The 231,894-nt window shown below is 42.5% G+C and overlaps 9 protein-coding genes and 1 pseudogene across 29 annotated transcripts; 6 read left to right on the top strand and 4 right to left on the bottom strand.

Annotated features, from left to right (window-relative positions):
• The first annotated feature begins 3,013 nt into the window (after positions 1–3,013).
• Positions 3,014–36,425, top strand: Tcaim (T cell activation inhibitor, mitochondrial). Of its 7 annotated transcripts, none has more exons than XM_006512173.4 (11): positions 3,014–3,189; positions 6,268–6,337; positions 9,182–9,394; positions 11,933–12,089; positions 16,275–16,527; positions 21,964–22,086; positions 23,694–23,791; positions 24,348–24,439; positions 29,121–29,359; positions 31,027–31,158; positions 32,237–36,425. In XM_006512173.4, exons 2-11 carry the CDS (start codon positions 6,275–6,277, stop codon positions 32,475–32,477), a joined length of 1,611 nt encoding a protein of 536 aa, XP_006512236.1. In that variant the 5' UTR covers positions 3,014–3,189; positions 6,268–6,274; the 3' UTR covers positions 32,478–36,425. The 7 variants fall into 7 exon arrangements, with proteins under 7 accessions (XP_006512236.1, XP_006512235.1, XP_006512237.1 ...); XM_006512172.4 differs by having other exon boundaries at positions 3,023–3,287; positions 9,259–9,394; positions 32,237–33,833; XM_006512174.4 differs by having other exon boundaries at positions 3,026–3,189; positions 9,259–9,394; positions 16,351–16,527; positions 32,237–33,833.
• Gm35549 (predicted gene, 35549) lies at positions 35,154–41,524 on the bottom strand. The gene is made up of 3 exons (NM_001363262.1): positions 41,470–41,524; positions 40,217–40,307; positions 35,154–35,730 (listed from the first exon to the last, which is right to left on the bottom strand). The coding sequence occupies exon 3, from the start codon at positions 35,726–35,728 to the stop codon at positions 35,303–35,305; it is 426 nt and encodes a 141-aa protein (NP_001350191.1). The 5' UTR covers positions 35,729–35,730; positions 40,217–40,307; positions 41,470–41,524; the 3' UTR covers positions 35,154–35,302.
• A 4,886-nt stretch (positions 41,525–46,410) lies between these two features.
• On the bottom strand, positions 46,411–84,352 carry Zfp445 (zinc finger protein 445). Of its 9 annotated transcripts, none has more exons than NM_173364.5 (7): positions 63,415–63,507; positions 59,210–59,760; positions 54,971–55,139; positions 54,604–54,662; positions 54,200–54,326; positions 52,208–52,318; positions 46,411–51,489 (listed from the first exon to the last, which is right to left on the bottom strand). In NM_173364.5, the coding sequence occupies exons 2-7, from the start codon at positions 59,627–59,629 to the stop codon at positions 49,415–49,417; spliced, it is 2,961 nt and encodes a 986-aa protein (NP_775540.4). In that variant the 5' UTR covers positions 59,630–59,760; positions 63,415–63,507; the 3' UTR covers positions 46,411–49,414. The 9 variants fall into 9 exon arrangements, with proteins under 9 accessions (NP_775540.4, NP_001346864.1, NP_001346863.1 ...); NM_001359935.1 differs by having other exon boundaries at positions 59,210–59,845; NM_001359934.1 differs by having other exon boundaries at positions 54,568–54,662; positions 59,210–59,845.
• Positions 84,319–96,120, top strand: Zkscan7 (zinc finger with KRAB and SCAN domains 7). The gene is made up of 6 exons (NM_001177505.2): positions 84,319–84,566; positions 85,925–86,450; positions 88,160–88,307; positions 89,819–89,892; positions 90,186–90,279; positions 92,193–96,120. Exons 2-6 carry the CDS (start codon positions 86,043–86,045, stop codon positions 93,623–93,625), a joined length of 2,157 nt encoding a protein of 718 aa, NP_001170976.1. The 5' UTR covers positions 84,319–84,566; positions 85,925–86,042; the 3' UTR covers positions 93,626–96,120.
• Positions 96,121–100,748: 4,628 nt separating this feature from the next.
• On the top strand, positions 100,749–111,659 carry Zfp660 (zinc finger protein 660). 3 transcript variants are annotated; one of them, NM_001370967.1, is made up of 3 exons: positions 100,749–100,843; positions 101,652–101,750; positions 106,195–111,659. In NM_001370967.1, exon 3 carries the CDS (start codon positions 106,492–106,494, stop codon positions 107,503–107,505), a length of 1,014 nt encoding a protein of 337 aa, NP_001357896.1. In that variant the 5' UTR covers positions 100,749–100,843; positions 101,652–101,750; positions 106,195–106,491; the 3' UTR covers positions 107,506–111,659. The 3 variants fall into 3 exon arrangements, with proteins under 3 accessions (NP_001357896.1, NP_001340918.1, XP_030100355.1); NM_001353989.2 differs by having other exon boundaries at positions 100,749–100,836; XM_030244495.1 differs by lacking the exon at positions 100,749–100,843 and adding an exon at positions 100,975–101,068.
• An 8,880-nt stretch (positions 111,660–120,539) lies between these two features.
• Zfp105 (zinc finger protein 105) lies at positions 120,540–132,761 on the top strand. Of its 2 annotated transcripts, none has more exons than XM_011242959.3 (4): positions 120,540–120,839; positions 122,509–122,797; positions 123,811–123,955; positions 127,101–132,761. In XM_011242959.3, the coding sequence occupies exons 2-4, from the start codon at positions 122,609–122,611 to the stop codon at positions 128,339–128,341; spliced, it is 1,575 nt and encodes a 524-aa protein (XP_011241261.1). In that variant the 5' UTR covers positions 120,540–120,839; positions 122,509–122,608; the 3' UTR covers positions 128,342–132,761. The 2 variants fall into 2 exon arrangements, with proteins under 2 accessions (XP_011241261.1, NP_033570.2); NM_009544.2 differs by having other exon boundaries at positions 120,579–120,719; positions 127,101–128,529.
• A 9,828-nt stretch (positions 132,762–142,589) lies between these two features.
• On the bottom strand, positions 142,590–148,501 carry 1110059G10Rik (RIKEN cDNA 1110059G10 gene). Its single transcript, NM_025419.4, has 3 exons — positions 148,306–148,501; positions 146,426–146,570; positions 142,590–145,609 (listed from the first exon to the last, which is right to left on the bottom strand). The coding sequence occupies exons 1-3, from the start codon at positions 148,411–148,413 to the stop codon at positions 145,395–145,397; spliced, it is 468 nt and encodes a 155-aa protein (NP_079695.2). The 5' UTR covers positions 148,414–148,501; the 3' UTR covers positions 142,590–145,394.
• Positions 148,502–148,581: 80 nt separating this feature from the next.
• Positions 148,582–216,234, top strand: Kif15 (kinesin family member 15). The gene is made up of 35 exons (NM_010620.1): positions 148,582–148,653; positions 156,618–156,660; positions 157,308–157,491; positions 160,981–161,057; positions 163,450–163,487; positions 169,190–169,287; positions 173,150–173,329; positions 175,341–175,550; positions 176,971–177,096; positions 177,241–177,363; positions 182,301–182,424; positions 183,646–183,722; positions 183,943–184,152; positions 185,347–185,524; positions 188,587–188,728; positions 189,362–189,503; positions 191,344–191,541; positions 193,217–193,324; positions 193,792–193,897; positions 195,283–195,448; positions 196,676–196,826; positions 197,016–197,101; positions 198,546–198,615; positions 199,536–199,622; positions 201,071–201,175; positions 202,072–202,194; positions 204,815–204,961; positions 206,818–206,919; positions 207,261–207,425; positions 209,029–209,138; positions 211,441–211,513; positions 211,970–212,007; positions 214,746–214,911; positions 215,088–215,219; positions 215,569–216,234. The coding sequence occupies exons 1-35, from the start codon at positions 148,635–148,637 to the stop codon at positions 215,626–215,628; spliced, it is 4,164 nt and encodes a 1,387-aa protein (NP_034750.1). The 5' UTR covers positions 148,582–148,634; the 3' UTR covers positions 215,629–216,234.
• Positions 157,620–157,907, bottom strand: Gm35691 (annotated as a pseudogene).
• Positions 216,235–218,507: 2,273 nt separating the features above from the next.
• Positions 218,508–220,992, top strand: Tmem42 (transmembrane protein 42). 4 transcript variants are annotated; one of them, XM_006512206.4, is made up of 4 exons: positions 218,508–218,599; positions 218,752–219,071; positions 219,667–219,813; positions 220,340–220,992. In XM_006512206.4, exons 2-4 carry the CDS (start codon positions 218,880–218,882, stop codon positions 220,472–220,474), a joined length of 474 nt encoding a protein of 157 aa, XP_006512269.1. In that variant the 5' UTR covers positions 218,508–218,599; positions 218,752–218,879; the 3' UTR covers positions 220,475–220,992. The 4 variants fall into 4 exon arrangements, with proteins under 4 accessions (XP_006512269.1, XP_006512268.1, NP_079615.1 ...); XM_006512205.2 differs by having other exon boundaries at positions 218,571–218,669; NM_025339.4 differs by lacking the exon at positions 218,508–218,599 and having other exon boundaries at positions 218,827–219,071.
• Positions 220,993–231,894: the final 10,902 nt, after the last annotated feature.

A 231,894-nucleotide genomic window follows, 5' to 3' on the forward strand; every position in this document is an offset into this window, starting at 1 on the left:
GTCCATCACTGAAGTCAGGGCATGAACCCAAGCAGGATAGGAACCTGGAGGCAGGAGCTGATGCAGAGGCCATGGAAGAGGCTGCTAGTGACTTGCTCATGGCTTCCTCAACCTGCCTTTTTTTTTGTTTTGTTTTTTGTTTTTTTTTTTTGTTTTTTTGAGACAGGGTTTCTCTGTATAGCCCTGGCTGTCCTGGAACTCACTTTGTAGACCAGGCTGGCCTCGAACTCAGAAATCTGCCTGCCTCCGCCTCCCAAGTGCTGAGATTAAAGGTGTGCTCCACTACGCCCGGCCTACCTTTTTTTTAAATAGATATTTTCTTCATTTACATTTCAGATGTTATCCCCTTTCCTGGCTCCACCTCTGAAAAACCCTTATAACACCCACTCCCCCTGCTCACCAGCTCACCCACTCCTGCTTCCCTGTCCTGGCATTCCCCTACAATGGGGCATTGAGCCTTCTCAGGACCAAGGGCCTCTCCTCCCATTGATGACCAACTAGGCCATCCTCTGCTACATATGCAGCTAGAGCCATGAGTCCCTCCATGTATACTCTCTGGTTGGTGGTTTAGTCCCTGGAAGCTCTGGGGGTACTGGTTGGTTCATATTGTTATTCCTCCTATGGGGCTTACAAGCTCTTTCAGCTCCTTAGGTCCTTTCTCTAGCTCTTCCATTGGGGACCTTGTGCGCAATCCAATGGTTGGCTGAGAGAACCACCTCTGTATTTGGCAGGCACTGTCAGAGCCTCTCAGGAGACAGCTATATCAGGCTCCTGTCAGCAAGCATTTGTTGGCATCCACAATATTGTCTGGGTTTGGTGGTTGTATGTGGGATGGATCCCCAGGTGGGGCAGTCTCTGGATGGTCATTCCTTTAGTCTCTGCTCCACACTCTGTCTCTGTATCTCCTCCCACGGGTATTTTGTTCCCCCTTCTAAGAAGGACAGAAGTATCCATACTTTGGTCTTCCTTGAGTTTCATGTGTTTTGCAAAATGTATCTTGGTATTCTAAGTTTCTGAGCTAATATCCACTTAGCAGTGAGTGTATATCATGTGTGTTCTTTTGTGATTGGGTTACCTCACTCAGGATATTTTCTAGTTCCATCAATTTGCCTAAGAATTTTATGAATTCATTGTTTTTGATAGCTGAGTAGTATTCCATTATGTAAATGTACCAAATGTATCCATTCCTCTGTTGAGGGACATCTAGGTTCTTTCCAGCTTCTGGCTATTATAAATAAGGCTGCTATGAACATAGTGGAGCATGTATCCTTATTACATGCTGGAGCATCTTCTAGGTATATACCCAGGAGTGGTATAGCTGGGTCCTCCAGTAGTACTATGTCCAGTTTTCTGAGGAACAGCCAAACTGATTTCTAGAGTGGTTCTACCAGCTTGCAATCCCACCAGCAGTGGAGGAGTGTTCCTCTTTCTCCACATCCTCCCCAGCATCTGCTGTCACCTGAATTTTTGATCTTAGCCATTCAGACTGTTGCGAGGTGGAATCTCAGGGTTGTTTTCTAGAACCCAGGACCACCAGCCCATGGATGGCACCACTCACAGTGGGCTGGGACCTCTTACATCAGTCACTAAGAAAATGCTTTCCTGCAGTGTGATCTCCAGAGGTGTTTTCTCCATCGCGGCTCCCTCTTCTCTAAGGACTCTAGCATGTGTGAAGTTAACATAAAGCAGCAGCACAGACTGAAAACACAAAGATCCAGGGCACCCCACCAAATGTCTAAGTTACCCTCCTAACAGCTCCCTTTCAGTGGGTCTCATATGACTATTACGTGTACGTTGTGGGAGGAGCACACATCCATGTGGATTTTTGCAGGACAGCGTTTTTGGAATCTGTTCTTTCCTTCCACCTCCATCTAGTTACGGTAATCAAACCACAGTGGTCAGGCTGGAGGGTCTGATAGCAAACACTTTCATCTGTTGGTCGACCTGGCAGCACAGTACTGTATGCTTTATGATAATATGTGACTAAGGACATTGCTAATGAAAATATTTTAAACAAATGTGCCAAAATATAAATATCTAACAAGGATTGTCCCAAAACACTAAGAAGTTAAAACTTCAGAAGTTGTCAGGTGGTGGTGGCCCATGCCTTTGATCCCAGCACTCAGGAGGCAGAGGCCAGCAGATCTCTCTTCAAGGCCAGCCTTGTCTACAGGACTACACGGAGAAATCCCGTCTCAAAACAAAAAACAAAAACTCCTTCAGAAACCACCTTCAGTATCTGTAGCCTATTCTCTTTAACATAGTCCTCACTCTAAATAGTACTGTACGCCACAAATTCAAGTCGTCTAGAGGGGAAAAGCCCTAAATAGGGTAATAAATGGGACAAGTATTTAAAGGAGTTCTCAAAATGGGTAGAGGCAGTGTCCTTAAATCTACAGTCTCACAAGGGCAGGAAAATTGAGTCCCAGCACTCTTAAGCTTGCGTGACATGTGGCGCACACACTGCCTCAGAGACAGGTGGGCAATTGTAAACTATGCTCCTGCAGACAAAGGACACGATGTGGGCCGCAAGGTCGTCTTCAGGAGAATGAAGATCTGAGAGAAGGGGTGGGATGGCTTCTTGCTGGTTGACCAAGCCAAGAGGTAGCAAAGCGAAAAGCAGTTTATATTCCATCATTTGCAGGTCTGGAGATCAGTTACAGACGTCCAATAAAGCAGTAAAAAGCCCATGCTGAGTACACTGAACGTTTAAAAACAGCCTAGTAAGGAGTCGCGATGTGTCATGCCTGTAATCAAAGCACGTAGGAGGCTGAAGCAGGAGAATTGCCGCAAGTTCAAGGCCAGCGTGGGTTACAGTGTGAGCCACTGTCCCAAATAATTAAACTATCTCAAATAGATTAGATTGAGGAAAAGTCAAGTGGGAAATGTAAGCCAGAGGAACCGGATCTTTCACACTCAGCTGCATCTGGGAAGCCTACCAAGACTACCAACGGCTGCTCAGCAAGAACTGCGTCACCAGAGCGCCTTGCATAGCTCCGCCCCTTCCCCCCTCCCCACCAGGGGCTGCGCGTGCGCGCTTTGGCCCCGCCCCTGCCTCCCGCTACTCCTTTACCTTTGCTTATCGTCCTCCCACCTGCCTGCCAATCATCTTTCTCCCTCAGACCTAGTCGGCCGGAAGAACCGGCTTGTGTCTCCCGAAGCTGCCTTCGGAAACCCGCAGATAGCGGGGTAAGGACACCGCTTTGAAGCGGGGTGGGAGGCCGCTGAGAGCCGACGTCCTGGCTGGGAGCCGCTTGCCGGCCTTGCGCAGGCGTTCTAGGAGGAAGGTCGGTCCGCCTTAGCCAATGAGCATGGTTCGTGCGGCCTGCCGGCTCCAAGTGTCGGGGCGTCCAAGCACGAACCCAGGCCTCTGAGACAGTGGGCCAGACCTGTCAGGAGCTCCCTGCAGAGCGAAAGTTGCCCAGGGACTCCACACTTGCCACACAGGCCTTGGCCTGTGCGTGCTGAGGCGTAGGCGAGGCTGTCAGATGGGAGCTGGGTTTAGGCTGCTGCTGGGAGAGCCTTGAGGCTGGTGGGGCCCTGGGAGGAGCTGCACCCCAAGTTGCGGACCTGTCCATTCACCTCTAGACCTGTAATCAAACTTATGGCTAAGTAGACTCTCAGAGGGGAGTCTGAGGCGTAGATTACTCAAGTGCACTTCACCACTAAAGAGCTTAAGGAGTGTGCTAATTCATTCAAGACATCTGTGGAATGTGTGTGTGCGAATGGGTTTAAGATTGTAGGATAATGGTAAAAGGAAACAGGATCAGGCTGAATTTTATCAGTTTGAGACCACCGATTGGAGATTCCAGATTTAATGTGGAGTTCATATAGTTTTAAAAAGGTGTCAAAGTTTGGTTGGCTGGTTGGTTGGTTAGATTTGTCTACAGATGGCCTACTGAAAAGGAACTGGAGATGCCTGCCATCCCTTGGCTTAGTGTTGATGAAGGAGTTTTAAGCTCAGGGAAATTGCAGTGCTAGAGTGGGTACTCTCTGAAAAACCTGATCCCTCATAATGGAAAGGCCCAGAAGACATGCCCTACACTAACCTATAAGATGAAAATGGTTTGAGGGGGCAACAGCAGGTCCGAAGAGTTTTTGTCGTAATTTTTTCTCTTGTGCCAGATCTTAGGGTTCAGTGGGTGTAATTGGACCTTGGAGTAGCACCAGTGCCTGTATATATTAGGTCAGGCTGGGCCAGAAGTGCCTGAATCCTTCTTGAAACTGTAGAGTTTGTAGTTATGATTTAACTCTCCAGCAAGATACAAAAGGAAAGCTAAAGAATTTGTTATCTAGCCAGGCGATGGTGGAGTGTCATTAATCCCAGCAATGGGAGGCAACAGGAGGCAGAGACAGTTGGATCTCTGTGAGTTCAAGGCCAGCATGGTCTACAGAATGAGGTCCAGGACAGCTAGGGGTGTTACACAGAGAAACTTTGTCTCCAAAAACAAACAAATGGAACTTGTTATCATTGATATGTCTAATACTGTCTCCTGGTTTTGCTCTGGTTGTTTACTTGGTTCCCTACTCTAAGTAGAAAGCCTAAAAGCATTTTTTTTTTTTTAAATCCTGGTCTCTGGGTGAGAGGGTGCATGCTTTTAATCCCAGTACTCCAGAGGCAGAAGCAGGTAGATCTCTCTGAGTTGGATGCCAGCCAAGTCTACAAAGTGATATCCTGTCTCCAAAAACAAACAAACAAACAAACAAACAGAAAGGAAAAGAAAAGAAAGGTAGTTAGGTATGGTTTTATCATTACTTGAGAGAAGAATTTTTTTTTCTAAAGAAAAATTCCAAGATAGTTACAAAGGGAAACCATAACTAAAGTGAAGTTAGTGTGAAGTTAAGTTAATTGAAATAAGTTACTTTCAAATACAGATTGTGCCAAGGGGCCAAAGCTCAGTGTTGAAGACCTCTATTTGATAATTTCTGTGCTTGTCAAAAATAATGGACAGAGGCTGTTAGATCTACAAAGCAAGTTCCAGACCAGCCTGAGCTACGTAGAGAGTTGCAGACCTTGAAGAAAGAAAGGAAGGAATGGAACAGAAAATAATACCACTATTAAGTAGATTCGGGTAGTCATTTATACTGGCTTGTAAACGAATTTTATCCTTCCATATCTACCTTCTGTCCACACAGTAGATCATTTCTTTAGGACAAGGCTCTCCAGGGTGCCCTCCCTGCCCTATAGGTGTAGCCTCAGGAAGTCTCCTGTTACTCTGAAAGTCGGAATCATTGCATTTACTGCTTTGTTTTACAGTTATCTACTTGTGTCTGTGTCCTGCTTCTCTACCCTTTCCTCAAACTAAGTTTAGTGAACACAACAAATGCTCGTTGTTTTACCCTGGACCTAACATGGAAGCACTGGTGAAGTGATAAATTAAGGACTCAGAATGCCTTCTGAGTCTGATGAGAGAGTTAGGAGTGCCTCTTGTCCATCTGTAGCCTACCTGAGGTTTTCTCTAAGTGGAAGGGCAGTGTATTCTGTGGAGTACTGGTAGCCGTCATGAGAATCTGTCTGCAGACAGAACTCCTGCAGCTGACATAGCTGCAATAGACTGTTAGGTCTGGTATCTCTAGCGTTTCCCAGAACCTGCCCCTGTGCTAAAGCAGTGTCTCCAATCTTCTGAGTCTTTGATTCTCTGTGTAACTGACTGCAGCAATTGAAGAGACAGACTGAGTTCTTTCAAGGATTTTACTCAGTTGAAGCTGAGATCTTGATTTACACTGCAGAAGAACTTATTAAGAAAAGGCTTTCATTTAAGCTAAGGGTGCTAACAGAAAAAAAAATCTCTTCCCACAAAGGTAGTAATTATAGAAAGTGTTCATATTACATATCAAATATGAATGACTATAGCCTGGGAAGATATATTCAGTTTTCCCTGAATAATATATTCTAACATAAAAGCAGTTACATGGGCTTTTAGTCACAGAACAAAAGAAAGTCATAAGTAGCTTGTAGCACTCTTCCAGAAGGTTACAGAAGGTTAGGAAGTTGGAAGAAGGACAACACACACACACACACACACATACGGATTGTATCCCCTCCTGAAACTACGCCAAAATAAACTCTTCTTATATTGCAGGGTTTTGTTTTGTTTTTTAATCACAGCAACAGAAAAATAACTAAACCACATCCTCACACGTAAAACGTTTTTAAATATTTTATTAGGTTAATTCTTTAGCATTTCACTTTGAGGATGGTAACATGGTGGTGATACGTTTTTAACCTTTCACTTGTTCAGCTCTTCTGTTCACTTTGTCCATTAGGCAATTAATGGATGCTTGGAAGTTGGCGTGCTTATTCGGAAATGTTTTGCCACTTGAGGCCTTTGAGGAGGTAAGCGCTGTGGTCCACTCTGTTTGTTTAGAGGAGGGTCTGTTGTGTATTGAGCTAATTTCAACTTGCTTTTCAGATCTCAAAACTGTATCATTTTATGGTTTTAGGCAGGAACAAAAAGAAAGAAAGAAAGAAAACTAATAAGAGTAGCCGAACTGTCTAAGGCTCCATTCAAAGCAGGAGAAAACAGTTCCAACAGAATAGTTCTAAATTAAACATGAAGAGGGAAAATAAATCAAGCCTCTCCCAGAATGGTATTAAGTTCCCAATCTGCAGAGCACATACTTTGATGCTTTAGAGTTCAAAGAAAATGACTATAATAATTATGCAAATTCTCCTCCTGGTACGCAGTAGATGTGCAGCACATATAAGTAAGTACAGCTTGGATAGGTGGGAGTTTGAGGGTTTGTAAATCATGTAAACGGGAAGGCTAAGGGAGATCATTGGAGCTTGGCTGAGGGTTCTCCAGAAGAGATGATGAGACAAAGTCTCATATATATATAGCCCAGGCTGGCTTCATATTCATTATGTAGCCATGGCTAGTTTTGAATTCCTGATCCTCCCCTCTCCACCCCACTGGAGTTACAGACTTCTAAGTTTTTATAAGGAGTATTTGAGAGCAAGTTAAAAGGATTGATTAAAGACTCAAAAATGGGTCTTGCCTTGTAGAAACTGTGGAGGATATTAAAAGTATTTGTATAAGAAATACAATTGCCCCACTCCCACCCCACCCTGGCTCTGTACCCAACCTGGGCAGCACAGTAGAGCTGGCCCTGGTGGCTAAGGTGCAAAAGGGGCCCTCCCTTGCCTGATGCAGCATTGGGTGAGCTAGCCAGAGTAGTCATGGAGCGCTCACCTTGGTGGTGTGGCAGCAGGTGAGCTCCGGGACAACCAACTCAGCTACCTCCCAAACCCAGATCCATGGCTTTGAGTTGATCCACCCCAACATCTACCCGATCCATGATCTGCTAGAACATGTGAAAGAGCCTGTCCTGCAGAGCCAAAGCTGCAGGATCTCTAAGACGCAGAGCAAAAATGGGATATTCAAGAAGAATCCTAGTGACGATTCATTATAGATAGTTAACAGAAGCCAGAGGCCTTGAAGCAGACCGATGACTCATTGCAGTGAACATTTGTAAGTAAAGCTATGTTGACGGAAGGGTATTTAGTGTGACCCATTGCAGCTTCCACAATGAGATTTTTTTTTTAATTCTATCTTATTTTCTTTTCTTTGGGGAGCAAGTTGCAAGGGCAGAGGGTAGATGTGAAGGGACGGGAGATGATTGGGGTTGGGATACATGACGTGGGACTCCCAAAGAGTCAGTCAAAAGTTGTTTGTTCTTTAAAGTAATAAGTTTTAAAAAGAAAAAAAAAACAAACAAACAGCAAATAGCATTGTTTGGGAAAAGACAGAGAAGCAGGCTAGTGGGGAGGCTATGCAAGCTGTGTCAGCGATGACAGTCTAGTAGCAGAGAAAGTAGGACTGATGTTAGGAGATAGTATAAAGAGAAGCTGCTAGGCTAACTTGAGGACAGGCGTGAGTGGTGTGACCTCATCTGGGTTTTGTGCTTTGGCAGCAAGGGATGTTATGCCACAGAATCAAAAATAGCAGTGTGAAGGTGGGGATCCCAGTGCCTTTAGAGGTCACATCAGGAAGGTCTCAAGTTTGAGCCACCTAGGGATACGTTAAGGAGAGGAGATGAGTAAGGGCTGAACTATCTTCCTTGCTGTCCATCTGTCTGTCTGAGACAGGTTCTCACTGTGTATTACTGGCTGGGCTCAGACTCCGGTTTTCATACTTACATAGCACTTTACCAACTGAGCAATCCCATTAACTGCCTTATTTATTATTCAAACTCTTTTACTGAACGATCTGTACACTTATTTTATAAAAGGCTCGGATACATGCAAAATAAAACAAAGTATCCTGAAAATATACTGGTGTTTGCCAGACTGTTAAATCTTCTGTAGGCTGGAGAGATGGCTCAGAGGTTAAAAGCTCATACTGCTCTTGCAGAGAATCTGAGTTCAGTTCCCAGCACCCATATCAGGCCACTCATAATTGCTCACATGTGTCCAGTGAACTCTTCTGGTCTCCAGACACCTGTGCATATTTGGCATTCCGTCACACAAATGCACATAAAGAAAATAACAATCAAGAAATCTTCAAGTTAGTTCTATAATCTCTATCATTGTAACAGTATAAAACATGCCTCACAGGTTGCAAAGCATGCCCAGCACTGTAGACACTTCTATGTAGAATAATCAGAATGGAAATGTAAATTACAGTATTCAAAGATAGGCATTGTGGAATTGCTCCCTGAGAATCATAAGTCATTTCCTTTGGACTAAAATACTGTAATATTATTTTCATTGAAAAGATTAAACAGTACTTTAAGAACATTCCAGACAGTTTGAGACACGACTTAAGAATGGGAATGTCGCCAGGGCTATACAGAGAAACCCTGTCTCCAAAAAAAAAAAAAAAAAAAAAAGAATGGGAATGTCTGTCAAGTTGTCTGATTAGAATTCCGTTATCACTCTGGTAATGAGGAAACTGAAGGACAGACATCTTCCTCTTGCTGCTGAAGTTCTCAGGGCATTCCCCACTGCCCTGGAAAAAAGTACACTGATGTAAACTAAGGAAAAGAAAACAGAACTTGATGGAGAAAAGTGTCGTCACTTGTGAACCCAGCTCCTGGAGAGCCATGGAGGGGAGTTCTGCTCCTACGACTACTGCTCATGCTGCAGTGAAGGCTTAGAACCACCATGGGAAAACCTGACAGATTGTAGCAAATCAGTTTCTACCTTGTTCTCTGTTTTCCCCCTGCATGGTACATTTAGGTTGGCTGCACCTCCTACATGGTGATGTATGGTGGATGGATGGATGTCACAGAGAGTAATCCCTGTGTCTCTGATAGGTTCGGCCTGAGGAAGGTCCTCCCTCATTGGCTTCACTACTCTCGAGCTTTATCAGGGGCAGAAGCCATCAACGCCTTGAGGCCTTTCTACTTTGCAGTGCATCCTGATTTCTTTGGACAGCACCCCAGGGAAAGGGTAAACACTTATTTTTTAACTTATTGTCTATATGTCTAGTTGATTTACCTTTGAGGCAATAGAATGCAGAAAGTCCTGTAAGTTTGGATTATTCTCTCATAATGGTTGACACAGAAGCAGTAAGTACTAACTTGAAAAACAATAGTTTCCAATTAGTAAATTTAGTGAACATTTGTAATAAAGCAGTTGAAACCATTGTTTATTCAAAGCTGTCATTATTTATATAAGCAATAAAGTTGCCACATAAGCTGAAGAGTGTAATAATAATGTTTCTGCCGTCGTTTTTGGAGTAAAATAAGGCTTGAGAGGTCCGGTCCCAGTTTCCTTTACCCCCATTCCTGTTCATTTGCTACAGATCATTGTATATATTGACTCCCACGAGACCCTTCCACTATTTCTTCTAGCAAAATTAAAAACATCAAAAGTAACTTTGAAGATTTCAGTTTTATTTTGGGTAGAGTTTGGGTTCCGTTTTTTATTTTGAGCCGGGTGTCATTTTAAGCCTCAGATTACTCTCAAACTCAGACCATTTCCTCCTCCTGCATAGCTTCCCAAAGAGTTTGTGACCACGATCTAGCCCTTCTGTTTTGTTTTGTTTTGTTTTGTTTTGGGGGTGTCTCACTAGGTGACTCAAGCTGACCTCAAATTTGCAGTGAATCCAGTTGGAGTTGGATGTAATCTTGCTGTGACATCTGTCACTCGGCAGGTGATCTGGACGGCTAGGCAGGTGTCCTTTCTATCATGCTCACTCTATGTGCATCCATCTCTCCAAAAGCTTAGTGCTTTATTAAAAAGGATAACGTTCTGTGATCAGATAAACTTTTGGATCATCTGGTATACCCTAGTAGCTGTGCTCCGTACCTGAACCTTCAAATTCTCAAGGTCCAAGTGCTGAGATTTTAGGAGGACGCTGCTACTGCATGAAGCAGGACTTAGTACCACAGTGGCAGGACAGGACCTAACTTGCTTAGAGGGCTTTCTGACCAAGTATGTCATATGATAAATTCTAGAAACAAAATGCAAAATGACTTCTACTTTCAAGACATGTGTGCAGATAGAGGGATTTAAATGATCAAAAGCAGTTGTTATTGTCAGCAAGGCTAGGAGGACAAAGCCAGCCTGGGTTAGTGAGAGCCCTAACCTTATCTCAAAGACAAAACAAAACAAAACAAAACAAAACAGTTGTTATTAATCTAGGCTTAGAAGTATACAGCTTTACAGCACTTTGGAGACTCAGGCATATAGACCTTAAATTCATGTTCAAGGCCTTCCTGAGCTTAATAGAAATACTTAGAAAAATAAAATAAGGCCAGCAAGTTAGCTCAGCCAGGAGGGTCATTTACTGCCAAGGTAGTCAACCTGAGTTCAGTCCCTAGAACCCACATGATGGAAGGAAAAAACAGATTCCAGGAAACTTTTCTCTGACCTCTACACACATGCTATGACATGAATACCACACATCCATGTGTGCGTGTGCACACACACACACACATTTAAAATAAAAGAAGTGGTTACTGTTCCTGCCATTCTTTACCAACAACAATTGACCTAGGAACCCTTGGATGTCTGCATCTCTATCCCCTCTTTTATGCATCTTCTCTTTTAGGGACTGCGTAGTACTCCAGTAATCAAGAAGATGCTGTTGTTATATACATCAAAGAGCACATTATAACCTTTACTAAAAAATAAGCTGGATTTCCTCTTAATCTGGTTATTTGTCTTATAGCTTTGTTTATCACATATATGTAGGAATTTTCTTAGTTCTTCTGTTTTTATAAAAAATGCATCTCAATGGTCTGTCGTGGAAATATTATTAAGACATAATAAATCTAATTCTTAATCGCTAATTTATTGCTTTGCGATAGCAATCATAGCTAGGCTGGTTTTACTCCTACGTGATGAAGGACTCTAACCGCCTGTGACCCCGATGCTCACATGATCTGTGTCTCCCCTTCAGCAGCTGTGCACTGTGCGCTGTGTGCTGTGGAGCTTAGCCTTTCCTTTTACCAAACAATCTGTGAAATCCCAGCATTTCTTTAAGCGTTTATGTTCAGTTATGTGCATGAGTATGCGTCTGTTTGGGTGAGTGAGCACATTGACCATGGAGGGTAGAAAAGGGCATTGCATCCCCTGGAGCTGTAGTGAGAAGCCGTCATGTGTGAGCTGCCACATGAGTATTAGAAACTGAACCCAGCTTCTATGCAAGAGCAGCCAGTACTCTGACCATTAAGCCATCTTTCCAGCTCTCAATTTTTTTTAAAAAACAAAACAAAGCAGTGTCTCACTGTATAGCTTTGTTTTGGGTTGGTTGGTTGTTTTTAGGGTGTTTTGTTTTGTTTTGAAACAGTGGTTTGGAACTCACCAAGATCTGCCTGTTTCTACCTCCAAGTGCTGTGATTAAAGTCTTATACCACCAGGCTAGGTTCCCTCAGCATTTTTAACAGTAAATTATTTAATATCTTCAATATATGTAAAGACCACATAATAGTTTCTTCTTTCTTTACTCACATGTAAATACCCCCCCCCTTTTTTTTCTAGGAAGTCAATGAAAATTCTCTTAAGAGATTAAGTGTCTATTTAGAAAATCTCCAGAAACCAGGCTTCAAATCTCTGAAACCAACTCAGCTTACATTTTATATAAGAGAAAAAACAGCCCAGAATTCCTCTGAAGGCCAGGAGCCTATCAGTACTACCGGTACGTTGTTTATTTCTGTTGTGTCCCTGACTGCTTCATGTGAAATGTGTTCATTAGTTATGACATTGCCAGAATACCTTGGGATTTGAGCCTTGATTATTGATAACTATCATAATTGGTTTTCTAGAATTAGATTCTGTTCCTAGCTGGATGTGTTTAAGCAAGTCATTTTTGTGTGTTTAAACAATTGTTTCCCAAAGTATTCCAGCCAAGTGTTGGTTGGGGTGCAAGCCTGTAGGGAGCACTAGGGAGACAGAGAAGGAACATCTCTTTGAGTTTGAGGCCAGCCTCATCTACTAAGTAAGTTCCAATCCATCCATGATGGTGTTTAGCCCAAAGAGAAGCCAGGTGAAGGAGGAGCAAGAGCGCCTCAGTCAGTCAGCAGGGTGGGTCTGAGCGGATGCACACTGTGCAGATAACCTGGGAACTAGATGCCTGAGAATAGCCACTTTAGCAATTTTCATTATCAGTTTGGCATTACTAAGAGACTGATGTTTCTATTGTCAATTTCATACATAGATGATATATTGTGGTCATTGGAAACCCCTAATACTCCTTCCTACCCCTCCCATTTCCAGACAACCTTTTTCCCGACAAGCACTCTCAGCTTTCATATCTTCTCTTTATTGCTTTGTTAGGGCATATTTTTGTTGTTTATTTTCATGACAATACATTGCATTCTTAAAGACCTAAGTCATTTTTCCAGTTCTGGGTTCTTTTGGTGGTCCAAGTGAAAATGAACTTTATTATCAGAGTAAGCATTAAAACAAGATAGGATTCAATAAAAAATTCTCTGAATTAAGGCTTAAACAAATAGCTGTAGCCAGCCTTGACTGAGCAAGGTCCAGAAGTCCTCCACTGCCAGCTAATGGTTAACTGAAAACTATTCATTAGCAAGAACGGATGAAGGCAGAAATTAAGTTAAAAATGAAAGGAAACATGATTTTTTAAAAGATAGTATTTTTATCTACCAGAGGAAATCAGAATATCTCCCTTACAAAATGGACTATAACTCAGATAACAATAAAAGAGCAAGCCAAAGTGATCAGGTGCTGCTCTGTCTGCTGGTGACCCCTCACATCGCTCTTATCTGCACATGGTAAGAGCACTTCTGTAGGCCAGGCGTGGTGGAGGCGGCAGCAGAAGGATCTGGTGAGTTTAAGGCCAGCCTGGGCTACAGAGTGAGCTACAGATCAGAGCTACATAGAGGAAAAACTTTCTTCATGCTCTGATGTGGCTATGTAAATTCAGACTTTCTTTTTAATTCTGGGGATTGAACAGTGGGTCTCACATTAATTAGCCAGTGCTTTACACATGAGTGGCCCCACAGAAACATCTACAGCATGGCTTGTAATAATCTCACCCCAAACAGCAAAACTGCTATTTCTCAAAAGGAATCTTAAGGAACTAAAGGCCTGTCTTATTGGGTAGCAGTCTATGTGATAGAGTCAATAATCAATGAGTTGATAAACTAATATGGAAAGTACAGCTTATTCCTTGACTTAGTTTAAATTTTTTATTAGTTTTAATCTTTTATGTTTTTTGTTTTTCAAGACAAGGTTTCTGTGTGTAACAGCCTTGGCTCTCCTGGAATTCACTTTTAGACCAGGCTAGCCTCAAATTTAAGAAATCCACCTGCCTCTCCCTCCTGAGTGCTGAGATTAAAGGAATGTGCCACTATGCTCAGCTAGATGTAACCATTTTTCAGTTGAGTATTTTGCCTGCTTATATATATATCATAGGCATGCTTGGCACCCAAGGTCAGAAGGACATCAGATCCCCTGAGACTGAAACTGCAGATTGTTGTAAGCCACCATGTGGGTGCTGGAATCAAATCCAGATTCTCTGGAAGAGCAAGCGCATAGCTCTTACCCCAACTCTGCTTTTTAAAGCCAGAGCTTATGTAGACTAAGATGACTCTGTACAGAGAGTCCCCCAGTTTCTGCCTCCTGGGGGCTGGCTGTGTTCCTGTTAAGCTATTAAATTAGCTATTTTAAGTCTGAGCTCCTTCCTGAATTTCAAGGGGAAAAAGCTTGAATTTTTCTTTTCTCCTGCCAATAGTCCTCAGAATGATCCCATTAAGAAAAATGTCTTACTACTTTCAAGCCCCTCACTACTGGAAATGATAAATGAGTCGTGTTGTGAAATTGACTAGCAGGTAGCTGCTGAAAAGAATAGGCTCATTTCTACATACAGATGCTGACGGTGTTGATGCTTCCGAATGAGAGTGAAACCACAGCTCAAGCTTTGTTTTGTGTCAGACAGGGCTGGCTCCCTAAAACAGGGCTTGAGAAAATAGCACTGAACAACGGAGACAGTGGGGTTTTTATAGCCCCCAAACTACAAGGCTAGGGCTTTCTAAGAGGTGGAGGATTTCTGGTTATGTAGGGAATTGACTGAACATCTAAAATTATTCGACAGAACAACTTATCAGGGTGAAGGTCAGGGCGTAGTCAGTGTATGGGGTGTGGAACAAATCAGATTTGGAAAAATATATCAAGACATAGTAAAACTTAAGTTTTATAGAAAACAAGAATGAACGTATTTTAACCCTGTAACAAGAAGTCAGGCTAGTCCACCAAGTTAGGTGGCAAAAGGTTCAAAATAATACATCCATAGTGATACCCTCATTACTAAAAGGAACCACTTAAAATGAGTGAGTGCATGTTTATAAATATACGTGTACAAACATGATAACATTAGCATGTATGTCATAATACAGTTCAAAGAAGAATATAGAAAAGATTTAGACCAGCACTATCTAAGAGGGACAGCTTGTACTAGGGAGCTTGTAAGTATTCCACAGATGAACCCTCAGGTATAGCAAGTACTAGCCTTGTGACTCTGAGTACTTGAAAGGTTGCTCATGTGATCAAGGAATAGATTTTAAGCTTTATTTAAATGTTTCTTATGGTGGTGGTGATGATGGGTTTAAGAGGTGGTTATCGTGTTGAGAAAAAACATCTTAGCCCGAACTGGCCTCAAACTCACCATATAGCGGAGAATAACCTTGAAATCCCATTTATCTTTCTCCCCCTCGCACGAGAGCTGGAGCTACAGGCCTACACCACCATACTCAGCTTAGTTTTAATAAATTAATTTAATTGTGAATATCCACATTGTGTGCTTAGCTACATGATTAATACATGTTGTTGGAAGACTATGTACCAACAGTTAACAGTGATTATATCTAGTAAAGTATGTGAGTGTATGCCTGTTAACAGATTTTTACTCATGTGTATGTGTGTGAAACTTTACAATGAAAGTGTGCTTATAAAGTTTTTGCAGCCCAAAATGGTAGCAAAGTTTAATCCCATCACTCTGAAGGCAGAGGCCAGCAGATACATGTGAATTTGAGGCCAACCACGGTGACATAGTGAGAACTTATCTAAATTATAACTAATAATACTTAACAGAATTTAATTTTTTGTCAAGGCTATGAATCAAACCTAAGGCTTCGTGCATTCTAGGCAAGAACCCTGCCAGTGCACTATATCTCCTACTCTCTGTGTAGTTCTCAAGCTTCCTTTAAATGTTGAGTGTTGGGCCTGGACTGAGGTTCAGTGGTTAGAACACTAGCTGTTCTTCCAGAGGACCTGGGTTCAATTCCAAGAACCCATATGGCAATTCACAACGCTATGCAACTCCAGTTCCAAGGGGATCTTACACCCTCTTCTGGCCTCTCTGGACACCTGGCATATATGTGGTACACACACACACACACACACACACACACACACAATATCTAAAACATTTTTTAAAGATGAGCTGTGCACACCAACACTAGGTAGATAGCCTGGGCCTCCCCTAGCATGCCCTGCCAATGCAGGTGTCCCCGGTTCCCTGCTCTCTGCTAGAATCTTTGTGATGAATGTGGGGACACCCCCCCTTTTAGTGACAAGATTCATCACAGGCAGAACTGAAAATAGTCTCCATCCCCTTCTTAGCTGGGATGGCACCTACTTCCTGGTGCCAAACTAGAAAGAAATCCATGAAAATGAAAATCCTGCTGTAGAATTTAAAGGAGGAAGTGATTTTTCATTTGATGATTTACAATGGGGAGATTTTAATGGATAATGAAATGTTTTTAAAGATTCTAATTTTATAATTGTTTCATGAAAAACGATTCTAAGCTAAAACAAGTAATCATCTGTATTAATTGTCTGGGGGAATTATATTCTCTAGGATTCCGAGCAGTCAGATTTACTTTGCACAGCAGCGATCTGCTAAGCACAGTATTGTATATTCTCAACTCCTGCAGTTTGCCTGTTGAACACGTCCAAAGCTTGAACACTAATGTGCATTCCCAGCCTCTCAAGGAAGCTACAGGGATGCCTGACAGACCCATCAAATGGCATAGGTCCTATTATTCCTTTACTGGGTTCAAGGACCCTGATGAAGACCTCACACACGTCTCAAGAGTGGAAACAACCCTAACGTAAGTAAAAAGGTTTATTTAAATGGCCTCGTGTAGTTTCTGTTTAAATGTAGTTCTGGTTTTGCAGGAAAAGAAGTTTTAGTAATATATTTGAGGAAATATATTTCATTGTTTCTTAAAGTTGAAGAAACACTTCCACTTTTTTTTTTTATTATTTAATGCCAGGTAAGTGCAAAAGATTTAAGTTTTTAAAATCAGCTCTTTACACGATGTACATTTGTAGTCTATGTGGAGAGTTCAGTTTAATAAGTTTAATTAAGTTTAATAATCCATACTTACAGAAGTACACGCCAGGTACATGGCCGCAACCCCAGCCTTTGGAAAATAGTTAGGAATTAGTTACAAGGATGAACAGATAAGGCAGGACAGCCTGAGATACATAATGAATCCCTGTCTCAAAATAAACAGATACCTTAATAAAATATCATCTTGAATAGGTAATTGAAAAAGAATATTTTTAAATCTTAAAAATTAGATATGAGTAGGGTGTGTAGTATTTTATTTCACTCTCAACATTTGGGATACAGAGGCAGGAGGATCTCTGTTACTTTGAGCGCAGCTTGGTTTGAGGCCATAACTGAGTTCCCAGGGCAGCCAGGGCTACATAGTGAGATCCTGCCTCAAACAAAACAAAACAAAAAACAGCAACAAAAAAATAGATATGAAATATTTGGCATACTTTGTTTAGTAAACAGCTGTTAATGTTTTGATAACTTTATGGTTTTGAACTTATTTTTTGATTAGGACAGATTTTCATAGTATTATGTTAAGTATAGAAAGCTGCTTGTAAAACACTATGCCCAATATGAGCCCATTTTTATGGAATATATTTTGTAAAGTAAAAGGACAGATGCTTTATCAAAATATTAGCATTATATATTTCAATATATCAGTTTGGTAATTTTGCATAATCCTACAATTTTTTTGTTTTATTTGTTTGTTTTCTGAGGCAGGCTAACAGCTTGTATAGCCCTGGCTGGCCTGGAATTCCCTATATAGATCAGCCTGGCTTTGAACTCACAAAGGCCTGTCTTTCTATCTTCTAGGATTCAAGGCCCAACCAACCATGCCCAGTCAAGACTAATGCTTTTTTTTTTTCTTTTCAATTTTTTAAGAGTAGTCTCCTTAAAGCCAGTTTCATTCTATTTCAGCAATTATATCCAAAGAAGCCAGTGACTGCCCATATCTTAGAACATGATTAACTTAGAACATTATCCTTTGCTGTCCACTGCCACTAAACCTCCCATGTATTATCTGCTCTAACACAGGACCCCTTGTCATCTGGCCACATTCCCCCAAGGTGAAGAGGAAGCTAACAGAAGGGGAGACAAGTGTGTGGCTGTGGTACCAGTGTATGTGGGCAGGAGCCTAGCTGTGATCCCTGTGTATATTCATGACTCGTAGACACATCACCTCTTATATACATTCCATCGCCTAGATTTCCTTCTGCAAACATGCTAGAGGGAGATGGAGATGTGGGAGATGATTAGTGATGGGGCAGAAGTGAGGGCAGATGCAAGGCGGCCATGTGGTCACATTCAGGTGCTAGCTTAGCAATGCAGAGGGAAAGGTAGACATAGACACCTTGAGAAGATGCTGCAGCCTGCATGCAGACAGTCTGCAGACACCTTGAGAGGATGCTGTTAGCTTTCCTTGACCTCTGTAAACGTGGACATGGTACTGGGAACGTTTGACCTAAACGAGATAGAAAAAGTGAGACTGCTTAAGTCAAGATAAAAAGACAAAAAACAAAAACAAAAATGAAGATGTTGGATCTTGCTCAACCTAAGGATTTACGGGTAAAGTATTAAAGAGTTTCAGACAAGCATTACGTCTGTGGCTCCGTGGAGTATTTTGTAGAGGACAGTTCTGGTCTCAGCTGCGTGAGCATCCATTATTTAAAGATTGTCCCAAGGACCCAGAACTAAGTGCTAGCTATCTGGCAAAATAATAAAAACAGACTGAAATCAGAAAAAGATAATTCAGCAATATTCTTCAGGGTTTTGTGTATAAGCTGATTTTTTAATAATTCTTCATTTAAATATTCAATAAGACCCCATCTTTAATATGATAGACTTTATTATATTACATTGTCCTAGATAGTGAGTTCCCAAAAATAAGGCATGTGTCTGTCAGCACTGAGTGCTAACCTGCATGTGTTCACAGAAAGTACTCAATACTTTAAATGACCTGAAGTTAAAACTTGAAATAAATATGAAGGTGCGAGGTGTAGCTCAGTGCAAGAGCTCTAGGAAAACAAAGCAAGCATTGGTTGGAGTAAACCTGTGGGGGGCCAGGGCAGGTGACGGGTGGGATTCCCAGTGCAGGTGCAGTTGCTCACCTTAGAGCCCCCCTGTTAGCTTCATTAGCATGTACTTCCGAGTTTGCCTTTGTCTTATGAGCCACCCTGCTGTGAATCCCCACTCTCCTCAGAGCCTGCTTTGTTTTCCATTCAGACTCCTGTACCCCTAAGGAGAACAGCTTTATAAACTACTGTTTCAGGAAATAACATCAGGGAAAATTGATCACTATTAATCAGTTTAGTTATCAGTAGCTATTTGTCATGTTGTGATGGTGAATTTGCCATTAGCTAAATAGAATCTTTCCCACCTTCATAGATGAAATTAATAATGACTTAGCATTGTGATAGCTGCTTAGCATTACACGGGGCTCTTTAGATGATTGAACGCTGATCTCTCAGGGACTTACATGAACCCAGTAGAAGGCCTCATAGAATTTGAGTTTAGCTTTAAGCAAGTGTAATTTTATGGCAGAAGGTCCAGGCCACTCCCGAGAGAGGGCAGTACTGTAAGAGAAAGAGTCCTAAAAGTGGACCGCAGTATAGACTGGGCCTCAGAGTCGACAGTAAGTCTGTGATCCCTGCACTTTTGTTTTGGTTTTGACACGGTCTCACTAATTATCAGTGGCTAGGCTAAAACTCATTGTGTAGTCCAGGCCAGCCTTGAACTTCCAGAGATCCAGCTGCCTTTACCTGCAGAGTATTGAAATTAAAAATGCGTGCCAATCCCAAAACTCACTATGTAGACCAAGCTGGCCTTGAACTCACAGAGATCTGCCTGTTTCTGTATCCCATGTACTGGAATTAAAGATGTGCACCACTATGCTCAGCTTTGAACTCAGAATTCTTAAAAGGGGATATGAGCAGGATTAATTGATATGCCAAGTAGTGAATCAAACAATACTGAGCACATTTCCCTAGCAGTAAGGCCTCACTTCCCCCATCCTGCTTTGCAGAGCCCTCATGGTCTCCCCTCTTCTCTTTTATCACACCCTAGGCCTCCCCTCTGCAGAACCACCTGAGCTGTATGTTCTGGATCTTCTGTAGGTGAATTTGCGTGGTCAGCACACACTCCCTTCTTACCCACACACCACAGGTTTAGGTTCAGGTCCACATTACCCGTTGTATAGAGCCGTCCAGCCGAAATTCATTTATGAGTCCTCGCTATTTTTTTATGTATTTATTTATTATATATAAGTACACTGTAGCTGTCCTCAGACACTCCAGAAGAGGGCGTCAGATCTCCTTACGGATGGTTGTGAGCCACCATGTGGTTGCTGGGATTTGAACTCAGGACCTTTAGAAGAGCAGTCAGGTGCTCTTACTACTGAGCCATCTCACCAGCCCCTTGCTATCTTTTTGTGACACTTTGTTCTCCTTTTAGTAAGTCTTCTTTTACATGAAGACTTTGTCACCCCTATATTCCCAGCACGCCAACATATTGGATATCTGGGATAAGTATTTATTTGATAAATATATAATGATTTCATTGTTTGGCAAGTTTTAAACTGAATGCATCTTAATGCTTTAGCTCACATCCAAAATGATTCATGGAAGCACCTTCCAATGTCAGAGCTGGCATTGTTAGGCACATTTAAGCGCTCTGTCCCATGCTTCTTCAGGTATCCCCTGTGAGGAGCTGTGTGAGTGCTCTGTTCACTCTTTAAGCTTTTTCAGCTGCTGGGGCTTTCTCTTGCACAGGCATGCTTGGGTCCTGCCCACTCTGCTCTGAGATGCTTCCCTTGGCTCAGCCACCTTCTCAGTCTGTGAACACACAAACACACATAGAGGGAGGGAGGGGGGAGAGAGAGAGAGAGAGAGAGAGAGAGAGAGAGAGAGAGAGAGAGAGAGAGAGAGAGAGAATATGAATATCAGTATACTACCTTTTCAGCTCCCCTCCCCAGGAGTCCATCCAAGTATCTTCTTTCTCTAGACTTCCAAAGACTGCAGGCAATAAAAAGTGTGCCTGTGTCTGGCTGTTCTTAGCACAGCAAGTGACATCATCAAGGAAGGGCTTTGGATGCCTTCAGTACATCTTCTGACAGCTACCCCTTTCTAATCCTTAAAACAATCTTTAACATTTATTTCTCCTTGTGTTATTGAAGAAAATATTGTAAGAAATGAGAATAAGAACATCTTTTCTACTGAGCCTATTTTATTGAGTTTGATGAAGATGAGTCAGTACCTCAGCTGGGTACTGGACTGGGGAAAACCAAGTGGATCCCAGGGTGGTAAACGGCACACCTGGGTGTGCTCTGGGAACTCGGTGGCTAAGAAACTAGAATGATAAGGTTTGCCCAGGAGAAGGCTGGGCAAAGAGGAAGGAGTTGTCTTTGAGAGTATAGGGTATTGCAACCCAGTATTAAAATTAAAGGCAGAATGAGGTTCTGCCAGGTTAGAATCCACAAGTTGTCTTGAAACTCCTTCCTTAGGCCACATTCCCTCTCTTTTACAGCTGTGCACACGCCCATATTTGCTCAGGTGCTGCATGGCTCTCAGTCGTGCCCTCACCTGTTGAGTGACTGTGCAGAGTAAAGAGCTAATGCAGCCGGCAAGGTTTACAACTGCTTACTGTTCACAACAGTAAACATAGGTAAAGGCTTAAAAGAATCTTCACATTCTTCATAGTTGTTTCATCTCTAAAGCCTAGTGATAAATTTGGTCTGATTAAAATTTAATTTTTTGCAATACTTAAAGAAGTTGCCATAACAGTAACGTGATTCAACAAGAGTAGGCAGCCTCTTGAAGTAGGATTGCTAGAAGTAAAGTTCTGAGCCAGGCAATGGTGGCACGCACCTTTAATCAGCACTTGAGAGGAAGAGGCAGGCAGATCTCTGAGTTCAAGGATAGCCTGGTCTACAGAACAAATTCTAGGACAGCCAGGGCTCTGTTGCATAGAGAAATCCTGTGTCCAAAAAAAAAAAAGAAAAAAAAAAAAGAAAATTCAGCGTAACAGGGGCCTGCTTTAAGGTGTGTGTGGGATGCTGGTTGCTTTGGTTTGCTTTGGTTTGCAGTCCTGGGGAGAGAGCTCAGGCCTCACTTGTTGTAGGCATGTGTTCTGCCTCTGATCCCTATCTGCGGCCATGTGTGTGTGGTACTGGTGGACAGGTAAAGTCTGTCTTCTGTTTTGGGTCTAGGTCCTGGTTAGGTAGCAATGGGAAAGGTGCCGTGAAGAAGCTGAGGAACAGTCTGCCACTTCGGAAGGAGCTGGATCGCCTGAAGAATGAGCTGTCTGAGCTTCTGCAGCTTTCAGACATCAGGTACTAAAGAAAATGCCCTATCTGTCCCAGACACTGGCTTATTCCTATGAAGAGACACCATGACCAAGGCAGTTTACTTGAAAGAAAAGCATCTAACTGGGACCTGTTTCAGAGGGTGAGTCAAGAGACAGATAGGTATGTCATTAAAACGATAGCTGAGAGCATAGATGTTGAGACAACAACCATGAGGGAGAGAGATCTTGGGCTTTTTAAACCCGTAAGCCCATCCCCAGTGGCACACTTTCTCCAACAAGGCCACATCCCCTAATCCTTCTCAAATAGTTCCACCAATTAGTGAACAACCATTTAAACACATGAGCGTATGGAGGCCAGTCTCATTCAGACCTCCACACTTGGGTACACATTCAAATATGCAGGAATGAATGTAGCTCAGGTACATGTTCAAAGTCTATGCGCTAGCATCATGCTCTACTCCAAACTCCATCCTCTTATTTTAAAATATAAACAACATATTTTTTTAAGTCTTTGCAGTACATTGACATGGCAACAATGCTTTTACTCCTGTGTCTTAGTCACTGTTCTATTGCTACGAAGAGACACCATGACCAAGGCAACTCTTACAAAAGAAAGCATTTAACTGGGGGCTTGCTTACAGTTTCAGAGGTTTAGTTCATTATTATCATGGAAGGAAGCATGGCAGCATGCAGGAAAACTCTCAAACAGTAGCTGATAGTTCTGCACCATGATTGGCAGGTAGAAAGAGACACTGAGCCTGGCATGGGCTTGAAACTCAAAGCTATGCCCAGTGCCCCACTTCTTCCAACAAGGCCACACCTAATCCTTTCAAATAGTGCCAGTCCCTGGTGGATAGAGCATTCAAATCTGTGAACCTGTGGGGCCAGTCTTATTCAAATCACAACACCTGATAATTCATGTTCCTTTTTTTTTTTTTTTAAATCCAGTATTTCTTGGGGCTGGCAAGATGGCTCAGTGGCTGAAGGCACCTGTCACCAAGCATGATGACCTGAATTCCACCTCCCAGATCCCACATAAAGGGGGAAGGAAAGACTTGATTCCACACAGTTGTCCTCTGGCCTCTGTAAACACAGACATGTGCACACATATACACCTCATGCACACACAGTAATAAATCTTAAAAGTTTACAAATCACCTAATACCAAGTATAGTATAGTAGCACACATCTGTAATACCCAGGAACCTTGCCTCAGGGTCAGGTAGCTACATAAAGAGATCATGGAGGTTTAAGGAGGGTGTGGGTAGTGCTGGAGAGATGGTTTAGTGGGTAAAAGTGTTTACTATGCAAGCTTAACAACTTGAGTTCTGTCCTTAGATCCTACTGTGGAAGGAGAGAACCAACTCTGTTAGTGTCCTCTGACACTGCAGTGGTATAAGCCCCACCACCACCACCACCACCACACACACACAGCAATAAGAATAATATGAATGATTTTTTTTAAAAAATGTAAGAGATAATGACCATCTTGGAACTGTAAAATCAGTTAAAGCATGATGTGTGTCTGCTTCAGGAAGCAGCTGTTGACCTTCTCAAGAAGTAGGCAGTTGGGGTGAGACCTGTTCATCCTCCAAGGCACTGCTGTTAATGTAGTTGTGTCTGTTGGCTTAGGTGGCAGAGAGGCTGGGGAGTTGCCCATCGCTGCAGCCAGCTGCACAGTCTCAGCCGCCTAGCACAGCAGAATCCGGGGCCACTTCAGAATGTGAAAGGTAACCGTTGTTCTCTCTCTTTCACATATGTATGCTCTGTAACATTGTAGTGGCTAACTGACTTTATCAGAGTTAAATTCTTAAAAGGGGTAGCACTCACACACCTTCAATCCCAGCATTCAGGAGGCAGAGAGAGGCAGGCAGATCTCTGAGTTCATGAACAACCAGGGCTACACAGAAAAACCCTGTCTTGAAAAAAAAAATTTTTAATGTTTAAATCTGTTCCTTTAAGATTGATTGATTGGTTGATTGTATATGTGTATACTGTCACAGTCTTCAGACACACCAGAAGAGGGCATCATATCCCGTTGTGAGCCACCATGTGGTTGCTGGGAATTGAACTCAGGACCTCTGGAAAAGCAGTCAATGCTTTTAACCACTGAGCCACCTCTCCAGCTCAAATCTGTTCCTTTAAAGAAGCAGAAATATAATAGAAGCCTCTAGGATCTACTGGATTTAGTCCTGAGTGTTTACACTAAGTTTAAGTAATTATTTGCACAGTGTTATAAGGTCGAATACTCTAGGCTATAACCAAGGGTTTGTGTTTTATCATCAGGATGCACGGTTGTATTCACAGACCGCTCCGGTATGAGTGCACTGGGCCATGTGATGCTGGGAACCATGGATGTCCACCACCACTGGACAAGGGTGAGGAAGAGCCAAAAGCAAGCAGACCTTTGTGACTTGCCTCTGTGTACTTTCATGCCAAACAGCACTGTTATGTCAGCAGACTGCAGCATTTGAAAGCATAGCTCCAGTTTTCCAGTCTAGTAATATCATGTAACTAGTACTTGAAGGTGAAGAAAGCTTTCTTTTCTAGTAATATCATGTAACTAGTACTTGAAGGTGAAGAAAGCTTTCTTTTCCACTTTTTAACTCATATATATGTCTACACGTGTGCACACGGCAGTCAGAGGACAGGCTGAAGTAGTTGTTCTCTTCCCTGCCCTGGGCCCCTGGGATTGGGCTCAGATCCTCACACTTGAGTCTGTGCTCGGGCCCTCAAATAAAGCTGATGTGAACATTTTTTTTATTGTTAAATTTTATATTTAGATTTATTTTATGTGTATGTATGTCTATACACCATAAATGTGCCTCGTTCATGAGGAGGACAGAATAAGGTGTGGGATCGATCCTGTGACGCTGGCGTTACAGTTGTGAACCACTATGTGTGCTGGGAATCGAACCCACCTCCTCTGCAAGAACAAGTGCCGCCTCTCCAGTCCCTGATGTGAACATTTTTGTTTAGTTTGGTTTTTTTTTGTTGTTTTTTGTTGTTCTGTTTTGTTTAGAAAGAGTCTCATTATATAGCCCTGGCTGGACTAGAACTATATAAATTAAACTCAACTGAAATTTGTGGCAATCCTCCTGCCTCAGCCTCCAGTGTCCTGGAATTACAGGTATGAGCCACTATGCCTGCTTTATACAAACACGGGAAATACAGTTTTCATCTCATAGATAAATTCCTGGAGTAATATTGTTGGACCATATCATTTGATCATTTCAAAGATAGTCATGTTTTCAATTTTGATGAAAAAAATTTTTTTGCTTTGTAAGGATATTTATTTATTCATTTTTACTAGATATTTCTTCATTTACATTTCAAATGCTACCCCCTTTCCTAGTTTCCTCTCTGAAAATCCCCTATACCCTCCACCCTCCCCCTCCTCCCCAACCCACCCACTCCCGCTTCCTGGCCCTGGCATTCCCCTATACTGGGGCATATAATCTTCGCAAGACCAAGGGCCTTAATTATGACACCCTAATAGGTGTATGATGATGTCACGAGTGAAGTTTAATTTGCATTAAATGAAAAATGTTGGTGATAGTATTTTTATAGTGTTTTTTTGTTTGTTTTGCTTTTTGTTTTTGTTTTGCAAGACAGGATTTCTCTGTGTAGTCCTGGTTGCCTTGGAACTCACTCTGTAGACCACACTGACCTTGAATATACAGAAATCCTCTGTCCCTGCCCCTGCCCCTGCCCCTGCCCCCACCTCCCGAGTGCTAGGAGAAAACCATGTGCCACCACTGGCAAATATCTTTGTTTTATTTTCTACCTTCATATCTGTAATCTTTTTTATATATTTTTTAATTTATTATTATTTATAAATACACTGTAGCTGTCTTCAGACACACCAGAAGAGGGTGTCATATCTCATTACAGATGGTTGTAAGCCACCATGTAGTTTCTGGGATTTGAACTTAGGACCTTCGAAAGAGCAGTCAGTGCTCTTACCCACTGAGCTATTTCACCAGCCCATATCTGTCATCTTTGGTGATCTAGTCAAATAAAATACTTGGTAAAGGGACTGGAGAGATAGCTCAGTGGTTAAAAACACTGGGTGCTCTTCCAGAGGACCCAAGTTTGATTCTCAGCACCCACATGTCAGTTTACAACCATCTGTAACTCTAGTCCCAGGGGACTCAAGGTTACTAGGCACTAATGTGTTATAGAGATACACATGCAAACAAAACACTCATAAACATAAAATAAAATAAAATAAAATACATTTTTAACCAAGCTTAGTGACACATGCCTTGCATTCCAGCACTCTGGAGACAGAGGCAGTCAGATCTCTCTTGAGTTCAAGGCCAGCCTGGTCTAAAAGGAGTTCTAGGACAACCAGGGCTGCACAGAAAAACCCTGTCTTGAAAAACCAAATGATAATAATTTTTCCTTAGTATTTCAAACCACATATTAAATAGGTATTTTGTATCTAGAATGTATAAGAACTCTTAACACTAGGAGTTTTTTTTAAAAAAATAGAAAATATGCCAAAGACATGTTACCTAAGAGAGTGTGCAGCTGACAAACTCATGCAGAGCGGGGGTGTGGCCTGAGCTGGGGTGCTTGCAGCATGCGTGAGGGCTGTTGCAGGATAGTCAGTCACACTGTGAACCCTGAGACTGTGGCATTTACTGAAAAAAAGCTGTTTCTAGTTATGATGTAGCTCAGCCTTTGCACACCCCATCAATCCCTCTGGCTGAAGTGCAGACTTGCTTTTAGTACACACTTTTAATCCCAAACTGTGAAGGTAAAGTTAGTTTGTAGAAGGAACCTCCCATGTTTGAAAGTGATGTCTAATTGAGTGGCAGAAAGAGTGATGAATCAGAGAAATATTTGACAGAATAGGATCAGCCCAACTTTCATGAGAAGAGAGAGGAAAGGAAAGCTATTTAAGGGGCAGTGCAAATAGAGAGAGAGGAAGGAGAGGAGAGGAAGGGAGTTTTACAGAGACAGATTGAAGAGAGAACAAGCTAGACACAAGTAAAGACAGAAAGACCCAGAGAATAAGAAGCAGCCATAAGATTAGAACAGGTTGTTAAGAGTTAGTTTGAGGCCAAGCACAGCAATCCAAGAGAAGCCAAATTGAATTAGTCTGCTCAGAGATGAGTTTAAACCAGAATAGCTGCGTTGAACCAGCCAGATTGAGTCCAAATAGAAGAAAGGGTGAGAAAGTCTCAGAAGCTAAAGACATTCTAGGCCTAGATTAGATTGTAGAGGTGAGAAGTTTCCAGGCCTCGGCCTAGGTTAGAGGCTGAAGCAGTACACCTCTGAGACAACAGTTTCTACAGGCAAATAAAAGTTAGTGTTATCTAACCCCATGCTGACCAGAACTGCTGAGTGGAAATGGCAGCACACAGTGATGATGAGGATGCAGAGGAAGGCTGTCCTACACTGCTGACATGAATCAAGTGGACAGATACTCTGCAAGAAACACAGCATCTAAAGGAACTGAATGAACTTAAATGAACTTGGCATGTGACCCAACTGTTGGGCATTTATGCTGGAAAATGAAAAACTGTCATGTAGAAACTGACCCATAAATATCCGTAGTGTCCAAGAGCAGAGGAAGTCCTCATGTACTCGAGTGTAAGTCCTGCTCAGAAATGAGGACAAGGCCCCGTTATGTTATCTGGCCACTAGAAGGTCATGTGGCAGATGCTGTGGTGGAACACTGCTCAGTGCCGAATGGTGATCTGCACTTGTGAAAAGACAGTGTAAACAAAGCACACAAGAGTTGACAGAGTGCTTATAGCCTCACTAGTGTGTCTGCACTCACACTGAGAGACATGCACTGTCTTCCAGTTACAGAAATGCAGTGCACACTGTTTGAATCTACAGTTCTCAAAGACCCTGGATGTACTTACTACATATGCATAAGTAACCCAGGACGAGGTCCTCTGACCAGACTTCCTCCCTCCCCCTCAGCCTTTCCTCTCTCCTCTCACCGAGAAACATGCCATGCACCAGCCACACTTGGCTTCTTGTTGCTTTTGGACATGATCTCTCCCTCCTTCCCCCTGCCCCAAATCATCTTACATCTATGTCTCTAAATCCTAGTCTACTTTGGTGAAGTCTTGGCAGCCATTGTGTAAGCCTGGCTTTGACTGGGCAGCCTTGGGCAGCACTGGAGCGCGCAGTCTTGCTTTGTTTTCTTGACTCTAGAGTGAGCTTCAGCAAATACGGACAGGCTCTTACACCCTGCATGTGCAGCTTATGGCTGGCACCACACAGTGGGTGCCCAGTAATGCTTATTGTGCTTGCCAGTTGAATTTGACATTAGTTTAATGTTTACAGAATGCGTAGGATGTGGAATACACCTAAGCCTATGGCTGTCAGTGCCTAGGGCTGACTTTTCCTTGGGCTTTCTCTTTCTCTGAAGCTTCCTCTCAGTTCCTGTCCAAGACCACCCAGACTGATAGTTGGTTTTCAATATCAGTATTTCCAGGATTATATTGTCTTTTTTTTTTTTACTGTATTTTACTTGAACATTCCATCTACAAAAATAATTTTTAAAACTGTCTCATTTAGTCAGGCAGTGGTAGCATGCCCCTTTAATCACAGCACTCAGGAGGCAGAGGCAGAGGCAGAGGCAGAGGCAGAGGCAGAGGCAGAGGCAGAGGCAGAGGCAGAGGCAGGAGATCCTCCAAATTTGAGGCCAGCCTGGTCTATCAAACTAGCTCCGGGAATGACAGGACTATATAATGAAATCTTGTCAAAAAAAGAAAAACATTAACATAAATTTTTTAAAAAATTCTCATTTATTGGATTCCTAAAGTTATAGTGATATAAAGCTGAATATTTCTCTCTCTCTCTCTCTCTCTCTCTCTCTCTCTCTCTCTCTCTCTCTCTCTCTCCCTCCCTCCCTCCCTCCCTCCCTCCCTCCCTCCCTCCCCTCTCCTCCCCTCCTTCCCTCTCCCCTCTCCCCCCTCCTCCCCTCTCCTCCCCTCCCCTCTCCTCCCCTCTCCTCTCTCCCCTCTCTCCTCTCTCCCCTCTCTCCTCTCTCCCCTCTTCCCTCTCCCTTTCTCTTTTTCAATACTATAGCTTTTTGAAAGCTTGCCAAGTTATTTTGACCTTCAGAGGAGAATGTCAGCCTTAGAAGCCCAAATAAGCAATCTTCTAGGGGGAATCCAAGTGGTTTATATCGAAGAGTTGCAGCCAGCACTCACACTTGATCAGTACTACTCTCTCCTCCACACCTTCTACAACCAGCTGCTGAGAAGCAGGGTGCCGCCCCACCCCCACCCCCAGAGTCTGAGCGGCTTGCAGATGATCCTTAGCAGGTGAGTATCTGAACTGGATGGGGTGTGTGCAGTTTCAGTACTTTGAGGTGTTGTTTCATTGTGTGATTCTTGTAAATTAATCAAATAAAATAAATGAGTCGTTAAGAGTAGATACTCCTTTTGTAGAGGATTCAAGTTCAGTTTTCCAGTGCTGATATTGGGCAGCTCACAACCACCTATAATGCTAGCTCCAGACATCCACTGCCTTTGACCCCCCTCAGGCACTACACTCACATATAAAGACTGAAAAACACACACACACACATATATATTATATATCAAATATATAATAATATGTTATTATATGTATAATGTATATTTTTATGAGTATACTTTTATATAGTATATAAATTATATATTATATGTTAGATAATTTTGTATACTTATATATAACATACTATATTATTTAGTTAGTAATATTATATAGTTATTATTTAGCTATATGATTATAACTAAATAATATATAACCTTATATAATTATCTGCTATATAAAAATATGATTATACATGATTTTATATAATTTTATACAATTATGTAATATGGCTATATAATTATACGTAAATATATAATATTTATTTAAATACAATCATCAATATATATTGGCTATTCATATAAGTATATAAAACTATATAATGTTACATATTATTTATATATTAACATATAATAAATTTTATGTATGGCTTTATATGAAATTATACATATTATATACATGTTGTATATAATATGTATAATTTTATATGGCTTTTTTTAATGGAGGCCAGGCATGTAGTGTACAACTTTAATCCCAGTACTCAAGAGGCAGAAGCAAGAGGATCACCTTGTAAATTCAAGGCCAGCCTGAGCTAAACAATATAACTGCATCTCAAAAACAAAACAAATGTGTGTCACCTACTTGTGAAAAGAATTGTGTTCATAGTGCTGTTCTGCATATATCAGAAGCCAAACTAGCAGACTGAAGAGTGGCTCTCTAGAACATTCTTTGAAGATATGTCCACTGATCAGTGAAGTCAGTCATATAGAAACACGAGATGTTAGCGAGTGCACAGATATGTCCACTGATCAGTGAAGTCAGTCATATAGAAACACGAGATGTTAGCGAGTGCACGCGCACACACTCATGTGCTCTTTACCTGCATGCTGATGTATGTCATAGAGAACAGTGTGCCTGTGTCCTGTGTCCTCATCATCAGTATTGCGCTCGCTCTCTCTCTCTCTCTCTCTCTCTCTTTTGTTTTGTTTTCATTTTTCTGAGACAGGAGTTCTCTGTGTAGCCCTGACTGTCCTGGAACCTGAACCTAGCTTTGTAGAGCAGGCTGGTCTCAAACTCAGAGATCCGCCTGCCTCTGCCTCCCAAGTGCTGGGGTTGACGGCGTGCACCACCACACCCGGCTTGAGGTGGATTTTGATGATTACTTTTCAGTCACTTGCAATTTTAAAAAAGTATTAAGCCGGGCAGTGGTGGCTCACACCTTTAATCCTAGCACTCAGAGGCAGAGGCAGGTGGATTTCTGAGTTCGAGACCAGCCTGGTCTACAAAGTGAGTTCCAGGACAGCTAGGGCTATACAGAAAAACCCTGTCTCGAAAAACCAAAAAAAAAAAAAAGTATTGTCTTTGGAGGTGGTGATATTTTATTTCCCTTAATGCATTAATACACGTTCCATTTCAGTGACAGGTATGCGCCAAGCTTGCATGAACTCGGGCATTTTGATATCCCAGCCCTCTCAGATCCAGCAAGCCTGCAGTCCTTCATGAGAACCAAAGCCCAGCAGGCGAGAGAAAACATGACTAGAAGGGAGAAGTAAGTACTGCCCGCCTCCAGGAGGCTCAGGACTCACCTGATGCACGAGGCCTGACGTCCAAGCAGACAACAGAGAGCATTGCCTGCATTTTAGCTATTTTATTCACGTGTAGGTGTCATGTCTGTTGGTATCGGTGGGGACCAAAGAGGTCAATTGGACCCCCGAAGCTGCAGTTACAGGCAGTTGTGAGCCACCATGTGGGTGCTGGGGTTTGAACTTGCATCTCTGGAAGAGCCACAAGTGTTCGAAAGGACTGAGCCATCTCTCTAGTGCTGTTTAAGTGGTTATAGTTCACAAGTAGTCCTGTTTCCATGTTGTTTGTACTTTGAACCACTTGACAGCCAGTGGTTTCCTTCTCACAGCTTTGAAGCTGTAGAGTTGTGTCCAGTGTAAAGGAGAAAGGGTAGGAGTGAGTCCATATGACAGAATGGGCAGACAGATGGATAGCAGGTTCAGACAAATGAGTGAGAGGGGATGAGCAGCATAGGGCAGTACAGCCTGATCTCAGCATCTCAGGGAGGGGGGAGGGGGAGGATGGATGGATGGAAGGATAGACAGACAGTCAGTTTTTTCATTTAGGCTCTAGCAGTGGCTGAGGGAGGTATATAAAAGCTTTTTAAGCTATGTATTGTTTGTTTGGAACGATGGCTTAGTGCTCACTGACTGCTCTTTCAGAGGACTCACCTTTGATTTCTAGTACACAAATGGTGGTTCACAACCGTCTGTAGCTCTCATTCCAGGATTCTATCGCTTTCTTCTGTTGTCTGAGGGCACCAAGCTCACAGGTGGTCCACAGACATGCATGTAGATAAAACACCCAAAACATTAAAAATAATGAATTTTTGAAAATTAGGAAAAAGTTGTGTATTATTTTTACCTCTGTGCTGCTAAAAAGATTGACTAAATACTTGAAGAGTAAAAATAAACCATCCAGCACTGGGCTCAGGGGAACTCTTGACATGTCTTTTCACATGACTGTCTTATAAAGAGAGTGTACCATCACCCCAACACTTAAGAATATGTTTATATTCTGTCTTCTATTTAGTAATAACTTATGGTAGCTTTTTTACTTAATAGGTTAAAAGTTATGGAAAATGAATTGATACAGGCTTCAACAAAGCAGTTTTCTCTGGAGAAGTTGTATAAAGAGCCCAGCATTTCTAGCAGACAGATGGTGGATTGCTGTAAGAGACTTCTTGAACAGTCGCTGCCATATCTGCATGGGATGCACCTCTGCGTCTCACATTTCTATTCTGTTATGCAAGATGGAGACCTGTGCATCCCGTGGAACTGGAAGAAAGGAGAAGCCATGAAGTAACACAGATATCTGTTTTATTTTCTGAAGAAATGAAAAACTGTTGAATTTATTTAAATTCAGTTTGATATAACATTAGTATTTACATGTTAGAACAAAGTGTCTAACTGCTGCTATAAAAGTGGGGAGGGTTTTCTTTTTAGTGATTTTATGCTAAGAAACTTGCTTTTAAAAGGTTTTATCCCCTAGACTTATGATGCTGATGGCTAGGCAAAAGATACTAGAAGAAAAAAAACTATTTTAAAGATATGCAATAGAAGGTTCTGTAAGAGTCATATATTTTTATAGAATAAATGTGAGTAATGTAAGTTGGTCTCGCTCAGTATAGCTCTTTAGGACTGGGACTCCATTTTTACATGCAACACAGTTTAATGTGCACCTTCATAGTTACATCGTATACACACACACACTTTGTAGCCAGTAATAGACGGTTATTCAAGACAGATGACTGGCAAGTAGCAAAAGTTAAATAACCAAATTAAAAGTTAAATAACCAAATTAAAAATTAAATAACCAAATTTTGCTTAAGAGAAAGATTTTTTAAAACCCTATTGAATATATACTATTAACATTGTCTGATACAAGTTTACTAAAGCATCAGTAACAGAGAACTTAAATACATGATTTCTTCTACCAATTAAAGTATCAGTGGAGCATATACTTGGTGGGCACAGGCATCCTCAAGATGAGTAAGATGTAGGATTATAACTTAGCCTGAAGCTCCTTAAAAAGCTTTCTTCACTTCTTCAGCTCTGGCCCAGGCAGAGCCCTGTGCTATGGCTCGCTCTCAGGTGAAGCATGGCCTCCTTTGTGCTCAGCTGTCTCCTGCACAGTGAGAGGCCTGCTCTCTGTTCAGAGTAGACCCACAGTACATTAGAACAAAGGAGATGCTAAAATCAGTTTTTCATGTTTTGGGTTTTTATGAAACATCATTAATTTAAACAGTTCAAATGTATGTTCAAAATAAGAAATGGCTTATAAAAGGATTGTGTGTGCCATTGTGGCTTTTGACCCATGCTAATGTGACAAATGTTGCTGTAAATACTCTTATGAAACAGTCCCTAAGTAGATTTGGTGGCACACATCTTTAATCCCAGCTCTTGGGAAGCAGAGGCAGGTGGATCTCTGTGAGTTTAAGGCCAGCCTGGTCTATAAAGTGAGTTTCAGGACAACCGGGGATGTTAAACACAGAGTAACCCTGTCTGGGGGGTGGGGCCGTCAAACCTGACATTTATTAGAAAATTGCTTGGATTGTACCGTGTCTAATATCAGCTAACGTGGAATCTGCTGTAATGTGTGTTGTATTGGATTTGTCTCAGAACTAATTGTTACATAATAAAGCAAGCCTTGGCCACCACACAGCTGCGTTCCAGGATTTCCAGCTGCTGAGTTTCATGACTGTAGTGGTAGGACGTTATTAGACGTGATCCTTTGCAGATGATTCATTGCAGATGTATGTCCTGTCTCCACAACAGAGGGTGCAGGTGAAGCCTCGGGTACAAACGGTCTCCAAAGGAGCCTGACACTGTGGTTGGTGTGCAGTCACTTGATCAAAAGCATCAAAGGCAGACCTGCCTCAGTCTCAAGCCCAGAGGGTTACATTACGGTATTGTTTGCCTTGAGACTGGCCTTTTATATAAAGCTTTGTGGGTCACTAGGAGCTCCAAATGGTTGCAGCCCAATTGTTACAGGGCAAGAATCCTGCTTTCATTTTTGGCCCTTTGTCTCTATGTAATTACCTATTTCCTTTGAAGGAGAGTTTTCCGTCTGTGTGGACACCTTGTAAAACACAGCAGCATCCAGTCAAGAAGCAATGTAACGGGTCTGTTATTTCCTGAAAGCCTTTAGTGTCTCTGCAGACCCATACACAGATCTGAGCATGCGTCTGGTGTGCTTGTTAGCTAGCTTAAAGCTCTTCCTAGCTGGGTACCCTCCCCAGAAGTTTTCCTTATTTTATACAGGTTGTATTTGCGGCCAACTGAAGCCACCCTGGGAGTGGGAAGGAGCGCAGATGGCTGGGCATGCTGCCAATAGTTGGCTGGGATCCTTTTGCTCTGGTAGGAGGAGGTCTTCCAGTGCTGATCACTGGCAGCCTCTGTAACCCTCCATTTCCAGATGCCAGCCTTCACAATGCTCCCTTGTCCAGAGTCTTCGTCACAAGAGGCACAGGAAGGTGTGGTCAAAAAACGCATGGTCAGGCTGGAGAGATGGCTCAGTGGTTAAGAGCAATGGCATCCAGACAGACATCCAGTCAAAACATGCATGCACATTAAATTAAAACATTACTAAAAGCTGGAAATCCCAGCACTGGGAGGCAGAGTCAGGTGGCTTGGTCTACATAGTGAGAATGGTGAAAGAGACCGAGGTGACCACCTTTCAAGGAACTCTGACATCATGAGGGCTTGTCCTAGGCTTGAACTGGAAGATAGTAGGGACAATATAAGCACAGGCCTGAAGCTTGTGGAGTGCTAACCCGAAAAACAGGTTTCAGCCCCTTTCCACTCCCAAGTGTGCCCAGTGTCCAGCGAGTGGGTCCCACTCACCCTGGCCTGTTCTCATCCCACCCAAGGCCTGCTTCTGTCCCACAGGTGATTTGACTCCAGCACCAAAACTGCGGTATTCACCCTCAAAGTGTCAAGACAGCTGAGGAGGTAAAGAAAGCCGTAGAAGGCAATCTGAAAAAAAATCTCAGAAAAGTTTGTATTGGGTCTGAAAGCAGATATTTTTGCGGATTCCTGTAAACTTGTGCTTCTGAGGGTGGAGCTGATGGGACCTTCATAGAGCTCTGCAGGTGTGGGTAGGCGGCCGCTTCCTTGGCACTTCCTAGCTCAAAAGGAAAACCGGTTATTTCTTGTCAGCACATTCCTTAGCTTGCAGGACAGGGCCCAGGGCAGAGAAGGGCTGGCTGGAAGCCTCGCTGCCAGAGGAGGGGACGCTCCCAAGTGGTGCTGCGTCGGCAGAGCGCCCCCTGATGGGGACAGAGCTCGGGACAGGGACAGGTCGGGTAGAAGCAAGCTTCCTGTCCCGGGGCCTCTGCCTGCAGCCTCGGGGTTCACTGGAGAAGCAGGTCTGTGGACAGCCGCAGCGCAGGGCATGCTCACTCGCAGAGACCCCGACCTTGCCTGACGCTTCTCTCCAGAGGTTGCAGGTGTGGTCTCCTCCCCTGGAGGAAAGGTGGTTTCTCCAGTGATCTCGTTTACCCAGACAAAAGAATCTAGAGATTTCTTCTCCTGTTCAAGCTGACTCCTAGACATATCTAAAACGGAGAAAACGGGATCATGTGACCCAGGTAAAAGCTGCTCTTAACTTTTGAATAGTCTTTTACGATTTTTTTTTTCGAGACATGGTCTCTCTGTGTTATCTCTGGCTGTCCTGGAACTCACTGTGTGACTGGCCTCCAACTCTCAGATCCACATGCCTCTTCCTCCCAAGTGCTGGAATTAAAGGTGTGCGCCACCATGCCCAGATTCTTTTCCTTGATTAATGATATAGAAGGGTTCTGGGGTACCGACATTCCTCCATGACCTCTACTTCGAGGTTCCTGCCTTGAGTTTTGTAAGACCCCCCAACTCAATGTGTTTCTTAGACCCCTAGAAACAAAGCCCAGCATGGAGTTCTTTGTTCTTTCACCTTCAGCCTGAGAGAACGATGACCACTGGGTGACCCACCCAGGCGCCTGACTTTGTAAGGGCCATTGTGTAAGGGACCAAGAATGTTTGCCAAAGATAGCCTGTAACCTTTCCGTGAGAGATGAGCTGTAATTCGTCATCCCCATTCTTATGTTTACTCAGCTTCCCCATTCTTTATGGTCTTACCCTCCCCTAACTTTGCGGTTTATTCTTTTAAAACCCTCGACTGCAACTGCTGGGGGTCGATCTCCTCTGTCCCTGTGCGGGTTATGAGCTCGGCCTCAACATGCTGATTCCCGAATAAACCTCATGCGATATTGCATCAAGAATGGTTTCTCTCGAGTTATTGGGGCGTCGGCTCATCCAGGGACTTGAGCCAGGGTCTCCCCGGAAATGGGGGTCTTTCAGTTTCTGCACTGACTTCCCTTAGTGATGGAGTGTGACCTGAAAGTTGTAAGCTGAAATAAATCCTTTCCTTTCCAAGTTACTTTTGGTTATTGTGTTTTATCATAGCAATAGAAACCTAAATAAGATGTATGGATGTACTGAACATATACAGACATTTTCTTGTTACTTCCTGGACTCCACAGCATTTATTACACTGTGCTTTAGAGATGGCTTTTAGTATTCAAGAAGATGAGAATGCACTGGATGTAAATACCATCCTATTTTATACTAGGACGCCAAGCATATACTCAGTGTTCGCTGCAATTTCTGGTGCCGATCCCAAGAATGGAGGAAGACTGTATACTAAGCATATTTTACCTATTTTTCTGACCCAGTTCAGTTATCTATGTATGTATGCTAGGAATTTAAATGGAAGGTAAATGATTAAATTTCTAATATTTTCTACACAATAAACTGTTATATTCTTTGAACAGGTTGGTCACCATTCCTTAAGTTCCTTTTAGAAGGAAAGCAACAATGATTAAATAACTGTAGCTTAAAACATGAAAAATAGGGCACAGAGCGAAGACAGAAACAGTGTCATGGACACGCCCACAATCCCAGGATTCAAAGGGCTGAGGTTGGAGTTGAGAACAGCCTGGACTACATAGTGAGTTCAAGGCTACCAACCAAGGAAAGCCCTCCCATCACACCCCTCTCCACATTGCTTTTGCTAAATTTTATAAGACATGCTTATGTATAATCAGCAAAGTGGCACATAAAAAAAATGACCATGCATTTGGAACCTGTAACTAAGTTCCTTACATGGCAAAAGGGGTTCTGTCATGGTTTGAATATGCTTTGTGGGAGGGTATGGGGGACTTTTGGGATAGCATTGGAAATGTAAATGAGGAAAATACCTAATAAAAAAATTAAAGAAAATATGCCTTGCCTAGGGAGCAGCACTATTTGGAGGTGTGGCCTTGTTGGAGTAGGTGTGTCATTGTGGGTGTGGGCTTTAAGACCCTTATCCTAGCTGCCTGGAAGTCAGTCTTCCACTAGCCGCCTTCAGATGAAGATGTAGAACTCTCAGCTCCTCCTGCCCCATACCTGCTTGGATACTGCCATGTTCCTGCCTTGATAATAGACTGAACCTCTGAACCTGTAAGCCAGCCCCAATTAAGTTGTCCTTATAAGAGTTGTCTTGGTCATGGTTTTTTTCACAGCAGTAAAACACTAACTAAGACAGATGTTGGTACCAGAGACTGGGATATTGCTGTGATAGGCCTGACCATGCTTTTGTTTGGAACAATGTGGATTTGGAAAGCAGTGGAATGCTTTAAATGTGGCTTAATGAGCTAACCTAGTAGGAAAATGGAAGACTTTGTTGCTATGAGTAATTTGAACCTTGCAGACCTAGCCCAAGGGGTTTCAGAAGAGAAGAATTTCAGTATGCAGCCTAGAGGGTGTTTTTCTGGTATTTTGGTGAAAAATTTGGCTGCTTTTTGCCCTTGTCTGAAGAGTCTACCTGAGGCTAAGGTAAAGGGATTTATGCTAGTTACATTGACAAAGGAAGTCTCAAAAAAGCCCAGCAGACTTTGTTCTCTCGTTAAGTCTCATGAAGAGCATTTTGTACAAGCATAGCAAGGTTGGAAAGGAAAAATATAATATATATGGCTCGCGTATCAAAGGGGCACCAGGAAGTGAAATGGAGCTGAATCCTGTGTTCTAGGAGATAGCAGATTAAGGGAGTGGGACTTCAGGGCAAGATCCTACCCAGCTAAATTTAGATTCAGGCATGGTGGTACACACCTTTAATCCCAGGAGACAGGCATCCAGATCTTTAAATTCAAGGTCAATCTACAGAGGAAGATCTAGGACAGTCAAGCTTAGGCAGTTAAGGAATTGGAAAACAGAAAGCTAGTGACAATGTAATAGAACAAGGGGACCATGCTCCATCCAGCTCCTGCAAGCAGCAGAAGTCATCAGCTTCGGCCATATGGCTCTGGCTTTAGGGACCAGAATAGATGGTACTACTGGGACAACTGATTAGCTAGAGCTAAGAAATTAGAGGTGTTTAAGAAGAGACCATCACTGAGGATCTCAGTGCATTCTCAGAGCATCACTGAGGTGAAATCTTCTGAGAGCACAAAGAAGCTGTGTTCCAGAGATAGCCAAGGTTGTACCTCGTGCTGCAGCTGTTCTTGGTTCTGGTAAGTGTCACCCAGGTGGTACTGGTTTTGAAGGCCTGAAGAGGTCATGAAGAGGTTTTGAAGCTGAGGTTTGGCACTGTGAGAGGCCATGGAAGATGAAGACTCAGTTGTAGTTGACAGCCTAGGACTGAAGAGTCATGCAAAAGAGTTGAGGCTTGGCACCATGAAGAGAGCCTATGAGAGGTTATTGGTGAAGCCTAGTTACAGCAGAAACCCCCCACATATTGGAGATGCCAGTACCATGGGATGATCACCAAGAACAGCAGCAGCAGAGGAGTAGATCAACCTGAGCTTAGAGTGCTACTGAGAGCAGAGCTGGAGAAGTGATGCAAACCCTTTGGAGAAACCCAAAAGACCATGTGTGGATCCTAGACATTGCAACAAGAAGCTGTGAAGTTGAAGTTGCCTTGGAGAGCCCAAGATGTTTGAGATTCCAAAGCCGTGGGTTATGAAAAGCTGTTAACAGGGAGTGGAACCAGCCCAGGAAAAGAAGTTTGTTGCAGTCAACAAAGATCTGAAAACTGCTTTGACATCAGACATGGAGATACAAAGTCTGGAGTTTTCCCAGCTGGTCACCTGTCTTGATTCAGGGATTACAGTTAAGTGATTGGATGGATCTCAGAAGAGACTTTGAATTTTGGACCTTTTTAACATTGTTGATACTGCTGTAGTCTATGGGGTCTTTGGAAGTTGGACTAAATGTACTTTTTCAATTATGCTATGGCTAGATATGGCCCCCATAGACTCATGTGTTTGAACAAGCCTATGGGGCCAAGGAGTGGGATGTCATGATTTAAACATGCTTGGCCCAGGAAGTGGCACTATTTGGAGGTGTGACCTTGTTGGATTAGGTGTGTCACTGTGGGCTTGAGCTTTAAGACCCTTATCCTAGCTGCCTGGAAGTCAGTCTTCTACTAGCAGCCTTCAGATAAAGATATAGAACTCTCAGTTCCTCCTACACCATACTTGCCTGGATGATGTCATGCTTCCTGCCTTGATGATAATGGACTGAACCTCTGAATGTGTAAGCCAGCCCCAATTAAATGTCCTTATAAGAGTTGCCTTGGTCATGGTGTCTCTTCACAGTAGTAAAACCCTAACTAAGACAGGTTCCAAGCATAATTGTGTTGTGGACCTTACAGAGCCTTTTCTCCATGCACTCTCTAGGTGGCTCAGTCTCAGCACTTGAGCCCTACATGTGCCATTTTGCTCTGAATCAGAGATGGAGAAGCAGGTGTGATGGGAAGGCAGTGCAAAGGTTCCTCCATCTTGTGTTCTTGTTAAGGTCATTTTAGGTTTTTGTATCTGTGATGGAAAGTTCTCTGGAAAATTACCTAACTCTATTCTAGGAATCTGAGTTCAAGATGCCCAGGCTAATTTATCTTAGCTTCTATTAAACTACCTGCTTGTGCAAAACCTCCCCCTGAAGCTGCCAAGCAAGATTACAAGATGTAGTTTCGCCTTTAAAAACCCCTTGCTCTAAACACCCAGGCTACATTTGGGTCCCAAATACCTGAGTATCGTCCCAGCAACTGGAATCAAGACATTCATTTGGTTATAAAGTACGGCTGAGTGGTCTTCTCTTGTCGGCTCCCCATAATCGTCTAAACAAGAGAAGGATTGACTGACTGTTACGAACTTGAACATGGAAGGAGCTAAGTAGAAGCCATGAGAAGGAAAATGTTAAAAGGCCATCAGTATGAGTTTTTCAAAATGAGTTGAATAATTTACTTCATCTACTAAAGATAAGAGGGCCTTCCTTTTTCCTTTTGTCTTGCTTCCATGATCTTGATATTTGTATTTTTTTAAGTAAAATGAGATTTATGTTTCTACTGCTCAAACTGTTTTTCATATTAACAGACCACAAAGACCTTCTGAGAATTAGGTCAATGTGACTTGAAAAGCAGAGCTTTTTGAAACTGGTAAACCACAATTTTTTAACAATGTGTTTGTGTTAAATGCCAACCACCAAATTTTCACTTTTGTATTAGGCCTTGCTTGCTTACAAAGGTCATGAAAAACCTATAAAAGATTCCCTCTGCTGCAGCTGAGGGCCACTTTCTTCTCCTACTCCCATGAAGAGCAAGTTGGCCTGGCTGTAATAGAGCTTTTTTGCCTTGCAACATTGCTGTCTCTGAGACTCCAACACTACAACAAAAACAGCTATCAATAAAAGTGAGGGAGGGGGCTGGTGAGATGGCTCAGTGGGTAAGAGCACCCGACTGCTCTTCCAAAGGTCCAGAGTTCAAATCCCAGCAACCACATGGTGGCTCACAACCATCCGTAACGAGATCTGACACCCTCTTCTGGAGTGTCTGAAGACAGCTACAGTGTACTTACATATAATAAATAAATAAATAAATCTTTAAAAAAAAAAAAGTGAGGGAGAGCCAGACATGGCACAGTTGTGTCTCAGCACTTTGAGGTGGAGGCAGGAGGATTAGGAGTTCAAGACTTATAATAACAATAAATAAGTCAGCAATTGTTCTCACAGCAACAGGAGGTTCAGGAAGTATGTGAATGCTGCCCTGGAGCAGGTGCAAGAAGGGCTGTAAACTTTCCCGAGAGCTTGGCAATGGCTTTGCTTTCTTCGGAGTGGAAACAGCAGCTATTGCCTTGAGTAGTTTCAAGGTACTCTATTTAATGTATCACCCAGGCCAACCAGCAAGATTTTGACTGCATTCTCTGAGCCTCTGTTTGCACAGGCAAAGGAGCCTCCTTCCTGCCATACACTCCACTCCAGCCTCTCAGGCCCACATGGCTGACCTGTAGGAATACTGGGAGGTTCTTGGGTGGTGAGTCTGTAGGGACAGCTTGTGTTAGAAGCTGGGTGTCCTGGTGTCCTAGCAACCTGGTCTTTGTTATGAGAGGCATTCCATCTGGTCAGGTCTGATTCCTCCTGGGAACCACACTCCACTTCTCTGGGCCTCTCTGTTTCTGTGCACGATGGTTGCAACCTGGAGGTCAGCCTGGCACTGCCTTTGCTTCCCATAGCTTCTGCTTTATGGCAGTCTACTACATGGCTTCTCTTCCAGAACATAACCATGTAACCTGGCAGGAACATGGCAGGTTAGTATATATTTAACGCAGACCCAGTCACCACTCACCGCACACCTCTTCGTGTCCTTGTCATCATCAAAACAAGACCCTGCCTACGAGCATCTGTCTAGACTCTACTTGAGCCTAGGTGCAACGCAAGCTGCTTCTGACCTGGGGTAGCCCAAACTCTCCAAGCCTCATTCATGTCTATCCTGTGGCAAGTGGTGCTGAATGAAAAAAAAATTAAATAAAAATAAAAAAGGAAAAGAACATGACCGCTCTTAAATATGGTGAAGGAGAAAGTTTATTGTAGATAAAAGGGACAGCATAACCAGGGGCAGATACATCTGGAGAGTCCAGTGTAGACTGCCGATCCTCTTCAGAAAACATGCTCAACCTGCTCTACTTAGGAGAAAACAAAAAGACAATTTCAGAGAAATTTTTTGTCAATTTAAACACATTAGTAATAACCTCAGAATACCCCAAATGCATCAGTGTCACATTAAGGAAAAAAAAAAAATCAAAGCCTTGGAGAAGCTTAACCAAGAGTGAGAATTCTTTACTTCTCCCTCTGTCTTCAATCTCTCTCCTGTCTGTTGTTGTAAAGTCTGCTTGACTGCGGTCTTGTGAATCTGTCTGTCTTTCATGTATGTTTCTAAGGGCTTTGCTCTCTCTTTTATGGACCAGCATATACAACACCACATGGAGAAAAAAATGAGAGATATTTTACAGTTTTACACAGGATTAAACATTACTGACTTCATCTGACCCAGAAACACTAAGAAAAGCAATCATTCACTTAACAATAACTATGCTGTTTCTAGCATTTATGGCAGGCATTTATTGTACATGGTTGCTTTCAACCTATTAGCATTTATGCATATGCATTGGTCTCTGGGTCAGAGGACGAATACATAATTTAAAATTAAAGCTATGTTAGGTTAGGTTGAAAGACTCCGAGAGGAGCCCCTCGCTCAGGCCTCGGGATAATAGTGGACCCCCAAGAACTCATGAGAGACCAAGCTTGATGCAAACCACATGAGGCTTTATTCAGGGAAAGCCAGAGCTCTGGGGATGACTTGTATCCCACGCAGGGATAGAGGAGTCGACCCTGAGGGGAAAGGGGTCCCAGGTTTTATAGGCCCTCAGGGGGGAAAGGAGAAGGGAGTGTAGGGGATTTCCAGATCTAAACAATGTAAAATGATTGATTTCTCAAGAAATGGGTATGGGAGGGAAACAAGGAAAGAGTCTAATGCAGGTGCAGTAACTCCGGATTGGCTGTGGTTGCTGGAGAGATTTTCTGACTCTATCTTAGCAACCAATATCACAAACACCTGGCAGTGAGGTGCAGCAGTGGGCACACACCTGGGTTCAAGGAACGGCCAGAACATTGGCAGACACACGGGTTCAAGGAGTGGCCAGAGCATTGTGCACCTCTCTTTTTCTAAATCAGTGAAGCTACTTCTACTAACAATGAAGTTATTTTGCCAATTTCAGGGCTTCTGTGACCTTTTACATTCTGTCAGGATCTTTCAAGGTTATAAAAGATGATTGCCAAGACAAAGTTGGTTGTTAGATTGTTATCTAACTTAAAAGGCAGGTTAAACATAGCTGGATGGTGGTAGCCCATGCCTTTAATCACAGCGCTGAAGAGGAAGTTTAAACAGACTTGGCACACTGTAGGAAAACTGTCTTCATTGACCTTAGAGTATATTATCTGTTTGGCCATGAGGTCCAGCAGAAGTTCCAGCCTCTTAGAATGTAAGAGACATTTTCATAGTAAGTCACAACAGCCTTTAATTGGACCTAATGCAACAGCACCATGGAGCAGTACAGGGGGTTATCTCCTGGCTGAATAGTATTGATTATATACAAGGAGGGAATTTGAGAGTGGACTGAAAATGAAGAGCTGTACACATACCAATTACATCACAGCTCTTGCTAAGCTAAAGGAGGTTCCCCCCCACACCCCCACCTATTTTGAGAATAGCTTCAAGGCCATCTAAATTTCAAGTCTGAGATGCTGTCTTTATCTAGAGTGGTTGCCTGAGGCAAGGCCTCCTGAGACCATTGTGGCTTTCCAGATACTTCTGCTCCTTGCAGCTAGAATGTTCTTAGAGTTGTTGAGCACAGTCCAGATGGTTGACAGGAGATGCTTGGCTGGCTGACAGCTCTTAGCTTTAGGCTGCCAGACTTGATGGAAAAGTCTATTCACTGCTATTGAAAACCTGAACTGTTGGTTTCTGGCAATTTCACTCATTCACATGGGGGGAAGGGGGGGGGAGTCTAGGATAACCTATAATAAAGATTTAAAAGCTTAACACAAATATTCATATCAGCACTGAACTGTTCTCAACGTGCAGCAGTGCCTAAATCCTGCCCAGTGCTGACAAAAGTTGAGTTCCTCCAATCTCCCTTCAGCCATAGCCTTAAAGCGCACTCCTAAATGTTCCCTGGATTTGTCAGTAAAAATTGACAAAATGATGCCGTTACAGGAATATACTGTACCTGTTCAGCCACACTTTGTAACCTATTAAGATAGGAATTTGGTGTTCATTTAAGATTGTTTTAATGTATATATCTGAATTATGTACACACCATTGAGCACATATACCCACAGAGGCCAGAATAGGGCACTAATATTCTGGAGTTAGTTGCAGGTCATATGAATCACCTTGACTTGGGCACCAGGATCCTAACTCAGGTTCTCTGCAAGCAAGTAATCTCTGGTTCTCTGGATGCTGGTTTAAAAGTGGAAGAGACCTTTTTTCCTTACTGCTTTTAATATTCTATCTTTATTTAGTGCATTGCCAGGGCCAAGAAGCGGGAGTGGGTGGGTAGGAGAGCAGGGCGGGGGAGTTGGGGGGAGTACAGGGAACTTTCAGGATAACATTTGAAATTTGAAATGTACATAAAGAAAATATCCAATTTTTTTTAAAAAGGAATTATTCACATGAACATACCACTGCATACCTTTCAGAATGGTTATATTTTAACAGACTAATCATATCAAATGTTCACAATCATCTAGAAACCAAAATGCTATTTCATCAATAAAAGATATAAACTATGAAAAAAAAGTGGAAGAGAACAGTGGGGGTAGACTGAAAATACATACTTGTATGTATTACATGTTTTTCAGGCAAAAGGGGAATGACCAACAATTGAACTTCAGTCTCACTGTGAATTGTTATCTCCTTCCCCAAGATACCTGCTTCGTACTGGTGCCCTTCCACAAAATCATAGGTCTGAAGGCCCGACAGGGCCTCTCTGGCAGTCTATGGTGGTTACAAAATGAATGAAGGCCTAGGTGCATTAACAAAAATCAGGGTTTACACAGGTTGAACTTCCCTCCTCCATCAGCTTGCCCAGATGTGAGAAAAGGTCTTGGTCAGCATCCTCACCTCTAATATGGGGACGGACACTACCACAGCTCTCTTGGTCCTGGATAGAGACTGCTAGAGCAGTTTCTACCCTAATATACCCTGGCATTCTTTTTGTCTTTTCTTCAACATATACAGTCAATAGTTACAAGCTGTTTAAATAACGGATATGGTTTTTGGCTTTTCAATAGGTACCAGTGAAGAATAAAGATAAAAAAAATCACTAAACTCTTCCTCACCCCAGAGCCCGACCCCTCCCATCTAGAGATTGTTCCCAGAACACTCCTGAACTCTTCACCCCAGAATGCATTCCTGAACTCCTCACCCTAGAGTTCGAACCCTCCCAACTAAAGACTGTTCCAAGAACATTTTTGAGATAAGGGCCTCCTGGAACAACCTCAGAATGAACCGGATACATTGCCAAATAATAGGACATGACCCCTTAGTTACGTAGAATTCCCTTGGCAGAACCCCTTAGTTATGCAAACTTGTACTTTCCCTGCCCCGCTCTCCCCCCTTGAGTTTTTCCTATATAAGCCTGTGAAAAATTTTGGCTCGAGGTAGATTCTCCTCTACACCATACTAGGTGTATGAGTTTCGACCCCAGAGCTCTGGTCTATGTGCTTTCTTGCTGTTACTTTATTAAATCTTGCCTTCTACATTTTGAGTTCGGTCTCAGTGTCTTCTTGGGTCCGCGGCTGTCCCGAGGCTTGAGTGAGGGTCTCCCTTCGGGGGTCTTTCACCAGCTGCCACAATTTTGCCATTTACAGCACCATAAATATTAACTTAAAAGATGTAGTACTTGGCATGTAAAATACTCATGTTTTTCCCATTTGCCAGGAAAGTGGGATGGCTAACATGCATCACTGTCTCAAATTCTATGCTATCATTGGAATCATCTCTTTTCTAGTTTCACTTTTTTAAAGGGGGGTAGGCAAGAGGTATTGAAAATAGCTTATAGTCTCATAACCTGGAGATAGTGAGGAGACACAGAAAACTGCTTTCTTCAAACTGACACATTTCATTGTCATATTGCAGCTGTTTAACAGTCTCTTCACCGACAGCCATTTTGTGTTACTCCATATTTAGCAGGATAATGCTGAGAATTTAAGAGATAAAGTAGGCAAGGTGTGGTGGTGCACATCTTTAATCCCAGCACTCTGTAGGAAGACAGGAGGATCGCTATGGTTTTTGAAGCCAGCCTGGCCTACAGAGCGGGATGAGGGAAGAGGAGGCAGCAGCATTGTGAGTGAGTGGCAGAGCTGGAACTTCTGTATAATTATATAGATGTCAGAGGCCATGATTAATTTTTGTTTATTTTTATTTACTTTTAACAGTTGAAAGAAGTCACCATATTATCCTGTTAAATTGTAACAATCTTAGGTTGTATCTGCATCAATAATTAGAAAAACAAGTGAAGAACGTTTCCATTGTGATTTCACTAGCATCTCATACTGAGAGAATATAGAGCAGTATAGCATACATCAACCCATTTCATAAGTTTACACTCTTATGTCATGCCTTTTGAATCCACAGAAAATTGACAAAATATTAACTCTACTATACATCAGGAATGGTTATATGACAGACACTAGTCTTAACGTCACACATGCATTTTATTACTGTCCCCACCACCACCCTATGAGGTTAGAACTCCATCCCACGTACAGAATAAGGAAACCCAAACCAGTGGAAGTGATATGAGCACTTTGAATGTGCTTAAAATTCATATAAATGGTATATTATATACAGCTTCTGCAACTCTTCATGTAGTATTCTAAGCTCGAGGATATGTCTTCCACATTCGCTATAATTGTGTATTTTTGTTGTGGTGGTAGTTGCTTGAACAGGATCTTATTATTCGTTATCCCCAAGTGGCTTTACACTTTTGGTCCTCTTGCTTTGGCATCCCACATTAGGATTAGAGTGTGTTCCTCCACACTGAGCTTTATATTCTTTCTGAAGTACCAAACATCTTCTGCATGGTGTGTTCTGCTAACGGCAAACAGGGTTCTGTAGGTCCCACTATCTAAACACTGTTGTAGTGAGTTGACTCGTGTTCATCATTCTTCACATTGGTCCAGGAAGGGACACACAGATAGAACACACATTTTTTTTTATAAGCCTTTCCAAGTCCCCTGGCAATCTACTTACAAGGGGATCTGAACTCCCGTTATTCCACCCATTTCATACTTAAGCTTTCAAAAACTAACTTCTCTAAGAGATTACTAAGAAAGCCTACATGGTTTCCTCTCTGCACACTGTGGTTTGATATCCTTCAGTAAGGATGTAACTGACCACACTAACCAGGTGAGTTAAGAGGCCATCTGATACCCATTACTCCATAATGGTCTCAGCCCATATGCCTATCCCCATCCCCAACTTCAGTTCCTCAGGCAGTGGAAAGGCCATGCTCAAAGAAGCCTGTGCTTTCCAGGCCAAGTTCAAGATTAGACAGGGTTGCCAAGACAATCAGAATCTGTCAACTGGCACTCTACTACTCAAACCCGTCAGTAATTGGGCTCGTACCTAGCAGCTGTGTACTTTTGAGTACAACTTTCATTCAATACTGGACTCAAGGCCTGTTTTATAAAGTACCCCCCAACCTATCTGATCAAGACCCATTTAAAATACAGTTCTACTCCTGTCTTGGCAGAACTAGATTCTTTCAGAGAGGCAATTTGAAAATACAGATTTGTTTTCATACCCATGCTATTTTTAAAATGTATTTTGTATGCGTGTTTTGTTTGCATGTCTGTGAGCCATGTGCATGTCTGGAGCACACAAAATTCAGGACAGAGCATGGGATTCTCTGGGATTGCCAATGGTTGTGAGCTGCCACATAGATGCTAGGAACTGAACCCAGGCAAAGGTAACATAAGCACTGTGCAGACTCATTTTTTTCAGATTGGAGAAGCAGCATTTTTCACTTGTTTTGCAAAATCTGTCAACATATGCACCCTAGCACAGCTTTCCCAAGTGGTCAGGCTGCAGTGACAAGCATAACTGGGAACCCAGGTCACACTAGCAGTTAAGGCATAGTCCTCAAAAGAAATAGGAGCAGGAGAGCTTAAAGGACAAAGTTCCAGGATAATCAGGACTATGAACAAAGGGCTATACCAGACACGACATTATAACTAATGTGCAAACAATACCTCTGTAAAGCTTGGTCCATTCTTCAGGAGCTCATCTACTCCACCCAAGGGACTCTATATTACCCTAAAGTCACCAGATAAGATCCTACCTTCTCTAACTTGCACTCTTTCCCAATAGAGCAACATGGCTCAACCCCTCCACCCCCAATTCCAACTTCCTTTAGCTTTTTAGTCAATTAGGGATTTTGTTTGTTAGGTTTGGGGGGAGGGGTGTCTTGTTTATTTATCCTATTTTTTATTTTTTTGAAATAAGGTTTCTCTATGTAGCCTTGTCTGTCTGTCTTGCAACTCCTAGAGATGTCAATGCCTCCTAACACCTGGTCCTACTTAGTTTCACTGTCAGTAACATTATTTCCTGGACAGTTTGTTTAAAATTACAATCCACATCCTAACCAGATTCCTTGCCATTCGTCTCTGGATGACTTTGTCCTCAACACATATCACCATCCAAAATAGGATCTAACTCATTTAGTGACTTACAGATCCCCAAACAGCAGGGTTTTTGTCTGTTCTGGTCACTGGCACATGAGGAGTGCTCTTGTATCTTAGCTGAAATGATGGAGTAATGCTGCCTGTCCAGATCAAGCAACGGAGCCTAGCACCCTGTCCTTTTCACTTGACACTGAGACTACTTTAGGACCATAGCTAATAACCAAAAACCAATTATAAACTGAAGCCCCAACCAGGGGCCCCCAGGAGACATCTGATGTAGAATACAAGTTCTAGGTTTTAAAGTCAGCAGAACAGCACCAACACAAGCTGACCCTGAAGAACTAGGGATCTAAATGGGCCCTTCCCAACAGACAACGCTTACTAGGCTACAGACATGCTTTCCAATAATCACAAACAGCAAGAATTATCTAAGGAGACCTGGCTGTCAGAGGCCTGGGCTAAACCTAGGGGCCAGAATCCCTAAAAGACCCCAGAGAACTTTCTGTTATTTTTCAACATCTCTTTCCAGAAGGAAGACTGAGAAATTCCTGAGTTTTGAAATCATCAAGATTCCACACCAAGAACATCCAAGCCAAAAAGGACTGGACCTTTACAAAGGTTTTCCCCAGTGCCTACCACTAAAGTTCTCTAGAATGTGACCAAGAACTATTCCCCACCCCCACTGTCATCGAAGACCCCAGGCTAATTTCTAACATGGTTTTTCATATGCCGAGTCAAATTGGAAGACCACCTGAAGGTCTTCCCACACACTATGCATTTGAAGGGCCTCTCTTTTGTGTGACATCTCTTGTGGCTAATAAGATGTGAATGCTTTTTAAATGTTTTCCCGCAAGTGCTGCATTTGTGGCAGGCTTTCTTCTTGGTGGGCACATTCTGGAATGCAATTGACTTGGAACTCTCATCAGAAGGGTTATCACACTCTTTACGGAGCTTTCCACTTAGTTCCTGAATATTTAACCTTACATCCTGACAGTAAGATAAGCCAGGCTTATCTGAATGTAGGCCATATTCAGACTGCAGCGTGTTGCTGTGTTTTCTCTGGTCAACAGAACGGGCATGTATCCCAACAAAATCTTTATCACGCCACTGTGGTTGCTCTGTAGTGTGGATCCTCTGGTGATTAACAAGTCGATAGTTTCTATCAAAAGATTTTTCACACAAGTTGCACTTAAAGCGTCTCTCTCCACTGTGTATTCCCTTATGATCTAAAAGGCTTCTTTTACGTGTAAAGGTTTTTCCACATTCTTGACACCAAAAGGGCTTCTGATCAATGAGAATTTTTGACTGTAGATTTGAAGTCTCTTTACTTTCACGATACTTATACCGCTTGTGCAAAAAGTGTTTTCTCTGATGTCGGTAGAGATTGGAACTCCATCGGAAGGCTTTTTCACACTCCCTGCACTGATAGGGCTTCTCTCTAGTGTGAACTCTCTCATGAATGAGAAGAAATGAGCGATTGTGAAAGGCTTTGCCACAGTATTTACACTTATTAGACCCCTCAGTATTATGACTACCCCGAGGAATGGGAAACACTGCACCCTGACTAAAAGTTAGGCAGCCATGCTCAGGCTTTATTTTAATAGCATGTTGCGTTCGCTTCATATGAATAATATAAGATGACCTATAGGTAAATGTTTCTCCACACCCACTACACTGGTACGGTTTCTCCCCTGTATGAATCCTCTGGTGCTCAATGAGTGATTTCTTTTGAGTAAAAGTTTTCCCACAATTCTGACATGGAAAAGTTTTCTCTACAGTAGAGATAACCTGAGACTGCCTGTAACTCTGCTTGAAGTCTTCTTGACGTTTCTCTTGTTTATACACCTCTTTGTGATGTAATTTCATATGACGAGAAAAGTTTGACTTCCACCGAAAGGTTTTCCTACATCTGGTACATTTATAAGGTTTCTCCTGTGTGTGAATCCTTTGGTGTTCAATAGCATAGGACTTACAGGAGAAGTTTTTCCCACACTGGTTACAGTGTAAGTGTTTCCTCTCATCCCGGTCTGTCAAATGGTGACTGACATCCAAGCTGCAGGTGAGGGCATTTTTGTACTTACTGGATCCACGTTTCTGTTTACTATGGGTTTTTTGGTGCAGACGGTAGGATGACAAACGTTGGAAAGCTTTCTCACATAAGCTGCATTGGTAAGGTTTCACTCCAGTGTGAATTTTCTCATGCCGTATACGGTTTGAACGCCACTTGAACGCTTTCCCACACACCCTGCATTGAAACAGGCCCTCTTCACTGTAGCTTGGCTGCCGATGTTCAGGATGGGCATGCCAGCTCTTCCTTGAGGTCTCTCCATATCTGTCCTTTCCATTTTCTTTCAGTCCAGTATTCTGATACACACCAAACCCCTCACCTGTGCCTCTGAGTCCTTCCCCATATTTATTATTATAATGGTGTGAACTTTTTCTGAAGTTTCTGTCATAGCCATGTTTAAAGGATAGCCTTTTTCTAGAAACACTCACACATTTAACATGTTTTAACTCAAGAATATCATTGTTTCTCAATACTTCAGATTCTCTTCCTGTCCTTTGACTAATGTCGGCTCCTTCCTTCATCTCTTTCATTTGTATGGAGTCTCCACAGGACGTCTGTAGCCTACTCTTCTGTTTAAAAGATTCTTTGAGCCCTGTCTCCTCAGAAACACTTGTCTCAGGACTTACTGATGTCTTTACACAGGCTTCTATGTATTCAGAAGGTTTCTGTTTCAAGATGAATTTGTTTGGCTTAATCTGAAGCTTACCTCCTGGTTGGGGGGGAGGAAGGAGGAAGAAAGAAAATATTTTTCTTCAATATCTGGAACTGGAAAAGGCAAAAAAACTATAAATAGATTCTTAGTAGCAAGAATCTTGCCTGTCATTATCTTTATACAAAACAGTCAAAGATAAGACAAAGAAAAAGTATGTCAAATAACAGGAAAGGGAGGAGAAAGGGCTAGATACAGCAGATAGAGGAAGGGACACAGAAATCAAATCTAACAGGGCAATAAACAGACCTAAAAAAAGAATATTAAAGCAAGACAACAGAGAAAAGTTATGGCACAGGAACACCACATAAAAGTCCCCAAAAGTCAATACCTGGTGCTTCACGTAGGACCTTGCCGGAAAAACTAGATCTAAGCTCATCATAGAAGGAAACATCAAACAAGGAAGAGCCAGAATGGGATGGATGAACACAGGTAATTCAGAGTTAGTGCAGACACAGAAATGAGGAGCATTAGAACTCAGTGGAAAAGAGAACAGGGAAGCCCTGTGAGGAGCAAGAACTGATACTGAGATGCTAGGGAAGGGTCAAGGCTGAAAAAAAGTGGCCGATTATAAGTCAAGCAGAAAGTGGCCCAGGGTTCTAGCACCCCTTAGTAAGTCCTAGCAAATAATGGAGTAAGTCCCTCGTGATATAATTAACCATATGAAAGAAAAGCACATGTAAGAGGGGCTCGATGCAGTACCCTTGACAGAGCTCACCTTCAGGCGCAGCATCAGCATCTCTCTTAAGCTGAACCGTGCAGATGTTCACGCCCCATGGCTTCCTGGCTTCTAGCCAGGAGATCAGAGCAGGTTTGGGAGAGGAGCCCACTGCAGAAAAGGAATGGGATGTGAGGTTAAGACAGGCCACACGGAGCTACTTTCTAGGACCTACAGTCCTGGCAGAGAGGAGAGAAGGCCAGAAAGACAAATGCAAAAAGCTAGGACAGAATGCCTGGCCAGCCATTTGTGATAGCCCTAAGACAGTGGTTCTCAACCCACTAATAACTTCCCAATGCTGAAACCCTTTAAGACAGTTCCTCATGTTGTGCTGACCCCCAACCACAAAATTATTTCCACTACTACTTCATAACTAATTTTACTACTGTTACAAATCATATGAAGAATAAAGATAAAAAATTACTGAACTCTTCCTCACCCCAGAGCCCGACCCCTCCCATCTAGAGACTGTTCCCAGAACACTCCTGAACTCTTCACCCCAGAATGCATTCCTGAACTCCTCACCCTAGAGTTAGAACCCTCCCAACTAAAAACTGTTCCAAGAACATTTTTGAGATAAGGGCCTCCTGGAACAACCTCAGAATGAACCGGGTACATTGCCAAATAATAGGACATGACCCCTTAGTTACGTAGAATTCCCTTGGCAGAACCCCTTAGTTATGCAAACTTGTACTTTCCCTGCCCCGCTCTCCCCCCTTGAGTTTTTCCTATATAAGCCTGTGAAAAATTTGGCTCGAGGTCGATTCTCCTCTACACCATACTAGGTGTATGAGCTTCGACCCCAGAGCTCTGGTCTATGTGCTTTCTTGCTGTTGCTTTATTAAATCTTGCCCTCTACATTTTGAGTTCGGTCTCAGTGTCTTCTTGGGTCCGCGGCTGTCCCGAGGCTTGAGTGAGGGTCTCCCTCCGGGGGTCTTTCACATAATGTAAAGATTTTTGGAAATAGACATTTACCAGAGGGGTTGGACCCATACGTTGAGAACTGCTGCCCTAGGTAGAGATGAGAGGCTGAGAAAAGTTACAGGCAAAGGGGCTTCAAGAATTCTCTAGAGTAGAACTGGAAAGATGCCTCATCAGATAAAGAGTACTGGCTTCTCCTCCAAAGGATCTGGCTTAATTCCCAACATCCACATGTGGCTAACGACCATCTGTAACTCATGTTCCAAGGGATCTGATGCCTTCTTCTGACCTCCATGAGCATTATATGCAGGTGGTGCATAAACACACATGCGGGCAAAATACCCATACACATAAAATATATAACAACAATGATAATAATATTCTCTAGAGGTGAGAAGCATACAACTACTCAATTGGCTACATCAGTTAGCAATATTTGAGGGCGTAAATGGACTGGGAACTTAAGACAGACTCAGTCTTCTCAATAATCTCACATGACAGATAACACCATCTCCACTATTCAAGGACAGTTTAGTAATAGATTAAGTAATAAGCTTGGTGGCTACAGAACCACAATCTAAAACAAGGCCCCTTTCTACACATTGTAATAAAGAAAACCAAGGGCCAGTGAAGATGGCTCAGTGGGTAAAGGCACCTGCCACCAAGCTTAGCTGGAATAGGATTCATTGGATCTACGTGGTAGAAAGGACAGAAACTACTCTCATTAGCTATCTTCTGACTGTATGAGCCATGGCATGCAAGCACCTGCATGCATACATATTCATGTACATAAATGAATTTTTTTTAAGATTAAAAAAAAGGAGAAAAACCAGGCTGGAGAGATGTCTCAGCAGTAGGAGCACTGACTGCTCTGCCAGAGGTCCTGAGTTCAATTCCCAGCAACCACATGGTGGCTCACAACCATCTGTAATGGGATCCGAAGCACTCTTCTAGTCTGTGTCTGAAGACAACTGCAGTGTACTCATATAAATAAAAAATAAATAAATCTTTAAAAAAAAAAAAAAGGAGAAAAACCAAAAGTGAAGGTAGCTGGGGATACTGAAGACTTACCCACAGAAACTACATTCCCATAATTCTCCAGGATAACATCCCGATAAAGATTGCGCTGAGCTGAGTTCAAACATCCCCACTCTTCCTGAGAGAAGGTCACCTCCACATCCTGGAAAGTCAAAGCTTCCTGAAAAAGTAAAGAACTATGACTTAGAGCTGACTCACAGCTCTCAGCTGTGAGAGGGTCATGGGCCTGACACAGTGTTAACACTGGAGAAATCTGGCAAAGGTGAAAGGCCATCACCCAGTAGAAAGCTCTGGGCTCTTGACTATAAAGTTAAATGACAACCCAGGATGAAGAGAGTTGCACTACCCATCGGGCAGCCATGCATGTGACACCAGAAAAGACCCAAAGTCTTGAGGCTCACCTGCAGCTTGATTACCAAAGGCTTGCTGGCTGTTACCTGGTATTCTATGCCCTCTTCTAACTGGAAATAGTCAGGCACCGAGACAGCAGGAGAATCTGAAGGAAAAATGAGCCATAAGAGAGTGGTCCAGCTCTGGACACCCCAGAAGCCCACTCTCCTCACTCCTAGAGGATCCTTGGACCTACAAGCAAGCAGACTGCCATTCAAGATACACAGACATCCTCAGTGTCTGCTAGGGACCAGAAAAGGGAGAGTGGAATGGAAGAAGCCAACCAGACATGAATCACAGAAGCGTTCAAGAGAACCCAGAGCTAGGTACCAAAAGATTCTTGTGAGAGAACAGATGATAACAAGACAACAGTATAGGAAACACAAGAGATATGACATAAAGTTAGTGAGTCACCAGTTTGTTCAGCCAGGACGTCACAAATTCCTATTCCATGTGAAGTCTCCAAGTGGTCCTCTAGAGCAGAACTGTTCTTGAGATGTGATGCAGGGGACCATATCTGTGCGGGCTGCAGAGCACTAGTGCCTATCCAATGCACATCTGGATTCTGAGTAAGACATGGATCCTGGCAAGAAGAAAATGTTATGAGAACATTCCTGTAGGAATCAGAAAGCAAATTCAGAGAACACTCCCATGGGCCAATCTGTAAAGGTTTAGGCCACCAGGCCTTTTAATCACTTCTTGGCAGAAGGGACCCAGAAAAAAAGGTGATAGAGAAACTTCACCCCTCGGCCTCCCTGCACCAGGTAACGAAGGACGCACTGGTCAAGTCAATAATAGCAATCCTCACGTGCCACAATGAAACTTCTCCACCAGGTGCTACTTGACTCCAGGTCTAAAGATGAGAAATGGAGCAAAACGAGCACTGGTTCTCAGCAGAGATCCAGACAAGGATACTGAAATGTACAGTGACCTCAGAGAACCTCACAAAGTAGTATCACCACTACAAAGACAATGTTCATTTTAAGGGTCAACCAGGAATCAAACCACAAAGAAAACCTCTCCTCCTATGCTCGCTCATTCAAGCAGAGAACAGAAAGGAGGGCTTTGCCATTGGACTTCAAACAGCTCTCTCAGTCACGGCTTCCTTAATGTAGAAATGAGTGCAGAAGGCTTCAGGTAATGAACTTAGAGGACTCTTCCTGGCACAGTGGCTGATAATTTTTCTAAATTAATGTGAACAAGCCTTATATTGAGACCACTAAACATACAATTTCATAATTATTATATTTCATTTCATAAATTACTATCACATCCCTATGCACATCTGTTTTGATAAAAATGATAAATGTACTTTTAGATTTTTAAAAAGGCACATTTTAAAATAAGCATTACTTATGTTGATTTATCACCATTTACCATAGACTATTATCAAATCTTAATCTAATTTTTGTAATAAATTTGAAGGATAAACTTCAGAAATATTAGTAATTTTCAATGCATAAATTATGCATATATAGGCTCATGTTTTTATATAAATAAAATTTTAAAACCTAAAAAAGATGACAAATGCTTTTTGAAAAAACACAAAAGTTGCCAGATGTGGTGGCACAAACCTTTAGTCCCAGCACTCAGAAGACCAGGGCTATACATTCAAAACAAAACAAAAACCTGGAAAGGCAAAGGATCAGAACGCAGGAGGTAAGGATGTAACAATGGAAGGTAGTGAAAGAAAGAAAACCCAATTCAAGGCCCCAGACAGGCACAAAGGTTAAGTCATTCCAGGAACTGACTGGCCATAAAGATAAGAGAGGCATGCAAGGACAATCTCTAGACAAGCCCAGTTGAGTAATGGGCCACCTGGTCTGGTCTCCTTCTGATATGGTTTGAGTTTTACCAGATACTCTGCCGACATAGATAAGCACCCTCCCCAATTGTGTGTAACTTCACCAATTTCCCCTATCCCCCGACTTTTTTCCTATATAAACCCCTAACTTTTGAGCCTCAGGGTCGATTCCTTTGTCTCCTGTGTGAGACACATGTCGGCCTGGAGCTCCGTTACTAAACTGCCTCGTGTGTTTGCATCAAGACAGTCTTTCGTGTTTCCTTGGGTGTGCGCCATCCCGAGACGAGTGGGGTTCTTCCCACGGGGGGTCTTTCAGTAGCACCACTTTACTGTCAGGCTGGTACACAGCTCTGCTTCTCTGTACTAGGAGTTGGAATCAGACACATGATAAAGCATTCAAATGGTTACTGAACAAATCCTCATAATTATACCATTTTTGCATTTCTTTCTCAATAAACTGACGTCCTGAAAGGTTAATTATATGGATTCCATTTTGTTACCTCAGGTAAAATGTCTCTCTCTGAGCAAAGGGCCAGTAACTAAAAAAAAAAAAAAAAAAAAAAAAAAACAATTCCAGGAAGACTCCCTAGGGAGAAGCACTATTTGAAAGGAGTAAAAGGATTAGGAGGTGTGGCCTTCTTTGAAGGTGTTTATGGGGGTGGACTTTGAGGTTTCAAAAGCCCACATCCAGCCCAGTCAGTCTCAGTCTGTCTGTCTCTCTCTGCCCATGAATCAAGATGTAGTTCTCATCTATTGCTCCAGTACTTGCCTACAGGCTACTATATTCCCCATTATTATGGTTTATATATGCTCTGCTCAGGAAGTGGCACTATTAGAGGGTGTGGCCCTGTTGGAGTAGGTGTGTCACTGTGGGTGTGGGCTTTAAGACCCTAATCCTAGCCGCCTGGAAGCCAGTATTCTGCTAGCAGCTTTCAGATGAAGATGTAGAACTCTCAGCTCCTCCTGTACCATGCTGCCTAGATGCTGCCATGTTCCCACTGAAAGACCAGGAAAAATCCAGATCCCCTAGCAAACAGAGTAGAGCCAAGAATGCAGGTTAGTCAGTTCAGTGACTCTGTTCTAGGAACTGGCTGACCACAAAAGTTAGATTAAAATCTTGAGAACAATCTTGAGAAACAGGTGAAAGACCCACAAAGGAGGACTCCCCCAGGTTCTGACTCAGGAGAGGCGACACCCCAAATCACTCACAAGAAACAACCTTGATGCAAACCACAAGAGGACTTTTTATTCCAGGCTTGCTCTGGGGCCCACAGTCGTACACCATGCCGAGAAGCTGCGAAAGGGGGTATTTAAAGGAAAAAAACACAACCCAAGGGAGTAAGGAGGGTGTTATTGGAAAATGCCAAAATATACCAGTGAAAAATCACAAGGGGGTACTAAAATCACAAGGAGAAACTCCCTGCTTCTCAAGATTGTTCTCAAGATTTTAATCTAACTTTTGTGGCTGGCCAGTTACTGGAACAGGGTCACTGAACCGGCTAACCTACATTCTTGGTGCTAGGGGGTCTGAATTTTTCCTGGTCTTTCACAGGGAGTTTCCCCTTGTGATTTTTCACTGGTATTTATGGTATTTTCCAATGACGCCCTCCATACCCCCTTGGGTTGTGGTTTCTTCCTTTAAATACCCCTTCTCCCAGCTACTCAGGGTCAAACTCCTCTACCCCAGTGTGGGATACAAGTCTCAGCCCCGGCATGCTGGTTCCTGTCAATAAACCTCGTGTGATTGCAGCAAGGACAGTCTCTTGTGAGTTCTTGGGGAATTGCGTCATCTGAGACTTAAGTGAGGGTCTCTCTTCTTCGGAGGTCTTTCACCACCTTAATGATAATGGACTGAACCTATGAACCTGTAAGTCAGCCTCAATTAAATGTTGCTTTTTATAAGAGTTACCTTGGTCATGGTGTCTGTTCACAGCAGTAAAACCCTAAGATACCCACCATAAATGATAATGGACTAAACCTCTGAAAGTATAACCAAGCCCCAGTTAAATACTTTTCTTTATAAAAGCTGCCATAGTCACAAGCTGCATGGTCATTTGCATTTCTTCACAGCACTAGAATAGCAACAATACAGGATCTTTGCAAAAATTAGCCTAACTTCCTCAATTTTGCTAGTTGGGTAATTTGGCTTTCATAACTATCTACTTAGTTTACAGCTGCAAAAAGGAAACCTTGGGATTTTTCCAGCCAGGATTTGGTTGTCTTGCTTAAATATAAACCCCAAGAAAGGCTAGGAGTACACTTAGTGCTTCAAATACCCATATGTAGTCACCAGCCAGCAAAAATAAAGATTTTCAATTGGCTCACAGACTATCTGAGTGGTCTTTACTGGTGGGAGCCCCACAATAATATGTCTAAGAACAGTAAGACTGTTGGACAAAGCTTAAAGTTGAGGCCTTCCAACTTTCAGCCCAGAGATGCCCCAAACCCTTGTGCCCACTCCCACTCCTATATCCTCAAAAAACTTAAGAAAAGGAAACATGGTTCATGCAGACTGTTCTTTTGTATTCTTCCATTCAGATATCACGATTCCTGACTCCCTTCAGTTCCCTGCAGATCTTATGTGGAGATGGACCTTCTATGATATAAACACATATCCAAAAAGTAATTCTATGATGTATCAATACCTGCTGATCCTACTTTAAAGTGATCTTCATCTGTAAAATGGAAGGAACACTTTGCGAAAGGGTCCATGATCACAGTCTAGTTCTCAGATACTCAGGTATCAAGAGAATTAACAAGGGGAAGCTCCCCTACATTTCTCAAGCTCACAGTTCAGAAAACCATTTCATTTACAAAAAGGCAGGCAGAACTTACTGTGTACCACCTACCTTCAGTGGGGTTCCATCAAGATCCCTCTGCAGCTCTTCCAGCAGGGCCACAACCTCTGCACCACTCTCAGGGCAATGGAGTTGGACCCATGTCCGGAGCTCTCCAGGCAAGATGCTCAGGAATTGCTCCAAGACCAACAACTCTAACATCTGTGCTTTTGAAAGAACATCAGGCCTCATCCACCAGCGGCAGAGCTCCTGGAGCCGGCTCAGAGTTTCTAGGGGCCCAGAAGATTCATGATAGCGAAGCTGTCTAAAGAGCTGACGGAATAGCTCCTGGCCAGGGCGGTTAAGTGTCTGTGGCCTGGCAGTCTGCATTGAAATATAGCCATCCTCCTCCTCTTCTTTTACCATTCGAAGGCAGCCTTGTTCCCTTGACACCTGAGCTGAGCGGGCAGCATGCCACCTGCCTGGAGGCATCACTCCTATCCAGGGTCACACAGATGAACACAAAAGAAATCTGTTGCTTTCACTAAATCACTGCTGTATCCTTGCGAGTGTCTTCACAGTATTGCAGTGTGTGGCATTATTTGCTAGGTCATCAGAAGTCACTGGTAAAAGAATGAACAACCAACACTGATGTTCAGAAAAGAAGAGACAAGAAAATGATATCCGCACACATGATTGAGCTCAGTCCTAGAAGAGACAAGAAAATGATGTTCACACACATGATGGAGGTAGGTTCTCTAGGTTCTCGAGGATGTGTGAGAAGACACATGTGCATGAGCACCTGCGGACTGAGACCTAGGGTGGAAATATAGTTAACACATTCATAGGGCTAGAAAACACAAGTGGCTGATAAAAAAGGTCAAAGAGCATCTAAATATGCAGACAGACGCACCATACTACAGTCACATATTGGGAGATATAGCATGAAAAGCTATCAATTCTTACCAAGTTGATGTTTAGTTTATTTCCTATCAGAATCTCGGGAGGATGGGAGGGAAGCTGGGAATGCAATTTAGTGGTAGAACAATTACCTAACACATACAAGTCCCTGGAGTTAATCCCAGAACTGCAGGGAAAAGGAGAAAAGATGCTTGGCAGGAGAAGAGCAATGTAAAGATGATACTACAATTTATATTAAAAGGCAAAAGGGATTAGCTAAAAATTACTTTGATCACTAAAGTGGAAGAAATAGATATACCTGAATTTGTTAATTTTTTATTTTGTGTGTCTGGGTGCTATGTGTCACAGCATACATGCTGAGGGGTCAGGGGTCAACTTACATGAGTCATTCTCTGGGTTTCAAGGACCAAGCTCAGGTGCCTTTACACACTTAGCCATCTTACTTGATTTTCAAGACTTATGGCCATAGAGATAGCTTCAGAAATCAAGCCAGTGTGGTATTGGTGGAGAACAAACATAGATTAAAGAAAAGCATATATAGAAACAGAATCTGAAGGAGGTAGAGCTGTCTGCTTTAGTTACATGATAGAATTTTAAAAATAATATTGAAATTGATGTAGCAATTAAGCAGTAAGACTATATGGGACTGTAGAAATGCCTCCGTGGTTACAAGAACTTGTAATTACAAGGACTGAGGTTCTGATTCTAGCACCTACATAAGAGGCCAAGAGTCTGTTAGACCCCAGCTCGAAGGGATCACTGTTCTTCTGGACTCTGTATGTACGTATAAACATACATAAACACACATACACGTCTGCATACACTCACTTAGATACAGATAAGTAAACCTAGACTGAGATAATGATTATAGTGATGATGCCTAGAATGTCCACAACTTGCTTTCTAAATACCAATCTCCAATAAAAGAATCAGGGCTCTGTGAAGAAGTGGCTGATGCCATGCTAGACAGAGAAAATACAAGTGTTTTGCAGTATCAGAAAATTAGTGAAAGGCAAAAATTATATACTTAAGCAGGGGCAGAGAGGTAAAAGCACTTACCTCACCAGCAACCTGAGTTCCATCCCCAGAACCCACATAAAAGTGGAAAGAACTGACTCCATGCCAACATTAGTGTACACACACACACACACACACTGACTCTATGCCCACTTTAGTACATTGTACACACAGACACACACACACACACGGAGACACACAGACACACACACAGTAATAGTAAATTAAATTTAACAAAAATTGAAGCAAGCCAGGCATGGTGATGATGCCTATTATCTCAGCACTTGGAAAGTGGAGGCAGAAAGATAAGGAATTCAAGGCCAGCCTGGGCTGACTACATAACAAGTAAGGCCCTGTCTCAAAACAAAGCAGTGGGGTCAGAAGTTCACACTGATATAAACTGATTATATTTTAAGAAGCTTCGTTAATAGCCAAGTCAGCTAGTAACATGACTTTAATCCCATCACTTAGGAGACAGAGGAGGGCAGACTTTTGTTACTTGGAGGTAAAGCAAGTTCCAGCCAGGGCTATGTGAGACTCTATCTCAAAAACAAACAACAAAGTAAGGAGAGAGGAAATCTTCCTCACAAGGCCTCCCAATAAAAAAATGTAGAACACCAAGCTCACTGCTACAGACAAGATGCTAATCAGGAAGGGAATGTTGAGAAGAAACAGAATACTTGAATGCAGAATTCAAAATTCTTTCCCCCTCAAACAGTACAAATTACAAAATTAAACACATATTTTAAAGTGGTGAAATGTCACAAGTGCCAGTAACAAGAACACATCAACCTTATCTAAGCACAGGAAAACATCAGATATAAGAACATTCTAATATTTCAAGTAACAAAATACTTCAAAAAAGATTTTAGGGACTGGAGAGGTGGGCTGTTGATTTAAGAGCACTGACCACTGCTTCCCCAGGAGCCTAGCTGACCATAGTTCAATTCCCCGTGCCCACCTGCAAGCTTACAACAGTCCTGTAAGTCTAGTCTTAAGAGATCTGACAGTCTCTTCAGACTTCCATAGGCACCAGGTACACACATGGCATATAGGCACATACAGTGAAACATTTACATAACAAAATCATTTATTTGTTTTATTTTATTTTTGTCAAGGTCTTAAGTATGGCTATGCTTGGTAATGAACAGTACTACCCAGGAAAGTTAGGCAGGAACAGCCTATAGGATGGACCACTGAGTAAAGTTATCTAGTGTCAAGACTGTGTAGTTCAGTTGAACCTGAGTTCAATCGCAAGAGCCAACACAGCAGCAGGAAAGACACCCACAAGTTGTCTTCTAATCCCCACAGGTACACTGCCACACATATACATGCACTCAAACAAAAATAAGATGTAGGGCCAAGTGTGGCAGCACACACCTTTAACCCCAGCACTGAGGAAGTAGAAATAGGTGGATTTCTATGAGTTCTATGCCAGTCTGCCCACATGTTTGATGTATGAGTTCCAGGCTAATATAAGAGGGGGAGGTTAGGGAAGCCCAAACCAACAATTGCATTGTACCGGGGCAGAACCGGTGACAGAAGTTTCAAAGTTTCTATAACATAGGTTTCCAAAGCTTAGATAATTAGAACAATGGACTTTCTGAAGCTGTATTAAGAATGAAGCACTGCTGGGCTGGAGAGCCAGAAAATGAAGCTCACGAAATGAAGTCACCTAAAGCTAAATGGGTTCCCCCATCAGTTCACTTTCTTGCTTTATTTATTTATTTATTTAAATCATTTTACTCTCAAGCAACTCGGACATTACAAAATACTCCTTGAACACTAGAAGACACACACACACACACAAATATATAATATATATATAAATAAGGTTGGGACTGTGAGCACGTTTCAGCTTTCAAGTGCGTTATCAAAGCTGAATTTCAAACGTGCCCTCTCAGCTTAGAAAACATTTCTACCTTTATTACTTTTAAAATTTGAGAGAAGGGCTCATTAAATTGCCCAAGCTCCCGGTCTTTCTGCCTCCGCTTCCTCAGTAGCGGGGATTACAGGCCGGAGCTATCACACCAAGCTGTTCGAAGCTTTTTTTAAAATCTCAAACATTTTACATCACAACCGCAGGGCTTTTTTTTTTTTTTTAATTTTTATGTTTTTAAGGCAATAGCATAACCGACCCACACAGTCAAACATGGACCTACGTGTGGAGTTTGTCAAGAATACCGAGAGTCATAATGGCGGACACCGGACTGCTGGACAACACCGCTCCGATCGTCCCGCTCCCCGCAGAACCGCCCTGGGCCGTGACGCCGCCCGGGCCAGGTCACCGCAACTGTGCCCCGCCGCCCGCTCCTGCACCCGACCTCCCAGCCGCTCACCGACTCACGCCGGAGCACTCAGCATTCTTCCTAATGGCTGTTCGCTCCCAGGGCCCACTTCCTCCGCGGGCCTCTCTGCGAGAGCGGAAGTACGCTTCTGAGGTCTATCTAGGAAGCCCGGAGGAATGCCATCTCAGCTGCTCTCCGCCCAAATGCCTCCCTGGCGCCTTTGATGTCTAGGCACTGGCTTGGCAGTAAGGCTGAAGGTCTAACTTCCATGTCCTGTCCGCTGTGTCTGGAGATAATGTAAAACCCTAATCCTCCGTCAGAGGTTCACATTTGGACCCTACCTGGGACTTCCTAGAGGGTCATTCTGAGAATTATTTTACTCAAGAAAGTTCCTGTGGGTGGAGAATGAAACTTGGCATAGCCTTCACCCTCGGCAGAAGTGAGAGGCTGTAAGGAAGGCGTGTGACTGGAAAAAAATCCTTAGGGTCCCTCAGTAAGAAGAGCATTATCTAGATGAGTGGTATGGAAGGGACACTGTTGAGAAGCAGCCTCTTATCTCCCTGTGTATTGAGTAAAGGTTAAACGATCTGAGACTGGTGCAGGAACTACACCAGGGCACTAACAGGCCCAAATGGCAAACATGGCACTAGCAGGTCTTGCTCTCCCCCTTCACTCTTCCTACCTAAACTGTAAGACCATGACCTTCGGTCAGTGGTACTTACTTTGTGACATTCTCTAGTGAGACACCAAAATACAGATTGATGCAAAAGCAAGAGGTTTACTTTCCGGCACGAAGGATCGACCTTCAATTAGTCCCTCAAGTCAAGCGACTAGAAGGCGAACCCGAATGGCTATTACAAGCAGTTTTTATACATTCAGGTAATTCCTCCCGCTGTGTCTCTAGGGTAGGGATATCCCAGGAATCAAAGACAAGGTCCAACCACCAGGTATAAGGCAGGTGTTCCTCTGTAGTGGACCAAGCCACATCCCCAGTGGCTGGAAGTACTTGCCAAGTCACTTTGGTAGGGTTGGGTGGGGTGCTGAGGCTCAGCACGAGAAGAAAGATACACCACAGCCATCTCATGGTTTCTTTGGCCTTGCGGGTGATCTCCAACTTGGTAATTGTGTGGAATCTCTGAGGTACCTCCGTTAATCAGGGCACTAAGTTTAGTGTCACAGTTCCTGGTGGCTGATCGGGAAAGCTTGCAATCGAGCCATAAGATCTGTGTCAGCTTGAAAAGTCACTCTGGGGTTGGGGGAGCATTAAGAGCCAGGGTCAAGGGAGTGGAGGTCCCATACAGGATCTCAAAGGGAGTTAGATAGAAATGATAGGGAGTATTTCTGGCCCTAAACAATGCCATGGGAAGGAGCAACACCCCGTCTGTACCAGTCTCTACCAACAGTTTGGTTAAGGTCTCCTTCAGGGTCTGATTCATCCTTTCTACCTGCCCTGACCTTTGGGGACAGTATGCACAATGGAATTTCCGATCTGTGCCCAGTAATTTACCTACTCCCTGGCTTACCTGAGAAATGAAGGCTGGCCCATTATCTGAGCCAATGGTTTTAGGCATACCAAATCAAGGAAGTATCTCTTCTAGTATCTTCTTCATGACCATCTGTGCGGTTTCTCTCTTGGTGTGGTAGGCTTCTACCCATCCAGAAAAAGTATCTACAAAGACTAGGAAGTACTTATACCCATATTTTCCTAGTCTGACTTCAATAAAATCAACTTCCCAAAATACTCCAGGATGATTATCCCGTAGCCTTTTCCTGATGGTGCCTTAGTGGGTGGATGAAGACACAGAACTCTAAGCTCCTCCTGCACCATGCCTGTCTGGATGCTGCCATGCTCCTACCTTGATAGTAATGGACTAAACCTCTGAACCTATAAGCCAGCCCCAATTAAATGTTGTTTTTTTATAAGACTTGCCGTGGTCATGGTGTCTGTTCACAGCAGTAAAACCCTAACTAAGACAGAAATTGGTACCAGCATAGTGGGGTATTCCTGTGACAACCTGACCATGTTTTGGGGAGGACTGTGGAAGGACTTTGGAACTTTGGGCCAGAAGAAGATCCATTCGATGTTAAGAGCTCTGTGAGATGTTGTGTAGGAGCTTGAAAGATATTGTTGAGAACAGTGCAGAAAATGGAGGCCTGGCTTGTGAAATTTCTGAGGGAAAATTAAAGACTCTTTTCAGGGCCATTGCTATTTTGGATTGTGAAGATTCTGTGGTTCTGGTTAGCTGGGGCTGAAGAATCAGCTGTGATTAACAAGATACCAGAACTACTAAAGTGAAAACTTTGCATCACTGGGTCTATTAATGCTGGTTAGCTGGAGCTAAGAAATTAGCTGTGATTAAGAAAAGACCAGCATCATTGAGGTAACATCTTCTGGGAAGTGTTTTCTGAGAGCACAGAGGCTGTGTTCCAGAGATAGCCAAGGTTGTACCTTGTGCTGTGGCTGGACTTAGTAATGTGTAAGAGTTATCCATGGTTTTGAAGGCATGAAGGGGTCACACAGAGCAGCTGAAGCTCAGCACTGTGAGAGGCCATGGAAGGCCATTGGTGAAGGTGCAGCCTCATTTGCAGTTGATGGCCCAGGACTAAAGGGGTCATGCATTGTTTTGGAGATGCCAGTACCATGAGATGACCACCAAGAACAGCAGCAGCAGTGAGTACAGGCATCTGGAGCCTAGGGGACAAGCTGTGTACTACAAGGGATAGGGCTGGAGAAGTGACCCAAGCCCTTGGAGGAGCCCAGAAGATCCTGAGTTGGATCCCAGACATTGGACAGTTGGAGTTTAATTTTTGCTTTTGATTGTGACTGTGCCCTGATATTTTTCCCTCTTGATGGAAGAAAATATTTTAGTAGAGCCCACAATTAAGAGACTTTGAATTTCCAAAAGACTTTGAATTTTAAAAGATATTGGATATTTTAAAGGGATTGAACTTTTAATATGTAAAGACTGTGGGACATTTAAAGTTATTTAGATCTTGGGGATGAATAAGAACTAAGGGTTGAAGCTTACTAGTGATGTGTTTGTGTGTCAAGTTGACAAGGGGTCAATTGTACTGACTAGTTTTGTGTCAACTTGACACAGGCTGGAGATATCACAGGGAAAGGAGCTTCAGTTGAGGAAATACCTCCATGAGATCCAGCTGTGGGGCATTTTCTCAATTAGTGATCAAGGGGGGAGGTCCCCTTGTGGGTGGTGCCATCTCTGGGCTGGTAGTCTTGGTTCTATAAGAGAGCAGGCTGAACAAGTCAGGGGAAGCAAGCCAGTAAGGAACATCCCTCCGTGGCCTCTGCATCAGCTCCTGCTTCCTGACCTGCTTGAGTTCCAGTCCTGACTTTCTTTGGTGATAACAGCAGTGTGGAAATGTAAGCTGAATAAACCCTTTCCTCCCCAACTTGCTTCTTGGTCATGATGTTTGTGCAGGAATAGAAACTCTGACTAAGACAGTGGGATAGGCGCTTACCTTCTGACAAGCTTCACAATTTCTGGCTATCATGTCTGCTAGTTTTCCTAGATTTAAAAGTACCTATACCTAACCCCTTGATCACCTGTTCTAGCTTTGTACTACCAAGGTGGGTATATCTGTGCATTTGTGTAAACAGTTCAAGGGCCTGATGTTCTGGTAGGATGGTTTTTCCCTTCAATGTGATTCTTCCAATGTCCACTTTTGTCCAAATAGTGGGACACTCTTTCATCAGCTTAAGCTTATGATTAGTATACCTAGGTGGTAGCCAGCCATTTCTCAAGTTCCAATCTGAGCTCTCTTCTTCTGGGTGGTTTGTCAAGAGTATAGTCTTTGTTTCTTTCCTCGCTCCTTCCTTTGCCACCCTGTCTGCCAGGCGGTTCCCACTAACTATGGGGTCCTTGCCCTTCTGGTTTCCAGGGCAATGGATTATACTCAATTTTTCCAGTTTAAAAAGGGCCTGTAGTAGGGCAACCATCTCTGGTGTGTTTCTCATGATCTTGCCTTCTAAGGTTAGGAGTCCCTGTTGTTGATAAATGGCACTGAGCACATGTGCAGTCTCAAAGGTGTACCTGCCGTACCACTGCAGCTTCTGCCTTCTGTTGGCAGTCAACCAATAAGTTGCACATGTCTCTCAGATCTTGCATGGGGCAATAGTCCTGAGTAGCAGGCTTTTTTTTTAAACAGGAAACAGGGGTGTGTTCCAAGCAGAGCGACACTTGCACAGGACCCCCAGTTGTAACAGCCTGTCAATGTGAGGCTTAATACCTTCTCGTGCCTCCCCCAGCATCTGGTACTGGTGCACTGAGACAGGATCAGCCTAGGTCTTAAGATCCACAAACACAGGAGCCTGCAGACATGCCTGTCCTAGCCCGGCTGTTTCATCCCAAGCAAGAGGAAACTTTTCCAGTCACCAAGCAATGTCCTGTGTCTTATGGGTTTTGATCTCAAATTGTATTCATCCTCTAGTCTAATAGTAAGGACCTGGACAGGTTCTCCAACGGGTCCCCTCAATTGAGGGCCCTCAGAAAGGAAGTGGATCTGAGCCCCAATCTTGAAGAGCAAATCTCTCTTGAGCAAGGGATAGGGACAGTCAGGGATGACCGTGAACGAGTAGGATACTAGGCCCACATCCAGGTCCACAACTCTTCAGGTAATCCATGAATATTGTTTAGTCCAGTGGCCCCTGAGACCCATGATTTTTTGCTGGAGACTGGCCCATCTGCTTGGAGGAGGACTGAGTACTGGGCCCCAGTATCCACCAAGAATTGGGCGGATTTCCCCTCCACCTTGAAGGTTACCCTGGGCTCGGGGAAGGGGTCCGAACCCCATCCTCCCTAGTCGCTGCCTTCCCCCAGGGCTAACAACTTCCCCGTTTGGGGTGCTTTTCTCAAGGCCTGGGATTTCCCACCCCCAGCTTCCATTCGTTGGGGCGCTCTCAGACTCCATGGCCCCTCTCCTTACAGTATGTGCACTGGTCTTTTTCTAGGGGTTTTCTGTCTCTTTGGTTGGATTCTCGCTTCTCTGCTTTCCCTAACTACTGTAGTCAAGATTCTCTGTAAATTCCTTTCCTGTCAGTTTTCTTTTTTTCATCTCCCTTTCATCTTCCTTTCTCTTTCTCTGCTGCTGCTTCTCCTCCTCCGTCTCCCTGTTATGGTAGACTTTCTCAGCAACCTGCACTAAATCCCTCAACAATTTATCCTGTAGTCCCTCTAGCCTCTGAAGCTGATTTCTCTAATCATCTGGTCTATAAAAACCTCAGTAACTTTGTGCTCCTCGATTCTGGGATCATCAGGTGTAAATTACTGGAATGTTTCTATGCTCTAGAAAGGCAGCAGGTGGCTCCTCTGATCCCTGTCTAACCTCATGTACCTTGGTCAAATTTGTGGGCTGCTGGGTGCCTGCTTTGAGACCTGCCAACAGAGCCTGGTGGTAGACCTTAGGGTGCTCCTTACTTTTGGCTGAATTAAAGTCCCAGTCAGGTCGAGTTAAAGGGAATTCAAGCATCAATGACTGCTAGGTTTTCCAAAGGAGCCCCTGTGTCCGAGGGCACATTCTTTCGGGCCTCAGTGAGGATCCTTTCTCTCTCCTCAGAGGTGAAGAAGACACTTATAAGCTGTTGTACGTCATCCCAGGTGGGCTGTTGGGAAAATAAAACTGTCTAAAATAGATTGATCAGTCCCTTGGAGTTATCTGAAAAGGGTGGGTGTTGGGCCTTCCAGGTGTACAAGTCAGCCGAAGAGAAGGGCCAATATTGCATGGCCTGATTGCCATCCTCATCTTTGGACCTGTAGGCTTGGACAGGGAGGGCCACTGTTGTATCAGGTTAAGTGGCCCTTTTCCTCCAGGTCTCCATGGCTGGTCCCAGTTCTGAGGGTCCCTCCCCACTCTACCCCTTTGCTGTGACCAGAGGAGCAGGGGTTGGGGTGGGGGGAGAATAAAGGGCCACTGGACAAGGGCTCAAGGGAAATCCTTGAGGAAGGCCCATGGGAAATGGGCCCATGGTAGGGGGTTAAGGGGGTGGAGGATCCATCAGTAGCAGATCTGCTGTGAAAGGGTCCTGGAGGATGTTCTTCTTCACAGACTCATTGGTCTCTACGGGGTTCTTCTCCTTCATGGCCAGGACCTGCGAGGTCCCAGAAATAAAAGGCTTTTATCCAAGAGGGGTGTCCTCCACTAAATCCCTCCAAGTATACAGAGCACTTGGTCTGGGTGCCCAAGGGTTCCTGGCCTAAACACTCTTTCCTCTACTGCTTTGATCACCTGCAAGTCAAGGTCCCTACTGGTGGCCACCCTACTCCGAAGGTGGAGCAGAGAGTAACTAACTTGCCCTTCATTACTACTATTGACAAGTTTTCTCCTCTTTCCCTAACATCCCTCCAGTGGTTAACTAGGATTCAGTCTGGCCCATGTCCAAAAATAACATCAGTCCAAGTCCAAAAACACAGAGAAAGACAATCAACAAATAGACAGTTTGCCCTGCCACAGGCACAGAAACCAGGTTATAGCAAGACTCAGTTGGTCAGCTCCTGCCGAAACTGTCTTGCCATTTCTGGGGTGGCGGGTGGGGGGGGGTGGTAGGGGGCGGGCTGAAGTGTCCTGCAGACTCCCTATGGTCACAGCATTAAGGCACATCTGCCAGAGGTTTTCCAGCAGATACCTTGCTTGTGAGCCAAAAGTGGATGTAAAAGACAGAGAGACAAACACAAGTATGCACCTGTTGTTGAGCTCCATCTTTTTCCCTCTGATCATTCTAGTCTTTCAGTTGCTCAGGGGTCTCCTCGAATCCCGGACGAGCTCCCAAATGTAAGATGCCCCCCCCTCAGTCAGTGGTGCTTACTTCAAGATGCCCTCAAGTGAGACACTGATACACAGGTTACATCAGCAAGGTTACAGTTCAAACCTATTAGCTAAGCATATTGAACTTTAAATCTATTGGCTAGCAAGCATGGATAGATCATTACACACATTTGAACTCTGAGACTTTCCAGAGGGTCAACTGACTATCAGTCAGTACATTCTAGGGTTTTTCTGAGAATCGTTTACTCAAGAATGTTTCTGTGGGTGGAGAATGGAACTTAGCCTAGTCTTGACACCAGGCAGGAGGGGAAAGCTAAAGGGGGCTTGGGGGAGTGTATTAGTCAGGGTTCTCTAGAGTCACAGAACTTACAGATAGTCTCTATATAGTAAAAGAATTTATTGATGATTTACTGTTGGCAGCCCAATTCCCAACAATGGTTCAGTCGTAGCTGTGAATGAAAGTCCAAGGATCTAGCAGTTACTCAGTCTCACACAGCAAGCAGGCGAAGGAGCAAGAGCTAGACTCCCTTCTTCCAATGTCCTTATATTGTCTCCAGAAGAAGGTGTACCTTTAATCCCAGATGAAAGGTGTAGCCCAGATTAAAGGTGTGTTCCTTAAACTCGGAGATTCAATCTTCTGGAATCCATAGCCACTATGGCTCAAGATCTCCATACCAAGATCCAGATAAGGATCTCCAAGCCTCCAGATAAGGGTCACTGGTGAGCCTTCCAATTCTGGATTATAGTTCATTCCAAATATAGTCAAGTTGACAACCAGGAATAGCCACTACAGGGGAGTATAAGACTGGCAAAGTCCTTAGGGTCCTTCATAGGAACTGCAAGGCACTAACAGGCCCAAGTGTGGCAAACATGGCACTAGGAGGTCTTGCTCTCCCCCATCACTCTCCCTATCTAAACTATTTGATTTCCTTATTTAGGCACTTTCACATATCACCAAGGTCTATTCCCTTATTTGGCCATTTTTTTTTATGCTGGCACTTTCTTATTCCAAAGGCTGATCACCAACATTCAGTGATCAAAAATCCCCATTCAGCTACTCTGATTAATGTACACAGTCAGAATTTACCAATTCAGCCTAGTGATGTGGGATCCAGAGAAAAATCAAACACACCCAAGACATACTGTTATGGTTTGTGCCCTGGAAGTGGCACTATTAGAAGATGTGGCCCTGTTGAAGTAGGTGTGGCCTTGTAGGAGTAGGTGTGTCACTGTGGGTGTGGACTGGAAGCCAGTATTTTAATAGCAGCCTTCAGATGAAAATGTAGAACTCTCAGCTACCTCCATTGCCATGCCTGCCTAGATGCTGTCATGCTTCCTGCCTTGATGATAATGTACTGAACCTCTGAACCTGTAAGCCAGCCCCAATGAAATGTTGTTGTCTTTATAAGAGTTGCCTTGGTCATGGTGTCTGTTCACAGCAGTAAAACCCTAAGACAGAAGTTGGTATATGATAGAAGTTGGGGTATATGATGCCTGATCATGCTTTTGTTTGGAAGAATGTGGATTTTGGGACTTTGGATTTGGAAAGCCACGGAATGATTTAAGTGGGGATTAAAGAGCCATCCTATTAGGAAAATGAAAGACTTTGTTGCTGTGAGTGATTTGAACTGTGGGGCACCTGGCTCAAGAGGTTTCAGTGGAGAGTTTCAGTATGTGGCCTGGAGACTGTTTTTATAGTATTTTGGTGAAGAATGTGGCTGCTTTTTGCCCTTGTCTGAAGAATCTTCTTGAGGCTAAGGTGAAGAGACTCAGATTAGTGGCATTGTCAAGGGACGTCTCAGAAATGCCCAGCAGAGACTTTGTTCTCTGGTTAAGTTTCATGAAGAGCATTTTGAATAAGCATAGCAAGCTTAGAGAGAAAAAATATAAAATTTATGGTTTAAGTATTAAAGAGGCACCAAGAAGTAAAATGGAGCTAAATTCTGTCTTCAAAGATATTAAATTGAATTAAGGGAATGATGACCCTGGGGCAAGATCTCACCCAGCTAGGTTTTAGGTCCAGGCATGGAAGTTCAAGCCTTTAATCCCAGGAGGCAGAGCCATGCAAGTCTCTGAGTTCAAGGTCAATCTACAGAGCAAGTTCTAGGACAGCTGAGCTAGGCAGTGAAGGAGTTAGAAAACAGAAAGCTGGTGATGATGTAATAGAACAAGGGGGGCCATGTTCCAGCCCCAGGAAGCAGCAGAACTTTGGCAGCTTTGGCATGTGTCTCTGGCTTTATAGTCAAGAGGAGGACTACTGGGGCAGTTGAAGTCGGTTCAATGGGTTCCCTAGTTAATTACCCTACTGTCTTCTTTGGCTGGCCCACTTATCATACTGCTCCTGTATCCTTAATAGACTAGATAACTTTGAGAAAGACTGAGTTAATCCTGTACAGATCTTGGTCCTTAAGTCTCGATATCAACCATTAGAACTTAAGACCTTAGACACCGAGGTCCCATGATTGGGCCCTCTTAGGTACTTGTGAAGAGGGAAATGAAGGGCCCAGATTACATTACAAATTTCATGTTGTTTTCAGACTTTATTTTATGATTGACTTGCCCTCTGAATGAACTCAGCTACTGGGAAAAACCCCAACTTTTTCCAAGAACCAGGTCACCTTGACAACAATCACAATTCCCCTGGGCAAATAACCACTCCACTCCTATCAACAACTAATCAGTATTTAAGGGGAAAGTACCTAATGTCTTAAAGTATATTGATTAAACTAGCAACCATTGTTCATACCAAGCTGAAATCATTACTAGCCAATAGAAATATGCCAAGCAAATGTCAACCAAACATGTAACTGCCAAATTGGAAAGTCCCTCCCCATGCTACAGTAACCATAAATAGTCAAGGCTTGTATCCGCTTAGGACCTTCCATGCCTTCACTGTGCCGGGGAGGTTGGAGGGTCTAATCTTGAGCTTGAATAAAGACTCTTTGCTTTTGCATATGAGCTCAACTCCTGGTGGTCTCTGGTGGTCTTCAGGGGACCTCACAATCTGGGAATAACAGGAAGTAGAATTCTCCTACATAAGTGTTATGCTTTCTACTAGTGAAAGTGTTACAGCTCTGCTGCAAAAGATATCCTGGCAATTGGGAGCCAAGGAATACAACAAACCTCACACAAAAGATTTATTGGGGTGGAGGTAATACAGGAGGGTTGAGAAGCGGCAGGGAACTGAGCATAAGGCAGGGTATATATGGGATTTTTGGGGAGAGAGGTGGAGATTTCCAGAATGAGTATTGATGGGATTTCAATTCCTGAGTTTGGGTGAGTTCAAGAATGGGTAGGTACTTCTATTAAGGGATTGGTGGGTTTTCATGCTCAAAGACTGGTGGGTGTCTTAATTTGGGTTTCATTGGTTTGAAAAAATACCATGACCATCACAACTCTAGAAAAGGAAGTGTCTAGTTGAGGCTGACTTACAGTTCCAGAGGTTTAGTCCATTATTGTCATGGAGGGGGAAACATGATGGCATGTGTGGAAAGCCTTCTGGGGTGCCGCTTGGCAGGAGTCTGACTTTGGCCAAGGACAAGGAAATAGGCTTCAAGCAGGAATGTGATATTGGCCATGACAAGGAAGCTCTGGCAGGAATAGGGCATAATAAGTAAGTAAGTTTCGGCAAGAATCTAACTTTAGGCTATAATAGGGAAGTAGGGTAAGGCAGGAATTTTAATCTTAGGATGAAACAAAAGTAGTAGGCTTCAGGCAAAATTTTGGGCTTGGACAAGTAAGTGGGCTCAAGCATTTTGGTCATTATGACAAGCCCTGTCACGGGAATAATCACAGAACTTTGCTCACTGCCTTGTTAGTTCCTTATTGTACTGCTCGCCCAAAATACTTGCATGTAATTAAAATGGTATAAAAAGTGGATTGGAAAAATTAAATTTGCCTTCAGTCTCAGAATTGACTGGGATCACGCTACAGCATTGTCTACTTGTCTTTCTCTTTTCAACCCTCGCTCCTGCGCTGGAGAACCCACTGACTGACTGAGCGGGCTTGGTCAGGCATGCAGTTAAGTACGGTGTGGAGACAGCAGAGAGTTCTACATCTTGATCTGGAGGCAGCAGAAAAGACTGTCTTCCACAGGCAGCCAGGAGAAGACTGTTCTGTACTTGGCAGAGCTTGAGCATATATATGAGGCCTCAAAGCCTGACTCCACAATGATGCACTTCCTCTAACAAAGCCATACCTACCCTACAAGGCCACACCTCCTAATAGTGTCCCTCCCCAGGGGCTAAATATCCAAACACATGAGTGTACGGGGCCAAACCTATTCAAATCACCACAGTGGGTTTCTGTGGCAAGTTCAGGGATTGGTGGGATTCAGTTTCTTGGGCTTAGAGTCAAGTCAGGGTCAGGGTGATTTTTCCTTCAGCTCTTTTACCCTAGATCCCTCCTTTTGTTTATTAATAAACAATCTGTGGTTGGAAAGAGGGCAGTTTTATCATTAGACTCATTACTACTGATTGGAAGAGTCAAAGTCCTTGGTGCAAATTTCATCTTCACTGTCAGGGAATAACTGTGTGTTGCAGACCTCTGGCTCCATAGTTAGGGGCCAGTAATCCTACAATAGCAACTGACTAAAGGTCTGGTTAGAAATCTGTTGTTGAAGAAATCTAAACAAGAAGTTTACGAGGCAGGGTGAGATTGGTAAGATTAAGAAAAGAAGAAGAGGGGGCTGGAGAGATGGCTCAGTGGTTAAGAGGATTAACTGCTCTTCCAGAGGGACTGAGTTCAATTCCCTGCAACCACAGGTGGTCACACTATCTGTAATGGGCTCTGATGCCCTCTTCTGGTGTGTCTGAAGATAACTACAGTGTACAAAGATACCCATTGCATAAAATAACTAAATAAATCTTTAAAAAAAAAAAAAGGAGGAGGAGGAAGAGGAGGGTTAAGAAGGCTAGTAGTATCCAACTCCGTGCTGGACTGTCAGTCATCTACTGGTGTGGATTCCCAAGCAAGATGAGGGATTGTAGAGAGCTGTCCACTCCCCAGACAGCTCTCAGAGCATGACAGGAGTGAGTACACTCCCTACCCAAATCATGCTTGGGCCTACTCAACCCCATAGACATAAAGGCCCTGTCATGATAAAGCCAGGTAAACTTCTGTTTCCCTGCCAGAGAACTGGCTTCTCAGAAATCATGTGATAATCTAGTTTGTTATCTCTGGAGATCCCTGCATTCTGCTGTAGCACTTCCTCCCTTATTCTTTTTCCTCTCTTCTCCCCTGACTCGAGCTATATAATCTAGTTCCTCTATTTCAATAAATGAACTGCCCTCCAACACAGTCTCGCCATACTCACTGCCCCTCAGCTCTTCCACACCCTGAGACTGCTGGTGGCAATGGCTGGCGGAGGTGGAGGACACACTCCTGGCACCCAAACAGGGACCCTCTAAGAGGACCAGAAGATGGTGAGTACTCCCCTTCCAAGGGACATCGATGTCTTCCCTTGCCATCTTGACCTGAGAATCAACTGGTCCTTCCTTTACTTTCTTATGTGAGCCCTTGAGAAACGAAGGGGCAACTGATGCCTTTGGGCCAGGAATGCTTCCCAGCATTGACTGAGGCGATTAATCCTCTGGTTGGACCCCGACAGCCCTTCATGCATTGGCAAAAATCACCTCTCTAAATTTCTCTGAAAAAAAGCCAGTAACAATGTCAGTTAAAAACCCTTAGGGACATCACTGGTTTTCTTTTTTTTTTTTTTTTTTTTAATTTTTTTTAATTAGGTATTTAGCTCATTTACATTTCCAATGCTATACCAAAAGTCCCCCATACCCACCCACCCCCACTCCCCTACCCGCCCACTCCCCCTTTTTGGCCCTGGCGTTCCCCTGTTCTGGGGCATATAAAGTTTGCGTGTCCAATGGGCCTCTCTTTCCAGTGATGGCCGACTAGGCCATCTTTTGATACATATGCAGCTAGAGTCAAGAGCTCCGGGGTACTGGTTAGTCCATATTGTTGATCCACCTATAGGGTTGCAGATCCCTTTAGCTCCTTGGGTACTTTCTCTAGCTCCTCCATTGGGAGCCCTGTGATCCATCCATTAGCTGACTGTGAGCATCCACTTCTGTGTTTGCTAGGCCCCGGCATAGTCTCACAAGAGACAGCTATATCTGGGTCCTTTCGATAAAATATTGCTAGTGTATGCAATGGTGTCAGCGTTTGGATGCTGATTATGGGGTGGATCCCTGGATATGGCAGTCTCTACATGGTCCATCCTTTCATCTCAGCTCCAAACTTTGTCTCTGTAACTCCTTCCAAGGGTGTTTTGTTCCCACTTCTAAGGAGGGGCATAGTGTCCACACTTCAGCCTTAATTTTTCTTGAGTTTCATGTGTTTAGGAAATTGTATCTTATATCTTGGGTATCCTAGGTTTTGGGCTAATATCCACTTATCAGTGAGTACATATTGTGTGAGTTCCTTTGTGAATGTGTAACCTCACTCAGGATGATGCCCTCTAGGTCCGTCCATTTGTCTAGGAATTTCATAAATTCATTCTTTTTAATAGCTGAGTAGTACTCCATTGTGTAGATGTACCACATTTTCTGTATCCATTCCTCTGTTGAGGGGCATCTGGGTTCTTTCCAGCTTCTGGCTATTATAAATAAGGCTGCTATGAACATAGTAGAGCATGTGTCCTTCTTACCAGTTGGGGCATCTTCTGGATATATGCCCAGGAGAGGTATTGCTGGATCCTCCGGTAGTACTATGTCCAATTTTCTATCACTGGTTTTCTTAAATTTACAGACACTCTTCATATCCAGCCTCAGTGGAATCCCCCAAGCCACTGCAGTCCTAGGAATGTTCCCTCTTTGACTGAGGGCCTGTGGAAGCCATTGCAGAGTGGCAGTTACAGAGTGGCAGTTGCAGAGTGGCAGTTGCAGAGTGGCAGTTGGCTACTGCTGGCCACCACACATGCATAGGCAGTAAAGGTTCTTTTGCCAAGATGAGGTTTTGAGAATTAACCAAACTTAACCAATCAGATGAGAGACAAGTTAACCAATCAGATGAGAGAGAACGCCTCTCCTAGGCCTATATAAGCAGCACCAGTTCTGGGCTTGGGGTCACTTCGCCTCTGCAATCAAGCTCTCCCAATAAACGTGTGCGGAAGGATCCTGTTGCAGCGTCGTTCTTCCTGGCCAGTCGGGCGTGCGCAAGAAGGTCCTCCATCCTTTTCCTTAAATTCTGCTTCTCATCAGAAGGATTACCAAATTAGGGGGGACCTTTGGTCCTTCCTCAAGCTGTGAGGGGTTAAAATCTCCCAGAAGGAAGCAATTTCCATCTGGGAGGAGTTCCTTCTGAGAGAAGAGGTCCTTCAGCTAGTTCCTTGGATGAGTTCCATGGTGAGGTCTGGACCTGAGTGCCCTATCTCCAATGAAGGCCAGAAGTCCAAGAAGGGATACCCCCTCTCCCTCCCCAACATTGTGGTCATTCGGAATGCTTCGGTCCCTCCCAGAAGAAAAATGAGGATTAAACCCAAACTCTTTACTTCCATCGATGACTCTGACAAGGAAAACCCTGAAGACTGCCCTATGTGGAACTTCGTCCTTGGAGGAGCCATCGAATATACCAGACAGAAAATAGCCCCTGACACCCTCACATAACCACTTCTCTTTATCCCCCACTGCTGCCTTATGGCCCACATGCCTCATCCACTAAGGATACTCAAAAACTCTTAAAGGCTTCATCCCTTCTGCCCCCTAAAAATTACCACAACAATTATGCAAGATTAGAGACTCCTTCAAACATGCCTACAATGGAAATAATACCTTGGCTTTCCCTGTTAATGTTCAAAACACTCACTCTCAGCCACAAGACTGGTATCCTTACCAGGCCAATGAATTAAAAGATTAGACAGCCAGTATGAGAAGATGGTTTTCATGACCCTTGGACCAAATCCATTCTCCTGAGCCTTCATGCTGCCCTTAATATACCACGATATTGTTTATTAATAAACAATCTGTGGTGCTTGTCAGTAACAAGGAAAGTGGATATATCCAGAGAGAGGACTATAGCAAACATCCTCCCAAAGACCACCCTGAATTCTAAGAGCCATTCTAACAGATATGATACTCCCTGCCTTGACTGGGTCTCAAATGAGTGTATCTCCGTTGAACAATGGCCTTTACCCAAGGAGAAATTAGAAGCTCTTATTCAGCTCATTAAAGAACAACTCCAACATATTTACCCCTCCCACACCCCTCCTATAGCCTATGGAATATTCCCATCTTTGTAAATAAAAAGAATTCCAAGGGATGACAGCTATTACAAGACTGTGGGCCACCAATAATACCATGTGGATCTCAGGATTACCCCAGAGGTGACTTCACCTTGTTTCTGAAATCCTGGCCAATATGCCACGATTTGCCATAGATATTAAAGTTTTTTTTTTCTCTATCCTCTACACCACAAAGATTGTCAGTGTTTTGCCTTTTCAGTCCCCCACACTAACACTTCTGGGCCAGCCTCTAGACATGAATGGAGAGTTCTCCCTCAAGGGATGGCCAACAGTCCCACTATATGCCAGGAAGTGGTGGCTGCCACACTAAAACCATACTTAGAAAGGGAATATACATTTATCATTATATGGATGATATCTTGACCTGGGGAGATTAAAAAACTTCACCTAATGGCCTCAAAGATTTACTGGTCTCCACTCTAACAAAATTAGGATTCAAAATATCCCTGAATAAGATACAACTCATTCCCCCATCACCATCTTGGGGACAGAAATCTCCTTAACCTCAGTCTGCCCACATGGCCTGTTGTAACATTCCCCAGGTGTTAAATCTCAATATCTTCTTCCAGAGTTACCTGGGAAACCTCAACTGGCTCCAGCCGTGTCTGCCTATCTTTACAAAAACCCTACAGCCTCTTTTTGACCTCCCAAAAGGAAGTAAAAAATCACACACACAACCCCAAAACTAACCTTCAAAGCCAAAGAAACTCTTTGTAAGATTAATGAATTGCTCCAGGGCATGTCTCTAGCTTGATACACACCAAATAAGTCAAGCTTCTCATATTTAACCCTTCCCCAGCCTTGATGGGGACCCTGAATCAGACTACTCACAGAAGTTAATGCTCTTGCCTCTATGATAAAGCTAGGAAGAGACAGAGGAGACAGAGGAGCCTTATAAACACTGGGCAAAGAGCAAGACATTCTTGTGATATTCTCTCTCTCTCTCTCTCTCTCTCTCTCTCTCTCTCTCTCTCTCTCTCTCTCAGATGTCCAATGGTTACTTAAAAATTACCCCTGCTTTGCCATCAGCCTAATGGGGTTCTCTGGGCAAATTGATAACCTTTATTCCAGCCAAGCCACTGTTGACATGGCTTCATCCTCCTTCCTTTTTTCATGAAAACCAATTCCTGAGGCCCCTTCCATCCTCACTGATGGGGGAAGTTGAGGGAAACCTGAAGTCATATTTCCTACCCCAGAGATCAAGCCTTAACTATTCATTTTTGAGAACTCCCTGGATGCTCCCCGAATTCAGAGATGCCTATGTTGTCTACACAGACCTTAAGGAGAAAGATGGCTCTTTCAACTAATTTTCTCACAGTGTGTAAGCTGTTAACCTACTCCTCTGGCTCACCAAATCCTTTGTCTGGTTAGATGAAAATCCCTTCTCCCTACTGCTCCTAAGAGTTTCCAATTTGATTCAAGGGAGAACTGCTCCTCAATTTAGCCAATATGTTCAATCTCATGTCCTCCTACCTGGCCCTATATCCAAGGGAAACTCCTTTGAAGTGGAAATTTCTGGTTTCTTTGGAGACTCTGTTGATATGTGATGTTTTTCTGGAAATTGTCTTATGAGAGGATTATTTTTGCTGAAGCAGGCATGTGGTGTTGTGTTTGTTTGTTTGTTTGTTTGTTTGTTAGAAGCTGTCTGGAAAAGGGGCATGTGATATTTTGCTACAGTGAATGCTTGAGAGAACACATGATGCTTGGAGAGGGTATAAATATAAGCCAACAGACAGTGTGGTATTGGTTCACCTTGCCACTCTTTGTTGGTCTTCATTTACCATGACTTTATAGAGAAAAATGTGCCAAAGTTCAGAGGCTCCTCACCACTTCCAAAGACTTGGGACAATTATAAGAGCCTTGCAGTTTCTTCTGGATTGAAGTTCCACTGCTGATTTATGGTATATGGGAGTGGATCAAGGTACCACAGAACTGCTGATATCCTGACAAGACAGGTTGGATTCACCCCAAAGAACTATTTCTAAACAGGTTCATATCTTCCTTTGCCCTATTAACCTTTCCTTTGCACAACCTCCAGTGGGTGGTGGGCTATAAAGAAGGTTAAAGCATTTAAATACACTTACTAATGTAGGTTTTGAAAAATATAAGCCTATACTCCTTGGATGATTCGATAGCCTCAATGGGAATTTTCATGGCCACCCTTGAACAAGCACAGAATTTTTACTCACACACCCATGTTAACTTTAAAGGATTACAATCCTGATTTCCCCATATTCCAACCAATCAATCACACCAGATCATAAAATCTTGCAGTTCATGTACATCACAAATTACCATCCCTGCAATACAATGAATGGGAGTCAACCCCTGGGGCCTCAAGGCCAATGCTCTCTGGTAGATTGATGTCACCCATGTACCCCAATTTGGATGGGAAAAATATCTTTTGTTACAACAAACACTCCCATTTCATACAGGCCTCTGCCAAAATGGCAAAAATATCTAAAATACATCCCACATGCTCTATTCATTCACCATGATGGGCCTACTGCAGCAAATCAAGACTGATAATGGCCCTGCTTTCCTCAGCATTCATTTTAAGGCCTCCTGCTCTGTGTGGGAAATTACTCACCCCGCAGGGATCCTTTATGATCCCCAAGGACGAGGTATCATGTTTTTAAATTTTTTTATTAGATATTTTCTTCATTTACATTTCAAATGCTATCCCGAAAGTCCCCTATACCCTCCCTCCGCCCTGCTCCCCTACCCACCCACTCCCCCTTCTTGGCCCTGGCATTCCCCTGTACCGGGGCAAATAAAGTTTTCAATACCAAGGGGCCTCTCTTCCCAATGATGGCCGACTAGGCCATCTTCTGCTACTTATGCAGCTAGAGACACGAGCTCTGAGGGTACTGGTTAGTTCATATTGTTGTTCCACCTATAGGGTTGCAGACCCCTTCAGCTCCTTGGGTACTATCTCTAGCTCCTCCACTAATGGGCCCTGAGTTCCATTCTATAGATGCCTGTGAGCATCCACTTCTGTATTTGCCAGGCACTAGCATAGCCTCACAGGCAACAGCTATATAAAGTTCCTTTTAGCAAAATCTTGCTGGCATATTCAATAGTGTGTGTGTTTGGTGGCTAATTATGGGAATGAACCCCTGGGTGGGGCAAGGACTAGGTATAATTAAAAGAGCAGACCAAACCCTCAAACCCCAGATTTAAAAAAGGCAACATGCCTCTTACCCTCCTTATGTTCAGTTGACAAAGGCCCTAACAACACTAAATATTCTTAATGTGTATAAAAACACAAAAATACCCTCCCCCATTATTCTTCATTGGAATCACCACAACTAATCCCACACATACTTCTTGGTGAGATGGTAGGAGTCCCTAGACAGGATCTGGAAGGGACCTGAACCGTCCTCATGGTGGGAAGGGTTTTGTTTGTTTATACACACAGGATCAGCCTTAGTCTAAACACGAACATGGACACCCATCAAGAAAATGACCTGCCTATCACTGACAGTAAATCGAAGGAAGAGACCCAGAAGGAGACATCCACATCCAAGCAACAAGGTCACCTGGAATGGCATGCATAATCTGGTAATTACTGCACAATGCACATGCCCTCCTCAAGCCCCCCCCTCCCCGCTTTGGTTTTTGTTTGTTTGTTTTGTTTGGTGGTTTTTTTTTTTTTTTTTTGAGACAGGGTTTCTCTGTGTAGCCCTGGCTGTCCTGGAACTCACTTTGTAGACCAGGCTGGCCTCAAACTCAAAAATCTGCCTGCCTCTGCCTCCCAAGTGCTGGGATTAAAGGTGTACGCCACCACCGCCAGGCTCTCTCTGCTGTTTTAACGACACAGTCTTTGTTATATCACAGGCCTGTCCCACCACTGATCAAACCCCTAATTCTCTCTCCAACATCCACCACTAGTGTTTTTCCTTTCAGCAAACCTATGACAGCAAGAACCAGGAACTCATGTCTGCAGACGGTGCCAACCACGCATGCTAAAGCTCTATTTCTATTCCTGTCTATCCTAACCCCATGTCTGTAACCCTAAACCCCTTTCTCTGCCTTCCCTATTGACAAAAGGGTCATAAAGGAGAAGCAGGCTGCCTCACAGATCAGGATTTTTTATGGCGGCCGCTGTTATTGATCCTATAAAATTGAACTCAGCTCTCACAGAAATGATTTCTAAGCTGTGTTTTTTTTTTTTTAAATTAAGTCTGCTTGAACCCTTACAATGTATATTAAATAAATACAAATTGATGGTTTTACATAAAGAAGAAAGAAAGAAATAGCCTATTTCAAAACCTGAATAACTGTCTCATTGTTATAGATGACCCCTGGGATGAAATATGGAGAATGGGAATCATGGGGAAGCTATATCCCACCAGTTGCGCTGCATGCCCCTCTGCTCATATCTCTCGATACCTGGAGCAGTCCACATGAACCCATAAAACCATTCTTGAACAGGAAATACAACTGAGAAGAAATGCCCAATCCTGGCTACAACATGTTCAATGCGCTTCTGATCTATTATTGCTCCTCACATCCCATCTAAAATGCCTCTCTATGTTTTTTCTGTGCATCCCTTTTGGATCCCCTCTTAGTAATGACTCCTGTTCATGCTACCTCGCATGGTTCCTCCTCAGACCCAGGTTTCTCCTTTAATAAACCCTCATAGGAGGTCCCCCTCTTTGAGGGGCCCCTACCTCAGCATTCCTGTTATAATTATTCCCCAGATACAGATGACCACCACTCCCAGGGTTGTACTACGAAATAGAAGGATGCTGGACCTCCTGACAGCAGAACAGGGTAGAGGGGGAAGCTCGTGTCATCCTGGAGTAAGAATGTTGTTTCTCTGTAAATGAATTGAAATTGGTTGAACAAAATATTAAGACCCTTTGTATTAGATCATTATATCATGTGATATATATATATATATTTTACTAACCTGTGAATCAAAAAAGCAAGCAGTAAGCATCACACCTTACACACAAAGAATCAGGGCCACAGATTGTGCTATTTGAGCCCATAAATGTGTATTTTATAAATCCAAAGCACAGGAATAAAAGTATTTACAAAACTATAATAGTTAAAGAAATTTCAATAAAGAAAGTCATAACAAATTTGAATTCTCAGAGAATTGTCCTCTGAGAGGGACCTACCCTTTTATAGTAAATAAAGTTCTCCATCTTGTTAGATAGCAAACTTTATAACACAATTAATCCTTCCTGAGACTGGCACTTTGAGGTGAGATGACCTCAGAGATAAATTTAGGGTAAAAGAGCCAAGGAAAGAACACCCTGACCCAGACTTGACCCCTAGACCCCAAGAAACAGTTCCACCAATCCCTGAGTTTGCCCCAAACTCTGACTAGAATCCCACAAATCCCAGACTGCCCCAGAAGTCCCATCCCTCACTGAAACCTATATAAGGCCTGCCTTCTCCTCAGTTCCCCCTGCTCCTTGCCTGAGCAGAGGCAGCCACTCTTCTGGGTTTTCCCTTCCGATAAATCTATGTGAGATTTGTTGTGTGGTGTGACTTTGTGGTATTCCTTGACTCCCGATTGCCAGGGTACCTTTCCCAGGAAAGCTGTAACACTTACATCGGGGGAACCTTTGCCTGCTCAAGCAGAACTGTACAGTTGCGGGAACCTTCCCCTTAATGGAACCGAGCTGTAACACAATTAGGAATTGGGCTCTAATTGTATAGGGCATCATCAGGGACAGGCTGGTCTGTCAAAGTCTGATTGTTGGAAAGTATGGCTTTGCTTTTTTTGACCTTTTTATGTCAAGAGTGAGGTCTCTGGAATCTGAATGACTCTAAGTTCAGCATGACACCCTCTTGTGCCCCAGATGTTCCCTGGGTAAAAAAAAATCTTAGCGTTCAAGATTATTGCTCACCTTGGCAACCAAGACTTCCGGAATCCAGGAGGTACCGGAAGTGATGCTCTCATGCTTCCCGTCCCGCCGTCGTTGCCATTTCCTAGTGTCCTGGAGGTGTGTGGGGCCGTTGAGCCGTCACGCATGACGGTGGCGACGCGGTGGAAAGTGCGGCCCGCACTCGGGCCGCGACGCGGGCGGTGCCGGGGTGCTTACCCGAGGCGGAGCCGCGTCGTCCTCGTGTTGTGGTCGCTCGGCTTGGGGTCGGCTCGAGTTGTTGGCTCCCGTGCGTCAGCGCTGCACGGGGCAGACGCGGCCAGGTGAGCGGCTACCGAGGCAGGACCGTGACTCTGGAGTGAGCCCCACGCGAGCTCGCAGATTAGACGTGCAGCGAGACCTGCCGCTTAGCACTCGGCACAGTAAGGACCGCAGGAAAGTGTCCTGTGCTCTTGTGTACTCTCGGAGAGTTCACAGATTACTCCATCTGTCTTAAAAACAAAACAAAACAAAACAAAACAAAACAGGCTCAGAGGAAAATGTCTAACCCTGGGGTCTCCAGTGCCTGATATCTGATATCTCAAACCACGGCACACATCCTAGTTGCCCCAGAGGATCTGGTTTTCAAATGGCATGCATAAACGGAAAGGAAAATGGCTTTTCCCAAATTTTGTCCACTAAACTAACCACATTCGTGTAACATATCTCTCTCCCTGTGTAACACATATGCACGCGTGCAGGACTGGGAAGCAGTCCTGCCTTTTGAATCTTCGCAGGAAACAGAGCCCTGAGTAAACTGCAAACAATTGCATTAAGAGAAGTGATCCAACAGAGTTATGGGTGGAGAGTAGTCCGTGGGATTACTGAAGCTATAAACAGTGGTATGCCCGGAGAGACCAGAAAGTTAAAGTTAAGTTCCAAGTTAAGTAGAAAAGACTTCCAAAAGTTTTAATACTAGTTCCTCCCTTTGGGTGACCCTCCAGTAGTTTAGAGGCCATGACTGGTGAGTTCCTCATAAACAGTTGAAGTACACTGTTATAGTATGAGGTACAGCAAGGGAAATGAGCCATTGTTTTATATCTGGGGAAAGCAGGAAAATATCCTTCAAGAGAGGTGTTATTTATTCGGAGTCTTGACACTTGATTAAGAGTTTGTCAGAAATGACGGGAAAAAACAGGGAAGGTGCAGACAGGTAAAGTGTGGTCCCCACCCCCTTATTTGTAAAGTGTTAGCCCCAAACTTTAGTACATCTTTACCAGCTGAGTTTTGAGCCTCCACTCCCAGCACAAGTTTATGAAAAAATTAAAGATAAATCCTATTTGAATTTCAGTGCTTACTACAGGACATATTAAATAGTTAAATCATTTAGTATTTTCTTTAACATCCAGTTTCCTTGTATACCCTGCTTTGGAGGCCATTGATGTCCTTTTAATTTGGGTACTTGGGGGAAATGGTTGGAGGTGTATGTGAAAGACTGTGAAAGCTAAGCCTAGACATTCAGTTAGCTTTTATCCTGCAGGTGACTGGAGCCACTAATAGTTTGAAAAGGGAAGTCACTTGGAGTCATTTCTGTGTTTGTACTCTTCTCTTCCCCGGAGGCTTTGCTTCTAGCTGCAGAACCTGTTACCAGCTAAGAGCTAGGTGCTCCAGGACTCTGATCATTCTCTTTGTGTTTCTGTAGGTGACACTTTCCTCACTTCCTTTCTTGACTCTGAAAAAACAGCCCCCGCAGTTTGAAGCAGAGACTCATTTTCAGTGTGCCTGCTGTAGCTGGAACCAGCTTCTCTTTTGGGATCACAATGACCATGGAAGGCAGGGGGACATTAGATATCATCCCCAGGACTGCCATGTATCAGAAGCAGGAGGGGAACTTGACTGTGAAGCAGGAACCAGGAAGCCAGACATGGGGACAGAAGAACTACCTTCCCGTCTGTGAAATATTCCGACTGCACTTCAGGCAGTTGTGCTACCATGAGATGTCTGGGCCTCAGCAAGCCCTGAGCCGGCTCAGGGAGCTCTGCCACTGGTGGCTGATGCCAGAGGTCCACACCAAGGAACAGATCCTGGAACTGCTGGTGCTGGAGCAGTTCCTGAGCATCCTGCCCAGGGAGCTTCAGACCTGGGTACAGCTCCATCACCCTGAGACTGGCGAGGAAGCTGTGGCTATGGTGGAGGATTTCCAGAGACACCTTAGTGAGTCAGGGGAGGTAAGCAGTCAGTCTATAGGAACATCTAGAGCCACTCTCTAAACTTGGGCTAGCCTGAGAGCAAGTATTCACCATTCCCCACACTTTTGCCTGGTTTGCCTTTAGGATTCCTGAACTTGCTCCACTGATAGATGGAAAATAGTTTTCTGCTATAAGCCATAGCAGAAACACAAATCCCAGCACTCTTAGTCACTGTTTTATTGCTGCAGAGACACTGTGACCAAAGCAACTCTTATAAAAACATTTAATTATGGCCTTGCTTCCAGTTTGTAGATGTTAGACCCTTATGGCAGGGAGCTTGGTAGCTCATAGATTTATGTAGTACTGGAGAAGTAGCCGTGAGCTCTATATCCTGACAGAGAGAGAGAGAGAGAGAGAGAGAGAGAGAGAAACTGAGAGACTGAGAGACTGAGAAACTTCAAAGCCCACCCCAGTGGCACCTTATCTAACCTTTTAAGTAGCACTACTCCCTGGTGACTACGCATTCAAATCTATGAGCCCGTGGGGGTCATACAAGCCAAGGTCTAAGTCAGGTGTGTTTCTGTGGAGGGGAGGTGCATGTGCAGGGGTGTGTACAACCTCAAAGTGTTGTTCCTCTGGTGCAGAAGATCTCCCTGACCTGAATCAGTGGTTAGGCAGGTTCCTGGCCTATGATCCCTAGGGAGTCTATTATGCCTCTCCAAGGCTGTAATTACAAACATATGCTATCATGCCTGACTTTTTAACATTAGTTCTGGGAATCCCATCGTAGGTTGTCATGATTGCATGTAAAGCACTGTACTGACTGAGCCAACTCCCCAGTCCTGGTTGGTTCTTATAATAAGTGCAGAGGAAAGCTCTTTAGGATAGTAGCTGTAGATATAGGCAAAAGATAGAATTTAATACACTGTAGTAACCTAACCTTCTGATCTGCTGGCAGTTAAATCCTGCTAAAGTTTGAGTATTTTACCTAGGACTCAGGCACATGGGTTTCTTTCCCTTAAACCACCACATGAACCATTTACAGGCAATAAGCCTCATTAGAGACACACATCTCCGACAGTTCTGCTTTCCTGCGTGAACATGGATATGTATGGCTGTTTTGGGGTTTTTCGAGACAGGATTTCTTTAACCAGGGAACCAGAGGTTAGGCTAGGTTTCTGACCTATGACCCCTAGGGGATCTGACATAGACCTAATCAAGGCTAAGTAGGCCACTTAGCCCTGTGGTTCTTAGAAAACAGCTTTTGCAAAGTGTCATAATTCTTACACACAAACATAGATACAAAGTGGCTGGTGCCTAAGCAAGAGAGACAGCTGAAGTTGTCCTCCAGCTCCTACACACTTGTGCCGATGCACCTGCACGCACGCACGTACATACCTACATTCATACACACAAGGAACCATTCAGTAAACTTGGGAACTAAGGTCCTCAGGCTAAGCAGTATTTACCACCTGAGCTATCTTAATAGCTTCACGTGGTTCTTAAGCTAATGTACCTCCAAAGACCTGTCATGGTGGAGCTGGCTATCGCATCTGCTCTTCTAGCTCCTACAAGGAGAGTCTGGGGAGGGATGGCAGGGAAGATCGCAAGCTTTGAGATTAGTGGAAAGATAGTCCGGTCCTTCATTTCCTTGGCCGTTTTCCTGTGTGGGTGTCTTTGAGGTCTGGGCTCTCTGCCTTCAGAATGCACTTAGTACCCAGTTCTTTTTCCTCGTCTCTAATCTCTAGGTCTCACCTCCAGTACAAGAACAGGATGTGCATTTAAAGAAGATGGGAGCACTGAGTGCAGCTGAGCAGTCGCCTACCTCAACCTCCAATCAGGGCTTGGCCCCTGGTGCACTCTTAGATCCTCCCTGTGACCCAGGAGCTGGACACGGTACTCCTTCTCCTCAGTTCCATCCCCTAGAGTCACTTTCTTTCATCAGCCCAACTTGCACTGAAATCCCACATTGCCCCTACAGCCAGCCTCCTTCCTTAGCGACCCTTTTGTCTAGCCTCTAGCTGTGCATGCATGTACTTACCAAGTTTCCCTCAAGCCAGAGCAGTCTCCTACCTCAAGCATGTACCACTGTGTACCGCTGGGGACCAGAGACAGGCAGTATACTATGACTGTCTTTAAGAGTTCTTATGTAGATGGCAGGGAGTCAGTCATATACATAAAAAGAAGCAACCTCATAAGATATTTGGGTGAAGCTGGGCATGGTGGATCACACCTGTCATTCCAGTACTTCAAAAGCTAAGGCAAGAGAATTCCTGAGAGCTGAAGGCAAGCCTGAACTACTTTGTAAGTTTTGCACTAGCCTGTGCTTCAGATTAATACCCTGTGTGAAACAACAACATCAACAACACACATACACATACACACACACACACCAGCTACCACAAACAAAAGATACATCTGGATGGTATCTGTCTGTAGGCATAATACTGTCACTGTAAAAGGGGATTATTAGATAAAGTGCATTATGAGGCAGAGTAAGTATGGGGTTCTGGAGGAACAAGCAAGAGATTTAACCACTAAAAAGTGGAGAATGGAGGCTGGTTGCGGTGCTATATGCCTTTAATCCTAGCATTTAGGAGGCAGAAGCAGACAGATCTCTGTGAATTTGAGGTCAGCCTGATTAATATAACAAGCTCCAGGCCAGCCAGGGACACACAGTGAGACTCAGTTTTTAAAAACAACAACAGAGGAAGAGGGAGAGAGAAAGAATGAGAAAATGAGAATGAATTTGTTGTGATCAGGATGTAGGTATGTGGCAGGTCTGACAGAGCAGTGGGAACTGGGAGGTGTGACTAAAGCCGGGAAGATCAGAAGGGTCGCTGATGGAGGGAGACAGCACAGAGCTAGGTTCCAACAGTGTTCCAGATGGCAGGAGGCTGACTGAAGAGATGGCTGAGGAGTTAATGGCACTGGCTGCTCTTCCAGGCTCAATTTCCAGCACCTACATGGTGCTTCATCACCATCCATAATTCCAGTTTCATGGAATCCAACGCCACCTTCTGGTCTGCTACCAGACACACAGGTGATGCACAGTCAGATGTGCAGACAAAACACTCATACCCATTACAATAAAGAAGATATTTTAAAGGCAGGGGTGTACATCAGTGTTAGAAGTGTTAAGGAAATTAGGCAGAGAGAATATAGTTAGAAGTAGAGCTTCAGGCTGAAGAGGGTCTTGGAAGGAACCTCCAGTTCTGTTTGATAAATATTGCCTGTTGTATCCTCTGAAGAGCATTCCCAGCACACTTAGGATGAGGTCTCCAGGAGAAAGCTGAGAGTCGGTGTATGTGGAGTTCCCTGGATGCCTGCAGATCCCACCGTAGGCACGTGGATCTTAGGGAGCTGAGAGGGGGGCTTGACCCACTGAGTTCACCTTTCACCCCCAGATCCTGCTTTTCCCAAAGTGGGGAACCCCAGAGCCCAGGCAGTGGCTACTGTGCTTAGGATGGCCAGGCCTCAGGTGAGTGGCTCTGTTTTTCTTGAGTCCACGTCTGGGTGTGTGTGTGTCTGGGTTGGGGGAATGGCTGGGATTCACCTGCAGACCTACCCACCTAAGGTAGCGCCTTTGTCTCTCCTGCTTAGTGCTTCCCTTGGAGCTAGGCCCTTGCCCTTGGCTTTAACAGTTTCATTTAGGACAGTTTTGTCCTCTTTAATGTGTCTACTACCCTTTTATTCTGTGTGACTTCTGTACGCTTAAGAACTCTGCTTCTCTGGCTGGGGTTGTTTCTGAACAATAGAAGCTTATCGTTCCAGGAGACGGCAGTGAACAAGGACTATAAGCAAGAAAAGTGGAGTGTCCTGTGTGAGACGGAGGTGGTAAGAGATGAGCACGGCCTGGCCTCTCTGGGTAATGGCTCCCAGTAACTAGCCGTCTGTCCTTTACATCACAGCCCAGCCCCTGTATTCCTTTGTTTTGATTTGTTTTAACTTTTTATTATTTGCAAGCATGAAGTAGATGTGTATAATGAACACCCCTGCACCCGTCACCCAGTTTAACAATAGTCATCATTTTCTTTATTTAATGGATGATCAACAGTAGGGAGCTATGGGTTTTCTCAGCCATAAGAAGGAGTCCCTTGGGTTCTGGGAGTAAAGGTCTCTGTGTTTGAGGGATTAGGAGAATGGGGACCCAGAACAGTCAGATTGGGTAGTGGGAAATGCTGGTCCTGGAGATCCAGCAGTCCACCAGGGCCAATGTGGCTGGACTGACCATGTGGCTAACGCAGCCGTATGCATGGACTGACCATCTGACTAACGGGGCCCGTACGCATGGACTGACCATGTGACTAACACGGCCGTATGCAGCATGTTTGTTCCCTGTGCTTTTCCACTGAAACTCTTTTGAATTCTGAAACTGTCCGTATCATAGCTTCTTCTCAGCTCTGACTGCACCGTGGCTTCCCCTGGCTCCATATGCATTCAGCTTTAGATCTTACTTGCAATCATGCCCTGTTTGGGGGTCAGGATCTCCCTAGAAAGAACTCTGACCAAGGCAGTGATTAGACTCTCCTCTGTGCTTTAGAAATCATTGGCCCAGGCCACAAAAGATGCTGATGACAAGCTACAGATAAGCTAGACTTGAGTCTTTCTGGTACCTGGCCCAGGTCTAATCGCCTGTCACCTCTTGAGGAATGTTCAGTTGTATAAGATTCCCTTTATAAGGCCTGAGCCCCCACCCTGTGACTGGCAAACTCAGGGCAGTAGCCAGCTTGGCAGAGGGTGGACATGAAGGTTACTAACCTAAGTATTGTATAGTTTCACTTGTTAAATACACACTGGGCTTGGCCTCTTTGCATCATGGTTTAAAAGGAGCCAGCATTTGGTATCTGTTGATAACCATGAGTGGCTGCTGCAGCTTTCCCCAGGTTTTGCATTTGAATCTCCAAAACTGTAGACCAGTGTTTAACTGTTTAATTTCTTTATCAAATTGCTTTTGAATTATTTTATTATTATTTAAGAGACAAGCTCACAAGGGCATACTTTAATTTGTACTTCAAATCACTGATGCTTCTTTTAGTTTTTATAGGATATAGACCTGCCTTTGCCCAGTCCAGTGTCCTAACTGCTGTTCCCTTCAACTGTTCTGAACCAGTATACATGCTCCATTGCCACGTCACATAGATCAGTCTGTGCTCATGTCATAATGTAACTCAGATCTGTCTGTGTTCACTTCACACCGTCACGTGAGAAAGTCTCACCCCTCACCCCCAGTTTTGCCTTCTTTATTTCTTGCCAACCTTTCCTCCCTCTCTCAACCGACTTAGCTCTGTCTGGCCTGGAGCTCTGTGTGGACAAGGCTGGCCTTGATCTCCCAGAGATCTACCTGGTTCTCCTCTCAAGAGCTGAGATTCAAAGCACCACCACACATGGCCTAACATCTTTTTGGAGACATGTGGAACTGTACAATGTCATGGTGGAGAAAAACTTAATTTAGCCATTCACTAAGAAGACAGTTTCACAATGGCTCCAGAAGATGATATAACACTGTGCTACACAATCTCGCTTCCAGTCTGTCTCCTACCTAGACTGCATTAGCTCAGGTTTCCTCTGTCCTTGCCTTTCCTCCCCATTCTCCTCTATGGACCATTGTTCCTCTGTGTTTTAATATCCCTGAAGAAGAAAGGGGACTATTTTTTTCTCTGCTTCTCAAATGTTGTCTCATTTCTTAGCAATATAATATGATCTTTTTTTTCAGCTACAAAGCAAATAAATACATGAATAGTAAAGAAGGTTTTTTTTTCTTATTTCTTTTGGCAACAGGTAAGAACAGGATAGGAAGTTCTGAGTTCAGTCCAAAGCAGGACATTTCTAAAGGATCACATTCGCTTGACACATCCTCAGAGGGACTCTTTGGAGTGGCACTGGTGGAAAGAGCGTCTGGTGACATCTGTAAAGATCCTTTAGCACAGAGGGAAGAGCATCCCTCAGATGAAGAAGGCAGCGGACTAGAAAGTGATTTCTTGGAGAAGGAAGATAAAAATTCTACAGAAGACAGAAATGAGGAATGTAAAGATGTAGGGGTGCATCCAGAAATGCCCTCCAGTCCTGTTGAGCATCAGGGAGAAGCAAAGAGGCAGAAGTCCTATCAATGTGATGAGTGTGGCAAAGTTTTTAGCCAGAGCTCTCGCTTCCTTGGACATCAGAGAATCCACGTTGGAGAGAGACCCTTTGAATGTAACAAGTGTGGGAAGACCTTTCAACAGATATCTCAGCTAGTTGTTCACCTCAGAATACACACTCAGGAAAAACCTTATGAATGTTGTGAGTCTGGGAAGACTTACTGTCACAGTTCCCACCTCATTCAACACCAGAGACTCCGTAATGGAGACAAGCCTTATAAAGGAAATGAATGTGTAAGAGCGTCCATTCAGAGTTCCCAGCTCCTGGTCCACAAGAGAACCCACACTGGAGAGAAACCTGATGAATCTGGCGAGGCATTCATTTGGAATAAAAGTCTTATTCAACATCAGGTCCTTCACATTAGTAAGAAGCTCTATGAGTGTAATGAGTGTGGGAAAGCCTTCTATACCAACAGAAATCTTATTGACCACCAGAGAATCCACACTGGGGAGAAGCCTTATGAATGTATTGAATGTGGCAAGTCCTTCAGTCGGAGTAAGTGTCTTACTCGACATCAGAGCCTCCACACTGGGGAAAAAACATACAAATGTAGTGAATGTGGGAAAGCCTTCCTTCAGAACTCTCAGCTCATTGACCACAAACGAGTTCATACTGGTGAAAAGCCTTTTGAATGTAGTGAATGTGGTAAGAAATTCAGTTTAGGTAAATGCCTTATTCGGCACCAGAGACTTCACACTGGAGAAAAGCCCTATAAATGCAGTGAGTGTGGAAAATCCTTCAACCAAAACTCTCACCTCATTATACACCAGAGAATTCACACTGGTGAAAAACCTTATGGATGTAATGAGTGTGGGAAGGTCTTTAGTTATAGTTCTAGCCTTATGGTTCATCAGAGAACCCATACTGGTGAAAAGCCCTATAAATGTAAAGATTGCATGAAAGCCTTTGGTGACAGTTCACAGCTTATTGTGCACCAGAGGGTTCACACTGGTGAGAAGCCTTATGAATGTGCTGAATGTGGGAAAGCCTTTAGTCAGCGGTCCACCTTTAATCACCACCAGCGAATTCACAATGTCGCGAAGCCCTCAAGTCGGCTTCAGGCAGTATCTTAAGGCATGGTTTCCTGAGACAAAATAAAGAATTCTGAGTTAATTTGTTTAGAAGAAGGAAGTCGGGCAGTGATCCCAGCATTTGAGAGGCAGAGGCAGGTATATCTCTGAGTTTGAGGCCAGTCTAGTGCACAGAGTGAGTTCTGGGACAGCCAAGGGTACACAGAGAAACCTTGTCTTGAAAAGCCCCCCCCCCATAGGATATTTATCTTATTCTCTTTCAAATGAGTGCTTTCTATCTGGTATTCGATCACAAAGGCAGGATAATAAGAACCATATATTTTATTTACTTCTAGCTTTTTCTTTTTTAAAACTATCTTAAAATATATCTCATTAAAAATATATCTCATTTTTAAACTTTGTGTTCCACAATTTGTGATTTTCAAGCACAGAGATAATACCTCCTCTACTTCATTCTAGCCTATGCATTTCCTCGTTTATTTAAAGACTGACTGTAAGACTCTCATCACTTTTACTTCTTGCCTACAGCTCTCTGCATTTACTTTGTCCCTGATACTTTTTATGTGGATAGATGTTTTGCCTACGTGTATGGACGAGGACCACTTAGGTGCCTTGTATCTACAGAAGAGGTCATCAGACTACAGCTGTCAGCCACCCTGTGATGGTGACATCCTGAGTCCTCTGGCAGAGCAGCCAGTGCTCTGAACTACTGAGCCATCTCTCTAAGCCCTCACATTTGTTTTTTTTTTTTTAATTTTTAATTTTAATTTTTTGGTTTTTTGAGACAGGGTTTCTCTGTGTAGCCCTGGCTGTCCTGGAACTCACTTTGTAGACTAGGCTGGCCTCGAAATCAGAAATCCACCTGCCTCTGCCTCCCGAGTGCTGGGATTAAAGACGTGCGCCACCACGCCCGGCAACATTTGTTTTTTAAAGGTAGTCTAGTATTCAGCATATCACTTATGTCCCCTCCCCAGGGAAAAGAAATCCCTTTTAGTTATTAGTGTTTCTTCATAACCTTGAAGATCCATCTAATTTAAGGACTTTTAACTTTTTGTTTATTTTTAAATGGAGTGTATTTGTATATGTCTGTACCTGTGAGTGCACTGGTTCTAGAGGACAGGAGAGAACATTGGATCCCCTAGAGCTGACATGGGTACTGGGAATTGAACCTGGGTCCTCTGCAATAACCACTGAGCTATCTCTCCAGCCTCAGGACTTTTTTTCTTTACATGCTTTTAAACCTCTGTTGATCTTATTTAAATGTTTTGAGTTAGTTGGTGCTATATTGGTACAACTATTGAATTCCGTTGTAAGAATTTATACTTTAACACCAGCTTATAGGCTCATTGTGTGTTTATATTTTTCATAGATAGTTATATTGATTTCTAAGTAAGTTTTACTTCACCCAAATAATCCTTAAATTAGGGACATACTTTCCCCTCCCCCAAGCTTTTAAGGTTAGAGGTGTGTCTGCAGTGTCACATACCCTAAACCCACTAATATCGTCTTTATCTAATATAACTATTGGTTTATTATCTTTACAAAGCTAATTTTGTGTGTGTGTGTGTGTATGTGTGAAACAGAGACAGAGCATATTTTTGTAACTGTTCAGTTGTACAATCATGCCCCCTCTTAGATGTGCCTTGTGCTGTACACTGACTTGCTAAACACATTCTGGCTCTTCAGTGAACAGATTGAGACCACAGTCAGAATTTACTACAAATGCTTGTTGACTCATGGCTGCACCAGGGTTATGGACATATACTCCCATGAATTTCTGTGTGTATTCTGGAGATATGCATTCAGGTCCTTGTGCCAGATGGCAAGTACTCTGCTTACTGAGCCATCTCTCTAGGCCCAGCATACACACATTTTCATGAAATAATCTGAAAGAAAATGTGGGGAAACTTTCTATTCTAATATATAGTTATTGGCCCCTAAGGGTACCTATGATGTAGAAAAGCAGCCTTCATCTGGGTGGGGTGGCACATACCTGTAAACCTAGCATTTGGGAAGCAGAGACAGATCTTTGTGAGTCCAAGGTCAACTTGGACTACATAGCAAGTTCCACGCCAGCCATGTTTAATCACTGTCTTCAAAGGAGGTGGGAAGGTAGGTATGACTTAGGTATTTTTTTAAAGTTACATTTTATGTACATGTACAGGAATCCATGGAGATTACAAGACAGCTTGTGGGAGTTGGTTCTCTCAACCAAGTAGATCCTATAGATCAAAGTCTGAAGTTGGGTTGCCAGGCTTGGCAACAAGTGCCTTCACCTGCTGAGCCATATCACTGGTCTTCATTTAATATTTAAAAACTACCCACTCACATAGGGATATACTGTGGGACACACTATGACATACAACAGCTTTCTGTGATGAGATGTTTTCTCTGCTTTGTTGTTTGCGTGTATTGTGTTTTATTTTGGATGTGGGGGAGGTTGCAAGGGTGAAGGGTGGGTATGGGGACAGGGAAATGAGTAGGACTGAAGTGCATGATGTGAAACAACAAATCAATAAAACGTTTTTTAAAATCTACCTGCTCTCGTGTGTGTGTGTGTGTGTGTGTGTGTGTGTGTGACAGCATGTATGTGGAGACCAGATAACAACTTAAGGAATTGGTTCTTTCCTTCCACCTTCATGGGAGTTCCAGAGATTGGACTCAGTTCACAAAAGCAACTGAGTGGAGAAAATGGTTTATTTTGGTTTACAGTTCAAGAGAAATACAATCTATCACAACAGGGAAGACATGAATAGAGGCAGGTAGTAGTGGTGCGTGGCTTTAACCCCAGCACTCAGGAGGCGGAGGCAGGTGGATCTCTGAGTTTGATGCTAGCTGGGTTGACAGAGGGCTAATTGCAGGACAGCCAGAGATACACAAACCCTGTGTCAAAAAAGTGGAAGGGGGAAAAAAACCACTGTGGCTCCAGTGAGAAGCTGGGTGGTCACATCTTATCCACACACAACAGAGAGAACGAATGTGAAATGGGATGACTACAGCAAAGCTCCACCTCCTAGAGGGTCCACAACCTTCCCAAACAGCACCAACAACTGAGGAAAAAATATTCACATACAGAGATAAAGAGGTAAATAGCACCAGGCACATTTGAAAAAGCAACAGGAAGCATGTGTATACATGCATGCATATATACATACACATAAAATTCATATGCAGTAACACCTTACGGGGTGATAAAGTTCCTCACAAGAGCCAAAAACTAACAAAAACGTCAGTGCCAGACAGGGGAACATCCCTTTGAGCTGTTGGGAGTTGGGGGGGGGGACCTAATAAACTCCCTAAATAGTATGTCTATACCTGTTGTCCTTGGTTGCTTCCCAGAACTTGAAGTTAAGACCCTATTACTGAAGACACCACACATGTGGAACACAAAATTTGGAGAAATTGAGCTGGAACTGACTAGAAACAACCTCCTTAAGAGAACCTAGCTTTCATAGGATTTGAAAAGTGTAGAGCAAGCTTCCAAGGGAGACAAGCAGTCAAAATTCCACCCCAGCTGAAAAGCCTACAAACCATACCAATGTGAGCCCTGACAAGGTATCCCAATGGAGCAATAGTCGTGGCTGGTAGCTAACTGCTGTCTAACTGGTCTTTAGGGCTTATCAATATGTGTGAATTCATGCCCGGTACTGTCAAATAACCTGACTACTCATAGCTGGAGAGGTTATAGACCCTAGAGGAGGTCCAACATCAAATCAGAATTCAAATATGGAAAATAGTTCTGATGCCCAAACATGATGGTGAAGGGGCTAAGAGATATACACCGAACCATTTGCCTCTGACACATGAAAACAACATATACCAAAACCATATTCTCCAACTAGTAGAGAAAGTCATGCAGTTTTAACTTATTTGTATGGATGTTTAGCCTACATGTATGTCTCAGCACGTCATGTGTGTTTGGTACCTGCAGAGGCCAGAGAGGGCACCAGATCTTCTCTTAAAACAGAAGAGATTGTTATGAGACACCATGTGAGTGCTTCGGGTTGAACCTAAGACATCTAGAAGACCAGCCAAGGTGCATGACTGCTGAGCTGCCTTTTAGTCCCAGCTATAGTTTTTGTTGATAGTAGTACTCCACACATGAAGAGGCATTGTCCATTTATTCTTCACTGGACCAAACCAGCCCTCCCACTAATAAAGCACTGAGCTGCTGTACAGGTGCCCAGCACAGTGAGGAGCAGATTATCTTTTAAGGCATACAAATGTTTTGCTCAAAAACACAGTAAAGCTGGGCAGTGGTGGCGCACGCCTTTAATCCCAGCACTTGGGAGGCAGAGGCAGGCAGATTTCTGAGTTTGAGGCCAGCCTGGTCTACAGAGTGAGTTCCAGGACAGCCAGAGTTACACAGAGAAACCCTGTCTCGAAAAAACAAAAAACAAACAAACAAAAAAACCCCACCAAAACACAGTAAAAGTCACATGTATGATGGATGGTCCATTCCTTGTTCTTGGTAGTAGGTATTCCTGAAAAACTGCCTGATTGGAATTGTTAGTTGACAAAGCTACAGTGTTTCCCTCCTTGTTAACCAATTCCACACACTTAAAAAACTTTTTAGGAATGAGTGTATAGCTGGCATCACACAATGACAGCCAATAAAGTTCTTCTCCAAATTCCTCTAGTTCCATTGTCTTCTGTATAGATATTGCGTATGTTAGATGTCCAGCTTCCCAATATGTACCATAACGATGACAGATTCAGTTTTCCATGGACCAGCAGTCACTCAAGGATTGGGTAAAAAGTAGGAAAGCAGACAAAGTAACCCCAAGGGGAAAAATGTATTTATCCTAGGCTGAGTAAAGGGTGGTGACCATAGCTGAAGTTTATGCATTTAGGCATAACCCATTTCTATGTATCCAGCCATAAGACTGGAGGCACTAATTCCATTTCCACTGTAAAAGATTGGGACATGCTATATTCCTCGAGGGTGTACAAGCTGCCCTTTAGAGCAGAGGATGCCAGAACTATTGCAGTAACAGCATATCTGTGGCAGGCAGCCTTGGAAAAATTCAGAGCATATCATGATGTCATCAAGAAGCCACAGTGAAACTTTTCCAGTCAGCATTAGGTTGACTTAACAATGGGCAAAACAAAACAGAGAGCCGCACAATGGGTGTTCTCAAGTTGAGTAGCTACTTCCCCTGAATTGATGCATTTCCACCTAGAGGAAGTAGGGAAGCTACCAACATTAGGGAAGTAAAACTTATAAGGCTCAGGAAATAAACACAACTTACAAGGTATTGCTAGAGAGGTAACTAGCAGTTACAAGCCCTTTCCGAGGACCCAAGTTAGGTTCCTCATACCCACATTGAGAGGTCCACAAGAATCTATAACTCCAGTTCCAGAGATCTGATGACCTCTTTGGGATTCTGTGGGCACCAACATGTATGCCTACATGTACACACACACACACAACCTGTTTTTTATCTTACAAGACTCAGAAAGATTCTGAAACCTAGAAAATTCATAAGGCCCCTCCACAAGTTTATAAAAGTAGTAAGAATATAAGGCGGGTAGTGGTGGCACTTGCATATAATCCTAGTACTTGAGAGGCAGAGGCAGGTGGATCTCTGAGGTGGAGGCCAGCCTGGTCTACAGTGTGAGTTCCAGGACAGCTAGGACTACACACACACACACACACACACACACACACACACACACACACACAAACTGTGTCTCAAAAAATAAAACAAACAAACAAACAAGAAAAAGCAGAACAAACAAAGAAAAAACCCACAGGACTCTCTGACCAGTCAAGATGTAAGTTGTGCAAAGCTCTACATGTGCAATATTTAGATATTTGGGACTACTCACCCATGCTAGAGTGTGGTTTCCAGTGATGATGCTGCCCCTGACTCGTCCATGTTCTTATAAGGAATCTCTCATGTATTTTCCTGTAATTCTTGGTCTGTTGGTGGTGTCCTAACTGGAGGAAATAGAAATTGTTTACATAGCCCCTGGAAAAATTACACAACACTGCTGACACAAGAAGAGGAATTCAAAGAAACAAAGATGCAATAAGTTTTTAACACATGAACCTCTGAGAGACATTCCAGATTTGAAAAACAGTGACCAACATATAATTCATTAGTAAATCACTCTGGTCACCCCTTCAAAATGTGTGTAGTCCCAATTTTTACTTGCTATTTCATTTCCAGTCGAAGTCATCATTTCCCTCTGCACAAAATGCAATACCTTTTTGATAAATTTGTGTTTGTTCTTCCTGTCTCTCAGCCTGTTCTCCAAAAGGCAGCAGGCACTACTAACTGTAAAAGACAAATTAGCTTTCACACAAGGTCATTTTAGAATACCTCCAAACACAGAGCAGATTATTCAGAGAATTTACAAGAACAGGCTTCTTGGTTCATTTTATATTTCGTAGGCAACAAATATTGGAATGTGTGACAACACACACACACAACCAACAACCTAACAACAACAAAAGAAAGCTTGTGCCTCTCCTTGTTTCTGAGTTCTTAACAGCTTGCTTCCTGCAGCATCCAGAGAGATCCAAAGCGCTTACCACGGCCTCTAATATCCTTACTGCCTCAGGTAATTCCTGATCCAAGAGTTTTGCTCCTAATGTTCCGACAGGAACACACTTTTCCCAGATGTCTGCATTTTTCCTTCGTTTCCTAAATAAGCTTCGTCTATGCAGTCTACCACTTCTCCCTCTTTTGATTCGCTACCCAATAGCTACCAGGTATCTCTTTTCACCTCCCTTTACTTTAATGCAGCCTCATTTTCTTTACCACTGCGTGTGCAGTTCTTAGAACAGTGACAGAGAAGTAACCTACCATTATGTATTTTCACCTGCTGCAATAAATAGCCGAATCTGACTGTGAGGCTAGGGGTTGTCTCTGAGAAGCCCAGTATCCGGAAGAGGCCTGGCTGACCAGGCTATTGGTTTCTCTCCCCGTGCTACCTGAGGCCTTGGCTGAACTCTCCACGACTGTCCACCGAGTTAATAATAGTGATGTCTGGAAGCCAGGGCATCTGCAGCGCTTCAGAGCTTCTAAGGAACCTGGACAGCTCAGCCCTGGGGCACAGAGATGCTGAGACCTCCGGCTGCCTAGAAGGGCCTGAGGGACTGAGGGGCGTGTCAGCTGGACGACTTGGCCTTGGTACAGAGATGCGGAGACCTCCCGTTGCCTAGAAGGGCCTCAGGCGCAAGGAAGGCATGCAAGTCTCTGTTGCCACTCGCCGGCTTTGTTCGGAGGACTGCGTGTGGTTCGGTGAGGGGTACGCCCTGGGCATTGGGCTCCAGGAGCGAGTGGCTCCCGTGGGTGGTGCCGTCCTGGGTCTCAGGGGTGCCTGCCTTTGTCCAGCATCTCCTGTGCGGGGTGGGGCGATGACAGGACCTGCCAAGGCTCTCGGGGACCAGGCTCTCCCAGGACGACCCAGCCGCGGGCCTGTGTTCAAGCCCCGCTGTGTCGCCAGCCAAGACACTGGCGTCTGGAAGAGGGGGTAGGATTGTCCAGGAATAGTTACTCATTTATGCCCTCAACCAAAACCACCCATCACTGAAAGAGAAGATAGGGAATAAGCTTATAGGCCGACCCTGCTCATCAAAAGGGCAAACAGCATATTCCAAGGCCGAACAATTTTAAGAAATCAGTAATCAGGAAAACATTTAGCATCCATTAAAGGTCTTATGTGTAATACTTATTATTCTTATTACTGTTATTATCACTATTGTAATTTGAGACAGGGTCTCACTATGTAACATTGGCTGACTTGAAACTTGCTCTGCAGACTAGGTTGGCCTTAAACTCACAGAGATTCACCTGCCTCTGCTCCTGAAGTGCTGGGATTAAAATCATATTTGGCTACCATGCCCTGCTACTAGTCTTTTTGAAAAAAATTTAATTTATTATTATTATTATTATTATTGTGGTGTGTGAGTGTGAGTGTGAGGGAGGGAGGGGGAGAGAGAGAGAGAGAGAGAGAGAGAGAGAGAGAGAGAGAGAGAGCGTTTTGCAGGTCAGGAGGTTAACAGAAGACACAACACTGCCTTGGGTGTAAATCTCTCACATGTATCTGTTTACAGCGACTCAAGATCTTCCGCACTGAATCCAAGGAGGCGTTCAGGAAAAGTGTGCTGGACAGATCCTTAGGAGCGCAACATTTACTGTGTTTGAGAATGACGGTGAGTTATTCTCTTCTCTCCTGAGTGATCAACAGCCAGTCAGCCTGTGAAGTCTGCCTGTGAAGTCAGTCTGTGAAGTCTGCCTGTGAAGTCAGCCTGTGAAGTCTGCCTGTGAAGTCAGCCTGTGAAGTCAGTCTGTGAAGTCAGCCTGTGAAGTCAGCCTGTGAAGTCAGCCTGTGAAGTCAGTCTGTGAAGTCTGCCTGTGAAGTCAGTCTGTGAAGTCTGCCTGTGAAGTCTGCCTGTGAAGTCAGTCTGTGAAGTCAGCCTGTGAAGTCTGCCTGTGAAGTCAGCCTGTGAAGTCTGCCTGTGAAGTCTGCCTGTGAAGTCAGTCTGTGAAGTCAGCCTGTGAAGTCAGCCTGTGAAGTCAGCCTGTGAAGTCAGCCTGTGAAGTCTGCCTGTGAAGTCAGTCTGTGAAGTCAGCCTGTGAAGTCAGCCTGTGAAGTCAGTCTGTGAAGTCAGCCTGTGAAGTCAGCCTGTGAAGTCTGCCTGTGAAGTCAGCCTGTGAAGTCTGCCTGTGAAGTCAGCCTGTGAAGTCTGCCTGTGAAGTCAGTCTGTGAAGTCTGCCTGTGAAGTCTGCCTGTGAAGTCAGTCTGTGAAGTCAGCCTGTGAAGTCTGCCTGTGAAGTCTGCCTGTGAAGTCTGCCTGTGAAGTCTGCCTGTGAAGTCAGTCTGTGAAGTCAGTCTGTGAAGTCAGCCTGTGAAGTCAGCCTGTGAAGTCTGCCTGTGAAGTCAGTCTGTGAAGTCAGCCTGTGAAGTCAGCCTGTGAAGTCAGCCTGTGAAGTCAGTCTGTGAAGTCAGCCTGTGAAGTCAGCCTGTGAAGTCTGCCTGTGAAGTCAGCCTGTGAAGTCAGCTTGTGAAGTCTGCCTGTGAAGTCAGCCTGTGAAGTCTGCCTGTGAAGTCAGTCTGTGAAGTCTGCCTGTGAAGTCAGTCTGTGAAGTCAGTCTGTGAAGTCAGCCTGTGAAGTCTGCCTGTGAAGTCAGCCTGTGAAGTCAGCCTGTGAAGTCAGTCTGTGAAGTCTGCCTGTGAAGTCTGCCTGTGAAGTCAGTCTGTGAAGTCAGTCTGTGAAGTCAGTCTGTGAAGTCTGCCTGTGAAGTCAGTCTGTGAAGTCTGCCTGTGAAGTCAGTCTGTGAAGTCAGCCTGTGAAGTCAGTCTGTGAAGTCAGCCTGTGAAGTCAGTCTGTGAAGTCTGCCTGTGAAGTCAGTCTGTGAAGTCTGCCTGTGAAGTCTGCCTGTGAAGTCAGTCTGTGAAGTCTGCCTGTGAAGTCAGTCTGTGAAGTCTGCCTGTGAAGTCTGCCTGTGAAGTCAGTCTGTGAAGTCAGTCTGTGAAGTCAGCCTGTGAAGTCAGCCTGTGAAGTCTGCCTGTGAAGTCAGTCTGTGAAGTCAGCCTGTGAAGTCTGCCTGTGAAGTCTGCCTGTGAAGTCAGTCTGTGAAGTCTGCCTGTGAAGTCAGTCTGTGAAGTCAGCCTGTGAAGTCAGTCTGTGAAGTCGGCCTGTGAAGTCAGTCTGTGAAGTCAGTCTGTGAAGTCAGTCTGTGAAGTCAGCCTGTGAAGTCTGCCTGTGAAGTCTGCCTGTGAAGTCTGCCTGTGAAGTCAGTCTGTGAAGTCAGTCTGTGAAGTCTGCCTGTGAAGTCTGCCTGTGAAGTCAGTCTGTGAAGTCAGCCTGTGAAGTCTGCCTGTGAAGTCAGTCTGTGAAGTCTGCCTGTGAAGTCAGTCTGTGAAGTCTGCCTGTGAAGTCAGTCTGTGAAGTCAGTCTGTGAAGTCAGTCTGTGAAGTCAGCCTGTGAAGTCTGCCTGTGAAGTCTGCCTGTGAAGTCTGCCTGTGAAGTCTGCCTGTGAAGTCTGCCTGTGAAGTCAGTCTGTGAAGTCTGCCTGTGAAGTCAGTCTGTGAAGTCAGCCTGTGAAGTCAGTCTGTGAAGTCAGCCTGTGAAGTCTGCCTGTGAAGTCAGTCTGTGAAGTCTGCCTGTGAAGTCAGCCTGTGAAGTCAGTCTGTGAAGTCTGCCTGTGAAGTCAGTCTGTGAAGTCAGCCTGTGAAGTCAGTCTGTGAAGTCTGCCTGTGAAGTCAGTCTGTGAAGTCAGTCTGTGAAGTCAGTCTGTGAAGTCTGCCTGTGAAGTCAGTCTGTGAAGTCAGTCTGGAGAGGGGAGAGAGGAATCTTGCTTATTAAAGGAAATGGGATCAGGACTGAAAGGACTCCTTTCCTTTCTCCTCCCTGCAGTTCCCCTCTCCCTTATTTCTCTCTCTCTCTCTCTCTCTCTCTCTCTCTCTCTCTCTTTTGAGATGAGGCCTCAGTACCCTAGGCCACCCTCAAAACTGCTATGTGGTCAAAGACTGGTCTTGAACTCCTGATTCTCCTGTCTCCACCTTCCAAGATTATATACTTATGCCACTATGTCTGACAGAAAGGGAGAATTTCCTGAGGATATTATCAGCTAGCAAAAAACACAGAAGTGAGAGGGGGAACCTGTGGAGCTTGAGAAGAGAGGTTGGGGTGAGGGGAAAGAACGATATGAGGGAACTCAGACTTGAGTGTCATGAGACTTAAATTTGAATACTGTAAGGTCTAGTCTCCCTATCTGTCCGTTGGATGTAAGACTTGGAGCTGGGTCATCATATGAAATATGGGGGCAGTTTCCAGCACTGAAGATTGCTGTGAGTTCCAGGTCAGCCTGGGCTACCTAGTGAGACCTTGTCTGAAAAAATAAAAACCAAGAGTCTAGTATACTGGTGCGTATGTTCTAGCTTCCAAAATTCTGACAGTCTCTGAAAAAAAAGTGTGACTAATCAGTTTCCTAGTGAAGCAGACTCTTGGATGGTTTATACTGAGATATAATTGCTAGGACTACAAATATATTGTCATATTTATTTAGAATATGGAGTCTTTTAAAGTATTGCAGCCTGGCATGGTGGTACATGCCTTTAATACTAGCACTTGGGAGGCAGAGGCAGGCAGATCTCTGTTAGTCTGTATGTATGTATATATATATAGATATATAGATATATATATATATATATATATATATATATATATATATATATATATGGAGAAGGAGAGAGAGAGAGAGAGTCAAAGGAAGGTGTCTGAGTCCATAGAATTACAGATGATTGTCATCTGCCATGTGGGTGCTGGAAATTGAATCCAGGTCCTCTGTAAGAACAACAGGGAGAGACCGCTGAGCCATCTCTCCAGTCCCAAAGTAGCCCTTCTTCATCAGATATGATCTGACATCCATCTTCCTCCTTGGGTTCTACAGAAATGCTGTGAGCCTCATCACAATGACTTACTAAGTGTTAAAGAGCTGTTAGTGAGAGGATAGCAAATTTCAGTTCAACAGAAGAATAAGTTCAGGAAATTTATTGGTCATAGTTATAACAGCATGTTGTATCCTTAAGTTCCTCTCACTACATACACACAATTAAATGGTTATACTAGCTTCACTTAACTATCAGAGAACACACCGTGGATACACAGAATTTTTATTTTTAGCTTTTTTTTTTTTTTGAGGCAGAAGCTCATGCTATACAATATTTATTAAACAAGGGTGAGGATGCAGGGTGCAGGATTATATCATCTATATGTTTAACTATTCAGCAGTGTGTTCATAGTCTGAAGGAAGCACACTGTGAGGACATGTGCATGGGTGCGGCGCAGTCACCTGACAGTCAGTGTGCTTTTACACTTCAGCACCTCCAGACTTGAGGGCTGCAGATGTTACATACACATGCAGGGTTTTGTATCCAGCGGATCAGGACATTTCTGTTTGCTCCTGATACATGGCTTTATGCCTGAGCCCCTCTTGTGGTGCTGTCCCTACTCTCTGCCCACATTACTGTCACACCATACACCATTCTGGCAGAGGTCCTTTGTTACTCTTAAACCCTGTTCCTCAACTTGATCCTTCAGTTGCAAAACAGACACCTAAAACTAGCACAGAAAGCTGGCTCTAGCTTCAGATAAGCCCTGTGAGCTATGCTGTGCTGGACTCACGTCAGTATTTGAAGGATGGTGTGAAGAGCCACCAGGAAGCTTACATGCAGAGGTGCGGGCTGGGGCCTGGTGCCCAGACCTCAAGAAAAACATAGAACCTCAGTTGTACCTTAAAACAGTCTTAGTTGCTATTCTGTAGTTCTGTTTGCTCGATGCCAACCGCTGAATCACTGTTGCTAAGGAAATAGTTCAGCAAGAAGTAAAAGCCAGACTAGTCTGAACATTAGGCATTTCGGGTACCTGAACCAAGGACCTTTGCTCATATGTTTTCTCAGTACAAGAGTATACCTGACCCTGCCTTTCAGTTGTTTTGCTCCCATTTTAGAGAGTGGAACAAGACGAGAGCAGAGTGGGTTTTCCACTGTCTGTTGCAGTTCTGAGGCTGGACGTGTGAGCTTCTCCCCTTGTCTGTCTTCACCTTTTATTGCCTCTTATCTAACCTCACTCTTCTCATTGTTTTGAACAGTTCTCTGCTTTTGAACACTCACCCTTCTACGTAAGGCTCTGTGACCTACTCCATCTTGTCTTCCTAAAATAATTCTCACCCTATTACAGGAAGGTGGGGCGTATACACGTTCTCTTTCCTGTCAGGTGGTGAAATAGACTGAAGGGGGTATTAATTCTAAGACATCATTCCTGAAAATCAGAATCATGTTTTACCCCCAAGAGAATTAATTGCACATAAGTGTTGCAGAGGAAGTAAAAGATTTAAAAGGAAAAGAGAAGAGGAAAAGGGTCACTGAGATGCCCCTGGCTGGAGAGGATGCAGAGAAAGACAGGAAAGTTCAAACATAAGACATTTGAAGATAGCAAGTCGCCCACTGAAGGAAGTGACCCAGAGCATGAAAACAGTGGTCCTCAGTTCTGTGCCTCCATGACGGGGAAGAGAGGTCATGGTGAAAGGAGACAGTTTGTGTGCACTGAGTGTGGAAAAGCCTTCAGTCAGAGTGCCAACCTCACTGTGCATGAGCGAATCCACACAGGAGAGAAGCCTTATAAGTGTAAGGAATGTGGAAAAGCCTTCAGTCACAGCTCCAACCTTGTGGTTCATCGAAGAATCCACACGGGACTTAAGCCGTACACGTGCAGTGATTGTGGGAAGGCATTCAGTGGGAAGTCACATCTCAGCCGGCACCAGGAAGTCCACAGTGGGGAGAAAACGCACAAATGTAAAGAGTGTGGGAAAGCCTTCAGCCGGAGCTCAGGACTTATCTCTCATCACAGAGTTCATACTGGCGAGAAGCCCTACACTTGTATTGAGTGTGGGAAAGCCTTTAGCAGGAGTTCAAACCTCACTCAACATCAGAGAATGCACAGAGGGAAAAAGATTTACAAATGTAAAGAGTGTGGGAAAACATGTGGTTCTAATACAAAGATTATGGACCATCAGAGAATTCACACTGGGGAGAAGCCCTACGAGTGTGCCGAGTGTGGGAAAGCCTTCATCTTCAGGAAGGCTCTTAATGAACACCAGAGACTCCACCGCAGAGAGAAACCTTACAAATGTAATGAGTGTGGGAAAGCCTTTACTTCTAACCGAAACCTTATAGATCATCAGAGAGTTCACACTGGAGAGAAGCCTTATAAATGTAATGAATGTGGTAAGACATTCAGGCAGACATCTCAGGTTATTCTACATTTGAGAACTCATACTAAAGAGAAACCCTATAAGTGTAGTGAGTGTGGGAGAGCTTATCGTTACAGCTCCCAGCTCATTCAGCATCAAAGGAAGCACAATGAAGAGAAAGAAACCTTACTGTTTACCAGCCAGGTGTGATGGCACTTGCCGTTAATCCCGGCATTTAGGAGACATTAGTTTTAGGCCAGCCTGGTCTACATAGCGAGTTCTAGACTAGCCAAGGCCACAAAGTGAGACCCTGTCTTAGGGAAAAAAATGGCAATAATGTTAATTACTACTTTTTCGAAAATTAGATTTTTTAATAACATTAAAATTAATTCTGCTTCTACAAATCCGTACACAGAAAATAGTAAGTAGCTAAAGTCTAACAAAAGGGATATTCATGCCAACATTATACATAGCTAAAGGGGAAAACAAAGAAACAAACAAAATACCAAACCAAACAACCAAACAGAGACCACCCAAACTGTAGATTATTATATGAGCAGTGTGAAAGGAATGATAGTCTATTCATATTATGCTTCTGAAACCATTTTGTTTTTAAAAGAATTTTTAATGTATGCCATGGGAGAAATTTCTGGATAACATGGAAAGTGGAGGAATGAAATATCCAGATAAAATATTTTCACCTAGGAAAACGGAGAAAGAGAAGAACCAAACCTAAATTTTCACCATAGTTATCTCGAGGTGATAGGTTGTAGATTATTTCTATTTTCTTCTGTATACTTTTCTAGGCTTTCTAGATTTTCTACAATGAGAGTGTTACTTTTATATTTACAAAAAAGTATAATCTATTTTAAATACAAGCACATGCTTGTTTTTAATTCAGTGGTAGGAAAAGTACCTATTGTGTAGTCTTTAAATCTTGGGATTCACCCTAATCCTGGCACTGGCAGAAGTGGAATTATGAGCGAATCCATTTCTTTTAGAATCCACTTCCTGCTACTGAAGGGGGTGGAACTTTAGTGCACCCCTTAGTGTGTAGTGAAATAATCGTCCTATAATGGATGACTGAGCTCCACCCTTCCAACAGAGATGTCTAGACAATTAGAGGAGACCTGAGTCCTGACCCACTGGCTGAGCACCAGCTTCACTACTTTAGATGAGTGATGACACTGCTCGGACTTGTGTGAGAAGGGGAAGGTTGTTCACTTCAGAGGGATATGTGAGGATTAAGTGAAATGATGCTATGATTATGTCACACTTGGCACGTGACAGAACAGAGCGCACACCTTTAATACCAGCATTTGGGAGGCAGAGGCAGGCAGATCTCTGCGTTTGAGCCCACCCCGATCTACACAGTGGGCTCCAGGACAGCCAGGGCTACACAGAAATCCTGTCTTGAAAAACAAAACTTGTCTGAGTTGAGAAGAAAATGGGTAACAACCTATCATTTTATTATTATAATAATATATTTATTTTTATTTTATTGGTGTTTTTCCTGCATGTGTGTCTGTGTGGGGTGTCAGATCTCCTGAAACTAGAGTTACAGACAATTGTGAGCTGCCATGTGATTGCTGGGGATTGAACCTGGGTCCTCTGTAAGAACAGCCCTGAGCCATCTCTTCAGCCTCCAAAATATCATTTTATATGGTTTTGATTAAAGGGAAATCTGGCGCATGCCTTTAATCCCAGCACTCGGGAGGCAGAGGCAGGCAAATTTCTGAGTTCGAGGCCAGCCTGGTCTACAGAGTGAGTTTCAGGACAGCCAGGGCTACACAGAGAAACCCTGTCTCGGGGGGAAAAAAGGGGGGGGGGAATCTGTAAGACAATGCTGGAAGGTACTCTCCCGATGCTGAGAGGATGCTTTTAAATCATGTGTACTGCATTCTAGATGGAGCTCAATAGGCTGATTCTCCACATCAGCTCTCTCTGTCTCTCTAGTCTTCTTGCAGGCTAACAATAAATACCCTAAATGTTTAACATGTCTCTAGGGCAATAGTTTCCAGTCTTCTGGAGATGAATTTGTTTTTGTGTGTTTAGGGATGGATCGATTTTCATTGTTTTATGACTTGAAAGAAGCAAAACATTGTCTCTACAGAGGAATAAATATCACTGAAGTAAGAAGGCTGTAAACTCGAGAAAAATGCAGTGCTCTGCAAAAAAGTCTTTGCCGAGCTGGCAATAGCTACTCATTTCTGGTTTTTAGCCTAACAGATTAAAGCTTTATCTCCAACTAGTGATTGGAAACATTGTCTTCTAACAGTTGGTGTAGTGTCAGAAGCCTCCTCTTAGATGGCAAGTTTTGGATGTTGGAGCTTAGAATCCTTGGATTCATAGTTTGCTCACACGAAGTAGTCCCTGATGCTCAAGTGTGAGCCTTTCACCTCCTGAGTCTACTTTTGACTGCTGCTTCACAAACCTTTTGTGAGAAGCAAGAAAAATGTGGGATTTGTTTTTGTGTGCAAAGTATGAAACTCAAGGGGGCAGGTCACATGGCCCAGTGTGTAAAGGCAATTGCCTGACCAACCTGAGTGTCATCCCAGAACCCACGTAAAGGTGAAAGGAAAGAGCTGACTCCACAAAGTTGTCTTCTGACTTCCATACTTGTGCCGTGGCATGTGAGTGCCTGAACACTCTGTCACACACAGGCACACATCTGGCGCACATATAAAATAACAGTAAGATATTTTACAGTATGGAACTTATCAGTTGTAGAAAATTATTTTAAATAACTTATTAAAATCCCATTCCATCAAGCCAGATGTGGTGGCCCAACACTGAGGAGGCAGAGGCAGATGCATCTCTGACTTTGGGGCCAACCTGGTCCACAGAGGGAGTGAGTTCCAGGATAGCTAGGGCTACCTAGAGAAACACTGTCTCAAAAAGACAAAAACAAACAAGCAAAATTCCTTTCCATCACTCATAGATGTGGCAGGTGTCTTATTTGTCTTATACATATCACCTCCTTATTTAGAATATAATTATTTTATTAGCCTTGGAAAAACTGAGCTGACCTTCCTGATATCTGATCCTTCCCACTCCACTATTCTTTCTATATGTATCCCTTATTAACTATAGACTTTCATCATGTTCAGAGTCTTTCTAGTCAATGCCCCAGACCCAGAAGCCATAAAAGAACTGTTACATGTCACCAACCGTGATAACAAAGTCACAGATACATAACAAACTGGGGTTGGCTATCACAGTGCATGCCTTCCTCCAAGCGCTCAGGAAGTGGATCTCTGTGAGTAGGAGGCTAGCATGGTCTACCTAGCCAGTTCCAGACCCTGTCCCAAAGAAACAAACTGGGAACAACCTGCAGCTCCAATCCTCAGAGTCAGGTTTCAGGTGGAAACCAAGAAAACTCACTCCAAAGATGGAAGCTTATAAATGAAAGCTTCCTTTCCTGAGCGCTCAGGGAGGCAGTCAGCTTGGGATCTGAACCTCGTCCCTGAGGGGAAGCTGTATCACAGATTTAGAGGAAAATGAGGGGGGCTGAGGGGGGCTTAGGATCAGCCAATCATGTTTTGACATTAAGGGTTAAGTGAGGGAATATCTGTTGGAGACTGAGCCTTTTCCAGGACACCTGGCTTTAAGGCCCTTAACTCATCCTCCTAGATGTTTGGTCTGGAGCTCAAGGGAACAAAGGAGCTGGTTAGATGGGTGCAGTTGATGAGAGCCGGGCAGGCAGTCTGTTATATATTTTTACAATTCAGACACCTTTGTTAAAATAACAGCAAGTTTTACATAAACTGGTAGGTTTATGAGGCAATTAAGAAAATCTTTGGAGGGGCAGGGTAGGAGCAGGTCCCTGAGCCTGGAGATATGAACACTGCTTGACCCTGTTAACAAAATGGGGGAGCAAAATGGGAGAATTGCTTTTGAGAAGGCTGGGCTCCGGTGGCTTGCTCCTTATAGTCAGCAAAGCCCTGCCATTCCTTTGAGCATATGAGTTTACAAGACTCAGCTGTTATCTCTTCCTTTGAAAATACAATATCTTCCTGAAATAGTGTTCCTGAATAGGCTTTGAATGTTTTTCTTTTATCTGCAATTCAGGGTTACCTCTCATGAATGCCACCTATACTTGTGTGCTTATGCGTTCTGTTAAGTGTGTTCACACATTGAACTTTTGTTTAGATTTTTGCCTCTCCTGATTGGTTATCAGCAAGCTTGTAAGGGTCTGACTGTATTAAATCGATGAGGAGGCTCATAAATCAGTGATGTGACTGTTAAACCTTAAAACTTGTAGGATGTTTGCACCCTTTGGCCCAACAGTTTTTCTTCTAGAAAAGTATCCTGGAGAAATGAACAAGATTTAATAATAAATGGACAAAATTTAATAATAACAATTTGTTTCTGTTTTGTGTGTGTTTTTTATTTTGTATCCAAACAATGTTGTTTCTGATGATCATATGATTTCTGGAGAGCCACAGCCCAGGATCTTATTCAAGGTTATCAAAAATATTTCAGTTAACCTAATGAACACTTCTCAGAGAAAACTGTGTAGGGCCAACCAACTACACAACTTAATCCAGCCTACCTTTACTATTTGAGCATTGGAATCACCCCATATGTATGTCAGCATTAATCTTCACTGAACTTCAAAAGAGAGTTAGTGACCTATGGGGTAAGGAACACTAAACCCAAGCATCAGGCTCTGTACAGGAAATTGAATGAGGGCTTAAGGATACAATTAAGTGGCAGAACATACACTGGACGTGTGCTCCAAGCACCACAAGACAAACCAAACCAAAAGCCTTGGAGTATTCAGACAACCCAGTCTCAGAACTCCGTACGAACTACTGTGGGCCTGTTGCACGCTAAGAAACCAAACTTACACACGAGGTAACCTGCTCTAGCACCTGTTCCTGAGCATCCAGGAAGCCCGGTCAGTGTTGGGTGCAGTTTGTTGTAAGTAGGTGGAAGAACTGTTGAGAATATAGACCAAAGTCATTCCATTCATTTGGTCTCAGACATACCTGTCCTGCAGGGCAAGGGACTTTTGTCAAAGGAGGTATTCTAGAGAACCTTACATCCCAGAAGCATCTACTCCTGGAGCTGATTGGGCTCTAGAAGTCTTGGCTTTTGCTCCAGGATAACTGTCATACTTTTTATCTATAGTCAGCAGTATACAGTCTTGCATCAGTTGGGAAGAGGGACCTCAACTGAAGAATTACCTTAATCAGATTGGCTTATGGAGAGATTGTGTCTTGATCGATAATTATGTGGGAGGGCTCCAAACCAATCCCTAGGCAGGTGTGTCTGGGCCTGAAAGTAAGCAAGCAAGCAGCATTTTTCTACGGTTTCTGTATGAGTTCTGGCCCTGACTCCCCACAATGGACTTTGACTGGAACTATAAGCCAAGCAAACCCTTTCCTCCTCTAAGCTGCTTTTTGGTATAGTGTTTATCACAGCATCAGAAAACAAACCAGAATGGTAACTTTAAAGTTTGCCTGAGGTCTTCCAGGTATCATTCTCCGTGCTCTAACAACCTTAAATTTCATTGTCTGTAGCAATTTGCACCACATAGTTTTACACTTATGAAACTCTGTTCTTCAGCATCGCAGCAGTGGTGGTAGATCAAATATCTATAAGATTTAAACTTTGAAGCATATTACCAAGGTGCTTTTGATCATTGAAATTTCAATTTGACTGCCCCCCAAAGTGGACAAGAAGGTCTACCTCCCACACGTGCTTGTGGTATTACTGTTGCCTTTCCAGCCTCCATTAGGCAAATTAACACTGGGAGCCTTCATCTTCTTTCTCTTCAGAAGTTCATGGGTCATTTAATTCCTATTTGTTTCTCTCCCACATTTTTCTTTGATACAACTACTTTCCCATTGTAAAACGCTGTGTCCCTTTTTTTTTCTCTGTCTGTTTGCCTTTCAGTATTGTTTATGAATTGTTATTTTTTTTAAGCCTTAGAAAATTGTTTAGAGTTTAGCACATTTGAGGCTTGAGAAACGGCTCAGTGGTTAAGAGCATTTGTGGGTTGTTTGTTTGGTGACAGACCCACATTTCACTCCCAGAGCCTATATGATGACTTAAAGCCATTCACATTTCCAGGTGCAAGGTACCCAGTGCCCTTTTTTGGCCTCTGTGGGCACTCGGCAAGCATGTGGTGCACAGACATATGTGCAAGCAATATGCATAGAGTGAAAATAAGTAAGTTGGATCTCACTTTGGGCCTGTCGCTGGGCCTTCTTTTCCTCAGGCTCCTCTCCATTTCCATCCCGTAATTCTTTCAGACAGGAACAATTATGGGTCAGAGATGTCATTGTAACCCCTGAATTATTGATACTAGAGACACTTCAGTGTTGTACAGTTTGCCTCTGCACTCCCCGCCAGAGGCTCCCATCCTCCCCCCTTCCCCGCACACACCCCCTTTCCTCAACACACACAGCAGCAACCAAGATATGCAGACAGCTGGTTTCTGTGCTGCATCCTCCTGCAGCAGCCCGGGCTCTCTCCCCCTCCCCTAGCATTAAAATGGCACGACCCATGATGAGGACGTTCTAAGGAGATGTTTTCTCTCCTCTAAGTCTCCAAAAACTAACACTCCTGCTGATAGGAACTCCAGGTTCCTGTCCTTGAGACCTTAGAAAAATAACAAGCTCAGGAGAGACCATAGAAAACTATAAAAGATAAACAGAGGTCAGGTCACAGACAGTTACAACTGGCTATAAAATTAGTCCTTAAACAGACACCCATCACCCCCCCACTTCAATACTATTCCATCCTCTACTACCCTTTTCTGTAAATATTCACACTATTCCTCCTAACTATACTGTATATAAACCCAATATTTTCTAGACTCAGGGTCACTTGTCAACATTCATGTGGTGAGTATGAGACAGACGATCTGGGTTCAAACTTAAAACAATAAAAAGACTTTTGTGAGTTACAACAGATTTCACAATTCTTGGGCTTGTCTGGGTTTCCCATAGACTCAAGACATAACAATGTAACTGTGGGATGGCAACCCCATCCCTCACTTGATGTCTTCCTGCTGGAGGTGGGCTCTATAAGTTCCCTCTCCCTACTGTCGGGCATTTCATCTAAGGTCCCTCCCTTTGATTCCTGAGAGTCTCTTACCTCCCAGATCTCTGGTGCATTCTGGAGGGTCCCCCCAACCTCCTATTTCTTGAGGTTGTTTGTTTCCATTCATTCTGCTGGCCTGACACTATGGAGTGCTCACAAAATGGGACCTATCATGACTGCCCTCCGAAAGACCCAACAAGCAGCTGAAAGAGTCAGATGCGGATATTTACACTCTGCAGAAGAATGGGCAGAAGCAGCTGACCTCTGTTGTTGAACTAGGGAAGGCTGATAGAAGCTGAGGAGAAGGGAGATCCTGTAGGAGGACCAGTAGTCTCAATTAATCTCGACCCCTGAGATCTCTCAAAACACTGGACTACCAAACAAAAAGCATACACCAGCTGATATGAGGTCCCTAACACACATACAGTAGAGGACTTGGAGCCTGTGTTCATTCAGAGATGATGCACCTTACCCTCAAGAGACTAGAGGCCTCAGGGAGTTAGAGGTCAGGTGGGTTGGGGGTGAGGGCATTCACGTGGAGACAAGGGGGTGGGGAGGAGGTGTGGAATGTGGAGCAGAGGGTGGATGGGGGGCAGGGAATGGAATATGGCATGTAAAAAATAAGTTTAAAAAATAAAAGCATTTTTGCATTAAATAAGTTTTCAGCTATTATTATATTCATTTATTTACTTTAGGGGAGGGAAGGGATGAGATGGCTCAGTGGTTAAGAATACTAACCACTCTTACAAAGGACCAGGATTTGATTCCCAGCACCCACATGGTGGCTCACAGCAGTCTGTAACTCCAGTTCCAGAGGATCAGATACCCCTTTCTAGCCTCTGTGGGTACCAGGCATGCATGTGATGCATAGACATGCATGCAGGCAGGCAAAACACTCATTCACATGAAATAAATAGACATAAATAAATCTAAAAACATGTTTTTAAAGTACATTCTTCTAAAGGACAGAAATGTAGTCTATTGATGGATCACCTGCCTAGCATGTGGACGGCCCTGGGTTCCATCCCCAGCACTGCAAAAGTGAGTGAATAAACAAACACAACATGTGTCCTTATACACACAACATGTGTCCTTACACATACAACAGGTGTCCTTACAGTATATTTTAAGCCATTGAATAATTTTTGTTCTTAAACTAGGTGTCATATCACATCCCGTAATACTTATACCCGAGAAGCTGAAATGGGAAAGCTGTGAGCTCAGCACTATGCTGGGCCACATAACAAGATGACAGAAACATACATACATACATACAGACAGACAGACAGACAGACAGTGTATCATGGTGGTGCTACCCTGTAATCCCAGTGTTTAGGAGACAGACAGACAGGGCACTCATGGATTTGAGGATATTCTGATCTACACAGTAAGTCCAAGACCATTTAAGTTACACATTTAGATCTCTTCTCAAAAAAAGCATTGGCTCAGGGTGTGCCTTGGGGGTAGAAGGCTTGTCTCACACAAAGCCCTGTGCTTCATCTCTGGCACCATTAAAAAAAGAAAGAAAGAAGGAAAGGAAGAAAAGAAAGAGAGAGAGAGAGAGGAAGGAAGGAAGGAAGGAAGGAAGGAAGGAAGGAAGGAAGAAAACCAACAACAACAAATAGTCTTTTCAAAAATATAATAATTTGATAACTTCACATTTAATTCCACTTACCAGTATGGGAGACCATTAAGGAGAATGAGAAGGTATCATCAAAACTGAGTATTTTCCAGAGAGCAGGCTACCAAAAGGAACGTCAAAAAGATTTCAAGGACATATTTCTCAGGTTCTTGCTTTTGAAGAAGAATTGCAAGTTTTGCCAAATCGGTTGGAAAATGAAAAGAGAAAAACTAGATATAGTGAAGAAAGGTTCCCTGTGTGAACAAGAGAAGAAGAAAAGGGCTCCACCAGAAAAATGAGGCCAGAAGTGGAGGGAAATTGAAGAAAATTTGACCTTGGATTCAGCTACTTGTAGAAGTTTAATAGGTATTGAGGAAAAAGACTTTTAAGTGTAATATATGTTGTAAACATTTGTAGTAAAATCCCCCATTTATAAACCTTCAGAGAATCTACAGTGGTGAGAAACCTCACGTGGAAAGGGCTTTATTCAGCACTCAAACCTTCTAATGCACTGAGGAACCATTGTGTGGAGAGACCTGTTAGATGCAATGACTATGGGAAAGCATTCCCCCAAAGTGCTTATTTTCTGAACCACCAGAGGATCCACACTGGGGAGAAACCTTATAGATGTGAGGAATATGGAATGGGCTTCTGTGGACACTTAGGCCTTATACATCAATGATAGCATTCAGAGGAGATTCATATAATGTAATGTATATACAATATAATGTAATGAATGTGGGAAGGTGTTTTCTCAGAATACTCACCTTACTCAACACCAGAGGCTCTGCAAAGGGGAAAAGCCCTATAAAAGCAATAAGTCTCACAAAGCTTTCATTCTAAAAAAAAGAGCCTTATCCTGCACCAGAGAATCCACTCTGGGGAAAAGCCCTGTTGTTGGGGTTGAGGAGTCACCCCACAAACCACATGAACACATGAACACCAATCTCAGTCAGACAGGGAAATGTATTGAACGCACACTCTAAGACTAATGGATCAGGGGGGCTGGAGAGATGGCTTAGCAGTTAAAAGCACTGACTACTCTTCCAGAGGTCCTGAATTCAATTTCCAGCAACCACATGGTGGCTCGCAACAATCTGTAATGGGATCTGATGCCCTCTTCTGGTGTGTCTGAAGACAGCTACAGTGTACTCATATACATTAAATAAATAAATATTATTTTAAAAAAAGACTAATGGATCAGGAATGCAGCTTCAGACTCAGGAGCTGGGAGCTGCGACCTCAAACATTTCTCAGGGCCAGCTTATGAAGGCTAAAACCACAAAAACCACATTGAGCTCATATGCAGGTGCAGAAAAGTGCTGCCCGGTGGTCAGCCCTGACTCAAACTATTTTAGACTACCAGTTTACGTTGACCTTTAGTTTGATGGGTCCTACATGAAGCTAATAGTTGTGGGATTTCTTAAGGTTAACAAGCCACATAACATACAGGACATATAACAGGGTGTGTGGTCAGCATGACCCTCCTCTGAGTCAAGTTATCAAAGACTGGCAGGCATATTACAACAACAGTATGAAATAGCTGGTGGGCATGGAGCAAAATGGCTTCAGCTTTGTGAGGGAGGCAGGACTCAACGCCTATAAATGTGTTGAATGTGGGAAAACATTTGCTCAGATCAGCGACTTCACAGTACAGAGACTCTTACAAGTGTAAGGAATGTGGAAAAGTTTTCATTCTAAGTAAAACCCTCCTCTTACAGCAGAGCCCAAACAGAGGAGAAAAACTTTGGTTGTAAAAAGTAGGGAGATGTTTAGTTCCAAGTCAAACCTCACTGACCATATAAGAATGCAGAGCAGAGAGAAGCCTTACAAATGCACCCAGTGTGATGAAGCTTTAGCCAGAGTGCTTATCTGTGCGACATCAGAGACTCCACAATGGAGAAAAGTCCTACGGAGTGTGGGAGAGTTTTTATTCCGAAGAAGAGCCTCATTTTCCATGGAAGCTTCCACACTGGAGAGACTCTCCATGAGCGCAAAGACTGTGGACTCAACAGAGACCTTTCTGACCATGAGAGACTCCGTCACGGGGAGAAGCCATATAAATGGAGAGTGTGGGAAAGCCTTTATTATGACCAAAAGTTTCATGGTCCCTCACAAGCACAAGCTCCACACCCAGGAGAAAGCATTCAAGTGTGAGGACTGTGGGAAGGTGTTATCATTCAAGCCTGCTCGTACTGTAGAGTCCACACTGGAGAAAAGCCCTTTGAATGTAGTGAGTATAGGAGAGCTTTCAGTTCAGTCAGGAACCTCACTGAGCATAAAGCAATCCACAGTGGTAAGACGCCTGTGAGTGCAGTGAGTGTGGAAAGGCTTTACCCACACAGAAACCTTACTGAACATCAACGAATTCACAGTGTGGGGAAAAAAAATCTTATGAATGTCATATATGCAGAAAAATCCTTACCCCTAGCAGAAATCTTATGGTCGGTCCATCAACGAATTCACACTGGAGGAAATAAACTTATAAATGTGGAAAGTGTCAAAGAGATTTTAGCCAGAATGAGAATTTGGTGGTACAGCAGAGAATACACACTGAGGAAAAACCTTATGAGTGTGAGAAACGCAGCAAATCTTTTGCCTCCAAGAGAAATGTAATTGGCCAGCATAGAATTCACACAGGGGAGAAATCCTATGGGTGTAATGATTGTAATAAAGTTTTTAGGCAAAAAATAAAACATCACTGTACAACAGAAAGTTCACACAGATGAAAATTACCATGAGTGTGTGGGGTTCACAAAGGAATTCTTATGGACTTCAAGACTTCATCAATAACAAAAGTTCATACTGTGGGAGAATTATTTGGGCTGCAAATATGAGTCCATTGAGTCCCAAACAGAGATTCGGGAAATCTAGGTAGGGCTAGGCATATGCATTAGTATAAGAGTGCTTACCAGCATACACGAGATCCTGGGTGTGATGGTCTGAATATGCCCGGCACTATTAGAAGGTGTGGCCCTGTTGGAATAGGTGTGTCACTGAGGGTGTGGGTTATAAGACCCTCATCCTAGCTGCCTGGAATCCAGTATTCTGTTAGCAGCCTTCAGAAGATGTAGAACTCTCAGCTCCTCCTGTACCATGCCTGCATGGATGCTGCCATGTCCCTGCCTTAATGATAATGGACTGAACCTCTGAACCTGTAAGTCAGCCCCAATTAAATGTTGTCCTTATAAGAGTTGCCTTGGTCATGATATCTGTTCACAGCAGAAATGTCCTAACTAAGACACTGGATTTGAACCCAGAACAGTAAAAAAGAAAAATACAGTCATATGTGAAACAGCACACAATCACAGTGAAGTAACTGTTGAATATGACCCCCTAGGTCTTAATAGGGAAAACTCATGACCGCTCTGACAGACAAGTTGAAGAAACTTCACCTAGGTTTCTAAAGTCTAGAAAAACAATCTCAATTCTAATTAAAAGATAGTTTGTACCAAATCATTTATTGTGACTCTGGAAAGAGGCTCTGGAGCACTTTAAGACTGAAGAAACTGAGTTTGTCTCATAAAGGGTAATGGTGAGGTTGTAAATGATAGCAAAATAAGTTTTTTAATTTAAAAACTGGTCATTGTTTCTAAACATGTACATCATACATTTTCTTAACATGGTGTAGGTGCTACAGAAAACCTATATAATAGTGTAATCCAGAGTTGTGATCCAGTTCTGCTGCCTGAGAACAACCTGTGAAGAGCACTGGATTTAGGCTCAGAAGACATGGGTTTGGAGTCTGGATCTCCCCTATACTATGTGATGTCATTTATGGCCTCAAACTCTTAGTGCCCCAGCCCCAGCCTCTTGAGAGCTGGGATCACAGATGTGAGCCACCAGTCCTTGGCATGATACTGTGTAATCATTTAAGATTTACCCAATGAGGAACCCGAGTAAAGGGCGCTGCCTTCCTCTGGGTTTATCATTTCAAACACACAAAACCAAAGAGCGGTAACTGGAGTATTGTGAAACTCATTTGGGGGGCATCTCTGCCTGAAATGTTTGTGAGTTTTGTTATTGTTAGGTTTGATTTTTGTTTTGAGGACCCGGTCTCTCTATGTAGCCCTGGCTAAGCTGGAACTCACTATGTAGATCAGGCCAACCTCCAGTGCACAGAGATCCACAAGATTATGGTATGGCTCTGTGTGCTGGTGTGCACCACCACTTCTAACGGTTTTGAAATCTTTTGAGACAGTTAAGTACATCTGAATATGAATAGTTGTTAATTTTTCTTATTGGCAATGATGGTGGTGTACTTGGAATAAAGAGTTTTACTGTTTATAATTTCCAAAATTGACCTTAATTATATATGAGAATTAAGGCAAATATTGTCGAGATGAAGGATAGGGGTATCCTCTGTACCATCCATCAACCTTTCTGTACCATTTGATATTTTGAAGATAAAAATGCTGAGGGAATTTTCTAAGATCGTCAGCTCTGGTAGGTAGGGGCTCGGCTTGGGAGAGTGCCGCTGCCTGGCGGGCTAAAGCCCTGCCCGCCCTGGGCACCGAGGTGTACGACCCCCGTCGATTCCTAGAGAGGCCGGCCTGCCTGGGGAGCCGGAAGCCCGGCGCAAGGCACTTCCTGTCCGGTCATTGTTCTCAGCCCCGTTGCTGCCGAGAGACTCTGGAGTCTCATCCGCGAAGCGGCACCGGCCCGGTTGGGCCTTCGTGGCGAGCCGGTCGCAGCGGGCGGCGAGGGGCGCGGGACTGTTCTCCACCGACCATCGCGGGGCCGGGAGGTAGCTCGGGGTGTCCGGGCCGGGCGGCGAGCCTGCTGGTCGGGATGGAGGAGGGCGGCCTGTGCAGATGTCTCGGGCCTGCTGGGGCCAGGGGCCCGACAGTCTGGCCAGGAGACTCAGGCACGTGGTGAGACGAGTCTCAGAGGCTCTCCTGCCAGAATAACCCGCCAGAATTACTCTTTGAGGCCGTGGTGAAAAGCGTGGCATTACTTAGGAATTTAAGTTTGCACAGTGAAGATGATGTTGGAAAATGAATATGAGTACCCTGAAGCAGCAGCAGAATAAGGCAATTTAGTAAACATTAGCACCGGTTTCTAGTAAAAGAACCAAAGAGGGATAGAAGCACAAACCTCAAACTCCTTATATACAGCTAAAATAGATTGTTTGGCTTTATTTAAAATAAAACAAAACCCCTGTCGGCTTATCTGAAATAAAGAAGTCCCGTTAATTAGTAGTCGTGTGCCTGGCTTTAGATGCTGTTTTAGAAAGCCGTTTGGCAATAAATATAAACCCTTAAGCTAGTGATCACGCAGTTCCTTCTAAAGGAGTAATGCAGCTGGTCAAAGGAATTCTTCGTACAGGAAACTATTACTAAAATAAGCAATAAAGCCCACGTTTGCTAAAGAAAAGATTGTAAATTTAAAATCTTTTTGAATTGTGTGTCAGAATTGTGTGTGTGTGTGTGTGTGTTCTGTAGCTAGCGTATATTGAAAGACAAGACTTGTAAAACACTCATTGAGTCAAGAACTGGTTGTGGCTCAGTGGTAGAGCATTTGTCTAGTATACATTAGGCCTTTGTATGGATTCCCAGCACGGTAGAAACAAGCAAAACCACCAGTCCAGAAGGGTGAACCCTGTGCAAGTGCAGCCTGAAGGTGCACACACTGGGGACTGGGTAGGGTATCACCCAATTTGTGTATGTATATGTTTATGCGAAAGTATGTATAGGTCAGTTTTATGTGTTTATTGACAATTATAGAGTATTTGTGCAACAATTAAAAATAAGGATAAACAAGGTCAACATGAGTAATTTTGTTTTACAACCAAAATTTAGTCTTATCAAATATTTGGAAGATGTGGGAACTACAAAAATGAAACAGACAAAAAGAACCTCAAAAGTACTTGTAGTTATACTCTCTGAAATAATCATTCTTTTCTCCTTGGTAGTGAATCTCTCTAAGATCCCCTTTTTAAAAATCCGTCTAGCTGGGCAGTAGTAGTACACCTCAGCACTTGGGAGGCAGAGGCAGGCAGATCTCTTGAGTTCAAGGCCAGCCTGGTCTATAGAGTGAGTTCCAGGAAAACCAAGGCTATACAAAGAACCTCTGTCTCAAGGAAACAAGAAAACAAAACAAAATCAGTTCCCATAGTAAAAAAAAAACTGTAAGTAAAATAATAATTATCACTGGATTGGAACTTTTCCTTACTCTTTTTCTATATAATAGTTTTTACAGTTAAAATGTTAATTCATTCTTTCCTTCCTTCCTTCCTTCCTTCCTTCCTTCCTTCCTTCCTTTTTCTTTCTGAGTCTCAGTATGCAGCACTGGGTGGTCTGTGTAGACACAAGTGCTGGGATTAAAGGTGTATACTACCAGGCAAGATATTATTTTGTATCAGAAATAAAAAGTGATTTATACATCTATTTTTGTTATTTATAGTCAGCCCCTATCATTTGAAGGAGAATGAAACATTACTGTTTTACTGTGACCACCAACCAAGGACTAGTAACCAGTGGCTGTGTGTTATCCTTGCTAGATTAGCTGTTAACTCTCTTTTTCTGGTGTTGCAGTGAATAGCTCATCTTGGCTCTGGAGACTTGAAGGTTAGATGGAGCTTGACCGATGTTGGGTATCCCTCAGCTATCAAGGATCCTGCATTGAACAGAGAAGATGACTACAGAATTGAAAGAGACCATGGGCAGAGCCTCTTGGGACCCAGAGAAGGTGAAAATGGAAGAAGATGATGAAAGTGTCATAAGTCAGGCATCCAGCCAACAAGTGTACTATGAGAACGACAAGGACTGTGCCCCAGGGGAGGGTCCTTATGGAAGCATCAGTGTATCAGAAGATGAGGAAAAGGTAAATGATGATCTTGGAGAGAAGAGAAATGCAGACCCCAAATAGTGTCACAGGTCCTCTGCTGCCAGACCCAGACTCCATTTTCCTGATTAGGGCTCTGACCTTTATTCCTTTGCAGTATAGTGAGACTTTGCCTTCTGAATGATGTGCTGGTTGTTCTGTAGGTCTGCAGCTTCCAACCATCGATACATAGAACTTGATCGTGACAGTATCTTGGTGCCCACATTATACTCTTATTCTAATCAAACCAGATTCTGGGAATAAGACCTGGGTTTCTGTGTTTTTACAAATACATTTGGTGACTCCATCCAGTTCCTTATCATAGTTAGTGTCTGTCCTCTGAGGTGTTGATGCAAGTGTAATTGGGTGTACGAGGTCTGGGATGTTGCTGCAGATACTGCTCATCTATAGGCAAATAGTTCAGCTCAGCCTGGCCTGAGTTCCTGAGTCTCCTGCCTTCACTACCCATGTACTGGTATTAAGGGCATGCATTGCCACACTTTGGCTTGCCCTTAGTGGTTTCAAGCACACCCCACGTTCTTTCAAAGGTCTTCCAGAGCTCTCTATGAGAGTATATGACCAGAACCTAGGTAGGTTTGATCTTTGGGGAGCAGAAAATCCTGCTGAAAAATGTGTCCCAGTACTGCCCTCAAACTCTATTAACCAGGGGTGACCTTAAAGCTCTGATCCATCTACAGCCACTCCCCATGTGCTGGGCTTATAGATCTGTGCCAGCACACCTAATTTCTATAGTGTGAGGTGAGCGCTGTGCGATCTAAGCTCCTTAAAGCCACACACCCTGCTGGTCTAAGCTAGGATTTACCAACAGTATAGGGTGTGTGTTGTAGAGCTGAGTGATGTTACAAATCAAAGTGGTAGCTTTGCTTCTCCACCCAGGTCTCCTTCAACCTAGTCTCTGTGATCTCCAGGAATGGGTTTTCATCCTTGAAGCTATAATCACAGTGCTCCAGTCTTCAGTCCCTTCATAAACAAACTATATCATTTGTTTCTAGGGTCAGGAAATGTTCCGGGAAATGGCAGTGGTGCTAAAAGCAACACAGGAGGCTGCTGCTGCTTCACCCTTTGGGAGCTACTCGTTGGCAGGGACTCTGGCCGAGAGTCAAATCCTGGAGCTTCATGGGAACCCAACCCCAACAGGTAAAGTTCAGCTCCCTGGTCTCAGTCGCATTAAGACTGTGGATGGGTGTCTGCTTTCTCTTTTTGAGTCACATAGTGTGAAGTGTTGACCCTGTCAATCGTTCAGAGCTGCTCGCATGGTTGCCACGGTGCGTGACTCGTTTCACACAGGCTAAAGGCCACAGAGCTGAATTCTAACCTCACTTTTTCATCATGCTTACTGTTCAGAACTTTTCATGTCCACACACATGTAAACCCATGTCTTCATGTGTTTTATGGTTATTTATAAGTTGCAAACAAAGGATAGTGCTCTGTACATTTATTTTCATTTTCTTTTCTGAGATGGTCCCATGGCCCACACTAGCCCAGAATTCACTAAATAGACAAGACTAACCCTAACCTTGAGTGTTGGACTCCTGTCTCTACCTCCCAGGTGCTCCCATGTATGCTGGGATTAAATCTAAGGCTTCATTCATGGTAGGCAAACCATTCACCAATCAAGTTACATCCTCAGTCTTAAATGTCTTAAATCTTAAGAAAAGGCTCGACAGGTAAGAGCTCTAGGTGTTCTCCCAGAGGACTTGGGTTTAATTCCAAGCACCCAAATGGCAGCTCACACCTGTCTATAAGTCCAGTTCCAGTGGACTCCCTCAAAAATTCATGTAGGCAAAACACCAATACACATAAAATAAAATGAAATAATTTTTAAAAGCAACTTTAGGACTAGTGAGACAGCAAAATAGGTAAAGACTCCTGATGACCTAAGTTTGATCCTGAGACCCATGTAGTGGAAGAAAGCAATGTATTGACTCCCAGAAGTTGATCTCTGACCATTACACATGTGCTTTGGCAAGCTACCTCCATCTTTTAATAAATATAATTAAAATTCTTAAAAGATATCTTTAGCTTGGTATCATTGCCTTTAACCCCAATACTCTGGAGACAGCGACAGTTGAATCTCTCTAAGTTTGAAGCCAGCCTGGTCTACATAGCTGGTTCAGACCGACCAGGGTTACATAGTAAGACCCTGTCTCAAAACAAACAAAAAATACCTTCAATGTGATTTCATTAGTATGAAAATGGTTTAAAAAGTTAATTCAGGCACTGGTCATAGTGGCTCACTCCTTTAATCCCAGCACTTAGGAGGCAGAGACAGCTTAGATCCCTGAGTTCTAGGCCAGCCTGGTCTTCAGAGTGACCGAGGACTACACAGAGAAACCCTGTCTTAACAAATTAAACAATAGTTCAGGGCTATCAGATAGCCTAGTGATAAAGGCAGTTGTTCAGTCCCATGGGACTACATGGTAGAAAGAGTCAGCTCCTGCAGGTTGTCCTCTGACTTCCATATGCACACTGGCATATACACATATACACAAAATACAAATGCTGGAGGGTGAAGGTATCCAAGAAGCAGATGGAGGTGTTCATCTTTTCTGATTGTAAGAGACAACGCAGACTAAAAACAGTAAGGTGTCCTCATTAATTAAATCAATCATTTTTAATGTTTTTGTTATCATCTTGGTTTGTTGTTTTGTTTTGAGACAGGGTCTCTACATAGCCCTGGCTGTCCTGGAACTCATTTATGTAGAAGACCAGAGTAGCCTTGAACACACAGATAGCAACCTGCCAAATGCCTTCCAACTACTGAAATTAAAGGTTTATACCACAACACATTGCCCATGAAATCAGTCTTGATTAACTGTGGCAGAATTTTGCCTGTGAAAGAGGGTTGAGAATGTGTTTGCATGGGTCAGAAATGTCTCAAGAGGGAAAAATTATGCTTCATAACTAAAGAGGACACAAAGTAGCTTAGAGAACCAACCTCATGTAAATTTCAAATTTTTTTGTTTTTTATGCCAGTGTCTCCTGTAGTCTAAACTTTGAACCTTTGAACGTCCTGTCTCTACTTCTCAGATGTTGAGATAACAAGTGTATACTATCATGCCCACCTGGTATCTTTTTATGATTAGGCTTTAATTACTTTATGCATGTGTGTACCCACACCACAGTGCACATACAGAGGTCAGGAGACACTTTTGTGGAGTTAGTTTTGCCCTTCCCCTTTTAAATGGTCCCAGAGGTGGGTAGCAAGAATTTATACCAGCTAAGCATTATATAGATTCCATGTTTTTTTAAAGTAATGAAGGGTATGAATTTATAGGTCAAATTGTAGAGCACATATTTAACATATTTGCTGCCTTTTGTTTAGTCCTCTGCACCAGGAAAAAAAAAAAAGTAATAGGAAGTCAGATACTGACATGAGAACTTACTGATGCTTTGGCTGTGGTTTGGTGATAGGATATTTGTATGACATTGTAAGTCCCAAGTCCTTTGGAAGAGCAGCCAGTGTTCTTAACTGCTAAGACACCCCTAGCCTTGGTTTGGTTTGGTTTTTGAGACAAAGTATCTCTGTTTAATCCTCACTGTCCTGGAACTTGCTGTAGACTAGGCAGGCTTTCCTCAGACTCAGAGCCAGCCTTCTTTCTCGGTTACCCATGTGCTGGGATTACACATGTGTGTCACCATGTCCAGATTTTATCCTTTTGCTATCATTTTCACACACACAAAAGCCTAAGTTGGAAGGCCCTTTGTTTATGGATAGGGATTTTCTATAATTAACTGATCAGTGCTATGCTTATCTACACTAGCCAGCTGCTCAAGGAAAAAGACGGGCTGTGGAAAGGTTGGTATCCTTCCTAGCCAGTCACAGTGGTGAGACTTGTCTTCTGATAACCTGAGTGTCGTCTAGAGTTTTGGTCTGTTGCTCTGGTTAAGTGTCTGGTATTGCTGACAGAATTAAGGAAGGAAATTTCTCTTTTACTGTACAGTGGTTTGAGTTCAGAGTAGTTTGTATGGAAAATGATAGCAGGATTATGTGGAAGATGAAACAGTTCATCGCAGGAAGAACAGGGCCTGGATCTGAAGTTTCCAGAACTTCCCCCAAAACACTACTAGCTAGGGACAAACGTTCAGCATGTGGCCTTATATGTGACACTCTTACCAGAACCATAATAGATTCTGGTGAGGGCAGGTGTGTGGCAGAACACAGACCCTTCCGTGTTATTCTTCTCTTTGATGAAGTCTTTTATTTTCCTCACCTTGGTAAGCCTGTTCTTTTTATAGGTCAGAGGAAACTAACAATTATATTTTCTGTTTCTTGGTACAGGTGCCAAAAGCAAGAACCTAGAGTTATTGATTCCTAAAAAGGAGATAAGTGATGACTCGGAGAAGCCCCCCATGATTTTAGGAAGAATCCAGAAAGGTGACCTTCAAGGACCTGAGTTAGGAGAATCTTGTGAAAAGGGAAATGTGTTAAAAGGGCTGAGGATAAAGGAGGAAAAGGGAGATTTGGGAGAAGCAACAGTGAAAGACTGTCCATTGTCTGAAAGCTTCCGAGACGAGGAAGAATCCAAGAAGTCTAGGGGGAAATACAGCCTCAGATCTACTCCTGGTAAAAATCAGAAAATACAGCCCGGGCAAAAACCGTTTACATGTAGTGAGTGTGGGAAAGGCTTTAGTCAGAGTGCAAATCTTGTTGTGCATCAACGAATCCACACTGGGGAGAAGCCCTTCGAGTGTCATGAGTGTGGGAAGGCCTTCATTCAAAGTGCAAACCTCGTTGTGCATCAGAGGATCCACACTGGACAGAAACCCTATGTCTGTGGAAAATGTGGGAAGGCTTTCACTCAGAGTTCAAATCTGACTGTCCATCAGAAAATCCACTCCTTAGAAAAAACCTTTAAGTGTAGTGAATGTGAGAAAGCCTTCAGTTACAGCTCGCAACTTGCTCGGCACCAGAAAGTCCATATAACCGAGAAATGCTATGAATGCAATGAGTGTGGAAAAACCTTCACTCGAAGCTCCAACCTCATCGTCCATCAGAGAATCCACACTGGGGAGAAGCCTTTCGCCTGCAGTGACTGTGGCAAAGCCTTTACTCAGAGTGCAAATCTTATTGTGCATCAGAGAAGCCACACTGGTGAGAAGCCGTATAAGTGTAAAGACTGTGAAAAAGCCTTCAGTTGTTTTTCTCACCTTATTGTGCACCAGAGAATTCACACTGCAGAGAAACCTTATGACTGCAGCGAATGTGGGAAAGCCTTTAGTCAGCTATCTTGCCTTATTGTCCACCAGAGAATTCATAGTGGAGATCTCCCTTATGTGTGTAATGAGTGTGGGAAGGCCTTCACTTGTAGCTCATACCTACTCATTCATCAAAGAATCCATAATGGGGAAAAGCCTTATTCGTGTAATGAGTGTGGGAAGGCCTTCAGACAGAGGTCGAGCCTCACTGTCCACCAGCGAACCCACACAGGAGAGAAGCCCTATGAATGTGCAAAGTGTGGTGCAGCTTTTATTTCTAACTCACACCTCATGAGACATCACAGAACCCATCTTGTTGAATAGCAAGGAAGAGTACGATGCCCTGCTTTTGGTCATAACCTACTGCTCCTAATAGTAGGCACTTCTGTTCTTTATTCTTCCTTTGACAAAATGAGGACTATACCCTTTAAAGTTATTTTTCTGGAAGGTAATGTAAACACACATTCAGAGGCTAATTTAAAGAAAATAAAACTTAAACACCTAAAAGCCAAGGACTTTGTTTTAACTGTATGTATCCTAAGCAGTCATGTTTTCTAAACAGAATGAGGGTTTTGTTTTTTTTTTTTATCCTCCCATGCATATACATACTGGTCTTAATCCTGCTAGGTTTCTAAGATCATATGAATTCATGCATTGTGGGTGGTTTGGGAGCAGACAGATTGTGACTTTTAAAGGAATGGGTCCTATAAATTTATTCGTATTTTAAAGGAATGGATCCTATAAATATATTTATTCGTATGCATGTATGAATTGAGTTTATTTGGAGGAAGTTTTTTGCTCAGTATTTACTTTAAAATTATGAGTTGATTGACCTTTGATCCTGTCCAAATCACATGAGCCAGTGAATTTCTATACTGATAGATCTGTTCATTACCCAGCTAATAACAACTCCTCCCAAATTCAGTTATAACTCTCGTGCCTGTAACTGCTCTCGTAACGTTTCTAGTAGGGGAGAAGGGGCTGCCCTTGTCAAAGCTGTCATAGGTATTCCTGCTGCATTGGGTCATCCCCCTCTTCCTGGGCTGGTCCTGCAAAACCTGGTTGAAAATACCAAAGCCCCACTTCCACAGTTGCTAGGATGTGAAAGAGCTTTTTGCCAGGCCTGTTGATAAGCATTAAGAGTAAAGCCAGGAGGCTACAGAGATGGCTTAGTTGGTAACTGCTATATGCATAAACCTGAAGACCTTAGAATTTAATTAAAAGGTAGACATGGTATGAGACTGGAGAGATGACTCAGTTGTTACGAGCACAGCGAGGTTGTGGAGGACCCAGGTTTAGCTCCCAGCACCCACATTTGGTTCAGCCACTTTAACTCCAGTTTCAGCAGATCCTCTTCTTTCTTCCTCATGCTCTGGGCACAGACATGGTACTCATTCATACATGCAGACCAAACAGAATAAAACTAGAAAATCTTAAAACAAAAAGGTAGACATGGTGATGCACCCAACAAAGAGGTAGGAGGGAGTGGAGAATATGGTAGGAGAGGCGGGTGGATCACTGAAGATCATTAGCCAGCCAGACTAATCAATGAGGCAGTTCGGTGTGAGGCCCTGTCTCCAGAGGTAGAGATCAATCAATGGAATCTCTTATTAAAGTTGACCTCTGGCCCTACACACATACTCAAGTGTACACAAAATAGAGCCAGAAAAATCATCCCACTCTCAAATGAGGATACTAGTTGTGGAGTTAAACATTGCAAAGCATGAAGTCATACACAGATATTTTGGCAGCACACCATTTTACTCCCGAGTTAATTCCTTCTGCTTTGGGAAGAGATGTCCTTGGGCATTTGTTCCTTGGTGATTTTTCCATCCCACATCTATCATTTTTCCACAAGTCCCTAGTTCTACCTTCCCTAAGCTTCCTGTGATTGTAACTCCTTTGGGAAACTCAGAAGTTATGAAAGTTCCAAGGACTGCACATTGTAGCAAGCTTTGCTCAATGGTAGGCCATACTAGCTATCTGATTTTCTTAAGACCACCATGTAGTGCTAGGAATTGAACTCCGGTCCCCTGGAAAAGCAGCTGGTGGTCGTGACATTTTTTTTTTAAAGTGGAGGCAATTTTATAGTCTCTCAGAGTCTGACCTTTAGATCTTGCTTCTTTAGATTGTCCCCCTTGCCAAATGGTGCCATTTTATTTACTACTAAGATGTTTGGCTAGTCTTTGTCTCAGCTCTGATTCTCTAACTGTAATATTCCTATTGCTTGGAAAAAACAAAAAACAAATTAAAAAAAATAGACCTATTTCTCAAGATAGAGACAATTGCTCTCATGAGGTAAACATGAGAAATCTTCTAGGCTCTACTATTCCTAAAATCTACTTAGTCCTCTGCTTTCAGCATCCCTTGGGTCTTTAATAGATACTACCATTTTAATCAAAGTAATTGCTTATAGTTTGTGCTAAGCGTCAGACTTCTGATTAAGAAACCTGACTTAGCTGGATGTGGTGGCACACAGCATTGATCCCAGCACTGGTGGGGCAGAGGCAGGTGGATTGAGGCCAGCTTGGTCTACAGAGTCTCAAGAGAGCCAGAGCTACATAGTGAGACCCCTGTCTTGAAAAAACAAAAACAAAACACAAGAAACCTGACTTAAAGTTTACTTAAAAATCTGTCAAGCCTTATCCAAGTGCTATACCGTAGTTATATTTTAATGCACAGTTTGTTGTTCAGTACAGTTAAAACTGACCTTCTGGGTGTTAATATGATAACCATACTTGGGAGTCTATGCTGATGTGGACAAATGGTTAGAGAACCAGTATTTGGCCACTACCCCCAGGTCAGCTCAGTCCCAGCGACTATGGACACAAAAGTCCCTATGGCTTTGATAAGTTATTTGTCCTCTTGGTCAGAGAAGGCATGAGAACCGAGTACCAGCAGCTGGAGTCTAACCAGTGCACCTACTGCAAAGGAGAAAGGACAGAAGGAAATGTCCTCAGTACTTCCCAGTGATCCCACGTGGTCAGCAAAGACCATAACTCAGCCCAACAGATGGCACAGCTGGTAAAATGCTAAAGGAACCCAGTGTCTCCCGTCTATGGGAATCAGAGGACTGTATTTGAAACTGGCCTTAAAAACAAATGGCTAATTCTGACCACCTACATGGTCTTAAACACCTAGCAAGAAAGCAGGAGCACATTGGAAACTGATAACAAACCCTAAACTTTAAAAAGGGCTATGCAGTTAGTCCAGCTTCACAGGCCTCTGCATGAGTTACTGACTGACACACTAGATAGGTATTCACAGGCTTACCAGTTACAATCAGATGAAAAAACTGCCCAATGCCCCTCTCAATTTTAAGCAAATGTTTATATACTGTTGGTAATCTTAATTTCTCCTTTGCTTCACAAGATCTAAAAAACATCTGCCTATTTTTTAGATCTTGTATGCCAAATATGACCATTGGAAAAATGTATTTTTTTCCTGTTTGTATTTTTAAAGGTTTATTTATGTGCATTGCTGTTTTGCCTGTGTGTGTGTCTGTGAATGTGTCAGATCCCCTGGAACTGGAGCCACAGACAGTTGTGAGCTCCTATATGAGTGTGGGGAATTGAACCCAGGGCTTCTGGAAGAGCAACCAGTGTTCTTAATTGCTAGGCCATCCTCCAGCTCTCCTCCCTCCCTCCCTCCCTCCCTCCCTCCCTCCCTCCCTCCCTCCCTCCCTCCCTCCCTCCCTCCCTCCTTCTCTTCCTCCTTCCCTTTTTTCCTTCTCTTTGAAAAAGGGTTTCTCTGTGTAACAGAGCCTTATCTCTGGCCTTGAACTCACTGACATCTGCCTGCTTCTGCTTTTGGAGTAATGGGATTACAGGTGCGCCTTAAAAGTGTGCCCCACTATGCCAAGCTTCCTTTTTTCTTTTTATCAATTTTCCTTTCAGATGTTAGCCAGGCCCTGAGCACATGCTCCCTGTGGGATGGACTTTATCACTGTTACTTGGAAATGCCAGTTTTCTTTTGCCGCGTGGCTGCCTGTTGACCTCCATTCCAAACAGCATGGCTTTCTCTCTTCCTCTTGTTCATTTACTTTCTCCTAGCAGCTGTTGAGATTTATAGCTTACTGGCCCATTGTTTTTGTTTTCCTCTATGCTCTCATGACATTGTTCTCAAATTTCCTTCTGAGTCTGGTTCCAAATTATTTTATTAATTTGACTAAAACTCCCAAAAGGGAACCTCAGTTTCCCCAGTAATAGCCCTCCCACAAAATAAAAAAATATAGTTTAAAACTTATATTAAGATTCCTTGAGGAAACAAATCCTCTCTGATTCCCAACTATACCTTAAGCTGCTTTCCTGAGAAGGATAAATATTACTTGAGCAAACAGGAAATGCAAAGCAAGCAGCTTCCAAAACTATAGAAATGACAGAACCTGCTGGCTGCCTCAACAGTCACCCAAGGTAACTGTGGAGCATCTTCAGCCTACTAGCCCAGAATATCTGACAAATGTATCTGTGAAACAGGAATATTGAAGAACTTGCCTGTCTTGTCTTCCTTTATGTCCTACTTGTCCATGGTTTGGACAGCATGCTGTCAGCAGTTGAGGCAAGGGCAGGTTTTTTGCCCAGTGGCTAGCTTGCCACATTTTAATCAAACTCCATATGGATGTTCTTTGATGCCCATCATCTTCTTTAAAGTTGAGTGGGGGTGATTCCAGGAGCTGATATATCTCACAGTCTCACACACACACACACACACACACACACACACACACACACACACACACACACACACACACAAACCCTTATATTAAAACATCTAAATGCCATATTCTGTAGATCTCTGAAGTATTTAAAGACCATCTGTCTACCTGAGGTCTGTATGAATAGGCGAATGTTGCTTGTTTCCATCTGTCTATGTAAGATCTATCTAAGGTCTACCTGAAGTCTATATGAATAGGTGAATGTTGCTTGTTTCTAGCTACTTACTATCTGATTAAATTTAAAACAGCTATAGAGAGCTAAATAAAGCTTATTTTCGTAAATTTTACTAGTACTTAACAAGACAAGTTTGATTGACTGACCACTAATTTGCATTTCTAAATTATCCTAAACAGTTTATAATAGCTTTCAAGAACTAGAACTTTATACTACATTTTTAAATGAGTTGAAACATATATGCAGTATATTGTAGCAAAGTATAAACTTAAATCTCTATTAATATACAACAATCTATATCAAAATAAAATCTTTGGCTTGTTGCTGCTCTTTAAAAATAGATACAAAAATCTACCCTTTTAACTTATTATTCCTATATCCACCTTTTTTTCTTTTCATCCCCTCTCCCCATTTTCCCCCTAATACTAGTTAGAAGAGAAAAGGGATCCATGAATCTAAACTTCTTTACTTTGTTTTCCTGACCAAGACCATAATCAACTTATCACCACCCCCTCACACAATCCATTACCCATTGTATGACCAAAAAATTACCCATCCCAGTTCTTGGAAGTGAGGAGGCATCTTTGTTCTTAGAATTGCTTTCTGCTTTCCGGGGGCAATGGCATCTTGGGGGCCCTAAGAAAACCATGATAATGACCAAGTCCTGGGAAAGCTAGCTGTATCATTTGTTGTCCAGTCTCTGTGTGATAGGAAAGTGCAGGACTTAAAGTTAAAAATGCACTATATAATCTATCTCTGGGAGTCCTTCTTACCCCTTTCAGTTTATTAAGCATACCTTTCAAAGTACTATTAGATCTTTCTCTACCTGGTTGTCCTGTAGGATTGTGTGGTATACTTGTAACATGCTTTATGTTGTAACATGCAAAAAAACTGCTTTGCTGTTTTTTTTTTTAAAAACAAAACAAAACAAAACAAAACAAAATCATTTGACTTACAAATGAAGACTTAGGAGCCAGGTGCTGTGGTGAAAGCCTGTTAGCTCAGAGAGGCTGAGAAAGCACCCAGTTGAGCTTCCTCCTCAACCCATGTCACAGAAGGAACAAACCAAACCAAACCAAACCAAAACCAAACAAACAGAAAACCCTTCTCTACGTCTTAAAATGCCTTTCAAACTGAATGTTTTTCATTTCTACGTCCTATGCATCACTTTATCCATCCTCCTGACTTCCTCTCATTCTCTATGGTATTTTCCTATCTTCACTCCCTGTCAATTGGTTGCTTGCTCTGACTCTTGGGTTATGTTTGATTTTATTCCATTTTGTTTACAATAAACAGAAAGCACTGGGATTAAAGGTGTGTGCTAGGACTGAGCCCCACCACAACTAGAGACAGGTTTTCCCAGTTTATAGTCTTTGACTTCACATTGTGATCAACTATCCTACAACACTAATCCCCACAGAATATTATCTGACTCTCCTATTATCTACTACTGGTTGAATTCAAAGCTTAGTCTGCTTTATAAGCCTTTATAAGATCATATAGCATATCTTTTTTTTTTTTTTGGTCTTGTGAGAGAGGACCTGTAGGACCCTGGTAGACTCTTAATCTTAAAAACCTCAATGAGACATAGCTCTTGGTTGAGAGGTTTGATCATGTACTGTGGTAGGCTCATCATGTTCTTCAGACAGTAAAGCACTTGACTTTGATAAATTACCTTTGTCTCATCCTTCCCTCACAATAGTGTTGCCATGTCTGCATCTCACTTTATGGTTAAGCAGATATTTCTGATTAATATTTTGATCAGCATTATATACAAAACTATTTTGCATTAGTTTTGCAACTTTTTGTAAGTTGGCAGTGGGATTAAGGCATTTGTGTTTGATCACTGGTACCTTCACAATGGTGGGAGGAGAGGATCACCATCAGGTAGTTGTCCTTTGACTTCTACATATGCTGTGGTATTGATGCAGACACACATGATGATGATGACAATGACTACTTTATTCTATTTAGTACATTTTTGTTTTTATGAAACAGGGCTTCTTTTTGTAGCCCTGGACATCCTGGAACTTGCTCTGTAGATCAACGCTGTCCTCAAACTCAGAGATCCACCTGTCTTTGCTTGCCAAGTGCTAAGATTAAAGACAAGCGCCACCACCATTTAGAACAACAATTTAAACATTATTTCACTGGTTTTAAGTTTTAAACAGCAGCCTATGTTGTATTTGTACTGTATCAAGTGGAATTCCCTAGTCACTGTCCAGGATCTTTGGTAGATTGTAAATGTGGGTGAATAGGAAAATGCATGAAACTGTTGCCTTGTGAGGGTTTTGATTATATTAACTGACATTGTTTTGAACATTACTGCATGGTGCACACTCATTGATTTTAACATTCCAGTTACCTTAATCTTTATCAGGATATAGCAAAAGATACTGCTCTGACTTGCAGTATTTGTATGACTGTTGAGCATAATATTTATCTGACCCTACTACTCTTATAGACAGCTGGAAAGTGTAATTTATGAGCTCAGAAGGCTACAGATTTTCACTGTTGTCTTGAGAGGGATTGTAAAAGTTGTTATATAGTTTTCACAGGCAACAGCACTTACTTATTTTTCTGATTCTGTTTTCCACTTTTTTCTCTCTTATGAGCAGAGCTCTCTGGTTTCCAAACTTGACATTTTTTCTAATCAAAACAAAGAAATTTGTGATGCTGCAAATGCAAGAAACTAAGGTGGAAGAGAATGGAAGGAAATCTTGTCCAGGTGAGTGTGAGCAGTCTGTAAAAAAAAAAAAAAAAAAAAAAAAAGCTAACAAGAATGCTATGAATGCTATGGGCATGGTGGTGCACACTTTTAATCCCAGCAATCGGGAGGCAGAGGCAGGCGGATTTCTGAGTTCGAGGCCAGCCTGGTCTACAAAGTGAGTCCCAGTACAACCAGGGCTATACAGAGAAACCCTGTCTCGAAAAAAAACAAAACAAAACAAAACAAAAAAAACAAAAAAAAATGCTATGGGAAAATTTTAAAGGAACTCAGTGAAGCTTGGGGAGTAATTATAGTCTTTTTGGGATCAAAGATGGGCCCGGTTGAGCATCTCTGTGGCCACCCTCACCTCAAGTTCATTTTTCTTTCTCATCTGGGGAATTTCCCATTCCATCTTATTTTTACTATCCATATTTTTTAAATTCAAATCACCCACATGACCTTTTTTACATCAATTTTAGCTTGTGGTAGTTTTCCGCTTATCTCCATTAACCATGATTCTCGTACTCTCTGAGAATCCACTGCTGCCCATTCAGTGGAGGTTGCTCACTAATGAATAGTAAGCACAGTCCCTTGAAGATCTCTGTCTCAGACACAGCCCCACGACAGTGTCTCCCGTAGCTTCCATGCCACTTCTTTTCCCTGCACACCAGCTATTCACTGATTACTTCCATTTCAGTTTGGAAGAAACATGCTGATCCAGAGGAGGCATTTCTCAGATTGACTCACCAGAAATAACCGGGAAGAAATGACATGAAAATTGATTGAAATCAGGATTTTACATTTGAAAATAAGTAGGCATATGAAGACATGAAGGAGAACTCACAGAGAATATGAGAATTCATATTTTTCATAAACAGTCAAATCTCATACAAGAGATTTCATACTGGAGATAAAACTCAACTGTGAAAAGTCCTTCCAAGCAAAGACAAATTTCTTACAACATCAGAGACTTTATACAGGAGAGAAATTCTATCAATGCAAGGACTGTGGCAAAGTCTTTTGTCAGAACCCACTTATTAAAGATCAATGATGAATTCATACTTAAGAAGAGCCATATAAATGTCGGGAATGTGACAAAGTCCTTAATGAAAGTACCTCACTCAGTAAACATCAGAGAATTCACACGGGAGTGAGATCCTACACATGTAATGAGTGTGGTAAAACCTTCATTCAGAGCATTTGCCTTGATCAGCATCAGAGACATCACACTGAAGAAAAACTGTATAAATGCAATGCATGTGTTAAGAGTTTAACCAGAATACCAGTCTCACTCAGCATATGAGAATTCATACTGGAGAAAAGCCTTATTAATGTAAGGAATGTGGAAATCCTTTTGCTCATAGCTCATCTCTTACTGAACACCATAGGACTCACACTGGTGGGAAGCTCTCTAACTGTAGAGAACCTGAGAAAACCTTCCAATAATATGCTCTTGTAGGACCCCCGATATGGGGACCTCCACTCTAGTTCAGGGATAGGGTGCACCCACGAACACACAAGAATCCTTCTTGATACAATACACACGAGGCTTTATTGGCAGAGCTCTGGGCTGACACGTACCTCACACAGGAGGCAGGGGAGTCGACCCCGAGGCTCGAAAGCTAGGGGTTTTTAAAGAAGAAAAGGGTTAGGGGTGCCAGGAATTTCGACAAAGGTATGGGATTGGCTCATTAAAACATTAACAAAAAGATTACATGTCAGCAAAGGGCATCAGGACTTTGTTCCTGTGGGCTGAGTGCTTATCTCTGTTCGCATAGCAACGAGTTGATGTATGACTTTACCCTGCCTCAAGGGGCAATAGACAGAGGGGAGGTTCCGGCCAGATGGTGTTAGACAAGATAGCCCTGCTTGTGTCCTTGCATTCCTTTTTATCTTTATGGTCAAGCTGTTCTTAGGAATGTCTTAACAACAGCCCTGCCCTGGCATGTATGCCTGGGCCTGTTCTGCTTTGTTCTTGGCCCCAGGCCGTGGGCTCATAAATAACTCCTTTACATGAATCACAAGTTACAAAATCTCATTTTCCTTCACTCTCCTTAGTGAACATTGCAGAATTCACATGGTGAGTGAGAAGCCTTATGAATGAGTTGCATGTGGGAAGTTCTTAAGACACATTTACTCCTTTTTAGATATGAAAAACTACACATGGTCAACTAAGTGTAACCTTTAGTTTATGGCGTTTTTCCTAGTGGATGACTATGATTGTTGTAGGAAGGAGAGGAACGGTAAGGAAATAGCCTGGTGTACTGTACTCTGAAAGTGTCCCAGGAATGGAGAATACAGAGCTTATTCTGGGCAGATGTGAGTTGATAGGATAGAAAAAGAACATTCTATGTTTTCAGATAAAGCCTTCCTAGTTTGTGTAAATTTCAAAGCAGAGTCTCTCTTTAGGTGCATTATCTTGATACACAGCTTGCCAAATTGTCAATTTTCAGTCACGATACCAACTGATGAACACCCTGCAAATGCAATGAATGTGGTAATGCCAGGCCCTTCTAATGAAGTTCAAGTCCTTTCATCTGGCCTATGCCTATACCACACGTCTTGGTTGCCCATCTGTTAAGGATTCTGCAATATCACTACTGCAAACTTTGGTATATTTGGTATATTATCACAAACAATTTTTACTGGGAGCCTCCCGGCCCAGGACTGGGTATTGGTGGAGTCACAGAGTAGGACTCTGGTGATGGCTTTAAAATCTGAGGGTCTCAGGGCTTTCTAGCTCTCTAATTATACTGAAATGCTGATGATAACTTCTAAAATGTCCTAAAAACTTTCTTGCTCTTTCTGAGGGTAAAAGACTGCAGGTTTAGGCAATTAACACCGGTAGCCTAACAGAGGATTAAGCAATGCAGCCTTTGTTCTATCTCAGCAGGAACTAACTAGTCAGAAGTAGCAGGAAGAGAAGTCACTTAGAGAAGTGATTATAGCGTTTATTACTAAGTTGTAAAAAGTTTCCTATGAAAGCTATCTGTACTGGCTAGTGTTGTGTCAACTTGACACAGCTGGGGTTATCACAGAGAAAGGAGCTTCAGTTGAGGAAATGCCTCCATGAGATCCAACTGTAAGGCATTTTCTCAATTAGTGATCAAGGGGGAAAGGCCCCTTGTGGGTGGGACCATCTCTGGGCTGGTAGTCTTGGGTTTTATAAGAGAGCAGGCTAAGCAAGCCAGTAAAGAACATCCCTCCATGGCCTCTGCATCAGCTCCTGCTTTCTGACCTGCTTGAGTTCCAGTCCTGCATCCTTTGGTGATCAACAGCAGTATGGAAGTGTAAGCTGAATAAACCCTTTCCTCCCCAACTTGCTTCTTGGTCATGATGTTTGTGCAGGAATAGAAACCCTGACTAAGACACTATCTAAGGGGAAAAGTAGAAAGATCCTAAGTGGTGGGGGGCGGGGGGAGGGAAAAATTCTTTAAGTGGGGAAAAGGAAAAAATTCTAGTCTAAGTGGAGAAAGGCAAAAAAGTCCCCTCCATAGATCCCGCTCATCTTTGTCCTCAGTACTTATATACATCTTTCAGAATATGTGATCACGTTACAAAGTTCATCAGAAGTTCACACAAAAAATCAAATCATAAATTGAAATAGAAGTTTACCACAGTGAAGTTTTACATGCATATCCATTAGGAGTGATTATCTGGCTAAACATCCATCACCTGTCTCAGCTCCACAGGTTCACTGAAGGGTTAACACCATAACTAAGTTATTAGTGAAGTTTTGTATAGATAAACCCAGTTGATATTTTATCTTCTGTTCTAGCACCTATGATAAATCGTTAGTTCCCTTTATATAGCCTTTGGTTAATTGTTTTGCAACCGCTTGGAATGTGCTCTGAGTAGAAGAAAGTCTGGTTACCATATAAGAGCAATTAACTGGTGACCCTTGGGAGACTGGCAGAGTTCTCATTGCAGCTTTGACTATCAGGAAAGGAGCTAATAGCAGTCCCGTTATAAAAGAGCTTCATAACCACAGATATAATTTTAGGAATTCTTAAAGGATCATCATTAAGACTTAAGTCATCTATATAGCATCATTACAAGACATTACATCTTCGTGGATCTGCAGAGATCTGCTCCAAAGGGGTGTGCTACTACTTAGTAGTAGTTATATATGTTTAATAATAACAGGAAAATCATATTAATAGCAAGAATCTTTCCTAAGATGAGTCCCTTACAACCTAGCTTAATAAGGGTTCACATGTTGCAGATTATATTATAATCCAAAGCAGGCCACTTCAGGATGATCACCTGCTAGTTATTAGCTTATCCCATTATGGCTCCTGACAAATTTAGTCTAAGCTCCCTGCTTGTACCACTTAATGATATGTTCAGCTAATATCTTAAAAAGTTTTCCCAGAGAGAAGGGACGCTTCTTCCAGCTGTGGAGGTACTAACAATGGACGCTCAGAAAGATGTTCAACCACCAAAGCAGCAGCCAATGATAGATATTTGTGGAGAGTGTCACACCGAAAATGAGATAAAGTCCAGGGATCCCATCAGATGTAGAGAATGTGGATACAGAATAATGTACAAGAAAAGGACTAAAAGATTGGTGGTTTTGATGCTTGATGAAATGGGGGAGTTCAGAAGTGACTTCATTCATACATTTGCCTCGTTGACATTTCTCTTTAATGTATAGCATTTGGCTTAGTTTACTTAATGACAACAACTGTATGCCTATGATTTCATTTAGAAATACAATTGTAGTTTAATACTTTGTATAAAGGAAATTTTGGTTCAAAAAAAAAAAAGTTTTCCCCAAGCTCACATTTTTGCTCCAGTGTTTTACTTTTCATTAATTATGGTATATCATGAGAGTTTAAAAACCATATAGTGGGATATCTTGGATCTGCCAGCAGAGGAATAAAGACATGGAGACATAATTATTTTAAAAAGTCTAGGCACTATAGTTGGACAGACTCTGTTAGATCATACAAATTAATCCCAACTATTCTGGCCTATGTCCCTCCTCGTGGTACTTTACCTGTCTCACACTCTCAGACCCAGCACCTTTTTCTTCCAGTTTCATGCCGGCAAATCCTCCCGAGGCTGCTTCTTTTCCCAGAGACCCTCTCTCATCCTGGAAGCCCCGCCTTCCCTTTCCTATCTAGCTATTGCTGTCAGAGATGAAGTAAGCCTGTCAGTGAGTTAGGGAGCTGTATGTTTAAAAAATACCGAGGTAGATGATAAACCATAAGAGTAACAAAACCAACAGCAATCAACAGTTGAATAATACAAAGACTACCTTCATACAAGGTACAAAAATGTTACCCATACTTACCTGTCAGCAACTTTAGGCATGAGCATTTACACTTATCATTGTATCCACAGTATCTGGCACTTAGAAGGTACCCAAATGTCTATTAAACTAAATGACCTGTTTAATTAGACTTTTTTTTCCATTTTATGTGCATTGGTGTTTTGCCTGCATGTATGTCTGTGGGAGGGTGTCAGATCCCCTACAACAGGAGTTACAGACAGTTGTGAACTACCATGTGGGTGCTAGGAATTGAACCAGTGTCCTCTGGAAGAGCAGCCAGTGCTCTTAACCATAGAGCCATCTCTTCACACACACACCCTAATTAGACATTTGAACATGCTAGCATGAAGATTATGACTTAGGCCCCCAGAAAGTAGCTATGGTGAAATATCTGTGAAGTATTGCTAGAAGCAAGAATTTTCAACCTTTCTCCAAGGTGTTTGAAAAAAATTAGGTAACATCTCACATTAGATGGAAATAAATATATTCTCAGAGGCACACCTATGTCAATCCATAAAATAAAAAGATAGGCACCAAAAAGTAATGCTAGCCCAATAGAAGGTCACTTACTATTAAAAATAAAATGTAATAAAGTGGAATCACTACTTGAGTGTATGGCCCCCTAGGATCTGGAGTAATAGCTAGCTAGTCCTGTTCACCATGCTCTGAAGTTTGTTGATTTAAGGATACAGTAGACAGAGGCATTAGATTCTCAAAAGTATGCAACAGGCCACATACGCAGTATCTACTATTCAAAGTACAGCGTTCTCAGTTTTCATTGCTATTTCACTCTTCTCCTCTGTTCCAAATAACTCTGTGACTTTTCCCTTTATGGAGTTCAGCCCCTGGGGCTCTATTCATACCTTATCCCTAGATTAAAAGACTCAACTTTTTAACATCAAGATTTCTGCTCTCAGCATCTCAAGACAATTACAGAAGTGAGTTTTGTTTGTTTTGAGATGGGCTATTCCTGCGTAGCTCAGGATGACCTGGTAATCGCTATATAGTCTAAGCTAGGCTTTCCCTGATAAATCTCCCTGTTCATCTACCGAAGACCTGCATCATCATTTTAGGCCTGCATCATCACACCCAGCTAGAAATGAGAATTTGCATTTTAACTTTCCCCTCCTGTATAAGGCAGAACCCTTCACCTGGGCAATGCCCATCTTTGTTGTGTTCAATGTTTTTTTTTTTTTTTTTTTTTTTTTTTGGTGTCCCACTCTACCATTAATTTTCTACTACACGGAAAGGAATTTAACTGAGCTGGCCAGGGTGGTGTATACCCAAAATCCCAGCATCTAGGAGGAAGAGATTGGCAGATCTCTGAATTCATCCAGGGTTACACAGAGAAACCCAAGTCAAGCATAATAAGTACCACAAGAAAAAAAACCATCCCAAAATGCAGACTATGAATTCTAGTGAATTACTTTATGGATAGCACCCCATGCCAAACTTATTTCCCATACACATACCAAGGTAAGACAAAAAAAAATCATTGGGATATTTGAACTAGAGATAAGAACTTGCTGTTACCAATGATGTGCTATAACATTTGTAAAACTTATGGGGCACTTAATATCATAGCACAGCATGTCAAAACCAACAGTTGCTATACCAACAGTCACTATAAAAGTTTGTTTTCTTGCAATGTGTTCAATATAGTGGCATGTCCCCCCTTTTCCTTTTTTTTTTTTTAATATTGTTGGGAATTGATCCAATGCTCAATGTTTGCACAGGAGGTCTATCCCTAAAGCATAGCCCCAGTTTTGTCCACTTCTGATTTTGTTCCCTTAAGTGATGGTTTTGGGAAAACAGTCCATTTGAAAGTTTGAACAGTGTCTTTGCATTTCATTGACTTATCAAATAATTGTTTTCTAAGAGCCTACTATATGCAGACACACAGCCCCACTGCCTTGTGCTTGTAAAACTGTCCGGAAGCCTAAAAGTGAATTGGATCCTCTGACCCATCCTTTTTCCTTGGAATGCATGTCTGAATGACCCCAAATTACTCTGAAAAAAAAAGCATTAAGAGTCAAAGCGTTGCAGAAACAAGTGTGTGTTGTCAGTTTCCATCCAGAGGCCTGGAAATGCAACTGAAGGAAGAACACTGAGAATTGGACCTGGAGCTTGAGATCACGATAGCTCTGACATTAACATTTGGGTTAGTGGGGGTGTTAGTGCTATTAGGAATATCTAGCACTGGTGATAGGAGGAAATGCTCTACCATTAAGCCACATTCTACCATAGATACTCTAATGACATGGTCTCCTTATGATGCACTGGCTAACCTAGGACTCACTATGTAAACTGGGCTAGCCTCAAGTAGATCCACCTGCTTGAGCAGTGCTGAAAGTAAAGACCTGCATCACTAGGCCATCTTTCCCGAATGTCTCTTCCTGCCAGATGTTTTTATAGATTACTCTGCTTCAACCCCACTACAGTCCTATGGAAACTGGCGCTATTTGGGAAAGATTGTAAATGAGTAAAATGCTTGGGGTTTTTGAGTTGGCTCTGACAAGTGAGAAAATATATGAAAAATGAACATCTAAGCTTGGTAAAATCCTTGAGAATCTCAAAAGACAGTCACAGGGACGATAAAAGTGGCTGGGTTGAAGCAGGAATGACCTCCATGCTCCCCTCCAGCAGTGCATTTCTCTTTATGGGAAGGCATGTGGGACCATTTCTGGAGCTGGGACATCAGCATACACCCCTCATCCTCTTTGCTCCACTGGAGGAACCAGATGAAGCTGCCTGGCATCCCAGAATGGTGTAGGACATGGTTCTTTAGTCTCAGAGTCATGGTATGGCAGCACTAGCTCTTACTTTCCTGATGATCCAATCCTGTTCCCATGTTGGTGACCTCAAGCTCCATCACTTGGGCTTGAGGAAAGCAGAGAGAGACATAAAAATAAAAATAGCGCTTCAGCTTTTCTGAGGTGAGCTACACCCAGTCCCCTTCCCACACATATAATTTAAAATAAAACACATCTTTTAAAAAATTGCTTTAGAGCTCAGCAGTGGTACTAATCTTAGCACTTGGAGTCAGAGGAAGGCAGGGTGAGTTCCATGACAGCCATGGCTACACAGAGAAACCCTGTCTTGAAAAAAAAAACCAACAAATTTCTTTTAGCCAGGCATGGTGATATATGTCTTTAATTCTAGCACTCAGAGTGCAGAGGTACATGGACCTCTGGGTTCCAGGTTACACAGGTCTACATAGTGAGTTCTAGGACAGTCAGTGATACACAGGGAGATCTTGTCACAGGTTCTAAATAAATTATTGAAAAACAGTGGAACTGTTTGTTACATGAAGAGATTGTTTTATAAGGTAATTATGCTGTTATTAAAATTTTCTGTTTTTCTTGACTAAGAATTAAAATTTCCACAGAAAATGTGTTTTCAAAACGCTAAATTGGAAAGCAACCACTGGCTCCCTTTTTCTGAATACATTTAAGTGGCAGGAGCTGCAGTTTGTAGGTTTCCTTGTGTGAATGTGGAAGACCCTGTGAATTTGCCGCTATTGCACAGGGGCCATATACACTCTTGAATTATTAAAGTGTTAGTATATGTTCTGCTCAAATAAGCACTTACTTTGTTTTTTGAGACAGCACCTCACTTTGTCACCCTGGCTGGTCTAGAACTCACTCCACAGAGCAGTGGGTCTTGATCTTCCTCCTGTCTTTGTTTTCCATGTGCTGGGGTTACAGGTTACTACACCTGGCTTAGAAAGGTATTTTTAGCCAGGCCATGCCTTCATCAAGTGCAGGGTTTTACTAATGAGAAAGACACAGCAGAGGCTCAGGGAGTAGAACTGTTTGAAAGGATTACAAGGACTAGGAGATATGGCTTTACTGGAGGAAGTGTGCTTTGAGGTTTCAGAAGCTCAGTCAGGCTCTCCCTTTTTCCCTCCAATGGCCCCACTCCTCCCCAGTCCCCACACCCCACTCCACCCTGCTTGTGGATCAGGATATAGCTCTGAGGTATATCCTTCTCCAGCATCAGGCCAGTCTTGATGCCATGTTTCCTGCCCTGATGGCAGTAGACCAAGCTGAAACTGTGAGCAAGCCCCTAATTAAATGCCTTCTTTTATAAGAGCTGTCATGTCATCTCTTCTCAGCAACAGAACAGTGACTAAGACAGATCTATTTATGAAATCCTCTGGAAGCCTTTAATGTTAGATTTTGAAATAAACAACATCAGAAAATTCTACAAATGTAATTCTAAGAAAGAAGGACAAAGAAGAAATATAACAATCTCAGTTTTGTTTAAAAATGCAATATACATATATACATACCCATAGGAGGGAGACAATAAAAAGCATTAGCAGTAGTGAATGTCTGGCATTCCAAACAAAGGGGCAGGAATGGGTAGGTTTACTTTATGAAATCGCTCCCTGTATTTCTGAGTTCTTCTGCAATGAACATGTAGTACAGTGTCACTTGAAGATGGAGCAAAAGCAGTATTTTTAAAAACAGGAAACCAAGTCCACAATATTCATATTTACTCATTTTCATCTTCACTGTCAAAAGAAAGGAGACTGCTATTTTTTATTTGTTTTTGTGAGTTCTTTCTAACTGAACTTTGCTTATTTACATCATCTTCATTGGTTTTCTTCTTTTTGGAGCTTGCTGTTAAACCTGAACACTTTTCATCTGAGGAACGCTTAACTGGTTTTCGATAAACTATTCTTCCATCAGCTGGAGGTGGTTCTTCATCTGTGATGAAAAAGATAAATTGAAGCATTTTTTTTCTCTTTATTTTGCTGTTAACAAAGAGTCTAATGACAAGAAAATCTTATTCTGTACTTAACGATGTCTTTGAATCAATTTGGTCTGGTCTTCTCTATTGCTTTTAGTTATAACCCCCCCCCCCCCAGCACATGCAGTCACTCAATAAAAACTCACTAAAGTTTTCCATAATATTTAGTCCCCATCTGATTACAGTGAAGATGAAGAGGCCTGCACTTAGACCTCATGTATGCTCTACTATTGAGCTGTATTTCCAGCTCATAAGGTTGTATTTTTGAATTGTTTGGAACCACAGTATTTTTCCATAAAACAATGCAATAGGAATAATACAAGTATTATACAAAGCCGGGTGTGGTGGCGCACGGCTTTAATCCCAGCACTCAGCAGGCAGAGACAGGCAGATTTCTAAGTTCGAGGCCAGCCTGGTTTACAAAGTGAGTTCCAGGACAGCCAGGGCTACACAGAGAAACCCTGTCTCGAACCCCCCCCCCCCCAAAAAAAAAAAACCTCCAAAAACCAAGTACTATACATAACACAGTATACTTCAGGCACTAATTACACAGATATCTATTGACTGGTTGGCCTATTTTAGCAATAGGATACTTTATACAGTACACTAAGGTCAGTCTACTTATTTTCTATTTCACTGAAGTGATACTTGAGGCACAGAGTGAAATCACTTGCTCAAGGTTACACATCTGGTACAAAAGCTAATGCTTGAACCAAAGGCTTTCTTCAAACCATTCTATTCAATTAAAAAAATCAGATTATTTTAGGATATACCTGTTTTGGCAGCCTTTATTTCTGCTTTAATTTTCATGACCTCTTCAGCTGTTAGGTCTCCCTTTTTTAAAACCACTACTTGAGGCTGTTCATCTTCTTTGTCACTGTGATTGCCATCTTCATCTGGGAGCTGAGGCTGGATTTTCTACAGAAAATGTTTGATAATCTTTAACCAAACACTGCCATTGTGAGCAACTGTAATTTTTAAAGTGAAGTGGGCTGGGCAGTGGTTGTGTATACCTTTAATCCTAGCACTCAGGAGGCAGAGGCAGACCGATCTCTGTGAGTTTGAGGCCAGCCTGGTCTACACAGTGATTTCCAGGCCAGCCAAGACTACAAAGAGAAACCCTGTCTTGATAACAAAACAAACAAACAAGCAAAACTAGAACAAAAGCAAAATGGATAATGATCCTTGAAATGAATAGAAGATAAAATTTTAATTAAAAATAAACTCCAAAGAGTTTATTTTTACTATACCAGAAAACAGAAACTGGGAAACTTCTCCAGTGGGATTAATTTCTATCTAGACTATTGAAGGCAGTGCCACATCATCTTGCTTCCTCTTTTCTAATCAATATTTTTCATCCCTGTCTTGTCTGGATTTGATAAAACAACAACAACAAAAACCAACAAAACACCAACAACCTGACTTTACCATCCAAGCCACAAAAGTACAGAAAATAACAGGAAAATTATATTTTCCCCTACCTCTGCTCATTTGATATACTAACAGCTTCAGTTTTGTAGATATCTTTGTTTGTTTTTCAAGACAGGGTTTCCTCTGTTTAGCCTTCATTGCCCTGCAACTCCATTTGTAGATCAGGCTGGTCTGGAAGTCAGAGATCTGCCTGCTTCTTCATTCTGAGTTCTAGGATTCAAAGACATGTGCCACCACTGCCCAGCAGATACTATTAGCTGCTATTCAAGGACACACAAATAGTTATATAAAAGGTTTTGTACATAAACAATACTGTACATAATTGTTTAACTTTTGAAATTTATCAAACAGAAACCTAGTACTCACTGTACAAATGTAACAATTATATTTTGTCAGCTAAGTCAAAACATTTCTACTTTTTAACTAAGAAAGGTTTTGCATACTTTGAGATAAATACAGAATTATCTCATTTTTCAAGCAACTGTCTAATATTTAATTTTGGGCAGTCATCTTATGGGGAATACCCTGCATGACTTGGCCTTTGCCCACTACTATATTTTATCCCATGTAACTTTCACAGCTTCTAAGAGTCTAGACAACTAAGTTTGAGTACTCAACTGTCCATTATGTCTGTCTTTTTTTCTCAAACTGTGTCTAGGATGCTCCAGGCCATCTCTTACATAGCTAGCCCTCAAAACTAAAGAATCCCTAGATGCGCTTTTGAACACAACTGCATGTCCTCTTGTTTGACCTGTGCATAGCTTCTCGGCAGCAAGAACGCATTGTGTTTTCAATGTTACCTTCATTAGACAACCCCCTTTGAGAAGTACTGTTTCATTTCCCTATCTTGAGACACACAGCTTGGTAAACAGCAGGGGTTCTACTAGTCCTGGCTGATTCCTTCAAAGACTCCTGATTCGAGTCGTTTAATCAAGTGGCTTCGGTCTCCTTATCTGAAAAAGGGGACGACGCTGTCAATCACCTTGCTCAGGTAAAGTGAGATCCGCAAGTAAGAAAGGACAGAAAAGCTGTCTAGACTAGCTACTAGGGCTAGGTCGTTTTCAAGAATAGCACCCTGCAAGTAAGAATTCCTGGACCCGAGAGGCCAGACCTGGGGTCCGGCTGGTCGCGAGTGAGGGACCTGTCAGTTACGTCGGCACCGAGGAGCCGGAAGTGGGGTGGAGATAGAGGGTCTGACTCGGGGCGACTCCCGCGGCCTCACCTTGGTCTCTACGGTGGGCCCCTCCTTGTAGCCGACTCTCTCTTTGAAGCGGGACAGGAAGGCGGGCTCTGCGGGCCGCACATAGGACACTTGGTTCCGCTTGCTCATGGTAGTTCTGGTTCTGACCAACAATAAATAGCACTCGGCAGACTTGGCAGGGTACAAAGTGTCTGTCGCCCGCGCGGACTTCTGACGTAGACCGTGTTAGTGACGCCATCCGACCACGCCCAGGAGGCGTGGTCCGTTGGGGCGCCAAATTCAAATCTGCGGCCATCTTGAAGGGAGGATTCTGGTGGTCCTGGCGTAAGCGAATCTCGGACGGGGTCGCCATGGCCCCCGGCTGCAAATGTAAGTTGCGAGCCTGCCTGGTGAACTCATCGCCGCTGGCAGATGCCGGTGCTACGGGGCGTCACCTCTTAGGGCGCCCCGCGAGGGCGACGACGGCACACGCAGTGGGAACCCGAGTTCCTCACGGAGCGCGGGCGTCCCGCCTCGGCCACCCTACACCCGAGCGCTCTTCTCTGTGCATGGGACCCTGCTGTTTCCTTGCTGGCTTCTGGTGTCCTGAGGGCGGCCCTTGCGCTGCACTTGATGCTTGATTACCTATTTCTGCCTTTTTTGAAGGGAAGGGATTTGTGTTCCCTTCGGTGGCCTACCCTCAGAGGAGGGAACTTTAAAGCGAATTGCAACGGTCCCTTTACAACAGTTCCCATTCTTCATGCAAGACTTCATGAGTTCCTGAAACCAGAACTGTATCTTAGTACAGAACCCTATAGATAATGTGCTCTGTAAACTAAGTGTACTAAGATTAGCTAATACTAAAATACCTCAATTATAGTAATAGACAGTAATAGTTATTTGAAAGTAGTCTTTGCCTCAATTATAGTAATAGACAGTAATAGTTATTTGAAAGTAGTCTTTGACATAGTGTCTTATTATACCGGTCTTTTATCCTATGAGATTCTACGGTGTCTACTTGCTGAGAGAAATTCTGTAGACAGTATGACAGAGTTAGTATCCAAAAGTCACTTGAACACAAGCATTGTGATATAGCCACTTGATCTAATAACAAATGGCTGAGACTGTTAGGAGAGTAGTGTTTATAGTACCTGGCTAAAAAGAGTTGTGTAGCATGAGGCTTTATATTGAGACCTTGTTTAAAAAAAAAAAAAAAAAAAGGCTTAGAAATTGTTTCATTCTGAATTTTCTATTTAGTTGTTTTAGATTGTGATTGATGGCTGAGGAAAAAAACATAGAAAAAAGAAGTGCAGATTATGAGTAGACTAATATATATATTAATCTGTTTTCATCACAAAGAGATTGATTTAATCCCCCACTTCCAACGTATATGAGTGCCACCTCTTATATTGCCTATTATCTTTCTTAAATTATTTTTAATTATTGGTGTGTATGTGAGTGCACATGCATGTGTATATGTGTGCACAGCTGCGAGTGTAGTTTGTGTGTAGGTTGCTTGTGTGGGTGAAGATGGCCGTGGAGTGGTTGGATACTCTAGAGCTAGCATTATGAGTGGTTGTGAGCTTCTGAATATGGGTGCTGGCATGTGTGGTTTTTTTTTTTTTCCTTTGTTTTTCGGCTGATTATAAGATTTGAGAATAAAATGAGATACTTGAGAAAATTGTGAAATTATACATTTGAAATTTACAATAGTGTTCATGTTTGTAGCTCTTTGTCAATTGTTATTGTTTCCTGATGAATTGTTTTAGTAACCCTTTAAGTCTATTACACTGATATTTGAACAGCTCTGTGTGATCTTTTCCTCTATTTAAAGTAGCCTGTCTCCTCTACCTCTTCAGCAGTAAGAGAATTTAAGCGTACAAACTAGTACATGATAGAGCTTAAATTCTTTTTAAAATCTAGGCTCGTCTTAAGGTTTCTGTGAAGCCAGACAGGGCCTGGAGCTTCTGATCCTCAGGATTTCACCTCCCAAGTGCTAGGACAGCGATAGCCTTGTAGTCAGTCAGTAACTCCTTCGGCCTCAGCCAGTCTTCTGATTTCTACCCTCACCGATTAGTTTTACCTATTCTTGAAGCTCATGAGCATGGTACATATATTCTTTTTCTTGTTGTAGTAACTGTCCTGACACTTTGTGCCTGTGGGCACATGATAGGCAGCAGCAGCTATCACTGCTGTTTAGTGTTGTACTAGGTAAGCATGTTACAACTTGTTCTCCTTTTGATTGCCCTTTAGTTCACTCTTTTTTTTTTTTGAACTTGGGTTTCTAAGTTGAATTATCATGAGTAAAACACCTATGAATAGTGTTTAACATGTTTCTAGGCAGACACAAAAATGACCTCAAAGTTGAAAAAGATGTACAGTGAATGTATACAGAGGATTTCCTTGTAAAGCCACAACTTTATGATAGCCTCATAATAAGACTTTATACTTTAACCTTGGGTCAACAGATAGTATAGTGAGGTGGCTGATGGTAGGAAATAAGAATTCCAGAATGCCTGTGTTCAAGTCCTAGCATTTCTCAATACATCTTTTCAGGTTTCAGGAATTATACCAGAGCTGCCTACTTCTCTGAAGTTTGTTTGCTTGTTTGTTTGTTTTTTAAGACAAAATCTCTGCATAGTTTCCGACATCCTGGTACTTGGTTTATAAACCAGACTGACCTCTAACTCTGAGATCCTCCTTCCTCTGCCTCTGAGGTGGTCAGTTTCAAGCCATGCACCAGAGGCCTCTTCCCTGAAACTCTTCACTGTTGGGGTGGAGGGTTAAACGTTTTCTTTCGTGACTCTTTGTAACTCAACACAAACATGTACACACATGCCTATTTGTTGGGGTAACATGTTTTGTATACTGTGAAGGCATGTCCTGTCTCTCCTTTCCTGCCTAGCTCTAGGACATCATCAGCTCTTTATTAAAGCCAACCAGTGAACGCCTTAGGTTAAGTGAGGAAGGGCAGAGACATACCTTTCACAGCATACAAAACATTATCCCAGCTTCTCCCCCTTTAACATCTGATCACTTAAGGAGGTCTCTGCAGATCCAGAGTGGGTTCTCTTCCTGCACTTCTCCAGTTTTCGTCCCACGGAATCTAGCTGCATTTACTTTTCCAAACTCTGAACCATTTCTCCTCAGCTCAGCCAGATAAGCAAGCTCTCTGTGGACTCTCCACCTTTACTGTGCCTTGTGATCCAGAGTCACTTTACTTTGTTGTCTGTTGTCCAGTGTTGAGGACTTGTTGCATATTTTTGGTCCAGTTTCCTAGTTACTTAAGTAAATCCAGTTTTTGCTACTCCATCATGGCTGACTGATGATTGATTGAAATCAATTTGAAATTGAAATAAAATAGAAACCAAATTGAAATTGATTGAACTCCTTCTGTTCATAAGGACAAGCAACAAGATGATCTGAGATTTCAGCTGTCATAACACGAACTGATATATATATATATATATATATATATATATATATACACACACACACACACACACACATACTGTCTCTTTGTCACCAACATTTGAGAGGACTGTGAAAGGTGCTGTAGGGCTGTGGGGCGGGGTGGTTTGGTAGGCTTGTTTGTTTTCTACTTCACAGGTGTTGGGTTAAGGTATAGGTGGAAGTATAATCTCCAGAAATCAAGTTCTGTGATAACATTTTGCTTTTAATTTTTGTGTGAACAGAACAGAATCCTTATTGTCCTAGTCTCGATCATCAGAGATTTTTGTGTGCTTACTATGAATCAGGTACTTTAGGTATGCTTTATAAAGCAGAAGAATAATGCTTATTATGATAGCCAAGAAAGGGCACTGAGAGAGATACTGTGCATGAGGCGGGGTAGCAGAGAGGCTGGCAGTTTGTGTCTGTGGGCTCCACATCTGCTCATCAGTACACAGGAAATATTCAGGACAAAATACATCCATCTGTATAGAATATGTACAGAATTGTTTTCTAGTCATTCTCTAAATAATACAACTGAGTACTTCGTAACATTTATACCATATTAGGTATTATAAGTAATCTGAAATTTTTTTTTTTTTTTTTTTTTTTTTTGGTTTTTCAAGACAGGGTTTCTCTGTGTAGTCCTGGCTGTCCTGGAACTCACTTTGTAGACCAGACTGGCCTCGAACTCAGAAATCTGAACTCAGAAATCTGCCTGTCTCTGCCTGCTGAGTGCTGGGATTAAAGGTGTGTGCCACCACTGCCCAGCTTTGGAGATCTTTTAACATATACAAGAGGATGTTTATGGAATGACAACCATTTTAAACATCCACAGAATTGTTAGGTATCTGGAGTCATGAAGTAAATCTGTTGCTAACAAAGGATTATATATGCTATTACATAGTGTGGTTGGGGAATGCCTTATTTAGAAGATAATATTTGAGGGCTGGAAAGATGGCTTTATTTGATTAAAACACTTACCACCTAGCCTGATTACCTGAGTTCCATGCCCAGGACCCACATAGTAGAAGAAAAGAATGGACTCCTGTCACTTGTCCTCTGACCCTCTCTACACACACAAAATAAATAAATCGGTAGATAAATAGATAAAGATTAGAGAAAGATTTAATAGATTAAATGTTTAAAAATTGTGTTTTGCCTTCATAGTGTATGTTTATCTCTGTGTTGGAATGACTTGCTCACCTGTCTGACTGGATTTCAGTCTCCTCAGTAGATGCTTCTTTGTTTGCTCTTTGCCTTCGGAAGCTTTTGTAGAGGTGTTATCCCCTGTGCCTGGTTGATCAGTTTCCAGGCTGTGGTCATACTGTCCATCTCTAACCTATTTATTTTGCCCCTCTTTTGCCTGCTAGGTTAACATGACATTTGATGGGGCTAGGGCAGTAAAGAAGGAGGGAGACTTGTAATAACCCACATAAAAAATAATTGTTTATTCTCTGGTGGTGGCAGTGGATTTTGAACCTAGAATCAAGTGTTTACTGAAAGGTTTTATTAAGAGTGAGGAAGAATGGAGTTGTGGTGGGACCAGCCCTGGTGGGTCTTTTTTCTTGTTTGGTTCTTGAGACATTGGAAGGGGAAGAGCATCGGCAGGGGTAAGACTTGGTCTTGCAAGATATTTAAGGTTGCTGTATAACAATGAAACATTTTCCTATCTTAAATCTAAGTCAGTCATTTAGCTGTGGTAGCTATCCTGCCAGTCTGAGTTCCTCTGACAAGAGAATCAGTTTAGCACCTCATCCTAAAACAGCAGGAGATTAAGTAAAGTAGTCTTTGATCTATCTCTGAAGGAATTTTGAGGTTCTAACTTTCAGCCTGCTAATTGAAGTCCCAGGAAGAAAAAGGGACAGTTTGAAAAGTGATTTTGGAGAGAGCTCAGCGGTTAAGAGCACTGACTGCTCTTCCAGAGGTCCTGAGTTCAGTTCCCAGCAACCACATGTGGTTCACAACTACCTGTAATAGGATCTGATGCCCTCTTCTGGTGTATCTAAAGGCAGCTACAGTGTGTGTGTGTGTGTGTGTGTGTGTGTGTGTGTGAAAAGAAAAGAAAAAGTGATTTTAGCAATTATTTCTAAGTTGTAAAAAATTTCCTATGGCCGGGCATGGTGGTACACGCTTTAATACCAGTACTTGGGAGGCAGAGGCAGGCTAATTTCTGAGTTCAAGGCCAGCCTGGTCTACAGAGTGAGTTCTAGGACAGCCAGGGCTACACAGAGAAACCCTGTCTCGAAAAAACAAAACAAAAAGCAATTCCTATGCAAGCTCTCTAAGAAAAGGGGGAAAGGGCTTATAACAAAAAGGAGGATGTGGGTCTAAGAAAAAAGGGCATAAGCAGAATCTAAGAAAAGCAGGTTGAGGAAAATGCAAGAAGGGAGGGATAGGGAGAGTGTGAGCTTTCTTTTCTTTGTCCTCAGTACTTATACATCTATCAGAATACATGATCACATGGTTAAACATCACAAGTTTACACATAAATTCATATCATAAATCAAATAAATTTACAACAGAGACTGCTTATATGTATATCCATTAGGAGTAATTATCTGGCTAAACATTCATCACCTGTCACAAGCTTTGCAGGTTCATGGAGAGTTTAAAAATCCTAATTTATGTGACCAAGGTATTAGTGAACTTTGTATAGATAAACCCAGTCAATATTTTATATGGTAAATTGTTAGTTCCTTTCTAATGACCTTTGGTTAATGGTTTTACAACCTCTTGGAGTGTTCTAAGTTGCAGAATGCCTGCTTACTATCTCAGAAGCAAATATCTCATGGCACTAAAGACTGGTAGAGTTGTCATTGCAGTTTTGACATTAGAAAGGACTTAATAACTGTTATTAAAAGAGTTTAATAATGCTATAAATTTAGGAATTCTTACAGGATCATCATTAAGTATTAAGAAATCTATTTTTCTACCTAGCATCACTCACTACAAGACAGTACATCTTCGTTCTGCAGAGATCTGCTCAAATGGATGGGCTGATATGTAGTGATTGCTGTATATGTGTAATAATAACAGGAAAGGCATATTAATAGCAGGAATCTTTCCTAAAATGAATTTCTCCTCGGCTTTGCCTACCAGAACAAAATCCATCATGGATTACAATCCAAAGCAGACCATCTCAGGAAGATCATCTGCTAGTTTCTAGCTTCTCTTATGACGGCTCCTGACAGTTGTTTTTAGTACTAGAGCAACAGCTCTGACAGATCTAATGGGCTAATGTTGCCTACCAGTCTCTAGAGTGCCAACAGAATAGACATGTCATAGTAAAAACCTAAGAAAGATTATTCAATATGACCTCACAGGACCTCAGACAGATCTGCTGACTCTCAAGTTCCAGTTTGCAGTCCTAACATTAAGTTTAGTTTCCCTTTCATTAGAGGGTAACAGATACTTATAACAAAGTAAGATCTGGTTCCATCCATTGGCCCATCACTGTCTGGGTTCTGGCCTGTCCTATAGGGTGTTCTGACCACAGAATTCTGGAGTCTCTTTGGATGGTCCCTTTTTCCAGCATGCCTAGACCCTTAGAAAAATTTTAAGATTTTAGAGGATGGAGGGGAAGAGGGAGACCATTGTTTCAGTAATCTGATAGCAGAAGTGCCTATGATTAGAATAAGACTGGATTCTGTGGTCTTAGGCCCGAGAAAAGAAAGATAGAGTTGTCATTTGCTGAAATGAAGCAGTGTTACTGGGCACTTATGTCTATACCCTCTGCCTCAGTCTTTCTGCCTTCCAAAAGAAATTAGAGACTAGAAATTGGTAAGAGATACTGATATATTTACAGTTTGGCCAAGATATGTATTGTAAAAGAGGGAATCTAATTTCCTTCACATTGTGCCTTTGGCGGTATTGAGATTTATAGCTTTGAGATCCAGATTGCAAGATATGCAGATTCATATCATATTCATATCATGCATATTCATATCAGATTCAGCTGGGAGATAGTTTCATGGGTCCTTTCCTTGTTGAGTGGATGGGACCTCAGGTTTCTCCCATTGTCTGGATTCCCACTTTCACGGAATGTCTCCATTTTCACATTGTAAAGATAGCACAGGTGTCTAGGATTTAGACTTCTGTCCTATAGCTCCAGCTATTCTGTCTCAGCATGGAACCATGGAATCATGGGATCATGCTTATAGCAGCACATTTGCAATGGGAAAGAGAACTCAGTTTTGGATACATTAAGTTTGAAACATTGCCTACCTAACCTCAATATGGAGATTATCAAGTACGTAGTTTTAATCCCAGGATTCTGGAGGCAGACAGGTGAATTTCTGTTAATTCTGTTAATTTCTGGACAATTAGAGCTATCGAGACCCTGTTTAATTAATGAATCAACTTGGAAATCATCAATATGTACCTAGCATTTAAACTTGTGAGACCAAATATTGTCACCAATATAATGGGCTGAGATAGAGTGGGAGGATAATTGAGGCCAAGGCCTAGATGTGAGTGTCAGGGATCTGAGAATGCTGAGGAGCAGTGTAAGCATCCAAAGACATGGTTTCCGTTATGAAGCTCTTTTTCCTTGGTTGGTCACCTAGCCTAGGACTAGAAGTTTTATAGTAGTTGAAGGGGAAGTGACTTGTCTTGTGCAATTTGTGTAGGGTCCATATTGGAAGAGGTGAGTAGTAATCTCACTGTCTTAGGAACAAGGAAACTTTACAATATAAGTAATTTTTCTTAGGACTGGCCATTTGTTCGAGTATAGTGTTAGTCATGAGCTGACTCTAGATGTCTATGTAAGCTATGGTAAGATACTGCGGTCAGGCTCCAAAGACTTGTGGCCTGATTGCTGTGATGAGGGTTTTTGCATTTATCTTTGTCCTTTTATCCTTATAGATCCCTTATCTTTTTTTTTTTTTTTTTTTTCTTCCTAGCTGAGTTACGGAATGTGACAAATTCTCATTCTAACCAGCCAAGGTAAGAAAACGTCTTGCTGATGAGCATGGAAAAATTAGGATATAGTCTGTCTTTCTTTCCTTCTTTCCTTCTTTCTTTCTTTCTTTCTTTCTTTCTTCTAAGATTTATTTATTTTATACATGTGACTACACTGTCACTATCTTCAGAAACACCAGAAGAGGGCATCAGATCCCATTACAGATGATTGTGACCCCCCCCCCCCAATGTGGTTTCTGGGAATTGAACTCAGAACCTCTGGAAGAGCAATCAGTGCTATTAACTGCTGAACCATTTTAGCATGTATTCAACCAGCTGAAAGTAGAGGAAAATTGCATGCCTCCCGTACCTTCCCAATTCCCAGTGACTTACAAAGTCAATTGCAAAGACTTACTAGTACTAGAAAGAGGGAAATGATAGAAATCAGTGCGTGGAGCTTCTTGAAATAACTATTTTTGATTTTATTTAAGGTAAAAGTTTGTAGTGATATCTCTTGGGAAATAAATCTGTAAAGGTTGTGAGCTTTGTGAAGATTTTAAAGGGGTAAATTTCAGTAGAGTAGGTCTAGTATTTGGACTCATTATAGAAATATTACAGGCAAGCTGAGATTCTGGTGATTTTCAGCTTCTTTCCCCAGGAAACTTACCTGTTACTTTTGTTTTGGTCCTTAGTAATGAAGGTGACGCTATCAAAGTTTTTGTGCGAATTCGTCCTGCTGAAGAGGGCGCCAGATCAGCGGATGGAGAGCAGAGCTTTTGCTTATCTGTGCTCTCCCAGACCACTCTCCGGCTACACTCCAACCCAGACCCCAAGACTTTTGTATTTGATTATGTTGCAGGCATGGACACCACTCAGGTACTCAGCACTGGAAACTTGGCCTTTCATTTGAAATATGTAATGTAGGGGTTCAATTTGTCACTTTTTAGCTTGGCAGATTTCAGATAAGAAAGCTATAAAACATTCCATAAATTTTTTTGAAAGAGTTTGTATTTTATTACTGGACAAACACCCTAATTTAAGACATGAGCAAGTCTCCAGGTTAAAAATGTTGAAATCCGTCTGGTAGGACTGGTTGATGACTACTCAGTATAAATCCTCAGTCTTGCCACTGTGTGAATCCTTACAGACCCAGCTTCGTTCTCCTCCAGTGTCTTCTCTTATAGACTGGTACTGATTTTGTTACCAGTTTTCATCTGGATCCACTGAGGAATAGGATGATTTTGCTTCTGTTTCTTGGCCAGGAATCGCTTGATTCTGAAAGTCTTGTGAGAAGCCAATCAGGCGTAGTGCGTACTATGGCAAATAAATAATTAGAACTAAATAAAGTTTAAATTTCAGTTCCTTGGCTCCATTAGCCACATAAGGTGCTTAAGCATTTGGAATATGGCTAATATGTTGAATGAACAAAGTTACAGAGTCACATGTTGTTAATGGCTACTGGATCAGACAGCATAGGTCTTTAATTTTTTTTCCTTTGTAATAGGGTCTTATGTATCCCAGACTATCCTGCATTATACTGTGTAGCCAAAGATGACCTCAGACTTCAGATCTGCTTGCCTCCAACCCGAGTGCCGAGATTACAGGCATTTACTATGATGCCTGATATATGCCATTCTGGAGATTGAATCCAGGACTTTGTGTACTAGGAAGCACTAGCAAGCACTCTGCTAAATGAACTCCATCCCCAGCCCCTCACAAGTCTTTACTATACACATGAGATTTTGTTTGTTTCAAAAAATTTTTAGATCTGTTTTCTTTTCAGCTAGAAAATTGCTAGTCAATAGAAATATAAAATGAGCTACACTTATCATTTAAAAATATCTTTTTTGTTTGTTTGTTTAGTCGATTGGTTGTTTTTTTTTTTTGAGACAGAGTTTCTCTGTGTGTAGTCTTAGCTATCCTGGAACTCACTCTGTAAACCAGGTTGTCCTTGAACTCAGAGATCCTCCTGCCTCTCCCTCCTAATTCCTGGGATTAAAGATGTGAGTTAACCACCACCCAGCTGAAACTGGATTCTTAGGGTTCCTGGAAATGACAATGGCAAAATATACTCCAGGTCAAGGAGAATTTAGTAAGCTGTTCCTTCCTTCCACTCTGTTCTATCAAGATCCCAGCCTTATTCAAGGTGGGCCTTCCCCATTCAGTTGCATATACACATCCCATTCCTTTCTGAAAGACAGGCAAGGTAGCCTGTGTCGGTAAGCCCAGCACTAAGAAGCCAAAGGCAGATGGATCGATGACAGCCTCAGCTACATAACCAGTTCCAGGAATACAAGATTCCAAAACCTAAAGTATCTTAATAGACATAGTGGCAGAAAAAAGAAACCAGTAAAATTAATTATGGTCATAGATATTATTTAACTCAGTGTCCAGAATACCACTTTAATATGTAATTAATATAAACTATTTTTAAGATCTTTTTCATTCTTGTTAATTCAGTCTTCCAAATCTCCTATATAATTTAAACTTATACAATATGCCTATTTCAACTTGTAATCTAAATTGGCCTCTCAATAGCCACATGTAGCTTATGGACATTGTAGGTTTAAGAATTCTTTTGTTGTTGATAAACTGTGTCTATAAGTAAAAATAAAATAAAAATACTTTCAGTACAAACTAGTGACAAAATAAGTGAAGAAAATATAGAGCTATGGAGTTTATGCTAACAGTGAATAATATTTGTATATAATATATAGAATCTGTCTGAAATTCAGATGAATGCATTTAAATTTTTTCTTTTAGTCCCCCGTCCTCTCCCCCCCCCCCCCCCCCCCCCCTTGAGACAGGGTTTCTCTGTGTAGCCCTGGCTATTCTGGAACTCTGTTTGTAGACCAGGCTTGCCTCCCGAGTGCTGGGATTAAAGGTGTGTACCATCACACCTGGCTAGATTTATTTTATATGTATTGAGTGTTTTGCCTACATGTATGCTTATATGTGCCATGTGAATGCCTGGTGTCCTTGGAAGACCTTAAGTGTCAGATGCTCTGGAACTGGAGTCATGGATGGTGGTAAATCACCATGTGCATTTTGGGAATCAAACACAGGTCCTATACAAGAGCAATGAGTGTTCTTAATCACTACACTAACTTTCCAGCCCCATGTGCATTAAAAAATCATTGCTGCTCTTCTAAAGGTCCTGAGTTCAAAATTCCAGCAACCACATGGTGGCTCACAACCATCTGTAATGAGATCTGACGCCCTCTTCTGGAGTGTCTGAAGACAGCTACACTGCACTTACAGATAAATAAATAAATAAATAAATAAATAAATAGAACTAGAGTTACAGACACAATTATGAGTCTGCTATATGGGTTCCAAGATTCAAACTAGGGTCCTCTGGAAGAAGAGCAGCCAGTAGTGCTCCTAACCACTGAGCTTCGTCTCTAATCATCTGCTTGCATTTTTTTTTTCCCCTGAGGCGGGGTCTTACTATGTAACTCTTGCTACCTAGGAACTTAGGTAGTCCAGGCTGGTCTTGAACTCCTGCCTGCCTCTGCCTTCCAAGTGCTGGGGTTAAAGACATTTATCCCCACTATGCCCTGCTTTCCTTTCTTTTCTTTTCTTTTCTTTTCTTTTCTTTTCTTTTCAGATAATTTTTTTTTTTTTACTAAAAAATTTAAAATGACTTGGAGATAGCATAGTCATTAAAGTATTAAGGATCCTCTTTCAATCCCTAGATCCTGTGTGTAAACAAAGCCAGATTTGGTGGCCTACACTTGTGACCCCAATGGTGGGAAGGCAGAGACAGGGATCAGTGGGACTCACTGGTCAGCCTGCCTAGTCTACTTGTTGAGTATACTTCCTCTCAAAATCAAAACAAGTCAAAACAAAAAAACTACCCTGGATAGCATCTGAGGAACAATAGTCAAGGTGTCATTTGCACAACCCCCCTACATATGCACACATATATATCTATCTATAGTATATCTATATCTATAGATAGATAGATACCCCCAAAGAAGTGAAATATAACTGTAAACAATATCAACACTTTAGAAATAGTAAAACTGTTATATTATAGAAATTGATAAGGTTAAAACAATACGGTTGACATTATTATTAGGTTTCTCAGGTGCTGTCAAGTGGTCAGGTTTGTGACCATTCCCTGGTCATGTTGCTCCAAAGCAATAGACATGCTAAAATCTATGATTATATTGGAGATTATTTGACCTCATGATATTTGTAATTTTACCTTTTATCATCATATGTGGTTTAGCCATTTTCCTAAAGTAGATGTAACCTTTAAGCAGTTATAGGTCTTAAAGTCTAAGCACTTAGTTTTTATGATATGAGATATAGGTTAGAAGTATTTTTATTTAATATGTTTGGTGCTTATATTTGTAGGAGTCTGTATTCTCAACAGTGGCTAAAAGCATTGTGGAATCATGCATGAGCGGTTATAATGGGACCATCTTTGCATAGTAAGTTGTTAACTATCTCTATATAAAAGTATGACAGTACTTGTATTAGTTCCTATTTGTTGCTGGTTTAATAAATCACCCAAACTTAGTGGCATAAATAACAGATGTATCAGGTTCATCATGAGCCTCACTGAACTGAGTTTATGCTGTTACTGGTGCTCCATCCTTTCCGGAAGCTGTATAGGAAAATATTTCCTTCCTTTCCTAGCTTCTAGGGACCATTCATCTTCCTTGGCTCAGAGCCCCTTTCTCTGTTTTGAAGCTAATAGTTCAGTAATCCAATGGTATATTTTGTTCCTAGTTTGTTCCATCTTTGATCTTTGAGGTTTCTCTGTTGCTTTGACATATTCTGTCCTTTGTTTTTGAGCATTTCCTTACTTTATCAGGCTGCATGACATGCCAAGCTCTTATATGTTGTCTATCCTAGTTCTAGAATCATTAAAACCATGGCTTCTTTTGTTGGAAAATGGTAATGAGCAGCTGAGAGATCTGAAAGTTCTGTATCATCCACTCATGTAGATATTATGCTAACCCTGGGTTTATACTGATGTCTAGCACTAATCCAGTGACCACAGGGTTTATTCTAGTCTGTCTTTCTTGTTTAGTTATTTACCTTTGCTGTTGGTGTTAAACCTTTTACTTTTACTGTCTGTTATCCACTTACTAACTTGGTCAACTCTGGTTACATGTAAAGCAGTGTCAGAGTTAAAATGTATCACTGTGAGAAAAATATTAACTGTTAAGTATTTAGATACAATTCTTTTTTTTTTTTTTTTTTTTTTTTTTATGTGCTTTTCAGTATCGTGAAAACTAGTCTTGAGGGATAAAGCTTTCGGACCATTCCAGCTCAGCAGGCCTCTGGACCCTCTTCTGAAGTGTCCTCAGCATGGTGCCTACCTCTAGGGGAAAGCCAAGGGAAACAGCAATAAGATGTATATTTTGGGAGTATCTTAGACAGCACTGGCCAACAACTCAAAAGAGGGATTCACTTGTCTGTTACTGGGATTTTTGTTGGGTAGTCTTTGGCCCAGATGAGAAGTTTATTAAAATTTTATAGGTACATGTGTGCATATATATTTTAAAAATAATTAATAGTATGATTCCTTATGACTTTTTCAGACATCCTTATTGTTATTTTAGTTTGTTCGCTCCTTCCTTATTTGCCTTCACCCCTTCCCCACAGAGCCCCCCCTTTCCCATTTTCCTGGTCAGATCACTTTACCCTGTTACTACCTCTCTCTGGCCCCTAACGCCCTATCCTGACAATGGGCCTGTTTTATTTCCCTGGTTGCTGCTGGGTATGTGCTCACATCTAAAGGTTTGGAGCCAGGACCCTTTAAATGGTTTCTTTTACAGGATGAAATACAAAACTGTTTTATCATGTGTTCTCAAAGCAGCAAGAATTTTTTCCATAGATTATTTGAATGATGAAATTCAAAATGATTTTGAAATTGCCACAGGCTATCTGTATATCTTCAGAGATATTTTCTTTGGAGACTCTGTAGACTGCCTTGCTTGCTTGCTTGCTTGCTTGCTTATTTATTTGTTTATCTGTTTTCCTGTTGATTGACTGACTGATTGATGATTGATTGAAAGCATCTCACTGTGCATCTCTGGCTATCCTGAAACTTTGATATAGACCAGGAAAAACTCACAGAACTGTGCTTGCCTCTGCCTCCTGAGTGCTGGGATTAAAGACATGTACCGCTATGCTCAGCTTTGTAGTAATATTTAATCTAAGGTACATTCATTAATATATTAATTCAGATTTCTTTTTATGTTTGTGGGTAGAACTTGGAGATGAATGAGTGATGTATTAGTTGGGTGGTCATACAGATCTCAGAGATCTGCCTGTTTCTGCTTTATGCTGGGATTAAAGGCATTTTCCACCGTGTGAAACCCTTAAACTTATTTTAAAACAAAGACATTTTAATGTTTTTTCAAGGCAAAGAACTTCAAAATTAGTACATTATTTAGCAAAATTTAAAAACAGAAGTCTAATTGATTGTGGTTGAATAAATTATAAGGTTCTGTATCCATAAAATACTATTGTAGCTATTTATAAAAAAATGAGGCAGCATACACCTTTAACCCCAGCACTCAGGAGGAAGAGGGAGGAAGATGGTCTACAAAAAAATGAATTCCAGGATAGCTAGGACCATTAAACAGAGAAACCCTGTCTCAAAAAAACAACAAAAACAAAACAAAACAAAAAACCAAAAAAGGTAGGCACCAGATTACTGACTGATTGATCTGAGGTGCTATTAAGGGAGAAGAAGGCTGCCGAGCAGTCTGGAGAGGATCCTCCCATTGTATTCTAGCAGACCATATTAAATTAGAAGGGTAGTCTCAATTTTATGTGTGAAAATAACACAAAATTTTCTTTTTACAGTGGGCAGACTGGCTCTGGGAAGACATTTACTATGATGGGTAAGTAAAGACCAGTGTTTGCTGTCTAAATGCACTTTGTATGGTGACCACTTGGAACATGTTTTAGGGAAGGCATTATTTCTTTGTGTGATGTTGCACCCATAAAAATAGGGATGTTGCCCATGTTTCTACCAGCTTGTGAGTTCCTGGACAGTCTAGTTAATCCTTATTATATCTGTGTTCTTTAGCTCAATGCTTGGCACAGACTAAGTATAGATTGGGTGTTAGACACAATTTTTCAGTGTGTGTGCGCAAGTGTGCACATGTGCTCGAGTGGATGCATATATAAACACTACCAAGGTCCAGATTCCTGGTCTATGACTCCTACCCCATCCCCCAAAGCAGCTGATGATTCTTATCCTTATGAGGTTTCTTGCTTTGGAATGTCTACAAATAAAATTATACCAAAAAATAATATATCTAAAGTTATTTTCCTAACTCCTATGCCTGCTTCCCTCCTTTCTTTATTTCTTTTTTTGGGGAGTGGGAGGTGGGGGTGGGATGGGGAGAGACAGAATCTCACCATGTAGGCCTAGCTGTTCAGGAACTTGCTATATAAACAGGTCTACCTTGAAGTCACATTCACCCACCTCTACCTCCTCTGGAGTGCTGGGATTAATGGTGTACATCACTTTGTCCAGCTCCTTCTTTCCTTTCTGTGCAGTTCCCTTCTCAAGAACACCACCCACCCTACCTCCCTGTTCATCAAGATCTCATGTAGCCCAGGATGATGTCAAACTTTCTTTGTAGCCAAGGGTGAGATTGAACTTCATCTTCCTGTCTCTAGCTCCCAAGTTCAAGGTTTACAGATGTGCCCTCTGCACCCAGTTTTGTTTTGTTTTGTTTTGTTTTTGAAACATGGTTTCTCTGTGTATCTCTGGCTGACCTAGTACTCACTCTGTTGACTAGTCTGGCTTTGAACTGAGAGATCCACCTGCCTCTGCTTCTAAGTGCTGGGATTAAAGGCTTGTGCTATTATACAGCCTGGTTTAGCGTTTATCCTTAAAGTACAGTTTACAAGAGCATTCACAAACTTCTAAGTGAAGTGCCACAAGGCCTTTACAGGGTCACTATAAGGTTTTCATTATTTCCCTGTACCTTTCTTGTACACATCAGTCTTCTGTTAGTTCCTTTGTTCTCTGGGGCATACTTAATGTCTATACCTTCTGTATCATTTTGTTGGTCTATTTGCGAGTGGGTTACAGTGTACTCCAGGCTGACCTTGAACTTGCAGCAGCCCTTTTGCCTTGGTTGCTTGTGTCCAGGAATTACCAGTGCATATCACCATTCTCAGCTACACCTTTTCTTTTCCGTTTGGTAACTGGGTTTCACTAGCTGGCCTCAAACTTGCAGTGATCCATCTGCCTGTGCCTTGAATGCTGGGATTAAAGGCGTTTGCTACACACTACTTCCCAGCTTCCTCTCTCTCAAAAACAATAACAATGAACATCAAAACAAGCAAAAGACCAAACCTTTAAGTTCATTTATGTTACCCAGCTATTCCTGGGCATAGGGCCTGCCCTTGAGTGTGGTGGATATACCCAGTAACATTCCTTTGGAGAAAACTGATTTTCTCGTTGTCAGTATCAGTTGCAAATAGCTTCTTGGTTAGGGATGGGACTCCATGTCCACTTCTCCCTTCTCATTGCTGGGACCCTGTTTACCTTGAACCTGTCTAGACCTTTTCTAGCTATAAATACTGCTATAGTTGTCTGTAGGAAAAACAAACTTGTATCCAGTGTAACTAGTCAGCTCACTGTCTACTCAGAAATGAAAGGTAGGTGGGAGCTTTTCAGAGGGTGCTTGTTGGCAGCTGGCGTGTAGCTCTTTGCATTTGACATCAGTGAGTATAGTTAGCAGGCAGGTGTGAAGAGGAATAGAAGGTGCTAACACAGCTGTTGCAGCCACTGGTAGTAGGATCCTTAACTCTGCAAGTGAACAGCTTTGTGTGTAGTTTTAGGAAATTGGGATTCCTTAGTGCTTGGCAGAAGCTGGTGTTGCAGCTACCAAGTAGGCCACATACTGGGATTCTTCAGGTCTTCTCTTGTATGTTATATACAAGGCTTCACAAGGTGTGAGAATTTCTCCCCATCAACTATTAAGTAATTATTAGTAATTATATAGTAACTATGTCCCCTAATGCAGTTCATTCCTCAGATCCTGTAGGTTTAAGGCCTGGTCCCCAAGGCAGACTGCCTTCCCCACTGCAGGTACTAATTGTAAGCTCAGTTTGTGGCCCATGTTGCAAAGCCTACAGCTATAGACTGGGTTCCCACAACCCTGTCCTTAGGTTTGATTAATTTGCTATAAATCAATGGGGATCCTTACCCCTTTGGGGTTGCATATCAGGTATTTACAATTCATAACAACAAAATTACAGTCATGAAGTAGCAACAAACTAATTTTATGGTTGGGGTAGCCACAACATGAGGAATTGAATTAAAGGGTTTCACCTACCTCCTCAGGTGACGCTCCCCACCTACCTTTCATTTCTGAGACGACAGTGAGCTGATTAGTTACACTGGATACAAGTTTGTTTTTCCTACAGGCAACTATAGCAGTATTTATAGCTAGAAAAGGTCTAGACAGGTTCAAGGTTAACAGGGTCCCAGCAATGAGAAGGGAGAAGTGGACATGGAGTCCCATTCCTAACCAAGCATTAGGGAGATTGAGAACCATTGTTATGGAGGTTCACAGGACTCAGGGAAACTTGTTTACCATAATGGCTTCTCCTGAAAGATTACAAATAAACAGCATGTAATAGCATTACTTGAACACTGAAAAATACCTGAAAATAGTTTAAAGGGACAAGGACTTATTTTGGCCCCTTGTTTCAGTGTATGGGTGGCCAGCTCCATTGGACGGTGAGACAAAAAATTAGGGTAGAGGTGGTAGAATATAGTTAATGCTGATGGTGGCCAGGAATGGAAACAGAAGGCCTGTGCTGGTGTACCTTCTCCCCATTGCATCCATCTTCTGGACCTATAGGATCATACCACCAACATCCAGAGCACCTTTTCTTATGTAGTTAATTATCCTTGGCAGTGTCCTTGAAGACAAACCTAAAGTGTGCTTTGGATTACTAAACAACTAGGTCTTTTCTCTATCCAAGCTGTCACAACTGTCACACAGCCAGATGAAAAGATAATAGAGACAGGATTGTTAGAATCTGGAAAAGAGATTTTTGTCTCTGTAGGTGTAATCTGCCACCCTCCTATGACATAAGTGTGTTCTTGTTCACCTCATGGAAACACCCATGAGTTTTATTCCGCTATTCACAAGCTCTCATAGCCCAGCTGATATATATATATATATGTATATGTATATGTATATGTATGTATACACACACACACACACACACATATATAATGTGAGTGCGGGTTTGTGCACATGTATTTAGGTGCTTACAGGTGCCAGAGAAGGGCCCTGAATTCCCCTGGAGCTGAGGTTACAGACAGTTGTAGGCCACCTGTATGGGTGCTGGAAGCTCTGGTCCTCAGGAAAAACAATGTCTTAGTTAGGGTTACTATTGCTAATATCATAACCAAAAGCATGTTGGGGGAAGAAAGGGTTTATTTTGCTTATATTTCCACATTACTGTTCATTATCAAAGGAAGTCAAGAGAGAAACTCAAACAGAGCAGGAATCTGGAGGCAGGAGCTGATGAAGAAGCCATGGAGGGCTGCTTACTGGCTTGCTCAATGGGCTTTCTTACAGAACACTGGACCACCCACTTAGGGGTGGCCCTACCCAAAGTAGGCTGAACTTTTCCACAGTAATCACTAAGAAATTGCCCTACAGGCTTGCCTGATATTTTGGGGGCATTTTCTCAATTGAGGTTCTCCTCAGGTGACGCTAGCTTGTGTCAAGTTGATATAAAATCTAGCTAGCACAAAGAGCAGGTACTCTTAACTGCTGACCCAGCTTTTTTGTTGGGGTGTAGCTTGTTTTGGGAATGAATGTAAAGCAGACTGTGGGTGACCAACTTTACCTTCAGTGTCTCTTCTCTCCCTGAGGTTGGGATGTGAGGTCCCTGAGCATGTGGCTAGTTCTGCTGGCATCCTCATCTTGTCATTATTCTAATCATGGCTTCATTAGTATCATGCAATTTTGAATAGGTTTGTTGTAAACAGTCTTTCTCCTTTATGCTCTGAACTCTTCTGGGGCTGCTTCAGGGATTAGGGACACAGGTAAAAAACAAAACAAAACCTTTTTTTAAAATTTATTTATTTTTTAAGTTTTCTTTTCTTTTTTTTTTTTTAATATTTATTTTATGTATATGAGAATACTGTTGCTGTCTTCAGGCACACCGGAAGAGGGAGTTGGATTTCATTACAGATGGTTATGAGCCACCATGTGGTTGCTGGGAATTGAGCTCAGATCCTCTGGAAGAACAATCAGTGCTCTTAACTGCTGAGCCATCTCTTCAGCCCAGGCAAACATTCTTGAGGAAAGGATACTCTTACCACCCTACTCACTTAGGAAATAACAGAGGATACAGAACTTGGGAGGTAGGGACTGTGAGGATACATCAGTGTAAATATCAGAAGCTGGAGATAGTATTCCTAACAGTTCTTACATACTTCTCCTTTCCTACTTGTAACAGCATAGAGAAACCACTCTGCATTGCTCTGTCTTCTAGGAATCCATGATGTCATTACTCTGTGCTTCTTAGTACTATGGCTTTCACTGTCCAATTAAGAAGTAGTAGCGCCGGGCATGGTGGAGCACGCCTTTAATCCCAGCACTCGGGAGGCAGAGGCAGGTGCATCTCTGAGTTCGAGGCCAGCCTGGTCTACAAAGTGAGCTCCAGGACAGCCAGGGCTACACAGAGAAACCCTGTCTGGAAAAACCAAAAAACCAAAAAGTAGTAGCAAATCCTAATTTTTAGCACTTAATGTATGTTTGATGTACAATTATAAGTGCTTTATCTGCAGACTTTCAGTTCTTCCCAACAACTCTCTAGTTATTGACATTATTGTTCCATTTTGTAGTTGAAAATTCTGAAGCTTAGGACAGTATGGGTCTCTGTCTTATTTCTCTTGTTATGAAGAGACATGATGAAGGCAATTTATAAAATGAAGAGCTAATCAGGGCTTACAATTTTAGAGGGTTAGTCCTTGCCTATCATGGCAGGGAGTGTGACAACAGGCAGACAAGTATGGTGCTAGCACAGTGGCTGAGAGCTTACATCTGATCTACAAGCAGAAGGCCTACAGAGTGAGCTAACTGGGAATGGTGTGAGTTTTTGAAACTTCAAAGCCCATCCCCACTACCACACCTCCTTTGACAAGGCCACATCTAATCCTTTCAAACCGTTCCACTAACTGCAGACCTATCATTCAAACATGCGAGCCCAGTCTCATTCAAACCATCACAGTCTATGAAAACAAAAGTATAAAAACAGAGTAGTTATGTCAGTACCTGACAGTAGAGAGATGTTAAGCTTTGCATGGGGATAAATTTCTCTGTCAGACCACACCTATGTTTTAGAATTGGGTTGGTGGTTTTTCCTTCAGTCTCAATGACAGTTTTATTATTGTGTCTTTCACAGATGTAAATGTAACTTGCTTGAAACAGAACTAGGAAGTTGATTATGCCATATATTATTTTATTCCTGTATAAACTGCCTTTTAATATTGCCATTTTGAAGGATTCTCAGAATAAAAGGTTTTTGTTTTATTCTTTCCTTTTTTTCTCAGGACCATCAGACTCTGATAATTTTTCTCATAATCTGAGAGGAATAATTCCACGAAGTTTTGAATATTTGTTTTCCTTAATTGATCGTGAAAAAGAAAAGGTAAAGCTTACTGTAAAAACAAAATGTTGGTGTGCTGGAGAGATGGCTCAGCTGTAAAGAGCATCAGCTGTTCCTCCAGAGGACCTGCATTCAATTCCAGCACTCACATGGCAAAAGCAGCTCCTAACTGTCTGTAACTCCCATCCCAGGGATCTGATATCCTCTCCTAACCTCTGGGCACCAGACATGCACATGGTGCACAGGCATATATGCAGGCAAAACACACATACACATAAATTTAAAACAAAAACATCAATAGGCCTGGGGTTTGAATCCCCAGCACTGCAAAAACTGAGTGTGCTGGTATACACCTGTGATTCTATTACAATGGGGGTGGGGATAGGAGGATCAGAATTTCAAGGTCACCAGAAGTTCAGAGTCATCCTAATCTATAGAGTTCAAGGCTAGCCTGATTGCAAGTCTACAGAAGAGAGTGGAAGCTTCTGGGCCTCTCCAAGATTTTTATGAGAGAAACTATATAGAAAAATCTCAACTGGGGGAGGGTGTTTATCGGAGGGGAAACCCGGAAAGGGGATAACATTTGAAATGTAAACTATCCAATTTAAAAAAAAAAAATCTCAATCAAGGAAAATAGAGTGTGGTGATTTAAATGAGAAATGTACCCCATAGTCTCAGGCATTTACATTCTTGGTCCCCGCTTGGTTGCACTTTTCAGGAAGGCTTTGGAGTTATGGCCTTGTTGGGAGGAATACGTCATTGGAGGCAAGCTTTGTAGAAAGTCTCAAGTTTACTCTCTTCTTCCTGCTTGTGTTTTGCAATTTGAGCCCTCAGTTTCTGGTCTTAGCATCCTGTTCCTTTTCCTTAGCAGCTGCTCCCTTTCTGCCATCATGGCCTCTAACCCTGTGGAATCATAAGCCCTTCCTTCTATAAGTTGTCGTGACTGTGGGTTTTATCAGAGCAACAGTAAAGTAACTAATACATAGAAAACACTGAAAGTCCCATCCTCTAGCTGTGCTCAAGCTTAAAGGTGTCCATAAGTCCTCATGATGGACATTAATGATGGACCCATCCTTGTTTGTTTGCAGAACTTGCTTGCATCCCATTATCATCTTGTTCCATATGGGTTATGACTTCATCATTCTAAATCTTTGAGCCAGAGTGAGCGGGGTCTACCAGAGTGAGCAGAGGTCCTAAATTCCCAACAACTCGATGAAAGCTCACAACTATCTGTACAGCTACAGTGTATACTTATATACATAAAATAAATAGATCTTTAAAAAAAGAACCTTTAATTTTAATATTTTCAAATCCTATTTTTAATGATGGTTCTTAAATGCTTTAACCTCTTTTGTAGCCTACCACCCACCAGAGGTAGTGGAAAAGAAAGGATACAGGGGAAGTTGACCGTTTAAAAAGGTTCTTTGGAGCAACTCTCATCTGTATTGTCTGGAAACTGGCAGTTCAGTTCACAGGTTAGCAGCAGCAGCTCAATCCACTTGCAAACACTTCACTTCCTGGACATCAGCAGGCCAGTTTGGTAGAGTTGGGATAGCAGAGAGGAGTCAGCAGTAGTGGCGCTACCAGGCAGAGCCAGCCAGGCCTCAGCCTCGAGGGCCAGGGCTAACAGCAGCACCAAGAGCCAGCCAGGCCTCAGCCTCGAGGGCCAGGGCTAACAGCAGCACCAAGAGAAGTTCTGGGTTGTGCCTCTCTCAGCAAAGCAGAGATCTGCGAATACTCAAGACCAACAACCATTGCACAGCTAACTCTATAAGCAAGCCTAGCTCAGTCTCCATCACTGTCTTGTCTGTTGAGTCCTATTTATACCTCCAAATATCACGTCTCCTCCATGGGTCTTGCCTCAGAACATGTCTCAGAATGTGCGTTTGACATCACTGCCAATCAGCCAGAGTCTGGGGAAGTGGCAAGAAACTGTAGCACACCACCAGAAGTTTTTTGGTGTGTTTCTCTCTATGGATTCCCGAGAAATTGAGCTCAACTCCGCAATGTAAGGCAGTGCAGTACATGTGTGTTGTTAGCAAAGAATACTTCATCACATGTCCTTTCACGTGCTTGCTTTAGCAGAACATCCTGCGTCTGCTTCATGAGTCTGCCTTAGTCTTTCACCTGTATCCACTTCAGGAAAACATTCCTTCATGTGTTTGCCCCATCTAAAGAACCTTAAATTTTTACTTCAAGAACCCTTGTTCTGGAGCTGGAGAGATGGCTCAGTGGTAAAGAGCACTGTCTGCTCTTCCAAAGGTCCAAAGTTCAATTCCCAGCAACCACATGGTGGCTCACAACCATCTGTAAAGGGATCTGATGTTCTCCTCTGGTGTATCTGGAAATAGCTACAGTGTACTCATATAAATAAAATAATTAAAAAAAAAAAAGAACCCAGCCATCATTGGGAAGAGAGGCCCCTTGGTCTTGCAAACTTTATATACACCAGTACAGGGGAACGCCAGGGCCAAGAAGTGGGAGTGGGTGGGTAGGGGAGCAGGGCGGGGAGGAGGGTATAGGGGACTTTAAGGATAGCATTTGAAATGTAAATGAAGAAAATATCTAATAAAAAATTGAAAAAAAAAAGAACCATTGTTCTTATGTGCTTTACATACTTGTATATCAAAGAAATTGGTATATAGCACCAGCTCACCATTTACTCCTTGGCAGAAATGTGCCTAACATAGCAGGTAGACTTAGTGTTTGACAGTAAAATAATTAAAGTTAGCACCATGTATTTCTATGGCTAAAATTTTTTTAGAGTGGGATAGTAATGGTACATGCCTTTAATCCCATGTGGAAGGCAGAGGCAGGCATATCTCTAAGATCAAGGCCAGCCTGATCTACAGAGAGTTCCAGGACAGCCAGGACTACACAGAGAAACCCTGTCTTTAAAACAACAACAACAAAAAAAAAACTCTTTTTTTTTAATGAATATTGGGGTCTTTGTCAGCATGTATGTCTGTGTACCATGGGCATATCTGGTACCCAAGGAGGCCAGAAGAGCATGCGAGATCCCTGGGGACTGGAGTTACAGATGTTTATGAGCCTCTATGTGTGTACTGAGACTCTAATGAGGATCCTCTGAAGAAGAGTCAAGTGTCTTATGTACTAGCTATCTCTCCAGCCTTCGACGTGGGTTTTTTGTTTTTTAAAGTAAGGTTTTCTTTAATGAGTGTTTTACCTGTATGTAAGAAGATCATATGTACATATGCACATTGTAGATGCCAGAGAAGGGCAACAGACCTGGACATGGTGTTGTTAGCTCCTATGTGGGGGCTGAAAACCAAGGCCAAGATTTTTATAAGAGCACCAAGTGTTTTTACCCACTGAACTATCCCTCCATCCCCAAATTTCTAGTTTTTTAGGATGAATTATTTTCAGTCTTTTAAAGAACATGAATCTTACATCAAGTAAAACTATCTGGACCAATGATATGGTTCAATGGATAAAGGTGCTTGTCACCAAGCTTGACAAACTGATCAAGATCCCTTGGGACCCAAATGGCAGAAGGTGGTAACTGACTCCCAGGCGTTGTCTTCAGCTCTACACATATGTTTCACATATGAGTATGTTTATACATACAAACAGTAAATAAATGTTAAAAGTCAAAGCTTTATGAGGCAGTACAATATGGAGAGCGGTGGAAACTTAGTTGAATTGCTCTGCTCCTGTTGCTGTGAGCAGGCTCTTTGGAGCCTCTCCAAAGAGGTGGGTACCCCCACTCCTGGGGTTGCAGTGATGATACTTAAAAATTCAATAATGTTTTGGAATTAGTTTTCCAGATTATTTTCACTGACTTTTTCGATGTTTTACATTATACTAAAGGACAATAGGAAAGTATACCTGAAATAGCTCATGGAAAATGAATGGCTAAAAGCAGCGTGCTTTTCTTTGACAGGCTGGAGCTGGGAAGAGTTTCCTTTGTAAGTGCTCCTTTATTGAGGTCTACAATGAGCAGATATATGACCTCCTGGACTCGGCGTCAGTCGGACTGTATTTGAGAGAGCACATAAAGAAGGGAGTCTTTGTGGTCGGTGCAGTGGAGCAGGCGGTGACCTCAGCTGCCGAGACCTACCAGGTACCCTGCCAGGAGATACGTTTGATGTTCAGGCAATAAACATGCTATGAAGGTATCCTCATCTCAAAGAGTCAAGGTTGAGATGCTAAAAAGGTTTCATAAAGGCATAGCAAAACAAAAAGTATTCAAATGTTAATTAAATATTCAAAGAATGTGGTTCTATAGCTTTTGGAATCTGTCCTGTGTCTAAGAGACATTTTTTAAGCTATATAAATATATAATTGACCTCATAGTAAATATATTTATTTTAATAGTATGAAAAGGAAGCATAAAGTACTGTTGAAGAACTATAAGTAATTTGAGTAATATCAATTTTATGGGGAATTAGGTCAGTGGTATAGAGGTTGACTAGTAGTCAAAGGCCATTTGCTTAGTCTACAACACTGACAAGTGATTTCAGTGTTATACTGTTTCATTAATAGTGTTTTAATATCTAGCATTGTAGCCTTTGATGTAACTTTCCTGGGTTCTCTGTTACCCTTATTGCTAGTGTGTTCTCCAAGTTGTGTTTCGCAGGTCGTCAGCATCAGCTACAGGTCTGTTAGGAATCTTAGCTGAGGCCAAGGATGGCAGTACACTCCTTTAGTCCCTGCAGTGTGAGGAAGAGGCAGGTGGGTCTGCTGGATACCCAGTTGGAGGCCAGACTGATTTAAACAGAGTTGCCAGTTAGTAAGGGCTATATAGAGAGTCCTTGTCACAAGCCACCACTACCCTCCCCTCTCCCAAAAAACCCCACAACATTGCCTAAGGCTTGACATTCCCAGCATCTGTCCAAAGTAATGCCTCATTTCAATCCTTACTTGATGTTGACTCACAATATAGACTTCAGTAACATCCCAAGGTGATGGGGGAAATATATATAGTAGATATTCCACTCTGTGAGGTCAGTGCACACATGCTCTTTGGTTTCTCTGTAGCTCTGGGTACCCTAGAACTTACTTTGTGAATCAGGCCTCATCTTGACAGAGATTTGCCTGCTTCTGCCTCTGCCTCCCAGTGCTGCGATTGAAAGCTTGCATCACTGTACCTTGCTCCCACATTGCTTATTTTTAAATACAGAAGCAGACCTTTTTTTTTGAAAGAATATTTATTTATTTTATATGAGTACACTGTAGCTGTCTTCAGACACACTAGAAGAGGCATCAGATCCCATTACAGATGGCTGTTAGCCACCATGTGGTTGCTGGGAATTGAACTCGGGCCTTCTGGAAGAGCAATCAGTGCTCTTAACTACTGAGCCATCTCTCCAGCCCCCAGAAGCAGAAATTTTTTATAGTCACACCTTGTATATAGTAGACTCAGAGTTTGAACTCTGGTTTGTCTGAGAGCCTGTGATCTAAACCTTGATACTTTTTCTTGTCTGAATGGAAAGAAAAATTCTTTGCAGGGAGAAAGCTGCCAAAACATTAGACTAAAGATGATTTGAGATTTCTTTTTGGCTTAGAATTTTTATTATCTAAGCTAAAGCATGGGATTCACGTCTACAGTCACAGTACTTGGGAGGTGAAGCAGCAGGATCAAAGCCAGCTTGAGTTATGTGGTGAGCTCCAGGCCAAACTGGCAACACTGACTCTTTCTATGACATGAAGAGGGAAAGAAGAAAATTGTTTGATATTATTCTTTATAGGTCTACCAATTTTGGTATCTAAATATATACTTCTTAGAACTTGTGATTATGCCGGGCGTGGTGGCGCACGCCTTTTATCCCAGCACTCAGAGGCAGAGGCAGGCGGATTTCTGAGTTCGAGGCCAGCCTGGTCTACAAAGTGAGCTCCAGGACAGCCAGGGCTAAACAGAGAAACCCTGTTTTGAAAAACCAAAAAAAAAAAAAAAGAACTTGTGATTACATAAATTCTCACAAAGCTAGATAACAATGGAAAGGCCCCTGTTCTATATGGAAACTACTCTGTTGTGGATAATTACCTATGTGTTATTATTTTCTCTCATGTCATGTTTTGAATCTGCCTTGGGTACCTATTGTGGCTTCGTGTAACCGTCTCCTTTTCCCAAGGTCTTATCTAGAGGCTGGAGGAACAGACGTGTAGCATCAACATCTATGAACAGAGAGTCTTCTAGATCCCATGCAGTCTTTACCATCACAATAGAATCAATGGAGAAGAGCAGCGAGACCGTGAACATCCGGACCTCCTTACTCAACCTGGTGGACTTAGCAGGATCTGAGAGGCAAAAAGACACCCATGCAGAAGGGATGAGGCTGAAGGTAGGTGCAGTGACGGCCTTCTTACTTAGTGTGAACTGCTACTGAAAAGTCAGTGCTGCCCCAAGTACAGAGAAGACTTTAGAAGAAATAAGAGTTGTTCCTACTAAGAAGGAGCAAAGATTTTATGAGATTATGGCAGTAAGCAGAAATGGGTAGGAGTCTATCCCTGTCAGGAGCAAGAGTGGCTACTTTTGGCCATGAGGGAACAAAGAAAGGATCTGTGGAGTAGACCTTTGGGAGGATGGATGTCTTTAATAGTAGTTGTCTCATAGAAACCAGGGTTTGGTTCTGGGAAGAGGAACAGAGAATACCTACCCTGCAGAGTGATAGCTCAAGGTTTGTTGGGCCTTGTAAAGCAACTATGCATTAAGTATTTCAGTGTGCATCAGTCGATTGATCAGTTATAGAGCAAGAAAGCCCAGGTCAATTAGGACTATGAGTTCCAGGCCACATTTGTTCTCAGCTTTCTATTCCCTGGAAAACATTTAAAAGTTTGGAGCATTCGTGTGGTTTCCTGTAGAAGGACTATATTATAAACAAGTAGATCTATTACTACTACTCCTGAATCTACTCTCTGAATTTTACTTCTTCTACAGAATCAAATGTGGCATAGCATTCTCTCTCTCTATTGGTCAGCAGCAGCAGCTAGCTGGAGCTCCAGAAAGCAAGAGACGTTACTGACTAGAATGTAGATTCTGATCTACTCCTGCCAGAATCAGAGGGGAGGAGCTAACAAGAAAGGAGAGCTATCATGTATAGTGGGAAGGCACATAGCCTGAGCTATGAGCAGTGGGAAAGAAATTGATTGTGCTGTGTACTGTAGTATATATCTAAGTGTTGACTGAAATATGTACAAGTTATGCAGTTGAGGAATGTGACCTAAGAGAGGTGAGTCAGCTGTGGAAGAGAGCTTCGAGCCTGCTGAGCTTACAGTCAGCAGAAGGCTCATGGCTCTGTCAAGAGAGAAACGTGCTGTACAGGTTCTCCTTGACTTCTAGTGGTGTTGCCTCCAAAGACATCTGGTTAGGCTGAAACATCATAAACCAGAAGTGCGTTCGATATATCTAACCTGACAAACTTACCAGTCAGTAAGGTCTCATGCTTTCTGGAGCTCCAGCTTGCTGCTGCTGCTGACCAGTAGTGAGAGAGAATGCTATGCCACATTTGATCCTGTGGAAGAAATAGAACTCAGGTCCCAAGCAGTTTGTAGTGCACTGGGACTTTTACAGCACTCTGCAGTTAGAGTGCACACGACACAGGAAGAGGGATGACTGAGCTTACTGTTCTTGCTTACAAGTTGACTTTAACTTTGACTCTCCTTTGCTTTCCATCCCAGGTTGTCGTCTTGCTACTTAAATTTTAGCTCAGAACAACCAAAGAGTGACGTTGCACCTACTTTTGCTTTCCCCTAATTCCTTAGGAGGCAGGTAACATAAACCGATCGCTGAGCTGCCTGGGCCAAGTCATCACTGCCCTTGTTGATGTGGGTAATGGAAAACAGAGGCATATCTGCTACAGAGACTCCAAACTTACCTTCTTACTTCGGGTAAAGCTGATCACTGGTTCCTGCCACCTTTGCATTATGGTTACTGGGACTGACAGTGGAAGTGTTTCTGAGTCTTTATTATTTTCTGAAAAATATCTTAGGATTTACAGTCTAAAAACATACACCATTGATGTCATTAAACAGGACTCCCTTGGTGGCAATGCCAAAACAGCTATAATTGCAAATGTTCATCCAGGATCCAGGTGTTTTGGAGAAACACTGTCAACACTTAATTTTGCTCAAAGAGCCAAGCTGATTAAAAACAAGGTAAAAGTGCACCTCTAGCATTGTATTTTGCATTTATTCATCTATTTGTTTGTTTGTTTGTTTGCTTGCTTGCTTATTTATTTATTTATATTAGGGCTATATATCACAGGGTAATCATAAAGTTGGCAGACCTCCTGCCTCAGCCACCTGAGTTTTGGGAGTAAGGCAAGCAGCACCATACCCTGTTCATGCTTTGCAGCCTTATGCATGGCATTTGAAACTCCAGGTTTGTCGTGTGGTTGTTATGGTTTTGCTGTCTGCTTGTTTTTAAGGCAATTTTCCTTTTGTTGTTGGATGGGAGAGTAATAAGCCTAAACTATACAAGCAGAGTTGGTATGTTTTTCGTGCATGCACGTCAGTTTGCATACATGTGCCTGCCCTGAACCCATATGTAATATATATGGTAGCAAAGAATAATGCTATGAAAGTCACTTCATAATAATGAAATTTGCCTTTTAAGTTGTGTACATCTCTGCATATTCCTCATTTTATTTTATATCAAGTCATCTCTTTAATAGTGGTATACACCTCCAGTCAGGAAGCTTTTCTTGTAAAGTACTAGTTGATAAACCACTTAATGCTTCTTGTACCATATGGTTCATTTCAATTACTCAGGTCTGTCTTTGCTATAAGAAAGCAGTCATAGACAGTATGTGAACAATAGCATTGGCGGTGTGTCCACTGTTAGCATTTTGTCTAAGCTCCACCCCACAGTTGTCTGGCAACAGCCAGGTATACCTGACTCAGTCAGTATAAAAGGGGCTGCTTGCTCCCTTTGCTCTCTCTTGCCTTCTTGCGTTTGCTCTGTCCTCTCTCCCCTTCCCCATCTCTCCTCATTTCCCTCCCCCATTTTCCTCCCCTCTGTCTCTCCACATGCTTGTGGCTGGCAGCCCTCCTCCTCCTCCTCCTCCTCCTCCTCTTCCTCTTCCTCTTCCTCCTCCTCCTCCTCCTTCTCCTCCTCCTCCTCCTCCTCCTCCTCCTTCTCTCTCTCTCTCCCCCCTCCCTCCCTCCCTCCCTCCCTCCCTCTCTCCCTCTCTCCTCCCCTTCCAGCTCCCCTCCCCATGCCCTGAATAAACTCTATTCTATACTATATCATCCTGTGGCTGGTCCCTCAGGGGTAAGGGACGCCTCAGCATGGGCCCACAGAGGCACCCCTCCCCCACCCCTGACTGCACATCCACCAGGCACATTCCTTCTCTCTTCATTTTTATAAAACACAGCACCCATCAAAGCAAAGTCCATATTTGCCAATACATAGCACTTTACCAATACCTAGTACATACTGTCAGAAGACCAACAAGAGTTGATTTCAGACAAAACAACTGTGCCAAGAATTGGTAGATTCATTCTTTCCTTTTTAAAGGGAAAAACTGGGCATCTTATACCCAGTTCATTTAGCAGAATGAAGCAGACCACATTGTTCCTCCCACTGGATAAGTGAGAACAACATAGGTCTCATCTTTTCCTTCTTTTTTTTGGGTACCATCCACTGTTTACATGAATGTTAACAATATGAAGAGGAAACATCAGGAGAACTTCCTGGCTTAGTCTTGGCTTACCAGAAGGCTTTCAAGAGTAGAACCATGTTAATGATTACACTTACAGTGTCACTGATATAATAGTGATGTCAGAATGCCTCATAATGAGGCTGGCCATATGAATCAGAAGCAATTGGAAAGTACTTTTAAACATATGAACAACAAAACTAACATCTTTGTACTACCTGCTCCCAATGGTAAGTCCTGTTCAGCCTGTCAACCTGTGAATGGGAAAGATCAACTGTTAATATTTCCAGGTGGGCAGGCTGAACTTAAGAACACAGAGGACTTGGTTTGTCACAGGAGGTTTTTCCTCACTGAAATAGTTCAGTATTTCATAGCTAGGCCTCTGGTCTGACTGGTGCTTAGCTGTTGTTGTTTGTTATTACCCTTAATAAACTTTACCTTTCATTGTTTTTGCTTTTTGTTTTTAGACAGGATTTCTGTGTGTAGCCTTGACTGTCCTTAGAGCTCACTAGGTAGACCAGGCTGATCTAGCCACGAACTCACAGAGATCCTCCTGTCTCTGCCTTCTGAGTACTAAGACTAAAAGCATACACCACCACCGCCCAGCAATAAACAATTTTTAAAGCAGCTTTAGATTTATAGCAAAATTGAACAATAAGTACGTAATGATTCCATATCATCCCTGTCTCCTCCACGTGTGCCATGTCTACTACTCGCATCCCTTGCCACAGTGATGCCTTTGGTGGCCTTTTTTTGTTGTTGTTTTGTTGTTGCTGTTGTTGTTTTTTGCTTTTTAAGAGGTTGTTTTAAACAGGGCATCTTTAAGAAATGGAAGACACCATTTATTTATCATGGTGATAGCATTTGTTTGAAACCATTTAAATAATAACATTATTTTAAGAAAGTGAAGATAACATTTATTACTGTGATAGAACAGAAATGAACTCTGAAATCAATCCCTGCTTACAGGCCAGCTATAGAAACATAAAGTGGCTCTCACTGAAGAGGGTCGTTGTCAGAAGCCATCCAGGAAAGGCTGTGGCAAGCAAGTGAGGTTTTTTTCGAGATGGCCCACCATTTTGCATGGCTATGATGGGTGCACTCTGAGAGACAAGGTCCTCAGAGACTTCATCCCAGTATTGCTTCTCACTGCTGATCTGTCTTTCCTGTCACTATTACATAGCCTAATGATTTCTGAGCATTAGCCCACCTTATTGGGCAAATTTCCTGCAAAACAACATGAAGATGAACTTTCAAGAATTAATGCTAGATGAATTAATTATAGCATTCTTGATTTGATTCAAATAATTTTAAGAAGAAAGTTTAAGGAGATGTTCTTAGTTGTTTTTCCAGAGTGATATAATAAAGAATCAAGAATAGGATGTGCTCCCTTCTTATAGAATAGTAAGTAAAGGCTGCATAATAAGGAGTACAATAAGCTTTCATAATTGCACTAGAAGAGAAATAGGCTTGAGACAGATTTGTGATCAAAGGAAAATATTTATTCTAGGTCAGGTCTAAGGATGGGGCCACAGGTGTGCACTATGATTAAGCAAGGCTATTTGCAGCTGTTGCTTTGAACTTATAATGAGCTTATAGAATGATGAAACACTGCTTTGAACTTACTATGAACATCCTTCTGTTACTCCCCTTTTGTATAACATTTCATCTATGAGGTAATGTTATAAAGAACTTTTGTCTCAGAAGATATAAAAATGCCAGAGAGAAGTAGAATGTGGCTTTTGGGGCTCTGCCACATCCACCATATATATATATGTATGTATGTATGTATGTATGTATGTATATGTGTGTGTATACATATATATGTGTGTCTGTCTGTCTGTACATAGTACATGTGTGGGTATATGTGTATGTATATAAGTATGCATGAACAGTTGTGGAATTGATGAAATAGGTCGGGTCTGGCCAAAGTGTTTATTTGTATGTGACTATATAGTGTGTGTGCCTGACTTTCTTCCTTTTTCCTTCCTTTTCTTTTCTCTCTGACTTGCAGAGAGTTGACAAAGTCCTAGCCTCTTAACTGGCCATAGAGGTGCCCTTGAGCCAGAGAGAAAAGAGCTCAGATAACTAAGCTTTTTTTTTTTTAATCCCCTGCTTCAATCAGTTGTTAAATTGCCAGAAGCCAGAGGCTTTTGGCCACAGAATAGCAAAGAGTTAAAGAAGGTAGAAATTGCCAAAGGTAAAGCAGCTTTGGCCACAATCACCACCTCCATCCATCCCTCATGTCAGCTGCCTTCCTCAGTTCCTGGATGCTGGGGTTGGCCCCTGGGAGGTGGTTTCTGCTCTGTTGGGGATTGTGAGACAAGTGGACCATGCCACCAGACAAAAGAACTGGTAAGGTTGAAACAGGTTTAACAGCCTGGAGAATCTCAGAATTGAGAATGGTGGCATGGAGCCAGCTCTCTGCTAAGCTATACCTGTCCTGGAACATGTAACCATGATACCCCACTGAGAAGACCATGACAGTTGGTCACGTAGCATAAGAACCAGGAGGTCTCTGTGCTAATGAGGTATCTGGATAGGACTTATGTGTTTAGGCAATGAGCTTTCCTTCCTGGGCATTCTTCCCTGTAAAAGGTATTTCATCCCTGGTTCACCCTGAGTAAGACATAATTCACATCTACCATAAAATAAAGCAGCTTGTACAAGCAATGACCGTCTCCCTCATCAGGAATCATCAAATGGGAGAGGCCATGCCTATGTCTCCTGGAGAGTCTGACCTGTCCAGGAGTCAGCCATCCCCTTCCTGCCTAACGTGTAGGCGAAGCACAGACCCCTGCCCCCTTTCTCAACTCCCTGAGGTCCCTAGTGGTGTCTGGGTACACAGGAGATTGTAAACCATGGCATTTGTCCCAGATTGCGATATTTCTTGTCCAGAAGAACATAGGCTGGGAACCCTTATCACGGACTGTGTTCTGCCTCCCCTGAGCAGCTTGCCAGCGGTGCTCCCAGCACCCCTGCAGCAAGGAGGAAGGTACACAGCCTGACAGAATTGTGCCCTTTTAAGCCAGAGTTTTTCACCAAAGGCTGATGGACAGAGGGGAAATAGCCTTGTTGAGGTGTTTGTTTGAAAGAGGATACATGGTTCTTAAATCAGGATGATACACTCAGATCTGAAGGTGACCTGGCCTAAGATAGGACTGATTGAGTGGAGAGGATGAGTGGGAGGAGGGGATGGCAAGAGGAAGAGGGCAGCTCTGCTGCTTGGGCTCTGACCGGTGTTGTATAGGCACAGGAAGAAGGAGCTTGCTGCCCACTTCAGCATGCTGCTTTAGTGGCTGGTTTGCTGTTGGTCAGATTGATGGATAGTTTTGTTTGGTTTTCCACGTTCCCGCTCATACCGAACAAATGAAAAACAGGATTGTATAACTTGAAAGGTGCTCTTTCAGTGCTTTATTAATTCTTGTCTAGGCTGTGGTAAATGAAGACACCCAAGGAAATGTCAGCCAACTGCAAGCTGAAGTGAAAAGGCTCAAAGAACAACTGTCTCAATTTACTTCTGGGCAGATAACACCAGAAAGCTTATTGGCCAGAGGTAGGTTGAACTCATTGTCCTTCTCTCTTGGAAAGACTTCATGGGAATGTTATGTCAAGAACTCCTACTGTTAGATAGATGGATGGTCAGCATACAGTGAGGCTTCCCACATTTCTCACACCCACTCTCCTTCTTTCATACGTGTGAAATCAGACACACGTATTGTGTGAATACGCTTTGTGTGAATCAGACAGCATCTGAGGTGCAGTGAGAAGGAGATTCATAATGATTTTGAGTAATTCCTCTCCTAATAAGTGCTAAAAAGAAACAAATAAATTTCATTAGGTCACAGCAAACATTCTGCCTTAGCATATAATCAACATATGTTTGGGATTGAACAGGAAATGTTTCTTCAAAAATAGTTTGTAGGATTGAGAGTCATAAAATGTAAAAGCAGCAACAAAAAACAAACAAAAACAGAACTGGGGCTAGGAATGTGTCTTGGTAGTAGACACATTGCCTGGCCTATGTGAGGCACTAGGTGTGGTTTCCAGTAATATACAAAACCAAACCAACAAACAACAAACAACAGCATGTATTAGACTGAGCATAGTCTATAACCTGACTCCCAGAATTCAGGAAGCTGATGCAAGATCTAGAACTAGCCACCCTCTAACTGTTAGACAGCCTAGTCTTTCTGTAGAGTGGCTGACTGAGACAGTGTCAATAAATAAGTTTTCATTGGCACACATGGGTCTCCTCCTTGTTCCTTATAGACTCATTTCTAGCTCTGGTGTTTCATGCTTATAAGTCCAGCATTTGGGAGAATTGCAGCAGAATTGCCTTAAGTTTGATACCAACCTAGGCTACAATTTTTAAAAATAATTTATATATTTTATATACATTGATGTTTTGACTGCATGTATGTCTGTGTGATGGTGTTGGATTCCCTGGAACAGGAGTTATAGACAGATGCCATGTTGGCACTGGGAAGTAATCCCAGTCCTTTGGAAAAGCAGACAGTGCTCTTAACCACTGAGCCATCTCTCCAGCCCCAGCTGCAGTTTTAAAAACAAACCATTTCTGTTTCTTTCACCAAATATGTTTGTGCTAAGTAAATACAGAGAAATGTCTTGTTTTCTTCATAGAACAGCAATTTGCTAAGTAAGTTAATGTGAGATTGCTAATCAGTCATGACATTCTGTTTCTTAGGATAGTTGGTAGGAATAAAGACTGTTGTAGTTTTGAAAAATGAGCATATTTCTTCTTTTCCCCTTTTAGATAAAGAGAAGACTAATTACATAGAATATTTCCTGGAAGCAATGTTATTCTTTAAGAAATCTGAACAGGAAAAAAAGGTAGGAAATTGAATTAGGAAACGGGATTCAGAACATCTTGTACTTTAGTGTTGTGGTTGATTTTCATTACTTCAGTGAGTGAAACATAGTAACAGGTGTAAAACGAAAAGGCTTTCAAAAGTCTTGCCTTTGAGTTTAGACTTAGTACTCTGATGGGTTCATGAGAATGTAGGGAAACTGAATAATTTTTCATGTCTAACTGAATCCTGAATTTCTTAAGTCTCTAATAGAAAAAATTACCCAACTAGAAGATCTCACCCTCAAAAAGGAAAAATTTATTCAGTCTAATAAAATGATTGTGAAGTTCCGGGAGGACCAAATCATGCGTCTAGAGAGGCTCCATAAGGAGGGTCGAGGAAGCTTCCTGCCGGAGGAGCAGGATCGCCTGCTGTCAGAGCTGCGGGATGAGGTCCAGACGCTTCGAGAGCACGTGAGTGCAGCCTACCTCTGTGTTTCTAGGAGGGAGCTTTACAGTGTGACTAGTGTTCACCATCTAAAGTGTGTACAGAGTGTTCACCAGTAATTCGTTCTGTAATACAGTGGAAAGACAGCGCTTTAAGTCAGTTTGACTGGTAGTATACGCTGCATTTCTTTTCCCCTTTCCCAAGTATGAAGCTGAAGACAAAAAAGTAGGCCAGCAATTCGTACTTTGCCCATGGACCTGTGCTCTGCAGCAGTTCTACCAGACAGTCTCAGGACAGTGGAGCATTTGAAGTTCTTGTTTTTTTCTTTTTTCTAGAGAGAGTGAGTAGGTAAATTTGAAAACTAAAATAATCTTTTTTGTATCCAGTATGTTTAATACATGTCCAGTCAGTAGGACATTTTTACTTCCGTTTATTTTGTATACTTTTCTACATTTTGCTAGTTAATGTATTTTAGAGGGCAATTCAGTCTTAGTAGTCAGAAATTTTTCTACTCTCCCCCCTCTTTTTAAAGATTTATTTATTTGTATTTAATGTGTATGGGTGTTTTGCTTTATGTATAATCTGTGCGTGCCTGGTGCCCAAGGAAGCCAGTAGAGAGCGTTGGATCTCCTGGAACTAGGGTTACAGCTTTGTGGGTACTGGGAGTTAAACCCAAGTTCTCTGAAAAAGCAGTCAGTGTTCTTAACTGCTGAGCCATTTCTCCATCCACTTTATCACATCCATCCTTCCATCCTTCCTTTTCTCCTTTCTTCCTTCTTTCTTTCTTTCTTTCTTTCTTTCTTTCTTTCTTCCTTCCTTCCTCCCTCCCTCCCTCCCTCCTCTCCTTCTCTTCCTTCCTTCCTTTCTTCCTTTCTTCCTTTCTTCCTTTCTGTGCTGAGGATCAAATCCAGAGCCTTTTTCATGCTAGGGTCTTGCTATGTCTCTGAGTTACATCCTCAAGTATGTTAATTTAGCTATGTTCTTGTGTGAAGAGTTACACACTTGTGGCTGGGTGTCCTATATGGCTTGGGTGGAAGTTGCAAGCAAAGTAACAAACACATTTTGATATACCCACCACTGCCAAGTCCCTTTCTATGAAGACTGTAGCAGAGTACAAGCAGGATTGCTATGTCCTAGAATTTCTGAATGGCTTTCAGAGAGACCAATTCACTTAGGAAAATGTGTAAATGCATGAAGTATGCAACTTCTCAATGTCACAGGTGGAGCACCATCCTAGACTTGCAAAGTATGCTATGGAAAACCATTCCCTCAGGGAAGAGAATAGAAGACTGAAGTTACTAGCACCCGTAAAAAGAGCCCATGAAATCGATGCCCAGTCTATTGCAAGACTAGAAAAAGCTTTCGCTGAAGTGTCTAGCACAGAGACAAATGACAAAGGTAAGAAATGATTGTTGTGAAAAGGGGCTGGAGCAATGACTTCAATACTTAAAAGCCTGCCTTGCCTGCTCTTCCAGAGGACCCAAGTTCAATTCCCAGCACCCATGTCAGAGTTCCATTTTGATAAAGGATCTAATGCTCTTTTTCTGGTTTCCTTGGGTACCAGGCATACATGTGGTGCATAGACATACATGCAGGAAAAAATACCTATGCACAAAGGACAAAAATAAATCTAAAGAATTAATCTGTAGGACAGGAAAGATAATTTCAGTAAGGTGCTTGCTTATATAAACATGAGGCCCTGAGTTTCTAGAACTCTAATTAAAAAGGTAGACTTGTACTTGTAATCCTAGCCCTGGGGAACTGGGGAGACTTTGACAGGTTGATCCTGGGATTCTCTGGCTGATCAGCCCAGTCTATTCGCCAATCAGGTGGATCCTAAGGAAAAACCCCTGAGGCTAGTTTCTGGCCTTCGAGTAAATCGTGTACACCACAAATACCCAGAGAAAGAGGAAGGAACAGTTATATCAGGTGTGCATGTGCTGCACACCTGAAGTCCAAGCACTTAGTAGGCTGAGGAATAGTCATTTTTGGGATAACCTAGACTATGAAATGAGGCCCACTCCCACCTCAGGAAAGAAACCAAAAAGAAAAAGAATTCAAAGCAGAGCTAGCTAGGTGGTTTAGTGCAGCATGCTGTTCTTTCAAAGGTCTTGAGTCTGGTTCCCCACACGTGTTAGGTAGGCAGCTCACATCTCTTGTAACTCCAGCTTCAGGGGCTCCAACACTACTGATCTTTTGGGGCACCTGCACTCACATGCATACACCTATACACAGGCATTCACATACATAATTTTTAATAATTATTATTTTTTTTTAATTCAGAGCCACCAAAACAGAAAACAAAAAAACTATCCCAAAGAAGAAAAAGAAACATTTGCAGTATCTTATGGTTAGCCTTTTTAACCTGGTGGGCTAATTTATTGCAATTGTATGTATTTTTTTATGAAATAAGTTATTTTTATTTATTGTATTTTATTTATATGAGTACACTGTAATTGTCTTTAGACACATCAGAAGAAGGCATCAGATCCCATTACAGATAGTGTGAGCCATCATGTGGTTGCTGGGAATTGAACTTAGGGCCTCTGGAAGATCAGTCAGTGCTCTTAACTGCTGAGCCATTTCTCCAGCCTTTTCTGTATTTCTTTATATTTTAAAAATAATTTTTAAAGATTTTTTTCCCTACATCACAAGATAATAAGTTGTTCAGCTAATTGCTATACCAAGGAAAGGACTGTTATATCTTTTTTTTAGTGATACTTTTTTTTTTTGGTAAAAGATTTATTCAGATATTTTTATATATGATCTTAGTCAAAAAGCTGAAAGTGATAGATATCAATTTTTATCCTGCGTATTAGTTTTTCGTTGCTGTGACAGACTATCTGAAAAAAGAAATCATCTTGCAGGGTGATTTGTTTGGTTTAAGGTTTCAGAGGGGTTTGGTCCATACTTTGCCAGCTCCATTACGCTCATGTCTGTGGTTAGCAGAAGTTTATATCAGGTAACACCAGAGCTTCTCAGCTCACAGATGAGAAAGTGGGGAGAACAGTGGGGTAGGACTCCTTCAGAGCACACGCCTCTGACTTGCTTCTTCTTCATCTTCCCGACAGCCCAGGAGCCTGTAAATCCATCAGGGTTAAGCACAGGCCAGAATCACCACGAGGACAGCCCCACTGCACATAAGCATGCAGGGACATTTAAATCCAAATCATAATGGGAATTTTCATGTTTACAGTATAGGACATTTCAAGTTTTTTACTACTCAAACATAAATAGTTGAAGTATTTGTCAGTTTGGCTAATGTCAGTCCAATGTGAGAGATGTCCATGGGTCAAATTCAGGTTTCACTAGTGTTTGGTTCTGGTATTGGATTATGCTCTGTAGTGATACATTATTTTCATAATTATTATATGAAAAGTGCCTTGGATGGTACTAAGTCTAAAGCTCTGGGGGGATGGTGTAGCACTTGCTGCTGCGAGTTCTCTGAGATTTGGTAACGTTCGGTTTGCTCCATTCTGAGGCAGCATTTACTGCTCCTTCCTTTATCTCCCTCATACAAGACAGGGCCTCTGTGTCACTGTGGCTGTCCTGGAACTCACACAGATCTGCCTGCCTCAAGGCTGCACTACCGCTGTTTAGCTCTTTGTTTCTTTTTAAGTTAAGAAAATTCTAATGTTTATTCTGAATTGTTTGCCTCTTTCCTTTTTTATTTTATTTCCTTTTGTGGTACTGGGGATCAAATTCAAGGTTGGGTTTCAGATGCTAAGCAGCCACTCTGCCACTGAACTCTTCCCCAGTCCCTTCTCAGTCACTCTGTGTTTCCCATCTATCCGTCCTCCCATACATCTGTTTCTTGATTTCTTTTCAAGGCAGGGTTTCTCTGTGTAGCCCTGGCTGTCCTGGAAGTCACTCTAGTCCAGGCTGGCTTTGAACTCAAGGATCTGCCTGCCTCTGCCTCCGAGTGCTGCTTTGGTTTGATGTTGTTTGCTTTTGTTTTGTCTTGCCTTTTACATTTTCTAAGCCTTCTATTATTCAATTGTGAATTAGTTAAAAAAAAAAAAAGATTCACAATATTTGGAGAAACTCGATTTTATATGCAAAATTAAAATTATCCTTGTTAATCAGTTTTTTCTTCAAAATTATTGTTCACAATGGCTACCCACATCAATTTTCACAAGTTCAGCTGTGCCAGTGTTCTCCATCTAGCACCAAGCATGGTGCTCAGTAGTGTCCATTAGCTCTTCATCCTAGGGAACAGTGTTCCCTTAACTACACTTCTCCCTCCTGTGGTCTTTGCTCCTTGAACACAACTCTCACTGACCTCTGGGTACACTGTCACCCAGAGTGTCCTGTGAATCTGTGTCCTCACATTTCTCACACTCGCCCTCCTGTCCATTTCTTTCTTATCCTCGTGTCTCAGATTGTACCTGGAGGAGAGCTTGGAAAAGTGTCTTGTCATTTCTGTCTTTCAAAGACTGGAGTGGTTTCCTTCTTAACAGGTCTGCAAGGATTTTCTCCCAAAGCACTAAAAGAATCAAGTTTCTTCACAAACACCGAGAAGTTAAAAGCACAACTCCTGCAAATTCAGACAGAACTGAATAATTCAAAGCAAGAATATGAAGAATTCAAAGAATTAACTCGGTAAAGTGTAAATACACATGCTCACCTGTTTTCCTAATATTTTAATGTTAATGATAGATAACTTGGCATGTTACTTTAAATATGAACCTTTCTAGCAACTAATTTGTTTTGTTCTATGGAAACACTTTTTTTCTTGTATCTCTCTTCACTATATATAGCTGACAGTAGATCATGCAGATATTTATATATCTGCAGTAGACCATGCAGATGTTTTATCCAGTGCTCATTTGCTGAGTGTCAATTGATATTGCTGAGTAAGTTCATCTCATTACCAATTAAAATCACAGTTATAGACTAAATCAAGATTTCTTTTTAGAAATTAAAGACTTTTTAATACTCCTATTTGATGCTCTTTGTATAAAAGGATAAACTATATTGATAGTATAACCAAGGTTAATCCTAACCTGACAGCATACTGACTTGAATTTGAGCTCTACAATTTACTAATTGAATACCTTTAATAACCATCAGTCTGTGAGCCCTGATTTACATGCCTGGAAAATGATGGTAATGATTTGGGAAGTATTTCTGACTCAAAAGCCAAATCACATGTGAGCATAAACTGTAATGTACTTAAAAATGCTTAACATTCCTCACTACCTGAAGGTACTAAGATTTAACAATGTCTATCAGGAAAAAGCAGCTAGAGCTAGAATCAGAGCTTCAGTCTTTGCAAAAAGCAAACCTCAATCTTGAAAACCTTTTGGAGGCAACAAAAGTCTGCAAACGCCAGGAAGTTTCCCAGCTGAATAAACTACATGCTGAAACACTCAAGGTAGGTATCTGGAATGTCTATTTAAATTGGAACAGTCTCTTTTATTAATAAAAGTTATTTCCAAACACAGATGGCAGAATACCCTAGTATTCTGAAAGACTCCAGTGGCAACATCAAGGAGGAGTAATAAAACATTTGGGATCAAATTCTGTTTCGTCATGAACTTTAGACAGTGCTTCCTAACATCTGAACTTTTTTCTGTTAATTCTTTTTTTTCTTTTTCCTTCTTTTCTTTGAGACAGGGTCTCAAAGCCAAAGCTTTCCTCAAACTCACTCTGTAGCTTAGGCTGGCCTTGAACTCTTGATTCTCTTGTTTCCACCCCTATGAGTACAAGGTGTGTGCCACTATGTCTAGCTTTGCAGTATGCTTTTTGTAACATTCAAAGATAGGTCTTTTATTGTTGTTGTGTTGTTTTTTTTCAAGACAGGATTTCTCTATATAGCCTTGGCTGTCCTGGAACTCACTTTGTAGACCAGGCTGGCCTCGAACTCAGAAATCCACCTCCCTCTGCCTCCCAAGTGCTGGGATTAAAGGCGTGCGCCACCACTGTCTGGCTCAAAGATAGGTCTTAAGCCAAGGATAGTGGTGCAGTCCTTTAGAGTCAGATCTACTTGAGTTCGAGGACAGCCAGGGCTACACAGAGAAACCCTGACACAAAACAAAAACAAAAAACACAGGGTTGGGGATTTAGCTCAGTGGTAGAGAGCTTGCCTAGCAAGCGAGCACAAGGCCCTGGGTTCGGTCCTCAACTCTCAAAACAAAACAAAACAAAAAAACAAAAACCACCACACACACACACACACACACACACACACACACACACACACACAAACAAAGACAAAGGTTGGTCCTAGGTCTTTGTATATTAACTGGTATCTGAAGTGTTTCGTACTGTAAACCTTGTCACCCTACATCCTTTGGGTAGGATCCAGTGCCGTGTCTGTGCCGAGGACCTCATACAAGCTTAGATGCACTGAGCTACATCCTCAACCTGGCTTTTATGTTTTGGATGACTCAGTGACCTTTAATGTTTTCCAGGTTCCCACTGCCTATGAGCGGTTCTGTTGGAGACACACTTGCCCAGGTGCTCATGTTAGAGTGTCAGCCTTTGAGCAAGTTGGGGAGCAGTCTTCTAGCACTCTCTACTAATGGGCACCCTGAATTCCTTAGAAGTTTCTTGTTGTTTGTTTAAATTTAATTTATTCATTTTACATATGTAAGTATTTTGTGTGCATGTATGCTCCATATGCATGCAGTGCCCATGAAGTACAAAAGTGGGTCTTATAATCACTGGGACTGGAGTTATAGATGGTTGTCACCGTGTGGGAGCTGGAGTCAAACCCTGTCCTCTGGAAGAGCATGTATTCTTATCTGCTGAGCTATCTCTTCACCCCACCCCGGACCCTCGAATGTTTGCTAATGTGATGAGTGAAAAATGGGATCTTGTTAAGGTCCCACCACCCACCCAGCTTCAAGTTCCATTTTTAAAACTGTATTTCAACTTAGCATGCAACTATATTGAACTGTTTTGTTTATTTGGTCCTATGCTTAAAGAATACATCCTCAGCCGGGTGGTGGTGGTGAACACCTTTAATCCCAGCACTTGGGAGGCAGAGAGGGCAGATTTTTGAGTTCAATGCCAGCCTGGTCTACAAAGTGAGCTCCAGGACAGCCAGGGCTATACAGAGAAACCCTGTCTCGAAAAAACAAAACAAAACAAAAAAGAATACATCCTCTTGATAAACTGATGAATAAAATTTTAATTTTTATTCCTATTGATAAAATCTAGTTATTTTCCCCTTTGTACTAATGTTTCTTTCCACAATGATTGTTCTGCAGATAATTACCACTCCAACCAAGGCTTATCAACTTTGTTCTAGACTAGTACCAAAGTCAAGCCCTGAGGTGGGGAGCTTTGGCTTTCTGTGCACAGAGAGCTCTAGCAGGCTGGATAATGATATATTAAATGAACCAGTGCCACCTGAGATGAGTGAGCAAGCTCTGGAGGCCGTTTCAGAGGAGCTTCGAACTGTGCAGGTAATGCTTACTTTTTAGGAAAAAGAAATAATTTAATGTTCATTTGGATAAAATTTGGGTACTAGTTTAACTCTGTAAATTTTAAGTTTGCGTATATAAAGGTTTTGGACTTGTCTGTTTTTTTGTTTTGTTTTGTTTTTTTCGAGACAGGGTTTCTCTGTGTAGCCCTGGCTGTCCTGGAACTCACTTTGTAGACCAGGCTGTCTTCAAACTCAGAAATCCGCCTGCCTCTGCCTCCCAAGTGCTAGGATTAAATGCATGTACCACCATGAGCGGCTTAGACTCTAATTTAATTCAAGGTTGAATTTTAACCACTTCTTGCTTTGTGCTTAAATGTATCCATTTCAATCAGATATGGTGTAATTTTGAAACGTAGGAATGATCAGTGTAACCTTCTGAAGATTTCTGGCCCAGCAGTCCTTCACTATGTTTTCTTCTATACGGGTTTGAGTTTGTTTGTTCTAGTTTCTTGTCTCTTTAACCAAAAAGAAATAGGGCAGGGGAGTTCTCTTAGCAGTTCAGCTGCCTTTCTAGGGGACCTAGGTTCAATTCCCAGCACCCACGTGGTGGCTTCCAACTTTCTTTTTTTTTTTTTTTAACAATGCTTATGAATTTCTTTTTTTAAGATTTATTTTCCCCACATTTTTTATTAGATATTTTCTTCATTTTCATTTCAAATGCTATCCTGAAAGTCCCCTATACCCTCCCTCCACCCTGCTCCCCTACCCATCCACTCCTACTTCTTGGCCCTGGCGTTCCCCTGTACTGGGGCATATAAAGTTTGCTAGACCAAGGGGCCTCTCTTCCCAATGATGGCCGACTAGGCCATCTTCTGCTACGTATGCAGCTAGAGACATGAGCACTGGGGGTACTGGTTAGTTCATATTGTTGTTCCACCTATAGAGTTGCAGACCCCTTCAGCTCCTTGGGTACTTTCTCTAGCTCCTCCATTGGGGGCCCTGTGTTCCATCCAATAGCTGACTGTGAGCATCCACTTCTGTATTTGCCAGGAACTGGCAAAGCCTCACAGGAGACAGCTATATCAGGGTCCTTTCAGCAAAATCTGCAATAGTGTCTGTGTTTGGTGGCTGATTATGGGATGGACCCCCGGGTGGGGCAGTCTCTGGATGGTCCATCCTTTCATCTTAGCTCCAAACTTTGTCTCTGCAACTCCTTCCATGGATATTTTATTCCCTATTCTAGGGAGAAATGAAGTATCCACGCGTTGGTCTTCCTTCTTGTGATACATTTACACAATGGAGTACTACTCAGCTATTAAAAACAATGAATTTATGAAATTCTTGGGCAAATGGATGTATCTGGAGGATATCATCCTGAGTGAGGTAAACCAATCACAAAAGAAGTCACTTGATATGCACTCACTGATAAGTGGATATTAGCCCAGAAACCTAGAATACCCAAGATACAATTTCCAAAACAAGAAAATAAGGAAGACCAACGCGTGGATACTTCATTCCTCCCTAGAATAGGCTTCCAACTTTCTGTAGCTCCAGTTGCAGGTGATCTGACACCCTCTTCTGGCTCCTGTGGGCACCAGGCATGCAGTTGGTACATAGAAATATATTCAAGCAAAATACCCATACATAAAATAAAACTAAACATTTTTTTTTTAAATGTAAAGGCCTTTTTGATGACTGCAATGTGTTTAATGCAGGAACAACTGAGTGTTCTTCAAGTGAAGCTGGATGAAGAAGAACGTAAAAACCTGAAACTTCAACAGAATGTTGACAAGCTAGAACACCATTCTACACAAATGCAGGAGGTAAGGGGCAGAGCCCAGCCTCAGAAGGAGCTGAAACCCTCAACGTGAAGGCACTGTGAGGAGATGAGATGAGGGATTCTCCCTTAAAAGCCCTTCCACTCTTGAAGTTCTTTTCATTTTCCTTAATAAATCTATGTACACTCTGACCTCTTTTGAGGTCCCCCCGCCCCAACATTGCCAGATGAAAATTCCCTTACTAAGCCCTAGTCAACTTTTTGTACTTCTCTGATAGTGACACAGATACCCATTGTCTCAGTTCTGGACCACTTAGTGAGGTGTGCAAGTGGACTGTGTAGAAGAAATCAAAATGGTCTGTGCACACTCTCATATTGATGTTGGATTGTCATCTTCATTATAGTTCATAAACAACCAAGTTTCGTCTTGTCATTTACCTTAAAACTAGACATTAAATACAAAAACAAATTGTGTCTTAGTATACTTTTCCAATGTATTTACTTTTCCCAAAGCTTTTCTCATCAGAAAGAAGCGATTGGACCAAACAACAGCAAGAGCACGTCACACAGCTGAGTGACCTGGAAAAGCAGCTGCAGGATGCTCAGACTAAGAATGAGTGTAAGTTTGGACAACTGGGGACACTCAGTATTGTTTTTAATATTTAAATTATTGAGTTTTGTTTGTTTGTTTGTTTGTATGTTAAGGGCTTGCTTGTTTGTTGTTAGATAATTGATCTTAAATTTTCATGGTAAATGTATAATAAATAAACTCTCAAAGAAATAATTTTCCTCAAGATTGGTCACAAATGAATATTACAAGTGTTTACTTAAAGTTTATTTAAAAGCTGGGAAGATGGTTATGTTGCCTTACAATTTTGAGGACCTGAACTCAGAATCTAGAGCCCACATAAAAAGCCGGGCATGGTGTGACACACATCTGTTATCCTAGTGATATCAAGATGGAAGACAACAAACAGATCCCAGTTCACTAGACTAATCCAGCCTACTTACTAAGGCACTGGGCCAGTGAAAGGCCTGGTCTCAAACAACAGTGGAATGCACCTGAGCAGTTAGTTCTATCCAAGTGTCTGCTCTGACCTGCACACGGACATACGTGAACAAGCATACCTAAATAAATACATACAAACACACACACAAAGTTTAAAGTCCTTTAAAAATGAAGTGTCTTTAATTTGAAAGCTGAGTTACATTAATAGTGACAAAGTAAACCATAAATTATTTATATACTCTTCTAGGTATGGGGTATCTTTCCTACTTTTATTTTAGTATATACTTGTCTTCATCAAGCATTTTCAGATAAGCCAGGTAATCCAGCAGTGAGTGGGTTAAGTCAGGAGGTTCAGCAGCTGGAGGTCTTCCTGGGATGCATAAGATTCTATCTCCAAAATATTTTCAGTAAATTGTAGTAAACTATAAGTCACTTAATCTACTTTTTAGTTGGAGTTAAATCTTTTGAGGCTACAAGTGTTTAACCCATTGTTGAAAAGTTCTGGTATATTACTAAAGCATTTCAACAGCTAAGAGCACACCCCTTCAAATATGTTAATCTCTCAAGTTTTTCTTATACTAATAGTTTTGTTGCATATTCAACTGGAAAGAATATCTTAAAAAATCAAGTGACCTAAAAACTAGGAACAGATGTTATCTCTTTCTATTTCTGCAGAAATGTTGGGACAGCTGAGTATGGTAGCATATGCCTATAATCCCAGAACTCAGGAAGTGAAAGCAGGAAGGTGAGGTGGGCAGGGTTATCCTTGCTACATGGTAAGAATAAGGCCAGGCTGGGGCAAAAGAAATGTAGGTGCAACCAGGACCTAAGGAGAGGAGAAAAAAAAAATTTAGTGTTTAGTGCTTAGTTGTTGGTGTTTGTCCTTACAGTGGTAACATTGTTATTATTTGCTTGCTTTATAAATAATATAGTCTCCTTTATACAAAGAACCTGTAAAGGGACCTGTTGAGACCTTGATTTCCTTTATTTTCTAGTTTTGAAATGTGAGGTGCATGACCTGCGAATTGTTCTTAATTCTGCTGACAAAGAACTTTCTTTGGTGAAACTGGAGTATAGCACATTCAAAGAGAATCACGAGAAAGAACTAAGCCAGCTTTCTGAAAGACATGTGCAGGTTCAGCTTCAGCTGGACAACGCCAGGTAGAGTTCTCTGATGGCTAAAGATGCTTGCTTCATTATTCGTAGTACTCTTTGAAGTATTATAATCCCAACTCACATTGCATAAGCCATCAAGTACACTGTTTTCCTAATTGGTGTTGGCTTCACTATAAACAGTGTGTGTGTGTTTAAGTGTATTGATTTACTTTTTTTTGCTTGTTTTTTTTTTTTGTTTTGTTTTGTTTTGTTTTGTTTTTCTGAGACACTGTCTCCCTATGTAGATTTGCCTGGCCTGAAACCTATTCTGGTTCCCTAGTGCTGGTATCTAAGACATGTGCCACCACACCTGATCAAATCACACTGCATTATCTACTGAGCTATGTGTTTAAATGCTATCTTAAAAAGCAATGATTATCCTAGCCTTTAAAATATATTGGTCAAAATGTAATTATAATTTTTTTATTAACAACGTCTTAGTGTCTGTAGTGTTATATAAGCTACTTACTGGGCTGCTCACCCTCTGACCCTCAGTGTCTGGTGATGCTTCTGCGTGGTAGAGCTCACACTGCCATTTGCTTCTTACTGCCTTTTGCCTGTACTCTCCACCTTGAAGACATACACACATCCCCATCTCACCCCTTAGCCGCTGCTTCATTGCCCTTTGTGGTTTGCTGCTTCTGCCCTCCTCAGTTTGCACAGCGTATGGGTCTGCCTCAGTGAGCCGTATATAAGCTACAGCTCAGAGCTGAGGTTGTTGCCTGATTCTTTGGGTGACTGCTGGGTACCCGTGATGCAGTGTGCTGGGGAGAGGAGCAAAAAGCGTAACTGAACCGGCAACTAGTCATTCTTGCTGAGATTAAATTCTCTGATGTTTCCTGTCCTAAAAATATCCGTTAGAGCTAGACTTTGTTGTTAGCAAAGTTCTTAACAGCTGGATTTGAACCGTTAACAATGCTTGGAAATTAAGTTTCTAGTGCCTAGCTAGAAACACTCAAGTGAGCTACATCACCAATTGTCAATTAGCTGTTAAATTGCCAATCAGTTAACTTCATGAGCAAGGATATGGAAGGAATACTTGAGGCTAGTATTTCCTTTTCATCTGTTTCTTCTGGTTTTAGTGGTTTCCACATGGGTACCAAGGGCAACCCACACAAGGCCATGACAGCTCTCTGAAAAACGTAAATGCTTTGTGATAGAAAAACTTGAACTTAAGAAAATCTGACTCAAAAAAGTTTATACTTTCCATTTCAAAATTTCTTCCTGGTAAAGATTAGAAAATGAAAAACTTCTTGAGAGCCAAGCCTGTCTACAGGATTCCTACGATAACTTACAAGAAGTAATGAAATTTGAAATCGACCAACTTTCAAAAAATCTCCAAAACTGCAAACAAGAAAATGAAACTTTAAAGTCTGATCTGCATGTAAGTGATTAACAGTGTTGTAGCTGGTGAGTGAGTGAGTGAGTGAGTGAGTGAGTGAGTGAGTGCATCCTGGGTCTTTGCTTCCTGTCCCGTTCTCTGATTTCCTGGAGCAACCACAGTTCTTGGTATATTTTAACTGCCTGATACTCACAACTGTCACATCACACCTAATATATGGTTGTCTTTTAGAATTTGGTGGAGCTTTTTGAAGCAGAAAAAGAACGCAACAACAAATTGTCATTACAATTTGAAGAAGATAAAGAAAACAGCTCTAAGTGAGTGCTGCTAATTCTTCCTATTAGAATATTGTTCAGTACTACATTCTTTATCTTGCTTTGGGAACTTTAGGGTCTTGCTGTCTAGCACAGGCTAGCCTTAACCCCGCCTTCCTCCTGTTTGGGTCCCATGTGTTAGGAGCATAGGAGCATAGGGCTCCACTGTGCACTGCTTTTAACTTGTGCTTTCATTAACACCTTAGCTATTTTCAATTTGGAGAGTTCTTTTCATTTAGGGGTTAACTCAGTGATATAGCACTTTCTTTTTTTTTTTTTTTTTTTTTTTTTGGTTTTTCGAGACAGGGTTTCTCTATCTGTCCTGGAACTCACTTTGTAGACCAGGCTGGCCTCGAACTCAGAAACCTGCCTGCCTCTGCCTCCCCAGTGCTGGGATTAAAGGCGTGCACCACCACGCCCTGCTGATAATACACTTTCTTATTAGACTTGAGGCCCTGGCTTAAATCCCAACACCACACATTTTTTTAAAAAAAGGAATTACTTTCCTTTAAAGCATTCCAAAGTGAACAGCAAATTTTGTAAAAGTAGCTGTGAAGAAGGAAACTTCAGTTAAAAATATAACTAATTAGTCTTTGTTTTTGTTGGTTTGGAGGAGTGGTTGGTTGGTTGGTTGGCTGGCTGGCTGGCTGGTTGGTTTGTTTGGTTTTGGTATAGTTTGGCTTTGTTTTGTTTTGTTTTGTTTTGTTTAGAGACAGTGTCTTACTATGTGATCCTGGATGACCTAGAACGAATAGAGATACACCTGCTTGCCCCTGCTTCCTGAGTGCTAGGATTAGTGTATACCACCTCACCAGGCTACTGACTATCCTTTTATTATTGGAGTATAGGGGGTGACTTTATTTCTGTCTTCTATCAATCTTTTTCTATTCCTTTTTTCCCAGACTCTCATTGTCTTATTCCTGTCTCTCTCAGTGAGTCTCTGTCAGTAGTCTCATGACCACACTAGGAAGAATAATTGGGTTTTAGTCACTATTTACAGCATTCTTTTGTGATTGTTCTTGGCCCTGATTCACTATGTTGAAAGGAGAGCCTGCCACTTCTTGAGATATAGAGAATTAACATTTAGTCATGTCCAGTGAGCTGGAGCCAGTGCTGTGAGTCTGTGCTGTGGGTGCAGGAATACAGAGTGAGGCAATGAATGAGACATCCCTGTCTGTAGTCATGGGCTTTACCTTCCATTTCAGACAGATGCGATAAATAATGTGTGCTGTGTGCTAGGTTATCAAATGCCAAACCCTAGAGAAAAAAATGAAAGAGTTGTGGTACAAAAATAATTCCTCATTAAATAGTTGTGAACAAACATATTCAACTTTTAGATCTCCGTGGGAATGTGCTAACCCAGGATTTGCCTGATAGACGTCACTGAATGACATTTAATTTGAGTCTGCATGTTCATTTTATGATTTCATTAATTCTTTTTTTCCAGAGAAATCTTAAAGGTTCTTGAAACTGTACGTCAGGAAAAACAGAAAGAGATGGCCAAGTGTGAAAAGCAGGTCAGCTTCCTATCCTGAATATAGAATTTGAAATTTGTAACTTTTATTCCTGAAGTCTGAAAAGAAAGTGGCACAGCTTTACAGTGTTAGAAATCACTAATAAAAGGCTTCTTGTTGTTGCTGCTGCTGCTGGGGTTCAAACTAGGGTCCCTTCCACTGAAGTACATCCTGGGTCCTGTTTGTTTGTTGGTTTATTATTGAGACAGGATCTCTGTGTAATCCTGGCTGGCCTGGAACTTTCTATGCAGACCAGACTGGTTTCCAGCTCTCAGGGTGCTGGGATTACAGGCATGTTCCTCTAGACCTGGCCACCCTTGATATTTTGAGGCAGGGTCACACTATAGATGCCCTGGAATTTACTCGGTAGCCCAAGCTTTCTCTGAACTTAAGAGCCTCTAGGCCCTGCCTTCCAAATGCTAGGATAACATCTGACTAGTTCTGTTTTGTTTTTGTTCTTTTAATTTTGTTTGTTTGTTTTTGGTTTTGTTTTGTTTGAAACTTGGTTTCTCTATGTAGCTTTGGCTATCCTGGAACTTACTCTGTAGGCCAGTCTGGCCTTGAACTCATAGACCCAACTGTTCTGCCTCCTAAGTGCTGGGATTAAAGTTGGGGGCCACCACTCCCATTCCCTGGCTTGAATTTTTTATTTCTCTCTCTCTCTCTCTCTCTCTCTCTCTCTCTCTCTCTCTCTCTCTCTCTCTCTCTCTCTCTCGTGTGTGTGTGTTTGTTCGTGTTCTGGTTCTATTATTTGTTACTATTTTCTATTTCCCAGGTGGCTGTAATGATATGTACTGGTGCTCAGTTGATTGAGACCTCAAAACCCACTGTCCTTTAGGTACTGTTAGAGTAGACTAATGTGCTGTGCAGTTATCAGCTTGGTTTTTGTTGTTTTTAATGTGACTATTTACTTTTCACCATAGATGGCAAAAATACAGAAACTAGAAGAAAGCTTGCTTGCTACTGAAAATGTTATCAGCTCTCTGGAAAAGTCTAGAGAGTCTGACAAGGTAGGTAGAGTTTTCAGTGTTATTCTTTTGTATTTTGTTTCTTTATTTTTGTTGTGGTATCTATTTATTATTAGATCTATGATTTCTCTATATAGCCTGAGCTGGCTTTGAAATCGCAATCATTTTACACAAGCTTCTGAGACACAGGTATATGTCATTGTACCTGCTTTACATTGTCTTTATAATGCAACTTAGGCATTCCTGTCTTCTGTACCATCTCTGTCCTGCAGGATGACTTACAAACTGCCTGGTCCATTTGCATTTAGGTCCTTTAAGGGTGCTGGAGAATTGGAAATTCAATTAGGTAATTTGTTTCTTAACCTCAACCACAAACTACTCTTTTTTAAAAAAAAAAAAAGATTTATTTTATGTATATGAGTATGAGAAAAGGGCATCAATTCCAGTATAGACGGTTGTGAGCCACCATGTGGTTGCTGGGAATTTAACTCAGGACCTTTGGAAGAGGCAGTCAATGCTCTTAAGCGCTGAGCCATCTCTCCAGCCCCACAAACCTACTCTTCTCTATTTTTTATTCGTTTGTTTGAGACATGGTCTCACTATGTGTACTAAATGGATTGGAACTTACTATGTAGACCATGCTGGCCTCAAACTCAGAATACCTGTCTTTGCCCCCCTAGCACTGAGATGAAAGGCGTGTGCTGCCACATCCACCTTTACTCTGTTCCTTTACACGGCTTATGTAACATGTGTTGGTTGTTTCAACTAGACTGCTATTACTCTGACCCTATTTTACTGACTATAAGTTCATGATGTACAGTCTCAAATCCTTACTGTTGACTTTGCCAGAATAATAAAAGTGACTTGTCTTTCCAAATATAAAAATGGTCTAACCCTGTCGTACAAGCACTTAGGATACTGAAGCAAGACTCTCATTAGTTAAGAGGCCAGCCTGTGCTATATAGAGATCTAAAAGCTGAGCTAGCCTGAGCTACATAGTGAAACCCTATCTCCAAGGGAAAAAAATTGTAAAAGATGGAATGTCACATAATATTTGCTAAAGTAAATTGACTTTCTTTATTACCACTAGTTAACAGAAGTAGTTTATGTGTTAGCTACTTTTCTTACTGATGTGACCAAATACCCTGAAAAGAATTTTTAGTAGGGAAGATTTATTCTGACTCAGGAGAAGCAAGGCATGGCTCCATGTTGATAAGGAGCTCTATGGCTATTCATTGCAAAACACCTAATCAGACACCCAGGGAGCTTGTGTAGCAATTGGAGGTGCCAATAACCCTAGTACCCACTTCCTCCAACTAGGTCTCACCTCCCAAGTGGTCCATGAGCCCCCAAACACCACCAGCTTCTGGGAGTCAGTGTTCAAATGTAAGAGTATAAGAAAAAGTTTATTGAAACTGCAACAGTTCATCTTTTTAAATGATCCCCATAATGTTACTGGCTTTGCAGATAAATGTTTTTGTCCTTGTCAGGAACTTGTCACCAACCTCATGAACCAAATCCAGGAGTTAAGAATATCAATTGGTGAAAAATCAGAAACCATAGCCACCCTGAAACAAGAACTTCAAGACATAAATGTAAGTTCTGTCACAGGATGCTGAGCTTAAGCAGGGCACGATTCACAGGCTCTTTGGGGGTCTGTTAGCCATCCCAACAGGTAAGAAGATTGTATGTTGCAGTAAGTTTGACTGTAGAAGTTAATACCCAGACGATTTCTGAGATGTGCAGTGTGCACATTTCTGGACAAAAGCATTTCTGTGCCAGGTCTTTTTGACCTGGAATATTGTTCTCAGCACCATTCTCCAACCACTAACAAATAAACTAGAAATAAACTAACAGTTAAGGCTAAAGAGGGCTCCTTATTTGACTCAAGAAAAAAAAAAATACATGTCTTAGTTAAATTTGAAGATATTTATTACATGGAATTGTGTCTCTGATCTGAGACTCGATATCATTTTCTGAAGTAACTGTTGTTTAGCATTGATGTTTTGCCCTTTGCTTGGGCCAAGGTAAAGGCTTTTATCTGCATTAGTTCTGCTCTGACGGGGCTTGCTTCAATCCATATTTATCTTCACAGGCAGACTCTGATGAGGTGACAGAGCTAGATGGCTTTCTCTAACCTGCGGGACTGTCCTGTGGTTCTTCGCCATGTGCACTAGCTCTACCTCCTTCCCTAGCAAGGCTTTGTGGGGCTGTGGAAGTGGCTTAGTGGTTAGAGAAGTTGCTACTCTTCCAAGGACCTGATGCAGCCCCCCCCACTGGACATCTCATAACTCTGTGTCACGCGCACGCGCACACGCACACACAATAAAACTGAAAACAAACCAAGCCACAGCCACCACACGAGGTGTTACTGAATTAGCTCGTTAATGCAGTGCTCTCCCTGGAACTAAGAGACTTCTAAGTTGCTTTGCTGTGCAGATGAGCAGAACTCTAGCAGATAGCTCTTGTGCTGTGACTTTCTTTTCTGCAGTGCAAATACAATGCTTCATTGGCTGACAAAGAAGAGAGCAAGGAATTGATCAGGAGACAGGAAGTGGATATCCTGGAACTGAAAGAAACTCTTAGACTGAGAATCCTCTCAGAGGACATCGAGGTAGGTATTAACGTGGTACTTTCTTTTTATTATTTCTATTCTCTCTCTCTCTCTCTCTCTCTCTCTCTCTCTCTCTCTGTGTGTGTGTGTGTGTCTGTCTGTCTGTCTGTCTGTCTGTCTCTCCCCCCCGCCCCGCCCTTTTTTCTCTTTGAGACAGGATCTCATTGTGCCAACCATGCTGATCTTGAACTCACATAATTCCTCTGCCTCTGACTTTTTTTCAAAGGATGACTCAGAGGGTAAAGTTACTTCCTCTGAAGTTGACCATCTTATTTGAATCCTCAAAACCCACATGGTAGAAGGAAGAACTGTTTTATTGTTGAAAAACCAACAGTAAAAATTATTAAGTCCTATTCACAAAAATAAAATATATCAGAATCTTAAGGAGAAAATTTAGCAAGTGTTAGGCTGTCAGAGAGATTCCAAGTGATGTAAAAGAAAACTTGAAAAGGAAAGTACAAAATTACTATAGACACAAAAATTCATGTATTCTAGTTCAAATTGTAAGTCTTAAAAGTTGATGAAATCTGGGCATGGAGGCACTTGCCTTTAATCCCACTGTTTGGGAGGCCAAAGCAAGTGTACACAGGAAGGTCCATGTCAGCCAGAGTTACCCAGTGAGCCTGTCTTAAAAGGAAGGACAGAGAGGGAAAGGGGGAATCCAGGTATAAACATAAAATGCATACACACAAACAAACATAAAACAAAAAAGCTTCAAGTCAGCCGGTGTGATGGCTTTAATCCCAGCACTTGGGAGGCAGAGACGAGTGGAGCTCTGTGAGTTCGAGATCTGCATGGACCCAGGACCCTGTTATACAGAGAAACCCTGTTTTGGAAAACAAACGTGTGTGTGGTGGGTGTGTGTGTGTGTGTGTGTGTGTGTGTGTGTGTGTTTGTGTTTGGGGAGGTACATGTGGAGGCCAGGCACCATCAAAATCCTGGTTTTTGAGATAAATCCTTCCTTCCTGTGACTTGGAATTCACTGATTAGGCTAGAGTATTCAGCCTGTGAACCATGGACATCCTCCTGTCTCTCCCTCCCCAGTGCTGTGTTTGTCGGCATGCCATTATGCCCAGCCTTTACATGAGTGTTAAGAACTGAACTCCAGTCTTCATGACTGCACTAGTTTCCTTTCTATTGCTGTGACAAAACACTGATTGAAAACACCTTGGAGAGGAAACTTACTTTCTGTCTTACACTTCCAGATCACACTCGATTATTGAGAGAAGTCAGGGCAGAATACAAAGCAGAAACCATAGAGGAGGTCTGCATGATCGCTCCGTCCCTGGCTAACTCACAGGCTTATGATTAACTCTACCATGCCTAGAGATGGTGCTACCTACAGGCCAGACAAATCCAGGCGATTCAATTGAGGCTTTCCTCTCAAGTTAACAAGATAACTAGGATACGTGGCAGGATTTTATTGACTGAGTATCTTTCTAGCACCTCAGGCCCTTATCTATCTATCTACCTATCTCTTTGTTTGTTTGTTTGTTTGTTTATGTGGATTTTGTTTTGCTGTTTATATTTGTGTGGGGTGTATGCAGTACTCTTAGAGGCCAGAAGAGGGCTTTGGGTCTTCTGCTGCACACTTGAGTCCTGTGCAGCAGCACTTTATTAGCATCTGGTTACATCCCCAGCCCTCGGATCATCTTTGTAAACAGTGTGCACACGTCGTCCATACGGGAAGGGAGGATGAGCAGGTGCTGCTCTGCCGTGCTCACCAGAGTGTTCCTATGCTGTGTAAGTGGGAATTACATATGCAGCCATTAGGGATTTTCTGCCACTTTGTACCACCTTATTCTCCGAGGTTTCAGTAGCCAGTGCCATGGTGAGCTGTTACAGCTCTTCCTTGAGTACGTAGGCTAGACACATCTTTAACAGCTATTTACCTTCTAGGCTATAAAAACCAGAGTCAAACTAAGGATAATAGTTCTGTAGATAAAGTGCTTGCTGCATAAGCATGGTGAATGATAATAAACATTCCTAACATTACCTCTGACGTCTGTATATGTCACATGGGTATGTATACACACACACACACACACACACACACACACACACAAAGAGAGAGGCATGTGTGCAAAATATCTTAATCATGTAAGCCCATGAAACTCAACTATTGAGACATTAAGTAAGATCTGCTTCTTAAGGGTTCTTATGGAAAGATGAGTTCTAAAATCCTGATTGAGAAACTGAATCTACTGACATCACACCTAGGCCTGTTTACATACATGTCAGCTGAGAGGGGTGTCTTGGAATGGTTTACCACATAAACCAAAGGAAAAAACTTTTTTTAACAATGTTTTTTAAAGATTTATTTATTTTATTCATATGAGTACACTGTTGCTGTCTTCAGACACACCAGAAGAGGGCATTGGATCCTATGATAGATGGCTGTGAGCCACCATGTGGTTGCTGGGAATTGAACTCAGGATGTCTAGAAGAGCAGTCAGCGCTCTTAACCACTGAGCCGTTTCTGGAGCCCAGGAAAAAACGTTTTAAATGTTTAAGTATTTCCTTTCCTAACTTTAAATTTGTATAGGACTATAGTCATGATTGTGAGCTGAATGGCATAGTCAGAAATAAACCTTTTCTTTGGGACATTGCTCCCTGACAGAGGGACATGCTCTGTGAAGATCTGGCCCATGCCACTGAGCAGCTGAACATGCTCACGGAGGCTTCCAAGAAGCACTCTGGACTGCTGCAGTCTGCTCAAGAGGAGCTGACCAGGAAGGAGGCGCTGATCCAGGAACTGCAACACAAGGTAAGCGGCCACTCAGCTGCTCAGACACCAGCAACCAGCAGCACGGTACCGACTTTCCTGCTTTGACAAAGTTCTCTGTGTTATAGAAATGGAACAAATGGATCAATTAGGGGGTTTGGCATTCAACTATGGACTGTACAATTGGGTTTCCACATGTGAGTCTCACTTAGCCACTTCCTCTTTGTCCTGGGCTCTTTACACATTGACAACATTGTCTGAAGCGAGGTTATGGCTGAAAACAATGAGATATTAAGACAAAACTATAGCATTCTTCAAACTAATGAATTTTGCACACATACATATATAACATTTAAGAAACTTTTTTTTGCTGTTGTTTTAGATAGGGTCTCACTATTGTATGTTGGCTTTGAGCTCATAATTCTCTTGCTTCCACCTCTCAGAGGACTAAGAGTGGAGATACATGTCTTTATACCCAGAATAAAACAATTTTGCATTGACAGATAATTGGATACACTTATGAGGTTCACAGTGATAGGTTTTACTGGAGTGGGTTGAGACAGTCTTGTTAATGTAGCCCTTGCCCTAGCTTGCTTGGTACTCAGTAGGTAGCCCAGACTAGCCTGGTGCTCTAGAATTCAGGGTGTCCTCAAACTCAGGGTAACCCTCCTACTTCAGCCTATAAATTATGAGATTACAGTCATGGGGCTCCTTACCTGCCACATTGTGTTGCTACAATATGTGTTTATCTGTGTGTGTGTGTGTGTGTGTGTGTGTGTGTGTGTGTGTATGTGTAGAGATTAAATCAAGTTGGTTAATATATCCATGATCTACCATACAATTTTGTGATACAGTTTCAAATCTATTGTTGTTGTCATTTTGAATTATACTTTATTACTTTATATATTATTTTTGCTTATGCTCAAAATATATTGCATTAGATCTCAAAAAGTTGCTTTTGTTTGAACCCCGGTTCTTCTGTGAGAACACTTCTGGCATCTCCCATCCAGGGCTCTTCAGCTCCCCAGTCTATGTAACCACTCTTCTACATGGCACCTCTGAGCTAGGCTGTTGTGGATTCCACATGGACACGACATCCTTTTCTTTCTTCACTTGGGTTCTATCAATTCCATGACATCGTCTAGGTTCATTGTTTGCCTGTCTCAGGCTGGCAGTGTTCTTGTGTACCTCAGCATTACGTGTTTTTTGCATCTGCTGGTGGATACTTAGGGTTACTATGTTCTTTGGCTATTGTGAATAAACCTGGGGTTAAAATAGGAATATGGCCCTCTCTTCAAGTGTTGTCACAGAGTGGGGAGATGGGTCAGTGGATAAAGCAGTTGCCAGGCAAGGATTTTTGATTTGCAGAACTCACATAATAGCCAGGTAGGCATGGTGGCCCACTTGTAATCTCAGTATGCAGTAAGGAAAACCAGTGACTCTCCTGAGCACAAGCTGAAGCAGTAAACTGAGAAACTGCCTCAGCAGCAGTTGGCCTCCACAGATCATATACATTTATATACATTCAGTCTGACACATATGTGAGCCTATACACATGTACGTATACTCATACGTGCATGCACACATACCACACACACACAATTTCGTTTTCTTCAGATGTAAACCAGAACTGAAATTGCTGGCCACATGGGGAGTTCTAGTTTGTTTTAAGGATGACCTTCCCCATTCTCCATGAGTTTGTAGTGATTGGCGTACCAAGATCCATGTAGTCTCTGCATGTCCTCATGAGAGCGTCTCTCACCTCTACAGGGACATCACACTGCGACACTGATTTGCTTTCTCTGCGGCTGGCAGTACTGAAGTTGTCTTTTCTGACTGCACTGTATGTTCTCAGTTATTTTCTAAACCATAACCTGTTGTCTGTTGAATGTGCCCAGTTAAACCAGGAGAAGGAGGAAGTGGAGCAGAAGAAGAATGAGTTCAGCTTGAAGATGAGGCAGCTGGAGCACGTGATGGGCTCTGCTACCGAGTATCCACAGGTACTTTCCCAGAAACTGCATTTCAGAATAATCAATTTTACAAATGAAGAAAAAATTGTAAATAATGGGGGGTTTTGTTTGTTTTGTTGTTGTATTTTGTTATTTTAAAGGAAAAGCTCTTCATTAGTGCCCCTGTCTGCTTTCTACTTAGTAAAGTCTTGTTTTACTTGGATAAGAATGAAAATAATAAGCAAAATGATCTTTATCAGCATGCTCTATACTCAAGAGGCTTGGCATATACATGAAAATGCATATTTTATCTGCTAAGTGTATAGACTGGAAATGAAATCTTCATAGCATCATGTAATCAAGCATTTGGATGAAGTGTGGTTTTATTTCAGAGTCCCAAAACACCACCCCATTTTCAAGCTCATTTGGCAAAACTCTTGGAAACACAAGAACAAGAGATAGAAGATGGAAGAGCCTCTAAGACTTCTTTGCAACACCTTGTAACAAAGCTAAATGAAGATAGAGAAGTCAAAAATGCTGAAATTCTCAGAATGAAGGTACATGACTTTTTTTTTTCAGTGAACTTTATTTTAAAAGGCAACAGCTTCCTCCTAGCTGCTGCTGATCCAAATTCAAAAGGCAACATTCTATCATAGATAGAGAAGTCTTCCTCCCACCCCTGACCCCTTGCAGTCTAGTTTGTTGTCCCTGGAAGCTCCCAGTTTCCTTTCCTTTCTTGTTAAAGTGTTTCAGTGTATACTGATATACTTTTCTAAAGTCTATAACCCTCTCCCTGACTTGTGCAGGAGGTTTACACAAAGGTTATATAGTTTCCACAAACCACATGTCATGGGCAGTGGAAGAAGAGGCCTGATTCCTTGATTTTCACCTCATAGTGCTGTCCAGTATCTGCATCTTTGCCAGCTTACTAGCTACAACGTATTATCTCCGCACAGTTTGAATGTGTGCATACGTTATGTGATTGGGCATGCATGTGCTTGTGGAGGCCAGAGGTTAACATCGCATGTATTTATCATTTTCCACCTTACTTTTTAGGGAGGATCTCAGACAGACACTATACTGACTGAGCTGTCTTCTTAGGCCTTCAGTATGGTTTGAAATTTAACTCTTATTCTGTCTTTTCTCCTCTCCTCTTCTGCCCTTTTCCTTGTCTTTTGTGAGTGTGTGAGGGTCTGTATATGATATAATGTATGGTGTGTGTGTGTTCATTGTATGACTGAGCACACATATACCATAGAATGCATGTGGAAGTTGAAGGACAACCACAGGTGTCAGCCTTCATCTTCTATTTTGTTTGCTGCTGTGTGTGCCAGAGATTGGCTGATCCAAAACTTACAGAGATTCCATTCCCCACCACCACTGTAAAGGGAATAAGAATTATAAACATGTGCCCAGGTTTACGTGGATTCCCGGGAGTTAAGCTCAGGTCCTCACACTTAGTGGGCAAGTGTTTTACCCACTGAGCATTTCCCCAGCTTGCTCTTTACCTTACTGAGACAGAGTCTGACTGTAGAGCTATGCAACCAGATGGGCTCTGAACTCCTGGTCCGTTTTCCCTCAGCCTCCTGAGTGCTGGGCCTCCAGGCCTGGCTATAAAGTGAGGATCTAATTTAAGTGTGCGTTTTGGCCTCAATTTTTAATGTTTAGCTCAATTGGCATGTATTAAATAGAATCAAAAGTTGAAAGCAGTTACCAGAGATTTTGTATCAGTTTTTTCTCTTAGAGGAACTTGGCTGTTATGTTACATTAATAAACTCTTTAAGACACTGAACATGTTTGTGAGTCACAGTTCTAAGACTTGTAAGTGCTTGTCACAAACTGTTTAATCCAATAATAGCTGTTGCATTATTGTATTGTAGGAATGTAAAAAGGGATACCTGTCTTGGTCACAACCTTTTCTTTGGATGAGTTGGGGGAGTGACGCGGGGTCTCAATTCATAGCCCTGGCTGCCCTGGAACTCCCCGTATAGTCCAGGGTGGCCTCAAGCTCACAGTGTTGCTTGCCTCTGCCTCCTGTATGAAATCAAAGGTGTGTGCCACTACATGCAGTTTCAGGCCCAACCTCAAGAAGCAAAATAACACCCAGTCTAGTGTGTCTTCTGAAAAACAAAAACAAACCGTTATTTTGTGTATTCTCAGGATCAATTGTGTGAAATGGAAAATCTACGCCTGGAGTCTCAGCAATTAAGAGAGAAAAACTGGCTCCTGCAACGTCAGCTGGATGATGTGAAAAGGCAGCAGGAGAGTGGGTCAGTAGGAGCCGAAAGGCCTCCACCTGGACTGGTCTGCCTGCATGGCCTTCATTGAGTGAGGTTGAAGCGAACTTTACCAGACAGGACATCCCCATGAGAAGTGCTTGGTTGGTCATGAGGTTGTGGGCTTTTTCTAGCATTGCAGGATAAGACATTTACCACCTATCAGCTCAGTGAACTAAGCATTTGGGATATATTTAGAAGATGTAAAAATTTTAAATTTTTTTTATTATATAAATGCATTTTATACATCAAGCATATTAATAACATTGAGTATTTTGAGAATCAAATAATACTTTAAAAATTTGTTCAACTTTTATATTCATATTCTTTCATACACTAAAAATAACATTAATGAACATTTACTACTATCTATAACTAAGGATCCTATATCTAATTTTGAATACTAAATTGTTTCAAAACATACAAAATATTCTTTGGGAATTAAGCATAGTAAAAGGGTATAAAATATTAAAAATAAATCATTAAGAAATATATTCAAAAGCCCTTATATGGTACCATCTGACATAGTGAGAGAGTATTAAAAACATACATTGTCTAACTATACATTTATTTAAAAAAGATTATCAGTGTTTCTAGGAAACAAATTATTTTATCAGTAAGTATATTTTAAAAATTTCAAAACAGCAAAAATTCTTTGAAGTTAAACATTAAGAAAGTTCTAATTTCAAGCACAGGGAAAAAAATTAAAAATATTTCCATGATGTTTATAGAACATGATTTTAATATTTTCAACTGTTAATATTCAACAAACAGAACAATTATTTTAAGATATATTTTGTTGTCATGTCTCCCTTCTCACTTATGATTTTATTAATTTGGGTGCTGTCTCTGTGCCCTCTGGTTGGTCTGGCTGAGGAACTCTGTCACAGGGTGGCAGCCTTAGGAAGGTTGAGAAGTGCTGCTCCAGGTGCTCCAGGCATCTGCGAGTCTACTCACCTATCTCCCACGAGCGCCACACCTTGCTGTTCTTATGAAGAGCTACATAGCTTTCCCAAGTCACTTCAATTCAAAGTACTTTATTTCACTTCCTTTCAGGTTTCTACAAACTATAACCCAATCTAGTTCACAGGCCGTTCTTAAATAACATTCTGTTGGTGCATAGTTACCTTCCAGTTTTTTGTTTTGTCTTGTTTTTTTGTTTTTTCTTTTGAGACTGTCTCACTCTGTAGCCTTGGCTGGCCTCAAACTCAGAGATATATATGCCTCTCCCTCCTGAGTGCTGGAATCAACATTGTATGTTACCAAGCCTGGCTTGCTTCCTTTCAGTCACCATGCTGAATGGTTGTAATGTTATATGGCTACCAAGCTCTAAAATAATGTCTAGATCTTATTTTATGTATATAGGTGTTTTGTCCATATGTGTATCTGTATCAATGTGTCCCTGGTGCCTGGGGTGGTCATAAGACAGTGCTGGGTTCCATAACTAACTAGAGTTACAAGTGGTTATATGCCACCATGTAGATGTTGGGAATCAAACCCTAGTCCTCAGGAAGAACAGCAAGTACTTTGGACTGCTGAGCCATCTTTCCAGCCCTATGTCTGGATCTTGACTATATCTATATATTTTTTTCTTACCCCTAAATATGGATCATTGCACACTGCACTCCTTTCCTTGACCTTGGCTGACTTTGACATTGACTCTCATTGTCAGTTGACTAGGCTACATTTATGAAAGAAGAGAGAAGCCCTGCTGTGCTGTGACCACATAAGAGATTCCTGTCAAAGCTCACATCACTCAGGCAGGTTCCACAGTGAAGTCTTCCTGGCCCACTGAACTACGTTTACTCTCCCAACCCAGGCAACCTTGCAGAGATGCATGTGCAGTCTAGACTGTAATCCCTTTGTTTGTTTCTGAAGCATTTATTTTCTGTGAAGGGAGTCCCTGATGTTTGTATACATGGGAAGCCAGAGTAGTCATCAGAAGCTGCAACCTAACAAACTGGAAAAGCCAAGATACCAGACGACCCTCCTGTAGTTGCTGACAGTCTGCCTTCGTTTAGTCACAGTTGATCTGCAGGTTGCCACTCATAGCTAAGTTTCTTCACTAACTCTTCTACCAAGCTTTGATTAGATTTCTGCACTGTACTCTTCTTGCTTGTATAGTAGTAAGAATCAGTCTGAGTTCTGGGGGGATCCTATTTATCCCATGTGTGGGCACACTGATTATCTGTACTCATCACAAGCGTTAGCTGCGCTGTAGCTACATAAAATAAATGTTCATTAATTCTTGAATGTACTTGACAATGTTTCCCTGTCTACTCCCTAATCTATGCAGCGATCAGAGTCATCCAGACAGTCAACAGCTGAAGAATGAACATGAAGAGATTATCAAAGAAAGACTTGCTAAGGTATGGCTTTTTTTTTTAATTACAGAAAGTTCTTCTGTGAGAATTGCTTTTATAAATAACAATGTTTATTTATTCTAGAAACCATACATTACTATATAATTGAGAAGTAAAGGTGTATCTGTCTGTAATTCCAGTACTTGGGAAACTGGCACAGAACAGTTACCATGGTCTGTGGCTCTAACCATTAACAGAAAGAAGGAAGGAGGTGTCTTGTCTCTTGCTTCTGTAGCAAGCACTATGTTTTCCACATACAGTTATGTACTTAGAAGTGTGGTGTCTTCTGGCCACCATGCTGGAATGCTTGGGAACCAGTAGCCTTTGCATATCATACGGGACTCTGGACATGGACATTGGTTTGATTAGCACAAAGGGAAATGGACTTGTTCTTCTCACCTTTTTTAAAAATAAGGATATTAAAGAACTTAACCATCCTTTTTGTTTTCCTTTTTATTATAGAATAAACTTATTGAAGAGATGCTGAAAATGAAAACAAAGTAAGTATGCTATTTTATAGTTCAAATCCTTTTAAAAATATTTCTAAACTTTATTATGGGGGAGTATATGCATGCCATGCCAAGCGTGTGGAGGTCTGAGGACAAATGTGAGAGTTGGCTCTCTTCTTCCACCATGGGTTGTAGGTGTCAAACGCAGGTCATCAGGCTCATGCAACAGTGTTGTACCTGCAGAGCTAACTGGCCAGACCTGGTTCGTCCGTCCTTTCTCTCTCTCTCTCTCTCTTTTTAAATTTCATGTGTATGGGTGTTTTGCTTTGCCTGTATATATGTTTGTGTACTATATATGTGCATGGTACCTACAGAGGCCAGAAGAAGTCATCAGATCCCTCTGAAACTGGAGTTACAGAGTTATGAACTCTTTGAGGGTAGAATTCTCCTCTAAAGGGAAAATACATCAATAAAATACCTTTTTTTCTTCTGTGGTATATGTGAGTATAATTGATGTTTATCAAAGTCTTTTTTTAATATTTTAAAATTTTTATTTATGTGCATGTGTCTATTTATGGGTATGCACACATGCATGCATGTGTCTGCAGAAACCAAAAAGAGGACATCAGAGCCCCTCCAGCTGATCAGGCAATTGTGACCTGCCCTTTATGGGTGCTTAAAATTATAACTACTCAGCCATCTCTCTAGCATCAAAATTATTTTTCTTGATGCCACTTTCTCAACAGGGGTTTTAAGTAAAGCCACTTAAACAAACAAACCAACCAAAGCACATGTGCAATCTCCAGTTAATTATTGAGTTCCTGTGCTGTGAGGTTTTCTCCTCATGGACAATAAGGGCACGTTAATGCTTCCAACTAGTAGTGGTTAAGCTGACATAGAGGATGGTGAACTATCCAGCTAGTTTGTAGAACTGCAGCAAATTTAGATATATCCTTTGAGACCTTGTAGCATGGTATGTGGTGGCAGAAGTCCTTGGTGATATGTGGTCCTTGAAGCATGAAGAGCTTACACTGCACTGTGGGCATACATACAGCACATTTTCCTAAATGCTCTAGGAACTAGATACCAAACTGCAGTAGCATAAGCAGGAAATACTTAATTTCATATGCTAGGGGACTGAGATTCTGCTTTTGGGATGTCTGGCTACATTATGCCACTACAGTTCCACCAGCGTCTTTCCATAGGATGGTGCAGCAGTAGCTGCTGCTGCTGCTTTTCTTCTTTCTTTTTTCAAGGTCTCATTTTGTAGCCCCGGAGTTCTGGCTAGCCTAAAATTATTATGTAGACCAGACATCCTCAGGGCTTAGAAAGCCAGTATCCAGCAAGGAAAAGTAGAACTCACAGTGCTCATGCTCAGCTAATGACAGATGTCAGCCATTGCTGGGAAGTAGATGAGCTCATGTTCTTCTTTGCTACATCAGATGAGTTTCATAAACAAGAAGCCAAGTGTCTTCACGTCCTTCTCACTGCTTCAATACAATACTCACCAAAAAGAAAAAAGAAATGAAGAAAGCTCTTACGTTGATTTACAGTTCCAGTTGATATATAGCCCATCATGGTGGCGAATAGCATGGCTCAAGAGTAGGAAGCTAAGTTTTATATTATATTGCATTTGTAGTCACGGATCAGCGAGAAAGCAGAAGTATGACTGGGCAATAAAAATTGATGGTGCATACCTTTAATCCCAGTGCTCAGAAGGCAGAGGCAGGTGAGTCTCTTGAGTTCAAGGCTAAGGCTATTCTTGTTTACCATAGTAAATTTCAGGACAGCCAGGTCTACACAGAGAAAACCCTGTCTCAGACAGATCATTTAACCTCAAGTCATGGGCCCCAGAGTTAGATACTTCCTCCTGAAAGCTTTTACTTCCTAAAGGTTCCACAGTCTTCCAAAATAGTGACAGTTAGCTAGGAACCAAGTGAAAACACATGAGCCCAAGGGAACTTTTCATCTTCAAGCCATAACACCTGATCCACAGTAAGGTAGGCAGAGGCAGCATCTGAACGTTTTATCCCACCAAAGCGGATGTGGAACACTCCCTCATTATCTCCTTGGGTACCTCTGAGCATGCTCTGGAAACACATCCCCTAGACTGAGCTGGCCTGTGTGGAGATCCTGAGCACCACCTCATCTTGGCAGTGTTACATTCTGTATGCATTGTAACAGTGTTTCCAATGGAAATTGTATCAAACTGAAACAGTTTTATAAAGTGGGTAAAGTCCTACATTTTTCCATTGAGTTATATACAGTGGGTAAGAATGAACACCCCTGAGGAAAGGGATAAAGTTCCATTGTCTGAAGACTGGGTTTTAAAAGCAGAAATGATATTCTGAGATCAGACACAATAAAGCCTACAGACTGTAACAATACCTTACTTCTATCTCCACTTGGACAAGCTAAGTTTTATACTAAATTTTTATGAGGTTAGCCTGGGCTACACAAGAGCCTGGCTCCAAATAAATAAATAAAATGGTTTGATGAGTTTTTCTCAAGATGAAAGTCTTGACTAACAAAGCAACCATATCTGATATTCAGTACACTTTCTCTTCCATGCTCAGGGTGAAGCTGAGGGCCTGGGCCATGTCAGGAAAGTATTCTGTCACCTAGGTTCAGTCCAGTTCTAGCTTATGCTCTTCTGTCAACTGTACAGGAGACCTGAAGATCAGTGATGCTTTCAAATCAAAATTCTGTACTTAGAAGAAAAAACCTAGTTTGAATCCTGCTTTATAATTCTATTTCCTTGAAATACCATAACCTGATGCTTATTCCAGTCTAGAAGAAGTCCAGAGTGCACTTCACAGCAAGGAGAAGGCCTGCCACAGAATGAGTGAGGAAATTGAGCGAACCAGAACTTTGGAGTCTAGAGCATTTCAGGAAAAGGAGCAACTGCGGTCAAAGTTGGAAGAAATGTATGAAGAAAGAGAGAGAACTTTCCTGGTGTGTTGGGTTTTCCATGCTATGTAGAAATACTTAAGTAGAATAAGCAAAAACCAAATCTCTGGTTCAGTTTCTCTAGTGTGCAGAGATATATGGCCACAGAAGCTTGACCACCTCTTGATTGGAGCTCTTGAAAAGAGATACATAATGTGATCTTCCCATCCTTGGATTGACAGGAAATGGAAATGCTGAAAAAGCAACTAGAATTTCTTGCTGAGGAAAATGGAAAATTGGTAGGTCATCAAAACCTACATCAGAAGATTCAATATGTAGTACGACTGAAGAAGGAAAATATCAGGCTTACTGAGGTAAAACTGAAACTATTCTCAATAAATGGTGGTTTTAAAGAGATTTTAGTAAAGAAAATTGTCACTGCTATTTCACTTTGGGTTTTTTGAGACAGGGTCATACTCTGAAATCCAGTCTGAAACAGAACTCTCACAGCAGTCCTCTTGTCTCAGCCTTCGCAGTGGGTGGGATAATAAGTGTGTGTGAGCCACCCAATAATACTGGTAATTCAGGTTAAATTCTCATAGATGCCAGATATTTAATATTAACTTATAAATTAAACATTGTAGCTTTAATTTGAATATATCCTTAATGAGTTAAGAAAACAGCTCCTATAATAATTAATTTCCTTTTTTATTTTAATTACAGGAGACAGAAAAATTGCGTGCTGAAAATCTATTTTTGAAAGAAAAAAAGAAGGAATTCTAAGGATCCCAGCTATCTTCATACACATCACTTTGTTTAGATTGATTCTTTAAAAGTGGGATTGTATTTGCTCACATGGTAGAACTAAACTAAAAGACCTTAACTATGAATCATGGTGCGCACTAATCCCGAGTGTTCCGATGGATAGTGTGCATGCAAACTCAGCAGCCTGTTAAGTAACAATGCATTCCAAGTCATGTGTACATTCTGGAAGACCCTTAAAAGTCTGTAGCTGAGGTCTCTGGTGAATTCTAGTCAGGTCCTTTTCTTCTTTTTTTATTTACTTTATTTTATTTTTTTTTTTTTTGGTTTTTTGAGACAGGGTTTCTCTGTATAGCTCTGGCTGTCTTGGAACTAACTAACTCTGTAGTCCAGCCTGGCCTCGAACTCAGAAATCTGCCTGCCTCTGCCTCCCGAGTGCTGGGATTAAAGGTGTGCGCCACCACGGCCAGTGGGTCCTTTTCTTCTTAGATTCGCCTTTGATAAACTCGCTGTGAATCCGATGGCTGTTTTGTATTGAACTTGTTCATATATATTGGTTTGTTTTGTAACTGTTATGGCCATTTTCTACATGTCCAGTTTTTCAAATAAAATCTTTTTTAAAAACAATGTGTATAAATACTATGCCTTTGTGTATGTACATGTACCACATGTGTGCCTAGCACCCTTTGAGGTCAGAAGAGGGTGTCAGATCTCCTAGAATTAGTTATTAGTGGTTGTGAGCCACCATTCCAGTACTGAGAACCAAACCCAGGCCCTCTGCAAGAACAAGTGTTTTTAATCTCTTAGCTAACTCTCCAGCCCTAGTTTTGAGGGCTATCTTAGTCGGGGTTTCTATTCCTGCACAAACATCATGACCAAGACGCAAGATGGGGAGGAAAGGGTTTATTCAGCTTACACTTCCATAGTGCTGTTCATCACCAAAGGAAGTCAGGACTGGAACTCAAGCAGGAGCTGATGCAGAAGCCATGGACGGATGTTCTTTACTGGCTTGCTTCCCCTGGCTTGTTCAGCCTGCTTTCTTATAGAACCCAAGACTACCAGCCCAGGGATGGCACCACCCACAAGGGGCCTTTCCCCCTTGATCACTAATTGAGAAAATGCCTTACAGTTGGATCTCATGGAGGCATTTCCTCAACTGAAGTTCCTTTCTCTGTGATAACTCCAGCTGTGTCAAGTTGACACAAAACCAGCCAGTACAAGGGCCATAGTAACCAAAGCTATAGGAGAAGCAGGGTCTCATGTAATCCAGGTTTGCTTTTAAACTCCCTTAAGTTCCTGATCCCCCTGCCTCTGCCTCCAAAGTCCTAGGATTTTAGTTACACACCGTCACACCCAGGCCAATCAGGTTCTGACATGGATACACAAATAATACCCTAAATCAACCCCCTAACTTTCCTTGGTTTAAATCACTAATTTTGGAAGTCATATAGCTAGACAATACACTGTTGCCCACTTTTTCTCTACAGAGCATGCATAAGATGTGTGAATTAGTTGTCTTACTTACTTACCTTACTCTGCCAGAACATGAAGGTCATTTCTGTTAATTACCTTTATAATCCGTGGGATAAAGTCTTTGACAGATGCAGCTTAGATTTGTTTTAGCTTCTCCTATCAGTTGTTGCCACACACTATCTCCATTATTAAGTGGAATAGTACAGTGAGTACCCTTGAGTCTCAACTTCCTTATCTGCAAATTGGAGTGGTTTATACCACATAGGACTAATTGGGATAATCTATTCTTTTTATTTAAAATTTAATTTTATGTATTAATGTGTATCTGTGTTCAGGTGTATATATATGTACATGAGGATAGGTGCCTTTGGAGGCCAGAAAATAGTGGAACCCCTGGAGGTATGAGGTTGGGAGGCACTTGTGGGAAGGTTGCAAGCTGCCTAACTGCTAAGCAATCTCTCCAAACCCCAGTAATCCATCCTTTTATTTCATCCACAAAACCACCCGCATGAGAAGCAAGGTAGCATGTAAGAATGTCCATGAAAAAGCTCTTTAACAGGGAATAAAGTGTTTCTTCCAAGCCCCATACATTAAATATTATTTGTATTTTATATATCAACAAAACAAGTTTTGCTGTGTAGCCCTGGCTATGTAGAGCTATTTAGAGCAGGCTGTTCTCGGACTCACAGAGATCCACTTGCCTCTGCTTCCTCATGTGTACCAACCACCACACTTAGCTCACGTTATACACTTCTACAGCTCTCCTTTAAGGAAATGTATCCCTAACATATATCCATACACACTGCCATTGACTGAATTCAGGATTTTTCATGTATTATGGAAGCACTGAGCTATAACCCCAACTCTCCTTTATTACAAAAACAAAAACTTTTTGAGAGTCTCAAAAAGTCCTTGGCTTGCTTAGTACCTCTCTGTTGGTCAGGCTGGCCTCAAACTCAGTAATTCTACCTCAGCTTCAGAAGTGCTAGGATTACGGGTGTGTGCCACCATGCCTGGCTGCCAGCCCTCTCAAGTGAGACAATGTCTCCCTAAGTTGCTCAGGATGACCATTAACTGCCTCAGCATCCTAAGCATCTGGAATTACCGACAGTAGATGACATTTTACGGTTTGTTTGGGTTTTTTTTTTTTTTGGTTGTTTTTTCAATTTTTTTGTCGTTCTCAATTACTTTACACGAACTTAGAAGTGACTGTGCTTCTGATGGTCCAGGCAGAACAAACGTTTTCCCAAACAACGTTCTGTCTCAAGCGGCCGGTCTCCAGATCCATCATCTCCTGCGTCCACGAGGGAGCAGAGGTGCTTTGAAGGTGCAGCTTGGCTTCAGGATTAGCATGTTAGGTGCGCATCCATGTAAAGTGGCAGACCTCCCCGTCTTCTCAGAAGCAGGTTCCCCTTGACTGCAGGGCTCTTTCAGAAACAAGGTTACTTCCGCCGCAGGTTCTCCTCGGAGATAAACTCCCCTCCTCCCCAAGTTCACGTCAGCAGATTCCTCTCTCACAGTAGGTACCTCTCGGTAGCACGCTTCCTTCAGTGGCGCACGGTCCTCGCTACCGGATTCCCATCCCCCAGGTTCGCCGGAGCCGCAGGCTCTCCTTAGTCGCGGGTTTGCACACGCTGCAGGGTATGGGCTCCAGATTCCTTTCATTTGTAGGCTCGGCTCGGCTCGGCTCCGGACTCCACTGCAGCAGATTCGCCTCACTCGCCTGGCTCCGCCCTAGCCGGGCTCACGGCGGGTGGCGGCGTGCGTGGCAGTCGGCCGTGGCGGGCGCAGCGGGCCTCATGGCGGCCGGTCCGCAGTCCTCGGGTGCCGCCGTGTCTGCGGCCGCTTACCCTGACTCACCCGTGGAGTTACCCGCTCGCCTACAGAAAGGCGCGATGCGGCGCCGCTTCTGGGGCGTGTTCAACTGTCTGTGCGCCGGGGCGTTCGGGGCTCTGGCCGCCGCCGCCGCCAAGCTGGCCTTCGGGAGCCAGGTGCAGCCCGGGGCGCCACGCGGGGGCGGGGCGGGGGGAGGGCGGGGCGGGGGGAGGGCGGGGCGGGGGGAGGGCGGGGCGGGGGAGGGCGGGGCGGGGCGGGGAGGAGGGCGGCTTAACCTGGGTTCCCGCCTGCGCCCATGTTGGACCACCTGGTTTTAGGCACTGCCTCCTGGGGGAGGACCTCGAAGCCCACCTCTCAGTTTAAGTCCCCTTGCCATAGCTTTTTTAGCACGTGACACCTAAGGTGAGATAACCGGTTGCCCATCTCTTCCTGTCCTTGGCAAGAGTTCGGACTGAGCGCCTGCGGAGCTTCTGCATCAGAGAATTCGATCCTGACCTGAACAGGGGACTGCTTGATATAGATTTCTGGCGACTTACAGTCCTTTTGTAAAGTCATATCTTTCCAGAAGGCTACTCAGCTACAAGAAATTTGAGGTCTTCGTGGAAGATAACCCTGCCCCCTGTCTGCAGGCAAATTCCTCTGCCTATCAGTCAGGGTCCGCATATGCTTTGTATGAGACGTGTAAACATCTCCCAGTCTTTCAAGGTTATGCCCATGGTGGTTGTAGCTCAGTGACACTTTCTCCTGCAGGTCAATATTGGCTTATGTGTCTTAGGCATCGTTGCCATGGCAAGCGCCAATTCTCTGATGTGGACCTTCTTTAGCCGGGGCCTCAGTTTCTCTATGTCTTCAGCCATTGCATCTGTCACAGTGACTTTCTCGAACATACTTTGCTCGGTGAGTAGCCTGGTGACCTTGTTCTTAGGGTTCTTGGTGAGTTAGTTGTCCTTGGGAAACCCCTGATTTTCCAGGCTCTAGAAAGGACAGGGAGTAAAACAAAAGTTGGGCTGTCTCCAGGCAAGGAACAGTTAAACATGGAAAACTTAGGAGTGAAACCTATGTCACTCTGGGATAACACCAGCTATCTCAATCAAGAACTCTAACATTAGCTATGGGGTCTAGGGGGTCTGGTCAAGGGAACCCAGTCTTGAATTGGAAGACAGCTTAACTTGGGTTTATGATTACTGGGTACTAGCTATGTCCGTACTGGCCCTACCTGCTAGCCTGCTGAGCCTCAGTGCTCAGCTGGGGTGGTAACCTCTTACGTCCACAGAGGAGACAGAAATACGTGGATTGATCATGAAGGTGGTTGCTGGATGCAAAGCACCAGACTTTGGCCTCTAGCCCCTCAGGAAGAAATCAGCCAAGGAATGGTGGAGCCTACCAGGGTAGGCCAGGTCCCTTACAGCTGTCTCTTCCACAGGCCATCTTAGGCTACCTGCTGTATGGAGAGTGCCAGGAGATCTTATGGTGGGGAGGGGTGTTCCTCATCCTCTGTGGGCTCACCCTGATCCACAGGAAGTTTCCACCCACCTGGAAGGAGAGCAAGGAGCAGTGAGGCCAGTCGGTGGATAGACCAGACCCACTGTAAAGAGAACCATGATACCCAGCCAAGGGTTGACAAGTTGGGCTGCTTCCAGGGCGGCCTGGGAGTGCAGCCCTTAAGTGTCAGCCACATGGAGATGGTGGACCAGCCACTGGCCTCTGACCTCCTCACAGCCTGGAAAGTTAAAGCATTAGCTCCTGTAAGGGGAAGCTAACCACCACAGTATGAGGCCCAAGTCCTTCAGTGTTGGTATAGTGCCTTGATTCTTGTGCACCAGGGAATATTGGAAGACTCTGTGATCATGGGTTACACAGCAACATGGCAGGTACCTGAAAAAAACAAAAAACATGTGATTAGAATCCTGCCCTTCATGTACCCCAGCACTGGCAGTTGGCTTTCTGAAAAAACAAACAAACAAACAACAAAAAAAAAACAACTTGATGTGTCATGCCTCAGGTGGTCCGTGATGCCTATGAATCCACAGCAAAAGAAGGGAACGTGGGCTAATAAACACTTGTAAGCTAAAGCTACTGGATATGGAATTTGAGGGTTTTTTTCCAACGTGGAGGTAAGGGCCTGCACCCAGGTAGGTGAGTTCTCAGAATTGGGGTAGTGGGGTAGTGAGTACAAATGGAGATTTTCTCCATATTCATCTGGACAGGTGACAGGAAGAGCTTGCCGACACAGATCCACTGCTTCTGCTAACTGCGACCAAACCTCTCACACTCCTACAGTAGTTCCTCTCTTCATATCTCCTCTGTCCCTACATACTTGAATCCCCGCCAAACAGCTAGCATGGGAAGGTTTGCAGGTCCGTAAGGTCCGGTTCCGCTGTGTGCTTCTGTGCTGTGTGCTTCTGTGTTTGCCCTCCCCTCTGCCCCGCACTCTCTTACTTGCCCCGCTCCTGGCAACAGTCTCTGCTCCTAGGTCTAAACTCCTTTAAACTCTCAAGGGGTTCAGGACAAAAACAAACAAACAAAAAACCAAAACCATCCTGACCACTCCATGAGGAAGATGTTTTAGGTGAAACCAAGTCTCGGGGGCCAGTGGAGTGACTTGTCCAACACTCAGCTAACAAGTGCTAGAGCGATAGTCAGCCCTGCCTTCTTTCTCTAAGCCTCATTCCTTTTTCTTTTTTCTTTTTTTTTTTTTGGTTTTTCAAGACAGGGTTTCTCTGTGTAGCCCTGGCTGTCCTGGAACTCACTTTGTAGATCAGGCTGGCCTCAAACTCAGAAATCTGCCTGCCTCTGCCTCCCAAGTGCTAGGGCGACTTTCAGCCCTGCCTTCTTTCTCTAAGCCTCATTCTTTTTCTCTTTTTTTTTTTAAGATGTATTTACTTATTATATGTAAGTACACTGTAGCTGTCTTCAGACACAGCACAAGAGAGCATCAGGTTTCATTATGGATGGTTGTGAGTCATCATGTGGTTGCTGGGATTTCAACTCATGACCTTCAGAAGAGCAGTCGGAGCTCTTAATCACTGAGCCATCTCTCCAGCCCTAAGCCTCCTTCTTAATCCTCATCACTGATCACTGCCTCACTCTCACAGCAGCAAATCAAGGCCAGAGACACTAAAGAAACTGTCCCACATTGTACCAAGTCTCAAAACCCTCTTGTCACTAGCCACTTCCTTGTCTGTGAGGGCGCCATGTTCCATGTGATGGTCTATGTTAATCCCTTCATTCTACCTCTGAGGAAGAAGAAATCCATCCAAGGCCCCACAAGGTGGGTTCCCATGTGGGCCAGGCACTAATCAAGACCAAGCGTGAGAAACTGGAGAGATGGCTCAGCAGTTAAGAACACTTGCTGTTTTTGCAAAGGACCTGCGCCTTTCAATATCTCACACCCACATGGTGGCTCACAACCATCTGTAACTGTAGTTCTATCACCTCTGATGCCCTCTTCTGACCTGTCTTAGCACTAGGCACATACATGCCACTCAGTCATATGTGCAGACAGTTATACACATAAAATGAATTAAAACAAAAAACAAAAAGAACAAGCATTGAAGGTTGCTGAGAGCCACCAGTAGGGTCTGTCTGGGCAAACCATCATGCAGGTCAGAAGTCCATCTTGACCCAGGCACTGTCCTTGGGGGCCTCTGCCTTCACCGGGACCTGTGAAGTGCATAGAGGTGCTCGGTATTAACTCCACAGAGACAGAAAACCACAGGATCAAAACATTTGTCTACAGAGGATGAATCGTTTTCTGGAAAGCAGCGAGGTATGCCTCTGCATTAACCCTAGAAGACTGGGAGAGTCCCTGCCTTTGTTTCAGAGAGTGGTTCTTTTGCAAAAAGAATAAGCTACAAGACAATATTTGGCTTTCTGCTGTGCATTTCAGATTTTTACTTGAGTTTTGCTGGGTTTGTTTCAGAGCTGGAGACTGAATATCAGGTTCTATAGCCTGTGGCTGTGATCAGGTGGTTACCATTTTCGGTTCTTGTTTTTAATTAATTATTTATTTATTTATTTATTTATATTTAAAGGGTGTAACCCAGGGTTTCTTTTTAGTATATCCACAAGATTTTCAGCTATTATCATTAATTACAGAACATTTCTCACTACTCAAAGAATATCATACACATCAGCTGCAACTCTCTGTCCCTGAGGCCATCTCTGTCCCACCCCACTCCAGTCCCTGAGGCCACAAATGCTTCTGTTTTAAGAATTTGCTTAGTCTAGATATTTTATATCATTTTTTCACTTAAAATCCTGTTTCTAAGGCTTGTTTTTTATGTACCACATTTTAATACTTCATTCCTCTCTGTGGCTCAGTCCCATCCTATCTTGCAGGTAGACCATTTTGTCTGTGAATTGAAATCATGTGTTGAAACAGGGTTTTTCCTCGCTTTGGGGCTATTTAATATGGGTGTAAATATTAGTATTCAAGATGTTTTGTGGAACACGATTTCAACTCTGTTGAGTATATAACTAGAAATGGAATTACTAGGACACAAATTAACCCATTTTAACTTGGTCTCTTTGTTTTCTTATTTCTGAGACAGAGTTTCTGTATGTTGTCCTTGCTAGCTTAGAACTTGCTATATAGACCTGAGTGACCCCAAACAACTCACAGTGATCTGCATGCACCCACATCCCGAGTGCTAGGATTCCTGTTTAACTCTTTGAGGAACAACTATACTGTGCTATAGCAGCTGCACCATGTAATGGTCTAGCCATCCACACTCGAGGGTCCCAGTCACTCGTTTGTCCACACTATTGTGAGCCATCTTTCTCAGTTTGTGTGTCAACTGTACATTAATTATGGCATTTTCATACATATGAAATACTTTGATCATGATAAGGCCCCACCTTTGTTCATCTTTTTATTATTACAGCCATTGTTTTAGTGTCTCGTCCAGTTGAAAAAATACTCTGGTAAAGTCAACTTGAGAAAGAGCTGATTCTGGCTCATAATTCAAGGACACAGGCTGTCCACCACTCAGGAGTGGGAGCAGTTGGCTAGGTTACACCCACAGCCAGAGAGAGTGGTGAATGCCTGCTGCTGCTCTGCTCCCTTTCCTGAGGACCCCAGCCGAAAAGTTGAGCCAGCACAGTGGTCCCAGTACCTCCCTGCTGACCCAGGCTGTGGGGTTAACACTATCATGGCCATCCTAGTAGTGTCTTCAGTCACTTGTGTATCTTCTGTGGGGAAATGTCTTGGATATTTTTTTAATTGGGTGGGGACTCTTGGTTTTGTTTTTATGATGGTCTCAATAATGTAGCTCAGCCAAATTTCCTGCCTTAGCCTTCTAAGGGCTGTAATGATAGGAATGAGCAATGCCCTATTTTCCTAGATGCTGACTTAGAAGAAAAGCTGGCAGCTTAGAAGGCTAGACAGCCCTGAAGTGGGATAAGATTAATAGAGTGGAGCAGAACTGAGATCTGAAACCCAAAGAATGCTGTGGTTTCTGCATGAGGGGAGTGGCTCAGCACTCCTGTCCAGCGAATCCCACACCTAACTCTAACCCTAAACCTAACCCTAACCCTAACCCCCCCCCAACCCTAACCCTTTCACTGCAGAGCTATTTGTGACCTCTACTCACAAACTGTCATATTACCACCACCCGGTCCACACTTAAGACCCATCCTGTACTGACTAGTTTATGCCAACTTGACACAAGCTAGAGTCAGCAGAGAGGATGAAGCCTCAACTAAGTGTGTATCTATAAGAACAGGCTGTAAATCCTGGCAGTGATGGCATAAACCGTTAATCCCAGCACTCAGGAAGAAGAGGAAGGTGGATCTCTATGAGTTAAAGGACAGCCTAGTCTACATAATGAATTCCAGGACTGCCAGAGCTACAGCAATAATAACCCTAACTGAAGACAAAGCCTGGATGCAAAAGGGAGCGAGGCCCATCTGGACCTAGACCCCTGCCTCAGTACCTTCTAGGGGCCTCTCTTCTATTGAAAGCCTGGTCTCTGCCTTTAACCCTCCCTAGAGAGTAAGGGAGGGTGACCTCTGTAGACCCACTTCTCTTTTACCAGCCCACCCCTGCCACTCCCACACACTGTATTTAAGCAGCCGAAAGCTTTGAGAGAGAGAGAGAGAGAGAGTGTCTGTCTGTCTGTCTGTCTATCCTGGTCTCACTGAAGGAGCACTAGAATCTCAGCTTTACATGGATGTGTTCTGGACGTTGAAGCTGGGTGCTCCCACCTGCCCAAGAAGTGTTTTACCCACCAAGCGATGTTCTCAGCCCCAGTTTTGACCATTTAAAACTCGGTTACTTACGATTTTTTTTAAAGTGATAATTGTCAGATTCTTCTAAGTACGGCTAGACGTTCCTTAGAGACGGCACCAAATGCACAAGCAAATGATATGCAAATGCTTTCTCCCATTTGGGGAGTTGTCTTTTACTTCCTTGAAATATTAATGTGCCTTTTGGAGCAATGAGTTAGTTGCTCTTTAAATTTTATTTTATGTGTATGGGTGTTTTGCATTGTCTGCATGTCTGTGCACCACCTGGCACCTGAGGAGGCCAGAAGAGAACATCAGATCCCCTGGAGTTAGAGATCATTGTAAGGTATACGGGTGCTAGGAGTCAAGCCTGGGTCCTCTGGAAGAGCAGCCTGTGTTTTTAACTGCTGAGCCATCTCTCCAGCCCTGCACATAAGTTTTTAATTTTTGATGAAGTCAAAATGAATTTTTTCTTTTGTGTGTGCATATGGTGCCATATCAAAGAATACAGCTAAATAAGAATGTGACAGCATTCAGATAATACAGATCCTTGAAGTGAAATTGCTTTTTAACTCTAGATAGTTGACCCAACTAACATTTTAAAGGGTTAATTTGTATTTAGAACATTTGATAGAAGGCAAGAGCAGAAGCAGAAAGACCCATTAAAGAATCTGCAGCCGGGCTGGGGAGACGGCTCAGTCGTTAAAGGCTGGGCTCACAACCAAAAAGATAAGAACCTGCAGCCATCTAGGTAGGAGGGAAAGAGGTGTTGGTAATCAGACCCTAGGGTTCCCTAAGGTGGTTCATGCCTTTAATCCCAGCACTCGGGAATCTGAGTTAGGCAGATCTCTGTGAGTTCAAGGCCAGCCTGTTCTGCAGATGGAGTTCCAGGACATCCAGGGCTACACAAAGTAACCTTGTCTCAAAAAAAAATATTTATGTGTATGACTGTTTTGCCTTCTGTGTGTGTGTATGTACCATGTGATGTGTGTGTGCCATAAAATGTGTGTGCCTTGTGCTTGCAGAGGCCAAAAGAGTACGTAAGATCCCCTGTAACTGAATTTACAGGCACTTACGAAGCCACCATATGGGTGCTAGGAACCAAATCCTGGGTCCTCTTGCAAAAGCAGTAAATGCTTTTAGCTGCTGAGCCATCTCTCCTGCCCCCCTCCCCCCCATCTCTGGAAGAGGAGCCAGTACTCTTCACCACTGAGCCATCTTTCCAGCCTGGAAACATTTTGTTTGGAAACAGTGTCTGGCTATATAATATAGGCTGGCTTTGAACTTGTAGTCTTCCTGTCTTATTTGCTTGAGTGTTGGAATTATAGGCAAGCATCTACATGCTTGAGTAAACTGAATTCTGTAATGTGTTGTGTTCTTTTGTTTTGTTTTTCCATGCTGCAGATCAAACCTAGTCTTATTCATTCTAGGAAAGAACACAAGAGTTGAGATATATCCTATTTGGGAACATAATCTGGCAAAGCAAATCTGAGTCAGAAATTTCAGTCTAGAAAAATTTCACACACATGCCCAAAGAGATATGTAAAAATGTTTATCGTTACTGTTAATAATTTTAAATTTTTGAGATGATACTATCAATTGGAGAAGAATAAGGTGAGTCAGGCTGGACACTAAATAGCTGTTAAAACAAGGAATGGGGTTTGTGGATGAATAAATCTCAAAACTATAATGTAGGCCTCCATGTGAAATGCACTTGCTTCACGAATATGAGGACCTGCGTTCAGATCCCCAGAGCCCACGTAAAAGCCAGGCATGCTAGTTCAGAATCCCTGGAAGTTTATAGGCCAGTTACCCTATCCTGTGCACCACAGTGCCAAAGAAACTCCACTTCAAACGTGAAAGATGAGGAACCATACCCAAGGTTCTCTGTCTGCACGCAAGTGCATGTCACACATACACACACTGATATGAGCATGCCCACACACAGACACACACACACTCTGACATGAACATGCCCACACACAGACACAGTCACAGACACACACACACACACACTGACATGAGCATGCCCACACACAGACACACACACACACGCACACTCTGACATGAACATGCCCACACACAGACACAGTCACAGACACACACATACACACTGACATGAGCATGCCCACACACAGACACACACACACATACATACACACACACACTCTGACATGAGTATGCCCCCCCACACTGACATGAGCAAGCCCACACACAGACACACACAGACACACACACACATACATACACACACACACTCTGACATGAGTATGCCCCCCACACACTAACATGAGCATGCCCACACACAGACACACACACACATACATACACACAGACACACACACTCTGACATGAGCATGCCCCACACACACACTGACATGAGCATGCCCACACACACACACTGACATGAGCATGTGCCCCCCCACACTGAAATGAGCATGTCCACACATACACACACACACACACACACACACTCTGACATGAACATGCCCACACACAGACACAGTCACAGGCACACACAAACACACACACACACTGACATGAGCATGCCCACACACAGACAGACACACACACAGACATACACACAGACACAGAGACACACACACACTCTTGACATGAGCATGCCCCCACACACACACTGACATGAGCATGCCCACACACAGACACACACACAGAGACATACACACACACACAGACACACACACACTCTGACATGAGCATGCCCACACACACTGACATGAGCATGTGCCCCCCCCACTGACATGAACATGTCCACACACACACACACACACACACACACAGAGACATGAGCATGTGTCCCCCCACACTGACATGAGCATGTCCACACACACACACACACACACACACACACTGACATGAGCATGCCCCCCCCACATTATACACACACTATAACATGGAGTGAAAACATTAAGAACACTCTCAGTATAATATCCTTTACACAACATGAAAGACACAAGAAATGCTACTTATTTTAAAATACTCATGTGGATGGTGTTTTTAAATAAGCAAAGGAACTAGGAACATAGTTCACCAATAGAACGCTGACTAGCTGGCCCAAGGCTCTGCATTTAATCTCTAGTTCTTAGATAGATAGAAAGGTAGATGAGATAGATAGACAGAAAGACAGACAGACGTATGATAGACAGATAGGCAAAGGAAACCCTAAACTCAGAGTAGTGTTTACATTTTGACAAAGTGGGAGAGGAGGAAGGGGACACAGGCTGGGGCTCCAGTGTAGCCACAATGTTTTAGTTCCTGACCTCAAGAAGGAGACAGGAATTGTTACTCTGTGTGTGTGTGTGTGTGTGTGTGTGTGTGTGTGTGTGTGTGTGTGTGTGTGATGAGCTTTTAAAGACAAGGGCTTGTTGATAAATTGGAATGATGATTTTTAATATTATGAAGCATGAAATTACTATTGCTGTGGTGATTCAGGTAGGAAACACACATTTTTGCGAGCCCAGCTTTGCTCTGCCACAACCAAGAAGAATGGCAAATGAGACAGATTTTGGTGACACATACACACTGCACAATGGGCTCCAGTGGGATCGGCTCCAGAACTGAGCTAATGGTTCCTTGGAATTCTCTTCTTACATTAGTGACTTTTAAAGACAGAGTCTCACGTAGCCCAGGCTGGTCTCAATATTACTACATAGCTGAGGGTGACTCATGTAGCCCAGGTTGGCCTCAGTCTCACTATATAGCTGAGGATGACTCCTGATCTTGCTGCCCCTACTTCCTAATTGCTAGGGTTATAAGTGTGCTCCACTATAGCCATCCAAATCCCACATCCTAGGAAACCAGGCTCAGAGTGCTCATGTTTCCTAACATCTATCACCTGGCCATAGAAGGCCACTTCCTTGTCCCTTAGCTGGCCTCCAACGGTATCCTGAAAGGTCTTTATACTTGAGACCCTTGACTGTCAGTCCAGATCACCCCGTTATAGAGTCTGTCCCAGGCGACAGATCTTACTCAAGTCAGGACGTCAAGCCTCACACCCACAGCAGGTAGAGCAGGGGAAACCCCAGAGAGAAGGTGCTCATCGCTGCATGGCTGTGACCCCAAGTATGGCTGATGATGGGGAAATTCCTAAGCAAATGTAGGGACTAACACAGGCCTGGCAGCAGGGCGACTCTAAGATCTGCATGTCCCAGGCAGCTCTGCCACAATCAACTTGTCTAGCACTGGAATGGTTTGATGAGAAGAGATTTTGTGGTTTATTAGAATCCTCTGTTTTCTCTTGTAAAGTTGTTTATATACATATGAGCTGACTAGAGATAAGCAGAGGTTCAGATGTAAGAAGAAAAGATGTTGTTCACAGAGGTCCCTGGGTGCTGTTTACCAACTCCTCCCTGTCTCCACAGACATAGAGGTCAGAAGTCCACCTTTATGATCCAGGACCAATACGTGGCGCCAGGGCAGCTCCTGTGGTACTGGGATGGTTGCCAGGCCCACGACTGTTCCTTCCTCAGAAACGGGAGGTGGACGCAGAAGTCCGGTAGGAGAACAGGCATGGATCCCCAAAGCAGCCCTTCCCAGGCCTTCCTTCCAGGAGGAGAGGACCTTGTGTTACGTAGCTCTAAGAGAAAAACCCTGGCTTATAAACTCTTACTCAGGTGTCCTCAGGCTATAGCCCCTGTATCCTTCCTGTAGGCCAGCTAGCTCTGTACCCAGCCCTGGCCAAGCATACAGTTGTCAGGGTCCTATAAACCGCATCCTCACACATCATCTTACTTAACTCAGTCTCTTCACAAACTCAGTCTTGAGCAAGAACTCTGAACATGAGCCCAGCAGAGGCAAAAAGAGGCCAAATTCCAGTCCCGGCTGGTGGTCTCATGTCAAAGTACATTTATTTCCCACCTCCCACTGCTCACCCGCAAACTTCCAGACCTTTCCTGCCAGCCCCTCCCTCTCTCCTCCAAGACCCTGCCTGGGTTGAGAGGGTCAGGAACCCATTTCCTAGGAAGCTGCATTCAGAACCGTCTGTCCCTGGTGGGACCCACGCCTCATTGATTCTCTGAGCAGAACAAAGGGTATGAAGATGGGCTGACATGCCATGCTTTATCACCAGGCCCTGGTACAGCAGGAAGAGCAGTTCTGGAAGGTGATAGCTTCTGTGGTCTGTAACCAGCTGTTACTGTTTAGTGACCCGAAGCCCCAGGTAATAGTGAAATGCCAGATAGACAAAGTCAGAGCCAGCTCAATGCGGTCAAAAGGAGAGAAGCTGGTTGGATTCCTCATATGACACCACACAGTGGGTCTGACCCCAAGTCTGTTCTCTATGGATGCATCTGCTCTCACCCTGGTCCCCTGGGTTTCTGGCCCAGAAGATACTAGAGAAAGCTTACGCTGCTGAGGTCCCTCAGAAGTGCCTGGAGCACAGACCCTGTGGTTCCTGGGTCAGGACTCTTTCCTTTCTGTTTCAAATGTTGAACAGCTCGATTTTATGTAATTCATGCACATTGTCCTACATTCTGATGATATGAGAAGAAATAGAAAAGTACATCTCTTGCTAATATCCTTGGCCTGAAATCAGGGTGTAAAACCTGCAGAGAGAACCTGCAGAGACAGGCTGTCCCTTTGTCAGCGCGAGAGCCGTTAAGGGTGAGTTAAGATCTGCAGATGAAGCTTCTCAGGCTGTCAGTGCCAGAAAGCTCTCTGATATCCACGGAGTCAACTTTCTAAGGACACAACAGCAGTTACTAGATGCTGGAGCTCAGGAGGTTGTAGGTCTTACTCCTGCTCTGGGGCCTTTGCTGCTGTGCCAAAATAGCTTTTCACTAGAATTAACATCGTTTAAAATGTTAACGAGTCTGAGGTCGGGGAGATAGTTCAGTGGGGGAAATGCACAGCAAATGTGATCTCAAGAAACCATATAAAGCTAGACATGGTGATGCATGCCTGTATCCTCAAGCTGGAGAGGATGAAGACAGTGAGCTCTAAGTTCAGTGAGAAACCTTGTCTCCAAATAATAATGTAGTCAGGTTGGAGAGACGCTTAGCAGTTAATAACACATGCCCTTTGTTCTTTCAGAGGATCTAAGTTTGGTTCCTACCACACCTATACGTGGAGGCTCATAACCACCTATAACTCTAGTTCCAGGGAATCCAACACCTTTTATGGCCTCCATGGTCATCTATACATGCATGTGCATACATACATGCACAATAGTAATAATAATGATGATGATAATAATAATAAAAAATTTAAAAGATGGATAATTTTAGAAAGCAACACCTGACGTTAACGTCCAGCCTTCAGGCATATGTGCACAAGCAAGTATAACATACATACACATATACACTTAATGCACACATAAGTACACACCAAACAAACAAAAGACCTTATAGGTATCCCTAAGGAAAACAAAAGATGGAAGCCCATGAGACAGATGGCATGTTTGGGTCACATTTCCACAAGAAGGCCTGTGGTTCTTCCTGTAGACACACTCTAAGGATGAATTGCCTATATGAGAGCCTTTCCCTGCAGACTGAAAGGGAGGAACTGCTGCTCAACTGTGGGAAGAATGACTGACGGCCACGTGTGAACAGCAAAGTCTCCAGCACCTACATCCTCGCCACAGATGCAGAACACATTGATGTAAGATGTAGAACCATTTGGTGTAAGGCTTACACACATTCTCAGTGGACACAGTACATCTGCCAAAGTCTAAAAGAGAATGGTAATTGGTAGCTGGGGACACTGGAAAAATCCTGAATTGTATGTGCATTA

Source organism: Mus musculus, chromosome 9, assembly GCF_000001635.26.
Source record: "Mus musculus strain C57BL/6J chromosome 9, GRCm38.p6 C57BL/6J".
Classification (NCBI taxonomy): Eukaryota; Metazoa; Chordata; class Mammalia; order Rodentia; family Muridae; genus Mus; species Mus musculus.

Bases quoted from the DNA above. Each gene is read 5' to 3' on its own strand.
- Zkscan7 (NM_001177505.2), top strand. From the start codon at position 86,043: ATGACCATGGAAGGCAGGGGGACATTAGATATCATCCCCAGGACTGCC. The intron at 86,451-88,159 runs GTAAGCAGTCAG...TCTAATCTCTAG, and splicing joins ACCTTAGTGAGTCAGGGGAG to GTCTCACCTCCAGTACAAGA. The intron at 89,893-90,185 runs GTGAGTGGCTCT...TTATCGTTCCAG, and splicing joins TTAGGATGGCCAGGCCTCAG to GAGACGGCAGTGAACAAGGA.
- Zfp660 (NM_001370967.1), top strand. From the start codon at position 106,492: ATGCAGAGAAAGACAGGAAAGTTCAAACATAAGACATTTGAAGATAGC.
- Zfp445 (NM_001359934.1), bottom strand. From the start codon at position 59,629: ATGCCTCCAGGCAGGTGGCATGCTGCCCGCTCAGCTCAGGTGTCAAGG. The intron at 54,327-54,567 runs GTGAGCCTCAAG...TTACTTTTTCAG, and splicing joins CTTTGGTAATCAAGCTGCAG to GAAGCTTTGACTTTCCAGGA. The intron at 51,490-52,207 runs GTGAGCTCTGTC...CCCCCCAACCAG, and splicing joins TGCTGATGCTGCGCCTGAAG to GAGGTAAGCTTCAGATTAAG.
- 1110059G10Rik (NM_025419.4), bottom strand. From the start codon at position 148,413: ATGAGCAAGCGGAACCAAGTGTCCTATGTGCGGCCCGCAGAGCCCGCC. The intron at 146,571-148,305 runs GTGAGGCCGCGG...CATTTTCTGTAG, and splicing joins GGCCCACCGTAGAGACCAAG to AAAATCCAGCCTCAGCTCCC. The intron at 145,610-146,425 runs GTATATCCTAAA...TTTTCATCACAG, and splicing joins AATAAAGGCTGCCAAAACAG to ATGAAGAACCACCTCCAGCT.
- Tcaim (XM_006512173.4), top strand. From the start codon at position 6,275: ATGGATGCTTGGAAGTTGGCGTGCTTATTCGGAAATGTTTTGCCACTT. The intron at 23,792-24,347 runs GTAACCGTTGTT...TTTTATCATCAG, and splicing joins GCCACTTCAGAATGTGAAAG to GATGCACGGTTGTATTCACA. The intron at 31,159-32,236 runs GTAAGTACTGCC...TTTACTTAATAG, and splicing joins AACATGACTAGAAGGGAGAA to GTTAAAAGTTATGGAAAATG.
- Zfp105 (XM_011242959.3), top strand. From the start codon at position 122,609: ATGACTACAGAATTGAAAGAGACCATGGGCAGAGCCTCTTGGGACCCA. The intron at 122,798-123,810 runs GTAAATGATGAT...ATTTGTTTCTAG, and splicing joins TATCAGAAGATGAGGAAAAG to GGTCAGGAAATGTTCCGGGA. The intron at 123,956-127,100 runs GTAAAGTTCAGC...TTCTTGGTACAG, and splicing joins TGGGAACCCAACCCCAACAG to GTGCCAAAAGCAAGAACCTA.
- Kif15 (NM_010620.1), top strand. The intron at 193,898-195,282 runs GTAAGTTTGGAC...TTTATTTTCTAG, and splicing joins TGCTCAGACTAAGAATGAGT to TTTTGAAATGTGAGGTGCAT. The intron at 201,176-202,071 runs GTAAGTTCTGTC...TCTTTTCTGCAG, and splicing joins AAGAACTTCAAGACATAAAT to TGCAAATACAATGCTTCATT.
- Gm35549 (NM_001363262.1), bottom strand. From the start codon at position 35,728: ATGTCTAGGAGTCAGCTTGAACAGGAGAAGAAATCTCTAGATTCTTTT.
- Tmem42 (XM_006512206.4), top strand. From the start codon at position 218,880: ATGGCGGCCGGTCCGCAGTCCTCGGGTGCCGCCGTGTCTGCGGCCGCT. The intron at 219,072-219,666 runs GTGCAGCCCGGG...TTTCTCCTGCAG, and splicing joins AGCTGGCCTTCGGGAGCCAG to GTCAATATTGGCTTATGTGT. The intron at 219,814-220,339 runs GTGAGTAGCCTG...TCTCTTCCACAG, and splicing joins TCTCGAACATACTTTGCTCG to GCCATCTTAGGCTACCTGCT.